Source organism: Monodon monoceros, unplaced genomic scaffold (genome assembly GCF_005190385.1).
Source record: "Monodon monoceros isolate NGI ecotype Baffin Bay Population unplaced genomic scaffold, NGI_Narwhal_1 Super_Scaffold_1, whole genome shotgun sequence".
Taxonomy (NCBI): Eukaryota; Metazoa; Chordata; class Mammalia; order Artiodactyla; family Monodontidae; genus Monodon; species Monodon monoceros.
The window spans coordinates 86,054,378-86,324,638 of record NW_021703765.1 but is presented as its reverse complement, the minus strand read 5'-3'; the positions used below and the strand labels follow the sequence as shown (position 1 = coordinate 86,324,638).

The following is a 270,261-nucleotide window of genomic DNA, read 5'->3' as shown; positions in this document are numbered from 1 at the left end:
GCGGGAGAGGCCACAGCAGTGAGAGGCCCGCGTACCGCAAAAAAAAAAAAAGAAAAGAAAAAAAAAGAAAGGGGGAATCAATACTTCAATGACAGACATTCGATGACAATTCAATACATCACAGCTCAGGGGACATGCGGGGCGGCCAGTCAGCGAGAATGCCACATGCACACACTGTGTCATTATGTTTCCAAGGCAGACGGGTGGCTGGGGCACACGAGACCTGTGATGTGATGCTGGGATTTTTCATTAAAGGGGTGCTGGGGAGAGGGCAGATATGCACCAAGCTGGCAACCACGGTCGTGTCTGGGACTGGGGTCCCGGGGACTATTTTTTAAATATATTTAAATTTATTTATTTATTTATTTATGGCTGCATCGGGTCTTCGCTGCTGCGCGTGGGCTTCCTCTAGTTGCGGCGAGCGGGGGCTACTCTTTGTTGCAGTGCGTGGGCTTCTCATTGCAGTGGCTTCTCTTGTTGCGGAGCACGGGCTCTAGGCGCGCGGGCTCAGTAGTTGTGGCATGTGGGCTTGGTAGTTGTGGCTCACGGGCTCTAGAGCACAGGCTTAGTAGTTGTGGTGCACGGGCTTAGTTGCTCCACGGCACGTGGGATCTTCCCGGACCAGGGCTCGAACCTGTGTCCCCTGCACTGGCAGGTGGATTCTTAACCACTGCGCCACCAGGGAAGCCCAATCCCGGGGACTATTAATGGTCAGTTTCTGTAAAAGGGAAAAAGCATAACTCACCTACAGATACAAATGGACGCGTGTCAGAGAGTCGATTTAACCGTTAGCTAATGAAACGGCTGGTAAAACTTCAAACTGTTCCTGAGGGGACCCGAGAGCAGGCCTACCGGGAGAAGTGAAGTGAATCCCCCAAACTGATGCAAAGCTGCCCCCTTCCACCTGCAGGGGGGACACCACCGTCCCTCCTACAGACCAAGTTCATTCCGTGGACAAGAACTGTTTGCATAGCTCTTGGTCATGTCCACCAAAGAAGACCCAGAGACAGACAGACAGACCAGGAAGGTCACTAGACCAGGGGTGGGCAAGCTGTGGCCCGCAGGCCGGATCTGACCCCGACTTTGTAGAGAGTTTTATAGGCACACAGCGTTCACATCCGTGCTGTCCTGGCGGCTTTCTACAGCAGAGGTGAGCTGCTGCCCCTGGCCACCCTCTGGGCTTTCCAGAGCCTCGTGGCTGGCCCCCGCCCCGGGCAGTGCCCATCTCCCAGAGCAGTCTCCTGGGAATCTCCTTGATCATTGCAGAGCCTCACAGGTCCTCCATGTGCGGCTTTCCCTTCCCACCGACGTCCATCTCTATAGTAACTGAGGTCTTTATAATGAGCACAAATGAACTGTGTGGAGAAGAAACATTTTGCCCTATTTTAGCACGTCTGTCTTGGCAGGCCTTTAAGCCTCAAGCAATGCCAGTGGTCCAGGCCTCCTCTGACCTCGACACGCCGTACTTAACGACCTCAATGGCTCCGGCTCTGACCTAGAACAGCCCAGACCTCAGGGAGCTCAGCCCCGACGTCCCAGCCGCCCCAGCTCCTGCCGAGGAGAGCAGAGACCAGCTGTGCCCCCGCAAGCCCTGTGCAGGCTGCAGACTCATGAGCGAAATCGATGTTGTAGTGGTTTCATGCCTCTAAGTTTTGGACTGATTTCGTACACAGCCACAGCCCCTGGAACCGCCCACTTTGTGGATGAGAGGACCGAGGCCTGGAGGGGCTGGGCAATTTTCCCGAGCACAGAGCGGGGCACCAGCCGGTGGGCACTGAGGCCGTGACCTCACCAGGCCGTGATCAGCTGGGAGCAGGGGTGGGGCCCCGGGAGGCTTCCATTAACGGAGGATGCCCCACGGAGGAGGGCGGCTCAGCGCCAGGGGCCAGCTGCTGCCCCCCCAGCCCAGCGGGAAAGCCCTGATGGGGGCGCACATTCCCCAAGGTCTACGCCCTGGTTGTTTCAGGAGGCACCCCTCGGACATCCGGTTCTCTGCAGCTTACTTGCTACATGCCCGTTAAATGCTTGAGCACTCCTATCGCTGGAGGGAGTTCTCCGCGTCTCGTGATACGTTCATTTCGCGTGTGGCTGTGACTTAATCATCCAACAGCCCCATTCATCTCCTGGAGGGAGACAGACAGACAGGGAGACAGAGGGACAGAGGGACAGACAGGGCTGGCCTGTTTGTGCAGCAGGACCAGGGGACGGCGCCCCAGGCACACAGCAGGCAGCGCCCCGCCCCCCAACATCGGGCCACCCCCGCCCTCCCTCCAAGTTTTTCTGAAACCCTGGACCTGACAGCCCTGGAGCCGTGGCATCGTGCAGTGGGGTAGTCAGCGGGGGCCCCCCATGTCCCTGGCTCACTGGGTCTCAGTAACTCGAGAGGCGGGACCACGGGTGGTGCAGGAAACAACGCGTCCCTGTGTTTCTGCCGCGGGATTGAAATTCTACTTCAAGCTCCGGCTCCGGATGCGGCAGAAATGAGGTCTCTGCTGGTCAGGGTCCCCCCCTTCCCCGGTGGTGTCGGGACAGAGGTGTATGTGCCGGGAACAGAGAAGCAGCGTTTGAGTCAGGAGGAGGGCAGGCTGCCCTGAGATGGACAGCAAGGAAACCACCGTTGAGTGAATGAGGCAGGGAGGCAGGGCCCAGGCCGTCTGGGCAGGCACACTCACGGCGGGGCTCCCTGCAAGGAGCCTGGACTCAAGTCACTTGGGAAGGACTCGGCGGTCCCCTGGCACGCAAGGTACTACCTGTCCTCGCTGGCACCCCGAGAGACCCGTCTTCCCCTCCGTTCGGTTGGAGACCACGCAGGAGGCCAGCAGTCCCCTCTTCCCCACCGTGAGGCTCTTGCCTGCCCTGCTGCCCCTGGCGATCCTGGATGCCCCGTCCAAGACCGTCCGCCAACCTTTCTACTCTGGAGGTGCCTCCCGGCCTGCCCCGGACCCTCCTCATAGCAGGGTATCAAACCCCCTCACTGCTTGGTGGGGTGGCAGGTGCAGGGACTCTCTTTCTCAGGGGCCCTCCAACATCAGGCACTCAAGACCATCCCCACCCTGACACCGACTACAAGTCCAAGGCCCCTGAGATCCCCTCGGGTTGGACAACCCCCTGGGAGGATTACCCGAGCCCCCTCAGGGCTCTGTTCTCACGGTCCTGGTTCACTGCAGGGAGGGGGCGTGAAGTAGCCTCAGCCAAGGGAAGGGCACAGGACAGACCCCGGAGATCCCAGACCACGAGCATCCTGTGTCTTCCCCATGGGCCCTGACGTGTGACAGCACACACACGGGGTGCTGCCAGCCGGGGGCTCCCCGCCTCGACGTCCCGTTTTTACCGGGGCTGTGGGACCCACGTGGCTGCCTCCAGTGTCCAGCCCCTCTGGAGGGGGAGCGGATGCCACTCAGCCCAAAGCCCCGCCGTGACCCCCATCGGGGACTTTGACAGGCCGCGGCCCCGCAGACGGCGCTCCCATCAGGACGCCTGGGGCCTCGGGTCCCTCCTGGAGCCGGACAAAGGCCAGCCCTCAATTTCAACCAGGTTAAATCCCCCACCAGACGCCAGACTCCCGGGGGCGGGCCTGGCAGGCTGGCAGCCCAGAATGCGTGGACCTCCCTCCTACAGACCCCAGCCCAGGTGCTGCCGCCCGAGGGTCCTGGCTCTGCGCGTCCACTCAGGTTTCCGATTCCTGCTGGAGGCCTGGGGCTGACCCAGCTCCGAGTGGCCACCCGGCCTTGGAGGGGGAAGATGGCAGAGCCCACTCCATGGGGCCCCGAGCAGGCCTGTGGGGACTTCTGGCCTCCAGACACCTTCCCATGGACATGGGCCTCCTCTTGAAACAGGAGAGGTCAGGATACACACCATTCACGGGCAATAGAAAGTTCTAGAACTATACACAGGCAACAGTCACATGTCATGGATGCACAAATGCCACTGACTCATGCATTTTTATAAATTTATTTTATCTATTTTTGGCTGCACTGGTCTTCATTGCAGTGGCTTCTCTTGTTGCAGAGCACAGGCTCTAGGCACACGGGCTTCGGTAGTTGTGGCACACGGGCTCAGTAGCTGTGGATCACGGGCTCTAGAGCACAGGCTCAGTAGTTGTGGCACACGGGCTTAGTTGCTCTGCGGCATGTGGGATCTTCCCAGACCAGGGATCGAACCCGTGTCCCCTGCGTTGGCAGGTGGATTCTTAACCACTGTGCCACCAGGGAAGTCCCTGAATCACGCATTTTACAGTGGTTAGTTTTATGTTTTGTGGATTTCACTTTAACTTTTAAAATTTAGTGCACCTCAAATATCAAACTGGGCATACCTAAGCTAAAAGGTATTCATTCTGTGTCTGAAATCTTTTTTTAAGCAACTTGTAAAAACTGGACCTAGAAAACAACAGCGTCCCCAGTGCCACAAACAAAACGTCTACGTGGGCAGGTGGAGGGAGGCTTTGGGCAGGTGTACCTGGCCTCTCCCCCGGCGCGGGAAGCATGAGGGTCTGTGCGGGCGAAGTGGCGGCAGAGGAGAGGGTGGGTTGCAGGCTGGGGAGCGAGCAGGCTTCCACATCTCCCCACACGCTGCTCTTTCCCTTGAGTTCCTAGGTAAGCGCATGCTGCTTTGTAACTTACAAAGGCCAAACAAACCGGGGCAGGACTGTAGTTAAGCAAAGGGCAGCAGGCTTCCCCTTCGTCCTCCTCCAAGGGAGCCGCTGGAGGGGTGAGGCTGCCAGTAGCGGGTTCGCTGGTGCCTGTCTTTTTTTCTTTTTAAACACACAAACGTTTACTCTTTCTAAGCGCCTGCATTCTCGTCTCTGGGCTCAGAGGTGGGTCGCTCACAAGCGGCTCAGGATGGTCTCCTGGTACAGACCAGGGAGCCGCTGTGTCCTCCGCCCTCAGGTACACCTGCCCGAGGCCCTTCCCTCCCTCCGCCCGCCCACATAGACATCTTATTTGATCCCAGGTGGTTCCAAAGCCCTTGAAAGTCTGAACTTGTACCTCCCTTGGAGCCAGGAGCCCTGCAGTCAGCCCCACGTGCCCCAGAGGCTGTCCCGGCCACCCCTCGGGCTCCTGAAGGGCAGGCAGAGCCCCAGCGGTGCTCCCAGCCCCCCCGTTCAGTTCTTACCTCCAACCCACCACGCGGCCTCTCAGCCAACCTCACAGCCACTGGGAAGGGCACTGTCACCCCTCTTCCCCCGCGGACAACCAGGGCCAGAGGACAGGAAATGGGGACCTGCCGGAGGGCAAGCACGGCAGAGTGCGGCTGCCCGGGCACCAGCATGGCTACGGGCCACAGCCAGGACCTACGGGAGCGCAGGACGCCGAATGCAGACAAGACCAAGAGAGCCTGTTCAAGTGTTTTGTAGTTTGTAAATTTTTTTACACAGTGGCATTTTTCAAGAAAAGCGGGAGCCCTCAGGCCGTCCAGCACTGCCCCCTGGCATCCCCACACAAGGCCACGGCGGCCTCTGGCCCACTGGACACTCCTGGTGCCAGACGGCCCGGCTCTCTCAAGACCACCCACCCCCGCCCCCCGCTCCAGGCAAGCCCTGCGCCCCAGGGACAAGGCGGTTTCCAGCTCAGTAACGAGCATCCCCTGCTGCTCGTGGGAAGACGGGTGAAGGGCAGCGGGGCCACGTGGTGTGCTGCTACCAGCAGGGTGCACTGGGACCCCGGGCCGGTGGGGGGGACCTGGACACCAGACTGGCGGAACCCTTCCCTGCTGTGACTCCAGGGTGCCCACCACAAGCTCCCACCCTGCTCCCCGGGGGGAGGGGCAGGGCGGGGCCAGGAGCGGGGCACAGGAGGCGGCGGAGGGCAGCGAGGTATCTTATCTCCCCGTGGGCTGCCCCACCCCTGTGCCCCCGTCTCCAGGCATGTGCCGGACCAAGCGGGTTTTTTAAAGGAAACTGGGTCACTACCAGAGCCGGAAAACCCGCCACCTTTGGCAGAAAAGAAACCTCTAAAAGATAACCGTGGAAACAACCGGGCTGCTGGCCCACTCCGCTCAGGGGGTGGAGGAACGGACCGGCCCCGCCTGTAACCCCTCGATAGGGCAGACGCTCACCCCCGGACTCACTGTGCTTCTGGGGACAAAGGTGACCTCAGTAGGGCCTGGCCAGGCACAGAGAGCTCGTGCCCCTCTCTGTGCTCCCCGCCGAGACTGACCGGGGCACAGAGCCCCCCCGTCACTCCCACGTCACAGTCTAACTGCAGCAGAGAGGCTCTCACGGCCGCCCCGTGTCAGGAAGCACAGCGATGCAGAGGGCCTGACGCGTCTTGGGGGGGAATCGCAGGGGCCGACAGAAGCCACGACCTGGCGCGCTTGTAACTTGAGGCCCCGGAAGCAGGGGCTGCCCTGCAGCACCCCCCATACCCCACCTCACCCCTCCCCACCAGGCCGCAGGGAAGGGAGGGCCCCGGGCAGCACCCTCCGGTGAGGCCAGCAGGGTAGGCGGGTGGAGGGGCGGCAGGTGGACGGGAGAGCACCCCGCCGGCGCTCTGACCCCAGCCCCAGGGGCACAGGTGAAGGACCTGCACCTCCCGAGACCCCCGCCCACCAGCACCCCCCAGCGGCTTTCCCACAAGACCATCTGTCGGGGGCAGCGGGGCGCGCAGGGTCAGCTCAGCGTGAAGTGCTGGGCACAGAGGTCGTCCCGCCGGCCCAGCAGGCCCTGGGCCGGGATGAACTCCAGTGGCACCGGCTCGGGCCCTTTTTTCTGCAGGTCCTGCTCGAATATCTGCGGGGCGGGGACAGGCGGCCAGTCAGGCGCCCCGTGCTGCACGGCCCTCACTGCCCAGCGCCCGGCCCGCCTCACAGCCTCACCTGGAAGGCAGTGAGCTCCAGAAGCGGCGCGATGCTGACCTCGGCTTCGGACAGTGCCTGGTTAATGGCGCTGGCGGCCTTGGACACCTCGGGGTGGTAATGCTGCTGGAGGGCCTGGAGGGGCACGTGGGATGTCACCGCCCCTCGTGGGCAAAGCGAGGGGCACAGGACGCACTGAGCAGGGGACCATCCCACCACCTCCGCAGGCCAGGGACAGGACAGACGGAGGCAAAGGCTCCCCTGGGTGAGCGAAGTGACAAGGCAAGGTGGGATCCTTGGGGACCTGGAAGAGATGCTGGCAGGGGCGTGCAGGTGGGGGTGGGTGGGTGGCCGAGCGGGAGCGCCCAGGTGGGGCGGCTCCAGGAAGCCCAGGGAGTGACCAGCAGGCAGGCGCCCTCACCTGGAGCTCCCACAGGGAGCTCTCCAGGGCTCGGCTCCGGGCAGGGTCCTCCTCTCGGGGGTCATAGGGGTCGGCGTCCAGCTCTAGGAACGAGACCCAGGCTCCAGTCTGCCACCTGCACCCGCGTGCTGGCCTCTTGGCCAGGCCTCCCAGGGGCTCCAGCCGCACTCACCAGGGCCCCTGGGGCGGTGCACGAGGACGCGGCAGGCTGGGTGTCTGCGCAGCAGGTTGCAGATAAAGGGCAGGACTGTGAGTAGAGCCTCGGGGGGCGCCGTCAGGGCCAGGCGGGCCAGGCGCTTGGTGAAGGCAGCCACCAGGTAGGCAGGCAGATGCCTGGGGGGCGGGGGGGAGGTGTAAGACTCCACTCCTCCGTGCCAGCCCCCAGCTTCCGTCCTGGCCTGCGGGCCGCAGCCCCACAGGGATGAGCGGGGCCCAGGCAGCCCTGCGGCTCTGAGCCAGGCCAGGTGTCCCCAGCCCCACCCCCACTCACGAGGATGACAGGAAGAGGTCGGCCAGGTGGAAGAAGCGAGCCCGGTACTTGACGTGGAAGACAGACGGGTCAAGCAGGCCATACAGCTTCCGGTAGAAATCAGGGTACTCCCTGGCGGGGGAAGTGAGTGACGGAGCACGTGTCGGGGTAGAGCCACAAACAGAACAGATCGGGAATCCCAGCCGGGGTCACGGATGAACGAGCAGAGCTGAAAAGCCCTCAGACCACCCCAAGGCGGACACTCACAGGTTGTGCTTATGAATCAGGATGAAAAGTCCGTTCAAAGCCAGGAGGCTGATGGCTCCACCTGCAGACAGACGCGCAGCCGTGGAGCCCAACCCAACGGCACACCCCCGCCAGCTGCCTGGCCCAGGGCTGCAGAGGCCCCCCCCACCGCCCCCACCGCCGCCCTGGTCCCGCTGCTCCCGGCTCCGGGGCCCGCCAGGCGCTCCCTGCTCACCGACGTCACAGGCGCGGGCGAGGAAGTCGATCATGAGGCTGGGCTGCGCCAGGTGAGGCAGGATGGAGTCGTGCATGATCACCAGCACCTTCTTGCAGATACGGAGAGGCAGCTGCCAGAAGCAGCAGGTCAGGTCGGGCGCGGCCCGCCCCGCTTGCTGGAGCCCAGCCCTGGGGTCCCTCCCCGACCCCTACCTGGTGCTTGAGAAAGCCGAGCCACATCTGCTGGAAGGCCTTCCTGTGCTCCTGCGGGGAAGCGGCAAGGGTGGGCGTGCCCCACGCTCCCAATCATGCCCACTCTCCTCCTGCCTCCGGTACGGAGCCAGGGCCTAAGAAACCCCAGCGAAAGAACACCTCCCTCTCGGCCACAGGCCCTGTGTTCACAGCCGCCCTGGCAATGACACTCAGCCCCAGAGAGGCCTGGGCAGGCCGCCTCTGACCTCCGGGAACCGTGCCTGGGCCCTCGGGGCCTCCTGTGACCCCGGTGGCTGACAAGGCCAGGAAGGGGGCGCTAGCCCAGGACCGGGGGATTCCCAGGGAAACCACCACCCACCCAGGGCGTCTCACCCTCAGATGAACGACCTTCCACTTGTCCGAGAGCTCTGCAGATAAAGCGAGGGGTCACACGACACGGGAGAAGGCCGGGCCCCTGCCCTCCCGCCCTTCCAGCCCCGGCGCTTACCCACGTGCTTCACGTAGAAGTTGGAGGGGACGCTCTCCTGGCGGGGCAGGCTCACGGAGGACAGCAGCATGAAGGTGTTGTTCCAAAAAGCGAGGGGCACCTGCTGCAGACCTGGCCTGAGCACCTGGACGCCGTGTGCCCGTCACCCCCTGCCCCCATCCTCTCCCGACCCAGGCGGCTCACCTCAGGGCGCCCATCAGCGGCCCGGGCCACGGCGTCCGCCGCGGCCTGCATCGTGTGGTAGCGGATGTCGTCGTGTTCCAGGTACTCCCGGAACTGACAGAGCAGCAGGGAGCGGTCCTCTTCTGGAGAGAGCAGGCCTCCTACCACCGACTGCGGGGGAGGGGGAACAAGGTGGTGAGCACCTCTCTGACCCCCAGGACAGGCGGCCCAGGTGTGGAGCTCACATAGCAGAGTCTGGGGGGGGCTTCCAGAGTCCCCCCAAACCCCACAACCCACAGGCAGCCGGGGAGACCCGCAAGCGGGCAGCCTGGGCCTCACCTTGAAGAGCTGGTAGGGGAAGAGATAGTTGCCTTCCCACTTGGGCTTCTCCAGGGGGTGTTCACCCTCCAGCTGCACGAACTTCATGAGGGTGCTGAGGGCCAGCTCCTAGGAGGGGTGGCAAAGGGACCGCGAGGCGCCCGCCACACGTCATCCCTGCAGACAGGCCCACAGAGCTCCCCCGGCCCTCAGGCCTGAACACCCTCAAGATAAAGCTCCTGTGAGAATCAGGAGACAGGACGGACGCAGCCACACCCAGAGGAACCAGCCACAGAAAGAGACAGCACCCTCACCTGGACCGGCACCTGCAGCCACGGCCCCAGACCCCTCGCAGACCCCTGCGCTGGCAAGCAAGGCTAGCGGGCCAGACTCACCTTGATCCGAAAGGAGGAGCGAGCCAAGAGCTCCCCCAGGCGGTTGCAGCAGCTGTGGTACCGGTGCCGCATCCACACCTTGTACTTGCGAGTGGCCCCCCGGGACCCTGCAGGTGGGGCAGGGCAGTCAGCCCACACCGACACCCGCACACGCCAGACGGGACCCAGCCCCACCCTCCCCCTGCCCTCTACTCAGCCCAGCCGAGGAATGAGTGAAAACGAGTCGCTGTGGTTCCAGACCTGGGGCAGGACCAGCACGTTCCCCCAGGCAGGATCCTCTCTCCTTTCACCCCAAGACCCAGACGCGCCAAGGACTGAGACACATAACTCTAAACCCCCGTGGAATTGACAGTCAACTATAGGCATCATCAAATCCCACAAGAGGCACAAAACAAGACAAACAGTTACACCCCACCCAACCTTTACTTACACCTGGCTTCAACGCCCCTATTACCCACCCCTTCCCCCAAACACAATCTCCCGATCCCACCGACCCGCGTAGCCTATGATGGAGTTTTTGGGGGGGGGGGCTCATCCCATGTTAGCAAGATCCCCCTCTAACCTTGTCAGAGACCAGGCCCTCCTGGACACTGACCTGCCATGACCATCTCCTCAGAGGGCAGCTGGCCCACAAACAGCTCTCCGCGGGCCAGCAGGGCCCCGAAAAGTCGGCTGCATGCACGCACCGCTTCGTGGACCTCCTCCTGGTCCTCAGACTGCGGGGAGATGCCGGTCGCGGGGTGCCCCGCCTGGAGCTGTGGCCCCTGCCCCCTTTCCCGACCAGGACCCCAGCCCCACCCCACCCCTGAGCCCGCGTGACCCTCCCATCCCACCTCTGCCAAACCCCGCACCCGACCCTCCAACCTGGGAGCCCTGCGAGACTGGAGAAGACCCCCAGAAAAGTCCTGAACTCCGCTTTGCAATTAGCTGCCGCATTCCGAACCCAAGTCCCACCTCGTCAGAGCCCGAGAAGACCCCATTCTGGTCTCCAACCCCGGGACCCGGCCGCGACCCCCGCCGCTCCCCACGGGCCCCCACCTGCAGCACGGCCAGGATGTCGAACACGGCGTTGGCCTTGCCTCGGTCTGCCAGCACCGCCTCCACCAGGCGGCCCAGCGCCCGGCGCGCGCCCCCAGGGCCGGCTTCCCCTTCCATGCCGCCACCCCACGCGGCCGAGACCAACCCAGCCGCCCACCGGCTCCGCCTCCCGGCGCTCCACTGACGTTACCGCCGGCGCCTGATGACGTCGCGCCCCGCCCCCTCGTCATCGTGGCGCGCCGGGCCGGACTGGCGCGCGGCGGGTGGCATGGCGCTCTTCCACGTCGCGCGGTACGCGGGCCCCGAGGCGGCCGGGGCGGAGGCCGAGGCGGACGGCCGGGCTCGCGCGCTGCTGGAGCGGCTGCGGTGCCGGGCCCGAGAGCGGCAGCTGCAGAAGCAGCCGCCGCAGCAAGAACTCTCGGAGCCTGCGGAGGCCGCGCAGACCGCGCAGGCGGCGGGGAAGCGGCGACGGCGGCCGCGCAGAACGCGGAGGCGCAAGAGCGGCGGGGCGCCGGGGAGCCCGCACGCACCTCCCTGCAAGCGGCGGAAGGCGGACGACGAGGATGAGGACGCGGGCGCAGGTAGGGCCTCGCGGGGCGAGGCGGGGCCCTGGGACTCGGGACCGCGTGGGGCTGACGCGCCGCCCCGCCCCCGCTTCTGCCGCGCAGAGAGCAGCGAGGAGGCGCCGGCGGGGAACAGCGTGGGCGCCGAAGCCGCGGGGTCGCCGGAGGGCCAGGGCGGACCGCCCCCCGAAGAGGCTTCTGGTCCCCCAGCCCACGCCCTGGTGCTCGGGGGCTTCGAGAGGAGCAAGGCGCCAAAGGTGAGCGGCCCGGGGGGGAGGCTGCAGCACTGGGGTGGCTGTCGTTACCGTGGCTTGTGTTCGTGGGACGGCATGGAGGACGGTGCTTGCGCCTGATGGGTGTATGGTTTGTGTTCGGTGAGTGAACACCTGAGCCGGCCGACTGCTGATGTCTTAGCATCCTTGTTTACGGTTTGAATCCTGTGCAAACTCAGCACTTATATTTTCAATCGTGAGAGTTCTCTTTTTTTTTCCGAAACCAGTGGGTTGACTTGGTTTCCGTGCTGCTGTCACAGAGATCTCTCTAAACAGCTTCGCTTCCTTGGTGCACATTTAAAGAGCTTCCACTGTGCTCGCCAATCTAGCGAACAAAATGGGAGATCCTACCAGGTCTACCAGGTTCCTGGGCGAGTTGCAGATTCATGTCAACATAAGATTTCAGTAGTCGAATACGTGAGCTAAAGGATGTCTGGAGCATGATCGTCATCATGAAGAATAAGAGAAGCTGGGCAGAGTGCCCTTGGGGAGATCCACTTTGAGTTGGAATCAGAAGACAGGGATCAGCCTGGTTAAGGTGTGGTGGGGGCAGGGAAGTGTGTGCCAGGGAGAGGGCCGAGTTGGGGCAAAGGCCCCGAGGTAGCAATGAGTTTGTTGTGTAAAACGACAGAGGGTTTGTATGGTTGGTGCAGAGCCAGTGATAGCAAACAGAAGCGCGGGCAGGAGAGTGCCAGGTCACGGGCACCTTGCGGGTGTAGTCCGGAGCACAGATGTCATTGGAGCACGGGTGTTATTAGGTGCGAAGGTGCCCCTGGGTGGTTTGGCTTAGGGAGCTTTCTGGTATGTATTTTTCACGCCTTTTAAAGGCTTCACGGAGAGTGAGACGTGGGTGGTCTAGGAGAAGCTAGAAAGCTTGCCTCTTTCTTGCGGCCTTTTCAGCCTGAGTGTCTTGAGCGCTTGGCTTATGGGGCCTTGCTCTGCTGGCCTGGCGGGTTTGGGAGTGTTCACCGCGTCTCTTTCTCTTTCCCTTTGTGATAGGTCCAGCCTTTCCTGCCAGCGTGGCTGGCTGAGCCAAGCTGCGTTGGAAAGAGTGTCACCGAAGGCCTGGTGCCTATTGACGATATCCCGGAAGTCCACCCGGACCTGCGGAAGAGGCTGCGGGCTCAAGGCATCTCGTCCTACTTTCCAGGTGCCCCTGCCCTGCGCAGGTGGGGTGGGGTGGCGGTGGGAGCAGGGTTTCCTTCCAGAGCACCTTCTCCCAGAACCGTGCAAGGCCATCGCTCAGCAGCTGCCCACACAGGCAGCCTGTGCACACGTCCAGTGGCCGGTGTGGTCCTGGCCTCAGCACCTCCAGCCTCTCAGCACTCCGGGAGGCTCTGGTGCGGACCTTGAGCGAGAGCCCAGCCCAGAGGTCACAGACGGGGAGGCGGCCGTTTCCGGTGCCTGTGCTAGTACTGGGTGTCCCTGCACCGATGTGACGTGCGTCTCGCCGTTCCTTGTCCAGTGCAGGCAGCAGTGATTCCCGCTCTCCTGGAGAGCGCAGCCAACGGGTTTCTGGTAAGCAGAGGCGGCTACCGGCCTAGCGACCTCTGTGTGTCTGCCCCAACGGGCAGTGGGAAGACACTGGCCTTCGTCATCCCCGTGGTGCAGGTGAGCGCAGGGAGCCCTCGCCCTCCAGGCGGGTCTGCAGGCAGGAGCGGCTGACGCGGGCACGGGCGGACGCGGGGGGCGGGCTGACGCGGGTGGCTGTCTACCCCGCAGGCCCTGCTACGGCGAGCCGTGTGCCAGGTTCGGGCCCTGGTTGTGCTGCCGACCAAGGAGCTGGCCCAGCAGGTACGTGGGCCCATGCCTGGAGGTCAGACCCAGGGGCTTCGTCACTGCGGCGCGGGGCCTCAGGTTGCGCTGGTGATGGCTGCTTTTCCTCCAGGTGAGCAAAGTGTTCAGCGTCTACACAGATGCCACTCCTCTTCGGGTCGCCCTGGTCACCGGGCAGAAGTCGCTGGCCAAGGAGCAGGAGAGTCTCGTGCAGGACACGTAGGTTCCTCCGGTCTGTGGGCTCCTCCGAGAGGTGGGCTCACTCTGTGCAGCCACATCGTAGCCATCTGGCCCCGGGGAGCGGAGCGCCGCCGTCCACAGGGTCCCTATGTCGGGGGGGGGGGGGTCAGTGCAGGGCGGCCCTCCTGAGCCACTCTCCGCTCCACAGAGCAGACGGCTTCCGCTGCCTGGCAGACATCGTGGTGGCCACCCCTGGCCGCCTGGTGGACCACGTCGAGCAGACCCCAGGATTCAGCCTCCAGCATCTCCGCTTCCTGGTAGGTGGCCCACGTGGAGAGAGGCCCGGGCGCAGACCCGAAGCTGACCGCGGTCCCCCCCACCCCGCAGGTCATCGATGAGGCCGACCGCGTGATAGACAGCATGCACCAGGCCTGGCTGCCGCGGGTGGTGGCCGCGGCCTTTCCCAGTGAGGGCAGTAGGGATCCCTTTGCTCTGCTCCAGAGAACACAGCCCCGGGCTGTGACCGCAGCCAGGTACCAGGCCCTGCACTCCGCTCGGCGCCCAGTGGGGCCGCCCTGGGCTGGTCCCCTCCGCTGTCCCCCGTCTGAGACGCTCTCCCACCGGGCTGGGGTGGGCTGGTTGGGCTGTGCTGCTTTCCCAGCGTCCCCTCCCTTTTCAGCGTCTGCTGCCCTCAGATGCCACTGCAGAAACTACTCTTCTCAGCCACTCTGACCCAGAACCCCGAAAAGCTGCAGCAGCTCGGCCTCTACCGGCCCCGGCTCTTTTCCACGGGCTCGGTGCACGGGGGCCTCAGAGACCCCGACGTGGACGTGGCCGGGGACTTGGGCGGGAAGTACACCTTCCCTGCGGGGCTCACGGTGAGCAGGGCACTTGGAGGGGGGAGGGGGCGCGTCTAGGCACCGGGCTGTGGCCAACCTCGCGCCGTCCCCCGCAGCATCGCTACGTGCCCTGCAGCCTCCGCCTCAAGCCGTTGGTCGTCCTGCACCTGATCCTGGAGATGAATCTCTCAAGGGTTCTGTGTTTCACCAACTCCCGTGAGAACTCCCACAGGTGAGGCCCGCGTGGTGCAGAGACTGGAGGAGAGAGGAGGTGGTTCCCCCAGCCCACCCGGCTCTGGCCTCTCCCGCCCAGGCTGTTCCTGCTAGTCCAGGCTTTTGGGGGCGTGCGCGTGGCCGACTTCTCCTCCCGCTATGGGCCTGGCGCTAGGAAGCTGATCTTGAAGCGGTTTCAGCAGGGGAAGATCCAGCTGTGAGTACCTGGGAAGACAGGCCGGGGTCCTGCTCTGGGGAGGGCACTCGCTCCGGCGTCAGCCTAGGCTCCTGAAGGGCGCCTCGGGCCCTCCCCAGCTCCTTGGCGGCGTCCCCAGCAGGGCGGGAAGGGGCGTGTGTCCCTGCTCCCGGCCTCAGGCAGGGCCCGCGGCCCCTCGTGTCCCGCCAGCCTCATTAGCACCGACGCCACAGCCCGCGGCATCGACGTGCAGGGCGTGCAGCTGGTGGTGAACTACGACGCCCCCCAGTACCTGCGGACCTACGTGCACCGGTGCGGGACTGGCCTTGGGTCTGGGGAGGGGGTGGCTTGCGGAGAAAGCCTGGTCCCAACAGCCCTCAGGGGCTGGGGGCCACGGCTCTGGAGGAGGCTGTGCTCCGTTTCAGGGTTGGAAGAACCGCCCGCGCCGGAAAATCCGGACAGGCCTTCACGCTGCTCCTCGAGGTGCAGGTCAGCCTGGGGGTCTCAGCCCGAGGTGGGGCCCCGGCGGGGCGGGAGCCTCTTCCCCTCACGTGCTCCTTCCCCGCAGGAGAGGAGGTTCGTCCGGATGCTCAGGGAAGGCGGGGTGCCCAGGCTGGAGCGGCACGACGCCCCCAGTGAGCTCCTGCAGCCGCTGGTCCCACGGTACCAGGAGGCCCTGTCCCAGCTGGAGAGGGCCGTCAGGGTGAGGCGCCGCGGGGGCTCGTCTTGGCACAGCCGAGGTGGAGGGAGGAGACGGCAGGGGTGCCCACGGCCCGGAGGGGTCCGGCACCGAACTGGCTTTCCGAGCGGGCGTGGGGATGGGGCGTCTCTGCCCTCGGGGGTGGAGGGTGGGGCCGGCCGCAAGGAGTGAGCGGCGGGTGGCGCCTACCAACCCCTGCCAACCGCCACCCCTGCAGGAGGAGCAGAGGCAGAAGGCAGCCTAGGCCGGGGCTCGGGGCTCTGCCCTCATGGTGGGGGAGCCGCCTCCTTTCTGGAAACATCCCAAGCACCGGTTGCTGGACGCACGAGCAGGAGACGGGGATTCCTCAGCTGAGCGAGCCTCGGTCCCCAAGCACGCTGCTGTCCTGGGCCCGGCACCCTGGACACAAGGCTCCGGCCCAGGCCTGAGACTTTCCAGGGGGCACAAGGTCAGCCCCCTGTCGGGTGGTCTTTCTGGAAGCAAGTCTCCAGTGAAACTGTTTACGCTCCCCTGGAGCTGACGGGGTGGCGTGTGCCACGCGTTAGGCTGTAAGTTGGGGATCAGCCTTGAGGTACCTTCAGGAATTCAGTTCTTCTAACAGTGTGAGCCACCACCCTGCGTGGGAGAGGTGGCCCTGAGTCCCTCGCTGTTGGGGTGAACGGCCGGCTGCTAAGTAGCCGTTCCCCGCGAGGCGTCACAGAGACCGGAGGATGCGCTGCGAGGTCATCGTGGCTGTACTTCACGATTAGTCACCGCGTGTGTGAGACGAGTGTCCAGGAAACAGGCTTCAGAGCACTGACCGCCGTCTCTGAGAAAGCTTCGTTTCCAAAAGTCACGTGTTGACAGAGCCTTAATGGGAATGAACCGCAGCTCCTTGTGTTGGCAGAATAACCACCATGAGTCCTGGCGTCCCGTGTGCTCGCTGTCACCCGAGTGGACGTCATGGGGCAGAGTGGGCAGCTTACGGGAGAGCACGCGGACCAGGACTCGGGTCGCACCAGCCTGGACCTCTTGGGGCTGTAAACGCACTCTGCGTACCGAACCAGCTCACATTTCAGTCCAGGCTTCGCACGGGACCCGGGGGATGGTACAGCCATGCACAGCCTCTGAGAGGCGGCTTCCCAGTCTGTGGATTGTATCTCAATAAAGCATCTGTTTAAAAACAAATATGGACTTCTTCCCTGGTGATGCAGTGGTTAGGAATCTGCCCACCAATGCAGGGGACACAGGTTCAAACCCTGGTCTGGGAAGATCCCACGTGCCACAGAGCAACAAAGCCCGTGTGCCACAACTACTGAGCCTGCATTCTAGAGCCCACGAGCCACAACTACTGAACCTGTGCTCTAGAGCCCACGAGCCACAACTACTGAGCTTGCGTGCCACAACTGCTGAGCCTGTGCTCTAGAGCCCGTGAGCCACAACTACCGAATCCTGTGTGCCTAGAGCCCATGCTCCGCAACAAGAGAAGCCACCACAACGAGAAGCCCGCGCACCGCAACAAAGAGTAGCCCCCGCTTGCCGCAACTAGAGAAAGCCCGCATGCAGCAATGAAGACCCAATCAGCCAAAAATAAGTAAATTAATTTTTTTAAATAATAAAATGTTAAAAAATAGTGAACACACATGCCCCTGGGTGATAGGATTGCTGGAAATACCAGATTGCCTCCTCAGCCTGCCTTTTCCTTTCCATTCAGCCACGCTTGTGTCAGAAGACGGGAAGAGGCCCAGGCAGGTGACTGAAGACAACGGCTGAGCCTTTAGAAGTTTCGTAATATTGATAATTGCCAGCAGAACAAAGAACTCCGATGTCACCTTTACTGAGCATTGCGGAGGGGCCGGGCGCGTGGGGACAGGAGAGAAGCTGCAGCGTGTGCGGAGGCCCCGAGCCTGCCCACGGGTTCCGGGAAGAGGTTGAAGTGGGGGCTGGGGGCTGGGAGCATGCAGCCACTCATGGGGGCACCGCAGGCGCTGCCGCTGCCGCGGGAGACCGAGCAGAAGCACCTCGGCTGTGGCCTGTCCCGAGCCTTCCTGCCCCTCACTTCCGGGAGGGGGGGCCCGGGAGTAGCAAAGTGACCACCAGGCGGAAACGACATTGCCTGCTTTCGCCCTTCACTTTGAACTTGGAGATACAGCGCCTCCCCTGCACCTGCTGGGTCTCTGGGGCCGTGGGCATCTGGGAAACGGGCGGTAGTGGTGTCTGTCTTCAAGGCAGGCTGCAGTGTGCAGGTCACTTTGCTGTTGGGTTTCAACAGCGACTTGCTGGGCATTTATCTGGAAAAGAAGACGACTTCAGAGAAAAGCAAAGTAGCAGGAATTAACAGCGTGTAAGCCAATCACTCATACTGCAAAACAAACTCATAGAAAAAGAGATCAGGTTTGTCATTACCAGAAGCAGGGGGATTGGATGAGACGGTCGAAAGGTACAAACTTCCCTTTATTAGATAAATAAGTATTAGGAATGTAATGTACAACATGACAAATATAACACTGCTGTAGGTTACACATGATGTGTATGAGAGCTGTTAAGAGTAAATCCTGAGTTCTGAGCACAAGGAAAACATTTTTTTGTCTATTTAATGTTCTATCTGTGTGAGATGGCGGACGCTCGTTAAACTTACTGTGATAATCACTCCATGATGTGTAAGTCAGATCATTATGCTGCACACCTTAGACGTACATAGTGCTGTAGGTCAATGACATCTCAATAAAACGGAGAAATAAGAAGCAAAGAGTGAAGGGGGCGCGAACGTGGCAGACCAGCCTCGCAGGCGTTCCTGCTGCCACCGCACACACGGCAGGGTGGGCACAGATGCTCTGTGCTGGCAGGAACTGAGCTCACAAAGGCTCCAGGGGGACCTCAGACCCCGGAACTGCATCCCCCCGAGGGTTAGAACTGATCAGGGTTAGGACTGAGCAGAGCCGGGCCGGGACCCACCGGTCCAGCAGCTGTGCTGGTCGTCCGACGGCCCTGGGATGGCTGTTCGGCCCTCCTGGGGGGACCCCTCGGCCAGGCCGGCCCACGAGCACCGAGGCACGCAGATGACAGCGTGGCCTTGGTGCAACCATTCTGCTGCCCTCGCTCCCCTGGGCACGCGGGGCAAGGATGGGGAGCGAGGCACCTGCAGGTCTCGTCACCCAGGAAAGCCCCAGGTGCTGCCTCTCAGAAGGCTGTAGGGGAGGTGCCATTCTCTGGTGCAGCGAAGCCTCCCTCCTGCTGAAGAGCAGTCTAGACTGTGCCCACCGGTGCTCCTGGGAGCGTTCCCTGGCAAGTGTGTAAGGGGGTGCTGTGGCCTGCCAGCTTCTCCTCCCCCGGGCACATCGACGCCTTCTGGTACAAGAGACAGAGGAGGAGGGTGGCGAGGCCACAGCCGCAGCTCTGGACACGTGTGCCGTGTCTGCGAACCCGCACCCCCAGAGCATCACGACAGAGCCATGAAAAGGCAAATAAGGGGACTGTCAGGTACCATCCAATACTCCGTCTACGACTGGATGCTGCCCATCACCCCACACTCCTCTCTGTGAATTCCTATTCCCGCTCCATTCCCCCCCACAGATCTAATGTATTTTATGCTTGGAATTATTTTATAGACCCCCGATCGTGCGTCCCTGCAATAGAAATGTGCTCCAGAATTGACCACAAGGCTCTAAGTGTTCAAAAATAATAATCTTCTGGCCGCTGAGCCTGCGCGTCCGGAGCCTGTGCCCCGCAACGGGAGAGGCCACGACAGTGAGAGGCCCGCGTACCGCAAAAAAATAATAATCTTCTGGATTGAGAAATCGGTACAATTATTATTGGTATGCAAGTAATCAAAATGACAAATGTATTACAGTTATGGTAAATAATTACTAAACATAAAAAGTAAAATTGAATAGATGGAGAGGGCTAATCTGTTTTCTTCAGTTAGTTCCTGTGCCCACAAGGCTCAGCGTCAACTCTATTCTTATTTTTCCAATTTATAAATCAAAACACTGAAAAAATCCCATTCCCATAAATAAACAGATGGCACCAGAGAGCTTTGTTGTCGAAACGTCACTCGATCTTTTGGTCCCTTTCTGAGCTCTGTGAGGTCAGTTGCCAAAATCTACGTCCAGTGCTCTCAGTTGGAAGGATGGGTCCTCCAGGTCGTGCGGAGACACAAAGAAGCTGCCACCTGGAAGCCGCTGCATCCCCGCCCCCAGCCTGCCTGAGAGCGTCCTGTCCTCAGACTTGTGCCCACGCGAGCGGGCACGGTGGGTGGAGGGACACCCTAAAGAAGCGGCTCCCCTGAAGCCATCCGTGCGGCACCCCACGGAGCCTCTGTTTATCCCAACCCTCGGAAGAACTCTCCGGTTTCTGTAGTTACCACTGAGAAGTTAGCCATCGGTCTAACTGTCCTTCTGCAGGTGATCTGTGTTCCCTCCACTCCTGTGACCTCTCCTTGCCTCCTGAGTTTACCGTTGGCCTAAATGTGTCTGCGGGGAATCTTTTCTTTATCCTGTTTGAGACCTTCTGGCTTTCCTGAATCTCTGGATTGGCACCGTAAGCCGGTTCTCGAACGTCCTCAGATATTACCTGTCTCACATTCTCTTCTGGAACTCAACTCCGACATTAGACCTCTCACCCCTCTGCCGTCTGTCTCTCCACACATCTTTCTTTCTTCTTGTTCTTCGTGTTGCAGTAGGTTGATTTTTCTCCAGGTCTCTCTGTCACTAATTCTCAAATGTACTGTTTACTCTCCCATGAAGTTTTTAAAAACTGCAGTAGAATTTGCATACAGGGGACCTCTCTGGCAGTCCAGTGGTTAGGACTCCACGCTTCCACTGCAGGGGACACAAGTTCGATCCATGGTTGGAGAACTAAGATTCCACGTGCCACACAGCTTGGCCAAAAAATAAAATTCAAACTGTTCTAAATAAAAAAAAAATTTTTAATAAAGAATTTGCATTGAGTAAAAATCACCCCCCCTTTTTTCTGGCTGCACTGGGTCTTTGTTGCTGCGCGGGCTTCTCATTGTGGTGGCTTCTCTTGTTGTGGAGCACGGGCACTAGGCGCTCAGGCTCGGTAGTTGTGGCACGCGGGCTCAGTAGTTGTGGTGCACGGGCTTAGTTGCTCCACGGCATGTGGGATCTTCCCGGACCAGGGTTCGAACCCGTGTCTCCTGCATTGGCGGGCGGATTCCTAACCACCGTGCCACAAGGGAAGTCCCCCAAATCGCCCTTTTTGATGTATGGTTTTATGAGTGTTGACAAAGGCCTGTGGTCATGTAACCACCAACGCAATCGAGAACAGGACATTTCCATCACCCCCACAAATCCCCAATGGCTCTTTTGAGGTCGGTCCTTCCCCCCCCCCCCGCCCCCACCCCACCCCTGAGACCCCTGAGCTATAGTCTGACCCTATCGTTTTGCCGTCTCCAGGACGTCATATAAGTGAAATCATAGAGTATGTAGCCTTTTGTGTCTGGCCTCTTTTGCACAATACATTCGAGTTTCCCCCCTGCCGTCTGAGCACCAGCAGCCTGGTCGGCGACCTGAGTGCCACGTCATTGTCCGGAGGGGCCGTGGTTTGCTTCTCCATCTGGCAGTTGAATGAATGGGCTGCTTCCAGTTTGGGGAGATTACGAATAAAGCTGCTATAAACATTTGCATATAGGTTATCATGTGGATGTGTGTTTTCACTTCTGTGTAAACTGTGAGAAGTGAGGTTGCCGGGTCAGAGAGTAAATGACTGTTTAAGTAAAATACATAAGAAACTGCCAAGCTGCTTGCAACGGGGCTTGACTCGTGGGCGCCGCCCCCCCGGCAAGGCACGGGAGCAGGCCACTCCTCACCCTCACTAGCCAAGGTCCTCGTTTTTTGGCTGGTGTGTCCTTGTATCTCCTTGTGGTTTTAATTTGTATTTCCCTAATGAAAGGATACTGACATCTTTTCATGTGCTTATTTGCCATTCTTAGAGCTTATTTGGTGAAGTGTCTGTTCAAATCTTTCGTCCACTTTTAAAAATGAGTCTTCTTTCTTTTGTAAAAAAAATATGTGGTTGCACCACGCCTTACTTGCAGTAGGTGGGTTCCTTAGTTGCAGCTCATGGGCTCCTTAGTTGCAGTTCGCCAGCTCCTTAGTTGTGGCACGCAAACTCTAAGTTGAGGCATGCATGTGGGATCTAGTTCCCTGACCAGGGATTGAACCCGGGCCGCCTGCATTGGGAGTGCAGAGTCTTAACCACTTCGCCACCAGGGAAGTTCCAAAAATGAGTTATTTTCCTGTTATGGAGTTCTGACAATTTAAAAAAAAAATAAATTTATTTATTTTCATTTTGGGCTGCGTTGGGTCTCTGTTGCTGCGCGTGGGCTTTCTCTAGTTGCGTTGAGTGGGGATTACTCTTTGTTGCAGTGCGTGGGCTTCTCATTGTGGTGGCTTCTCTTGTTGTGGAGCCCAGGCTCTAGGCACGCAGGCTCGGTAGTTGTGGCTTGTGGGCTGTAGAGCGCAGGCGGGCTTAGTTGCTCTGCGGCACGTGGGATCTTCTTGGACCAGGGATCGAACCCGTGTCCCCTGCATTGGCAGGCGGATTCTTAACCACTGTGCCACCAGGGAAGCCCTCTGACAATTCTTTACTGTGAAATGGTAAGAAATATATGTTGTATATTGGTCTCTGCCCCCAGCTCCTAGAACCCTTGGAATCCACTGAGTGGCAGGGGTGCCAGGAGGGTCTTTTGTTCCAATGAGGTGACTTGGTGGGCTCCTGGCTGGGGGCTGGTCACCAGAAAGACCAAACTATGATCAGAAGCTTGGAACCTTCAGCCTCACCGCACACACACACACCCCCCATCCTCTGGGGAGCAGAGAAGGGGTAGGCACTGAGGTAATAATCAATCCGGCCCATGTAACGGAGCCTCCACAAAACCCCAAAAGGACAGGTTCGGGGGAGCTTCCAGGTTGGTGAACACATGAAGATTCTGGGAGAGTGGTGCCCAGAGAAGTCAAGGAAGCTCCACTTCCATTCCCCACACTTTGCCCTATGAATCTCTTCCATCTGGCTGTTCCTGAGTTATATCCTTTTATCATAAACCACTAACCTAGTAAGTAATCTTTCCCTGAGTTCTGTGAGCCATCCTAGCGAATGATCCAACCCAAGGAGGGATTGTGGAATCCTCCAATTTATAGCCAGTTGGTCGGTCAAAAGGACAGGTGACAACCTGGCACTTGAAACTGGCATCTGAAGGGGGTCGTCTGTGGGGCTGGGTCCTTAGCCTGCAGGCTCTGTGCTAGCCTCGGGCTGTCAGCGTCAGAACTGGGCTCTTGTAGGACAGCTGGTTCATGTCACGGAGACCTGGAGAACTGCTTGGTGTGGGAGGCCCCCATGCAGCTGGTGCCAGAAGTGTTGTGAGTAAAGGAAATGCGTTTTTTCTTTTATTTATATATCCTATTACAAGTGCTTCATTGGCTGCGTCTTCTGCAAATGTTTTCTCCCAGTGGCTCTTCATTATCTCAATAATGTTCTTCACATAGCAAAATGTTTTTAATTTTAATAAAGTTCCACTTTTCATTTTTATTCTTTTATAGATTTGTGCTTTGGATGTTGTAGCTAAGAAATCTTAATTTAACCCAAAGCTACAAAGATTTTTTCCTGTGTTTCAGAACTGTGAGTTCCACATTTAGGTCTCTGATCCATTCTGCGTTAATTTTTGCATATGGTGTGAGGTAGGGATTGAGATTACTTCCACTAATTTTTAAATTTCAACTGTTTTATGTTTAATTTCTAGAAGAACTATTTGGTTCACTTTCTTTTTTTATCTGCTTGGTCTCTGGTGACCCCTTGTCTCTCCTCCACGCTTGTTATTTCCTTTGTTTCTTTAACCATATGAAATACATTTTGCATTTCTTATTCTAGATCCAGCAATTCTGGCATCTTAACGTCTCTACAGGTGTGAGTCAGACCCTCACTCCTGAGGCTCTTCACTGTGTATGCTGTGATTTTCTGTCATGAGCATACATTCTGGGGGCTGCTGGCTGGAGTTCCTTGAGGCCTGGAGTTGAGGGTTCCTCCGACCAGGCTAACATTTTCCAAGGCCAGTCCCCTGGGCTCAGACATGTGCTAATGGCTTCCCATCCCTCACTCAGTGATTATTCATGAGAACACCACCGGACCAATTCCACCATCTTCCTATCTGACACCAAGGGAACTGAGGATGAGAGGGGAACACCTTGCCCGAGCCAAGAGGCAGTGGGTGTCTTCAGCCCCTCCACTCCATCACAACTTGGGACTAAAGCCCAGGATACAGGTGATTCCCTATTTCCAAATATGTTTGTATAAAGTATGTGTATTTTATAGACAAATGTATTTTATAAGATGCTCAGATCTCACTTTTTTCCATCATAATACATCATATAAATTCAGGGGAAACAGTTAAAAGTTTTTCAAACCACATGATCCGATATAGAATTTCTATCCAGAAGAATTCTCAAACTCAGTTTGAAGAAAAAAAAAAAATTTTAAAGCATTTAAAAAATTTTTATTTATTTTTGGCTGCATTGGGTCTTTGTCGCTGCGTGTGGGCTTTCTCTAGTTGTGGCGAGCGGGAGCCACTCTTCATTGTGGCGCGTGGGCTTCTCACTGTGTTGCCTTCTTTTGTTGCGGAGCATGGGATCTAGGTGCATGGGCTTCAGTAGCTGCGGCACGCGGGCTCAGTAGTGGCTCGCGGGCTCTAGAGCGCAGGCTCAGTAGTTGTGGCGCACGGGTTTAGTTGCTCTGCGGCATGTGGGATCTTCCCGGACCAGGGCTCGAACCCGTGTCCCCTGCACTGGCAGGCGGATTCTTAACCACTGCGCCACCAGGGCAGTCCCTGCACACAATTCTTAACATACGTACCAAAAATCGAAAAAATCTTGTAGTTGTGATTCTTTTCTGAACAGTTATTCCAGTGACTTTCCAGCTTAATATCTGGAGGCAAATTTTCCTTAACAGGATAGCAAGTACCAATATCTTCAAATATTGATATGCTGTTCCATCGTAAGTCCCACTAATTCACAATTTAATATCATATACTGTACATACTCAAATTGTCCATCGTTCACAGCACATTAACAAAGTTACTAGAACTGTACTACCACGACCAAAGATGTTACAGAGCACACAGAATTCTGACCAGGAGAGCCAAGATCAAGGAGTGAGTGGTTTGCTTCAGGAAAAATTCTACCAAAAACAACATGGGACGAGAAGTACTTTAAAGTGTTGGGGGTCAGGGGGATGGGATGAATTGGGAGATTGGGGTTGACACACATACACTATTGATACTATGTATAAAATAGATAACTAATGAGCACCTATTGTAGAGCACAGGGAACTCTACTCAGTGCTCTGTGGTGACCTAACTTAGAAGGAAATCCAAAAAAGAGGGGATGTATGAATATGTATAGCTGATTCACTTTGCTGTACAGTATAGAGGAACACAATATTGTAAAGCAACTGTACTCTAATAAAAATTACCAAAAAAAAGTGTTCAAGACATTAAATGCACACCTGACTCCAAATGCCATGTAGTAAATGCTTTGTATTACAGGATATAAAAGCTACCCCCATCTATGGAATGTTAAGCTGACACCCAAGACAGTCAGAGCCTCCCGTATTCAATATCCCACTATTTTCTGGTTGTACCAAAAAATAAATAACCAGCCAATGATTTCACCTCTTAAAAAAAAATTTTTTTTTTTACACTTAAAAAATGGGATGAGGGGGACTCCCTCCTTTTTAAAAATGTTTCTAGAGCTCCTAAAAAACTGTCATTTACGAAACAGTTGGTAAAAATATTCCTCTGGATCGTGCAGGAAGAGAGACAGGGACCACTGACAGGATCAGGTGTGTGATACTAATCAGACTTGGCTTCTCTCTCTCCTGCGTCAACAGAAGCTGGGCTGTCCTCGTTTTTAGTTTCTCCATTTTCTGCAGGTACACCTTTAGTCTCTTGGTTAGCCGCTTCAGCCTGTTTTCCCTTCGCTCCCCTTTTCCCTTTAGTTTGCACCTTTTTTTGAAGATTTATTCTTTCCTGCCGCCTTTTTGGGCTTCGTTTCCACTTTTGCAGGAGCCGGTTTAGCTGACAACCTTTAAAGGAGAAAGTCGTATTTCTCTTGCTACCTTGATGTGAACATTAAGAAAACACTTTTATAAATAAACGAACATCCTGTCTCCTTGGCAAAAGGTTACAGAAATGCGTGCGCAATACCTCTGTGTCACTCTGTAGGCGTTGGGCATCCCCACTCAACGCACGGAGCACCCAGTAATCATCAAGACCCAACACCACAACTGGAAGGCAGTCACGTGGGCTGAGAGGTGCTCCACGTTCTCACGTGTCATTGGCGGACGCCGGCCCCGTGAAGCCCGGGAACAGACCTGGGAGCTGGGGCTTCGCGCGCGAGCTGCGCGAAGCCAAAGCAGTTTTCGGCGAGGAAGGGATCCTCACTCAGCTCTGGGGCCGGGTTGTGAAGTGTATGCTAGGCCGCGCGGTCTTCGGGCTTGAAGGCAAAGCTGAGCTCCGTTCTCGCTCTCCGTCGTGGGAAAGGCCTCCGTGGGCAGGGGTGACGAGGCGCCTCTCCCGACAGACGCCCCGGCGGGGCCGGCCGAGGAGACGCCGCAGCCCGGACTCCACTCTGCCTCCCGGGTGTGAGGCGGGGACACCCCGACCAGCGGCCCCTCCAGACACGCGGCGCCGGCGGCGTCAGCACCGCGGACAGCGGCCTCCCGGGGCCGGCGGGGCGGGGGTCCGCGGCCAGGGTCACGGGGTCGTTGAGGGGGAGGTGGACCGGGGGAACGCTGGGGCAACGGGCTGGCGGGGAGGCCGAAGGAGAGCCGCGCAGCCCTAAGCGCCCGCCCCCGCCCCGGCGCGGACAGGCTGTGGGCCCTCACCGCGGCGGCCGGGCGACGCGGCGGAGAGTGCCGGCGGGGACAAGAGCGGCGGCAGCCGAGGGTGGGCCCGGGCCACCCGACCCGACCCAACGCAAGCCGGCGGCCGGCTTGGACCCAGTGCGCAGGCGCGGCGCCGGCCGACCGGCGCGGGCAGGCGGGGCGAGGGCGGGAGGACCGGAAGCAGCGGCAGCTGAGGCGGGAACTGCACGCGAGGCCCCCGGCCCGCGCCTGCGTACTCCCGCGGCTTTCTTCGCCCGCGGTCACGTGCGCGCCAGCCTCTGTTCGTTCCTACCGTTCGCCTGCAGCCTTCCGTCCACCCGTCCGTCCGCTCCTCCCCTGCCCACCCACCGCCTCATCGCACACTTAACTGCCTGTTGCGTTGACCAAGCACGTCCTGTCCTTGCCCTGGCAGGACCTGCGGTCTAGGGAGAAGGGGGCACACATCGGCAAATGGATGCCCGGTTAGAGGAAGTAGGGCCGAGCGGCTGAAAAAAGGAGGTGGAGGTTGAGTGCCCATTTTAAGTTAGGGGGCGGCAGTCAGAAAATGCCTCCTAAGGCTGTTTAGCTGGGATCTGAAGACCCACAAGGATGGTTTTTTCCCTTGTTTGTGACCAGGGAGATGGTCCAGCGGGTCTGTCCCTGGTTTCACTCTGGCTACCTTCAACCACCACCTGCCCTGCAGACACAGTGAGCTTTCAAACTTGTAAGTCAAGCTGTCTTCCAGGCTTCTGCTTAGCATGAAGTCCAGATCGCCGGCCGTGGCCTTGTCCCCGTTTCTTCATGGTGCTTACACCATTCTGAATCAGTTTTTCATCTGTCTGGACTACTGGAACGTAACCTCCTTTTCTACTTTGCTCGTAGCTATAGCTCCAGGGCCTAGACACACAGTATGCACTCAGTATAGCATCCGCTGAATAAACCAATAATTTACCCATCGAAGAGCCAAGTGTTGCCTTTTTTAAAAAACTTCCACCATTAGTGATAAAGTTGGCATGTATTATGCTTCAGTAAATACTCACTGCACAGGGACAGAAGCACAGAGCAGCTGAGCAAGTGCTGCTGTCTAGTACAAGGTAGCACTGGAGAACAAGAACATTACGAAGAAGAATAAACGCACCGGGTCCTTCCTCCTCGTGTGGCTTTGGAACACAGTGGCCAGGTGGACATGGTCTCTGCGGAGAGAAATGGTGATTTCACTGAGAAACTCCATCCCTTCTAGTTCTGGCTACCGTCTGGGGGAGGAGCGAGGAGAAGAAAACCTCCGTTCGCAACACTAACTTGGTTTCCCTGTGTCTTGTTTTCTCTTCACACAAATGAAATGAATACGACTGGTATCTATTTTAACCTGAACAGTAGCTTTCTATGAAAGACAAAACAAAAAAGCATATAAAAAGGTCAATTTATTATACCTTTTGTTTGGTATGGGATATCAGTGCCCTTTAAAACCCTACTATTCAAGTACAAATGATTGTTTACAAAGTATTTACAATTTCGGTCTTCTTCCTTTATATTTTAAAACACAACAGCTATCTGGTTACAACAGTTAACAAAAAGTCCTGAAGGTGGCAAAAGGGAAAGCCTCTGCCTCAGGAGGCTCACTCCAGCCTCCTACTTCCCCCGCCCCGGGATCCTCCAACCACCACCCAGCCTCCCTGGAACAAATGTACTCTGAATTAAAGAAAACCTGGGTGACTGCTTTTTCCATGGTGGCCAATTCCAGTTTGACGGTGTTTTTGCCTGCTGTCTTTATATTTTATGTTCTGAAGATTTCTCTCAATCCTTACCATGCATTGGGTGGGAACCCTGTTCTACAAGGTAATGTGGGATTCTGACAACAGTAACAATCTGAGGAAGCCTGGAAAACATCGTCCTAAACTCACACTTATTCTTAAATATGGAAAGTTTAACCTTTAAAACAGAAAGCGAAGAAAACAATACACCGGACCCTTTACCTAAATGACTGTGGAAGACTAGGAGGTGAGTGCTGACATCCAGATGTTACTAAATCGACTGATACCAGCCAGTAACGCTATTTTCTGTCCCATATTTTGCAACAGGGAATCGCTGAAGAAAACACACTTCTTTCACTCACATAGTAAGACAGGGCAGGAGTCCCACACTGCAAATATTCAGACCCTAGTTCTGTTCTCTTAGAAAGCTTTTGAGAGATTTTTCTAAATTCTCTTCTAGTGTTCTAGATTAATAGAGGACTTCTACTCAGGCAGCTATGTCTAGGATATTCTAAACACTCAACACTTCACCATCATCTACAGAGACCGTCCACACCCCAAGAAGGGTAAGAACAAAACCAACAGGCTTCACAAGTTAAAATAAGCTGAAAAGGAGAATTCCTTTTTAGTTCTGCACATTTGAGGATTTAAAAAAAAAAAGTAGGAACTCTCCTCAGTACCCAGATACGAAGCACAGAAAGCCTCGTGCAGCCGCACTCCCTCATTACAGCACATGCTGAACCCACAATGAAAAAGTCAGAAGGCAAATTATCGTGTTCAAGTAACTAGAACGTTAAATCCTGTCCACTTTGAACAACTGGTCTTCACTTTTTTCCAAATTTCTCACCAAGAACTCAAAAATGAGCTGCCCGGTTGGCTTCACTAAGGTATCAATCGCCGTATTAGTGTCCACATATATTGATGGGAAACAAACAAATTCGGGACAGGACACTTTCCTTTGTGTCATATAAAGTGATTATAAAGGGGGAGGAAACAGACTGATTAAAAATTTAAAATCTCTCAGTATGCCGGAACTGTTCCTAAGTACACACACACCTAACACAACCTGATTTCCCGGACCAGAACTGTAAAAGACGCACAGAGACGGAGCAGAGAGGGTGTCATCAGACACGCGCCTTTTGCTTGGGTGGACACTTCCAGGTAAGCAGACATCGCCAGCCAATCAAGCCCTTTGCAGTTGCCACAGTAAAAAAAAAATAAAAACAGCAAATCCAGGGCCTCCTCTTTGCCCCTCAACCACGGGCCCCCCACCCCAAAGAGCCTGGATGGCTCCCTGCTTTACGCAGAACCCCAAGTGGGCGACATGCTCACATACGAGACATGGCAGTCTAGTATGAAGAGCTTACCACACCCATTTCTGTGGGTAATACTTGTAGGTGCATACACACAGCACCTGCACAAGGAGGCTTCTCACCTCTGCACGTCACGCCTGGGCTGGGCACGAAAGCAAAGGGGCGATGGCAGGCCGCCCCCTTAGCAAGGGTCTCACCTCACCGAGCACTCAGCAGTGCTATCTGCAACGTGACAACACTTGCACAGCACTCTGGGCCCCGAACCATCCCCAGACAGGAGCCTCACAAGGTTTGCTGGCGCTGCTTCAGTAGCCTAAGTCCAATTACAGGTTTATCCGAAACCTGGGAAAATATCGTGGATGTGCTGGGGTGGGGAGCAGCCCCAAGGGTTCCGTTGACGTGGAAACCGGTCACTCTGAGGGAAGCCGCGCGCGATGCTCTTTGCAATGAAAATGCAGTCACAGATCATTCCCCTTCAACACAAGCTGGGAACGCGTCATGAATGTGCTTCAATGCATGTCAGTACTAAATGTCTCCTTTAAGAGTCCAAACAAGTCACATTTTAGGAGGGAGGGGAGAAACCACGTTGGTTTTCCCTGATCTGAGATGACCTACCTTTGATATCAGACAGTCTTTCTCCTCTCGAAGGACCATAACGTGCTTTCAGTTAGGAATAAAGAACCAGGCAGAGACAGATGCTGTCAGACCACATTTTAGCTCCACAAGGTCTATTTTATGACTCACTGCACCTTCCAAATGGCTACTTGTGATGTGCAAAAAACACTGTACACTAACAGAGAAATTCTAAATGGCTCTCAAGACCCAGCAGTACTGCCCTGGAGGAGAAACTAAAAGGTAAAGCATCGAGGAAACACTGCCACTGCCGCTTTTTCAGTCAGCCACATAACACGTGACGGGGGCGCTCGCTGAGGGTCGCCGCTCCAGGCGCTGGACGCCCTGCAGGGCACTGTCCTGGGGCTCAGTAAATAAGTCCACCCCATCTGGGAGGGGCGGTGGCAGGCACGGGCGGCCCGCCTGGGGCCGCGCCGCGCTCCCGACTAGGGGCACGGAGGCTTGGTGGGCGTCTTTAACCTGACGGCGGGGACTCTCATCTGGAGCTTGGGCTGCTGGTTCGGGCTGTCGGAGCTGGCCGGCACCTGGGCTGGGTTGGGAACACCAGGGGTCTGCAGCTGGGCCGCCGCCGTGGTCACGACTTGCTGCTGCATGAGCTTCTGCTGGACCACCTGTGCTGTCGCTGTCACTGCGGGGATCACCTGGACCTGCTGCCCGGCTGCTGTCGCCTGGGTGAGGGTCACAGTCTGTGGGGAAGCCTGAACCAAAACAGAAACACATCTCCTAGAAAACGCAGATCAGGTGACATGAAAAATTAGACGTCCTTGGGGGTGGGGGTTAGAAACGTAACTAGCGCGAATGCTTCCGTGAAATGTAAAAACCACCTGACCTATCAAAATAGGACCTCTGGTTTCTAACCACACAAAAATAGAAAATGAAACTACTGCTGCTTTTAGGCTGCAAGCGGACGCCTCTGGGGAAAGGATGGCCGGGGACTGGTGCTGCTGGTGTCCGGCTCCTAATACTATCTGGTTTCTTGACACCTACATGCCAGTGTGATTCTGAACCAACTACAATTATTTTAAAGCACTGCTTTTATACGGCCACATTTTTAGCAGTAAAACACCGGTAAGAACCGAAAGCTAGGCTCTGTTGGGAAGGTAAGTCCTGGCTGTCCCCAGTAGTATTTCTACTCTAAGACCCAAGGTCGATACGAACGGATTCTGTTTTCTTTCTTTGTTTCCCTAAAAGGAAGGTGTGGTGGCTTCAGCTGGCAGGATGCACCTAAGGTTTACTGGCTGAACGAAGGAGCCCAGAAATGAGCCCCCTCAGCACATGTGACACTGAGTCCAAACACATTTGTTCAGGTTTTTTTTCCTGCTAGTCTCAGGATATCAAGTGTTTTCTCCAAAGTTAATTTTCTCTTCTGTATTATGAAAATCACAAGCGGTTCTCTAGGAATTAAAATTCTATTTCCTCGGATGAAAAGCAAGAACTCTCTTCGTGGGAACCCCCGACAGCCGTGGGTCTCCAGGTCCTACCTGTTGGGAAGCAGAGGCAACCTGCTGGATGCTGGCCACGGGTGTCTGCTGCTGGACGACTTGAGGGAGTTTCGCAACCTTGGACAAAACAAAAAAGCCAAATGGAGACGCCAAATGAACGTGTGCGCAAAAGAGATTTCTTGCCCTCTCTCCTTCTCAGTTCTTAATGCAAAAAAAAAAAAACCCACAAAAAACAAAAAAAAAAGACGGTGGTCAGACGACACAAAATAGCAGGTCTCAAAAGTGGGCTCACCTGGAACCCCGAGAGAACCAGTTATTTCACCTTTGCACTGAGTAACGACTGCCTTCCTAATCGGTAATCACATGTAATTTGTAGCTTATTATCGGTCTCATATTTCAGACAGTCACATTTTTCTTTTATAAAAATCGCTACAAGTCTATATGAGAGAGTTACATGGAAGACAAAGTGCCTGGGCGCCACTCCACGTATGCCCCCATTGTCAGGGGACCCGGACCAACACCCAGGTTCAGCCCTAGTCCAGAGACATCTACGCCCAAACTCTAAAGTGGTTACTTCACCATTTTTCTACATTCTTCTTCATCATGATTGAGATCTTCCTCCTTACAAAACAAAACCTTCCACCCAATGGTCACTTTTTGTAAACCTGCCTATCCTGCTGTCCTGCTGTAATAAGACAATTCAGGCCACTTGTGTCTACTCAGGGCTTCAGGGACACCGCTTCACAGAAGCAGAAGGGGCTCCCAAGTGGGTAGCTGCTCGGGGCCATGGAAAGCCCCCTCAGGTCTCTAACTGGCGGAACAGGGATGAAAATAAGTCTTGCCCAAGATAATCCTGGAGGAAATGTGAAATTATATGATGTACTTGCAAATGACAAGCTCCCAAGTAAATATGAGTTCTCGCGGAAATTAAAATGAATCAGAAGGCATTTACTAGTTTACTGTAACTTGAATCAAAAACTGAACCGCACTCACTGACATCAAAGGAACCCCTGAGTGAGCCTGTGCGCTTCCTCTGATGGGAGAGACGTCTGGTCAGCTACCGCAGCGCACGGGCCACAGCTCAGATCGGCAGCCACGAAAATGCTGAGATGCCACGCGTAACACCAAGGTGACGTCTTAAAACGCATCGATAAACTTGCAGGAAGTCCAGAGCTCCCAGTGCCAAAACTTAAGCAAATGGGGGACCCCGAGCCATGAGAAGGCGCTACGGCAGCTCGTGCCCGAGACCACGTGCTGCAGGGGAAGCCTTGCACTGGGTTTTCATGGCCTCCCGGGTGCAGCAAAGAGACCAAGTCCAAACCCACTCTCAGGAGGAGATAACAAGAGGGCTGCCCGATGCCCCCCACAGCGGCAATCCTGGCATTCAAAGGGTCTGTGAGGAAGCTGCCTGCCTTAGGCCTCGGTGCTAGGCAGGGGAGGGGGAGACACAGGCTGGCAGACCAAACCCTCAAGCCACAGCTGATGTGGTCCTGACGGCACCCATGGGAGCCCAGCACAAGGAAGAACCCACCTTCAACCCAGACCTCAAAGCCTTCCAACAAACAGAACTTCAAGGGAAACTGGCTCACAAGAAGACAACTCCTATAATGACAAAAACCCCACAGTTCCTGAAGCAAGAACAGCAGAAACAAGTAAAATCAGACGCACACGGACTTCAAATAGAGGAATTATCAGACACGCACAAAACAGTGTGCCGTCCTGTGCAGCCTGAAAACACGTATGGGAACGAGAAACTACAAAGACCAAGCAGACTTGAGACAAAAACAGAACTTCGAAGAATAAAATACTTATAATCACCAAAATTAGAATTCAATGGACAAGCTTAACAGCAGGTTAGACCTAATGAAAGGAAAGCTCAGTGAAAGGGGAGGCAGGTTAGAGGACATTACTCAGAATGCAGCACAGAGACACAATGGAAGGAAAGCACAGAGACTGAAGAGACACGGAGGGCAGGAAATGGGGCAGAGGCGGCATCTAAAGAAACGGCGGCTGGTCATTTCCTAAACTGGCAAGAGAGATCAATGCCCAGATTCCAGACGATCAGCAAATTCCAGGCTAGATCGTCACAGCGTTTATAAAACGCCAAAGACAAAGAAAAGATCCCAAAAGGAAACAGAGGGAAAAAAGACAGGTTCCCATCGAAGCAGCGACCCGCTGGACAGACATCTGACTTCTCCTCAACAACAAAAGACCAGGAGCCAGGGAGTACTGTTAATGTGCCGAGAAAATAAATGTCCATCTAGAATTCCATACAACGCAGAAGCATCCTTCGGGAACAAGAGTGAAATACAGGCATCTTCAAACACTACGGGAAACTCCACAGGCTGTTCTTCACGCAGAAGAAAAGTAACTTCACATGAAAAGTGAAAATGAAACAGGACAGAAGGGAACCGCGTGACTGCAGCGGCACGTGAGTTGAGAGGGCCAGGGAGCAACGGTGTTGACAGACCCGTGCTCAAGAGCAGAGCAGAGACGGTGGTTTGTGCTATACTCTGACAAGGTAAATCTGCACATGGAGATTTTAGGATAACCACTTAGAGAACAGAAAAAAAAACATGTAATTTTCAAACGAGTCAGAGGAGGAAAAAAACGCAGAATGACAAAAAATAAATAACATAAATGGAATAAGAGAAGGCAGGTAAGGCTGGAAAGAGAAAACAGAACAAGTTGAAAACGCAAACAAAATGGAAGCTAAAAGCCGTTCCTCCCAGGCCTCACCATAAAAGGAGTGAATGTGTCACAGGTGAAGGACCCAAACTGAGACGCGGGACAGTGCCAGCGAGGCGGCGTCCAGCGACTGTCTCTGTGACACACGGGTAGAGTTCTCGGTATGAGGCACAACAGGCTGCCACACCGAAACAGTACTTCAAAATAGTAAAAGTTAAAATTTTAATTTATGTGCAGCCAACAATAGAGCACCTAATATAAAAAGCAAAAGTAGAAAGGAATATAAGGAAAAACAGATAAACCCATAACCAGAATGGGAGGGGGGTTTTTCCTCCATTTTTTGGGCTGTGCCAGGCGGCACGTGGCATCCTCAGTTCCCCGACCAGGGATGGAAGCCGCGCCCCCTGCAGTGGCAGCGCGGAGTCCCAACCACTGGAGCGCCGGGGGAGCCCCAGAAGGGGAGATTTTAACTCACCCCTCTCATAACTGACAGAAGAAGCCAACTAGTAGGCACAACACCCCGGATAAACCTGACCTAGAGGTGACAAAGGGACCCCACGCCGCCACAAAGCACATCTCAGCGCACTTCACTGCAGGATCCGTGCTGGGCCGGGTCTGGAGCGTGAAGAGAAGCGGAGGGTTTGGCCCAGGAAAGGCTGAAGGTCAGGGAAGACAGAACTGCTGTCCCAGAGCTGGAGGAGGAGGGGCTAAGGTACCAGAGGCACACACCTCCAGGGGGCCGTCCAAAGGCAGCCAGGATTAAAACCCTGGGCGAGATGAGAGCTGGCCGCAGATGCGAATCTGGACTCATGGGCACAGACATGGGCTCAAAGCCTCGAGACTGGAGGGACCACGAGGGGAGGGGTGCAGACAGAGGATTTGTAAAAAGACAAAACACCACAACCAAAGGAACAAAAAGTTGTAGCAATCTAGATAAAGAAGAGACTTTTCTTACTGTGCTGAAGAGTGATTTTAAAAACCCAACCCGCAGAACGACCGTGAGGAGAGCCATGTGGCCGAGCTTCCTGTCTGCACCTGTCACACTGCCTTGCAGGCATCGCCAGCACGACAAGGCGGGAATAAGAAACAGAAGGACAAAGGGGAAGATGCCAGCCGCCAGGACTCACAGGTGATGTGATCGACACAAGGGAAACGCAAACCAACTAGAACAGATTGAGGCTGTGGGATTCAAAAGTCAACATACAGCGTCCTACAGACACAGACGAAAAGAGGGAACTTAGAGCAGAGTATCAGAAAACGCCCGTTACTTAGGAATAAATCTAATACATGCAATAAGATCTTTATGGAAAAAAATCAGAAAACTTACTTAAAGGGCATTAAAGAAGAGATTTAAACAGCAAATGAGGTATCATGTTGGTGAATCTGAAGTCAAGGCTATAGAGATGCCCACTCTCCCCCAAACTGATCTACAGAGTCAATGCAGTTCTAACAAAAACGCCATCAGTTTTGACCACGGTGCGTATACTAAATAAGCTGACTCAAAATCGATACGGAAGTGCAGAGAGCGGGAAAGCAGGATGCTCCCGACAGCAGGAGGTGGATGCCGAGAATCATCGTGCAGCAGAGTGGCGAAGACAGGGCAGTGTGGGCTCACAGGGACCGAGACCACGGTGCTCAAGAGAAGCCCCCGAGGAACCGCACGTCACGCGTGCCTGGTCACACGGTGGGTCGGAGGAGCGAAGGGACTCCTGAATGAGTAGTGTGAAAGTAACAGGGCATTGTGTTCACGTGGAAAAATTAAACTGAACCCCTATTTTTGGATCATTTCCAAAAACCAATTCCAGGAAGGTTAAAGACATAAATGTGAACAAAAAAATTATCAAGTTTTTAGAAGATGATCTAGGAAACAGCACCATGACCTCTGGGAAGGATTTCTTAAGCAAAGCGCAGAAGGCACTATTCAGACACAAAAAGATTGATAAATTCCAATACACTCAAATTCAGAAGCTCCATTCGTAAAGTGAGTGAGCAGATAAGGCACAAGCTGGGAGAAGTGTGACACACAGACCCAAAAGCAGACACCCGGGACGTACAGCCCCACCGGGAAGCCCCCGAACAGGCTCGTCCCAAGGGAGGGGCCCCGACGGTCAGCAGATTTGCACCGCTGCCAGAGGAAGGCAGACAGCAGGCCGGCACGGGCCGAGGCTGAGGGACCACAGGAGCTCGGTGGGTGGGCGTGCCCACAGCCCCGCACCCCGTCCCGGGCGTCACCCGTGTGCCGGGACCCAGGAGACGCGCAATGCTGGGCTGGCCAGTGCCAGGCAGCCGGCGGCAGCGGAGGGACGACCACGACCCCTGCAGGAGCCTCACCAGCGTAAAGGCTGCCACCGCAGCAGGACCTGAGCACAGTCCCCAGGCCACGCCGCAGGGCCCCACGACGCTCTCCATGGGGCGCTGGTTGGCGGCGCCCCCCTGCTCTACCTCGGAGCGCCCGCCGCGTCTGCTCCCAGCCCTCGGGCTCCCCACTGCTCACCTGGATCTGGGTCTGCACCTGCTGGGTCCCAGCCAGTTTCTGGGCCTGGGAGATGGGCGTGGTGAGAAACTGGGTTTTAAGGGCTGGCTGGGTGGCGTAGGTGACCTTCTGTGGTTGGCCCTGAGCGGCAATCTGCTGTGCTGTGATCTGAGGAAAGAGAGGCCGCCCAGGGTTAGAGCGGGCAAGGCTCTGGGTCCCCTCCTCAGAGCCACCGGGCCTCCTCCGTGCGCCCCGACTGCCCCCAGACGCCCGCAGTGTGACCACCCCGGCTCCTGGCCCTGCCTGCCCGCTGCCCTGTGTTCTTGCTGCTGCCCCCCCCGGGGGGCCCGGTCCTGGGTCATCTCCTCCCCTGCTGGGAGGTCCCCTCATGGCCCAGGCTGGGCTTCATCTCCCATCCTCTGAGGCACCTGGTGCCACGTCTGCTCATCATGTAAGTGAGCGAACTTGACAATACAGAAAACACACACCGTTTCCCAAATCTAACTTTAAGAATTTGGCCCATACTCAAAACTGTGTAGCACAAACAGAAACAAACCTGTACGCACAATCTTTACACATTTAGTCTAATTTTCCGTTTTCCCTGCCAGGAGTGTTTAAATACTATTCAGAAAGCCATGCGTGTATGTGGCCCATATATTAGGTTTACAAAGCCACAGCTATGGACAGTTTCAACGTCTCAGAAGTCTTCTTTCAAGTTACGTGGACATACCGACTGGCACTTTGGCTAAAGCCCTTCTCCTTCTCTCTTTCAGACGCTGGCTAAGCCCCCGCGATGACCCAGCCCGGTCTCCGTCCTGTCACAGTGCCTCCCAGCCCGGCACGCCCCACCCGAGAAGTCACTTCACGTCTCTGCGCGTCTGTCAGTTTCTGGAAAGGGGCACCAGCCGCCTGCAGAGCCCTCAGCACATGGGGACAGGGCGCTGGCTCGCTCCGGTTCAGAAAACAGCACAGATACGACACGAAGGTCAATAGCCCAGACGCCATCATCTGTGCATCGGGCTTTGCGCCACCAGGAGCAGACGAGGCAGAAGCCCTGGGGAGCAGAGCGCCTTGCACTCCGCTCCTGCTTGCCAGCGCAGCCCCGAACCCCCGCCTCTGAGGAGGACTCGCCTCTGGGGCCTCAATCAGCTCAGAGCTGCCTCCCAGCCTTCTGAGTCAGAAGGTCGCTGACAGCACTCCTTTCACAGTACCCCTTCCCCTCTCTCCCCTCCCTCCGTCCATCCGCTGATGGCACGTGTGTACACACATACACACACACATGCACACACACGTACACACGCATACACACACACACACACACACACACACACAGAGATGGTCCTCAGCTGGCTCCTGTGCACCCAGATGGGTCGCACACCAGGAGCTACACCTGCTTCCCCCGAGTCCTTCCGGCCCCTCCCAGTCATGCAGTTCCACAGCCTGCGTCCTTCACAGTTGCCCCCACGAGCCGGCAGGACATGGGGGCTCCCCCTCTCATGAACCACGCCCTCCCTCCAGGGCCAGCCCCAAGGCCGTCCTACGTACAGCCCAAGGCCACAACCATGGGGTCTCCGGTGCGTGGAGGCCAGGCAGCCACGCAGGGCCGGTTCGGGACCCTATCCATCTCCGTGCATCCCACGCTTGGCAGCGGGGCCCGGCTCACGTGAAGAGGGGTCAACCGGGAGCCCGGTACCTTCTGCTGGACGGCGGCCGGGCCTGGGGCGGCTTGCGGCTGGATGGCCTTCTGCTGCTGGACGGCCTGCTGCTTCAGCTTGAGCAGCTGCTGGACGTGCACAGGCTGGGCCACGACAGTCTGCCCTGAGAACACAGGTCCGGTCATTGAATCACAAGCGCCAAGTAGGGACAAGGTCTCAGGGCTCACAGTGAGTTCAGCTTCAGTGATTTCTGCACAGAAAACTACACGCTGAAATGATGCTGAGCGAAATAAAGCCCCCCTTACATCTACTTACAATGTTTCTAGGTTCACAACGACATTTGGACAAAGGGTGGGTAAGTTAAGAAAGTGAACGGTTAAATCGAGGGACACTTCTGCTAAAATACACCGTGACACACCCGAGATGGCTGCGGGCCACAGCTACTAACTAGAAAAGGCTTGTCAGCCCCACTCAAGGCTGTACGTGGAGTGGCGGGGGGCGAGGGGTGGCATGAGACAGGCACCTGCGGCTTTCTGCGGCTGCCCGATGGCCACACTGATTCCAGCAACGTTCATGGGCAGCGTCGTGACGCCCGGCGAGGAGACCACGGCTGCGGGCACCGACACCACCGGGGGCTTCGCCAGTGCCACCTGGGCCGGCTGGGGCGCCGGGGCCTGCATCTGCCCTTGAGCCTGCAGCTGTGAAGTGGGGACCCGGGTCTAGACAGTGAAAACAATGGGAGAGTCCAGAGACGTTCAGCATTCCACACGTCGGCAGACATTTCCCCACCAGCGGTCAGGTGGTGAGAAACTGACACATTCACAAAGGTGCCGCATGGCGGTCAGCTAATGGAAAACAGCTCACTGTGGGCCGCCTATGTGCCCTGACCATCACCAGCGGACACAGGGAGCGGGGCTCGGCGGCCCCCGGACGCCCAGGCGCACTGCTGCTCAGATGCGCTCCTGTCCCACAGCGAGCGTCTCTGCCTCCTGCATCTCAGAGCCTGACAGCACCCCACTCCTGCCACACTTCCTACGCTCGTCTCCTATCCCTCAGCGGCCACGGAAGATCAGCCCGAAATTACGACCTCGGCCTCCCACCAAGGGCCACCCTCGGTCTCCACCTCCTGCGACTTGCTTATCACTCGGCTACCAAGCACTTTTTTCCTTAAGTTATATTTTTGTAAAAGGAAAATGGAAATAGATCCGTTTTTATACATACAAAAACTCAGACTCCCTAAGAAAATACGAGGAAGTAAAAATCAGCCATAACCCTAAGGTGCCCACATGTGAATGTGGAAATGATACCCAGCCGACCAGACCTTGTCCTTATCTGTGCGGCTTGCCGGGAAAGTGTGCAAAATGGGATGAATTCTAGGTATCTGTAAGCTGACTCTCCTCCTTCTACAACAACCCTTTTCCAAAGCTGTGCACGATCCCACTGTGTGCACGCTGTACAGTCTATGTAGTCAACTCCTCAGTAACGGAGATTCAGGTCCCCCTAATACTCCTGGTGCAAGTCTGTACGTTTATTACTTCGTACTGGTTCTATCACTTCTTTAGGATACAGCAGAAATAGGATCACTGGGTAAAGTAACGGGCACGTTTCCTAGCTCAACTGACTGCCACCCCCTCCGGGGGAGCCGGCTCCTGCTGGCAAGCCCTCCGCCCGAGGCCTGGGCTGCCTGAGGCGGGCCGTCGTGCGCGATTACCACTCGGCTCGTTTGAACTGGCATTTTCTTGTGAACACAGGTAACACCAAGCTTGCTTTCACAGTTTTTATCCACTTCTATCCCCTCTCTTACAGACTTAAAAGTGGAGTGAAGCACACGGGAAGCACAGCCTGGGCCCCCAAAGCCCCAGATCACAGCTGTGTTGTGGGTGACAAGCTGTAAGATCTGGGTAAGTTCCTGAAGGTGTATGCCTTGGTTTCTGCACCTGCAAAATGGAGCTAGCATCACAACACCCACTCCTGCCTCAGCACCAATCAGGTGACAGGCGGAGAGCCTACAGCAGCACCTGACCCAGAGCAGGATCCCTAATGCTAGCCGTCGCCAGTGCCAGAAAGGGAGCCGCCCGCGCTGGGCACTGGTCTGCCTGATGTGACAGCATCTGGGCTCCAGGACACCCCCTCGACATGTGCCGAATGTAGCTGGCATTCCCAGACACCCCCTTCACCACACCATCGTCCCCTCCTTCAGAAACCTTCAATGCCTCTCTGGGCCTGCAGAGCACCGCGACCCCTGAGTCTGGCTCTGGGGCCTCACTCGCCCCTCCACCTCCCCTCTGCTCTGACCACACGGGCCTCGTGCCTGGCCTCTGCCCCAGCAGCACCGGGACACTTTCCAGGGGCCACATCTCGCCCTCCCGTCCCCCCCCCCCCCACGTAAAGCCTGCTCTCTCTCCGTGGTCGGGCTCGCTCCCACCGCCCCCCCCAGCCTCTCAGGCCACCATAAGCTCTGCGACACCGACATTCTGGAAAGCGTGACTGTGTAAATGTCTCCCACGTGCTGTTTCGCCCTCTCCGAGGAGAACTTAAGTTCCTGGGGGAACGACCGTGCCTTTACTTGTCACTCCGCCATAATACCTGCAAGGGCCTGAGCGAGCAACAACGGTTCAGTTAAAACGTAAGAAGACGCTGCTCTGGAAAAACAAGCGTATCGACCGGAACTTACGAGCCGGGCCACCTGGAGGTTGGCCACGGTGGTGCCCGTGAGCAGGGCGCCGGGCCTCGGGGCCGTGACCGTGGTGAGCTGGGGGCTCTGCTGCTGCGTGGGCTGCGGGGGCTGCACCTGCACTTGTGCCGTTGGCTGCGGGGGCCCCGGCGGGGCCTGTGCTGGGGGCGCCTGCTGGGGCAGCTGCAGTTTCTGCTTCTGCATTTTGATCAGGTGCTCCTAAAACCCAGATAAAGTAATCTTTTCATCAACGTCAACTGTATTCCATTTCGTATATATCTTGGTTTTAAGTTACTGTTCTACTACCCGTTCAACGTCGAAGTAAACAGTTGCTGACGTGCAGTATGCAAACCATCCTCCAGGCCTTGCCAACATTTTTTAAATGTTCCCTTTACCACTGATGAAAACTAGCAACAGTGATTCTCACAGATTAGCAAATGCACAGCAAAATTCCTGGGCTCTTATCGCTTACAAGCAAGGCGATTCAAATCTGCGGTACCACCAAAAATTCGTTAAGTCTTAAAATTGTAGTCCCTCTTGAAGTTTTACAATGTACCGTAAGATAAGCATGAGCTCTAAATTTTGTACTCCAACTGTCTCCAAATGAAAGTTTAATTGGTAAATAAACCCATGTCTTTAAAAGAAGTCAAAATATCAAGATAAAGATAGCTCAGGAAATATTTTAGGGGATAAAAATGTTTTAAGGAAATTTATATTGAGTTATTCACGACCCTCCGATCTCGTTCAAGGTGCTGAAAAAGAAAAGGACTTTGCCACTGGTTTAGGAGAGGGAAGGGAGGGGAGTAACAGGACCAGGCAAGCGAGCCGGTGCGTGGGGCTCTGAGCAGCTGCAAGAGGGGAGCAGGGGCAACTGAAGGCCCCGCCGCCTTAGAGCGCGAGGAGCGTTGGCGGGGGGGGGGGGGGGGGGGGGGGGGGAAGGAAAGGCCGTGGGGCGGGAGGACCCTAACTCAGCGCTGTCTGCTGGTCGCCAGCTTCGGCGGTGACGGACATGTTCTGGAGCTGGGCTGTCCAATGTGGCGGGCACAGCCATGTGTGGCCTTGCGCCCTTGAGCTGTGGCTGGTGTGATGGAGGACGGAACGCCTCGTTTCCCTGGCGCGCATTCGGGTGCCTCCGGGACGAAGAAGTCTCAGCTGGTGCTCGCACGTCCTCACCGCCCTCCAGCGCCCTAGTCCCCTCTGTCACCCGCAAGGGGCAGGCCCGAGGTCAGGTACTTACTGTGGCAGGCCCGACAGCGAGCTGGAATTCTGAAGTACCATCTTGCTTTTATTACACATTTTTCTGGTTACTTTCTGTGTTGAGTACTAATGCTTTTCCACTTGTGGCAGGAATATAGCATTTCCTTTTAAAATGAACGTGTTTACTTATGTAACAGCACAGGTCGTGCACAGACTGGCAAGATTCAGGGGCATCAGCACCCACATGAGAGAAACGACACCACACACGAGCTACTCCCCAGGAAGCCAAGCTCCACCACCTCGTCTCTTAAAGCTGTCGAGGAATACTTTTCACTGACATTTTCTCAGGTTGGGAAAAGAGCACAGAGCCTGAGCACAGAGCACAAGCAAGCGAGTGGGAAGATCCATCCGGAAACGGGGATTAAGGCCTCAGAAAGCTGTGAACAAGCTGGTCGCGTGATCATGGAAGCGGCCCTGTGTGCAAAGTGATTTCTAAAGACAACACAAACACACTTCCCACATAAAGACGATGGCAGACTGTGCAAAACACACTCTGAATCACATGACACACCAAGGCATCATCACACAGTGTGTGCGTTCGGTTTTCTAGAGGACGCTCACCGGTGTCAACTTGCCCACTGCCTTGATCTGCGCCGGCGCCTGGGCCTGGCCCTGGATCTGCGGGACCTGCACCTGCGAGGCCTGCTGCTGCTGCTGCTGCTGCCGCAGGAGCTGGAAGTGCGCGGGCGTGATGGTTTTCCCCGGAAGCTGGACCCCTGTGGCTGAAGAGGTCGTCTGGTGAGACTGTGGCCCCGCACACGCGTGCAAGCCTGAGCCCTGAGGGACCTGAAGAGCGGGACAGGCCACACAGGAAACCAACCCTGCCTTTACCTTGGGACACTTGAGTCACCAAAGACCGGGTCGGGGTCTGCACCGGGGTCAGGCTGGTAGTGACCACAGCCGAGGCCGTCACCGAGGTGACCGCTCGAACACCCTGAGTCGGTGCCAGGGACACCATGTCGGACGTGGCCGTGGCGGGGGACCCAACTGCTCTTGGCTGGGTGTGGACCACCTGGGCAGGAGCAGAGCCTCCCGAGGTCTGGAAAAGGCGAAGAGAAGAAACGTGTCAGGCTGCTGTGCAATATTCAAAACTCTTTACAGTCGTCGGGCGAAGAGAAAAGGGCGCCAAACGCTAAATCCTAGAAGACGAAGCACATTCCAGATTCTGGCCTTTTGACAGATTGCTAAGAGACTGTTTCCCTTGTGAACTCAAAGCCTGTGCCTAGGGCTAGCGTGGATGCGTCGCTCGCAGAAGGGAAGATCATGACGCTGCCGCCCCCAGTCTAAAACACTGCCCGTCCCCGTCCTGCTGCCCTCACTCAAAAGACCTTTTGGTCCCAGGAACCATCCAGATGCCCGTGTTTATCCCCCGGAAACAGACAGGCCCCTAACCCCCCACGGCCATCCCCAGGCAGGTGCGGAGGCTGCAGCCCTGGACCCGCGCGGCATCTCGACTTGGCCTCCCTATGTCCTCGTCCCTTGGTGCCACGGCCGCCGCAGCCCCTCAGCGGACTGGGCCCAGCTCCACCGAGTCCGCCTCTGAAAGCACCCTGAAATGTGATGCTGGCCCCTGCTGGTCCCCTTGGTGCAGACGGTCATTACGTTTTCCTGTTTAGTTTGTCCCTAATCTTACATTTCATTACCTACATATTTGAATCCAAATCCAGTATCTTATTCTGTGCTTTCTATTCAACTCACCTGTTCCGTATTTCTTTTAATCATCTTTCTTGCCTTCCTGCACATTACTTTCTTCTCATCCCACTTTCCCCTCCCAAAGTTTGGAAGTTATACTCTATTCTTATTCTTTTGGTGGCTTGTCTAAAAATTTTATCAAGAACTTACAAAAGTCTAATCCATAATTTCACACTTTTCCTGAACAATAAAGGGATTCTGGAACGTTTCAACATCCTTAGCCCTGCTCACGTCATTGCATCGTGTGTGTCATGTCTGCCTCTGTTGACCCTACAGTATGTTACTGCTGTTCGCAAAGTCCGTTTGCACCTCAATTAGTTCATGTAGGCGAGATCTATAGGGAATTCTCTTAGGCTTTGTTTGGAAATGTTTGTTCTTCAAGGTATTTTCAGGGCTGGCAGTTATATTCTCCCACTACAATGAAGATGCCATTCCATTCCAGGAGCTGGTTCCTGGCTTCATTACCACCACTGAGAAGCAAGCAGCTGTACCTCCGAAGGCAACCTGACTTTTTCAGGCTGCTCTGAAGACCTCCTTGTCCTTGGCATTATGTAAGCGTGGAGTCCCTTTCATCATCCCTGACCGGGATTAGTTGAGCTTTGGTGTATACGGATCAGTGTCATCACTCAGTTCTGGGAAACTCTTACATCTTCACGTACTATCTCTGCTCAGCTTTCTCTCTGCCTGGAACTCTGATTAACCTCTGATTACATCCTCTCACTCAGTCTTCCGTGGCTTTAAATTCTCTTCCGTACTTCCATCTGCTGTCTCCCTGTGCTGCATTCAGGATAACTTCTTCTGATTTATCTTCCAGTTCACTAACTCTCTCTTCAGCTGTGTGGAAAGTGACATTAAGCCCGATTATAAGACATTTATTTTTCAGTGCTGGTAACCATACTTTTCATTTCTTAAAGTTCTCTATATTCTTTTAAGTATAGTTTCCCGGTTTTTACAGACATTCGCAAGCTTCTCTTCTATTTCTTTAAAATAGAAAGTATAACCGTTTTATCATCTATGCCTGCTAACCCCACCATCTCAAGTCTTAAAGGATCTGCCCAGTGTCTGTTGCTTCTGTTGCTTCTCACTCATGGTGCCTTCTTTCCGTGTGTTTGGTTATCTTCTATTATATGTGGCTCATTATACCTGGAAATCACTGTGGACATTCTAAGAAGTCCAGGATGAAGGCACATGCCTCCAGAGAATCTGCATTTGATTCTGGCCACTTACCCAGGAACACTGCTCATCCAGGTCTACGTCACATGATTTAAGGGGCTCCCAAAGGAGCCCTTTTGGGGAGCCATCAACGTGAGCTGCAAACTGACAGCTGCCTTGGGGCTAGAGCTCCACAGGAAGAGCCCCCGCCCCACCCTCTGCTCAGCATGATGGATTTTACTTCCGGTTCACCCTGCCCTAAGGACTTAGCCATTTGGGGGCCTGTCTCAAGGCATCAATGCCTCCTTTTAGACTCTCCACCTGGGTGAGTCGAGCCCTGGGCTTGAACGGGGGCTCCCCCTGTCTGAGAAGGTGAAGTGTACTCCAAGGCGGACACAAGGGCACCCTGTGTATCTCTCTGGGTTGCCTCTTCCCTTAGATTTTGGCCCAATAATTATTTACTCTTTTGTCAGCTCCTTGAAATTTTGAAGAGGATATTTAAAAATTTTATCCAATAATTTCAGTTCTTTTCATTTGGAGAGTGGTACAAATAACTTAACTCACCTTATCACCAGAAACAGAAGTCCTTTCCCGCACTACTGAAATAGCTTCTCTCTAAACCTTTCTGCAATAATCTATTCTACACGTAAAACATCACATGAATTCCCCTAAAACACGCCTCTGCTCGAAGATTCTCAAGGGCTCCCCATTGCCTGGTGAATGGAATCCACATTCTTCAGCCCGGAATCCAAACACCATGACAGCCTAGGCTCACTGTCACACAAGACCAAGCGCGTGCAGCCGCTCAAGAACCTGTGAGAGGCTGTGGGAACCACTTCTCTGCTCATGCATCTTGTGCTCCGTCCAAACAAAACCGCTTGCTATGCCCAGTATACACCACTCACTTTCCCACCACTGAACCTCTGCTTGTACGACTCGCCCTGCCTTCCAAAGAGCCATTTTGGTGGATGACATCCTCCTATTCTGTGGAAGTCCAACGCTCCCTTCTCCAGAAAACCTCCCTGTTATCTGTACCTCTTTTAGGTGCGGCCACAGGACTGACTGCAAGAACCCCATGAAAGCAAGCCGTGTGTTTGAGTCCTACTTCTAGCCCCACATCACCAGGGAGAGTATCTTGTCTGTAAGAGCTGTTCAAAAAATACATTGTGGATAAATTGCTTTATCTTTTAAAAATATGACTACAGAAACAGGTCTTTTCAAAATAAAATACCAAGTGCAATGATTTGGGCTTGCCACCCTCACAGAAGTAGTGACACTGGTCAGAGGAAATGATCCTAATGCCACAGGCCTAACTAATAGCTTCTGTATCCAGTGAACTGGCTGAGTCTAAAGTGGTTTATTACAAAGTAGAAAGAAAAATAAATGAAATAATCCAAAGTCACATTCTAGAAAAACTGTTTTCATATTCACTCTACTGCTTCGAGTATTCTAATTTTTTAAACCCAATTTATTGAGGTGTAACTCACATACAGTAAAAATCACCTGTTTCAGGAATACAGTTCTATGAATTTTTATAAATGTATGAGGCCGAGTAGCCACCAGATAGATACAGAACATATTCTGTTTTCCGTCCGTAAAGTCTTGCCTTTTCCATGTGGTTTAAATGGAATCACACACACATGAAGGCTTTCAAAACTCCTATGAGCCAGCACAATGCCACTGAGATCTGCCGTGCAGCAGCACGAGCCAGCAGTCTCCTGCCCCGCTGGGCAGTGCCAGATGGGCCAGGTGCACCATCTTCCCTTCTGCTCACCTGCTCAAGGACATTTGGGCTGTTCCCTTATGTCGTAATTATGAACACAGCCACTAAACACATTCACGCACAGGTTTTTTTGTGCAGACGTGTTTTCATTTCTCTTGGGAGAAAACCTAGGAGTGGAACTGATAGGCTGGAGAGTAGGTGTACGTTTAATTTTGTAAGAAACAAACTGTCTTCCAGACTGACTGCTAAGGTTCTGCATTCCCATCAGCAACGAGGATTCCAGTTGCTCTGCATCCTCACCAGCGTTTGATACTGCCAGGTTTTTCTTTTCTTAAAGCCATTCTCAGAGATGTGTAGCAGTAGCAGATCACTGTAGCTTTAATTTACATCTCCCTAATGACCAGCAATGTTGAACATCTTTTCCTATTTATTTGCTATCCATATGGTGTGTGTGTGTGTGTGTGTGTATATATACATATATCTCTCTCCATATGTATCTTCCATGGTGAAGTAACTGCTCAAATCTTTTGTCCATTAAAAAAAAATTTTTTTTTGTCCACTTTTAAAAGTTGTTTTTCTTATTATTGATTGAAAAAAATCTCTGTATAATCTAAGTACCAGTCTTTTGTCAGATATGTTCTTCAAATATTTTCCATGCCTTGCTTTTCGTTTTATTAACAATATCTTCCAAAGAACAGACGTTCTTGATTTGATGAAGCCTCATTTATTTTTTTTTATAATTTGTAGGCTTTGGTATCCTAGGGAATCTTTGCCTAAACCAAGCAAAGATGTTCTATGTTTTTTTCTAGAAATTTTATAGTTTTGGGTTTTACATTTGGGCCCATGATCCACTTTGAGTGACTTTTCATATACAGTATTAGTAACAGTTCAAAGTTCATTCGGCTTTGAACGTTTCCCCAGTTCCTCCAGCACCATTTGTTGAAAAGACTGCCCTTTCTCCATTGAAATCCCTCGGCACTCTTTTTTTTTCTTTTAAAATTTTATTTATTTGTGGCTGCGTTCGGTCTTCATTGCTGTGCGCGGGCTTTCTCTAGCCGCGGGGAGCGGGGACTGCTCTTCGTTGTGGTGCGCAGGCTTCTTGTTGCGGTGGCTTCTCTTGCGGAGCATGGGCTCTAGGCGCGCGGGCTTCAGTAGTTGTGGCTCACGGGATCTAGAGAGCTGGCTCAGTAATTGTGGTGCACGGGCTAAGTTGCTCCGCGGCACGTGCGTGGGATCTTCCCGGACCAGGGCTCAAACCTGTGTCCCCTGCACTGGCAGGCGGATTCTTAACCACTGCGCCACCAGGGAAGCCCCTCTTTTTTTTTTAAAGAGTTCTCCTCTCTATTTTTAATTAATTAATTAATGGCTGCGTTGGGTCTTCACTGCTGCGTGCGGGCTTTCTCTAGTTGCGGTGAGCTGGGGCTACCACTCTTCGTTGCGGTGCGCGGGCTTCTCATTGCGGTGGCTTCTCTTGTTGGGGAGCACGGGCTCTAGGGGCGCAGGCTCAGTAGCTGTGGCACGTGGGCTCAGTAGTTGTGGCTCACGGGCTCTAGAGCACAGGCTCAGTAGTTGTGGCGCACGGGCTTAGTTGCTCTGCGGCATGTGGGATCTTTCCGGACCAGGGCTTGAACCAGTGTCCCCTGCATTGGCAGGCGGATTCTTAACCACTGCACCACCAGGGAAGTCCCTCCCTGCACTAAGAGTCCCGCCCGGCACTCTTAGTAAAAATTAATCAACTATGTACATGTGGGTCTACTTCTGGACTCTCTATCCTACTCCATGGATCTATGTGTCCATCCTTTTCCCAACACCACACTGTCTAGTTCACTACCAACAACACCTTCATAGGAAACACATTCCTCAGAGCCCAACAGGGACATCACTCCATTTGCCAAAGCACTGCTGACTTTGAAGCAGCTTCTCACTCAGGGCACATGTTGTCTTTAGATCTGTGACTAAACTGCAACTCAGGATGTAAATGTAAACTCCTTTATTTCCGTCATTTATTTTTGTTTTCTACGGTGACACCACAGACGGCAGGTGTGTCCAGGTGAGCGCCCTGTCTCCTGGTTACATGCTCAGAGGTCTTGTGGCTCTGCGTCTCTCCCTCTGTCCACATCTGGCCCCTTCCTGCTTCCCACGCATGGGCCTAGACACCCATAAACACACTGCCCCGCCTTGTGCCCGGTTGTGCCACGGCGCCACGTCCACACACACGGGCAAACCTGCCGCTACGGCATGTGGGCACCCTGTCCGTGGAGTTGGAGACGTGCCCTTGCACCCCCTCCCTCCTCCTGGAACCACGGTGGGGGATTTCAACACACTCTCTCCCAGAAAGCACACGTGGAAACCATCCTCTGCACCCCTCAATGTCCTCGGTATTTAATGAAATGCAAACTAGACCAGGACTTTCTGTACCAATGGAATGGAATTTTTTTTAAGAAGCCAACAGCTACTGCAGCGTCCTGGGTCATGCATGCCACCAAAAGCACCCAGGATCAGGGACAACTCACAGTCAAGGCTCCAGGTGCCACGGGTGAAGCGAGGCGCTTGTTAATGGACTGGAAGGTGGCAGCGGGGACGCCGGCGATGGTGTTCACGATCACATTTCCGCTCACTGTGCCTGCGGGGAGAGGACACGAGGTAGGAGAGCAGGAAAGAACTCACCTCCAATCGCGGCACCTCACCCGTGAGACTTCTTACCCGCGGGCATGCTTGTCCCTGTGACGGATGTCTTGATGGCTCCTGCCTGCTGAAAAAAGAAAACCATTTGAATTTCAGGTCAAGCTTCGCCCTGCGTGAACACTCCAAAGCCTTCCCCCTCATCAGGATCAAATCCAAACCCTTGGTCGCGGTTACTCGGCCCGCACGGCTGACTTCAGCCCCCTCCCCCCACCTCCTCCCACAGTGCTGAGTCTGTCCCTCGGTCACCAGGCTCCGGCCACACCGACCCTTCTGAGCCCCAAGTCTGCCAAGTTCAGGGCCCCTGTGCTGGCCGTTTTCCATTCTTTTCTGACTAATGTCACTTGGCCACAGCCCAGGGGTCAGCCCTGCAGAAGGTCTCTTCCTGACCACCCACCACTGTTCTCGTGGGCAGGGAGCAGCCCTCACACCAGGCAGGTGCTTAGTTTTCTGAACAACGAAGAACGGAGCTGCCAAGTGCACATCGAACGCCACTGCGGCAAATGTAACAAAGAACACGGGGTGGAAATGACCCCGTACAACAAGACCGTCCCGCGCCGGGCAGCAGTGCTTCCCCACGTGGGCCTCTAACGTGTCACCAGGCACACACAGAGGGAACGCGGCAGGGCACGGCGGCGACAGCGCAGGGTGCGTAGGATCGACACGTTGCCTTTCTTTTTTTATGCACTTCACCACCTTCCTCTCACGGGCACTGAAGATGCACACGCGCGTGCACAGCTCTGGGGGAAAGTGGGGCAGGGTGGGGAGAGGGAAGTCTGCACTAACAGTACCTGCTCTTCGAGTCCGTAGGGACAAGAGAGGGTGACCTCTTCACGCTTCACAAAACCCTAATTCCACACCTCCCGCTCACCTCCACCTAAAAGAACGGCCTCGTCTCCCACATCGCTGCCCAGTGAACCCAGCCCAGAGGGCGGAGCTGACCCAGCACCGGAGAGACGGGGTGAGGCATGCGCTTCCTTGAGGGGGAGACTGGAGGAGACTGGGCTGGCCTCCCACTTCCTCTGGGAGGAAGGTCCGCGGGCTGGAAGCCACAGGACCCTGGACAGGGGCGCGCTGGAGCTGACCGCTCTGTGTGCCTTCTCACCAGCACTGCAGCGCTGCCCACCGTCGTGATCGCAGGGGGCGCCTTCGGCGGCGGCGGCGTGGGCTGCGCCGGGGGCTGCGCCTGGGCCTGGGGCTGGATGGCGGGCGGCCCCGCAGGCTGCTGGCTGCCGGCCGACGGGGGCTGGGGCAGCGGTGGGGGCGGCTGCTGCGGTGGCGGTGGCTGCGGCTGCGGCGGCGGCGGCGGTGGCGGCGGCTGTGCCACGGGTGGCTGCTGCGCCTTCTGCTGGTCGGCCAGCGCCTACGGGGCAGGAGGGAATGGAGCCGTGTGGAGGAGCTGGCCCGGGGGGCGGGGGGGGACCCCTGGCCCCCGGCCCCTGGCCCCCCTCGCGGCCCTCCCGCCGCCCGCTGTACCACACACACCTTTTTTTCCTTGGCGATGCGCTCCGCCCGGAGGGATGCGACCTGAATAGGAGGCAGGGGTTTGTCGTAGTTGATTCCACTAAAGACAAGGGAAAAACGAGAAATAAACTGCGAGTTCTAAGTAGACAAACGCGCTAGAAATCCAAAGTCCTCATTTCCGACGACGCCGAGTGCCGGGACGCCAAGGCCGGGGCCCGAGCGGCTCGGCCCTGGAGAGGAGAGGCTGCCAGTCTGCCCCAGACCACAGCGGCTCCCACTCCCTCGCAACAAGGACCACCTGCCAGAGGCGGGCCCGGGCCCGGTCCCCTGCAGCAGCGGCACTCGGCACGGCGCCTGGATACCACGCGTCCCCGAACACGTGGGGCAAGAAAGCCTCTTGGCGCCGTGCTCCTCACTGCAAACCAACCGCCCCCGCCCCCAAAGCCAGGCCTGCCCCCGCCTGCACTGAGCGCCAGCCCTCGCCCCGCGGAGAGCAGCCGGCCACCCGCCCAGTGCCGTGAGCGGCCCACAGCCCTCCGCAGCCTCTCACAGAACCCTTGCTTCCAGGGGCTCCTGGGCTGACGGTCACCTACCAGCCTTGAATCCTGCCGCGGGAGGCTGGCTCTGCCCTCGTGTGCCGCCTCTGCATTTCGGGGCGGCGCAGGTGCCGCTGCTGCGCCTGTCTGGCCCCTCTGGACACCAGCCCTCCCGCGTCATGTGCCCTAGCTCACGCAGTGTGTCCTCTCCCATTCTCTGACCTTGCCCACGTCAGTCCACTCAGTCCCCCGACCCCTCGAGGAACTCCTGCAACCCACCCTGCCGCCCCCATATTCGCATGCTGGCCCCCCTCACCCCGTGTCTCTCCATCACGCCTGGTGGTAAAGCCACAGCCTCAGCGCACTCCCCACTCCGCCTGCCCCAGGCCTCCACCACTGGGGGGAGTCCAACCGCTGGGCATGGCGACGGTCCAGCCGCCGCAGCGGTCCCTGCTCCACATCCAGCTCCCTCCCAGGACACACGGCCTGGCCTCCCACTGCTTACAGACCCTGACCCTGGCCACTACCTAGAGACAACCCCTCGGCACACCTGGCCTGCATGTGGCCAAGGCCAGCCCGGCTCCACCCTCATCCTGTCTGCCAACCTCTCCCACTGGCGTCAGACACACAAAAACAAAACTGAGCCACCGAGATGCCCTCCAGGTCTGCATTCACCTTGCAGCCTCTCTCCAGCTCACTCTGATCGGCCTCACACCACCCCTGCTTCCGCCCAAACTGCGGGCCACCCCTGTGCTGCCCTGCTCCCCGCCGTGGTGGCACCATCCCCAGACCTCCTCCCTCGCATCCTGCAGGCCAGCCTTCTATTCGCCCACCCTGCCCTCCGTGCCTTCCCACCCGCCGGCCCTCACTCGGAGGAACAAGTGTCCCTTCTCGCACCCGCCCCGTTCTCCCCAGCTCAGCCAGGCTAGGTTCTGTTCCCCTTCAGGATGAATCCTCGCCCTCCGTAAGGATTACTCAGAGTTTGTGTCTTGTGCGAGAGAAACAGGAGGGCAGGACTGGGCCCGCCTCGTTCACTGCTGAACCCCGGCCCGGCCTGTTTTTCTTGTTAAGAAAACCGATTAATGAAATCATCACCAATTTGATCAATACACACATACGGAACACGTGCTCTGCGCCTCTAGCCTCTAGAACCCCTACGTCCACGGAGCTCATGCAAGATGCTGAAGGAGTCAAGTAAAAAATGCAAACATGATCCGCTCCAGGAAGAAACACAGAGAGGGGCTGGGGCGCGAGTACCAACAAGGAGAAGGTGACGTGTGAGGGAGGGCCTGGCGGGGGGCCGACGGGTCCAGACAGACGGTCCCAGATGGAGCGACCCGCAAGGCCGAGCCAGCCGCCAGGCGGAGGAGCAGGCCGTGGAGGCCGGGGTGCACGGAGCGGGAGGGCAGCACAGGCCTTGGTCCTTGGTGCGGCCGGGGGGCCCTCAGCAGGCACAGGCCCGTGTCAGGCGGTATCTGCAAAACCTACCTGGTGACGAGGAAGGCTTGAGCCAGAGGAGCAACTGGGCTCCATCTGAACATGTGTTTTTTCCCGATATTTTATTAGAAAAAGGCAAACATGCAGGAAATTGCAGGGATTTTATAGCAAACGCCCATGTGCCGAGCAACTCAGACCGTACAGTTCTCTTTCCCTCTGTCCGCTCTCTCACACCTACCCATCTCTCTACCCATCTACCCAGTCATTTTTCTTCCTTTGCAAAATTTCAAGGCAAGAACACTCACCCCAGGTCTTCCCTGGTGGCGCAGTGGTTGAGAATCCGCCTGCCAACGCAGGGGACATGGGTTCGAGCCCTGGTCCGGGAAGATCCCACATGCCGTGGAGCAACTAAGCCCGTGCACCACAACTGCTGAACCTGTGCTCTAGAGCCCGCGAGCCACAACTGCTGGGCCTGCATGCTGCAACTACAGAAGCCCACGCGCCTAGAGCCCGTGCTCCACAAGAGAAACCACCGCAACGAGAAGCCCACGCACCGCAGCTAGAGATAGCCCACATGCAGCAACAAAGACCCAACGGAGCTATAAATAAATTAAATAAATAAACAAATAAATAAATAAATAAAAAGAACACTCACCCCCACCCCCAACCCCGGTCAACTGGGTACATTTCTAGGGCGGGGCCAAGCAGACGTATGCCAGCTGAGAGGTGGCAGAGCCGCTGTGACACTGTCAGACTGCAGGCAGGACACCCCGTCCCATGAACGGGGACACGAGTGTGCCCGGCCCGCCTCACCTCGACACCACCCCCAGCTGATGGCTGGACACGCCATTCGCACAACAATTCACTGAACTTGTAGGGTTTAAGAAAACATTAAAATGAAATCATTTCAAATGATGAAAACTGTGTCACACATACAGAAATACCTTTCTGCCAACACGGAAGCGTGCTTGGGGTTTTTCTGAAAGGGATTCATGCCAAGCCTGTAACACACAGAGAGAGAGAGGATTACTGAAGAGAGGACAATGCACTGAAGAAGGAAGGGAAGGCCAAGGACACACAGAGGAAATCAAGCCCCCGACCCCACGGAGCCGGCGCAGGGGCGCGGGCCGCGTACAGAGGCTTGATGGGGGGGCTCCTCTTGCCCGCAGTCATCTTCATCAGGTCAAAGTGGCTCGTGTACAGCTGGGTGTGCGTGGCGTTCTCGTCCTGAGCGTACATCTGGCCCGTGCGCAGAGGACGGTTGTTCTTACTCTGAAACAGGATGGGGGTGGCACAGCAGGGTCAGACGCCTACCCTGCGAACAGGGTCCCCGACTGGGAGGTCTAACGTGAAATCCCCGGCTTAAACAATGAGTCCCTTCTTCCCACCCTTCTCTCTGAGACTCAACACAGATGGAACAGCAACGACACAGTGGCCGTCGTCCACCGACCACAAACACACTCCCCAGCCTGGGCTACGCCTTCCCGCCCGTCCCGCCTCCAGCTCGGCAGACAGCAGTGAGGCCGAGTGGCCGGGTTGACACAGCCAGCGGCCTGCAGCCAGCGTGCCTTCACCCTGGTCGGCCCCGGGGCACCAAGTGGCGGCTGTCCCCCAGTTTGGAGACAACTGTTTTTAGAAAAATGAAAACCAAGATTCGTTAAAGCGTGCTTATAGAAACAAAATAAGTAATTTCCATGAATTAGGAACCCAGGAGCAAACTTCATCAAAGCCCAGGATATCTGCCGCTGCCACGCATGCCCTGGCCCGTCCCAGGCGCGAGACGCGGTCATCGCTCCCACTCTATGACTGGGCGCCGGCCACAGGTACACGCCAGCCCGACGCCGCGTGCCGAGGCTTTCTGCATGGAGGCCACAGACACCCTTCCTGAGGACAGGCGAGGAGCTGAGAGGCAGCAAGGCAGGGACAGAGCAGACGGAGGAATGGAAAGAGACAAATGCAGCTCAAGGGAGACGAGGAGAGGCAACGCCCTGGAGACCTCCTCAGCAGCCACGCGGACTCGAGGGGCCTGGCTGCCCCGCAGGTGGCCTCCTGATGACAGACACCACGTACTCGGCTGTTCTGCACTCGGAGTCTCTGATGCCCGCAGCTGGGACCAGAGTGTCTAGCGCCTGTCAAACCGGTGCAGTGGCCAAGACCCCGGGAAAGCACAGTGATGCACGAAGGGGTAGGCACCGACAGGCCCCCCTTCGATGAAGCTAACAGCACAGAGCCGTGCCCGTCTACACACCCAACCCGGGAGGGAGGACGAAGCGCTAGGACGGCGCCGGGCCACAGACAGACAGCACACAGAATCTTCCAAATGACGCAGCAGCGCAGATGCTCTCTGTCAGGCAAGATCTCGGCGCAGGGACTCCGGCCGGCGGGAACGGGGACTGGGACTGTGTCTGCCCCAGCTCAGGGCCGCGCCCAGCACCCCGCGCCCCTCCCTCCCCCTCGCCGAGCCACGTGCCCCGCAGGAAGGGGGCCCTCACCTTCCCCTCCTCCCTCGGGATGAGCACGTTCTCGTAGCGGTTCCGGCACTGCTTGGAGGAGCGGTAGATGCGGCTGCAGGAGTTGACGACGTCGCTGACGAGGTCCCAGTTGGGCGTGTGGGCCGGGGACACGACTGTGAGGTTGAGCGGCAGCTCGAGCAGCTGCTTCACGGCCTGGAGGACCAAGGTCAGGCGCCGCGGGTCAAGGTGCTGCGCGTCAGCGGCTTCCCCGCCCTCCCAAGGGCCCTGAGGACGCAGCCGGCCCAGGCCGAGGCCCAGGACTCACCTGCAGCAGCGCCCAGTCCTCGCTGATGAGCCACTCCGGGTTGTCGGGACCAGACTCGGCGGCTGGTTTGGCAAAAGTGGGCAGAGGCTTGGCGAACTGTGTCTGCTGCTTCAACAGGATATTCTTCTTCTGCTCCTTCCCCTCTCGACGGATCTTCAACATGCCGGGCGTCGCGCGGTCGAACAGTGACCGCGGGGGCACCACGGCCTCCCCGTGACGCTGCTTCTTCTTCCTGCCTGCGGCTGCACGGAGAGGCTGCTTCAGCCAGCAGGTCGGCGGGGAAGGGGGGCAGCAGGGCCGCGGAGGAGGATTACCGAGGCCACCGGGAGCGCCGAACCCTCTCCCGCCACAGGAACCCACCTGACGGGTCCGTCTTGTGTCTCCGGCGCTCCTTCCTCACGTACACGGGCGGCAGCTTGGACTCCGGGATGGGAGTGCTTTCGTACATGAGACACATGACCGAGTCGATGTAGATGTCGTTGTCGTCCTGGGGGGGCGTGGGCGGCGTCCAAAGCTGCGTGCGGAAGGGAGAGCCCTGAGCCGTGTGGCCCCAGGAGCAGCCGCCCGACAGGGCGGGAGGCGGGAGGCGAGCCCAGGGACACGGGGAGGCGGGCACTCACCGGCATGACCTCCGTCTGCCCGTCGGCGCCCTCATACACGAACTCCTACAGGAGAAGGGGAGCTTTTCAGGTCCACCCAGCCCTGGCTTCAAGCTGCAGCCACCAAGCAGCTACCTTCACGTCGGTCAAGTCTTGGAAATAAGCTCGCAGCGTGGCTGCCGAGAAGCCCCGCGATGCGTCTGCGCCCCGGCCAGCGGGCAGCGCGGCGGGGAACGCCCGCGCGGGTAAGGGGAGCCCTCGGGCACACGTACCGCGCGGCAGGCGTCCTCCCGGGTGTAGGTGAGCAGCTGCTGCTCGGGCTCGCGCCGTGCCCGGGCCTCGCGCTCCCGCAGTGCCCGCGCGTGCCGGGCCTCCCACTCGCCCACGGCGGCCAGCACGGCGCCCTGGAGAGACAGCGGTCGTTCCCATTGCCGCCCACGCCCCCCACGCCCCCCAGCCCTGCCCCGCCCCTGTGCTCCCGGCCCGGGCCCTTCTCTTTGTCCCCAATACGTGACCGAGGAAAACTGCACCTGCAGGTTCCTGAGCCTTCTCCCTTCCAATCAGTTTGTACACAGGTGGGTCTGGGTTTTATTCCTTTAATTCTAGGCAAGTCACACACTTAGTTCCAACCCAGTTTAACCCTGAAGAACTTGAGATTCTCACGTGTTAAGATGGTCAGAAGCTCCTTCTCTTACCTCACTATTTCTCTCCTTGTCTTGATCAGTGGAAGTATGGAATAATTCCAGGTAATTCAAAGCATACTTTTCAATTGGTGTGAGCTGTTTCAAGATGTATTTTTTGAATACGGTTAACAGCAAGTTCACAAGGATTTAGTTCCTCTTATAACCCCCCCACCAACACTTGAATCAAAACAGCGACTGTTCTTGGTCAAGATGAACAAGAAATATCTCCCAGAAGGGTCACATGTTTAAAGTATTTAGGTGCAGAGAAGCAAATGAAGTAGAAAATGCCAAACCTGTCCCATGAAGTCCGCTAACTCCTCCAGTGGCGAGGGCTCCTCGCCCCACCGGGAACCGTCGGGGCGCCGAGACCCGGGCGCCAACTCCTCTGCCGGCTCGTGTGCGTCCTCCTCCAGACACTCGATGCTCTTGAGGGCCTGCAGGAAGTGCGCCCTTAGTGGACGTGACTCGGATGCGCTTTCAACACTTCAATTGAGGGGTACAGCCCTCACAGCTGACTACGTGCCCACACTGTACACCGAGCCTCCCACGGTGATGCCTGCTCTCCTCGGCCCCCCTCGCACGCCTGAGACGGCGGCGCCGCGGGCACAGGGAAAACGGGCACGCCCCCGTGAAGAGCCACAGGCACACAGGCTGACACGCACAGCCCGGCCCCCAGACTCAGAGAACCGAGCAGGATGGGGCGTCTGGCTGCATCTCACACCCGCCACCCACCACCCTGCCCCGGTCCTGACCATGAGAACAATTCTTCGTCGTGCACGAGATACAGGCCGTGGTCTGTGGTGAAGACAGAAACCAAGCCCCCAGAAAACGTGCTGCAGACGGCGACAGACACGCAAGGGTCAGTGTCACCACAGTTCAAGAAGCGCCCATTAGACTAGCAGATGCTGCACGTGCCTCTCCCGACACCCGACAGCCAGGCTGGCAAATGCAGACACACGCTCACATCGGGGTCGGGGCTGGGGGGACCCTGCAGCTGAGAGGATGTTGGTTAAGACTGGTACCTCTTTCCAGGGCAATTGGGCAACATCCGCAAAGTTTAAAATGTAACCCTTCCTCACACGATACCCAGGAAGTATTTCCAGACAGACCGTACATCTAAGTATGAAGAACAAAACACTGAAACATGGAGAAGAAAATAAAGAAGAACCTCTCTTAGAATGCAAAAGCACCAACCATGTGATAAAGATGGTCTGCTGGGTGGCATTAGGACCAAGAATTGCTGCTTGCTGAAAGACAGCATTAAAAAAGGCAAACCACAGGTTGGGAGAAGACATTTTACATGTATCCCACAAAAGCCTCGCATCCAGAATACAGAAAAAAAGCCAACAAGCCATTAAGAAAAAAAAGAATCCAGTTAAAAAAAAAAATAGGAAAAAGACACGAACGAGCACTTCATCAAAAAGCATCCACGCTGCCAATGAACGCAAAGCTCACCAGCCAGGAGCAAACTGCACTTCAGCCAGGGATGCGCCCACACTGTCCCCCACGCCTGCACCTCTGAACCGGCCCCCAGTCCAGGGTCAGCATACAGCCAGGCGATGGTCCCAACCCACATGTCCGCGGGCAGCCCGTCTCCATCCCCCTCGTCCCCCAGCCATACCTGGCCCCTACTGTCCGGACCCGGAGGTGCTGCCCCTCCACCCCTAACACTCCTCCTGGACACCGCATGGCACACCATCTCCGCAGGGTGATGGTGTGTCATCTCTCCTGTCACTAGAACAGAAGCTTTGTGGAGGACGAGAGTTCTTTCTCTCAACGCTATACCCCTTCTGCCTACAACAGTGCCCAACTCACAGTAAGATGTTCAGCCAGAACGTTTCACAGAACCTGTGTGCTGAAACACCACACTGTGCCAACATCCCAGAGATGCACTGAGAGACCACAGCCAGGGTATGTAACACACTCACATTCCTCAAACACACATGCCTTCAGGCCTCACATGTTTCTTCCACGATCCATGTAAGATATATACTTTTAAAATTTATTTATTTTTGGCTGCGTTTTTGGTCTTCGTTGCTGCGCACGGGCTTTCTCTAGTTGCGGCGAGCGAGGGCTACTCTTCATTGTGGTGTGCAGGCTTCTCACTGCAGTGGCTCCTCTTGTTGCGGAGCACGGGCTCTAGGCGCGCGGGCTTCAGTAGTTGCGGCACGCGGGCTCAGCAGTTGTGGCTCACAGGCTTCAGTAGTGGCATGTGGGCTCAGTAGTTGCGGCACGTGGGCTCAGTAGTTGAGGCACGCAGGCTCAGCTGCTCCACGGCACGTGGGATCCTCCCGGACCAGGGCTGGAACCCGAGTCCCCCACACTGGCAGGTGAGTTCTTGGACACTGTGCCACCAGGGACGCCCCATAAGACTTTTAACAATGGTTGAGTGGTCACCTCCAGGACAGGTAACCTACTGTTTCCCTACTATCATTTCTGTTATGAGGTTTCTACAATCATTTCTGTTATGAGGTTTAGGTCATGCTATTTGACGTTTTTTTTTAAAAACCTGATGCACGTATCACCAATTTTTAAAAGAAAACGGTACATCTATCTGTCCCTCCTGATACCGAAACAGCTGTAAGGTACTTCTGTGCAAGTGACATTATACACAGACAACTCCTGGAAGAAAACGTGAAAGACAGCTGACAGTAGTGGTCTCTGAGAGGGAAGTGAGGGCCTGGTGCAGGACACTTACTTTTCATTATAAATTCTTGAAGGTTTTTTACCACATGCATTTATTACTTCTCAATCACTGGACAGTCAAGTTTCAAAAACAGGAGAGGAGGTGTCCTGCAGTCAAAGGCCCCCAGGAGGCAGGACGGGAGCAGGGTCTCAGGGAGGGAAGCGAGGGGCCTGACAGCAAGCGTGTGCCAGGTCTGCACAGCAGCACTGCCCCAAAGCAGCAGCGCGCGAGCCAAGCACGCAGTCTGCGACCTCAAGTGTCCAGGCCGGAAACGCAGAAGGCAAGATTTCAGTTAGAATCCAAGGCGTTGTCATCTCAGCGGGTGACCAACACAGGGAGGCTGAGTACGTCAGCTGCTATTCTTTTTGGTTCTGTCCTCAGAGTGGGACGTGTATCTCACACGCACGCCGGGGCTCCCTGCAGCGCAGGGCATCCTCCCCAGCAACGCTGTGACAGAGGTGCTGACACAGCAGGGTGGAGGGGTCGGGGCACAAAGTCACACAGGATGGCGAAGGGTGGCCCGAGAAGCGTGGGTGAAAACGGCGACGGTGGCAGGGTGGGCAGCGAGGCCCACACCGCTCTCTCGCGCGTCCTTCACCTATTTTTACAACTAAAATCCCCCAAACCAAAAGCAGGGAGGGAGGGGCTGACAGGTCAGGCGCGAGCGACTAGAGCCTGGGGAGGGGGCAGCAGCAGTGTCGCAGGAGCGGAGGGCAGACCCAAAGTCCCAGACCCGACGCTGCCAGGCCGGCGCTGGCCACCCTCACCTCTATGAAAGGCCTGGCAATTTTGGGTGCGATGGTTTCTGTGACAGAAGGTTCCTGAGAAAGGACGACAAACTCCTCGGCTTTCACTGGGAAGCCAGTGTCATCCATGGGTGGATAAACCTCAAACAGCTCCTGGATCGTCCGCTGACACAGAAATGAGTAGCACTGAGCTCGAGACCTCCGCGCATGGAAAACCGCCAGCAGCCACCCCCTCAGCCGTTAAACCCACCCGGTTCCCGTCACTGCGTGGCAACCCCGCCCCCCGGCCCCAGGCCTCCTCGTGGACGAAGGTACCTGCGTGAGGAACGCCATGGAGTAGTCGTTTCCCTGAGCAGCCACTTCTCGGATCAAATCTTTGGTTCCATTTTTCAACAATTTCTCTTCAATGGAATTGCCACTCACGAGCCTACAAACCAAATACACACGTGACAGCTAAGTCCCCGGGAGCCGAGGACGGCACGAGTGCCACGGTGCCTGGACCACCCGGCAGAACAGCACCTGCGTGGCATGGCTTGTCAGCCCCACTCTGCGCTGCTTCCTTCCTTCGTGTGGTGCCCAGAGGTGACCATGCCTGTCCCGCCTCCCGCACGGCAGGAGGGCGGGCCCCGGAGGCCCGCATGCCACCCATGCTGGCCATCCATGTACCCCACCGGCCTCCACCTGGAAAGGCCCCCGGAGGCCTCCGGACCCTCGAGCCCCGTCTCCTTCAGTGCTGATGGTGGCGAGCGGGTGCCCCTGCATCACTGTGCACCTCTCTGCACTGCGCCCCCAAATGAACCCGTGTCCAGTGGCTGCAGCCCAAGGATGCGCGTCCCCTGGCTCCTGCTTTGTGCCCCCGGAAAGCTGCATTAACCATTCCCACACCCATGATCAGCGCTTTCACTAAAAAATAATGTTAAACTTTTACTATCGCTTTGGGGAAACTTCACAATTTTACGAACCAGGTCTTCCCGTCTAAGAACTGAGCACATCCTCCCGCTGGTGACATCTCTCAGCTTATGCCCTTCCACGATTTTACACTCTACTTCCTACACATCCAGCACCTTTACTGCTAAGGTCACTGAGAGTTTACAGATTGTGTCTCCTGAGAATAAAACGTTTTCCCCCGTTTCTAGCTAGTAACTGCTAAAGGGCCAATGATAAGGAAGGGATTACACAATGAAACATTATCCATTTATATAAACAATGTATCAAATTTATATTTATTAACACAGAAATACACTCATAATATACTGTTAAAAGAAAACAGGATTACGCAATAAGACTGGCTGCTGGCATGAGCCATCTAAAAAAAATCAGGGAAATGTCTGGAAAGACATACACCAAAATGCTACTAACTGCCGTCTGGGCAGGATACTTATTCTCTCCATGTGCTTTCCTTTTTTTTTTTTCTTTTTCTTTTCAATGAACAAGTAATACATTTATAATCAGGAAAAAATTAAAGCTATTTAAACACAGTGCATGGATGACGACGTCTTGATGAAAACGGCGAGGGTTACGCACGTGGGCTGGAGTCCCCGTCCCAGGCTGGCCGCCAGGGACCACACCCTCGGTGCCGACCCCACACAGAGGTGGCAGGAGCGCAGGGGAAGGGGGGCGGCGCGTGCCTGGCACACTCGGGCACCAGACGGGCAGCCAGCGGGGGCCGAGTGCTGCTGTGCTCTCCCAGTCGACACTCCCAGAGCTCAGAAACAATGGCAGAGCCTTCTCTGCTTTCCTCAACTGCATGTGGTTGGCCGCTTATAAGATTTAAATGCTTTCAATAGAGAATTTACAAATTGCTAACTGTTAAGTTATGATAATTTATATCTGAAAATACTTGAAACAACCTAGAACATGAAGCGCCCTCTTAAGGGTCAGGGACTCCAGGAGAAACACAAGTACCCGTCGGAAGGACAGCAGCTGCGTCTCAGCAGCACGACGCAGTCACCGCTGCAAACGAACTCAGCTGCGTCCCAGGCATGCTGAGTGTAAAGAAAGAGCGCACGGGACGGCAGGAACACGCGCCTGCCTGAAGGAACGTGAACAGAGCGTGCGAGAAGCTTCTGCAGTACGCTGCAGCCCCCGGCCCAGCCGCCTGCCTCACCTGTATATGTGCACGTCCTTGCGCCGCCCGATCCGGTCGCACCACTCCTGGGCCTTGGCGTCCATCACCGGGTTGAGGTCGTGGTCGTAGAACACCACCGCGTCCGCCTCCACCAGGCTCACGCCCGTGGCGCGGCTGTGTGTGGAAAGGAGGGCACAGAAGACCCGCCGGTCCCGGTTGAAACTCCTCATCAGGTCCTGAGGCGAAATGAAACCCCGAGTTAGCATCCCTGCCAAACAACAGGCAACCTCTGACGTGTTCTGGTACTTATCAGTTAGAAATTATTCCGTAACAAAACTGTTCGGTTTGTGTTTCTTTTGACGCGAGGTCCGTGTTCCAATTACACCGGACTTTAGCATTTTATTGGGGCTCTTCCGGGCCCGTGCCGCATCTCTCGCTTACTGGTTGCCGACACCTCTACCCTGTTTAAGCATCGCTAGTCAGCAGGTACAGAAAGGATAGTGTCCGACCCCACCCGACCTGTGCTGTCAGCTCCACGAGTGGGCCCCACAGGACAGCAGTCTCCCTGGGGAGGGATGCGTGCTCGTTCATGTACCCTCCGGCAATGCCAGGCGCTTTACAGCAAAAGCCCCTGGAGTAAGGCTGAGGGAGCAGCCTCCGGCCTCCCCACTCCCGCAGGGCCGCCAGCTGAAATGGCCTCATTCCCACGACTTCTCTCCTGCAATGACTTCAGCGCCCAAACAGACCTTAGCAGGTGTGACCTGCCCTCTTCCTTCAAGAAATTCTCTATATAATTTGTTACATCACTCCGGACAGAACTTGTCACTAAGGCCGTGGTGTACCTCCTTCCAGGCCTTCTCAGCATGGGGACGGCTGCCTGTGCTGGACGGCGTGAAGTGGGTAATGTGATATACAGGCCAGCAGCTTGTCTGCACTCGGGAATGCTTTGCCTTGATACTAAAACCTGTTCTGAAACGCTGTTGAAGATGGCTTCCTAGTTCACGCTGGGGGACACTCGGGACAGGGCCAAGCCCTGTGGCACGCAGACCACTACTGACCCATTCTCCTACTCCTGGACTGGGACTTTGCTCCCAACTGGGGCTTATCACAAACATTTCCACCATCAACAACTGTGCATATGCACCTTTGAGTGCTGCTAAAGGAGAGAGCCCTAGATGCAGAATTAGCAGGTCAGGCGCATATCCTTTTTCAGGCTCACAACCCACACTGTCAGCTCGCCTTCTAGAAAGTTGTGCTAATTTGCGCCCCACCAGCAGCGCAGGAGAAAGCTGCTCTCACTGTGCCTGACGGAATCAAGCAACCCTTAGCTAACCTGACAGGTAAAGAACGGGCATGTTATTTTAACCTGTAATTTTTTAACTGTAGATCAGTCTGCAGAACTTCCCTGTTTTCATGTGGCTGCCTCCCGAAGGACACCCATCTCCTCCTTGTAAGGACTGCAGGTCACCAATTTTGATTCTGAGACATCTAGCCGACTGCATTTCCCAAATAACAGGACTTACGAAAAAATATCAAAGGATGGAGCTAAAGTCCAAAGACATTAAGAAGTTCTTCCCCTTGTTTAGAAAGCATGACAACACTGAGTTTGCACAGCTCTGAGAAACTAGGTTAGAAACTGGCGATCAAAGTTAACCCAAATGAGTCATAAATGATAACAAAAGAAATGATTTATTTCCTACCTGCCGTTGTTCACTGTTGGCGTTTTCGTCAATTCTTATATAGGTGAGATAATGGAAGTTCAAGAACATTTCTAAAATGTCTAACATGAGAACCATCTGCGATAAAATCAGCACTCGACGTCCTTCAGATTTCAACTTCTGAAGTAAGATAGCCAACGCTTCCAGCTTTCCTGTGAAATGAGTAACATCAACAGCGTCTCATACTCCAAAGCAAGTGCATCCGACACGGGCAGCAGTACAGACGGGGTGTCTCGTACCTGAGTCAAACTGGACCAGTCTCAGCTCGGGAAACCGCAGGGAGCGCAGAGCTGTCACCCGCTGCAGCTGCTGGGCAAAGGGCGCCGTGTGCTCCCGCAGGTAGTGTCTGAAGAGCCTCATCTTGTGGCTATAGCGGGAGGGCGGCCTCGCCACCCACAAGCACGGGGGCGCGGCCACCACCGGCGGGATCACGCACACCACCCTGAGAAGCAGAAAGCACATGTGTCACAGGTGGCGCACCTGGGGTGTCTCCGCCGAGCGGCCCCTCTGTCTCAGGCAGCGAAGGCCTGAGAAGGAAGAGGGCAGAACCACCTGGCAGTCGGGAGTCACCAGGGCAGCCAGAGCGCCTAGCTCCAGTCACCGGGCTGCTGGACCACACTATCACAGCAACCACAGGGGCGGGTCCCGACCAGTCCCGGCCAGTGAGGGCTACCCAGATCAAAATGAACAGCGCAGGGCACCCCCCAGGGCAGAGGGATGGGTGCAGAGGCAGCCTGCCGTCTTCGGATGGGAATTCCGGAACGCAGGCAATTCTGTCGCCTGGACGGTCTGGGGGAGGATGTGAGCCCTGAAGCTGCTACAGCCACCGTGCCACCAGAAAGGGAGCCAGACTTGGGAGGAGGGGCCCCGCAGAGAGCAGCACCATGACGACTCAGATGAGCCATTACAGCCAACCTGACACCCACCTCCCAACCTGCAGACACCACCTGCTCCAGAAAAGCCCTCATTCTGGGACTCAGCACAAGCCGGGCTTGCACGATGACTTGCTACCAACTGCATGCAAACTACAAAACCACTTATGACCAAAGCTCTGATCAATGAAATCAAAGAAGCACTAAATAAATGGAGAAATATTCCATGTTCATGGACAGGGAGATCCAATACTGTCGAGATGTCAGTTCTTCCCGACTTGATCTAGACGGTCAATGCAATCCCAGCCAGCTATTCTGTAGCTACCAACCGACTGAATCTAAAGTTTATATGGAGAAGCAACTGCCCGGAAGAGCCAACACGATACTGAATAAGAAAAAGTTGGAGGACTGGCACTACCTGACTTCAAGACCTACCAGAAAGCTACAGTGATCAACGGCACGGTACCGGCAAAAGAACAAGCAAACAGATCAATGGAACACAACAGAAAGCCCAGAAAGAGGCTCTCATAATTACAGTCAATTGACTTTTGGCAAAGGAACAAAGGTAACACAAGGGAGCAAAGACAGTCTTGTCAACAAATAGTGCTAGAAGGCTTCCCTGGTGGTGCAGTGGTTAAGAATCCGCCTGCCAATGCAGGGTACACGTCTGAGCCCTGGTCTGGGAAGATCCCACATGCCGCAGAGCAACTAAGCCCGTGCGCCACAACTACTGAGCCTGCGCTCTAGAGCCTGTGAGCCACAACTACTGAAGCCCACGCGCCTAGAGCCTATGCTCTGCAACAAGAGAAGCCACCGCAACGAGAAGCCTGCGCACCGCAACGAAGAGTAGCCCCTGCTCGCCGCAACGAGAGAAAGCCCGCGCCCAGCAATGAAGACCCAACGCAGCCAAAATAAATAAATATTATTAAAAAAAAAAAGAACTGTTATCCAAAATACACAAAGAACTCTTAAAATGCAACAATAAAAAAACAAACAACCTGTTTTAAAAATGGGCCAAAGACCTTAGGAGACATGTTACCAAAGGTATACAGATGACAAATAAGGATATGAAAAGATGCTCAACATACATACCATCAGGGAAATGCAAATTAAAACAATGAGATACCACCACACATCTATTAAAACAGCCAAAATCCAGACCACTGACAACAGCAGTTGCTGGCGAGGCTGTGGAGCAACAGGAACTCTCGTCAGTGCTGCTCGGAGTGCAGAACGGTGCGGCCACTTTGGAAGGCAGTGTGGCGGTTTCTAACAAAACCAAACATTCTCTCACCGTGCGATCTGGTAATCACGCTCCTTGGTATTCACGCAAATGAATTAAAAGCCATGTCCACACAAAAACCTACACGTGGGCGTTTATAGCAGCTTTATTCATAATTGCCAAATCTTAGAAGCAACCACGTTGTCCTTCAGTAGGTGAACGTATTTAAGCAGACTGTGGTGCTTCCAGACAATGGAATATTATTCAGGGCTAAAAAGAAATGAGCTATTAAGCCATGAACAGACAAGGAGAAACCTTAAGTGCCCGTTCCTACGTGAAAGAAGCCATCTGAAAAGGCTGCCAACTCTATGTTCCGACTATCTGACATTCTGGAAAAGCAAAACTATGGAGACAGCGAAAAGATAAGTGGTTGCCAGGGTTTCGGGCGGGGCTGGGGGGGAGAGGGACGAACAGGCAGAGCACAGCGGGGTTTCAGGGCAGTGAAACTACTCTGTACGATCCTCTAATGGCAGGTGCGCGTCACTACACACTTGTGTGAGCCCACAGAACACCCAAGGCCAAAAGCACAGCCCCCAGTGCACCGCGGACCCTGGGCGCTGACGATGAATCACCGGAGGCGCGTGGGCTGTAACGAGCGCTACTCCGGCGCGGGGTGCTGACGGTGGGGGCAGCTGGGGGAAGGCGGGAGCCCTGCGCGCCTTCCCCTCGATTTTGCTGTGAACCCGAGACTGCTCTAACAAACAGCCTCTGTCTTAAAAAGTCATCTGTAACGTCAGAGGAAAAAGAGGAAAGAAAGACAAGTCGGCATCCGAAGCAAGACAAGTGCGCGGAGGGCGGCAACCTCCCTACACAGTGAAGCAGGGAAGAGCTCCCCTCGGAGGCCCGGAGGCCACGCCCAGTTCCATCGTTTCCATTATGGCTGTTCCTGATCTGAGAGGCCTAAAGAGGACACACCCTGAAAGCTGAGCCTGGGCAAACAAAACAGAAGGGAGAGGAAATACCCTCAGGCTGAACCTAAAAATCAGGCCAAAGCAGTGAATGAAGCTGCAAGCAGGGCCTGACACTCTACGTGGGGCAAAGAGAGACCAGGACCCGGGTCTGACAGGGGAGGGGCTGATACCGCCGGTGGGCCCCAACAGCATCTGGGCTTCTGTTTCTCTCTCTCTCTCTTTTCTTGGCCTTACTGGGCAGCATGAAAAACTTCCCCGACCATGGATCAAACCCACGTCCCCAGCAGCGGAAGCGTGGAATCTTAACCCCTGGACTCTTAAACACATGTTTCTCATCATGCAACGGTAAATCATTCCTGTGGTTTCTTAATAAAATATTGTTATTGGGCTTCCCTGGTGGCGCGGTGGTTAAGAACCCACCTGCCAATGCTAAGGGACACGGGTTCGAGCCCTGGTCCGGGAAGATCTCACATGCCGCAGAACAACTAAGCCCGTGCGCTGCAACTACTGAGCCTGTACTCTAGAGCCCGCGAGCCACAACTACTGAAGCCTGCACGCCTAGAGCCCATGGTCTACAACAAGAGAAGCCACCGCACTGAGAAGCCTGCGCACCAAAATAAATGAGAAGCCAAAAATAAATAAATGAGTAAATTTTAAAATAATAATAATATTTTTCTTCTTTTTTTTTTGGCTGCATTGGGTCTTCGTTGCTGCATGCGGGCTTTCTCTAGTTGCGGCAAGCGGGGGCTACTCTTTGTTGCGGTGCGCAGGCTTCTCATTGCGGTGGCTTCTCTTGTTGCAGAGCACGGGCCATAGGAGTGCAGGCTTCAGTAGTTGTGGCTCGCGGGCTCTAGAGCACAGGCTCAGTAGCTCTGCGGCATGTGGGATCTTCCCGGACCAGGGCCCGAACCCGTGTCCCCTGAATTGGCAGGTGGATTCTTAACCACTGCGCCGCCAGGGGAGTCCCTAAAATATTATTTTAAAAGAGCAAAATGGAGAAAGTGGTCTACAACACAATGGTCTGGCCCCCAGCCCTGAATGAGCACGGTGCTGTGCTCTGCACACAGGCCCAGGCCCGTGGGGTACAGAACTGATCCGCAGGGAGGGACACACAGGCTCCCAGAGGGTGGAGAGGCCATCTGGCGCCAAAGCTGAAGACTCTGAAACAGATTTCGGACAGACTCCAAGGGACAAGCCGGGTTTGAAACTTAGAGGAATGAGATCAGCGTCCACAGAACAACAAAAGCTGCTTGGGTGCGACACAGCGACTGAGTAAAGAACGCTTACAGCATGCTACCATACCTGTCCATGACGTCCTGGAGGGATTCCTGACGTTGAGTCAGGGTCAAAATCAGGTCCCTGCGAGTTGTCGAGGGTGGCGTGTACCGGCTCGCGGGCCCAGCCCCCTTCCCATGACCTCCATCAGGAGCCCCGAGCCAAGGCAACTGCCCTCTGCTGGGCAGGGAACAAAGCCCCAACAGGTCTCTGCCATAGACAGGGCTGCGAGAGCAGCGCCGTTCGTTGACAAAATAAATCTGGTCCAGCCGCTCTTTCAAAAGTCTGGTCTTTTCCTCCTTCATCAAAAACAGAGATGAAAACGGTTACTGAGAAACAGCACGGCCAGTTCCCGGCCTCACCAAGCCCCACGGGTCCCTCACGCACGGTGACCGGCCGCAGAGCACGCTTAGACATGCGGGCCCTGGCTCCACGGGAAACAGTGACAGAAAAGAGAGCAGAGCAAATGGGCGCCGTTTTCTCTGCCAACGTGTAAAGTACTTCTCGAGACACAGTGAGCGTTTCTAATGCCTGGAAGACCAGTAGAAGAATACAAAAAAATGTGAAAGGGCATTTTTGCAATCCTAAAGCCTGGTTTCATCTCTTTTAGTAGGAAAAGCGTCTTTAAGATCAAGATTCTCTAATTTAGAGAGACAGCGTGTTTTTAGCAGCAGATAAATTGATGCTGCCTCGCAGAAGCGGTTAAGTATCACAACGCTCCCGAGTGACAAGCAGCTCCCGAGAACGACTTCCGTGCATGCAGGGGTGGCGCTGGCACCGTGTGCTGGGGTCTGCTGCCCCGTACCTGGGTCGGCCCGGCGACGGGAGAGGCTGGCTTGGAGGCCACTCCAGGTTCTCCTGCGGCCAGGGGACTGACTGCCAGTCGGCTGGGCACACCCACTACAAAGGCAAAAACGAAGGGTTGGCATACAAAACTACCGGCAACACTCTCCGGAACATCGTCAGCTTTCACTAGCACGTTTCTGGAGTGGGTCAACCGTTCACAACCACCAGTGAAGTGCTCTCCCGCTCTCTGGCCAGGGTCTGAGCTGAGCGCCGCGATCTGCCTCCTTCCTTTGGCAGTGCCCGGCGTGACCTCAGACCCGCGGTCACTCCCGTCACTGCGCCAAGCAGCAGCCACGCGGGCCCACTGCTCCACTGCCCTTGGCATCTCGGCAACATTGACCTGCGTGCCTGGGACAGAGGGATGCCTGGGCCCCACGCGGCCTGCTCCCATCAGCCACGCCACACTGCCCGTCTGACAGAGGCTCCTCCGCAAGGGCCTGCGGAAGAGGCGGCTGAGGACCGAGAAGGGGTCACTTGTGGGGAGCGACAGAGAAGGGTCGAGGTGACTAGAACCCAGTGGCCGGACTGGTGTCAGGTCGGGAAGCTGGGGCCCGCAGAGCAGGACTGAGCGCCCTCCGGGGAGGGTGCTGACACAGCTGGTTCCAGGAAGCAGGAAGAAAGCCTGAAGAACAGACCAACCGAGTAGAGCTGCACGGCCTGGCTGGGAGGTAGAGCGGCCGCCAGGCGATGCTGCCAGCCTCATGGTCCCTCCAGCACCCACCTACTGACAGAGCCCAGTGGGGACGGGGTGTAGAGGCCCCACCCCCAACGTCACCACAGACGACCCAGGGCCTGGGGCTGGGCAGTGACCAGGGATTCCACTTGAGAGAGGTCCCTGCCGCTTGCATACATCAACCCGACCCAAGTGCCCGTGCCCGATGTTTGCAGTGTGGGTGTGTCTGGAGAGCAGGGGACCCTGGCGGGAAGCAGGCTGCGGAACAGGCAAGGAGGCACACTGGCCGCAGACAGGTCCAGGTCCAAACCCTGCTCCGTTACCTGTCCAAGAACTTCTAGCACGTGCCCTAAATGTATCTGTAACATTAACAAGCAAAAGTTCTCATGATTCCAAGTTTCTTGTCAGAGCAAAACCAAATCAAACATCTAAAGGCTGAGTGAGGGTGGTTATGCTTGACCATTACCTTTGGGAGCAAAAGAGAAAGAAAAGAAACCAAGCTGACACGGGCCATCTATGGAAATCAGAGGTGGCCACAACTGGGACTACGGGTTCTGAGGCATCACAGAAATCATCCACGCTCCCCACTTGCCTCAGAAGCAAAGAAAGTCAGAAAGAAGTTTCATGGACTTCCCTGGTGGCGCAGTGGTTAAGAATCCGCCTGCCAATGCAGGGGACACGGGTTCGAGCCCTGGTCCGGGAAGACCCCACATGCCACGGAGCAACTAAGCCCACGCGCCACAACTACTAAGCCTGCACTCTAGAGCCCGCGAGCCACAACGACTGACCCCACGTGCCTAGAGCCTGTGCTCTGCAGAAACAGGAGCCACTGCAACGAGAAGCCCGTGCACCGCAACAGAGATAAATAAATAAATTTATAGAAAGATAGAAAAGAAGGAAAGAAAGAAAGAAAGGAAGGGAGGAAGAAAGGAAAGAAAGGAAGGAAGAAGGGAAGAAAGGAAGAAAGGAAAGAAAGAAAGAAAGGGAAAGGAAGGAAGGAAGGAAGGAAGAAAAGAAGTTTCAAAACCAAGCCTCCTTCCGGCTCACAGCACTCTACCTGGCGGGGTCATGGGTGCGGGGCTTGGGCCGCCGGCTGGGGGCTTGCTTCCCAGGGCGTTCAGGGCCCCCGCCTGAGACACTGTCTGCATCACCACGGGGCCTGGAGGTCGCAGGTAGGACTGCCCAGGCGCGGACACAATCTGGAGGACGCTGCCTGCAATCACACATGCATGGGGGTCAGTCACGAGCCAAGTGTGCCTTCAACCCCCAGGCTACACCCACTTCCTAAGGTACAGGAACAAGGCAATAAACCGTAAATCCAAAATCAAATTTCCTCCAATGAGGCAATGCCAAGTTCAGTTACTTGGAGAAAAATGAAACTATTTCATTCACAATGAATGAAAATGCCAAGGATCAAAGTCACTTGGCTTAATGTCAAGAAAAGCTCCTCTACTCCTTGCGCTGCCTGACTGATCTCGGGTAATGCAGCGAGTACCCGCTCAGCACCTGTCACGTCTGCTCGAGGCCTGAGGCAGTCACGGGTTGGAAGGTCCCAGCTCCAAGATCACGTACTGGGTGCCTGCCAACCAGACAAGCTGGGTGAAGAAATACCGAAACACTCGGGTTTTTTTAGCCCAGATGCTGTGGCTCTATAGCCACTGTTCCAGGAGCCTGCCATTTTCAACCTCTCTGTGATTAAGTCTCCTGGCATCTTTTGCTCCGGAATCGTCCTCTACAAAAACTAGAGTTCACCAGAAGTTTTAAGAGATGACCTCACCCCTTTGGTCAAAAAACCAGAGAAATATGGAATAAAACCAAATGAACCCGTTTCTTTGTGGCGGGTTTCCTGGGGGCCTCTGCTCTGCTGAGGTGCGTGTCCCCAGCGTCCACACAGAGCACCCCAGACCTGGCTGACAACTGAACCTTCCTCCCCGATGAGAGCCGTGAACGACGACGCGTCGGGGGAGGCTGCCTGGGGAGGTGGCCGGATCCCCCCTCTGGGTCCTACCCTCCAGCAGAGTCACTGAGGGTTAACATGAACTAAACTGCATCCCCTCGTTTCCTCCGAGAAGCAGTTACTACACGAACACAGTGCTCTCAGCCAAAGGCATGGGAGGGTTTTGGTCTGGAAGTTTTAAAATCTGCACATAAAAGAAAATAATTTCTCCTACATAAATTGCTGGACCTTTGGCACTTTTAGGACAATTTACCTCACAATGAAATTTGAAAGGAGGAAATATTTCTATTTTGATTTTTAAAATAGGAAACTTTATTCAAAGGGCAGATTTTATTTAAGAACGACTATCCTCTATTTAATGTGTGTCAAGGGCCAGGCCACCAGGTGATTTACCCGCTATCTCCCAAGTCCTCTGAACACCAACGAGGTGAGACTCATTAAGGCCATTTACAGGTGAAGCACCTGTGCTTAAGGGGGCCAAAGTCACAGCTGCAGTGGGGAGCTGCCGGGACGCCCCGGCTTAAAGCCTTCGTGGGTCACCGCCCGTCAGCGAACCCTACCTTGGAGCTGCAGGGGCTGGCCGGCTGTCAGCTGCCGCAGCTGGCTATGTGACAAGGTGAACTTGTTGCCCTGGAACTGAAGCGTCACGGGGCTCTCCGGCTGGGCGACTCGGCTCGGTGGGCCCGCGAGGGAAGCCAGCTGGGCTATTTTGACCACCTCCCCACCTGCGGAGACGCAGAGCAGACGAGAAAGAAAACTCTTGGGAAGAGTTTTCGATTGCTATACTGACGATCACTTGTCACAGAGAATGACCGTCTGTAGCAAACTGAAGTGTCACAGAAACATTTATTGGGTATTTCTAACACTTTCAGAAAATATTTTAATAGAAAAAAAAAAAATTAAAATTAACACCAGATTTTAATGGTTAACTTCATCATAACTGGTAGAAATTTTAGAGTATCAGATATTAATATAATTAACCAAGCCCTTAAGGAACATTTTGCTTTTCTTTCCAGGCGATAAAAAAGTAGCAAACATCAGAAGTAGCGGAAATGTATTGGTCATACACGTTGAAACTCTCATATCAACCTCTCAACTTCAGAATCCTTTCAGAATGTGAGAAAGTACATGTCCGATTTAGCTCACAGAGATAAACAAGATTTTATCACTATAGATATAAAATAGAGAACTAGCTTCAGTTATACTCATAACCTTTTCAAAATGTGGAATGTATTTAAGTACATAAATACATCACACTTTATGATACAGTGTTTCACACTAATTTGAACTAGATTGTAGAATTCGGTCTGTAATTTTAACTGAAAAAATGGAAGACTTAACACTGCTTAAAGCATTTTTTTAAAAAAAAAAACAGAACTCAGATGGAGTCATATGCACCTCACTCAAAAAGGTACCACCTTCAAACTGTAATTCAATAATAGCTTTAAAGGCTTTTTTTTTTTTTTTTAAACCCAATGGTTGATATTCGAGTCTAGATGTTCCTCCCATGAAAATTCAGGCCAGAATTAGTAGTGATGCTATAGAGGATAGTTAGCAAAAGACGAGGAAAACATCCAAGGGTATCTTGCCCACAGAAACCATAAACAGGAAGGGAAAACGGAAAAAGAGATGCAGAGATCTGTGCACAGAACTACGACTCTCCCACAAGCCCTCCTCAGTCCAGAAGTGGAGGCATGAAAGGCGGCCTGACCCTGCGCCCCCCAAGCACGGCTCCTGGGTACACCCCCGGGACTCCTACCCCTGGCCCAAAAGAAAGAAAAACCGCAATGTATGCAAGGGCCCTCCTCCCCCGGGCAATGAACCAGGGTAAGTGCTTCACATTTGCTGGCACGAAAGACAGGCTCATCACAAGAGAAAACTAGCCTGAACCCGGTGTCTCCTCATGACACTACTACTCTCTCTCTCCTGTCTCTCCAGAAAGGCCTCAACACAACTTGTGCCAACCGATAAAGTGCTCCAGGTGGCATCTGAGAAATGGTGTAGCCCAGGACAGTTTCCATCAGGGTACTTCCAACAGCAGGATGGACAGAGGTAGTACCCTAATCGCACTGGTCACAATAAAAAGTTCTATTTAAAAAATGTAAGAAGGTTGCGATGTTTCAGTGAGTGATTACAAAATGTCTCACTTGAGCAATAGTCATTCCAGATTTAAATTTGGTAATAAGCAAGAGACTAAAAGGAAGTCGAACCCTAGTTCACAAGGCTTTCGTTTTATTGCCCTTTGCTCTCCGAGGGGCCCTGGAGGCTGACGGGACAAACCCGTGGCTCACAAAGGAGAAGTGCCATCCTCGGCCACTGAGGCAGAGCACGAGCACGGGAGAGAAGCAAAGCTGACGGATGGGGTCAGAAGGAAGGACAGAGAAAGGACAAGACCCTGGACTCCGGCCCTGAGTGGAGCCCTCCCTCTGCAGATTTAGGGCTGGAAAGGACAGCGTGGCAAAAGGCAGCACCGGACACGGGGTCGGGGAGACAAAGGGAGTGGACAGCAAGGCCCTTCACACGCTGCTCGTGTGAACGCAATGTCCTTGTACAAAGAGGTGGCAGACCCAGGAGAGGCGAAGCCACTTACTAGGCAGGCGCGCCTGGGCCTGCGAGGTGAGCACCAGCCCCTGAGGCAGCGCGCTCTGCCCGGCCGGGTGCGAGGGGGCCTGGGGCTGGGGCTGGGGCGGGCCCGGGGTGGAGGCCGGGGCAGCGGTTTGAGCCCGCAGTTTCACAGGATGGGCTGGGCTAGGTGCTGTGCTGAAGGTCGAGGCGGGCTGGTGTCTCGGAGCACCGGTGGAGGCCTGAGAGGTCTGAAACGGGGTTGCTGGCGCTGCAATCGATAAGGTTGGTTTGTGCAAAGCTGTTAGAGGTTCTTCAGAAAATGCAGTATTAAACCCGAATTTTAAAGAAATAAAACAAACATTACTTCATACCGCCTCTCAAAGGAGACGCCCTCTCTAAAAAGGGGGGTGGGTGGTCTACAGGATGAGAGAAATCTAATTTTTTATCCGTCGTTAACTATTGATATTTTCACTTCGAGTCCACCAGTCCACGACACGGTGCATTTCTGGAGTAAACGGGAGAGTCACAAGCCGGCCCCTTCGGGCGTGTCCGTGAGAACCACATCTTAACCACGCACGGAGGTCAGGCAGCGCTGGCGTCCCCAGCTGCACGAAGAGCTCTTGCAACAAGCAGCTCTGGCATTTATGAACATCTCAGAAAAACACAGGGGACTTGACATTGAGGACCCCGTGGATTAGGGTTAGAAGACAATTTTTATTACCTTTTCTGCCATTTAACCCTATCCTTCTTCAAGTAACAATCAGGTTACATTGAAGCGGTGGCCCAGAACACAAAAGCAGACTTCCTCAGAAGTTTCATAAATGACTTCGACACGCGTTTCCCGACATAAAAGAGAACGTTTCTGCCGAGGTACATCTTCCCCATCACATCAACAGTAACTCAACTAAGAAGGGGATATCTTATACAGTTCAAAGACATAAAAAAAAAAGCGTAAAACTCACGTGAGAGCTACACATGGTCTCCTGGGCAGAGCCAGGGTGCACGGTCCCACTCCCGCTCAGAGGAGTGGTCACACGTCCCCATGGGGCCAGGGAAGCACGAAGAACTTCTTCCACAAAAACCCTCTGCGGTGCCGAGCACACCCCCACGAGAGGCATACCTTTTGCATCCGGATTTGCAGAGAACGTGGCGATGGGCGGCCGTCCTCGAACGTGGCCCTGTGGTGTGGCAGTGGCTGTGGGCGTGGCCGTCCGGGGTGGGTGTGTGCTGGGGAAAGCCACGGTGCGGCCCTCGGGCTTCTGGCCGTACTGCACGGGCTGAAACAACCTGGACGCCCGAGTGCGGGCAGGAAGACACGAGCACTGCTGAGACGCGGCAGGCATGGTCTCTTGGCTGGGCCCCGGGGATACAGGGCTGCCCCGCGGGCAGTGGGGTTCCCGCACCCTGGGTGCAGTTTAAGGGGGGGGGGGTCTACATGCTGTGCTAAGAAGCAGCGCTCACCGGGGGCCCTGAGGGAGGTGCTTAGTACCCAAAGATGGTACATCTACCCCAACGCTCGGGCGATGCAGGGGCGAATGTGATCAAGTTCCCGTGAACGTGGACTAGAAAAACTGCTTCTAACACAGAAAGTCCATTCTACTACTCTTTTGAATAAGAGTAAAGTGGGGTGAAAAGTCAACTTGCACAACTAGGTAACAAGGCAGTACAGGAAATGGAGAGAATCAGCAGAAATGGTAAAGGCACCCCACAGGCACCAGTGGGTAAAACTGTGAAGGGGGATCCACACCATGGCTGCTTTGTCCGATTTTATCACAAGCAACATGCTCCTCCTATTTCTTTAACCTGGAAAACCATGATGGCAGGACTTCTATATCAAAACCCCTGTGCAATGAGCAGCCAGCAGAAAGCCACTAAACGAGGCCGGGCCAGCCCCAAGAGGACTGCGGCTTCGTTGCCCTGGCCATGTGTTTAACTGAGGGCTGCAGGCTCCTGTGAGTGTGGGCCAGGCAGCTGAGGCGAGGGTGGTCGGATCCAAGTCGCCAGGGAGGTCACGCAGAGAAAAGGCAACAGCAATGGGCTGCCATCTGCAGAGCCGGCCCGCTCCTCTCGGAAACACCTGTCTGCTTTTTCTCTCGGAAACGCCTGTCTGCTTTTTCTCTCGGAAACGCCTGTCTGCTTTTCCTCTCGGAAACGCCTGTCTGCTTTTCCTCTCGGAAACGCCTGTCTGCTTTTTCTCTCGGAAACGCCTGTCTGCTTTTCCTCTCGGAAACACCTGTCTGCTTTTTCTTTGTTTTTAGCTGGAGCACAGAGTTGTGCACAAATCCGGCTGCACGGGTGTGACCTGTCTTGAATCACGTGTTTCGAGTTCATCCATCTGCACGCACCGCTCCTCCCAGTCTCGTGGCACCTGCATCATGTCCCTGGAGGCCCTTGATGCTGCAGTCAGGGGTGGAGCCTCTGCCAGACCTCAGGGTCCCAACCGCGCCCCCCCCGCAGTGCCCCCCTGCCCTGACGGCTGCCACCATACCCGCACCAGGTCAGAGGCAGCCTGACCACCCTGCCCCTGACCACCTCCCCAGGCAGAGCCCTCCCAAAGGCCAACGCTTCTTCAAGATGATGAAAAGAGCCTCTCCTACGCCCTGCACACCCCTGCTGTTTATCCCAGGATCCAAGGACATCTGGGTAATTTCCAGGAGAAGCAGATAGCCAAATTAGATGATTAGCCTTTCTTTTCACAGGCTGTAGTCCCAGTTCTCGTGTGGAGCTCCAACCTGGTGGTCCCAGGTCTGCCCGAGAGGCTGCGGGGCCGGGGTCCCTTTCAGCAGGAGAAGAGGGGATGCCACCCAGACCCCACGACACACAACCAGCCAGGACCCAGCCAGAGCCGGCTGGTGAGCAGGAAGTGACGCTCCACACCACACTACACACCTGCTGGGCTTCAGTCTGACAGCCGCTGGCCTGCCCGACGGTGGCGGCGCGGTGAACAGCTCCTCGAAGAGTTTCCGTGTCACCTTCTTTTTACCCAGCAGTTCTGACTCGTGGCGAGTCATTTTATTTTCTAAGCCAATAAGATCAAATATAGAAAGGTCGGTTTCCTAAGAAGAAAAAGAAAACAATTTTGCTACAGGAGGCAGGAAGAAAACAGCTGACTAGGAATTCAAGTCGATTCCAAACCGGGAAGGCCAGGCCCCGAGCAGCCGTCTTGCTGCGAGGCACCCGCCGGACCTCGGTGTGCTCAGTTCCCCAACTTAAAGAAAGGTGGGAGTGATGGCACGTGGTCATCCCGAGTGGCAGTGGGAAAGGAGAGGGTGGCACTTAAGAGACAGACTAGACTCAGCAGAGAGGGACGAGCCTGGAAAACGCTCGTCTAAACGGACGGAGATGCTCGGCCTCGTTGGGGAGGCTGAGGGAGAGACCCCAGCGTGCTGGTGCAGGTGCAGCGGGCGTGCGGCACGTCGCTATGTCCGGAGCCCTGGGGCTGTTCACTCCACCTGTGCTTCTCTCAGACATTCTCACCCCCACCAGGATGGCGGGAATCAAAGAGGATGGACAGCAGGTGTGGGCAAGGATGTAGAGACGTGAATGCCCCCACCCCCTCACACCCTGGTGGGGATGGGAAACCTGGCAGCCACCATGCAAGGCAGTTGATCAAAAGGTTAAACATGGACTCTACACGTGACCCTGCAACTCCTTCCCCGTCAGACATGCGCCCAAGAGGAGCCCCGCAAGAAGGGAGCCCCACGCCCACGCACAACTTGCACACACATGTGCACTCACAGGGGCCAAAAAGCGGAGACCACCCAAGTGCCCATCAGCTCGTGGACGGACGGACACACTGCGGTCCATCCAGACAGTGGAGGAAGGAGATTCTGACACAGGCTGCAACGTGGATGAACTCTGAAAATATCATGCTCAGGTGACGTGAGCCATTGATATAAAGTCTCTGGACCTGGTGAATCCACAGAGACAGATGCAGGTAAGTGGCTGCCAGGGCTGGGAAGGGGAGGGGGAATGGGAACGACAGTGCGTGTGGATTTTCTCTTTGGGGTAATGAAATGTTCTAGTATTAGTGGCGATGGTTGTTGTACAACTCTGTGAATATACTCAAACCAACAAACTGTGCGCTTCAGAACAGTGAGCTTTACGATAATGAGCTACCTCAGTAACACTGTTTTTAAAATGAAAACACAACATAAAAACTACTATCCATGAAACACCTCCCTGCCGCAGTGGTATCTTGAGGTAGCCTGCTTCTGACACAACTTTATCCCCCATGGCTCAATTTTTCTTTAACTCAACGAAAAACTCATCCCTACCTGAAAGTAATACTATAGATCAACTACACTCCAATAAAAGAATAGTAGGCATAGTGGTAGGAATCACATTCATCACGTAACTCACCACATACTACTGCTTACCAACCAGGCCCTTCCTCAGACCATCACGTACATTAATTGACCGATTCCTCACGACTTCCCGGTGTGGTGAGGAAACCGAGGCAGACTGACCACCCGAGGCCGCACTCCTCATGGGGCAGAGCCGGGACGTGAGCCCCTGCAATCTGGCCCCAGGGTCCCTGTCCCATCCACACCCCGAACCTGCACAAGCCTATCAAAGCCACAGAGCTGGTTCCTGTTTCTCCGCATTTGTGAGACCTCGGTCCCTGGTCCTCTGGGGTAGAGACAGCCAAGGAGAACTCAGGCACCAGCCTGCCAGCGGCCGGCTGGTCTGGGCAAGCTCTCAGCCTCCTGCGTGGAAGCCAGAGCAGGAACGACGGCCCCTGAGGGCTCGGCCCTGCCCTGCTGAGAGCCACACGCTCAGCACACTTGTGCTCAGAATCACCCAACCTAACCCAATCTCTTTTGTTTTAAAAATTTTGGTTTTGGAAAAACTTTCCAAAACTACCCCAAAATTCAAACACAGAAAGGTATACAACTCTATTTTTTTGGTCCAAAAATAACCGAGTTTCCCCACCTAGGGACAGTTACTAACATTTTAACAGAAAGGCCCCCACAAGCCTCAGACCGCGTGCGCACGTGTGAGGACACCCCCGCGGTCCCGCAGTTCTGAGCCCTGCTCTCCTCCACATGCTCTGCCATTTCTCAGGGGCCAACGGTCAGGCGAGGAAAACCCTCCCTGCTCCTCCACACTGTGGGCTCACCCCTCGGGGCCCATTCCAAAGCGGGTTCGAGGTCGCGGGGAAGGCCCATTACGCCGCCACTCGATGCTGCCCAGCATCAGGCGATGGCGAAACGCAGGACGCAAGTTAGTGGAGACCGACGTTCCGGAAGCACCCAGAACAGACCTCATGCAGAGCCGCCCGCACCCTCTGCGTACCTTCCAGAAGTCTCGGTCAAGCGCCTTCAGGATGAGCGAGGCCGAGCGGCACTGCAGCGGCCCCGCCGTGTAGGAGGACTCCGGGAGCCGGGGCGCCACCAGCCCGGGGTGGTTGCAGATCCGCTGCAGCCGCAGGAGGATGCTCAGCACGTCCACAAAGCGCCCGCTCTTCAGAGCTTCCTGCGTTCTGTGCGTGGGGAGAGACACAAGCACTGCCTTGGCTGCGAGCCCGTGCCGGCTGGGCTCCACAGACACGCAGTCGGCGCGCTCTCCCCAGACCTGGCTCGCACGGCAACGACATCCGGACCCACCTCTGTGCGGTGAGGGTTCTCAGACTCGCTCACCACCCCCGTGACACAGGATGGGCGGCCGGAGAGCCAGGGCGCACGGCAGACGGGAACAGCCCTCCTCGCCTCCCGCGACAGGGACGACGCCATTCTCCACGGCAGCCATGACGAGCGTCGGCAGGCAGTGGCGGGGTGAGAACACCCGGCCTGGGGGAGAAGGCCCTCGAGGGGCAGGGGTAAGAGTGACTGGACGGGGTGGTCCGGCGAAGGAGGAGACCCACAGGCCTGACACCGCGCCGGCGCCACGGGGGCCACGGTGCGGGGACTGCATGGAGGCCAGCTGAGACCTCCAGGCTGGGGGCCCCCAAGGGCGGCCGCAGAGCACAGCGCGCCCAGCGGGCGAGGCAGGAAGGAGCCGTGCAGCGGGGCAGGCAGGGACTCGCGAGCAGAGGGGGAGCAGAGGGGACGGCAGGACGGGAGGACAGCCTGGACGGTGGAGCACAGCATCCTGAGTCAGGCAAGCCTAGCGGAGATGCACGTCTGGGGAAGCCAGTCCCGCACACATGGGATCTGCGGTGCCTGGGGACAGCTCAAGCCGCCACAGGAGGACGCGGTCAGCCCGGCGGCCCAGGCAGCTCCCGCCAGGACGGAGCGAGTGGGCGCAGGGGTGGAGCGGGGTGGGGTCGGGGACGTGGACGGCGCACAGGCGGTGCCAGAGAGCAGAAGGGGAGAGGGGAGGGCGGCCGTTCAGAGGCCAGCGATATGTGTCCGGATGAGACAGGAGAGAAAACACGAGACCAAGAAAACTGCAAATGGAGGCTCCTGGGGGACTGAGCTCAGAGCCTGCCGGAAGGACTGTAAAAGAAACCAGGAGGAGGTGGCGCCACCACAGGCGGGTCTGCAGGGCTCTCTGGGAAGGCGGTAGAAACGTGTGACACGGTCGCCACGCAGAGGGCAGGAAGGCGCTGACCAGGAGTGACGTTCAGAGCCCATTCGAGGACCCCGAGACCATCGTGTCAACATGCACCGAGGCGTGCGGGGCACGCCCGGGAGCCGCCGTGGGGTCAGCACAGGCCTGCTTATGGCCCTCCTTGACTTGACCAACATGCCCGAGAGAAAGAGGTGCAGGGACCTAAGACAGGGAATCTCCCCGCTGCTCCATCGGGACCTTGCGGCACAGGACAACCTAGGCTCTGCTGGCCCAGTGGTTCCCGGGTGCAGGGGCCTCTCCTATGAGCACACAGAGAGCATCCCACACTCGACAAGCGGGACCAAGGTCGTCACTGCCAAGCGCAACCCAAGCGACGTACCACGTCACGCCACCAAAGAGCGACACGGCAGGCGTCCCGAGGACGCCGGGGCTCTGTCTGGGTGAAGGGATGCCCTGGCCACATGAGCCCGCGCCTGCTGGTCCAGGACCCGCCCTCTGTGCACGCTGCGATTCTCTCCGGATCAGCACGGGCTGAGACAGCTGACCGCCAGCAGGCGCCAGCCGTGCCGCGGGCTGTCTGCTCCCATAGTGTCCAGGAAGCAGGATCTGTCACTGCACGTGTTGTCAGGGGTGGGGTCTCCACAGCTCCTATGCCTGACTGAGATGGTCAACGGCCTGCCGCAGCATGACGCTGGTTGCCAAGGACTGGCTACTTACACTCCGTCCTAAAGCTGTCTAAAAAGAAGCCTATAACACAAGCAGGCATTAACAGCAAAACCCTCTCCTGCACACTTGCTGCTGTGGACGCTATTCGGACCACGTTACGCACTTAAGCACACAATGCTCGCGACCAATGACAAGAAGAGCCAAACAGGTCACGGGAAGGATCATGGACAGGACGGGGCCCCACCCTTCTAGGGTCCATACAGAGGTGCCCGTGGCCACCCGGTGTGGCCCTGGAGCGCCACCTGCGCCTGACCACACGGCACACGGGCCTCGGTCTCACATCCTACACGCGGCTGTGAACGGACGAGCCATTCAATCAGCACAGCCTCCTGCGTGAACCTCCAGTGCAGTGCGGCACCGAGCGGCTTGCGACGCTGTACTCCTCCTGGGCCGGCTCTGGGCACGGCCTCTGATGGGACCAGGGAGGGGCAGCCTGCCAGCCTGAGAGGAGCGGAGCCGCCAGGGCCGGGCGCGAGCATGGCCTCCAGCTGCAGAGGCCCACTGCCGAGGAGGAGCCTTCTGGAAGGCCAGAGGGGCCCGCTCTTCCCCAGGAAGGTGGCCAGGAGTGCGCAGCCCTGAACTCACCCTGGCTGCAAGATGACATCCTCATACAAGGCCTTCTGTCGATTGGAGAGGCGGCACTTCAGGACGTGCTCATATTTCTTCGTTAGCTGCTTCTCCACATCTCTCTTAGTTCTCCGCAAAATAAAGGGCTGTGTCACCTGAAAAAAGAAAGTTCTCCTTTGCTAAAATGAAGTCGTGGCCCATGCACGCTAAGCCGGGGGTGCTTGTCAAGCAGGGACCCGCAGCGGCGGCCGCATACCCGGTGCAGCCGGATGACCACTTTGTGGTAGTAGTCCTGATTCTCCTCGCTGGGGGCTTTCAGGGGCAAGTGCAGGTACGGCCTGGAGATGCCCGGGATAAGGAAGTGCACCATGGTCCACAGCTCCAGGAAGGTGTTGTGCAGCGGGGCGTCGATGAGCAGCAGTCGCTGCTGGCTGAACACACAACGGGAGACGACACCTGAAACGTCAAGCTGGGCGCAGAGCCTGTCTCGGGAGACATTCAAGGAAAGGGACAACGATCCTCGGGAGCTAACACACACACAGACACACATACACAGACACACACGCACACACAGACACGCACACACAGAGACACAGACACACACACAGAGACACAGACACACAGACACACACACACACACACACACACACACACACACACACACACACGTCTTGAGGAATGGACTGACTTAAATGAGCGCCTTCAGTGAGGGGAGCCCTTGAAGCTGAAAGGCCATTCTGGGAGCCTGCAGTTTCCTACAGTCCCTCCAAAGAACCTTTACATCAACAATACCCAGCACACGGCACGTGGAGAGGGGTGGCCAGACCTCTGCAGGGTGAACACGGCCTCCCAGTGCCTCTCGGTCATGCCCTTCACACGCTGCATCTCGTCGATGACCAGGCACTTCCAGCGCACCCGTGTGAAGGACGCGTAGCCCCTGAAGAACTGCTTGTAGGACGTGATGCAGACGTTGATGCGGTTGGGCTCTGTCCACCCCTGCAGCACAGAAGCCAGGCCTCACTGTCTGCGCGGGAACAAGCGGCCTGGAGAGGACTTCCGTGCGCGCTCACTACCCACCTAACCTGCCCCACCGCCGTCACCCCTCCTTTTCCTTGGTAACCTGCTCTCTCATCACACAGAAAACAGCTGTTTATGTTTTTATGATCTTTTTCTTTAGGAGGCTAAGCACTTGTGTGGACAAATTAGAAACTGCTTTGGAGGCATTAACAATTGCTTTTGGAAAACAGATCAGCACACAGCATCCAGAAATGGGGCTCGCGTTCATAGTCCATCATCTTAGTGATGGAACACGCATTCAGAAGACGATAGGAAATGTGCGCATCTACACTGCAGCTGACTACATTCCAAGCTATTAGAAAGCAAATTAATTACCAGAGAGTTAAAAAAAAAAAAAAGAGAGGAAAAAAGAAAAGACCCCTCAAAGTACTCGCTTTTTAAGTAAATATTACTCAACACAGTAGAGTCTAACCATAAGCCAAAATTTTCTCTCCGATGAAAAATTGTGACCTGTAAACATACTTTTACTTAGAATCTAGTACTAGAAACTACTGGGCAGAAAACAGAAAAATAAGAGTCCAAATCTATTTCAGAAGCTCGTCTGTTTGTCACGAACACCCCTAACAGACACACCCATGGGAGTCATTCTACGACCTGTAATTCCGGACTCAGGGTACATCACAATTTCTTATTTCCGCCTGTGACAGCCAACAGGTCTACAGTTTAAAAGGATGACAGCACCTCCAGAGACCATCCGGGCTCTGGGGGAAGTTCCCCCACCTCCTGGGAGGTGAGCACAGCCCTGCATGGAATGGCCGGTTTCCTGAGTGTAGTCTATGCTTCAAGGCGGCTCTGAGCCCAGACAACTAGAAGGTCTCGTATCTCATAAACGAGTGGCTGACAGTAATTACACTAACAAGCGTGTGTAGACACCCGGAAATGTGTCTTCTACAGAAAGTAAGATGTTTTCTGTTTAGTTCTATTTCAAGTTTAAACTAACATACCTGTCTCTTTGCCTTGAGTTCTCTATGGCTGCCAACATACAAGAGCGTTTTGAGCCCCGGACACCAGCGCTTCAGTTCGAGCTCCCACTTGAGGATGTTACAGCCCCTCACAACGACAAGATGAGGGCCCCAGTTGCCTACACAGGAGACATACAAATGCCCTCTGTAACAAAAACCATCTGTCCGGGGCAGGTCCCCGGCGCTGTGCCCGGTCAGCAGGTGTGCTGAGGCCAGGGCGCGACTAGAGCAGACATCACTGGGACGCGGGGGTGTCCCTGCCCGCCCTACAGCGCAGCCGCCACCATCAGGACGGGCCGCTGCCCTGCTCCCACGGCCAAGGCAGGACGCACTCAACAGAGAGGAACCAAATGAGCGAGCAGCCAGTAAAATGAGAGCAGATTCAAACATGACCCCTTAATGTAAGCAGGGGAAGGACTCCCGTCTACAGCGAACAATGCTCAGAAAGGAAGATCCTCAGCCTCGAGCCCCGCGGCCAGCACGGCCCGCTGGCAGCCCCATGCTACAGGCGCTGGTCCAACACTCACGCTCGTCACGGTCCCCAGCCGCCAGTCAGAACACACCCAAACCCATCCCAACCCAGCCCAAAGCACACGGTTTCACTGCATTCTTTGGAAAAGTAAGCGTTTCTTAAATTTCTGGGCAATACACACATAAATTTCAACTTCTGTGCTACAAATAAACATAAACCAAGTTAAAAGTCAGAAATGGCAGGCTTGGAAAAAATATCTGTAACACACACATCTATAGCCATTACAGCTCATAAGCAAAGTGTTATTACTACTGATCCTTAAAAAGAACCACCCAAAATGGGAGAAAATATTTGCAAACAATACAGTTGACAAGGGTTTAACATCCAAAATATACAAACAGCTCATAAAACTCAATATTGAAAAAACAAACACCTCAATCAAAAATTGGGCAGAAGACCTAAACAGACACTGCTCCAAAAAAGACACAGATGGCTAAGAGGCACATGAAAAGATGCTCAACATTGCTAATTATCAGAGAAATGCAGATCAAAACTACAGTGAGATATCACCTCATACCGGTCAGAATGGCCACCGTCAAAAAGTCTACAAGCAGTAAACGCTGCAGAGGGTGTGAAGAGAAGGGAGCCCTCCTGCACTGTTGGTGGGAATGTAAGTTGGTGCAGCCACTATGGAGAACAGTATGGAGATTCCTCAAAAACTAAAATTAGAGTTGCCATGTCATCCAGCAATCCCGCCCATGGGCATATATCCAGAGAAAACTCTAATTAGAAAAGATCCATGCACCCAGTGGCCACAGCAGCACTATGCACAATAGCCACGACGTGGAAGCAACCTGAATGTCCATCAACAGAGGAACGGATAGAGAAGACGTGGTGCGCGCACACACACACACACACACACACACACACACACACACACACACGAATACTACTCAGCCATAAAAAAGAATGAAATAATGCCATTTGCAGCCACATGGGTGGACCCAGAGATTATCATACTGAGTGAAGTAAGTCAGAGAAAGACAGATATTACGTTAACACTTATATGTGGAATCTAAAAAATAATACAACTGAACCCATTTACAAAACAAAAAAGATTCACAGACAGACAAAAAAATAACAACTTATGGATACCAAAGGGAAATTAGGAGTATGGGATTAACAGATACAAACTACTATACATAAAATCGATAAGCAGGGCTTCCCTGGTGGCACAGTGGTTGAGAGTCTGCCTGCCAATGCAGGGGACGCGGGTTCGAGCCCTGGTCTGGGAGGATCCTACATGCCGCAGAGAAACTAAGCCCATGCGCCACGGCTGCTGGGTCTGTGCTCTAGAGCCCGCGAGCCACAACTACTGAAGCCTGCATGCCTGGAGCCCGCGCTCTGCAACGAGAGGCCACCGCAATGAGAGGCCTGCGCACCGCGGCGATGAGTGGCCCCCGCTCACCGCAACTAGAGAAAAGCCCGCATGCAGCAATGAAGACCCAATGCAACCAAAAATAAATTTAAGAAAAAAAAAATCGACAAGCAGTAAGGATTTACTATAGCACAGGGAACTATATTCAATATCTTGTAATAACCTATAATGGAAAATAGCCTGAAAATATATATATATAACACTGAATCACTTTGCTGTGCACCTGGAACTAACACAATAATATAAATCAACTATACTTCAATTAAAATAAAACCAACTAAGAGGAAAACGAATAAGGAAGTGAAAAGAAATTCTACAAAGGATGGGACTTCCCTGGCGGTCCAGTGGTCAGGACTCCGTGCCTCCACTGCGGAGGGCCTGGTTTCGATCCCTGGTCAGGGAACCAAGATCCCACAAGCTGCGCAGTGCAGCCAAAAAAAAAAAAAAAAAAGAAAAAGAAAAAGAAAAAAGAAATTTCACAAAGGGAAAAATACAAGCAGACGATAAACTCTCTGAAGGGCATGACCTCGTGAGTAGGGAAATGTAAATCAAGCCCAAGTGCCTTTCCCCTCCAGTGAAAAACAAGTTTGTTTTTTTTTCACTATTGTTCCATTTCTGGAGAGGAGGGACAAGTGTCTATATATGTGTTTGTGAGCACGTCTGTTGACACTTGGGTGAAGCAAGGCAGGACACACAGCAGACTGCCCCGAGGGGTCACCACTGGGGATGGAAGCAGGTGGACAGCTACAGACTGTTGGTTGTTTTACTTTAGAAAGAAAAAAGTGGTGAGTTTGTGAGGGATTCCAACTGTGAACTTACCAGAACCCCCTCGCTCAGAGTCTCTTGGAGTGAGCCCTCTGCTCTTGAGGAACCGGTGAACTCCAACTTTACGGTCCCACAGTGAGGAGGAGGCCAAGGACACTGGGCCCCAGGGGGCGGGGGCAGGCAGGGGAGCCAGGTCCCAGGCAGGCCCCACTCGGCCTGTCCTGTGCGGAAGCGGAGCGGGCGGCACACACCTGCCCGCCCTCCCTTCAGGTCCCCCAGGACCTGCCAGGCCCCTGCCTCTCCCCCAGGGCGGCAAGCTTCCCAACAGCTGGCCCTCTGAGTCTGTTCCCAGCACCAAGGAGGTCTCCAGTGACCCCTCCGACACCCGCACTAACACAGACCTCTAACCAGGAAGAGCCAGACCCTGCGCAGCCTGCAAGGCCCTCACCTGGCCGGCCGGCGGCCTTCCTGGCTCTGCACCCTCTGGCCTCCGCACCAGCCTCAGCACTGTCCCGTGGACACACCGGCAACCCCTTCAGCCTCTGCACCCACCACCCCATGTTCCCAAGCCCCTCGATCCTGGTGGCCACGGCTTTCTCAGGCCTCTGCTCACGGGCTGTGCCAAGCACACCATACACAATGGCAACGTGCTGCTTCCCATGTGTGGAATCCTTATTCGCTGTGCCTACTGTGAGCCTCACAGGTGGGGGAGGGGACTTTGTTCTGCTCACAGCTGCACCCCTGGTGCCTACAACAGTGCCTGGGACCAGGTAGGTGCTGGGTAAGCACCTATGGAACGAATAACTGATCCATTTGTTTGTTCAACCGATGAAATAAAATCCCCTACTTTTGAAAGTGTACACTGCTTCCAAGTTCTTACTGTTATAAATACAATAATGAACACTTTTTTCAACTAAACAATAAACTAGTAAGACAAGGTAGCTCTTCTATCTTGAGATAACTATATATATAAAAACTCATTTTAAAGTACTACACTGGACACTTTGTGGTACTGGGTCAAAAACAAACATATTAGCACAAGGAAGTAAGGCCTCAAAGTTGATCCATTTGTACTAAAGGTAAGATCAAGTAAGCTTTCAAAACCAAGGGCAAAGAAGAGTTATTTACTAAAGACGCTAAGGTAACTGTGAAAGAATTTAGAGGGGCCAGGGAGGACGAAACGATCCCAGGGCTGAAGGAATCTCCATCCAGCCTACTCAGGGTGCCAACTCCCCCTAAACTCGAGGGGCCCCTCCCTGCTACTGAAGCTGTGACACGGAGATGAAGGTGATGGCCTGTGCTTCCTCAGGAGCTGGCTAAGTGCTGGAACGTGAGGTTCCTGCTCCCCTACCCCCGGTGCTACGGGACACTTCCCTTGCGAGGGGAAGCCTATAAGCCCCTGTCCCGTGTTAGAGACACGCACACAGGCTCGTCCACAGCCCCACAGCACAGGCGGGGAGCAGGCGGGCGCCAGGCCCACAGCCAAGCGGAGGGCAGTGAACGGGGGCCGAAGGCTGAGCGTCCGTGCGAGCTGGAAGAGCCGAGGGGTGAGGAGGCAGACGTCCGGGGCCAGGGCACGGCCTGCTGTGGAGTGCGGGCACCCCGTCCCTCTGCTGCTGCACAGACGCCGAGCCCTCACAAGGCTCCAGGGGTGGCGGGATCCAGCAGAGAGACAGGAGGGCCTGCGCCACAGCACAGGGAAGACGCCGATGGGCCTCGGCAGGGCGACCAATCACGCCACGGGGGACGCGCACCCGCCGGCCCATGGGAGCCTGAGGGGAGAGCCCGGCCACGAGGACTCATGCCGACGTGAAGTAGCGCAGAGGCCCTGCGGCCTGGAAGTCACAAAGCCCCAGTCACACAGCCTGCTGGGTCTTATGTTACGTTAGACTTTGAAAAATGGTGAGTTACTCGATCTAGTGTTTATTGTGAACGAGTGCTTTGTTTGTTCCAGTGATGAGTGCCTCTGAGCCCAGTTCTCTGAGTCTGGACCAGAGCACGGAACAAAGGAGCAGAGAATAAAGGCCTCTCCCCACCCTCACACCAGATGCACTGCCTACGGTTCAGTTTCAGCAAATACGAACTGTTCAAAAAACAACAAGCTCTTACCTTCGTTACAGGCTAGGTGGGCAAAAAAAGCAATGATCTGCACTGTTTTACCAAGCCCAGCTTCATCTGCCAATACGCCATTGAGGTTCTTCCGGTAGAGCTTGGCCAGCCAGTCCAGGCCAATCTTCTGGTAGTCTCTGAGGGCGCCGTACAGAAGAGCCGGAGCGTTCAACTTCACCTGCAGGGGCAGACGGGCCCAACAGGCACATCTCAGAACAACCATTACAACTGTTGTCAGATCAGTCATATGATAAGCCTACTGGAAAGCCACGAAGATGATTTACAGATAACAGGAAAAGAAAGATCCTTAATTGTTTTTCCTGACAACTTCTGCCGTTGGGATAAAGAGCTCATTTGGAAGGAGGTAGCTTTTCCCCTTAACAGAGACACCACCCCTCACACAGGGCACAGCGGCTCACCGCGGTGCTGATCCGAGCACTGCCCTTGGGCAGGATGGCTTCGGCCACAGCGGTCACTTCCGCGATGTCCTTTGTGTGAGGCTTCCCGACAACCACTCTCTCTGTGGCTTTAAATTGGTCCATGATGAACAGCGAGTCGATGAGAACCACACCCTTCCGGCTCTCCCGGTCACCGGAGCAGTCTTCCACGTCTGTGATCAATGGAAAAACGGGACTTGTGAGGTTTGAGAGGCTGTGATAGTATTATGAGGCCACTTAACATGACAAAAAAAAGAGAGAGAGAAGAGAAAAAAGAAAAGGAGTTGCTAGAACCCAAACACTTCAAAGACAGAATTGAGCAGCAAATTTTTGTTTTTAATCCACTTTAGATAGTTAACAATGTATCCAGATAGACAGGTACGAACTCTTATGGAGTTTGTAGGACCGCTCTGGAAGGCCCTTGGGTGAAGTTGGAAAATGTCTGTGCAGCATCAGGAGCTAGTATCACCCAGAGATTTACAGCCATCTAAGGGTTCAGTGACTGCCCTCCACCACCAAGAATGGAAGGATCAGAAGCATCCTAGTTTGGGCAAGCAAGGGGGCCACCAGCCCCCCCTGGAGTCCTGCTGCAGCGTGGGGTCCGGCAAGCCCTGGCCTCCCCGCAGAATCTTCTGGGCCCCTCCCTTGCTGCCCCCCGCAGGCAGCCACGTCTATGGACCAGAACAGGGGGGATGAAAACAACACGTGGACTCTTCCGGGAGTAGTCTGTGTACCTCCTTGGAACTCCAATAAAAGTCAAGTAAAGTCCTTAAACTGGGTGTGTTAAATTAAACAAACACAGCACAGCCTGGATAAATGATAAAACCTAGGCCCGTAAAATGTGTATAAATCTGGAGAAGAGTATTTCTACATTGTCCACAACTTGATCAAGTACTCTGATAATTATGCCAAGTTAACCAATAAAAATAAAAAGCACAGAATTTAATGAAACTATTAATATAAACTTTCATATTAAATATATTTTCAACTTTTTATCAGACTGAAAGAAGTGAAGGTAATTCTGAAACTCTGTTTTAAGCACCCTTCCTCTGTTAAGTACTTTGGCTTTTGTTTTCAAAGCTGAATTCCTCAAAGATGTTAAAACAGACCTTCGTCTTCACTTGTCTCTTCACTGTCAGGTTTACGTTGGGGCCACTGGAAATTCGGCAGAAAGGCACCTTCATACAACTTCATCAAATCAATTAAGGGCAATTCAGCTGGAAAGGATTGTAGGAAGAAAGATTATTTTACACCAATAGTGTCAGCAGGGAAGAAAACACAGTCAGGAGAAGGGCCCTTTCATATACAGTTGACCTTGAACAACCCAGGGGTTAGCGTTGCCGACCCTGCAGTGGAAAACCCGAGTGTAACTTAGTCTGCTCTCCTTGTACGAGGTTCCTCCACACCCGACCAACCGTGGATCGTGTACCACTGTAGTGTTTACTATTGGAAAAAATCCACGTGTAAGTAAGTGGACCTGTGCAGTTCACACCCGTGCTGTTCAGGGGTCAAACGTATATTCCTTTTCCTAGCTTTAAATTAATTCCTTGGGAAATGTATGTATTTTCTAAAAGCACATTTATTTTTTTCCAAAAACTAATAATGATTGCCCGTTACTGATACAAGATATACGACCTTTTCTTTATAAAGATGAGAATCTTTGAAATGAAGAAACTCAACTTTTATTCATAAAGGAACAAATATTCCTGAAATAATCTTAATAAATGTACAGTAAAATCTACAGATTAATAAACGAAAATATAAAACTACTACTGATAGAAATAATCAGTGGAGATGATACATAAAAATACAAAACATCAAGTAAAAGTCAAAAATAAAACAAAAAATGTTCAAAAAAGATGATAAAATATCGCTATAGACTTTTTGTATAAAGAGCTCACCCTAATTGATCAAACAGCCCACCACACGAAAGCCCAATGGGAGAGGGATATGGAGCTGTCTCACACACAAAATACTCTAAAGGGCTCATAAAGTATCTCTTTAACTGAGCACCTCCAGAAACCAGTGCGCAATGTATCCCCCACTGCATGGCAACCACCTTAAAACCGTAATGCTGGATGAACATAATGAATCAAACAGTCTCAACACTGCGGGTGATGGTATAAACAGGCTTAACTTTTCTGGAAACCAGTATGAAAAGCTGAAGAGCTTTAAATTTCATGCCCTCTGACGTCACTATTTCCCACTCCATGGGTCTGTCCAGGGGAGTAATCGGAAACTTGGACCCAGGTTTGTATTCAAACACAGTTCCACTGGGTGTTATATATAACAAGACAACGAACGCTGTGAGCTGTGTACCTGTGATACATAAGCCTTTCTGCACGTACACCGTATGTCAATAAAATCTGTGGTCAAAGTAACAAACGCCACAGAGAAGTACCCCAGAAGAACAGTATTGAGGGCTCTCTTCGTTTAAGACTCATAATCCAGTGACTTAACTTGCTCATGATTTAAACTATTCGTCATATGGGGCTGATAGGTAGATACGTGATAAAGCGAAGACCAATTGTGCAAGGGAGGTGGCGGGTGTATGGGCGTTCAAAATAAGGTTCTTCAACTTTTCTGTTTCATGTTTTCATAACAAAATGTAGGGAAATGTACATATACATCATATAATGGTTATCAAAGTAGGAAAAAAAGAAAAACAGCAGAAACAACTGAAAAACTACCTCAAGAATAAGATAATTCGTAAGGTGTCTTGGAACAAACAACTCACAGGAATCAACAGCCTTCACACATATAAACTAGTTTGAAGATAAAATGGGAAAGAAGATTCTATTTAGACAGAAAGTATTTCTGTACTTCTTTAGATAGAAAGTATTTAAATACTTAGAATTTAGGTTTTAAAAAATTCACAACATCTACATAAAGGAAGTGCTGAAAGGTTCATGAGGGGCACGAGAGGAGACCCGACCAGGAAGAGGCACCCCAGTGAATGGACGAAGACGTGCCCCGGTGACACGGCTCCCTGCGGTCACAGCCTGGTCAGTTCCCCTGAGTGGCCAGGGATAACCAGGGTGATCGCCTGCTGTGGGACACCAGCCACCGTGCCACCCTGTCCTGAGGACGCTCGAACAGCCACCCGGAGAAGTCCCTGTGTAGGGGGACTGGGCTCGCCTGCCAACAACCATCCACCCGGCCAGCTAGGGGGCCAGCTGGGGTGGACTGGAGGCTGGGCCTGCTGACGGCCGCATCTCCGTGAGACCCGAGCCAGAAGCACCCGGCCGGGCTGCTCCCAATTCCTGCCCTACAGGAAGGGGTAGAGTAGCTCCAAGTTAACACAGACAGGCTCTACCAAGTCAGGGATGTACACAAGAATCACAAAGGCCTGCAACAAGAATGCAAGACAAGGTGTAGCTCAAAGGCTAAGATATGAGATAAAACAGAACACTGGATTTGAACCAAGCAGTCGTGACCAACCACCACAAGCTACTGCCTTTCCAGGTGAAAATGTCCCTCTCAAATCAAGAACAAGCCGAAGGCCGGGAAATCCCCTGGCGGTCCAGTAGTTAGGACTCCACATGCTTTCACTGCTGAGGGCCCGGGTGCAATCCCTGGTCAGGGAACTAGAGATCCCACAAGCTGTGTGGTGCATCCAAAAAAAAAAAGAACAAGCCAAAGGTGCCCACCATCAGCACCTCTATTTCTACACTTTATTGCAAGGAACGGTAATAGAAGGACCAGGATTATAAAGAAAAAACTGTTATTCTTCAGAGATGAAGAGGTTGTATACACACAAGTAATGTGAGAATTTAGCACAGCTGCTGGATTTAAGATCAGTAAATAAAAATCAACTGCATTTCTACAGACCAGCAACAAATTAAAACATAATCTTAAAAAAAAAAAACACTGATTACAACTTCAAAAAATATAATGCACCTAGAAATAAATCTAATAAAAATATGCAACCATAAAATGTTAGCGGAGGCTACTAAAGGAGATCTAAGTAAACAGAGAGGCTACTTTGATCATAGGTTGGAAAAGCTCTTCATAGAGATGCAATTCTCACCAAACACCCACTAATTCAACCACATTTGAATCAAAATCCCCAAGCAGTTTTTCTCTGAAACTTGATAAACTGATACTGAGCTGTATCTGAAATAGACCCAAATTAGTCAAAGCTCTCCTAAAAAAGAATAAGGCAGAAGGACTGACCTAGCTACGCCTCAAGAATTATTATAAGGCTAGAGTAATCAAGGGAGTGTGGCATTGGTGCAAACTGACCAGTAAAACAATGAAGGTCCCAGAAAGAGCCGTGGTATCAGGAAAACGTGACTAACACGTGAGCCGGCACTGAGCATCACTGAGGAACGATGGCCTTTTCAAATGGCACGGGGAGAGTCAGTTAACCATTTGGGGAAAAAAAAAGAAACTGCACTCTTATTTCACACTAGAGACAAAAGTGATTCTTGGTGGATTACAAACATCGATACGAGCGTAAAACAAAAATTTTTAGACAAGGCACAAAGACATCCTTTTGATCCTGAGGTTAGAAAAGCTTCTTTTAAACAACGCGGACAAACACAACTACACTAAAATTAAGAACACCTGTTCCTCAGAAGGCACCGTAAAGGGGAGGCAGACCCACCCCGGGCTGGAAAAAGGTTACTGGGACACACGCCACTGACACGGCAACGTGTCCAGAACACAGGAAGAACACCCAGAGTCAGCACAGAAAAGAAAACCCAAAACCAAGTGGGCGAGGACAGCTGTGAGAAGACGCTGCGCCCCGTGGGCCACGCTCCCCCACCACAGGCAGACACCACCAGGCGCTGCTGGGACGCAGGGCCCGGCCCAGCACTCCAACCGCGGCGGGGCGCCGCCTCGTGTGTGCACGCCCCGCAAGCCGGCCTCCCTGCTCTGAGCACAGACGCTCGAGCGTGTGTGCGCAGGACACACGAGACTGCTGCAGGCAGCGCCGCCTGTGAGGACGAACGCAGGGAAACCACCGAACTGCCCACCAACAGCACAACCGCTAACCCGTGACACATGCACACACAGACCACCTTTCAGCCGTGGGCACTGATTCTGTAGCAACACACCTCCACGAGGACAAAACTCGGAAACGGAACTGAGAAAGGCCAGCGGGTGAGCCTCCAGAGTGATTCCGTTTATACCAAGTTCTAAGACCCAAACAAAGCGGTACGTTCAGGATTCACGCAGGGGGAGGGGGAAACTGAGTGGAAGGAATGATAAACGCCAAGATCCAGGCCGCAGTCACCCGCTGGGACAAGGGCAGAGGCAGAATGGCGCTCTCTCCTACACTGGGTGGCGTGGCCGCTTACACCGCATGCAACCTATTGCGGTTTTCATACCTTACGTGTGTGTTTCAATAAATGTTTAATAGAGCATCACAGGGAGCCGCTCGGAGCCCACCTTCTCTGGCTAACTCCAACAGCTCCGCCTGGTGGTCCGCAGCCCCCTCCAGCGCCTCTTCCTCTGCAATCGTCTCCTCCTCGTCTTCCACTGGAATGGCCACCATCAAATGTCAGCGAGAGACCCCACGGCATCTTCCTCGCAATTACTCATGAAACGCTACAAGGCTCCAAAACTGTCATGCACAGCCATTAGAGAAGTGAAAACTAAGTCCTAATTTCTCAGGTTAAACCTGGAAGTGATAGTTCATTAAGTAAGCAAAAAACAAGGGACCATACTTTATACTTTCTCTTCCATTTCACAGTGTGAAACAGAGGCTGGTTTTCATCACATGACAGACCTACTCAGGCCAAAACAGGGAGCGATGTGGAACTTCCTGTCCACCTGCAGAGCCCACTACAGAAAGACCCACAAGCACGTTGTTCGGTGTCACTATGAATTCATCATTGCCCATTTCAGAGGCCCCAGCCCCTGCCCAGCTGAGGATTCCCCGAGCTCAGCTCCTGTCCGGCAGCTCCAGCCCTGCAACCCCACAGCCGGCTCCTGGTGGCTAAGAGTCCACCAGCACCCACGGCAGAGCCCCACCCGCCCTCGGGCCACCTCTCCATCTGAGCTGAGCCCTCACCACGGCACGCCTTCCCTCCCGCTGACTCCTGCCCCCAACACGCACCGCCTCTCCTCCCTACCGACAAAAGGCATACGCGTGCGCACGCACGCACACGGTCCGACACCTTCCCTCTTCCACAATCCAACTCCTTGTCTCTCCACTGCAAAACCCCATCATCCACCAAGGCCCCCGGCCCCCAAGAGCATAAGCCACTGAGCCACCGGACTCCCGCGGTCCAGGCGGTCCTCGACGCCCTGGCAGCACCTGGAGAGTGAGCTCTCCCGCTGCGCGTTCAGAGAGCCCTGCAGACAGCCAAAGCACCAGGGGGACAGACCTTCTTCATCGGTTAAAGATGTACTTGCTTTTCTTTTTCTTCCAGGTATCCCCGAATCCTGTGACACAGAACACAAATCGTAAGCGTGACATCTGGAAACACAGCATGAGAACCCAGAGCAGAACTGTAGTCAACATGCACCCGGGAGGACCTGGGAGGCCGTGCCAGGCGTGTCCACGGCAGACACCGCAAAGGTGGGGAGGAGGCTGCGGGGAAGCAAGACGAAACCCACGCCCGCTCTTCCCAAACCACCAAGGTTAACACCCAGGTGAGCCTGAAGCTGGAAAGAACCAGCTGTAGGCCCAAGGGGGACTGCTCTCCAGCGAGAGAGAACGCTATTCATGCCTACGACTTCCTGCAGACAGACAACCCCTTGCACAGCGACGCGACAGTCCCGAACTCACCACAAAGTTTTCTCGTAACGCATCAAGCCCTGTAGGTCTCGACTCTTTACCTAAAGAGACAGGTAACGCGATTCGCTTTCACTAAGGCAGTGGAGGAGGTGATGCTCCTCACACGACCATGGGCACCTGTGCCCGCCCCCCAAGGAGAGCAGAGGACAGCAAGGCGGGTCCCACCTCCCCTCTGCGACGCAGGGTGGCACAGCCACACCGCCACGCCCGCTCTCGGCTTCAGCAGGAACCTAGAGTCTCCAACCTGGCAAAGCTTCTCGCTCATGACTTGCATAATCTTAGAGCTCCGTGACTTTCAACAGGGACCACCTCCTTCACCTCAGTTTCCTCACCAGTAAAAGGGAGGAATCCTCCCCGCCCCCTCCCCAGGTTTCCAGCGATGGGGTAGCTACTGCTGAGCACCGTGGGAGCAGCACGACGCCTAGACACGGGGACCGTGGAGGGGCGGGGGGCAAAGCCGGGGGAGTTCATCTCACTCTCCGGGGACACAGGGGACAGGCTCAGAACCTCAATCCTGAGAGCCCCCCAGAGTTGGTCACCCTGGGGCTTATTGACTCATACTAGTGAATCTCAGAAGAACTGAAATGCCAGGACCAGGCTGCTGAGGAAACAGCCTCGCCGGGGAGGCTCCACGGGAAGCCACGATGTCACAAGGCGACGGTGAGCAGAGAATCAAGCAAACACAGCCAGCAAAAGGGGAAGGCTTTTTAAAAAGTAATCATACCTTTCCGGGAAACTTTCTGGAAATTTAAAGCCTTCTTCCTTTTCTCTTCTAATTCTACTTGTAGTTTTATTTCCACAACCTAAATGCAAAGAGTTAAATAAATAAGCAGATTACTAAGAAATACAAGTTCTATATGTGAAAACATTAGAACTCACGCCTGGAGGCCAAAGCACAGCCGTCCCGACCCCATTCAGATTAGAGCTGACCCCTGGACAGCGCGGATTTGAACGGTGCAGGTCCACCGGCACTCAGATGTTTTCCGGTAGCAAATCCTACAGAGCTGCATGGTCCGCGGCTAGCTACACCCGCAGCCACGGAGCCGCAGGTGCAGAGGGCAGACGATGAGCTGTGTGCAGAGTTTCAGCTGCACGTAGGGCTGGCAGCCCTAACCCCCCACGCTGTCCAGGGAGATACATTCAGTTTGGTACTCTTTCATTATTTTGTGTCAACTGCATCCTGCCCAAATTCTGTCAGACGGTAAGAAGAGAAATTTTACAAAAAGGAAGCGAGAGACAGAGCAAGCCACTCTGGAACTAAGCAGCCTTTAGTGACCTGCGCCAATACTAAACAGAACTACCGGAAGGGCCCCTCAGGAAGGCTCCCAGACACCACAGAGCGCGCAGGCCACGGCTGATGGGGATTTTGATGCACAAGGAGAAACACAGAGGCAGAACCAGGTCTCCTGATGAGCCAACAGCCCAGAGGTGCCCAGGAAGTGCGGGCACCCGCCTTTCCAAATGACGCCACAGGCTCCACCTGTGGGATTTCCCCATGGCACAGGCAGGCTGGGCTCAGAAGGCCGCCTCAGCAACCCCGACACAGTCTGTGCTCCCAGGAGCCCATCAAAATCTCAGAATTTACCTGTTCAATATTTGACCAAAAATATTCTATTTCTCTAGCAGTTGATGCAGCTATTCGTCTCAATCGGTTCTGTTCTTCTCTCCTTCCCCGCTCCTCCCGAAGCTGCTTCTCTTCGTGATGACGCACTACAGTTCTGACAAGCTAGTAAATGAAAGTCCAAGAATTTTACGTTGTGCGCTGTGTCATGCTATCAGAAAAAAGATACATAACGTTTCTTTAAAATCTTCTCAGCCCGTAACTACATATAATCCACAGAGAGACACACCCTCACCTGCTCTAAGGGCGCGTGGGACAAATGCTGATTCCAGTGCAAACCACCACCAACGGTCTGCCTGACTTTCCTACAAGTGTTGTTTTACCAAATACACGTATTTTTCTCCAAAATGGAATATCATACTGTGCTACAATCGTCCTTTCCCCCTTTAATACGAGGAGCATCTTTCCATCAATCAGCACAGATCAAAATCATTTTTAATACGTATCATTTCCACTGCGTGAATGCAGCCAAATTTAACTCCTAGGATTAAAAAAGTTGGGTTGGGATAATTCACATTTTTTAAGGCTTTTGCTTTAAATTGCCAAACCGCTTTCCAGAATTTCTACTCTTTACCTCCTCACCAGCTGTACCTCCAAAAGGTGCAGAGAAGTAACTCAGAAAGGGACACATCCTGAGCCCCGAGTGCAGCGGAGCTGCCAGCCCTTCAGCTCTGGGATGCCCCCGAGGCGGCCGCCCAGCACAGGACTCCCAGGGCCTTGTCCTGGTCAGCGCGCACCCCTTGCACAAAGCCGCTGGCTCCCGGGGGTAGAGGGACGGCGCGAGGAGGGGCAGCACAGCGCGCAGCTGCGGCCCCCGGCTCAGCTGCCTCTCAGTCCCACCGCTCGGCGTCCATCCCTGCCCCTCGGCCCCGGCCACTGCCCTGTCCAGCCCTGCGTCCACATGCTCAGGACCATCAACCTTCGTGAAAAAGGAAAAGTTTAAGGAGTGATCTGGTTTTTTTCTTAAATACGCATGAATCTGATTAAAGACCCTTTACACTCAGACCCTGCTGTTACCCCCTTGGTCTCGGCTTCTCTCTACCAAAACTACGTGGGGAAAGCAAGGGGGAGAATTCAGAGGAGGGAGGTGGACAGGCCAGGCACACAGGAGCAATCCCCAGTCCTGAGAGTGTAGGATATATGAAGGCAGCATCCAGGTCCCGAAGAATAAAGACACACAGTGATGGAAGAAGCAGCAGCTGGGCCTGGAGCTATGTACACGTACGCAAGGACAGCTGCTCTACACTCTGGGACCCAAGAGCCCTAGAAATCTGTCACTTTCCACACTGCCAGCTTTAGCAGTAACATCTCCTAGAGGTCCTACCCCGGGCTGGGTGCCTACTTTGGGAGCAGAGAGAAGGTAATAAATTCTGAGCCAGAACTGGAGAGAAGCTGGACCGGAAGACCAGGCAACACAGAGCAGGCAGGCTGCGGGGAGCCAGAGGGCCGGGACGAGTGCCCGAGCTGCCGGCCAGCCGCCTCTTCCCCCTTCCTACTCTCAGCCTGGATCTGGGGGGCTGCAGGCATCCTCATGCCAACTGCCGGGCAAAACTGGCCAGAAAAAGAACCCAAATCCCAGGACAGAACTGCAGCAGAAGGGCCGTGTCTGTTCCCAGCAGTCCACGCTAGAGCACTGGGGACAGCCCTCAGAAATGAAGCAACGCAGCAGTTACTTTCTAAATAGCAGCAAAACATTCTTCAGATACATCGTAAGTCCAGAAACTCTTTAGAGGGACTTCCCTGGTGGTCCAGTGCTTAAGAATCCTCCTTCCAATGCAGGGGACGCAGGTTCGATCCCTGGCTGGGGAACTAAGATCCCACATGCTGTGGGGGAACTAAGCCCGCGCACCTCAACTAGAGAGCCCACGTGCCGCCAACTACAGAGCCCACGCGCTCTGGAGCCTGTGTGCCACAACTAGAGAGCCAACACAGCCAAATAAATAAATATTTAAGAAGAAAAAGAAACCGTTTAGAAAGTGGGGCTGGGAGACCTCCGTCCGCACACTTAAGCCCCTGGCGCTGCTTGATGACCCCTGGGCACCGCGGTGGCCTGTGTCTCAAACCCACCTTCTTGGCAGCAGCCACCTTCCACCTCCTCTCCTGGGCGAAGTCTGTGGCCATCCACTGCATCTCCTCCAGCAGGTAGTCCCAGTGCGATTTGGACCGCGGGGCCTCCTGCAGCTTGGGCAGCCGTCTGAGGGACCACAGGCCTTCTTTCCTTAAATCTGCTATCCGCTGATGGATCTGGTTCTCCTGCAAGGAGCACAGGGGTGGAAGACGTCCGGCACAGTTTAAGTGCAAGCCACCGATGCACACCCCAGTCAGTGCGACCCTGCTACGTGGAAGTCTCAGCAACAAAGAAGAGTTGCTGAACAAGGCTCTATGAGAGGGCAGAGGCAAGGGCGTGCGACCCCCGGGAGCCTCATCCTGGAAACCCAGGACAGAGCTCCCAGGCCAGCGCTCACGGCGGAGCACTTACAAATAACTGCTCAGTCACCCAACAAACAGCAAACGCTCACTAGGTGCAGGCCGTGAGCTGCACTGGCCCGGGCAGCCTCCCGAGGGCTCTGAGCTCTCAGCCTGCACCCCACACCCCCCTCCCCCTGACTGCTGATACCAGCACAGAAAAGACCTTCTCCACACCAGTCTAGCTGCCCCTCCGGCAGGAGAGGGCCAACTACGCGGTTTTAATCTTGGTTTCTCCGGATCACAAACCTTACTATCAGGTGTTCCGTCTTATACTACTGCCCCCTTAGAAAGTGAAAGCACACGCATTCCACAGGCTGGAGTATACGGTGAGCGCTTCTTGAGCACTTTCAAGAGCTTCTTTAGGTGCACTTACCAGCGCTATCTGTTCTGCCAGCTTGTCCTGAGAACCGTCGTGGGGCGCGGCAGCATTCTGAGCGGGGCTCTGTGGTTTCGGGGGCGCTGACACGGCTGCCCCTGGGGAGCGGGCGATGACAGGAGACAGCGACTTGGCTGCTGGGGAGGGTCTGTTCACCGGGGAGGCCCGGGCAGGCGAAGGCCCCGGGCCTGAGCCACTGGCGGGGACAACGTTCGAGGCAGAGGAGGCGGAGGGCAGCGGCCGCGGGCAGGGCTGGGCGGGGTCCATGGGTGGTCTGGGTGGCGCCGCCGTCTGGCAGGGAAAACAGGGCTCAGCGCCGTGCCCGGAACCCACAGGCTGGCTGGAGGCCCCTGTGCAATGCCCCTCCCTCTCCCCAGCAGCGCAGACTGACCAGTGGGCCCACTGCGGACCACAGGGCCACGCAGACTAACCGTGTCTACAGAAGAGAAGAAGCCCTGTTAGTCCACAAAGCCACATCAGAGCTCCCTGTAAACGGTGCCTTCACATATGGTCTTATGTCGGGTTTTCTTTTTTTTTTTTTTTTGCTTTTTCAAGTAATTTTTTAGAATTTTTAATTGTAGGAACTTCTTAACTGAGAAGTACCAAATGCTCACCGTGCACCTGTTCTCTGAAGGGCAAAGACAAATTCCACGCGGCCCTCTCGCGGTGGGCAAGCTGTAAGGTTAGAAACCCTCCTCTGTGCCGTCCCGAGAGCTGAGCTTGTAAAACTGAGGAGCCCCTCCGCCCAGCCCTCCCCGGGCCGAAGGTGAGCTTAGATTCACACGGGAATTCCGGCCGGGAGGAAGTGGGGGGACAGAGGGCAGGGAAGCCAAGGCCCTGCCGCGCCAGGAGGCCTGAGGACAGAGCGACGCGCACGCGGCACGTTTATAACCCGCGGTGCGGATGAGACACCGCGGCCAAGGCCGGGCCCCTCACGGCGCACAGCTTCTCCGCCCACCTCTAGGGAGATTTCCTCCACCCCAGCGGTCGGTAAACTGTGGCCGGCCACACACTTTGGCAGAGTTCCACAGGCCACGGCCACTCATCTGTGGGCCCTGGCGCTGCTCTCAGCTCCAGCGGCAGAGCTGAGCAACTCAACAGGAAGCACACGGCCTGCAGACCCTGAAATACCGTTACACTCCCTCTCTGTGGCCCTTTACAGAAGAAGTCTGCCGGCCCCGCCCAATCTGGAAGGAACAGAATTCCACGGCTTCTGTAAGGAGCTTCTTCTAAAATCACATCCCACAGCTCACACCGTCGACAACAAGGGCGGGAAAGAAACCCAAGAAAAACGTCAGTGCTGCGTGAGGTCGGTACCAGGCTCAATAACAGTATTCAAAACAGAGAGCCTCACTTCCACGGAACCCTCAAGCCCGTGGAGGCCCAAGAAGCTCAGCGCCCTGGCGGGGGAGGGGGTACTCCTTCCCAAGGCGCACAAAAGGCTCCAGAATCAACCCAGGGGGCCAGTCACAGCCCCTCCAGCACTGGCTGACCAACCGTGCCAAGTTATCTGGCCTTTCTGGCCTCGGTCTTTCCATAGCTAACGGGCGTGATAAAGATTCTACCACAGAGGGCTGCCAGGCAGAGGAGAGCAAATAATGGCCCGGAAGTGCCCATCACCACGCCTTGCACCTGGCAGGCGGTGAGTGAAAAGTAGCATCCTTACATGAGAGCAAACTTCTACAACCACCAGGAGAACTCGAACTCCGAGCCCAGCTAGGAAACCTCCTTGTTAACGAGGGAGAGGGGAGAGGAAGGGGAGGTTTTCCTAAGCGGCTGACCACACGCTGCTGAGACAAGCCTCTGAAAACACTGCCTCTGGCCCCTTTGGTGCCCCAGACCCATGCTTCACAAACGCACTGCTCCTCAGGGGCCCCACGTGGTCTACTGTACACGTTTCAAAAAGACGTCTGGGTGAAGTTAATTTGTGGACGAGGAGGGGCATTATAAACCCTGGAAACGTGTATCAAGCCTGGAAAGCAGCCTCAACCACGCTGGTGGAGTGGAGCATCCGGGGGAGGCACCGTGGACAGAGCCTGGCAGACGGTCAGGCTCATGGGAGCCCCACGGACCCCAGGCCTTCGCTCCTATGACCCCGCGTTACTCGGCACATCAGGTGGGACCAGGGCCACCGTGCCCTGTGTGTGGCTCCCTGTGCCGAGAGCAGCACTCAGAATTGTGTCGTTTTCTGACATTTTAATAACAATAACTACAACTGCACAGTAAATTTACGTTGCAGCTACTGAACTGACTGTTGCACGGTGGAGAGCGAAGCGCTGGGAGAGAGGGAGTTACCCAGCTGGGCACCATCCCGTCCAGCACATAGCCTGTCTCTTCTTCCACCTCTAGCTCGGGGAACGGCAGGGGCCCGGAGTACCTGCGGCTGGGACGGGAGCGGAGGGGCCTGCATCTGCGCCTTCGCGGGCACCGGGACGTGGAGGGCCGCGGGGAGCTGGCCGGGCGGGGGCGCCGGGGCGGGGGCGTTTGGCGGCTGCGTCTTCACCGGCACCGGGAGCGGGGTCTGCGGCTCCGCCGTCTGCGGCTGCGGGGGGAACTGCAGTGCCGGCGGCAGGGGCGCGGCGGGGAGGCCGGCCGGGGGCAGCCTGGCGGGCAGCTGCGGCGGCGGCGTGTGCAGGCTGGCGGCGTTCTGCACCGGGGGCCCCGTGGAGGGGTCGTACCGCTGCTGGCTCTGCTTCTGGCCGGCGAGCTGAGTGGCCTGCGGCGCAGGTGGCATTCCCCCTGCAACAGAGGGCAGACCCAGCGGCCCTGACTCCCGGGCTCGGACTCCACCGGTCAGGGCTGCCTCAGACCCTGCGCTCGCAGCACACACACTCAAACGGGAGGTTTACCTGGTGGGAGATCTCTGTGTATTAGGTCTAACGTGATAAATGAGCACACAACAAAGGAAAGAAAGGCCTCGGCCTTTGCGCATTAGCATCAAGCAGAGCAGGCACGGGATAACCGCAGGGTCCCTACCACAGCAGCAAGTCAGAGAAAACACAGGAGGGAAAACCGGAGAGAAGCTGAGGACAGTGGGACGTGCGGCTCCGCTAAAGTGACAAGAGCTGGTCTCCGGTGGTTTCTTCATACTGAGTGAAGTGGGACTCAGAGGAACATCCCAATGGCAGAAACCACCTCAGATATGCTACCTGGACTGCACACGTTTTAGTCTGCTGCTGCTTCCTTAAGCCCTCTCTGCACTCCCTCTTTCTGAGCTAAGAGAGCTAGTTCTGGCGCTGGGTCTTACCTTGAACTGTCGGCATTAACTGCTGGAGAGGAACTCCTGTATTCACCCCTGGGTGCTGGAAAACTACCCCTTGGTGACCCACTTCGAGTCGAGGTCTCTTAGACTGCTCTAGAATAATTTTCAGAAAAGGTGCAGTTTGATGTAAAAATAAAACCACAAAAGTAGTAGAAAAAACATGTGTAAGTGTTTTTATCATCTTTGAACAGAGAGGCCTTTCTATGCATGAACCAAAATGCAGAAGCCATAAAAGATAGGGTTGATAAATATAATTTCTTTCCGTTAAAAATTTGTAAATATAAGGAAAAGCATCATAAAAAAGGCAAAGGACAAGCGTCAACCTAAGAGACAATTATCTGCAACATACACAACGGGCAACATTCATAAAGCTCTTACAAATTAATATGAAAAGGATCAACAACCAGAAAGACAAAATGGGCAAAGAACACAAACAACGAGCAGAGGAACACATTCACAAATGGTTAAGCACATGAAGAGATAACTGAAACCGCATCAAAATTAAAGAAATCCATTATCAAAACAAAGATTTTATTTTTTACCCATTGGCTCGACAAAGATTAAAAGATACTTAATAAAATGGCCAAAATGTGAGAGAAGTAGAAATTGCTGATGGGAGCAAAAGCTGACCCTACCCTTTTGGAGAGCAGCTTAGCCTCGCTAATACTCAACTATGCACACATTTTGATCTAGCAATTTCACTCACGGAGCGCTGCTTTTAGATACGTGGACAGACATGTATAGAAAAAACTGTGAAACTAAATGTTCGATCAGGTTTTGATCACAACAGAAAAAAGGTGATACTAACAAATGAATGCTAACACGGGTCTGATGCATAAAGAAGGAAGCACCCATGCAGTGGATGCAGTATTTTGCAGCTATCAAAAAGAATGAGGTCCATGACTGGGAAAGATGGCCTAGTCAGTTAATATTAAAGACATAACAGTGTATATATATAGGATCACATTTGAACTTTTTCAGAATGACACACCTGTAGCAATGCTTGCCTGTGAAACTGAACAAACATAGCCAGCTGTGTGGCTAGGGAATGGGGAAGGAATACCAAACCAGAGACAGACTTAAACTACACCCTTCTAAACTGAATCTTTTACACAAAATGTGTATTAAGTTCCTAACTTGGAGAAAAAATTCAGTTTGAAAAATGAATGACAATTTGAAAAGGCAGATGGCTTTACACTTAATCATGTCATGAGGACTAAACAGCCTACAAATGCACACAGAAAATCCAACTGGAATATACCTATTCAACTGACAAATTTCTAACTTCAGTACACATAAACATGCACATAAATATTTTGTTTAGCTGATTACCACCAAAAGAAAAATTAACTTTCAAAGTAGAAACTAACCAAAACTAAGTTCCTTAGGGGCCACGCTTTAGAAACAGGTGGCCACTACACTGGAATTCCCAAACTAAGAAGCTAACTGGCTCCGGGGGGCCCTTCAGCCTGTGCTCCGTGACATACCTGCCGGAGGTCCCGCCTGCTGCCTCTTAAAGGGGTCCGTTTCGATCACACTGCCAGCCCCTGCCACAAGGGTCCCTGCAAGGGCTTGTTGCTGGAAAAAAAAAAAAAAGGAAAAACTGAGATTTTCATAATTTAAATGCATTACAAGAATGAATGTAAACTAAAACTATCATAATTATCCCAAACACTGACTTCCCTTCTTTTTAAGAAGAGAAATGTCATCTACCCGATGTACTATAATAATTTAAAGTTCTAACTTACCTCTGGAGGATAAAAAAGGATTTGCATTCTGGTTTTAAATGGAATTTCAGTTCAATGCAAATCTAGAGTCCTTCAGAAACGATCTGGCTTTGCACACACAATGACAGCAGAAGCTAACGCAGGAAACCTCAGTCTCGGCAAGGACTACAACTTAGCCTCCTGACCAGTCACACTGCCTGGTGTCGCTCAGCCCGCCAAAATCACAAAAGCTGAATGATAAGAAGACTGAAATTGTCTTCCTACTGGAAAATGGTGCTAAAACTCCAATGAAGCACTATCTAATTGACTTCAAAATGGTACTGCAGTTAGTACCCTACTTGATATATAACTGTGTGAAATATATACAGGTTATTTTAAATGTTTAAGTGAAAAGCTACCGGCAAAGACAGAAACTAGCTGACTCTGGGCGCCCTACACCTTTGACACCTCTGCACTACCCCTGAAGGGCTACTAAAGGCTAAGCATGATGTTTAACAGTTGCTAACTTTTTAAATAATTCAATTATATCCACTCTACTTAGCGAGGCATTTTAAATGCAAAAGCTACAGATGTCTGAACGAAGAAACTGCCTGTGAGGGTGGCTACTGACCAGCATCCCTAGGAAGGGACACTTCACTGCCAGGACCAGCCACGCTGCAGGTTTTGCCTCACATGGGGCAAGGCCTCAGAGTAATGAAGAGGGAAAGTAAGCACCCCCTGTTTACATTTAACAAAGATGGGGGCGGAAGGAAGAGAGGGAAGGAGGGAGAAGAGAAAAGAATGATTTAAAAAGCAGACAATATGTGAACAGTGGTTGCCTCTGGGGACAAGATGACAATCAATTTATAATTTGTGTGTGTGTGCACTTTTCTAAATTTTCTAAATGTTTTACAATGAACATGTATTACTTCTGTAATCAAAAAAAGGTTTTGTTTTTTTTTTAATAAAAGAAATTGATACAGGGTTCTGTGTCCAGTAATGGCCAAGTACTTCCTGTTGGACTAAACACATTCAAGATAAATACAAACTCTAAAAGAAATATAAAAAATGTGAAAAGGTGGGCAGATACAGCGTGGGACTCGATACTGGCAAGGAGGGAATGAAACTAGGAGACGCTTCTGGGTTTACGGCATTTGGCACAAGGGCAGGCCCCAGTCTCAGACCCAGACAGGGAGGGTCTCACTGGCTTGAAGACTACTAGGATGGAGAGTAGGAGACCAGAGCAGAGACAGGTAAGGGAGAATCGCCACAGGAGGCAGCGGAGATGGGCCCCAAGCTCCCCTTTTTTCTGGCTGCCTCCTGACCACCCACATGCCAAGACGCCAAGCACAGGCCAGCATAACCACACTGAGATCTCAGGAGGCAGAGGCTACGGTTTCAATCCAATCACATTAACTAGATGTGAAAGCAAACCAGCAGAACTCCTCAGAAGGATATAACAGATCTCAGGGTTTCTGCAACCTATCATTCACAATACCCAAAACCCAATTCAAAATCAATCAACGTGATACACCATATTAACAAATTGAAGGAGAAAAACCATATGATCATCTCAATAGAAAAAGCTTTTGACAAAAGTCAACACCCAATTCTGATAAAAACCCTCCAGAAGGCAGGCACAGAGGGAACTTACCTCAACATAATAAAGGCCATATGTGACAAATCCACAGCCAACATCATCCTCAATGGTGAAAAACAGAAAGCATTTCCTCTAACATGAGGAACAAGACAAGGTTGGCCACTCTCACCACTATTATTCAAGATAGTTTTGGAAGTTTTAGCCACAGCAATCAGAGAAGAAAAAGAAATAAAAGGAATCCAAATCGGAAAAGAAGTAAAACTGTCACTGTTTGCAGATGACATGATACTATACATAGAGAATCCTAAAGATGCTACCAGAAAACTACTAGAGCTAATCAATGAATTTAGTAAAGTAGCAGGATACAAAATTAATGTACAGAAATCTCTTGCATTCCTATACACTAATGATGAAAAATCTGAAAGAGAAATTAAGGAAATACTCCCATTTACCATTGCAACAAAAAGAATAAAATACCAAGGAATAAACCTACCTAAGGAGACAAAAGACCTGTATGCAGAAAACTATAAGACACTGATGAAAGAAATTAAAGATGATACAAACAGATGGAGAGATATACTACGTTCCTGGATTGGAAGAATCGACATTGTGAAAATGACTATACTACCCAAAGCAATCTACAGATTCAATGCAATCCCTATCAAACTACCAATGGCATTTTTCACAGAACTAGAACAAAAAATTTCACAATTTGTATGGAAACACAAAAGACCCCGAATACCCAAAGCAATCTTGAGAAAGAAAAACGGAGCTGGAGGAATCAGGTTCCCTGACTTCAGACTATACTACAAAGCTACAGTAATCAAGACTTCCCTGGTGGCACAGTGGTTGAGAATCTGCCTGCCAATGCAGGGGACACGGGTTCAAGCCCTGGTCTGGGAACATCCCACATGCTGTGGAGCAACTAGGACCATGAGCCACAACTACTGAGCCTGCACGTCTGGGGCCTGTGCTCTGCAACAAGAGAGGCCGCAACAGTGAGAGGCCTGCACACCGCGATGAAGAGTGGCCCCCGCTCACCGCAACTAGAGAAAGCCTTCACACAGAAACGAAGACCCAACACAACCAAAAATAAATAAATAAATAAAAATTAAAAAAAAAAAGACAGTATGGTACTGGCACAAAAACAGAATCTATAGATCAACAGAACAGGATAGAAAGCCCAGAGATAAACCCACGCACATATGGTCACCTTATCTTTGATAAAGGAGGCAAGAATATACAATGGAGAAAAGACAGAAGTGGTGCTGGGAAAACTGGACAGCTACATGTAAAAGAATGAAATTAGAACGCTCCCTGACACCATACACACAGAAAAACCTCAAAATGGATTAAAGACCCAAATGTAAGGACAGACACTATAAAACTCTTAGAGGAAAACATAGGTAGAACACTCTATGACATGGAAATCACAGCAAGATCCTTTTTGACCCACCTCCTAGAGAAATGGAAATAAAAACAAAAATAAACAAATGGCACCTAATGAAACTTGAAAGCTTTTGCACAGCAAAGGAAACCATAAAAAAGGCGAAAAGACAACCCTCAGAATGGGAGAAAATATTTGCAAACGAAGCAACTGACAAAAGATTAATCTCCAAAATATATAAGCAGCTCATGCAGCTCAATATCAAAAAAAACAAACAACCCAATCCAAAAATGAGCAGAAGACCTAAACAGATATTTCTCCAAAGAAGATATACAGATTGCCATCAAACACATGAAAAGATGCTCAACATCACTAATCATTAGAGAAATGCAAACCAAAACTACAATGAGGGGGCTTCCCTGGTGGCGCAGGGGTGAAGAATCTGCCTGCTAAGGCAGGGGACACGGGTTTGAGCCCTGGCCCGTGAAGATCCCACATACTGCGGAGCAACTAAGCCCATGCGCCACAACTACTGAGCCTGCGCTCAAGAGCCCGCAAGCCGCAACTACTGAGCCCATGTGCCACAACTACTGAAGCCTGCGTGCCTAGAGCCCATGCTCCGCTACTAGAGAAACCACCGCAATGAGAAGCCCACGCACCACAACAAAGAGCAGCCCCCACTCGCAGCAACTAGACAAAGCCCGCACAAAGCAACGAAGACCCAATGGAGCCAAAAATAAAAACAAACAAATAAATAAATTTATAAAACAAAAAAGCAAAAAACTACGAGGTATCACCTCACACCGGTCAGAATGGCCATCATCAAAAAATCTACAAACAATAAATGCTGGAGAAGGTGTGGAGAAAATGGAACCCTCTTGCACTGTTGGTGGGAATGTAAATTGATACAGCCCACTATGGAGAACAGTATGGAGGTTCCTTAAAAAACTAAAAATAGAACTACCATACGACCCAGCAGCAATCCCACTCCTGGGCATATACCCTGAGAAAACCATAATTCAAAGAGAGTCATGTACCAAAATGTTCACTGCAGCTCTATTTACAATAGCCGGGGCATGGAAGCAACCTAAGTGTCCATCGACAGATGAATGGATAAAGAAGATGTGGCACATATATACAATGGAATATTACTGAGCCATAAAAAGAAATGAAATTGAACTATTCGTAGTGAGGTGGATGGACCTAGAATCCGTCATACAGAGTGAAGTAAGTCAGAAAGAGAAAAACAAATACAGTATGCTAACACATATATATGGAATCTAAAAAAAATGGTTCTGAAGAACCTAGGGGCAGGACAGGAATAAAGACGCAGACATAGAAAATGGACTTGAGGACACGGGGAAGGGGAAGGGTAAGCTGGGACGAAGTGAGAGAGTGGCATGGACATATATACACTACCAAACGTAAAACAGATAGCTAGTGGGAAGCAGCCGCATAGCACAGGGAGCTCAGCTCGGTGCTTTGTGACCACCTAGAGGGGTGGGATAGGGAGGGTGGGAGGGAGACGCAAGAGGGAGGGGGTACGGGGATATATGTATATGTATAGCTGATTCACTTTGTTATACAGCAGAAACTAACACAACTGTAAAGCAATTATACTCCAATAAAGATGTTAAAAATATATATATATATTAAAAAAAAATTACTCCAAAACACAGAGACAAGAAAACACAAGCCATACTCAAAACAGTCAATGGACACCAACCCCCAGACGCCTCACATTCTGGAAGTAGCAGAAGGGATTTTACGGTAGGTTTAATAAGGACGCCCAAGGACATAAAGGTATGTTGTAATGAAAGACGAGAGGAAATCCTGACAGAAAAAAAGAAACGATTAAAAAACAGAACCAATCTGAAAAAGAATATATATATCACTTCGCTGTACACCAGAAACACTGTAAATCAACTATACTTCAGTAAAAAAATAAATTTTTTTTAAAAAGAAAGAGAACCAAATAAAGACCCTAGAACAGAAAAAGTGTCTGAAAGTTAAAAAATTCATTGGACAGGCTGAAGAGTAGGGTGGGGACGCAGATGTCGGTGAATTGAAAACAGATTCTTGAGGGAAGAACAAGAGGAAGCCTGGACTTCAAGACTCAGCAGATGGCACAGTGCTGCTTAAGGATGGACGACAGATAAAAACAGCTGAGCAGAGAGCCCAGAGGGAGACTCAGACTCACACAACCTTGCCAGTTCCTAAAGACACCAAAGCAACCCAAATGGAATGAAAAGTCTTTTCAACCAAATGATGCTAGAAGACCGGATATCCATGTGAAAAAACTGATAAACTGAACTTCATTAAAATAAGAAACTAGGGGGCTTCCCTGGTGGCACAGTGGTTAAGAATCCGCCTGCCAATGCAGGGGACACGGGTTTGAACCCTGGTCCGGGAAGATCCCACATGTTGAGGAGCAACTAAGCCCGTGCGCCACAACTACTGAGCCTGCACTCTATAGAGCCCACAAGCCACAACTACTGAGCCTGCGTGCCACAACTACTGAAGCCTGTGCGCCTAGAGCCCGTGCTCCGCAACAAGAGAAGCCACCACAATGAGAAGCCCGCGCACCACAACGAAGAGCAGCCCCCGCGCGTGGCAACGAAGACCCAATGCAGCTAAAAATAAATAAATAAAATTTTAAAAGAATAAAAAAATCAGTAGTTGGGGGATAAATCAGGAGCTTAAGGTTAAAATATACACACTACTATATATAAAATAGATAACCAACAAGGACCTACTGCATAGCACTGGAAACTATACTCAATATCTTGTAATAACCTATAATGGAAGAAAATGTTAAAAAAATATACATATATTTATATACATGTGTGTATAACTGAACCACTTTACTGTACACCTGAAACTAACACAGCATTGTAAATCAACTAAATTTCGATAAGTTTTTTTAAATGGCAAAAAAAAATCAATAGTTGGGGTAGGGTTACAGAACTATAATTATTCATTCCCTTTAATGCTATAATCACTGAAAAATAATCTCCACTTAGGATTTTTTAAGATCTGTAATAAAAACTATTTTGGGGAATTCCCTGGCAGTCCAGTGGTTAGGACTCAGCCATGGGCCCGGGGTTCAATCCCTGGTCGGGGAACTAAGATCCCGCAAGTGCGGCCAAAAAAAAAAGAAGAAGAAAGAAAAAACTACTACCTCAAAGTCTTTTGGAAGCAGACAGAAATTAATATACTGTGTATGTAATACAAGGAATTCTGAATTTATTTCTAGAGTTTCATTGGTCAATATAAAAATTCTACAACTGGTTGTAAATAATAAAACTCATACTGAGATTTTTTTTTTTCCGAATAAAACAAAAGGTATATTTTTTCATTTCAATTCTTTCCTGACAGACTCTCCATTTTCTTGTCTCCTTAGACATCCACTAGTAATTGCGACAAAGATCTATAATTCAAAACGGAGATTCCTTGGTTTTCCTCTTTTAGGTCTCTTAAATATTTATAATATTAAATAATGTGATTTTTAAAAGCACAGTAAAATTAATCATAGAATTTTTTTTAAAAATTTTTTCAAAACTTGAATAGGTTTTTCTCCAGAGAAGATATACAAACGACCAACAAGCACATTAAGATGCCCAACATCATTCATCACAAGAGAAATGCAAACGAAAACACAATGAGACACCACTTCACACTCACTAGGATGGCTAGAATTTTTTTTAACAGGAAAAAAAGAGTTGGCAAGGATATACAAATATCGGAACCTCTGTATATTGCTGACGGGATGTAAAATGGGGTAGCTACTAAGTATTCATAGTGGCACTGTTCGCAACAGCCAAAAGCTGCAGACAGTCTGAATAGTTATCAAGAGCGGATAGGCAAAATGTAGCACACCCGTACAATGGATATACACTCTACCATAAAAAGTTATGGAGTGCTGAGGCATGCTACAATGTGGATGAACCTTGAAAACATCACGTTAAGTGAAAGAAACCAGACACAAAATATTGCACGACTCCACACTAGGTAAATCTATGGAGACGATGCCGACTGGTGGCTGCCAGTGGCTGGAGGAGCAGGTACTGGGGAGTGACTGCTTTTTGGGTACGGGGTTTTCTTTTAAGACAATAAAGATATTTTAGAAACTGATATACATAACAGTGGTTGCTTAACACTGTGAATGTACTAAATGCCACTGAATATTATGTGGTTAATATAAAAATGGTTATGTGAATTTCACTTATTTGTGCATAATCACAGAATTTAAACAGTGGGATGTGAGTGTTCACTGAACACTGTTTAGCTTTCCTGTTTGAAATTTTTCATAATAAAATGCTGAGAATTAGAAAAACTTATAAGTTTAAAAAGTAATGATAAAGCAATCACCCGTGTACTCATCCCGAGGCTTAAGAATAAGCTGTTACGCACGCCCTGGAGGCCCCACGCACTATGAAGGCATCCCCCTCCCCACCTGAACTGTGTGTGAACATTTTCCCCTGGTGCCATCACCTACAGGCTTAGCTCCACGCTACGCTGTTTGGTTTTGCTTCCTAGTGAACTTTACCTGAAGGAATGCTGCAGCTGGGCTCTCCCGTAACTCCTTCTTTTCCACAGGGCGCTGCTGAGACCCGCCTACACCGACTCACTCATTTTTACTACTGATTACTATTAGCATTCCTCTATATGAATGTGCATGACCCACTGATCTGTTCTACTGCTGACGGACAATGTGTTTCTTTCCAGTTTGGGGCTATTAGAAGAAACGATGCTGCTGGGAACATTATTAGATGTGTTTTCTGGCACACAAACACAAGAATACCTTTAGAGCATGCTGTTTGGATCAAAAGGGCCTACCCACACTCACCTTTTCCAGATCATGTGAAATGTTTCCATGCTACACTCCCAATCAACAGTGGGTAAGAATCTCATAGACCTAAATCAACAGATTCTGTCCAATTTAATTTCTGGCAATCTGGTGAGTATGACAGTAAATCAGAGGGTTTAATTTGTGTCACTGTGGAGACCGTGCAACCTAAGTTTACAGGCACTCCCTGCCAACCACTGTCCCACGGTTCTTATGCAAATATTTATCAATGTGGTCTATAAACGCACTGATGTATTACATTCCTCTAAGCACTAACAGGAAATTTGTCCCACTAATAAACTTTCTGACAATTTCCAATTCAAGAAATTTTATCTTCAGTTGTATCAAATTCATTACAAGAACACCTAAATATTGGGTTCAAATTATTATTCCCCACCAAAAAGAACACAGTTCCTTGGAGAAATGACTGATTCCTGGACTGAATCAAGGCATGTGCAAGATAAACTTTAAACATTTTGTGCCAGAATGTAAGGAAGTACTTGGACACTGGCAGGGATGTGTCAAAAGTATACTAGAGCCCGCTTGAAAGGGCTCCCACTGGTCAAATTACAGATAATTTGAACATCAAAATAAACAGTAATAGAATAAATAGTAATAAACTGGGGCGGGGGGGCTGGGTAGCGGATGGCTGGCAGGGCACAAGGAGACTTGATGGAAGTGGACACCCTGACATGAGTATGGGTTACACGGGCACTCGTCAAACTCAACAAATTCTAACATTTAAGATCTGTGCAGTCCCTGCCTACAAATTATACCTTAATATGATATAATTCACCACTTCTACAGACCAAAAAAGAAAAATCACATGATTATGTGAAGAGATGCAAATAGTATTTGACAAAATTCAACATCCATTCATGATAAATACTAGGAATAAAGGAATTTCCTTAACCTGATAAAGGACAGCTACAAAGTCTACAGCTAACATCATGCTCCATATGGTGAAAGACTAAATGCTTCCCCCTAAGATCCAGAAGGTAAGAATGTCTGTTCTTATCACTCCTATTCAGCATCACAGCGCAAGTCCATGCCAGTCCATGCCATTGCCAGTGCAAATAAGGCAAGAAAAAGAAATAAAAGGCATACAGATAGAAGAAAATATAAATTTTGCTTTCTTTGCAGACACGATTCTCTAGGTAGAAAATCCCATGGAATCTACAAAAAAGCTCCTAAAACTAATAAATGAGTTTAGCAAGGTTGCATAATCAACTGTATTCCTATATGCTTGCAATGAACAACTAGAAAAAAAATTTTTAATTTAAGTGCCATCTATAGCACCACAGAAAAATTGGAATAGCTGGGTGTAAGTCTAACAAAACATACATAGAATTTGCATGCTGAAAACTATAAAATACTGATGAAAGAAATCAAAGAAGACAAAAATAAATGGAGAACATACCATATTCCTGGCCTGGAAGACTCAACGTTGTCAAGATATTACTTCACCCCAAACAGGTCAATAGAGTCAATCCAATCTCAATCAAAATCCTAGCAGGGGGCTTCCCTGGTGGCGCAGTGGTTGAGAGTCCGCCTGCCGATGCAGGGGACGCAGGTTCGTGCCCTGGTCTGGGAAGATCCCACGTGCCGCGAAGCGGCTGGGCCCGTGAGCCATGGCCGCTGAGCCTGCGCGTCCAGAGCCTGTGCTCCGCAACGGGAAAGGCCACAACAGTGAGAGGCCCGCGTACCGCAAAAAAAAAAAAAAAAATCCTAGCAGGATGTTCTATGGATATCGACAAGCTGATTCTAAAATGTATATGAAAAGTGAAAGGAACCAGAATGACCAAAACAATTCTGAAAAAGAACAGAGTTGAAGAACTCACACTAACTGATTTCAGGACTTACTACAAAGATACAGAAGTAAAGACAGTGTGGCATTAAGCAAAAAGATAGACACAGAGATCAATGGAAGAGAAGAGAGCCTAGAAACAGACCCATACGGACAGGATCAACTGATTTCTGGCAAAGATGCAAAATCAATTCAGCAGATACAAGAAAGTCTTTTTAAGAAACACTGCTCAACTAACTGGCTGTCAATATACAAAGAAATAAACTTCTACTGATGCTTGCATGTTATACAATACTTTACTCAAAATGGATCACACGGGCTCTCCTGGTGGCGCAGTGGTTGAGGGTCTGCCTGCCGATGCAGGGGACACGGGTTTGTGCCCCGGTCTGGGAAGATCCCACGTGCCGCGGAGCGGCTGGGCCCGTGAGCCATGGCCGTTGGGCCTGCGCGTCCGGAGCCTGTGCTCTGCGACGGGAGGGGCCACAACAGTAAGAGGCCTGCGTATCGCAAAAAAAAAAAAAAAAAAAGGATCACAGACCTAAATGTAAAACATAAAACTATACAACTTCTAAAAAAAAAACTAGAGGAAATTTTTGTGACCTTGGGTTGAGTGAAGAGTTCTTATATATCAAAATCACAATCCATAAAAGAAAAAAAATGATAAAAGAGACCACATCAAAATTCAGAACTTCTGCTCTGTAAAAAATGATATAAAAGAAGAAAAAGATACGGCACAGAATGACAGAAAAGTATTTGCAAATTTATATCTGACAAAAAGCTTATATCCAAATTATATAAAGAATTCTCAAATGCAACAATAAAGCTAATGACTCAATGGAAAAAAAATGGTGAAGGAAATGAACAGATACTTCACCGAAGAAGATATACAAATGGAAATGAACACATGAAAAAGAAAAGTTGTTCAACATCATTAGTCTTTAGAGATATACAAGTTAAAACCACTGCATACGTATTAGAATAACTACAGAAGAAAACTGACAAGAACAAGTAGTGGGGAGGATGCAGAACAAAAGGAACTCTCAATCACTGCTGGTGGGGATGTGAAACGGAACAGCCACTGTGAAAAGTTTAGCAGTTGCATATAAAACTGAATGCACTCTTAATAACAACCCAGAAACCTGTCTCCTAGGTATGCCAACAACCGGAAACAACCCAACGTCCTTCAAAGGGTGAATGGCTCAACAAACTGGGGAACATTCATATAGTGGAATACCGCTCAGCAAAAAAAGGAAACAATTGGCAAATTCAACAACGTGGATGAATCTCAAATGCATTATTATGCTAACTGAAAGAAGCCAGACTGAAAAGGCAGCATGCATATACTATACTGTATAATTCCATTTATATTTTATTCTGGAAAAGGCAAAATCATAGACAGAGAAAATCTGACGACAAAGATGTGGCATGAGGAACATCTGGGGGGATGACAGAACTCCTCTGTTTCTTGGGTGGTGGTGGTTACACAACTCTAGGCATTTAACAAAACTCACAGAACTATAGACCAAAAAGAATAAACTTTACTGAATTAAATAAATTTAAATAAATAAATACCGTTAATGACATATGAAAATGCACTGATTAAAATAAGAATCTGTATGTGAATATACGTAATGGAAGAAAAAAGAAAGTTCATCATTACAGCAGAATGCCAGCTAATGAATGCAGAAGGAATAATGGAGTTAGAAAATCCACTTTGCAATCTTTAACGTGACTCGTCAATAGATAACAGAATTAGTGGCCCACGTCAAACGACATTCTACAAAATAACTGACCTACACTTCTCAAAAATGTGAAGGCATGAAAGAGTGAGGAGCTTGCCCAGATTAAAGAAGACCAGAGAGGCATGGCAACTAAACACAACGGGTGATCCCAGACTGGGAGAAAAACAACTATACAAAGGATGTCACCGGAACAAGAGACAAAATTTGCACATGAGCTGTGGCTTAGTCATAGTAAAAGTTACTGTAAAATTTCCAGAATTGATTGTTATACCATGGTTAGGTCAGGTAACACTCGTACCTGATATCATATGAAGAAGGACTTAGGGATGCAAGTGTGACATGATGTCTGCAATTTACTCTCAAATAGTTTGGGGGAAATGTGTATGTGTGTACATATAAAAGAGAGAGAGAATAAAAATAATGCAAATGGGGCAAAAAGTTAACAACTGGTGAATTTGGGTAGAGGATATAACGGGAGGTCTTTGTACTGTATTGCAACTTTTATATATGTTTGAAATTATACTAAAATTTAAAATTTTTTAAATTTTAAAAACATTATCACCACAAGATTCAACTGCTTTCAGAACCTAGCACAATCTATTCCAAAATGACTAGAATCTGACCTGTACTTTTAGGTTCTTGGCATTTATTAATGTAACACTGAGTGATTTAATTTTCAAAAAATTAAAAATAATCAGTTTGCATTCAATTAACATCCATTTAGAAGCCTAAGGTCCTGGTATTTTAGAAGTGTGTTTCACTTCAGTGTTTCTTCTAGCTACAGAAAATATCAAGTTATCATCTGTGTAATCTTTTTTTTTCCTTCTGTTTGCACTGTTCTCAAAAAAAGAACACAAGATAGAAGACACAAGAAAGAACCAACACTTAAAACACAGCACACAAGGAATCCTGAGCATACATTCAACAGGACTGTAGGTATTAGATGACATGCATGCTGGAGCTACTACTGCGTTACAGGTCAATACACACAAAAAATAATGCATTACGGTCTGTGTTCTCATTTACTCATGCAATTTAGTTGTATAATTTTATATGCAGGAAGGCTTTTTTACTTTTTTAAAATAAGGAATGGGCTCTGGAAAAAAATGCTGAAGAGCAAATAGTAAATTGAAGGTTAAAATATCTGGATGAAGGAAAAGTTTCGGATGAGACTACATTTTAGAACCATCGAAAAGTACCTGAAATGGTTGCTGCTGGGATGAAAAAGCAGCAGAAACATTTGGAGGAAGCTGGGTTGCTATAGCAACAGGAGTACCAGTCTGCCCATCCTTTCCTGTCACAACCTTTACCTGAGAGGAAATATTTTGAGAAAAAAAGGCAACATAATTTTTAAGACTGCTCAAAATTTTGTTAGAATTTTATTGCTGATAGCTCACTGATGTCTGGTGTTTAAAAATGGAATTTTTTTGCATCAAATCCTGTAAAAGGACACTGAACTGATTTGTGACAGATTTATACTACCCTAACTCAACTGCAAATCTTGCAGAAACTCCAATTTAAGTCACAAGTGCAATGTCCTTAGATTCTGCAACTTCAAACTTTAAAAATGGTAATGGTGGACAGTCTTCAAGTAGCAAAGCCCTGACAACCTCATAGGCAGTTTACACCCTGGCCTACTACGTGCAGGTCAGAATGGCAATGACAGATAAGGGGGATTGAGCCTACAGACAACATTGGTGTACAAACATAAAAGAGAACTGAATTTCACTATTTCATGGCAACAGAGGTGAAATTCTCAAAAAAAAAAAATCATATAAACCTTTTAGAAAATAAAAATGGTTCATCCTGGAAAGGGTGTTAAAGAAAACACCAAATGGCAAAGCCACACATAATAAATATCAACGAGGAGATGAGCAAAGAGGCCAGCTTTTGTTCATCAAAGGCTGATTTCTTTGCAGAAGAACTGACAGAGATTTACACTGTTTTAGCTGTATCAAAAAACAAAATAAGCTCCACCAACATAGTGTACAGTACACAACACAGAGGCACAAATACAGTGCACCACACTGCACCTCACCGTCACCCTGTCTGATCAGCTTCCTTCTCTAGGAAGTACCAATAAAGGGACCTTAGGAATCACTAAGGTACTGAGAATCCCAATTGGGGAATTTATTAAGCACCCATTCCAGGTACCCAAAAAGTTCACTATCTAAAAAAGATTCTATCTTAACTACCATTCAGTAGCTATGTGCAACAGCGTGAGTTAAATATGTGATCTCAAATCTAAGACTACATCTAAAAATTGAAAAAATTCTCAGTTGCTTTGCCATAATAACCATATTTTAATCATGAAGATACCTTATAAATGTACCTAGTGATTTAAATCATAACTGATATACTGTAACAAGCTAGTGATTCAAGTCCCTTCTTTAAACATGACATTCGTGGTGTTGAGAATCCCAATGGGTGAACCTGCGTAAGTAAAATGTGAAACCTGGGGAACCAGCGGGAAGGTGTCCACACCCCTGGCTTCTGCAGGCCCTTCGGGGCTGGCCAACCTCCACACACCCAGCAGAGCACAGGGGAACGCTGGGTCAGGCCAGGTTGGCTCCCCAAGCCGGGGAAGCGTCCCTGTTCTAAACGCACCGGCGATACTCACAGCACCACTCTGCACCGTCCTCCTAACTAGAGCAGCTCTTTCCTTCCATGAAGGAAAAAGCAAATGCATCTTCCATTTGCTCCTGGATCAAATCCTTACGAACTGCATCTCATGAACACCCCAGGCTCACAGATCACGTGCAATTCACGGCTGCCTGCACGCACAGCCAAGCAGCCCGGCCTGCTGGTGACTGGGCACCGCCCCTCACCTCGTCGTTGATGACCTCAGACTTCTCCTCGTCCTCATCCTCGTCCTCCTCCTCCAGGTCCAAATCATTCTGCCTAAGGTAAGCTTGTAACGGGGCATAATGCTTCTTCTTGAAAGCTAGGAAATCCATCATGTTTCCCTGAAGGTGTTGCAAGAAGAACAGCTCGACCAAGTACTCCTTGAAGGCCGCCTTCAGAGCCTCCATCTCCCTGAAGTGGTAGTCCAGGCACTGCTTCCGCATCTGAGCCAGCTCCTGGGAGGCCGCGGGGATCTCTTCCAATTTCCTGGGAGCCTTTCTTATCCCCGCGCTCCCCGCAGACGGGACAGGAAGGCTGGAGAGGCCCGGGGGCGCTGCGGTCCTGGAAGGGCTGGGGGGGGGGGGTGGGGACGTCATCCCAAACGCCGAAGTCCCCCCGACCCCAGGGAGCAGAGGCCTGGTCAGCGGAGGCCCCTGCAGCACCTGCTGCTGCTGGATCAGCTGGCCCTGGATGATGCTGCTGATCTGGGGCGGCAAGCTCGTCGTGGTGATGTGGCCAGGGCTGGACAGGGGCTGCAGGCCGGCCCCGCCTGCGGCCGCGGGGCTCTGAGGTCCCAGGTGGTGGACGGTGCCCCCCGACTGTGCGTGGGGCTGCGAAAGTCTCCGTTCTCTGACCGTGATGGGTGCCCCCGTGTGCTGCAGCTGAACCTGGGCGCCCGGGGCCATCTGCGCCAGGCCCGAGCCCTCCTGGAACACGAAGTGGCCGCCACTGGACGGGCTCAGGCTGATCTGTCTCACCAGCACACTGGCATCCACGAAGCCCCCGGTGGGACTGCTGCTGCACAGGCCCAGGCCGGGGCCAGGGGCTCCCGCCCGCACGCTCTGCAGGCCCGGTCCCGGCCCGGGGCTGGGCTGGGTGGGGCTCTGAGTCTGCACCTGCTGGGACAGCGGCGAGGTGACCTGGATGTACGATGGAGACCCGTGCTCAAACCGCCTCTGCTGCGCACTGAACTGGAATCCCGGAGAAGTGGGGCTGGGCAGCGGCAGGGGGGCCAGCGTGATCTGGGGGTTCCCTCCCACCACCGGCCCCACATTCTGGAGGGCGATGTTCACGCTCTGCCCGGCCACAGGGCTGCGGCTCATCAGGTGCTGAACCTGGTAACCGGGGGACTGGGGCGCGGACGGGCTCGCCGCCGGCGCAAAGGGCGTGGCGGGGGACTGCGCGGGGTTGGGGCGGGCCTGCTGCTCTTCTCCTTCGCTGCCAGCGAAGGCCCTGGACCTCTGCAGCTGGTGCTGGACGTTCTGAGGGCCGCTGCCATGGTGCATGATCGCCCTCCTTTTTTATCCAACTTAATGCTCTCCTGAAAAATCAAAGTTAAAATCAAGTTACTTAGAGGCAAATATAACCATCTGATCACTACTTATTCTGAGTACCATTTAGCAGCACCGGACAGATGCTCTGGAGGGATGTTCCCACCAGCATCTGATACAAACCACTGTCTTACTGTCATCGAGCCCCGACGAGATGGCACTGGAGACCATCTCCTTCAGCACAGAGGAGGGACAGGGCCTTCTGGGTCACTGCTGTGCCTGGGGCCAGGACATGGCCTGGCAGGAGCAGGTGGGTGGTCCCAACCAGCTCCCGAGGAAGCTAACTGGCAATCACTTGCTCAAGGCCAGCGGGATATGAACCTGGTGCTGGCGCTCGCAACAGGCATGTTTCTTCCTGGGAGGCTATTCCTCGGCCGGTGGCCCTGCTCCGTGCCGCCACGTGCTGGGGCAGTCTGCCCATCTCTCCCAGTGGAGGAACGGTGCCCAGGAGGCCGCCAGTGGCTCCCACACATGCCACCATCGCATGTCATCAGAAGAGAACCGCCCCTCACCAGCCGGCAGTTCTCATGAGCATCTGTGCGACGCCCCTGCAAACACCCCCGGGTTACTTGAGTGTGAACACACAGAGCCCCCATCCCGGGTCAGACTCTGCGCTCCTGGGGGAGAGGCCCAGGCCTGGTGCCAGCCTCGCACCTCAGCCCTCTCTACGAGCTCACCTGGGGGTGGTGGGTGTTTCCAGAAGAAAACCTCAGGAGAGAAGGGAGCGGCCAGGACGGGAGAGTCCCCGTCAGGGGTCCGCCAACTCTCTGGGAGCTGGGACATGGCTTTAAAGGGGTTCATGGCCCCAAGAGTGCTGAGGGCCGCGGACTAGGGAAGGGAGCGGGAGAGGGGACAGGACGCTGGGAAAGGACGGGAGGAAGCAGAGGACTAGAGGGAGGAGGCTCATTCTGAGGTGAGGCAGGGAGGCCGCCCACAAGTCACGCTGGGCTGGAACCTCGCTGTCTGCAAGGGGGCGACCCCGCTGGGAACAGGACGACAGCCGCAGCCTGTCTGCTCCCCACTGGCTGGGTCAGAAATACCCTCCCCCCGATTACAATTCTCAAGTCTTCACTGACACACCTAGCTCCCCATTTCTTGGTGTTCCCTCCAGCCCTCCCCGCAAGACAAGCAGGAGCATCCTTTCGTCTTCAGGGCATCACTGTTATTTCACGGAGAAAACGGACAAGGGATGAAAAGCATTATAAACCAAAAGTTACAAGACTTAAAAAGTGAAAATACACATTTGTATGAATGCTGCCACAGTCCCAGGCCCCTGGCTGAAACACACATATGTATGAAATCAAGGGCTACAGAACTCATGGGTGCACAAGTGAAGGCTGGGAAACATAAAGACCAGTGCCTGCTTAGACTAGCAGGAGAAGGCACTCTCTGCTCTGATGACCGTCTCTGAAGATGGAGTCTAAAGACCATGGGCAAGCTGCAGCCAACACATCCAAACGGGAAATCGGGACCACAGCCTTAATTATCATCCCAGGAGCCCTCTCCCACCCTCGCCCCCAGCAGAGAGCCCAGCAACGTGGGCGGGAACTGTGAGCTGTGGGACACTCAAGGGCGGGGGACTCTGCGGCATGCTTATTGCTTTCAAGACGAGCTTTTGGGACTTCCCTCGTGGTCCAGTGGTTAAGGCTCTGTGCTCCCAATGCAGGGGCCTGGGTTCGATCTCTGGTCAGGGAACTGGATCCCGCATGCATGCCGCAACTAAGACCCGGCGCAGCCCAATCAATCAATCAATGAAGTTTTAAAAAAGAGCTTTTGTTCCTGATCTTTTTAAACAAGCATTATGAGGAAGATTAGTGTAGAACAGACACAAAAATAGAATAAAAAGAATAAACAAACACATTAGGACATATTTCAGATTATTTCCTTAAAATACATTCCCAGAATACCAAAGATGGTAAGAGAGAACAAAGGCCAGAAAGAAACTCTCTCACGTATAATAATTTACAAAACCAGGGGGAAGGTAAAGAATGGGGGCGCGGGGTCAGGGAATACGTTGTGATGACTGACCTCTTGAAAAAATGTGGAGGGAGACAGCGCAGATCTCTGAGGGCTCAGAGCTCAGAACACGCCTAACAGGGTGGCCGACAACGGTGGGGAAGCAGGCCCCATTACCTTTGACCTACTAATCCAACCTCTGGGAATTGCTAAGGAAATTCACCTACCAATTTTTTAAAATTATGCATAAAAATATTTATTACAGAATACTACAGTAGAAGTAAAAAGAAGTGTAACCAGAAATATCCAATGTTCAAGTTCTAGATGGAGACTATGTTATAAACATGGAAAAGTTTTTCAGATATATTATTAAGTGAAAAAAGTAGCATACTAATTGTACAACTTAACCACGACTCTGTTAAAGATATAAATTAAAAAACTATCTACTGAGACATATGGAGACATAAATACTGACCTTCACCTGGCGAAGGAATAAAACACCTGGAAGAGCCACACAACGTGGCTGCCTCAGCAACGTAAAGGCCGAGCTACAGACACACCCACACCACGAGGACGCCAAGGAGCACAGCCAGACGCAAGGACCACGGACTGCAGGCCACTGACACGACAAGACATTCTGGAACAGGCAAAACCACAGAGACAGATTAGACAGACGCTGCCAGGCTGCAGGTGGGAACTTGGGGGTGTGGAACTGGTTCTACACTTGATTTGGGACGATGGTTACAAGAATGAGTGTGTTCGTTCAAATTCAAAGAACTGTAAACTACACCTCGACTTTTTAAAAAGGTTCCTGACTTCAGTGAGCTTACGGTCAGGTTGGAGAAACAAACCCAATCAACTGTGATGTAAAGAAACCACTTATCTAAAACAGCATCCCCCGGAACATGGTACAGGTACCCCGGTGGAAAGCAAAGCCACCATCTCCTGAATTGGTGGCGGCGATGTCCCTAACTGTGAGGCCCGCCAGCAGCCGCAGAGGGCTGTTTGGCTCGCGGTTTGAGGAGGACACTGCCCAGGACCAGGCCGAGATCAGCGGGCCGCGTCAGCGCACCGCCGCAACCTGCGAGGAGCGGGGACAAGCCCTCAGACCACTGCGCGCAGCGCCCACTGGGGCCACGCGGGGCTGGCGCCGCCTGTGCGGCGGCTGCTCACTCAGGGCAATGCTGACATCACACAGGGGGCACATCTGGTGCCGGGAAGAGGCCACCCTAAGAAACGCCTACCTGGGCCCCATCCTTGGTGTAGGCAGGGGTCCCCAGGTCAGAACTGGAAAGAGTGAGGGGGGAAGGGCTCAGGAAACTGGGTCCCCATAGCAGCTGCTCCCACCCCCTCACCCCCCGCTGAGGCCTGGACATGCTCCCAGCCCCCCAGGGCCTCCCTCCCCAGCTTCTCTTTCAGGGCTCCCAGAGTCCAGGCAGCTAGGGATTGGGAAGCCTCTTCTTCCCCTTCAACGAGCAGGGAGCTCAGGTCATGAGCCCTGCTCCCTTCCCAAACCCGTCTCCCTCTCAGCCCTGTCATCCCCCCAGACGGATCCGGCCCTCAGGCCAGGCTCCCGCTTTGGGTAGTTCTGCTACGTCAACAACAGCTCCCGGGCTGGACGGAGAGTGAGGAGAAGGGAAAGAGGAGGAGGGTGGATCAGGGCTTGAACACACGAGCATGAACTCAGGGCAGAAGGAACAGACAGAACATGATGGGAATGAAGGGAGGACAGAAGCCACAAATAGTGTCTGGGAATATTTTCAAGTGGAAACTCCAGAGAGCAATTTGGCAGTAGGTACAAGAGTCTTACAGCACATTCACGTCTTCTGACCCAATAATCCGACTCCTAGATCAGCCTAAGAAAAAGAATCAGAGCTGTGTTCAATATACAAGGATGCTGACTGAAATGTTATTTGTAGCAGAAAGGTGGCATGCCCAACGATAAACATCAATAAACTTTGATACATCTATGCAAAACAGTATTAATACTGACTATGTGACAGAGTACACTTTGATTTTTCCTTGCTGCCTTTCTATGCTTTCCAAGTTTGTCCTTAACTGGCTTGTGCCACAGTCATCAGTGCTCTTCACCAAACACTCCGATTCTCCCGCCAGTTACAACACGGGTGTGCATTTCCCAGCCCTGGACTGGGTGGTCACGTGACACGCTTTGGCAAAGACAGGGGTATGCTGTTTGCCACACCGACTCGGTCCTGCTTGGCAGTTCACAGGAGCACAGGGATGAGGCCCCGAGGGAGCACAACAACAAGCTAACTGCAGGGAATACGTGGCGGGCACTCCGCCCTGTGCTGGATGCCAGTAGCGCCCGGGGCGCACCTGCCGGCTGCAAGAGCCAGGCACATCTTGGCTGATCCAGCACATAAAGAAAACAACACATGAAAGCAGACTCACAGATACAGAGAGCAGACAGGTGGCTGCCAGAAGGGAGGGGATGAGAGGTGGGTGAAATGGGTGAAGGGTATTAAGTGGTACAAGCCTCCAGTTATAGAAGTCAGTCATGTGATGTAAGGTGCAGCATAAGGAATATGGTCAGTGACACTGTAATAACACTTTGTACGGGGACAGATGGCTACTAGACTCATCACGGTGACCGTTTCATAATGTACGCACATGTCAAATCATTAGTACACCTGGAACTAACACAATATTGTACACCAACTATATTTCAATTTAAAAAAAAAGAAAACACTTTGCAATAGAAGAGACGCCACACCCTCCACTCCAGCCTATCGCACAAACCCCCACAGTTCTCTGCCTTAAGACACAAGACCCCACTGACATTATCTGTCCCTGCCTCCCTGCCACCTCCAGCAATGGTCCACCCGGTGAGCCTCTCAGGGTTTCGTGGGGCCCACAAATCTGTGCCTCACCAAGAGCTGCAGACCACAGAGAAAAAGGCCTCTCACAGACAGATGCTATTTTTAAACCTCTCTGACTGTTGTAGAGATGTTTAAAATAAGAAGTCTTTTTAGAGCATTACTAAAGTTCACAACAGCTTTCTGGAAGGCTAAAGAATTATTTTTTTATCACTTATTTATTTTTTTATTTATATTTTGGCTGCTCTTTGCGGCACGTGGGATCTTAGTTCCCTGACCAGGGATCGAACCTGCACACCCTGCAGTGGAAGCATGGAGTCTCAACCACTGGACAGCCAGAGAAGTCCTGAAGCTAGAGAATTAAAATCCAAACTTTCTTAGATCGATCCATTTAGAAAAATAAAAGTCAGATCTACCCCCTGAGCCCCGCCCACCCCTGCACCTCACACCATTCACAAAAATTACTCAAGGGGGTAAAATCAAACCATAAAAATATTTTGAAACATATGAGAATATCTTTATAATCCTGCAGTAATGAAGAGTTTCCTAAACATGGCGTGAAACCTAGAAACAATATTTATTTTTAAAAAGCATTAACAACTGACAACCTTACTAAAGAAGAACATTACAATAAAAAAGTGAGATTCATAAAAAATATTTGAAGCCTATGGGCTTCCCTGGTGGCGCAGTGGTTGAGAGTCCGCCTGCCGATGCAGGGGACACGGGTTCGTGCCCCGGTCCGGGAAGATCCCACGTGCCGCGGAGCAGCTGGGCCCGTGAGCCATGGCCGCTGGGCCTGCGCGTCCGGAGCCTGTGCTCTGCGACGGGAGGGACCACAACAGTGAGAGGCCCGCGTACCGCAAAAAAAAAAAAAAAAATATTTGAAGCCTATATGACAAAAGGTTATCCATCCTTAAGAATTCCCACAAATCAAGACGAGCCAAACAACCCAAGAAAAGAGGCTAAACCAGAAATTCTACAAGAAATTCAGATGACACATAAACATCAAAAATGCTTAACCTCATTAATAACAAAATATGAAATAAAGTGAGACAATTATTTGTTGTTTGACAGGTTAGTGAAGATCAAAAGACTGATAATATTCAGGTTTAGTAAGGCTGCTAGGAAATGGCGAACCCGCCATACACAAATGAGGGAAGTAAAGCACAGCTATAGCTTTCTGGAGGGTAACGCGGCATTACCTATCACAATTTTAATGTACACTGATCAAGGAACTCCACTTCTAGGGATCTATTCACACAAATATACAGTTGTCCAAAGGTGTTCATTATAATATTATTTATAATGTCAAATTTCAAACAATGTAAATGCTCACCTATAGGGAACTTTTAACAAAATTTGGTATAACCACCCTTCAGAGGCAGCCACTGAAAGAATGAGGAAACGCTTGTACGTACTTAAATTATATAGCTTGAGTAAAGCCAAACATACGTGTAGCATATATATTATACGTATACACGTTTTTAAAATCTCGACATGACAACACATATATGGGCGTGTACATATTTCTAGCTCTCTCTGTACACGTTAAAAGAAACGTCTTTGGCCAAGCATAACAGCATGTCGTGTAAGGGAGGCTGTCTGACTGGGCTCACTGATGAACCACCAGCACCCAGAACAGAGCCTGGCATATGAGAGACACCCGGTAGGTGCTTGGTGAGTAAACGAGCGAGCATGGGAAAAGCAGAGGAGGGGAAAGTGCTAGAATACTAGCGTGCTGAAGACCAAGGCCGAGGAGACAGACAGAGCCAGGGCTCAGAGGGCCATTACACCACACTGGGTGGGGAGTCCCCAAGTCGCTCGGAAGGAGATACTGGCAATCATGGCCGCCCTGGCTCTATGCAGACTGAAGACACGGTTTTAGTCTGTATGATGTCATCTGCTGTTTGGATTCATTTCAATTGATATTTTTATACCAGGAGATTTCACATAAAAAACGCAAGTTGTCAGCTTCATTCATCAGAAACATCCAAGTACTGGCCACACTGGGCCACATCCCAGCCGGCAACAAGAAGCGGGAGCTGAGCAGAAGCCCCAGGCCGCCAGGCTCACTGCGCTCATCGCCACAGTCGACGCGCCTCCCACACCACAGCCAAGGGCCAGGCACCGCTCACCACCCAGGGAGCACTGCTGTTAGAGCGGGGAAGCATTTCTATGCTGCACCATCAAGAGGGCCATTTCTGAACGGGAGGAAGCCCACATCCAATGCGCAGCATCTGTGTCAAAGAGCCCCTCACAGGCCATGAAGACACGCAGAGGCAGAGACCAGAGGAGGCCTGGCATAAAGCCAGCCCCACAACTTCCTAACACAATTACCAGCATCAACCAGAACCCAGGCTTGGCCTTCCTGACTAACATCAAAACCCACCAAAACACTATGACTCTCTCTCTACAAGGTTGCTCACATGTAACGAACCAAACGCTTGATTCATTTCACTCACGCCTAGCCTGTATTTATGAAATGGGATTTTCTATTGCAAAAATCAGTAAAACAAAGTAAAACTCCAAGGTAAGACTTGAAGCTGAATTTTTCAAGCACATTCACTTGTAAATCCATCACTCATAATGAAAGAAATATGAATTAAAACTAAGCTGAAATAGCATTTCTCATCTATCAGCCTAACAAAATTCAAAAGCCAGACAACACACTCTGTTGGTGAGACTGTGGGAACCAGGCCCTCTCAACTCTGCTGTGGGATGTTAAGCTGTACAACCCTACAAAGGGACCTGGCACCATTTACCCAAAACTACACATGCTCAGGACTTCCCTCGTGGTCCATTGGTTAAGAATCCGCCTTCCAATGCAGGGGACGCGTGTTTGATTCCTGGTCGGGGAATTAAGATCCCACATGCCGCGGAGCAACTAAGCCCTCACGCCACAACTACTGAGCCCACACGCCACAACTAGAGACGCCCACGCACCACAACGAAGAGCCTGTACACCACAACAAAGACCCAGCACAGCCAAAAAGAAGAAGAAACTACACATGCTCTTACTCTTCAACCCAGCAGTCCCACTACACATTCACCATGAACATCCACCTCCAAAATGAAAACACACAAGCACAATGTTTATTCACTACAGCATTATTTGTAAACGCAAAATACCGGATATAAACTGCACATCCATAATATTTCAGAGACTGGTTGACTATATTACAGTACATTCACTTAATGGAGTACTACGTAGCTGTACAAAAGAATGAGGAAGATTTCCATGAACTGGTATAAAGCAATTTCCAGAACGTATACTGCTAAATCAAATAAACAAAGTGTAAAAGACTATATATGGGGAAATAACTTTGTATAAGAAAGGGGAAAAGACAGACAGGCGGACTAATTAATGGAAGGACAGAGACATACCTTTCCTGCACTCATTCATTCCTTTATTTTTATTTTTATTTTTATTTGGCTGCATTGGGTCTTCATTGCTGCACCCAGGCTTTCTCTAGTTGCAGCGAGCGGGGGCTACTCTTCATTGCGGTGCACGGGTTTCTCACTGCAGTGGCTTCTCTTGTTGTAGAGCATGGGCTCTAGGCGTGCGGGCTTCAATATTTGCAGCACGCGGGCTCAGTAGCTGCAGCATGGGGGCCCTAGAGCATGTGGGCTTCAGTAGTTGTGGTACACGGGCTCAGAAGCTGTGGCTTGCAGGCTCCAGAGCGCAGGCTTAGTAGTTGTGGTGCATGGGCTTAGTTGCTCCATGGCATGTGGGACCTTCCTGGACCAGGAATTGAACCCACATCCCCTGCATTGGCAGGCAGATTCTTAACCACTGTGCCACCGAGGAAGCCCTGTTTATTTTTGTAAAAAACAGAATGCAGGGACACGGGTTCGAGCCCTGCTCCGGGAAGATCCCACATGCCACCAGCAACTAAGCCCGTGCACCACAACTACTGAGCCTGCGCTCTAGAGCCCGCGAGCCACAACTACTTGAAGCCCACGCGCCCAGAGCCCATGCTCCACAACAAGAGAAGCCACCACAATGAGAAGCCCGCACACTGCAACGAAGAGTAGCTCCCACTCACTGCAACTAGAGAAAGCCTGCATGCAGCAGCGAAGACCCAACATCGCCAAAAATAAATAAATAAATAAACAGATACATTCCAACAAACAAAAGTCCAGGACCAGACGGCGTCACTGATGAATTCTACCAAACATTCAAAAACGATTTAATGCCTATCCTTCTCAAACTCTTCCAAAAAATGAAAAGGAGTCAACGCTCCCAAATTCATTTTACGAGGCCAGCATTACCGATACGAAAACCAGACGAGGACACCACCAAGAGAGAAATTACAGGTTAACATCCCTGATGAACACAGATGCAAAAATCCTCAACAAAGTATCAGCAAACTGAATTCAACAATACATTAAAAGGATAATACACCGTGATCAACTGGGACTTATTCCAGAGATGCAGGATGGTTCAACATGAGCAAATCAATCAACGTGTTGCACCACATTAACAAAAGGGTAAAAATCACATGATCATCTCAATAGAGCGGAGAAAGCATTTGACAAAACTCAACATCCATTTAGAATAAAAACTCTTAACAAAGTGGGTACAGAGGGAACATACCTCAACGTAATAAAGACCACATATGACAAGCCCATAGCTACATCATACTCGACAGTGAGAAGCTGAAAGCACTTCCTCTCATATCAGGACAAGACAAGGGTGCCCCCTCTTGCCATTTTTATTCGACACACTTTTGGAAGCCCTAGCCAGAACAATTAGACAGGGAAAAGGAATAAAAGGGCGTCCAAGATCGAAAAGAAGTAAAACTCACCATCTGCAGATGACACGATATGATGCACAGAAAACCCTCAAGACTCCACCAAAACCCGTTACAGTTAATAAATGAATTCAGTAAAGTTGCAGGATACAAAATCAATATGCAAAAATCTGTTACACTTTCATATACTAAGAATTATTAGAGAAGTTAAGAAAAACACCCATTTACAATTGCATCAAAAAGAATAAAATACTTAGGAATTTTCTGGCCAGGGAGGTAAAAGACCTGTACATTAAGAACTGTAAGACACTGATGAAAGAAACTGAAGATGACACAAGTAACTGGAAAGATACCTGTGCTCTCAGATTAGGGTTAACATTGGTAAAATGTCCATACACCTAAAGCAATCTACAGATTCAATGCAATCCCGATCAAACTCCCAAAGGTATTTTTCACAGAAATAGAACAAACAATCTAAAAATTTGTATAGAACCACAAAAGATCATGAAAAGCCAAAGAAATCTTGAGAAAGAAGAACAACGCTAGAGGCATCAAGCTCCCTGATTTCAAACTATATTACAGAGTTTTAGTAGTCAAAACAGTATGGTATTGGCATAAAAACAAACCCACAGACCAATGGAACAGAACGGAAGGTCCAAAAATAAACCCACACATATATGATCAATTAATTTATGACAAAGGAGGTAAGAAAATACAATGGGAAAGAAACAGTCTCTTCAATAAATGGTGCTGGGAAAAGTGAACAGCCACATGCAAAAAAATAAAACTGGACCACTATCTTGCACCATACACAAAAATTAACTCAAAATGGATTAATGACTTGAATGTATGACCAGAGACCATAAAACTCCTAGAAGAAAACACAGGTGGTTAAGCTTCTTGACATCTCTCTTGGAGACTTTTTTTTTTTTTGGATCTGACTCCAAAGGCAATGGCAACAAAAGCAAAAATAAACAAATGGGAGACATCAAACTTAAAAGCTCTGTGCAACAAAGAAAACCGTCAACAAAATAAAAAGGCAATCTTTTTATAGGAAGAATAGAAGAAGATATATATCTGATAAGGGGTTAACATCCAAAATATATAAAGAACTCATGCAGCTCAATAACAAAAAAAACAATCCAACTGAAAAATGGACAGAGGATCCGAACATTTTTCCAAGGAAGAAACAGATGGCCAACAGATACATGAAAAGATGCTCAACATCACTAGTCATCAGGCAAATGCAAATCAAAACCACGAGATACCACTTCACACCGGAAAGGCAAATCGAAACCACGAGGTATCACCTCACACCTGTTATCAAAAAGACCACAAATGACAAATGTTGGCAAAGATGCGGAGAAAAGGGAACCCTCAGGCACTGTTAGTGGGAATGTAAACTGGTGCAGCCACTATGGAAAACAGTATGGAGCTTCCTCAAAAAAAATTAAAAACAGAACCACCATATGACAATTCTATTACCAGCAATTCCACTGTATCTGAAGAAAACAAAAACACTAATTTGAAAAGCTATATGTACCCCTATGTTCATATGCACCATTATTTACGATAGCCAAGACAGAGAAGCAACCTAAGTGCCCATCAATAAATGAATGGATAAAGAAGATGTGAACTATATAGAGAGATAGATATGGAGAGATATACAATGGAATATTACTCAGCCATAAAAAAGAATGGAATCCTGCCATTTGCAACAACATGGATGGAACTTGAGGGTATTATGTTAAGTGAAATAAGTCAGACAAAGAAAGATAAATACTGTATGATTTCACTTGTATGTGAAATCTAAACAAAACTCACAGATACAGAGAACAAGTTGGTGGTTGCAGTGGGGGTTGGGTGGTAGGCGAAGTGGGTTAAAGGGGATCAAAAGGTACAAACTTCCAGCTATAAGATAAATAAGTCCTGGGGAGGTAGAGCTTGGGAACGGTAGTCAGTAATACTGTGCTGCATATTCAAAAATTGCTGAGAGTAAATCTTTATTTTCTTTAATTTTCTTTGTTTATTTTTGGCTGCGTTGGGTCTTTGCTGCTGCGTGTGGGCTTTGCTCTAGTTGCGGCGAGCGGAGGCTGCTCTTCGTTGCAGTGTGCGGGCTTCTCGTCGCGGTGGCCTCTCTTGTTGCGGAGCACAGGCTCTAGGCACGTGGGCTTCAGTAGTTGTGGCTCACGGGCTCTAGAGCGCAGGCTCAGTAGCTGTGGCGCACGGGCTCAGCTGCTCCGCGGCATGTGGGATCTTCCCAGACCAAGGCTCGAACCCATGTCCCCTGAACTGGCAGGCGGTTTCTTAACCACTGTGCCACCAGGGAAGCCCCGAGAGAGTAAATCTTGAAAATTCTCATCACAAGAAAAAAAAAATTGTAACTCTGTATGACGACAGATGGTAACCAGACTTACTGTGGTGACCATTTTGCAATGTACACAAATGTCAAATCATGATGGACACCTAAAACTAATATAATGTTGTATGTTAATTATATTCCAATAAAAATAAGCAGATCATACATATCTATATATATATTTCTTTCTTAAAAAATATATTTCCTAGTTATGTCCACTAAAGAGTCTGGAAGCAATAACACCCCATAAATACCTGCTTACTTTTGCAAAAAAAGGAACTCAGGAAGAATAAGCCAGAAGTGAAGGGGGTGGTGCAAGCAGACTGGCAGGACAGTGAAGGAAGGGGCGCTTCTGAGCACGCCATCTCATATCATTCTGACTTTTAGAATCATGTTCAAGTGTTACATGTTCAAAAAGCAAAATTAAATCAATAGGGATGAAGAGCTCCCTAAAACTGAACGCAAACAGAAGCAAATCTAACTCTGGAAAGGACAAAATAATCACCAATGGAACGGGGAAGGAAGGCACGGATCAACTCCATGATGCTGGATAAGAAGAGGGAGTCAGTATCAACTCATGGTTTTTCCTTAAAATACATTTCCTGTCTCCTGAAATGGCCTAAAAACAATGACATCCTGGCAGAATGGAGGAAAACTAGGGGCAGAGAGCTCTGCAGAACAAGCAGCAATGTACACAGCCTTGCCCGGGGTGGTGATGGAAGACAGAGAGAAAGGTTAGGAGATTTTAGGACAGTGGTTCTCAGCTGTTTCATCTCCATCTTTGAAAAAAATAAACTCATGCCATCGTTTAACACCATTTGTATCTCAAAGTCAAGTCAGCGATGGGACTACAAACAAATCCAAGACTAAGTAAAGCTTCTCCTTTCAACCTGGGGCTCTCCTCAGAGACGCTGCTGCACACACACTCACACTCTAGAAAACCAGCAGAGTTAAGACTGGAGGCCTAGTAACAGGCACAGGCGGGTTAAGAAAGGCCAGGGTGAAGGACGCCACTCAGGGCACCGTGGGGGCCGCGTCACCACACGGAGCAGGCCTCTGCGGGGCTGAAACGCAGGCAGCGTCGGCCGGGGGAGTCTGAGGTCCTCGAGCTCCAGGCACCACCACCACATCTCAGTTTTGTGAGAAAGCAATTCAGGGGAGCCCAGGCGGGGATGGAGACTGACCCCCATCAGCAGAGCGGTGGCTGCTACACCACGAGGACCTTCACCCCCAGACACCCCACGTGCAGCCACGTGAACCCTCCCTCTTTCCCTGAAAAAGCACCGCCGCCCTCCAGAACTCCCCTCTGTGGAGAATGCTCTCTGCCCTCCACTCCCTGGTAACCTGTATTCAAGGGCTTTTTATATAAGTTGTCTTTGTGCAGCCCTAAGTAACTTGATAGACACCCCCAAAATGGACCAACTACCTCTGCGAGAGGGAGTAAAAAAGAGGCTTAAACACATTAAAAACAATGCTTTCACTCATCTCGAATTGCTCCCCCAAATTTTTAAAAGATGAATGGATAGATGGATGTGTGATAAAGCAGGTCAGTAAAATGTTAATAATAGAAAACTAGGTGGTGGGTATCTAGGTGTTTACTATAAAATTCTTTCAATCTTTGTGTATCTTTGAAATTTTTCATAGTAAAATGTTAGCATCTATTAAGATGGTAACACCAGATGTCACTTAACAAAAGTCCTATTGGCTAACAAAACACTCATTCTTCTCCCACCTCAGAGCAGGTTATGAAGGTTCCATAGTAGTTCCTAAAATACGTAAGTTCCAAAAGATATAAAATGGACTAAACTGAGTTTGTGCTACTACAAACTCTGTGCTACTACAGAGCACACAGTCTGTACTACAGAGCACAGACTAAACTCTGGGCTACTAGAGGCCTGACCTCTCTGGGGCTGCAGTGCAAACGGAAGCCCAGACTTCATGTCCCCAGCGTCCCTTCTGATTAAAATCATGGTGTTGGTGGTGGGTCCTTAACCCGATGGGCCAGCGCCCCCTGTACTATGCCAGGTGGGATCTATCTCAGCTTGAGAGGAACATTCAAGACAAGCTGAAGAAGTGCTTCCTTCAACGCCAGCTAACAAAGCTACAAACGCCCAATTCATTGTTCTGCTGCTATTTCTCAACCTTTTTTTCCCCATTGTCCCCCTAAGAAGCCTACTTAGGCATTTCTCTCCCGACCGTCCCCCATGAAGTTGTAAACCATAGCTATGCTGTATATCTGTGAAGTACTATGACTCTTTGGGATGCCACAAACCACTGTCACACCTAATTTTTTCTCACCTTCCTCTCAAGAACCAATTCTGATCCTCTTGTGGGAGATATCACCCTCGCTTCCCTGGTGGCACAGTGGTTAAGAATCCGCCTGCCAATGCAGGGGACACGGGTTCGAGCCCTGGTCTGGGAACGAAGATCCCACATGCTGTGTAGCAACTAAGCCCGTGCGCCACAACTACTAAGCCTGCACTCTAGAGCCCGTGAGCCACAACTACCGAAGCCTGCGCACCTAGAGCCCGTGCTCCCCAACAAGAGAAGCCACCGCAATGAGAAGCCCTCGCATCACATCCAAGAGTAGCCCCCGCTCGCCGCAACTAGAGAAAGCCCACGTGCAGCAATGAAGACCCAACGCGGCCAAAAATAAGTAAAATAAATTTATATTAAAAAAATTAAATAGACCAAATATCAAATAAAAATCTTAAAGTCACAATCTAGATTAAGAAAATAAGACTCAACTATATGCTGTTTACAAGAATACACTTTGAAAAGAAATGGATACCGGGGAATTCCCCGGTGGTCCAGAGGTTAGGATTCGGTGCTTTCACTGCTGAGGGTCTGGGTTCAATCCCTGGTCGGGAAACTTAACATCCTGCAAGCCACGTGGCATGGCCAAAAAAAAAAATTTTTTTTTAATTTAAAAATAAATAAAGAAATGGATACCAAATCAGTCAGTCTGGGGAAGTCAAGAATGAGGAGAAAGAGCAAAGAGGAACCTCGTCATGCTTGGGGTGCTTCTGTACTGTCTGACTGTAATGCAATGTAAACTGTCCATTCATTACTTGTATTAAAAGGCTGGCAAGAATCCAAATGTCCTTCAACGAGTGAATGGATAACCGCAGTCCATCCACACTGTGGACCTACTACTCCACAAAAAGAGACATTCTTGGTACACGCAGCAACCTGGATGAATCTCAAAGGCATTACGCTCAGTGGAAGAAGCCAGACTCAAAAGGCTCCACGCTGTGTGAGTTCCTGTAGCTGACATCCTGAAAAACACAGAAAACACACACTCAGGGGTCCGAGGCTGCCAAGGGCTGGGGAAAGAGTTCACTACAGAGTGGCAGCACAAGGCAACTGCTGGGAGGGAAGGAATTGTTTTGTATCCCAATTGTCATGGAAATTACACATCTGTCAAAATTCTCTGAATTCTACTCCAAAAAGTGAATACTATTAAACGTACATTAAAAAAAAAAAAAAAAAGCTAAGTAAAACAGCAAAGTGAGGATATGCAAAGACCTTCCCTTCCACTCAGAACATAAATGACTTTTTAAATTTATTTCTACAATATAATAGTGCGCCTAAACAGGATAAAAATTTCTGTTGGTTAGAACAAAGCAAAAAAAAACACAGAAGGGGCGGGGCTGAGATAACAGGCCCAAAGGATGCTCTACGCAGAAGAAAAGTCTAAGGGCCAGGGTCTTGACTCCGAAAGGCAGCGGTGCGTAGTCCCTGTACAGGGGGCTGAGGAGCAGAGGCAGCCCCAGAGCAAGACGTGAGGCCGCAGCCCGCAGTCAGCTGCTCGCCCTGCAGGCGCTCACTGCCGCCACACTGGGAACGCGGGACCCTGGGGGTGCGGGTCGCAGTGCAGAGAGAATGCCAACGAGAGAATTCAAGACATAAGACGGACGGCCCCGGTGAATGGTCCACGTGAAGGACACCACGCTGCCTGTGCAGGACGTCCAACTTCACCCAGGGCCCCCTGAATGCAAGATCCAACAGCTGAACCCTTCCTTCAATGGCCTCCGGAGCTCCCATCTCCAACTGCAGGAGTCAAATTCAATTCTCTTCATTTCTACCTACGAAATCCAAACCTCACCTCGTGCATTAAGTCTCTACTAGAAAAGCCAACTTCCCTCCTCTAACTGAGAACGTGCGAAGTCTATTCCTCAGCAACCCCTACAATTTCTAATTACGCTTGCGTGCCCAGGTCCCTACCAAATCCACCTGCTTTAGAAAAGAATGTGTTCATTAACTTATTTACTCAACAAATGTTTATTAAGCACGTACGCCATCAGACACGATTTGAAGCACTGTGTGTGCGACAGCGAACAAAGCATAGCTCCTGCCCCAATGCACAAAGCGGTAAGTGCCAGACCATCAGTGCAGTGGCACAGCTCAGGGTAAGGGATGGAGCGTGTGGGCAAGTGGGCAAGGTGCTGGGTTATCCAGCAGCCTCTCTGAGGAGGGAACTGCTGAAAAGAGAACTCAGTGAGAGGCAGACCCGTGGCACGTGGGGACCTGATGTTTCAGGCAGAGCCGAGGTGTGCCCAGGCCTGAGCTGGGTGTGGCAGGAGCCAGGTGACAACGAGTGGGGTCCGGACATGAAGTCACAGGGGCAGCAGGGACCTGGGCACAAGGGGCCTCATAAACTGCCTTAAGGACTTTGGCTTTTTTTCTGAGGGAGATGAGAAACGATGCAGGGCTCTGAACAAAGCAGTGCCTCACCCGAATCTGTGCTCAGAGTCAACTGCAGAGCAGCTCAGCTCAGGTGAGCAGGGAGGAGGTCGTTGGAATAACCCAGGTGAGATGACCCGGGGGGCTTAAATGACAGCTGTAGCCAAGAAGGCAGTAAGAAGCAGTCAGGTTTGAGATCAATTTTTAAAGTGCCGACCAGTCAAATTTGGAACGTGGAAGGAACGCAGAGACCACACAAGGAGCTCTGTCCTAAGCAACAGGAAGAATGGCGCTGCCTCTGACTGAGATGCAGCAGTGTATAAGCAGGTTTCACACATGTAAAAGTGGCTGTTTGGAAGATCCTGCCAGGAGAAACACATTCAGGGTGTGTTGACATGTGACCCAGTCGTGACACGGGATGAGATCACCCAGTGTACAGACCAGAGAGGAGGTGAGAGGACCACCTCGAGGCCTTATAATCTGTGTAAGTTAGGGAGATGAGGAGCAACCATCAAGGTAAAAGACAATCAACAGAGTTGTGTCCCAGTGCCACCAGGGCACAGCGATTCAAGGAAGCCATGGGAGGCCCAGTCAAAGGCTGCCAACAGGGGGACTTGGCAATATGGTGTCACCTAACCCCAAGAGGAGCTGTTTCAGAGGCGAGGTGGGACCAAAAGCTTAGCTTGAACCAACGTTCAAGAGAAATGAGAAGAGGAAGTAGTGATAGGGAGCTCGCGATTCTTCCTAATTCTGGTATAAAAGGAAGCTAAGCCCTAGAAAGGGTAACGGTAGCTGGAGGGGCTGTACGTTGATGAGAATACTCTGAAGAGAAGATAAACTGAAGGCAACATAAGGATATTAAAGCCACGGCCTGGGATAGGCAAGAAAGAGGGGATCCAACACAAGAAATTAAGTAGATGATGGTTCACTAATACTACTCCACTAACAGCAACTCCTGTAGAGGATTTCATGGCACCTGATCATGCTAACTACATGTTTTTAAAAGCACATAGAATTACACTGTACAATCCCCATTATTAAAAAAAATTACACGAATAGAACAAGGAGCCACAAAGAAACTGCTAAGTGTGCTTATATTTGGGTGGTAGAATGATTTAGAGTTTTAAGATGTATTTTTACATTTTTTTCCAACCATTCAGAGAGCATATTTATATTTCATTGGTTCCACTAAAAAAAAAATTACAAAAACCATTTTATTGCACATATCAGGTAAAAAAAAAAAAATTCACCAGAAAATACAAATAAGCGAAGAGAATAAAACTCATCTATAACGCCCGGGATAATCACTACTAGCCCGCCGCTAGGTTATTCTTCTCCGACTGAGGAGGTGGCGTCTGAGCAGAGATGCGGGCGGCAGATCTCTGCGGGAACGTGTTCCGGGCGGAGGGCGCGGGCAACGCGAAGACGCCGGGGGCGACAAGCCTTAGCCAGCTGAGAGCTGCAAGTGGGCGAGGGAGGGGGGCTGGAGGCGGCCGCACGCCGCGGCGCCGCAGGGCTCCCTGGCCGACGCGTCTGACAAGTCACTCTCCCTCGGCACCTTTGCCCACACCTGCGCGGGACACCTCGCGCGAAGAAGCGAAGCCGCGCCATCCCCATGCTGCGGAGAGGGTCGGGCATCGAACCCGGACCACGAGACCAAAAGAAAGCAACAGACCTGACTTGAATCCCGCGCACAAAAAACAATGCGAGGCGCCCCGCGGCCCCACGGCCCACTCACCGGGAGGAACGGGCCGGCCCGCAGCGGGCCCGCGGCGCCCCCGGCCGCCGCCGGCCCGCCTCACGGCCGACCGGTCCCGGCGCCGAGCCCGTCCCGTCCCACAGCCAGCGCCGCGCGGGGCCTCCCTCCCCGGCGCCCCGGACCCCCGCGGCTCCAGGGGGAACCGAGGCCGGGGCGCAGGCCATAAGACCCCCGGCCCGTTGTCCCCGCCGCGCCCACACCTACCCCGGGTCTGGGCCGCGCTCCTCCACGTCGGGCTGGGGCTGGGGACCGGGCCCAGACGGCACCGTTCCGCTCGACACATCCGGGGCCCGGCCGGAGGAAGCGGCGGCGCGCCTGCTACGGCGAGCCGGAAGGGACGCGCGCCCCGCGCTCGCAGCTGCGCGTTGGCGCCCGGCGTGACGTCGGCGGAGCGGGAGGAGTGGAGACGGCGGCGAGGGCTAGACCGGCAAGGCGAGGGCGCGGGCCGATGGGCCGGCGGCGGAGCGGGCGCCGGGTTTGTGGAGAGCGGAGGTTGCCCTGGGGGCGCTGCGAGGACGAGGGCGCGGGTGTGCGCGCGCTCCTCCCGCCGCAGCGCCTATTGCGCGCCGGCTGCTGGCCTCCGGAGGAGGTCTCGGAAGCCCGCGGGGCCGCCCATCCCGGGGGGGCGGGGTCGGCTGCCGGCGCTGTGGGCGGGGCGAGGGGCGGGCAGGCGGGCTGGCCGAGCAGGAGGAAGGGTCAGCCGGAGGGCGGAGTGAGGAGGCGGTGCAGAAAGGGGGCGGGAGCCGAGGAAGTCACCACCCAGAGCCAGACAAACCGTGCGGGGAGACGGGGTGTCCACTGGTAACTGTTCCCCAGCTCAGCTTCGGCTGCTTGCTGCTCAAAGCCAATAAACGGGAAGCAAGAGTCAGGAGAAAGGAAAGGTGCTTCAATCAGAAAAGCCGGCAGTCTGGGGAGGAGGTGGACTCGCGTCCAGAGATCAACGAGGATTCTGCTCAGCCATGACAGTTTTTAAAGGGAAAAACGGGGGAGAATCTCAGGCAGTCATCGAGGCAGGAGGGTGGGCTCTGCGTCCTTCTCCATTATGTGCACACTGCCTGACTCTTCAGATGTTATCTTGCCTCAGTGATCTGCCTGCAGGATTGCTAAGGGGGCTGCTGGGGGCAGAGAGCTGGTCATTTTTTAACTGCTTAATTCTTCATTCTGACTTCTTTTAATCTAGGGAAAGAATCAACAGGTTAGGCAAGGCATGTGTGCATTCAGGAGAGCATTAGTCAGGAATTAGGTTAAATTGCCTAGTGGTCTCATTCCTATAATTAGGTTCTTTTAAGGTTAGAGGGGAACAGAAATGGGCAAACAAGAAAGGGGCAAAGGAGCTGCTTTCATAAAGAATGGAGTTGGACCACAGCCTCACACTATATGCAAAAGTGAACTCAAAATGGATTAAAGGCCTAAACGTAAGTGCTAAAATTACAGAACTCGCAGAAGGAAACACAGATGCAAATCTTCAGGTTCTTGGATTAGGCAGTGGTTTCTTATGACACCAAAAACAGAAGTAACAACATGAAAAATAGGCTGGACATCATCAGAATTAAACATTTGTGCTTCAGATAACACCATTAAGAAAAGACAACCCAGAGATTGAGAGAAAATAGCTGCAAATCATATACCTGATAAGGGACTTGTATCCAGAATAAAGGACTTGCAACTGAAGAGTTAAAAGGCTAATAATTTTAAAATGGGCAAAGGGATGGATTAACAACAAGGTCCTACTGTATAGCACAGGGAACTGTGTTCAGTATCCTGTAACAAACCATCATGGAAAAGAATATGAAAAAGTATATATATGTATATGTGTATAACTGAGTCACTTTGCTGTACAGAAGAAATTAACACAACATTGTAAATCAACTATACTTCAGTTAAAAAAATTTTTTTAAATGGGCAAAGGACTTGCATATATGCCTCAAAAGAGGATGTACAAATAGGCCCATGAAAAGGTATTCAACGTCATTAGGGATCAGGGAAATATAAACCAAAACCACTAGGATGGATTGAATCAAAAAGTCAGGTAGGGCTTCCCTGGTGGCGCAGTGGTTAAGAATCCGCCTGCCAATGCAGGGGACACGGGTTCGAGCCCTGGTCCGGGAAGATCCCACATGCCGCAGAGCAGTTGAGCCCATGCACCACAGCTACTGAGCCTGCTCTCTAGAGCCCATGAGCCACAACAACTGAGCCCGCATGCTGCAACTACTGAAGCCCACGTGCCTAGAGCCCATGCTCCGCAACAAGAGAAGCCACTGCAATGAGAAGCCCGCGCAGTGCGATGAAGAGTAGCCCCGGGCTTCCCTGGTGGTGCAGTGGTTGAGAGTCCACCGGCCAGGGGAGACATGGGTTCGTGCCCCGGTCTGGGAAGATACCACATGCCGCGGAGCGGCTGGGCCCGTGAGCCATGGCCGCTGAGCCTGCGCATCCGGAGCCTGTGCTCCGCAACTAGAGAGGCCACAGCAGTGAGAGGCCCGCGTACCGCAAAAAAAAAAAAAAAAAAAAAAGTGTAGCCCCAGCTCGCCAAAACTAGAGAAAGCCCGCATGCAGCAACGCAGACCCGAGGCAGCCAAAAATAAATTAATTAAATTTTAAAAAGACATTGTTTAAAAAAAAAAAAGGTAACTGCATCTTTATCTTGGATAGCTCTGAATGAGCCTGTGTGAGCCCCAAATGTAATCGCAAGTGGGAGGTTGAGGGAGATTTGACTCCAGAAGAAGTAGGAGAGGAGATGAGAGAAGCAAGAGGCTGGACAGGTACGACTGCTGGCTGTGGGCTGTGAGGCAAGGAATGTGTGCAGAAGCGGAAAAGGACAAGGAGATGAATTCTCCCCTGGAGCCTCCTGCCAGCACCATGATTTTAGCTGCATGAGCCCCATTTTGGACTTCTGGCCTGCATGGCTCCAAGCTAATAAATCTGCGTTGTTTCAAGCCAAAAAAAAAAAAGGTAACAAGAAGTGCACAAGCCTATGGCGAAATCGGAAACCTCATACACTGCTGGCGGGAATTGAAAGTGATGCAGCCTCTTGAAAAAAATGGTTCGGCAGTTCCACAAAAGAGTTGTTAGGAGTTAACATATGACCCAGGAATTCCACTCCTAAGTATATACCCCAGAGAATTAAAAACACACAGCCACATGGAAGTGTGTATGAAAATATTCTTAGCAGCATTACTCATAATTCCCAAGAAATGTAAACAACCCAAACGTCCATCAACTGATAAATAAACGAAATGTGGCGCATCCATAGAATGGAATGTTATCCAGCAGAACAAAGGAGGACGAAATATCGGCACAGGCTACAGCATAGATGAACCTTGAAAAAAGCATTACACTACGTGAAAGAAGCCAGACACGGAAGGCCATGTATCACATGATCCCATTTATATCAAATGTACAGAACAGGCAAATCCATAGAGATGGAAAGTAGATGCTGGTTTCCAGGGGCTGGAGGGAGGGGACTGGGACAGCAGCTGGATGCAGGGTTTCCTTTCAAGGTTGATGAAAAAGGTGAAATTAGGTAGTGCTGGTGGTTGCAGAACTTTGCGGGTTGACTATACACCGCTGGGTTGTGCACTTTGAGAGGACGAGTTTCGTGGTACGTGAATTATATCTCAATCAGAAATCCATCTTAAAAAAAGAAATGCAGGCTAAAGTGATCAACTGCTCAGCAAAATGCAGACGCAAGTATCCTCTCTGATGTTTAACACACAAAAAATTCTAAAGAGAAAGTAAAACTTGACCATAAAAGGGAGACAGGAGAGGGACATGAAAGGGATCAAATTAGTTGGATGAAAGAGGGGAGTGATTTCATGTTTCTAAGTACTGGTAGGGAGGCCCTTTCAATCTTCACTCCACCCTCCTACTTAGCAACGTTGGAAAGTTAAAAACTACACCTGCCAGACTCCTTGGAGGCCCGAGCCCCAGCCAAGACGTGGGCCCCTCCCGCTTGCTGCCTCTGTGCGTGACTGGGGGCGGCGGGGAGGTGCCCTCCTTCCTGCTGCTCCTGGCTGCACTTGCTGACGGATATGAGTTGACAAATTTGAGTCTCTCCTGTAAGGGAGGTCCGGTGGTGGGTGGCTTCTTGACCGGAATCCCTGACCCTGGACGCAGCTCTGGGCCTGCCAGAACGCATCTCCAAGTGTGGGGCTATTGGGGGTCCTGGGGCCTCCCATCCCTCTCGGCTCCAGAGGCAGCATCAGCAACTGGAGGTGCCTTGGGGGGGGAGTCAGTTCTGTCTTGTTTTGGGAGTCATTCCAGGAGACCCAGTCCAAACCAGGTTATTAGGCCCCTCCAACAATGCACAAGCCCCACACGTCCTGTGGAAAACATCTGCCCAACTCAATCTGCAGAGTGGCTTCCGTTTCCAGAAGCAGCCTGTAACGTTTTCCCTCTTAGACCCTCTCAAACTGCAGCTTCAATACACACAGATCAAAACTGCTTAGATGTAAGCTTTAAAAACTGTGAACCGCTATATTGTATACCTACAACTTACAGAATATTGTAAACCAACTACACTTCAATTAAAAAAAAAAAAGCTTAAATGATTTTCCCACTGTTTTCTTGGATGGTTGATTCCTGTGCACATCTTACATGCTGGCCGATGTGGGAATCTGCGGGGCAGCCGGGGAAGGCTGGCATGATGGGCCGCCAAGCTCCTCCCTCAGCCAGGAGGGCTGGGGCCGGGAAAGGAGGTGCCAGCTCAGGCTCTGCTTGCCCTCCGGCATCAGGGGGATACAGTGCTTTTGTTTTTGTTTTTCAATTTATTTTATTTATTTATTTTTGGCTGTGTTGGGTCTTCGTTTGAGCAGGGGCTACTCTTCGTTGAGGTGTGTGGGCTTCTCATTATGGTGGCTTCTCTTGTTGCGCAGCACGGGCTCTAGAGCACAGGCTTCAGTAGTTGCGGCGCACGGGCTTAGTTGCTCCGCAGCATGTGAGATCTTCCCAGACCAGGGCTCGAACCCGTGTGCCCTGCATTGGCAGGTGGATTCTTAACCGCTGCGCCACCAGGGGAGCCCTGCTTTTCTGTTTAAATCAGCCAGACTGAGTCTCAGTTGCTGACAACTGAGACCCCGACTATGCAGGCCCCTGACTCTAACTTTTTCCTGAGTGTGCTTCCCCACTCAGGGAAGGGGCACGAGACCCAAAAGAAGGCCGGCCCCAAGATCAGGTTTGCTCCCTGATGTTGTGGAGAGTGGGGGAACAGGCACAGCCATATGATACTGGCAGGGATGCAAGGAAACACTTCTACGGTGGACAGGGGCTGTCAGAGTTAGGTAGGCATTAGAAACCCGCCAGACCACCGAGTCTGCATCTAGGGATGCTCACACGTGGACAAGGATGTATAGGGATGGTCGTTGTGTGCAAAATCACAGGCTGGACACATGTCCACCAGCAGGCTGAGTGGCATGGACTGCGTACACTGTGGGCCACCAGCAAGAACGACACAGACTTTTGTGATGGCAAAGACGCCACCGTCTGTGTGAAGACAAGGGTCAAACACGCTCATATATGCACAGAGACCTCTGGAAGTCACAAGAAAAAAGAGTAGGGGCCTATGGAGAGATACTGGGAATTAGGGAGGGAGGGCAACTTCTGTTTTGTACTCTGTTTTTCCAAGTACACATTTTATTTTATTTTATTTATTTTTTTGGCCGTGCCATGCAGCATGCAGGATCTTAATTCCCCGACCAGGGATCCAACCCATGCCCCCTGCAGTGGAAGTGTGGAGTCCTAACCACTGGACCACCAGGGAATTCCCTCCAAGTACATATTTTAAAATATCACATACCCATGGATCCTCCAAGGTGATTTAAATGAGTCACCCAGGGACTTCCCTGGTGGTCCAGTGGTAAAGAATCTGCCCTCCAATGCAGGGGACGTGGGTTCGATCCCTGGTCGGGGAACTAAGATCCCACAGGCTGCAGGGCAACTAAGCCCTCACACCACAACTACTGAGCTCACGCGCCTCAACTAGAGAGAAAACCTGCGCCCCGCAACTAGAGAGAAGCCAGCGCTCTGCAAGGAAAGATCCCACATGCCTCAACGAAGATCCCGTGTGCCGCAACTAAGACTCGATGCAGCCAAAAAAATAAACAAACAAAATTAATTTTTTTTTTTAAAGAAAGGAGTTTGTTCTTTGCTAAAATACAAAACAAGACGCACTCACTAATTGCCTGGAGTCACACTTGGGAATTGTCTACAATTTGACCCTGAAACCAAGACCACGTAACCTTTCATAAGGAGAGCCCCACGATCCCAGCAGTTCTTAGGTTACTTTCTGCCCTGGGAAGTGACTTTAAAAGCCCGATCACAGGTAAAATTAACATGCTTAAAGCCAAGCCCCAGTATTTCTCCTTCAAGCCCATCCTGTTCCCAATCACGCCACCTGTTAATGGCCCAGCTAGCTCCTCAATTCCTGAAACCCAAAGCCCAAGTCAGCCTCGAACCCTGCCTCCTGTCCCAGCCGCTGGCCACCCGGCAGCGGCAGCCACTCGCCAAGGTTTCTCGGACCCAAAGGCACACCTCACTTGGTCTCTCCCCAACGGCACTGCCAGTCTTCCCGATTCTACTCGCCCCACCCGCTCTGTTCTCCGAAAGACAGTGCTCCCTCGAGGGGATTTGCCCAGCTACGTTGTACACACGTGTGCAACCCACCACACGGCATTTGCACATACATCACACGTGCACACGTACCCATGCAGACACATCACCTACGATCACATCACAAATACACGTGCACAAACTGCTCACACACCACACGTGCGTCCACGTGGGCACACAGTACGTGCACGCGTGCGTCCCACGTGCACACACACCACGCGTCTCCTGCAGCAGACTTGCCGACTGCCTCCCCCCCCCCCCGCCCCGCCTGACCCCTCTTCCTTGGTAACAGAGCGTCGCCTTCTCCGCAGGGCGCCACTTAATAAAAGCATTTCCCTGCCCCCCTTGCAGCTGGACGTGACCACGTGACACACCTCTGGCCAGCGAGGGGATGAAGTCGCTGGCGGGACGTCCAGGAGGGCTCGCTACGGGACAGTCAACGATGTGCCCCTTCCTTCTGCCCTCCCTCCTCCCTCCCGCCCGGAACACAGGCGGCGCCAGGGATGCACGGACCAGGATGAAAGCTGCGTGCCGCAGGGGGCCAGGTGGACGCCCAGAAGGAGCCCGTGTCCTCCAGCGCTGGGGACTGCTACCCCTGGCCCGACGGCCCCCCTGTCCTGTTCTGGTCTGCGCCGCTCGCCGGGCCGCCGAGCCCCACCCTGACAGCCGGGCAGCCAGTCCTGCCAGGAGCCGCCCGCTCTCCCGCCGGCTCCAGCCTGCGCCCACCCACGCGCCCCCGCCAGGTCACCCGTTCCCACGGCTCCGGTCTGCTGCTGACACAGCGCACGGTGCTCCTTGCACCTCTCTCGGTGAAAGACCCGTGGAAAAGACCGAGAAAAAGGTAAAAGAAGTGACTAAACAAGGTTTGTACTCATTTAATAAGAAAATCGGTTCTTTAAAAAAATAGTGTCTTTACGTGCTGAGTTGTGTGTAGTCAACGCGTGAGCTGAAAATAGACTCGCGGCAGGTTCTCCCTGTGACGGAAACTCAGAATGATGCAGCTCTCAGGATCCTGAGCTGGGGAGGCCGCGCGCGGGCCGTCCCGTCTGGGCGAGGCATGCCGCCAGCAGCAGGCTGGTGGGTCCCGGTGTGTGTGTCGTGGGCCAGCTCAGTCACTGTCCCCATCACTGCCTTCCAGGGGGCGGGGGACCTGCAGAGCGAGAGCAGACAGGAAACGGCTGTTGGGGAGCGCTCTGCCTGGCGAGGGCCCTCCCCTGCACATGGGCTGCCCAGGGCGAGGCTCAGCCTCACCCATCTTCCTCTTCACTGATTCAAGAACCTGTCTTGAACGGGCAAAGCCAAGGGCTGGGGACCAGAGGGGGTCTTCATCGGGCTCCTCCAGCTCCCAGAGGCTTCAGTGACCTTGGGGACATAAAACTGATCTACTGCAAAGCTGGTCAAGTACAAGCCCCTCAGCGCTATATAGAGACGGCAGACAGAGGCCTCTCTCTGTCTGTGGGAATCAAGCAGAGAGCAAGCCTGGCCCCCAGGTCCCATCTGTACACGTGCTCCATCTGGCCTCAGAGTGCTGGGAAAATTGATAACCACCACCATTTAAAGAGTGGACTATTTCACGTACACGTCTGGAATCCCAGTTTCTCCTGAGAAAAGGCAAGCTCCGACAACACTCAGGCCCACCTTCCATTGGCTGGCGCTGAGCTGCAGGGGCCCTTCCGGTGGAACGACAGCTCTGCCGTTTCTCAGTCTCCACCAAGTCCCGTCTCCTCCCCGACGCTGCTTGGAATTCACCATCCGACCTGCAACCCCTGCCTTTCTTACACCTGGCCCACCTTGCTCGCTCCCCTTACCTGTGTGCACATGGGTTTACAAGCCCGGCTAGGGAGGAAGGACAGTGTTTTTCTAGATATCTAGATAATGGGAAGAAATCTCCCAGAGCTCCAGGTGGGAATCTCACCCTTTGACAGCCTGCTGGGACACCATGAGAGAACATGGGCTTTGGGGACCTCCCTCGCCCCAGGGTAAAGAATTGAGAACTAGAGTAAAATGTTCACTTTTAGCTCCAGCACCTCCAATCGTGGATGCTCTCCTTCTAACATGAGGTTGGCAGTTAACTCACAGATGAATCACACTTTGAGCCAGGTCCCCGGGCGGTATCGGACAGCAGGGCTCCGGGACAGTGGGGCCGAAAGCACAGCCTGCGTCCCCTCCCAGGCGGAGAGCACCCGGGCCCGGAAAGGAACGCCGCCCAGAGGGCGAGGAGAACGACGCTTGGCCGCTCAGCGTCCCTGGCGCCTGCCAAGCAACCCCATGTTATGGAGCCAGGTACATCAGCCAGAGGAGGGAGGACGTCCCACTGGCACCTCCATCCCCCACACGGGACGACGGCCACCGAGCATGTCCCTCACCCAGCGTCACTAAGCGCGGAGCAGGGCAGCTGGCCACCAGGTCCTATGCCCTGGCCCTGCTCCTCCCACTGTTGTGACCCCAGGGCAGCGACAGGCCTCTTGGTGCCTCAGCTTGCTCATCTATACAATGGGTACAATGACAGGGGCCAGAGTGGGTTTAAGCTTAGCCACGGACAATGACAGATGTGGACAAGTGCTTGGCTGAGCTCCTGGAAGGGCCAGCGCCAGCCCCGTGGTTCCCCTGACCCCCAGCCCCCGTGGCCCCAGCCCCACCTTGGCGCCTGGGCCGGCGGCTGCGTGGGCAGTGGCGCTGAAGTCATGCATGGGCAGGGTGCTCAGCCACTGGGCCATGGACCTCTCGTGGCGCTCGGTGCCGATGATCGTGGGGTAGATGTGCTGCTCCTTGAAGGCCGTGACCTCAGCCTCCTCCCGCGCCCAGTCCAGCGGCTCGTGCAGCCCGTCGTGGCCGAAGCGCTGGTTGTACTTCTCGAAGTGCACCCGCTCCAGGACCAGGCCGAGCCCCGGCGCCTTGGGCACGTCCACCTTGGCCTCCCCCCAACAACGCTCCAGCACACTCTCGGGCGCGTAGCCCTTGACGATGGCCACCACCAGCCCCACCATCTTCCTGATCTGGTGCGTCATGAAGCTCTGGCCCTTGACCTTGATCACCGCAAACTCCATGCCTTCGCGCACGAAGGGCTCCTCGCAGAACATGTCGAGGATGTAGCGCCGGGCACTGGGCTCGCGGGGCCCCTTCTGCGAGGTGAAGTTGTGGAAGTTGTGGGTTCCCCTGTAGCAGGCCAGGAGCCGGTTCACACGCCCCAGCGTCTCTGCATGCAGCCGGTACGTCTCGTCCTGCACGTCGTGGTCCTTGTGGGCAAAGGCGAACGTGGGCAGCATGTAGAAGTAGGTCCTGGCGTCGCACTTGTTCTTGGAGTTGAAGCCGCCCGTGACCCTCTTCAGTCCTGGGGGCAGAGGAGGCGATGAGGACAGACTGACGACACCCTGAGCAGGTCTGAGCGCCGGCACCTTACCTGCCGAACCCGGACGAGCCCGAGGGGGCCCCGGCTCCGTGCGCTAAACCCTCAGCTAAAACCTGTCAAACAAACCCCGGAGTCGGCCAAGGTGCGGGACACCCTGCTCTCGCCTCACGGATCCCGGGGGACCCACACGGACTAAAGCACCAGCCGGTGACCCCGACCCAGAAGCCTTGGATCACAAGCCATCCTGCAGGTGAGGCCAGGGACAGCAGCGTGTTCAAACAGCAAAAGAAACTGGAAACGACTTAAAAAGTCCAGCAACAGGGAAACGATCAACGGCTCTCAGACATTTGCAGAATGAGCCAAAAGCAGCCCCGCAGAGCAGGCGCCCGTCCCCAGGACCGGGGGCCGCACCGCTGAGCACTCACTGTGCCTGGCCAGGGCTCCCAACAGACTTCTTAACCGTTCAGTGAAAAAAGATGAGCAAAGCGAAGAACTACGTGTGTATTTCTCTTTGTGAGAAAAATACAAACACACGGATCATGTCTGTATTTGTAGAGAAAACTTCTGAAAGAATCACAACTGTTGCGGGGGGCGGCTTCTGGGAACTGGGGAGCACGAAGCGCCTTGTGGCCCTGGGTGCTCCGTGCTGCGCGGCTGTCCTCAAGCTAAGTCAAGACCGGGTCTCGAGGACTCAGCCTCACAAGGAGGCTGACTTAAAGGCCAACTCTGGCTTCATGTTACAAGGACTGATGACACGGCCCCGGGGCTGCCAGTTCAAGGCTGCATCTGCGCCGCTCTTCCCGTCTTCTGTCTCTGCTGTCGTGTTTGATTTGGGGTAATCTTATTTTTGTGTTTTGTCTTGCTTTAAGAATCCAATTTCATCGACACAGCATCGCAGGTATGCTTTGTGCACCTAATTTCTGTCGTGCGGAACATAACTGCCAAGAAAGGCTGAAAGGGGCTGGCAGCCGACCACACGGCTGGGCCGCTAACGAGGGAAACACAGCCTTGCTGTGTCACGTTATGTAAGCAGTGCTAACGGCTGCGAATTGTGTAGGGCCTGGTATTATTTTAGCAAAAGTGGGGAACAACCTGTGGCATACGTGAGAACGTTCCCGCGGAATGAATGTTAAGAGGCATCACATGGGGCTTTAAGAGGACTGGCTCCCAGAGAAGGTCTTCAGGAGGGAATTATCCTCACCTGGCAGAGAAAGACCACAGGACAATAAAAATAAAACCGTGTCATGCCAATAATAAATGCAGAGCCTTCCCCGGCGGTGCAGCGGTTAGGACTCCGTGCTGCCACTGCAGGGGGCGCGGGTTCCATCCCTGGTCGGGGAATGAGATCCCGCGTGCCGTGCGGTGCAGCAAATAAATAAATAAATAAAAATTTAAAAACTAAATTCAATAGTGGGCAAAGTAACCAAAAACAAGGGTTGTGACTTTGTGTTGAGATCCCTATTTATACTTGTACCCAATGTTCATGGCAGTTCCTTTTCGTAACAGCCCCAAACTGGAGACACCCGCAGTGTTCCCCACCAGGTAACTGGATAAACAACTGGAAACCACGCAGCAATGGAAAGGAACAAACCGGATGCACCCGACAACGTGCAGGAACCTTTAACCAGAGGCTCCGTGAAAGAAGCCATTCCATACAATCCTGTTTACATAAAACTCTAGAAATACGAAGCAGTCTATAATGAAAGAGAGCAGATCAGTGGTCGCCTGGTGAGGCATGGGGTGGGAGGGGAGTGGGGAGGGTCACAATCTTCTGGGGGTGACAGAGAGGGTGACTCTCTCAAGTGGGCTGGTTTCACAGGTATGCACACATATCACAACGTTTTAATTGTATAATGAACTACGCAGTTTACCGTACACTGGTTATACTTCAACTTTAAAAAGGATTTAAAAGTGTTTTTAATTCTCTGGTTAAAGAAAAACTGACACTGTAGTGTGCGGGCGATGACACAGGCAGACCTGAAATACACGTCACGACAGCAGGACAGGTGCAAGTGCGTGGCTGCAGGTGTTAGGTGCGTGCAAGGTGGCCTGGCTTCACGTGAAGGCAGCTGTGGTAACTGGCCCATGGATGCTTTGACCCCGGGGCTGGCAAACAGTGGCTAAAACATGGCCGTTCCTGTACAACTTCTGAGCTAAGGCTGAAAGGGTGGTTAAAAGAAGAAACAAAGGAGAAGAATATGCAACAGAGACGGTGATCTGTGTGGCCACAAAGCCTCAGATAGTTTACTACCTGGCCCTCTACAGAAAGCCTCTGCCAGCCCTTGCTTTAAGGGCCGGCAAAGCGATCACTAAAAAAAACCATAGCGAGTCATCGCATTAGCTAACCAAGGTGATAATGAAATGCAATGATAAGAAACATCAATTAATCCAAAAGGAGGGAGAAAAAGAAGAGGGAAACAAATGGGACAGAGAGAAACAGAAGGCAAGCAGAGCTACCCCCAGCCACCCCACTACCACATTAATTATCAATGGCACATATATGCCACTTAAAAGGCAGAGAGGGTCAGACTGGAAATCCCGTTATCAGGCCTGTTACAATAGGGAGTCATAGCCCCTGTTTTAATTTTATCAAATCTGGACTTTCATATCCAAGCATTTGGTTAAAACAAGGCACATGTACCACCAAGATGCTGCACTGAGGGCCTTTCCAAGTCTGTCTGTCTGGCTGTGTCCCTTTCTGAAGGAGGTGGGAATACTGAACCCTTCCTTACAGCTGACTCACAACCACTCCTTCCAACGGCTAAGCGACCACTCTGTTATCTTAGCTCCGCAACAGAGAAATTCGGTGAAAGAAGAAATTTCGTGTCCCTGTGAGACCGGCCACCACCCAGTGTGCAGCCCAGCGCTGCAAGGCTTACCCAGTATCCGAATGTGAGACGGAAGGTGGCTGTTAATCTTTTCTAAAAGGTCGTCAATCAGCCACACCTTCAGGGACACAACCTGGCCGGCCGCAGACACACCCTGCAAAGGAAGCAGACATGGGAGGGCCAGCTGGGCCCTGCACTTGGAGCGCGACAGCCTGCAAGCTGGTCTCTCCAGCAGAAGGACCACACGCACGCTACACCTGTCCGTGGAGGGATTCTGCTTTTAGAAGTGCATCTGAAGGGAATAACCAGATACAAGAACAGTGCTCTATATACCAAGGGAGTGAGTGCCACATAGCTTATAAAATATTACAAGTGAACTTCGGAGCCCAACAAAACACGGGAACACATACATGAAATCCTGCAGATAGGAGATAAAGTCCCACCCTGGATGTGACTCTCAAGGACTTAGGAAAAAAGAAAATGCAACTTAAGAGATGACAGAACTCTGGAGCTGAGCAAGGTCACCATCTAAGTCACAGCAGCAGGTATCCTGTGGGGATGGGGTGCTAGTGACACAGGTAAACTGAGCAAGCTCCGCACTCAAGAAGAGCACAGTTCACCATTTGTATGTTACACCTTTTTCCTAAAAGCAAGTTTTCATAAAAGGCAATACGGCAGTAAGGTCTGGGGGAGGGGAGCGGTGTGATTCGGAAGGTGGACGAGGAGGGGGCTCCTGGGACACGGGCAGAGACCCACGTGTTGACCTGAGTGGAGATTATCCAGGCGCTCACCGTAGAATCACCCGTTTCACTTTATACTGACACTGTATGCACCTTTCTGTTTACTACAATCATACTTTCTAAAAAGATTTTTTTAAATGTAAGCAAAGAAGACAGAGTACCGTGTAACACTCCTGCCGAAAAATTTCTTTACTCTGTATCTAGTCATGAGAACAATCAGACAAATACAGATTGAGGACAGTCGTCAAAATAACTGGCCTGAACCATCCAAAACATCACGTCAGGAAGGACAGAAAGGAGGTGACGAGACCATTTTAAAGGAAACTCAAGGGGTTCCCTGGTGGCGCAGTGGTTAAGAATCTGCCTGCCAATGCAGGGGACACAGGTTCAAGCCCTGGTCCGGGAAGATCCCACATGCCGCGGAGCAACTAAGCCCGTGCACCACAACTACTGAGCCTGCGCTCTAGAGCCTGTGAGCCACAACTACTGAGCCCGCGTGCCACAACTACTGAAGCCTGCGCGCCTAGAGCCCGTGCTCTGCAACTAGAGAAGCCACCGCAATGAGAAGCCCATGCACCGCAACGAAGAGCAGGCCCTGCTCGCCACAACTAAAGAAAGCCTGCGCGCAGCAACAAAGACCCAACACAACCAAAAAAATAAATAAATAAAATAATAAAAGAAATAGAAAAAAAATTTTTTTAATTAAAAAAAAAATGAAGGAAACTCAAAAGACATGACAACTGAATGGAACCATCAACGCTGGGTTAGACACAGGATCAATAAGAAACGGTGTACCAGTGTTAAATTTCCCAAGGGTGATAGCGACACCGAGCAGTTGCCAGAGGATGCCACTGCTCACGCGACATATTTTGGGGTGAAGGGTGATGACGTCTGCAACTTCCTCTCAAATGGTTCCATTCAAAGGCACAAAAAGGAAAACAAATATGGCAAAAGTTTAACACTGCCGAGTCCAGGGGAAGACCAAGGGTGTTCATGCATTGTTCCTGGGACTTCCGGAGGTCTGAAGTTTTTCCAAATAAAAAGTTGGAGAGATTTTTGTAAAAAAGAAGAAAGACAAAAAATAAACTGGTGAGATGGAACACAGGCCGAATCCACTGTTCACCAGGCAGACACCCTCCAACACAGAGGCATCTGGCCACGAGTGGCTACTGTGGGCATAAAATGGCTGTTCTGAAATGAGGTCTCAAAGTCTCAGTACACGAAAAAGGAACGGAAATACACCTCATTGCTAATCTTTTTATATTGATTACATGTTTTTTTGTTTTTTTTTAAATTTTTGGCTGTGTTGGGTCTTTGTTGCAGTGCGCGGGCTTCTCATTGCGGTGGCTTCTCCTGTTGCAGAACATGGGCTCTCTAGGCGCGCGGGGTTCAGTAGTTGTGGCTCACGGGCCTAGCTGCTCCGCGTCATGCGGGATCCTCCCGGACCAGGGCTCGAACCCGTGTCCCCTACACTGGCAGGTGGATCCCTAACCACTGTGCCACCAGGAAAGCCCTGATTACACGCTGAAATGAGAATTTTCTGGATATGCTAGTGGAGAGTGGGTGATGACTAAAGGGTACAGGGAAGTTTTGGGGATGATGGAAATGTTCTAAGCTTGGCTGTGGTGATGGCTGCACAACTGTGAGAAAGGACTAGAATCAACGAATGTACCTTTAAATGGGCAAAATATGTGGGAGTGAATTACAGCTCCTTGAAACTTTTTTTTTTAATATGAAACAAAAACTAACAAAATATTCATTTGTTCATCCATGGGGATGTTAGTATCAAAGGTTTTCTAGATTTCCCAAAATGTAAGAAGGAAAACATATTCGAATAAAACCATCTCTAATAACAGTGAAAACTGAAATAAATGCTAGCCCTCTATGTGGAAATGCTGTCTTCATTAGCTCGGGTAAATGTTTACTTTTCTTCTGCCTTGAAAACAACCAGAGAGCTGTAAGTGGGAAAGCTAAACAGAAAACAACGCCACGGAGAGCCCCGGTACTCTTTACTGGACCGAAGAACACGTGACTGGGTCACCCACGAGACTGCCAGGCGCCTGTTTTTGTTCTTAGCTGTCTGTGCGGTAGCTCTGGTTCCGGGGCTCTGGCCTGGGCCTGTGGATCCCAGGGGACGCTGTACCTTTGAAACTCAACGTTATTCAGATTCCCGGGACCCTGATCTGCAAAAAGCTACGTGTACCACAGACTCCCAGTGACCTTAGGTGGCCAGAGAGATGATTCAGGGCCCAGGTCTGAGAGAGCAGGCTCAAAGGTGCACGGGCACTTTGGGTTTTTTATCTCCTGGGGGAGAGCTTCACGTTCTCCGTGGCTGGTTGTCCCACCTGCCTCGGCGACACCCTCCATTCCTTTGTGGGGAGCCCCTGCTCGCACCAGCCCCACACCTGGGAATGTGCCAGGGTGGGACCAGCCAGCGACTGGCCTGGGACGGTGGGAGAGCCAACCAGACAGCAGGACTCAATCTCATGAGCATGAATGGACAGTGCTAGATCACGGCCACCCGAGACTCCTGAGCGTGCAACTCCCGCGGGGTTCCAAAGACTTGGCTCACACACGCACAATGGAAACTATTTCCCGTTCATCGCTTTTTATGTTGATTACACGTTGAAAGGCAACTACCTTGGACACACTAAGTTAAATAAAACTGATAACAAAACCCAGCGTCACCTGTTTCCTTTTCCCTTTTAGCTGTGGCTCCTAGGAAGTTTAACATCACACGCATGGCGGGCCTCTGCGGCCACGCGGTCCTACTTGTATCGCGAGCCTGAGATGGATGGATCTAAGGCAGATGTTGTGGCCACCGTGCCACCCACGGGAGCGACAGAGGAGAAAGCACAGACAGAGAGGACGCCAGACCCTGTGGCCCTGAGCACCTAGGTCCAGCCACACCTGGGCCGGAAATGCCCCAGTTTCTTGGCCACACGAGGCAACAACTTTCTTTCCACTTACACTAGTCTGAGCTGTGCATCTGTCATTTGTAACCAAGAGAATCTTGAGAGATAAAGGCGCTAAGATGGAAAGTGGGATGAGGACAAACACAAACCACAGACCGGCGGCTTCGGTGCTGCCTGCACCTGCAGGGGATGTGGGGACAGCACCTACCTTGTCCGTCCGGGCGCAGCGTTGGAAGGACATCTTCCGCATGTCCTCCCCGTGATTCTCAGGAATACAACCCGACCGGACCAGGGCAGACACCAGGTCATCTTCGATGGTCTTGAATTTCGAGGACCCAACATTCCTCTGAGGAAAAGAGAAGAAGAAAACTTGTTTTTCACTCAATCACTACCCACAGTAGGGGCCCTGGGCCATGGCTGATCCAGGTAGGGGCATGTGCGTTGTGCCCGCACCCGGCAGGTGGGGACCGCACCTGTGGGCGTGGAGAGACCCTGCAGCTCGTCCCCCGACCCACGGAAGCAGGAAAGCCACCTGTGGGTATCCACAGTCTAGAAACTTCCCACCCTGGGCAGCTGACACTGGGCATCACCTAAGACATCATTTCCCCCTACCTGTCAGATGTGAGACCAGCACCCTCCTGCTGGAGACCCATCTGTCTGTTGCACCCGGCCAAAGAGGGACTCCCCTCCCTCATCACCCCAGGGTCTCCCCTCCCTCACCACAGCAGGGAGCAGGCCCTCCTGCATCACTACAGGGAGGCAGGCGCCCCTGCTGGAGGAGGAAGCCACCCCAGGGTGCTGCCAGCACCTAGTGGGTGCAGATGCAGTGTAATCACAGTCCAGGGCCTGCAGGACCCTGTGACATCAGTGAGATCACCACCCTGACGTCAAAGAAAATCTTTGCAAAGCAAGGGACACAGGGCGACAAGCACGTCGCCAAGATGCACCACAGTGGGCAGGTCCTTCCCAAAGTCTACCTCACGGTCCCCACTGCAGCTTAAGTCCAATCCCTTTACTCAGCAAGAAGCTATAAATGCTCCTCCAGCGATCGGAATGGATATTAAGAAACAGGGATAACCACCCTTCCCCACATCCCGCTGTGTCCTTCTGTCACCCTGTGAGCTACCGTCACTCCCTACCCCCCCTCCATTCCCCTAATGGGGAAACTGAGGCAAACAGAAGCTGATGAGACACAGGCAAAATTCTCAAGACAGTGCATAAGGCAACAACACACGTAATCAGTCACCCTCAAGCAAAAAAGCATTTAAACATCGGCGAAGAGCAGCGGAGGCGGTTTCCTTGTTCCACTAAGTGAGACCGAAGCACCGCTTCCACCATTGTCACCATCTACCCGTGGTCATCAAAGGTCATCAAATTGGTTTCACGGGTGCAACCCTATACTTAATGAAAAATACTAAAATAGGATACAAAGTATCTCATTACTACTATTATTTACAGTAAAGGTGACCACAGCACCTGGTAAGGTTGGCCACTGTTTTCTTAAACTTCCGCTTCAGTGAGATACTCTACACAGCAGTGAATTCCTCCAAGAAGTTTAAAGGACGAGGCACCAAAGTGTAAGAGCCACACCGCTGACCACAAGGGACGAGAAGAAACTCTACGTGCATCTGCCGGGGCGCCGGGGCTCTTGTGCCTTTCAGGAAAGGGTCACGGGGCTGGGCTGGGCAGGGAGCTCTCACGTGCCTGCGTACCCACAACCGTCACCTTCACGTGTCTAACAAAGAGTAACAGCTGTCTCTTCCGAGCATCCCTGGCGCTGTCCCAGTTCTAGTGTGCGGCATCGGTCAGCCCAATGACTCTTCCTGCCCTGTAAAGTCAGCACTGCGATCGTAAAGATGAGGAAACGACGGACTGAGAGTTCTAGTCACTTGCCGCCTCTGGTCATCGGCAGGCCTGGGCCTTTAACTACCTTGGGAGACTCATGAACATCTCCCCCCCCCCCCCCCCCCCCGCAAGCATCCAAGCAATGCATGGATGAAACAGGGCTCAAAGCTGCTTCAATCTGAATCTAAATCTTGCCTGATGGGACCCACGCGATAAAGGAGGTGAAGAACGAGACTCCTCTTTCTGCCACTTCCCAAGATGGCTCACTGGGTAACTGTCGCTCCGAGGTCCCTGCCCCAAGCACACCGGCCCAGCCCGCGGGCGCCCTCACCTGCATGCCGTGGTAGCCCTTCCCGGAATAGGCCACGAGCAGCACCACCTTGCGCTTGGGCAGCTTCCTGTGCTGCCCTCCACCCTCGCTGCTCCTGAGCCTTTTCGCCTGCTGCTCTGTCTCCTCCCAGATCCTGGCCGGGCCCTGCCAGCCACGCCGGACCTTCCTGTCCTGCTCCTGCTTGGTCCCCACGGGCACGGGGGCCTCCCCATTCCCTGCCATGGGGGGCAAGCTGAAAAGACACGGTGGCGAGGGGGGGGTGGGGTGTGAGCAAAACACAGAAGGAAGCGGCCCAGTGAAAGGCTGACGGTGGCAGCCTGGTCCAGTAAACACCCTGGGCTGACCACCGAGTCCAAATCCCAGCTGGGCGCTAACTGTAGATCTTGCCCAACCACCAACTTGGCCTCGGTTTCCCTGTCCAAGAAATGGAGCAGTGACAGCACTTTATGCGATGAGGGCTGGTGCTCGCCGGGCATGCAGTCGGGCTCAGTGGGGGTCAGCGTGCTACCCTGGGGTCACGGACAAGTGCACTGTCATTACCAGAGGAGGCGCGGTCCCAGGCGCGGGGTCCACGGTCCGCAGGCTCTCCTCAGGGCCCAGGCCGCCGCCCGCAGGCTGGGGAGCCCCATGCAGGCCCGGGAGGGGCGGGGGGGGGCACGCGCCCGACCCCTGACCTCCCCCGGTACGCACCCACCCGGGTCCTCTAAACCCCTAACCTCCCCGCGGCCCCTACACAACAGCCCGCCCCTCCTTAACTCCGACCACGGCCACGCTCCAGCCCCACCCCTTGAGAACTCTAACCTTCCCGGGACCCTCTCACGCTCCAGCCCCGCCCGCGGATAACCTAAGTCGTCCCTGACCCCCAGGCTGACCTCTGACCTCCCCAGTCCCTCCTGCTCCCCCCTCGTCCTCTCGCCTCGCCCAGCCGGCTCTCCCTCGGGAATTGGGGAGAGCCCGGCCACCCACGCCGGGACGAGTGAGGCGCGCCCCGACCCGGCCCCACTCACAGAGCGGCGGACTGAGCCGGAGCCGGACCACGTGGGCGAAGGCGGAAGCGGAGCGCGCGGCCGGACGGCAGCCGGACGTGGACAAAAGTACTTCTGGGCGAGGCGGGCCGAGGCGGCTTGGGGCGGAGCTTGGTGTCAGGGGCGGGACTGAGCGGGGCTTCGGGGCGGGGAGGGCGGGGCCTGGCGCCGGGAGCCCGGTTCCCCGCTGCCAACTCGGGGGTGGTTTGAGGCCGATGTGGATGCGCCCTCTTAGGGCGAACAAATCGTCCTAACAACTACGCTTCCAGGCTCTGTTCCGTGTTACAAGTGTTAGCTCATTCAGTCCTTTCGCCCGCCTTAGGGAACAAGCACGGTAAGAGCAAGCACATTACTGAAGAGGAACCCGAGGGACAGAGAGGCTGAGCCCATGGCCGGAAGCCACACAGCACCAGTCCCGGCATCTGGAATGACAGCCTGTCTTTCAACAGTGTGCAGACCAGCGCCTTCCCACAAACCTCTCATAAGAAAACACTTGCCATGTGCCAGTGCCAGGTGCTGCTCTAGTGGCTTGATGCCTGTTAGCTTATTCAATCCTCATGAAGCCTTGAGGAAGGTTCTCTTGTCCCCATTTTACAGATGAGGAAGCTGAGGCACGGAGAGGGGCCCAAATGCCAGGGAGAGACTGGGTCATGCTGGAGCCCCCTGTGTGAGAGCTCCAGGGAGTGAGGACCTCCTGGAAGCTGGTAGAAGACAGATGGGAAACTCGCCCACACATGGGGTTTGGGAGGCGGCACAGATGTCACCACAGCTGGCGGGAGCGAGCGACAGCCCGCAGAAGGTGGAAGGAAGTGCGGCTGGCAGCACGGGACTCAGACCTCCCTGAGACGGCCACTCGGTCAGTAGCTATTTTCCGAGCACCTACTAGGTTCCCAGCGCCTGCAGCGGCTGCGAACAGACTAGGAGCAGAACCCGTGCCCTCGGGAAGCTTCAACTCTAGTGGGGATAGACAATGACAGACCAACAGCAAGAGAGTGTGTGATCAAGTGTTAAGTGCTGTGTGAAAACGACTCAGAAGTACTGACGCATGCCACAGCTGGGGGTGAACCTTGAAAACACATTCAGTGGAGAAGCCAGGCGCAGAAGGCCACGTCGTGCGTGTATGATTCCATGCACAGCTGACCCTTGAGCAACGCAGGGTTGAACACGCGGCTCCACCTATACAGAATTTGTTTCACTAAATACAAAGTGCAGGACTACTAAGTCTGCCAGTGGCTGAATCCACAGATGCGTAACCACGGACACCCAGCTGTCAAGTTATATGTGGATTTTCGACTGCGTGGCTGGGGGGGGGCGGTCTGTGCCCCTAACCACCACGTTGCTCACAGGTCACCTGTATATGAAATGTCCAGAACAAGCGAATCCACAAGAAAGAAAGTGGATCAGTGGCTGCTGACATGGATTCTCTCCTGGACCAAATTCTACTCAGACTCCTAGTTGGATAAGTCAGGCCTAGTTGGAAAAGAGCTCAGGCAGGCGGAAGGGCACAGCTCACCTGTGCTAAACAATCCCCCAGGCCAGCCCACCCCTCTGAGGAAGGGAAGAAAGAGCTGCCCCAGGGTTCCAGGCATGAGGAAAGGTCAAGGTCACGTGTGGTCTGGGGAACTCAGGTGGCTGAGCAGCCTTAGGAGGCATCGGGGCACCTTCACACAGAGCACCCCACAACAGAGCACCCTACCTTCACCCAGAGAACCCCGTCACACAGTACCTACCATCACAGAGCACCCCTTACCATAGAGACTCCTTTGTCGGGGGACACTCCTTCCCCGCCCTCGGCCTCTGCAGCTCTGGAGGCCTGGGCCCGCTCTGGCACATGGAGGTGGACACGGGGCACAGGCTGAACCATCCGTGTAAGTGCACGACCTGGGCAACTGTGACGGCTGGAACTAGAGCCGCCGAGGAAGGCAGTTGAGACTGGATGATGGGACTTTGGGTTGTGCCCTGGGAAGCAGTCCATCTCCCCCTGCCCGTGTGAACCAGGAAGCTCCCGGTGCTTGAAGAGAAGCCCAGGCCGGGTGAGGGCAGTCTCCCGGGCAGGCCCAAGACCCCAGGCTGTGCCGCGGGCCAGCAGGTGGGGAGGATGGAAGCTTGGGGCCATGCTCTGAGGTCCTGTGTCAGGTGAGAGAATGAGAGGAAAAGACCACCGAGGGGCCTCCCTGCAAACTGGCCATGGTGGCACCGAGCCGGACTCTCATCTACGGAGAACAAACTGAGGCCTGTGAGGCTGGGACAGGTGCCCAGGGGGCATTTAGAAGTGGGGCAGGCACCTGAGCCGGACCTCCTGGCCGAAGGCCCCCTGTGAGCATGCCAGGAGCGCGCAGGGCAATGTGAGCCCCCGCAGGAAGTGGGGAGCCGGTCCCTCCCGTGTGCCCGCTGCACCCCCGGCCCAGCCAGCCCTCCTGGGCCCTCCTTACTGTCAGGCTCCTACACAGGGTGTTTACAGCAGCGCTACCCATGAATACCAAGACTGGGGAGCAAGAGGATATCCTTCAGTAGGAAAATGGATACATAAACTCAGTACCCCCAGACAGGGGAGTATCATTCAGCATTGAAAAGAAATGAGCCATCAAGCCATGGAAAGACCCGGAAGAAGTCAACCTGAAAAGGCTACACTGTGTGATTCCAGCATTGTGGAAGAGGCGAAACTATGGAGACAGTAAAGGGACAGGGGTTAAAGTCAGGGGAGTGAACACAGAGCACAGAGGATATTCAGTGCAGTGAAAGACTCTGCATGACACTGAAATGGTACAGGTCATCATATGTGTGTCCAAACCCACAGCACGGGCACCAAGAGCAAATCACAACGTAAACATGGACTCTGGGTGATGCTGACGTGTCAGTGTAGGTTTATCAGTTGTAACAGATGAATCCCACCCATGCAAGGTGTTAACAGGAGAAGTAAAGTGGGTGGCAGGGGGAGAGGGAGTATTTGGGAACTCTGTACTTTCTGCACAATTTTTCTGTAAACCTAAAACCGCTGTAAGAAATGAAGTCTATTAATATGACAACAAAATGCCACGGTTGTCTTAATCCTCTTTCGGCATTTCTTTGTGCAACATATCGGGAGCCCCACAGAGCGGAAGGGGCTGCATCTCCAGCAGGCACGGCCCTTCCTGTCTGCAGAGCCCGGAGCACGCACTCCAGGAAGCCAGACTGGAGCAGCCCTGCTGGGACCTAGCCTTTTGAGGCCCCACCTTCCACTTCCTCTATCACTACCCCTCCGCGAACTTTCGTTTCACATTGCGGTTAGCCTTTTTGGTAACTTAATGAGATACTTTTAGCCTATTAAAACAATATGTAGGGCTTCCCTGGTGGCACAGTGGTTGAGAATCCGCCTGCCAATGCAGGGGACACAGGTTTGAGCCCTGGTCCGGGATCCCGCATGCCGCGGAGCAACTAAGCCCGTGCACAACAACTACTGAGCCTGCACTCTAGAGCCCGTGAGCCACAAGTACTGAGCCTGTGCTCTAGAGCCCGCAAGCCACAAGTGCTGAGCACGCGTGCCACAACTACTGACCCTGCGAGCCTAGAGCCTGTGCTCCACAAGAGAAGCCACCGCAATGAGAAGCCCGCGCACCGCAATGAAGAATAGCCCCTGCTCGCCGCAACTAGAGAAAGCCCGCGCACAGCAACGAAGACCCAATGCAGCCAGAAAAATAAAAATAAATAAATTTATAAAAAAAAAAACTTAAAAACAGATAAATAAAAAACAACACGTAGTCTAAAAAATGGAAACCTTACCACTCAACAACAAAAAGAGAAAGCATCCGATTCAAAAACGGGCAAAGGACATGAATGGATATTTCTCCAAAAATGATCTAGAAATTGCTGACAAACACATGAAGAGATACTTGAGGTCACTAACCGTCGGGGGCATGCACATCAAAACCACAGCCTCTCACACCCATCCAGAGGCGGAGTGGGGGACCCTCCTGCGCCGTGGGTGGGGACGGAAGTGACGCGGCTGCTGTCAAGGTCTGGCACCCGGTGAACCCCTGGAGGACTGAGCTCCCAGCCTTGCCCCGAACCTGACCTCCAAACTCCAGCTGCTGCTGCAGGACATGGGGGGGCGGGGCGTGTAGTCTGAGAAAGGAGGTGACGGGAGAAGGGTAGGCTGTGACAAACCATCAGTAACAGCAGCCCAACAACTCCAGAGGTTTATTTCCTTAAATTGATGTTACACAACTTAACGCAAGGGGTGGGGGTGGGGGTGGGGGTGGGGGTGGGGGTGGGGGGGCGGGTGACACAAACGTCTTGTAAGGTAGACCAAGGGCAGAGAGCTGCGCTGTGGAGGACAGGCTGGGTGGGCGGTGCTCACCCCACAGCCCGGAGGTCGCCCGCGGACAGAGCCCAAGGGGCCCCTCTCACGGCGCCGGGGCCCCTCTCACGGCGCCGGCCCCCCAGAGGCCCCGGTTCCAGCCAACCGTAAAGCAATAAATACGGACATTTTCTGCGCAGGAGGAGAAGCTCAAGCCACCGGTGAGGAGACAGAAACGAGTCCCAGGGCTGCTCTTCTTCTGGGTCCAAGCACAGAGGCAAGATTTCAAGTATCGCAAGAGAGAAACGCGTGGGGTCTTCGCCTGGGCCTGTGGTGAAACCTCAGCGCCGGCGGTGCTGGGCTGGGGCGGCTCCCTCTGCATCCTTGAGGACACGTTCGAGAGGAGCTAGGCAGAGCCGGGCAGACCAGAAAAGGGACCCCCCCCCCCGAGCCTGGAAGGTGGCCTCCCCGCCGACCCCCCATGGCAGCCAGGACCTGGTGAGGGGACAGAGGGCTTGACATCAAAACCTCCTGTGAGAGCTGGACAGGTAGGTTTACGCACAAAAGCAGTCCTCAGCTGCCCGCCGTCTTCAGGCAGGGAGCAAGGGCAGGGGTAGGGCCGCCCTACAGGCGGGAGGGCGGACGGCCACGCGCAGACCACACGCGCCCAGCGCCACCGGCGCCCGGGGTCTCAGCATCGCTGCCGAGGCTGCCCCGATCCTGCCCCCATCCTTTCGGAACAAAACGTCAACTCATACGAGTTTTCTTCTTTTAAAAAAAAGAAAAATGAAAAAGAGCTGCAGAAGATAAGACACATCTTAGGAGTTAAGTGTGAAAGACGGCAACAACGTCTGTGCTGGGTTTTGGAAGCTCGGTGCTTCGTACTGTCCGTCCCTAAAAGAACATTTAAATAAGACGGCTGCTTCGCCTCGAGAGCGACCCGGGCGGCAGGCACAGCACACGCGCTCGCGGAGCTGTCTGCACACGGATATGTGATTACGGGTGTGTACACGTGCCTGGTGGTGCAACAGCCGGGGCCGAGCGGCAGCCCCGGGTCCAGTCCACCTGCATAAAGTGCTGGGTGATTCACAAAGCTGGGCGGTGGTCTCGGGGGAGGGAGGGGTGGGAGCCAGGAGGACACACCTTTTGCTGGGTGGATCCGCTGGGCAGGCCTGGCGGCTTTGGCTTGAGTGGGCATCACGGTCTCAGGGCCTCTGCTTGTCCTCAGCGAGACAGCCCTGGGGTCTGGGCGGGGGCGGGGGATGCCCACACATCCCCACCTGCCATCGAGGCAGCCGGGAGAGAAGTTCAGATTGCCGGCTGGGCGGGGAGTTCTGCCCGTCAGCCAGGCCAGGGGACTGGCCTACGTTGAGGTTCTGTGCGGGGCCCTCCAGCACCCTGAAGTCCACGGCCGCGGAGCCCAGGAGACAGAGACGCAGCCTGAGGCCTGGCTCCGGACACTGGGTGGGGAGCCACGGTCCTTTCCCCAGCACCAGCGAGTGGTGTCACGGCCGTGGGCTTGTCCCTTCGAGTCCGGCCAGCACGCTGCTCCCCACCCCATGGATCGGCAGTGAAGGTCCAGGCCCCTTGGGCGCCGTGGGCCGGGCCTCCAGGAGGTCAGGCACAGATGCCGGTCAGCAGGGCCGAGAGTCTCCGCTCGATGCACAGCTTGCCTGGAGCGAGGGAGGGAGGGGGGGCGGGCACCACGGTGAGCGGGCAGCAGCTGCCACCTCCCGCTCCCGCTCCCAGGGCCCAGCGGACACTGACACTTGGCGATGTTCTCCACGTCTGCCTGGTCCGAGAGGATCTGCTGCAGCCCCTCCATGAGCAGCAGGGCCTTGTGGTAGCGCTGGACACAGTCCTCCCGGCGGTGGAACATCTCGTCCAGGGCGGCCGACTGCACCTGCCGGGTGAGGGCGGAGGCTAGGCCCAGCTGCCTTCCACAGAGACGGGGGACCCAGGGCTGACGGCCGCACGAGCCACAGGGCAGCACGCTGTGGGCGCCGCCGGGTCACGCACAGTCTCGACAGAGGCTTGCTCGCCGCAGGCAGCCGGGGTTACAGGGCAGGCGACCGGCCACCCGCACCGGGCAGAGCACTCCCTCGGTCCCGGTCATGTCAGTGATGGTCACCCCTGGGGGAGGGGGAGCTCGGGGACGAGGAGGCCAACTGTTCCCGAACGTCTCTTCGGGCTGTGTTTTTACTGCACGAGTGAATTTTCTCAAAAACAGGCATTGCCTCAGAAGCAGCGCTTTTTGGGCACAAGGACCCCAAAGCAACAGACACAGAGCACTGAGCAGGGCCCCTCCAAGCCCCTCTTGCCTTCATGCCGTAGCTCCCAGCTGGGCTGCCTGCGTTGGTTCCCTCTAGAGAAGAAGGAACCAACTCACCTGCTAAGAGCCTTGAAAACCAGGTTCCCCATTTTCCAGGTAAGAAACCTGAGTTTCAGGGAGGGACACGCCTGGGCCGTGGAGCCTCACAGCGAGGCGGAAGCCCAGGTGAGCTCCCGGCTCCCCACCAGGGCTGGAAGGGCCCGGGTGACATTTGCTGGCTGAGGGGACAGCGTAGTGGAACTTCCCACCCCGGGAGTGATGCCCCCTGAAATCCGGCGGAGCTGTGGCCGTCAACCCGCCCCTGCCGGCTCCTCAGCCCGCTCTCCCGGCCCGGCCCCACGTGGGCCCCGCCTGGCATACCGTCTGCACCGCGTGGCTGAAGATGAGCTTCTCGGCGGCGACGCTCTGGATGCGGTCTAGGAGCCGCTGCTTGTCTAGGAAGAAGCGCTGCAGCCGCAGGCTCAGGCCTTGGCAGGACACCACACTCGTCTTGTACAGCTCGTTCAGCTTCCGCACCACTGTGGGAGGCGCCCCGGCAGCTCAGGCCGGCCCCCAGCAAGGGAACCCACACGACCAGCGGGCAAAAGCCCCTCACTCCGTCCCCGGGGCGCTGTCCGACCCCACCTCCTAGGTGCTCTGCTCGGCAACTCACGCTGCGCCTTCCCGCCCCAGGCCCATGGGGGCCCTGCCGCAGGGCCTTTGCACCTGCCCCCCGCCCCCACTATCCCTCCCCGGGCTGGGCCTGCACCAGGTAACCTCCTCAGGAAGGCCTCCCTCGTCACCTCTTCCTCGCTGACCTTCTCCCAGAGATAGCTATCCCTCCCTCCCCAACTCCCCTGCCGTGAGCTCAGGGTCTCACGCCCCGAACACTGCTGCTGCCGCCACCGCCGCCACCGCCACCGGCCGAGGCTGCCCTCACCCTGCTTCACGGTGGACGACAGGCAGAGCTTGCCGGCCCGGATCTGGTCGATGGCGGTCTGCAGGCCCGAGGAGAGGAGCTCGGCCGCCTTCAGGTAGAGCACCAGCTGCTCCGCGAAGCTGGAGGGCGGCAAGGACGCGTCAGGGGCGGAGCCCGCACTCCCGCTGCCTCCCCGCGGGGCCCGCTGGGCACACCCACCTCCACTCGCGGCTCAGCAGGCTGATCTGGTCGGCCACCACGCTCTCCTGCAGCTGGTACTCAGGCCCCCCGGCCGCCTCGCTGGCACTGCCCTTCAGGGCCGCGATCTCCAGGACGTGCTGGACAAAGTCGAGCGTGAAGCGCAGGCTGTGCAGGATCTCCGTGTGCTCTTGCTGGGGAGACGGGGCCACTGAGGGACGCACCTCGGCACCGCCACCAGCCCTGCCCGGACGCCACGCTGGGCCAGGCGCCTGCCCCCGCCCGGCCCTCACCTCCATGAGGGTCTCCTCGGGCAGGTCGGGGGCCTCGAAGGTCACAGCCCCCTCCAGGTTGGCGGCAACGGGGTCGGCAAAGCTGCGGCAGTGGCTGGGGGCGGGTACCTCGAGGGGGGCCTCGCCGTAGGCCCCGGGCGCCAGGTGACGGGCGGAGGAGGAGCCTGCCGAGCCGAGGGGGCTGGAGGGGCCCCCTGTGGGGAGAGGGCCGGCCGCCCTCCCCATCAGGCCTCCGCCACTCTGTGACACAGAGCCGGTCCCCACCCGCTCCACTCCTGCCCCTCTGCGAGCACGCGCCCCAGCGGAGGCCTCACCCCTCCCAGGCCCCCGCCCACTGCAGGGGCACCCCGGAGTCCAGGGCCGGGGCTTCAGGGGCCTGCCTGTGGGAGCCGTGCCCCCGAGCCTCCAAGGAGGACCCTCCCAGGGCCTCGCGTGAGGGTAGCGCCTGGCTCAGCTCCTGACTCTACAGCGAGGGTCCCTCCCGCTTCCTGACGGACGGTGCGGGCCGCTGATCCGCCGCAGCCGTGAGGCCAGCGACGGTCCTCACCTGAGAACATGGTGGCACGGGGGCCCTGGGGCGGCGTGGTCCCGCCGGGGGGCGAGCCCACCGTGAACACCACGGGGGAAGGGCTGCCGGCGCCCCCGGCACGGGCTCCCGGGTGCAGGTTCCCTCCGAAGCCAGCAGACGGCCCTGGGAGAGCAAGAGGAGGGGCTCAGGGTCTTCCCGCCGCGGGCACCCCCACTTCCCAGAATGCTCTCCGGCGGCCCCCCACGCACCGGTCTCCATGGGCTTTTCCTGTAGGCTGTCCACGCTGCCTGAGTCAGGGGCCTGCGTCCCAAAGGCAGCCTTAAGGAGCAGATCCGTGAGGCGGCCGGCGCTGAGGGACCTGCAGGGTGAAGGGTGGTGAACACGTGCCCTGCGCCACCCAGGGGATCCAGAGACCCAGGCAGGGTCTGGGGGCCCCGCAGTCTGGTCAGCATGCCCAGCCTGTCCCGACTGTGCTGGCCACCCGGTCCTCCCACCCACCCCGGGCAGTTACTGTCACCCATTGAACAGACGCACGAACTGAGGCTCAGAAGGGGTTGAAGAGGGAGTGAGGTGCCCACAGACAGCAGGCAGGGCTGGGTCTCTCCCCCCGCAGGCCACGTCGGGGGAGTCCCCACCCACTCACCTGCCAAAGGAGCCCTTGGTGTCCTCGGTGGGCCGCAGGCCGGGGCCCAGCTGCTGCCCCTGGAAGGGCCCCGCCTCGGAGAGGTCGGGCAGCGTCCGGTTCCGAGGCGGCGTCATCACCACGCCCTGCCGGGCCAGGAGAGTCAGCAAGTTCTGGGAGCTGGGGGTCTTGGTGAAGTCGAACGCGGGCATGGCCTAGGAGGGGCAGGTTAAGTGCTGAGAACGACCCGCCACGGTGACATTAACATCTCGACGGGGTCAGCAGCGCTGGCCTGAGTCTGCAGGGCCCCACGCCGCAAAACCCCAAACTTCCACGACCCAGGTCTTCACAGCAAAGGTGTGAAGGCTGACTCCACCCTGTGCTGGAGGACAGTGACACACGCAGACGCACGCGTCCAACACAGGCCATGCACGTGTGCACCTACGCCCTCACAGAGACACCACGAGGTAGCAGCAGGTTCTGGCCCCATTTCACAGACAGGAAGACTGAGGCAAGGGATGAGTTAGGTAATGTGCCCATGATGGCAGCCTGGGTTCTCTGGGGCTCTGGATGCTGGGCCAGGGTCGGGACGTTTCCGGTCAAGGGCCAGAGAGCAGGTGTTTTGGCTTTGGGAGCCAGTCTTCGTCACGGGGACGTGGCCACCCCACACGTGAACAGGGAGACACGGATCCAGCCAACAGCCAGTGCAAGAGGTCTCAGCACAGAGGGCAGGCGCTGCTGTGCTGGAGCACACCAGCCCTGCCTCTGGCTTCCGGGGCCCCTCAGGTCCTGTGGGAATCCCACCAGGCAGAAAGCCCGGCGGCCCGAGCACATACAGAGCCACTCCCCACCCACCCCCCTGGAGGCCCGTGGCCCTGTTACCTTGGTCGGGGAGCCCAGAATAGGGGGCAGGGGGTTCCGCTGCAGGAAGTCGGGCAGCTTGGGCGAGCCGCGCAGGGGCCGGCAGGACTGCAGCCCATGGGAGGGCTGCGGGGGGCTGGCTTGCGGGTGGCCGAACGCCACGCCCAGCGGGTCCGTTGGGGGCTTGGGCAGCTTGGGACGCACCACACGCAGGTCGGACAGGTTCGGGGCACTGTGCAGGCGGCAGCCCAGCCCGGCGCTGTGGGGAGAGTGCTCAGGTGCGGAGGAGCCTAGGGCGGGACAGGACGGGCCCAATCACAGCTGTCCCGAGGCCTGCCTGGACCTGCCCACACGACCAACCAGGACAGTGTACAGAGACCCCCACGCCTGCTCAGGATTCCCTTTACCCCCGTGGCCCCCTGTGCCGCACTGCACCTACGCTCCACTGCGCACCTGAGGAAACAGGCACAGAGGAGCTGAGACACCTGCGCGAGGTCACACAGCATGGCGGGGTCGGGGTGGGATCTGAGCCCCACAGTGGGCCTCCGTAAGCTGAAGGCTTAAGCTTGTTAAAATAGTCTCACAGAGTTTCCTGCCTTCTTTTAACGCGTAAGAAATGACAGTTGTGAACCAGGAAAACGGACTCTATCCCAAGCAGCGACAGGCCAGCCCAGGGAGGTCAGCCCAGCTCCTCCGCCCCGCCCAGCTCCACCTGCACACCCACGGGGCCGGAGCTGCACCTACCTGGACGAGGGGACCTGCCACCCCGCATCTCGGCTGCTTGTGGGGAGGGCGCCCCGCTCCAGCCTGGCCGCTCAGGGATGGTTCCGACTTGGGGGCAAGAGGGGTTGCCAAGGTCAATGTGGGACAGAGAGTGAGTCCCTCCCCCGCCCCCCGCGTGGAGACTCCCAGTCCCAGCTCCGAGGCTGGGTCCACCAGCGGCGTGCAGGCTCACCCTGGGGAGACGGCGTGTAGGGCCGGCCCCCACCCAGGGAGAACTTCCTGGACAGGGCGGCTCCGTGCTCGGCGTGAGACGGGGGTGACAGGCTGGCCCGTGCAAAGCCCAGCGGGCTGGTGCTGCCTGACCTGCGGATGGCAGAGGACCTGCGGACGCAAGCAGGCACAGGGTGTGAGGGCCCCAGCCACGCCCAGCCAGGGCCACCAGCATGCCACGTGTCTGTCCCCCTCCGTTCAAGTAACGGGCCTCACCAGCAGCCACAACCCGGTGGGAGCCGCCAGTCCCTGCCAGGGCAGCCCCCAACCCACAGGGGCTTCTGTGAATTACAAAAAAAGGTGCCCTCTCCTCTTCCAAAACGTACGAAAATCGAAGTCAGTTTTGTGGACACAAGACACTTCACTGACATCTACCAGAAAGCCGTCACGGTACAGCCTGAGCGTCAGTGTGTCCACAGAGCGGTGGCGCTGACAGTCGTGCAGTGTGCAGTCTGCACAGCCGTGCGTGTGAGATGGCCCCGCACCATCCAAGTGGGCTGCGTGGGGTCCTCACTACAGTCCTCTAGGATGTGCCTGGCCACGGGGGCCCGTGCACTCACCGCGCCGCCTGGTACTGGGTGGGTGACTGAAGGCTCTGCTCAATGCGCTGGTAGTTCTGCACCTGAGTGGGGACTGGGATGGGGGCCGAGGCCCCGCACCTGCTGCTGGAGGATGCCCCGGCCCGGCTGTGTGGGGAGAGAGGTTGGGGTCACCGCGGCTGGGGCGCTGGGCTGAACCCCAGGCCCTAACATCCCACGGCAGAGGCCACTCCGGGCCACCTGCTTCCTTGTTTCTGCACACGGCCAGCACTGCTTCCCTGGTACCCCATGCCCCCCACTCTCTGCACCCAGGTGGCTTCTGGCTGGGACCAGCCAGTAGCGAGGTTGGGCCAGCTCCTGCCGGCACTGGGAGTCACTGCCCGCTTCGCCCCACAAGCTCGGGAGGGGGGGAGGGAGCGACGACACTGGTCTCTGGTGGTTCCGGTAACCACCCCTGGGCCCCAAGCCCACCCTGCATCCCTTCCACCACAATCCCTTCCTTCCGCTGGACCACCCACAGGGCCCTGGCACCCTGCCGGGGCTGAATGAAGGCAGGGCCTCTGGACACAACCGCTTCCTGCAGGATACGACTGGGGCTGGGGCGCTGTGATGCTGACTGCGCCCCGGGCCCCGCTTACCCTGAGGGGCTGAGGGAGCTGCTGCAGGGCGGGGAAGGAGACGGGGTCCGGCCGCGGCTCTCCAGGCCAGCAGAGGCCGCCAGCGAGCTCCTGGCGGGGACAGGGCGGACGGCAGGGCCTCACGTTCAGGCCAAACCAGCGCAGACCCTGGCCCCTCCTTGGGACTCCGTCCTGCACTGGGCACAGCAGACTCGGCACTTCCCAAACTGTCTGGCCCAGGCAGGTCAGGGGACAGCCTGAGAGCAGGCGTCGCCCTCCCCGCAGAGCCGGCGGGTCTCGGGCTGGGGGCTTACCCGCTGCACATCAGGCTGTCCGGTGGCGGCTTGGCACCGACCGCCTCGGCCACCAGGTCACCTGTGGATGGGACACGGGTGAGGCTGGGCCCAGGCACCTCTTCCTGGGCGGGCCCAGGCACCTCTTCCTGGGCGGGCCCAGGCCACGGCAAGCCCAGCACTCTCCCGTCCCCGCTTCTGTCGCTCGCGCTGACAACCCCCTTTGCCTGTCTGGACCTCACGGCACTCGGAGACCCTGGTACCCTCCCCACACACCAGCCTTCAGCGAACCCCAGGCTGGGTGTCCACACCTCCCAACCTGGGCCTCACCCCTCCTCCAGGACCGCTGGGTCCCCACCTTCCCGCTGCCCTCCTTGAGCTGCCGGTGGCTGGGTACAGGGCCTCTCCTCCCCTACGGAGCCAAGCCGACAGGCTCAGGGTGGCCCGTCGGACACCTGGGCCTGCTCCCACCTGGCCCCGGCCCAGGAGTCTCAGGGCGGCCAAGGCCGTGAGAGAAGTGCCAGCAGCCGGGGTGGCGAGGGGAACTGAGGACCCGAGAACAGAGCTCTGCGGGGTTGGGTGGGGGGCAGCAGCTCCCCCCTCGGAGCAGGCGCTCTGGACGCTCCGCGGCGGGCAGGACTCAGCTCTGACTCTGGCCAGGCTGATCTGGGGTAGAAACTTCCAGAAGCCCTTTCTTAGGGGTTCCGTCTGGCACGTCTGCAGCGATCTCCCTGCCCACCACTGCCTGGTGGCCCCCTGACCTGGAAACTGGGCCGGGACCATGACGAAGTCATCAGTGTCACAGGACGAGTCCTTGCTGCTGCCGCCCGAGTCCCGGGAGCCCTGCAGGAAGCCGGCGGCCTCGGCCGGGGAGGTCAGGGTCTTCTGGAGCTGCTGCTGCATCTCCCCCAGGGACTGGGGGTCAGAGGGGAGGCCGCTGAGACCCGGCCCCAGGGCCTGGGTGAAGGGGGCCATGGGGACGAGGCAGAGGCTCTGCACGTTCTCCTCCCCAAGGCCGCTGCTTCTCCGGTGACCTCCCCACGGGAGTGGTCACCTCACGGAGCCCCCTGCTGCCCAGCACGAGGAACCGCTTGGCCCCCAAAGGCTCCAGAGGCCCCGTGTCAAGCGACTCCCCCCCTGCCCCCCGTGGCCCTGCACAGTGCTCGGGAGGTGGGGCTTCTGGAAGGTCCACCTTCGGGCGTGAGCGAGCCGTGCTCTCCGCCACCAGCCTGGCCCTGGCCCCCACCTGGCAGGACGGACGGACAGACAGACGGCCCAAGGGAGGTTCAAGCCCCAGTGCCCCCGCCCCCGAGCACAACCTCGGCAGACCTCACCCCAGCCCTGTGCCGGGGATGCGGGCTGCGGGGCGGGTGGGCTCCCAGGACACGGGGCCCCCACCCGTGGCCACCCGCGCGCCCGTGCACATGCAGGCGCGGAGCTGACACGGTGCTGAAGAGACCGACGGGACACAGGGACCCTGAAACAGGGCTCCACCCGCTTCTAACTCTGCCACATTCACAAGCAGAACGTTTCTGAGTCTGGTGTGATGAGACCAGACGACACAGCAGAAATAAAGACGCGAGCTGGGGCGGGGCGGGAGCCTGACGAGGTTCCTGCGGACGCCTGCATGCCCCGAAGCTGAGGCGAGAGGAGCCCGCAGCCTGCCGCCCTGCACGTGACTCACCGGTGGGGAGGCCAGGTGTGAGGTGGAGCTGCTGCTGGAGCTGCTGCCGGACCCCGAGCTTGGGTACGAGGGCACGGGCACGGGTGGGGCTGGCAGAGGGCGCGGGTCAGCACCCGTCAGCATGGGATGCTCCGCTCCCACCCTGCCCATGTCAACCCCACTCCGAGCACAGCTGCCGGCTCGGGACACGCCCCGCCCCAGAGGAACCCGGGGACCGGGAGGGGACCTGTGCGAGGGCCCGCCCTCACCTCTCCAATCCCACCGCACCAAGTCAGTTGAGCTCGAGCCCACCCCCTGGCCTCGGGGGACCCTGGGGACCACAGGCTGGAGGAGGGCTGAGGAGCTGGTAGCCCCCAACCTCCCGGGGTGGGGCTGGCAGCCCACAGGGAGAAGGGGGGGCACGGGAGTGCCGAGACCCTTAGGGGACTCACACTTCTTCACAGCGGCACTGGAGTCAAGGAAGGGGTGATGGAAAAACTCATCTGCAGGAGGAGGGATGGGCCCGGGCTCAGGAGGGTTGAGGCCAGGCCCCCCCGTCCCCTGGGCCCTGTCTCCGCTGCCTCACTCCAGGAACAGAGGGAGGCAGAGCCCCAGCTGGCACCCCCAGTGCGGCCCAGGCCCGGATCCACCCACCCTGCCCACGGTTTTCCCAGCAGTGCTGCCCATTGCAAAACTGGGGATTTTACCATCTCCACTGCTGGGAAAGGAGCTGCGGGCCCCGGGAAAAGCCACTCACTGCCAGCACAGGGCCCCTGGGAGTGGGGTGTGCAGGACGTGGGGGGCAGGGGCGCAAGCCCTAGGGCCCTGACCCCCCAGGCCTGTCGGGCGAGGTGGCGGGCCAGGCAGGCGGTGCTCACCGAAGTCCATGCGGTCTCTGTGGTTGCGCTGAAGCAGAGACAGGAGCAGCTGTCTCAGCGGGGCCGAGGTCTCCCGGGGGATGCTGGGGGCACAGGGCACGACGTTGACAGGGCAGCCTGCCCAGGGGCGGGGGGGCGGGGTGTCTGTGTCTGGCGGGAGGGGCACTCACGGGGGGACCAGCGTCTTGTTCTTCTCATAGAAGAGGCGGAGGTCCTGGGGGCTGCTGGCCTGGAAGTGAGGGCCAGGGGGCCAGGTGTGAGTGTCCCTGCTGCTCTCAGCCACTAGCCGCTCAGAGCCTCTGTCTCCCGAGAGGCCCCTGGTCCAGCACTGCCAGCCTGTCTGTCCAAACACTGAGCGCCCTCGCATGCTTCCAAGGAAGGGGGCCCCCTCCCCGCCAGCCAGGCTGTGGAACCACAGGGACCACACAGGGGGGCCAGGGGGGCCCAGAGCAAGGATGCTGGCTGGGCCCCCTTCCCACCTGGTGCGGGTGCATCCTGGGTATCTGGTGTGACCGGTCATGTGCTTCTTAAAATTAAAATGTGGCCCGTGCACCCCACCCCAGCAAAGGGCCCCAGAACAAGCTCGCCCCCTAAGTGGGCCCCGCCCACACGCCTGTTCACGTGTCACGCGCTCAGCACTGCTGTGTGCCAGGCACTGTTCAAGGCTCGGGGGGTACAGCCGAGAGCAAGACAGCCCCTGCCTTCCCAAGGCCAACATGGCAGTGGGGGACGGCCCTCCGCTAGTCGCCTGCTCACGTGCAGGAAACGGCAGGCAGGGAGGTGCAGGGAGCGGGGATGGGGGCAGCCTAGGTCACCGGGCTGGCAGAGGGCGCTTTGGAGCAAGCTGGCGACAGTGGAGAGCTGCCGGGTCGGCCCACGAGGCCAGCACGGGATGCGAGGGCCTGCGGCACGGGCTCGGGGCCCTGGACCCTTTGGGGTCCAGCACACAGCAGGCCACTGCCTTCCAAATGCAGGGTGTACCCCAGAGCTTGGGGTCCTCGTACCAATTTGGTGGGTCACGCCAGCCCTGGAATGGGCAGGAGGGAGGCCACGAAACTTGGTTCAGACGTACATGTGGACACGCACAGGTACACCCCAGAGCCAGTGGAGACTCCGGCCTCGGCCCTGAAGTGACTGCACGGTGGGGAGCTGGGCGGCCACGGCACTCCGGCAAGGGGAGGCTGCAGGGCTGAGCGCGCCACACCCTCTGCCGGGGCCTCACCTGGAAGGGCGCCTTCCCTGTCAGGCACTGGTACACGATGGTACCGATGCTCCACAGATCCGCCTTCCCGTCGTAGTGCTGGGACATGATGACCTCGGGGGCCTGCGGGGGTACAGTGCGGTCGGCGCGACGGCAAGAATGGACGCTGAGCGTGCGCTGAGCGAAGTCTGGCTCCAGCCAGGCGCCAGCCAATCATACCACACGCCAGCCGAGTGCCACAGACGTGGCGGGAAACGGTACAGCCATGACGGCTGCCACCCAAAGTGAGGCCACAGGATGGACACGGGAGGGAGCCCCACCGCGGGCCCCCCTTCCGACAGGCCCACCTACCATGTACATGGGGGAGCCGCAGAGCGTGGCCGCCATCATGTCGCTTTGCAGGTACCGGGCAAAGCCGAAGTCGGCTGCGGGCGAGGAGAGGCGTGAGGGGGCGGCCGCGGCCCCCGGGCCTCCGCCGGCCTCCCCGGGCCCCGGCCGCCACCTCACCGATCTTGACCCGGATGTTGCTGGGGGTGGCACGGCGCCCACCAGGGTTGGACAGCAGGAGGTTCTGGGGCTTCAGGTCCCGGTGGATGATGCCCTTGCTGTGCAGTAGCCGCACGGCACCGGCGATCTGCTGCAGGAAGAGCCGGATGGTGTCCTCGCTCAGCGTCCGCATGGCTGAGGGGAGACGGGCTCCGTGGGGCGCAGCTCGCCCGGGCGCCCCAGGCCGGCGGCGTCCCGCCCCACATGGCTCCCGCGCCCCTCCCTGCGGCCTCCAGGCCCATCGGCCACGCCGTCTGACCCTGAGCTGCCCCGTGTCCGCTCCCAGCCTGCGAGCCCCGCGCTGCTGCCCAGCACACCCCGCCCCTTCTCAGCTGAGGGCCACTTCGCGGCAGCTCCCTCTACCCGCTGCCCAGGGCATGCACCACGGCCAGCGGCTGTGCGATGAGCCCCAGGCCCGGCCTCAACGGTGGTCCCCCACCCGCGCCAGGACCCTGCGAAGGCCCGCCCCCTGTGGAGAGCCGGCCTCCACTGGGGCCCAGGACAGGTCTGGCCCCCGCAGAGCAGCCGACTGGCGACCGGGACCCTGCCGGGCACCACATCCACAGCGGGCCGCACGGGGCCCCGCTCAAGAGTGACCCTTGCAGACCACGTCTGCCCCGAGAAGCCATCCCTCGTGGTTCTGACGCAGCATGTGTCCCCAGTGGGGCTCCGCTCCCCCTTGCATCTTTCCCAGCAGGCGCCAGGGGGATGGGAGCCTCCGCCATCACCATCAGGCCCAGGAAAGCTCGTTCAGGCCAGGCCACCTCTCAGAATGGGTCAGGGTGAGCCTCGGCGCAGCCCATCCCGCCGCAGGTGTCCACTCACTGTGCAGGTAGTCGGCCAGATCGCCGCCGTTACAATACTGCAAGAGACCAGCCACACGCCTCGGTCAGCGGCCAGGGCAGCCCCTCCCGCCGTGCCCGGGTCTCCCACCACCCTACCCCCGGGCGCCTGCTCCCTGGGCACTCGGTGCCCTGTCTCCAGCCTGGGCAGGCGTCCCCCGCAATCCGTGCTTGAGGAGGTCAATGGGGGTGCTCGCCGGTGAGGCGGCCCGAAGCCCACGGACATGAAAACAACTTCTCACCGCAAGGTGACAAGGGGCCTGAGAGCCGAGAGGGCCCAGCCTCCCCGTCCTCACAGCTGGCCTCCAGGACTCACCTCCATGACCAGGTAGACAGAATTGGCCATTTCCTGCAGGACACAGAAGAGGCAGTGAGAGGTGGGCAGCAGCACGCCCCGCCCCCCAGTCTGGCAGCCGTCTGGGAAGCCTGGCTTGGCCCCAGTGTGACCCGGGCACCCGGCACCTGCAGCTGCCCTCAACACACTGCCTGGGCTCAGGCAGGAGAGGCCATTGAGCGTGGACACTGGCTGGCCTGGCAGCCCTGGGGCCTGTCATGCCAGGGCTTAGCCAGTTCGTTAGTGGCCAGGAGATGAGGATGTCTGAGAGCCAAGTGGGCTTGAGTGACCGGAGAAGCAGCCAATCAGATCACTCCATCTGTCAAGTCTGGGGAAGGGGCCGAGGACCCAGGAGAGGTGTCAGGGGTGGAGCAAGGACCCCGCCTCCCAGGGGCAGCCCTCAGCAACCCAGGTCTCCATCAAGGTCAGGGTCAGCCCTGGCCCGGAGGTTCTGACAGGGCTCAGCTTGCTCTTCTATGAGTGGTGAGTCCTGGCCAAGTAGAAGCACTTAGTGGGGGACCCAGGCCCCCAAGAAGGGACACAGCGAGGGTGTGAGGGCCTTGACTCTCAGGCCACGGAAACTGCTCCTGGCTCTGGAATCAAAGATGCCAGCAGCATTATAGGTTGGCGCCGCCAGCCCACTGCCGGCCAGCTTCCGGCTCAGCCCTTGGCCTCGGGTTGCCACCAGCATCCACAGCTCGGTCCATGACAGCAAGACTGAGGAGCCCGTTGCTCAGGCCAGCGCACAGACACCTTCCCGCACTTACGGTCCTGGCGTCCGTCTAGGAGGGGCCCCTGAGACCCCCAGGTCACGGATGAGGAAACTGAGCCCAGCGAAGCGAAGTCAACCAGGCAGGCGGGGTCCTAACCGCTCTGCTCTCCTGCAGACAGTCCCCTCCCCTCTTTCCCAGGCAGGGTCTTCCCTAACTGAGGGGCCCTGCCAGCCAGGAGCAAGTCCCCAAGCCCCTTCAGCACCAGTACACTGCTGGGCCTTGGGGACCAGGAACAGCCCCTCCCCGCCGCCCAGCAGAATGCACCGAGTCCCCATTCCCCACTAGCACGCTGCTCACGGGCAGCTCCAGCTTCTAACCCCCACGGGGCAAGGGGGCAAGTGCGTGAGCCGGCCCCGGAGCTCTCAAGGCATGGGGGGAGCCCCGAGGGAAGCCTGGGTGGGAGGAGGGAGGTGGCTGCAGGAGGGACATTTCTCAGCGGCCTTTGGGGGAGGGCACCCAAGGCCCAGACAGACTTGATCCCCAGCAGCGGGCCACCACCCCGACCTGGCAGGACAGAGGACCCCTGATCAGTCACCCTACCCCCAGGAGGTTGGGCCTGGGCTCAGACCCACACCAGTAGAACACAAAGCCACTGGGTGACACCCCAGGTGTAAATGTCAGCCCCCTGAAACAAGAGAAGACCCCTACGGGACTGCCCTGGTGGCGCTGTGGTTGAGAATCCACTTGCCAATGCAGGGGACATGGGTTCAAGCCCTGGTCCGGAAAGATCCCACATGCCACGGAGCAACTGAGCCCGTGTGCCACAACTACTGAGCCCACGCGCCACAGCTACCGAAGCCTGCGCGCCTAGAGCCCGTGCTCCGCAACAAGAGAAGCCACCACAGTGAGAAGCCCGCGTGCAGCAATGAAGGCCCAACGCAGCCAAAAAAAAGTAAATAAAAAAGATACATTTATATCCAAAGCAAAAGAGAAGCCCCCATGCCTCCAGAGTTCCCCCAACAGAGGGGCTGTGGGTCCAGGACAGGGACACTCCGGGGAGCAGGGCTGAGAGGTGGACACTGAAAGCTCCGGGGGCTGGCTGGGCTGCATGCCCCACCCTGCTTCCCCAGGTCCTCACTCAGTGGCGTGTCCGGCAGGGATGCAGAAGCCTTCCCAAGTGCCCAGCCGGGCTCCTCTGGGAGGGGGCGGGCTCCGCCCACCAAAGCAGGCCCTCCCTCCCCCCCCCGCCCCCCCCACCCAGGAGAGAGGCGGGAGCTGCCTCAGCCCAGCACGCAGGCCCCGCCCTCCCAGGCCAGCTGTGGGGAGAGATAATGCAGGGAGAAAGTCCCCGCCGCACCCACGACTGCGACCAACCCCGGCGGGGTTGGCAATGGGGACAGAGGGGTACCAGGAGGAGGGAGATCCCAACAGAGGGAGGCTCTGAGAGCCGGGTGCAGAGCCGGAGGCTCCCAGGCAGAGGGGCCAGAGATGAGGACCCAGAACTAACCCAGGAGATAGAACAGCCACTCCCCGTGACACCCAGGCCACCTGTTCCCTCACCTGCCGTCACCCTGACCACGGCCACCTCTGGGGACATGCTTAACAGGCTCCCGAATTCACCCGCCAGGGAGCAGCCTTGTCTTTAGTGGCCCAGAAGTGCCACACCGCTAGAGGGGCAGTGCAGGGTGGGGCCCAGGCACCCCCAGCTCTTGGCTGCCCTCCCGACAGGACCCCTGCTCCCCAGGAAAGCCTCCGATCACCCACCGAGCCAGGACGGGCAGGGGCCGGATGACAAGGACAGGAGACAGATGCAGCATCCATGCCCCCCGAGGGTCCCCGAGCAGTCACCCAGGGCTGGCAGAACCGTGGCTGGATGGGACAAGGGGCCTGCCAGCTGGGAGGTGAGTCCCCTGTACCGCCTGCTCCCCGAGTCCCGCGCAGCCTGGACCCCACAACCTCCTGCCCCAGAAAGGAGGTGCCTGTGCATCAGGGACGGCATACTGCCCTCTGCGCCCAGGAACCCATGGGACCCCCGCACAGGACCCCGAAACCCACTCCAGCTGGGGGCGCTTCCAAACACCAGGCCAGACGCCCTCCCTCCCGCGGGGCCACCCCACGGGGCCCGCCGCCCACTGGCTCGGGGCTCCTAGCCCTCTCCGCTGCCTGACATCCTGGACCCCCGAGACCTCCCTGAAGCCTTCCTGGTGCCCCCCGGGCCTCGGCGAGCCCTCAGTGAGCAAAGACCAGGGGCCCTGGGGCCCCTCTCCTCCCCCGATCTCTGTCCCTTCACCCCGTGGGTCACCCAGCAGAGACCGAGCGTGTTGCCCGCAGGCCCTACTGTGCACGGAGCCCAGAGGTTCAGGGCCTGAGGGGGAGAGCACAGCAGGGCTGGGCCGGGGGAGTTGTGCCCACCTCCCCTCACCACGTGGGATTCGGGCCCGCGGAGGCCCGGCCTCGGGGTCCCCCACTGCCCTGGCTTCAGAAGGCCCCTTCCCCGCCCGCAGCATCAGCTTGTGAGGCGCCAACCCCATGGGCCGGCACGAGCCTCGGCCACGCCTGCAGCGCCCCCAGTGTGGCGGTCTCCAGGACGGCTGCGTGTCCGGGCCCCCCTGAGGAAGCCGGCTCTCCAGGCTCCCCGGGGGGGAGGTCAGCACGGCCTCGGTGGCACTGCTGGTCTGCCCCTGGCAGCCTGCTGCCCACCCAAGGCCCGGAGAGGTCACGCCTCGGCTCTCCTCCTCCTGAGCTAAATTTGGTCTCCACGAGCTCCCCCAGGCTGGGGGACCAAGTGGACTGCAGACAGCAGGCCGCCTCCTTCGGGGTCGGTCCAGACTCGGCCTGGACACTTGAAAGGACCAGGACTGTTTCCTGGGGCTGTGGCGGCCGCCGAGCCAGAGGGCTCCCCTCCTGGGGAAGGCGGATGAGGGAGCTTCTGGCCGCGCTCTTGGCCCCAGGAGTCCATCATGTTCTTAATGCAAAACCACCAACACGGCTGAGGCGCTGGCCCACCGGGCCTCCAACCTGCAGGGAGCACAGCGGGGCCACCCCATCCCACCAGTACCCCCGCGCAACCTGAGGAGCGGGCAGGTCCCATCGACGTCCCAGCCAACTTAAGGGGAGGAAATGGGCACAGAGAGGTCCTGTGATTCTGCCTGGCATCCGGGCACCAGAGTCCTGGCCGCTCCACCGTGCATGCGGCCCCCAAGGAAGGGGGCCGTGAACGCTGACCTGCACACCTCGAGAGGACAGGCGAAGCCCTGAAGGCGGGATGAAGCGGCGCCCTCTCCGTCTCTCAGTGGCGCGCCCACAGGCCCTGGGGACCGGGCTGGCCCAGGTGTCGGGGCCAGGTGTCCCAAGCAGCCTGGCACGGGTGCCCGGGCACGCGGGAGGCCGCCCTGCCTCCACAGGGTGCTAAGGTGCTTTGCTTAAGAGGATCCCAGCTCCCGGGCTCGGCCGAGCCTGCTCTGTCTGGTGATCCTGGGCTGGGCCTGGTGGGCTGGTGGGCAGGTGGGCGGGCGGGCACTGGCCTAGTTAACCCCTTGGAGTGGGCCGCCCTGGCTCCAGAAGGAGGCAAAAGCCACAGCCAGGGCCGGAGCACAGCCGCCCATGGGAGCCGCGGCACTCCCCACCCCCAGGCTGGGCTCTCCTGGACAGCGCCCAGACGGGAAGGGATGCCCAGCCCCACCCTGAGGAGGAAGCCCACCCTTCCTCAGGGAGCCTCCTTCAGCTTCCATTGTGTGCCTGTGGCTCCCGGGGGCCGGGGAGCCGGGGGGAGGCCAGCTGCCCTCTCCAGCCCCCTTCTTCCCACACACCGGGCCTGCCCCTGACTCGGGAGAAGCAGGGGACACTTCCAGAATGGAAAACACAGAATCGACGTGTCCCTGCCCAGACCCACCAAGCCCGCCTGGGTCACGAAAAAGCAAGGCCAAAGGTTGGCACTGTCCTGAATGACCCCACAGCGAGGCAGACCTCTCCCCTTGACTGAGGTGTCCACCCACCCAAAGTCACTAAGGGTGGCTCTGTCAGCCAGGCCGGGAAGTGAGTCACCCAGCTGTGGGAACCAGCTGGACGGCGTGCTGGTCTCAGGAAGGCCCCCGTCCCAGGGCGCACGCTGGGCAGGGATGTCCCCTGACCCCTGTGATGGCCACTCTCCCCAGAAAGAGCACACCCAACCACAGCCCAGCAGGCGAGGGCAAGACCCAGAGCCAGCCGTCTGCCCCTCAAAGAAAGGAAAGGCCGGGGGCTCCCGCTGCCTGCCCACACGTCTGTGGGCCACAGAGCAGAGCACCACCCCAGAGGCCTCCCCCACGCACGCACAGCAGCCTGACAACAGTCACTATTCCGTATGGCCACGAAACAAAACCACCTCAACAGACAAGAAGCAACCTGAGGAGGAATATTTGCAACCTATCACAGAACAGCTTTCCTTAATATATAAAGAGTTCTCACCAACCAATATTTATATAGCACTTACTAATTAACAAGTACAGATCTAAACACTTAACATCCATAGACTCAAGCTGTCATCACAACCACCGTACGACACAGATGTACTGTTACCATCTCCCATTTTCTGGGTAACACTGAGGCACCAGGAGGCTGAGTAACCTGCCCAAGGTCACACAGGTAAGTAAATGGGTGAGTTGGGCTCAGAAAGGCAGTAGGGCGCAGGGCCCATGCTGTTAACCACAGTGCCGTCCAACCTCGGTAATCACAAGACCCACAGGAGCACATCCCTGGGTAGGAGGCATTCCTGGTGTTCACGTGCACACAGAGAGATGCTGAACCTCCCCCCAAAGTGAAAAACAGAACCATAAAAGATGTCATTTTCCACCTCTCAGGCAGGCCAAGATGAAAGTCTGATAACCGACCTCCTGGCAAGGATGTGGGGAGACAGGCGCTCCTGCCAGCAGCACTGCTGTGTGCACGGTCCATCCTCTACGGACCACAATCTGGCAACTGTTCCAAACTAAAATACACATCCTCTTATTTCTAGGAATCCACCCTGTAGACACACAGTCATGGCAAAGGTGAATCCAGGAGAGTCACCACCACACTGCTGACATGTCAGAATCCCAGAATAACCCCATGTCCCACCAGTGGGGGACTGGTGAGGTCAACTGTGGAATATAGGGCCACGGAACACCACACAGCTGCAAATAACGCCACAGTCACAGTCGTAGCAACGCCAGCACACACAGTGCTTACTAGGACCAGTTTCAACCAAACAACTCCAGACTCTTTGTTTTACAGAGAAAGACATGGACGCACAGACGGATTAAGACACTTGTTCCAGGACACACAGCTCGTTTAAGTGGCAGAGCCAGGACTGGAACTAGGTCACCTAGCTTCAGAGTCTGGACTCTGAACCTTGCAGAAAGAATGGGGGATAATTTTCTTGGGAGGAGAGGGGTGTCACTTCTCACATATGGATTGAGTTAATGTGGAGTGACACAGACCTTCTCAAAGACACACACTTAAGTGAAAAATGCCACAGTAGAACTGTAGATGGTGTGGCAGCAAAGAGGTACGTGAGGATGTGTCACTGTCCCCAGAGAGACCCTCTGGGGGAGATGGGGCTCATTGGGCCAGGGATGGTAGAGTCACCTTTTTCCACGTCCCTTTTGTACTGTTTCTTCATTTTTTTTTTTTTAAGCCAAATCATTAACTGTTTTTAAAAGCCATGATTTCCTGGGTCCCATGTGTGTCTCAGACAAGTGTCTAAGGACATGGGGAGCCACCCCACACCCCAAAGGCTGAGAGCACAGGGCCCCCGCGGGGGCGGGGGGCCTGCAAGGGAGAGGCTGGCTGGCCTCTAAGCACTTCCTCTGCACAAGGGAAGCCACAGCACTGCAAGCCCTGGAGGAAGTGGCACTGCCCACAACCAGGTGTGTGGCCCAGCCAGGATGGGAAGGAGGGCGTGCAGAGGCGGGGGCAGGGGACAGGGAAGGGTGGGAGAGGAGGAGGGGGAAGAGGGCCGCCCTCTTGGCCCCAGAACACAGCTTCCAGGCACTTCCTGTCGCTGTCACCTTGGACCTGGGCCCTCCCCAAGTCACCTCATGTCATGCCACAGCCCCCAAGGCCGCAGCCCCGCTCTGAAGGGGGAGGGAGAGGACAGGGAAGGAGGGAGGAGGCCACCAAAACACAGACAGCCAGGCTGGGAACTTCCCCTCAGCCAGGGGCTGGTCCCGTGGCCTCAGTAAACAGGTTTCTAAACCATTAGTCAGCACTTTGGCCCTCAGATCTGCTGCCTCAGGTTCCTGGTCCCCAAACTGGGTCTCCAGGGTCCCAGACCTGGGCCGAGGCCGGGCCCCCCCCCCACCGCCAGGCCTGGGGGCCCGGGGTCACTGGGGGAAACAGGCCGCGGTCCTCTGGGCCAGCTAGGCCTGAGATGGCCTCATCACCCGGGCACCCGCCTCCCTCCTGCCCGGGTGGCTGGCCCCAGCTGCCGGCAAGAAGGAATCTCCCTTAGCCCCGCCCCTCCCCCAGTCTGACACAGGGAGACAGTGGCCAATGCCAGGCCGCTGGGGTAATGTCAACAAACAATCCGCTGGCCCAGACAGGTGGTCCAGGCCGGCAGGGCTGCCCTTAACCTGCGCTGGGGACAGGACTCACCGTCGCGGCCGCTGGGCCAGACACCCCCGAGGGCCACGCTGTAGCCAGACCTCCCTCGGTGGAGCTGCGCTGGCGCCCCTGGCACTCAGGTGGCGGGGGAAGGTGGGAGCTCTCCCAACACGCCCAGAGGAAACCCAGGCCCAAGAACTGGGCTGAGGGTGGGGTCTCCAAGGTCCCAGCAGGCCTCCGACGCCCATCCACACAGGGGGGTGCCCAGCTGCTTCCCCCAGTACGAGACGCTAGCCTAGAAGAGTCCACTCCTGGCCAGGGTCTCCAGCACTTGGCTGGACTGGGACTTAAGTCAGCGGGGCCTGAGGCTGTACTGGGGCCAGTGGGGGCGGGGGCGGAGGGGAGCACAGCCCGTCCCCACCAAGACGGCGCCGGCAGCCTTACCTGGAAGTCATACAACGCCACGATGTTTTCATGTTTCAATTCCTAGGACAGAAACCCAGGTTTCCTGTGAGTGGAGCGCGCTCGCCCATCACCCGCTCCCCCTGCTGAGGCCAGCTCACCTTGAGGATCTTGATCTCCTTCCCCAGGAGAGTCTGCGACTTGGCCAGGTTCTTCTTGTTAATGCACTTGACAGCGACCTCCAGGTCGTGTTTCTGAAAACCAAGCGCGGGTGTCCCTCAGGGGCGGGGAACCCGGGAACGCCTTGAAGGCCTTGCCCAAGCCAAGCGCCCAGCAGGTCCCTGGAGATGAGGGGGTCAGGAGTGCATGTGAGGGGGACGTGGGGTCCCGGGGCTGTGGGGTGAGACGAGGGGCGCCCGGCTGTGTTCATGTGGGGTCCCCGGCAGGATGAGGGGGCCTCTGGGGTGTGGAGGTGGGGATGGGGGTGGCCGGCGGTGGGGATGAAGGAGGGGGGGAGTCCCTGGAGCGGGGGATGGGGAGAGGGACCCCGGGGCGGGGGGGCCGCCCTCGCCGGCGCTCTGTCCGGGCCGGCCGGCCCCTCACCTCGCGGTGGCGCCCCTTGAAGACCACGGCGAAGGCGCCATGCCCAATCAGGTCCTTGCGCGAGAACTCGAACTTGCCCACGGTCTCCAGGCCGCCGCGGCCGGACTCCATGGCGCGGGCCGGGCCAGGCAGGCCGGGGCTCAGGCGACGGCACGGGCCGGGGGCGGTGGGCAGGGGGCGCGCCCCATCGGGTAGCCCGGGCTGCGGACGCGATCCGACTCCAACCCAGTCTTGACCTGGGCTCCGACCCTAGCTCAGGATCCAGCTCGGGCTCCGGCCCGGAGACAAAAGAGCCGCGGCCGCCGGGCCCGGGAGCCTGAGACGCCGGCGCAAGCGCACAGAGTGCCGGGCGGGGCGGAGCCTAGGGGCTAGCCTGGCCGGGGCGGGGCGGGGCCTGCCGGGCGGCCGCGCTCAGTGGGTGGTGGCGCTGGCGGTGGGGCGGGGCCTGTTGGGGCGGGACCAGATGGTTGGGGCGGGGTCAGTAGCAGGCCCGCCTCCTTGGGAATGACAGGGTAGCTGCAAGCCTGGGCATGAGCCAACGGTCGCCCTCCAACCAGTTCTCCTGCTGCAGCCTTACACTACGTCCCTTGTCTGCGCATCTGGGGGGTGCACATGTGCCATAGCCGCCATTAATACCTGGGACGTGGCCTGTGTACCCCAGGGCTGGAGATTGGATAGAATAAATTCTTAGAAAGGGAACGACTGCGTTGCAGGTTATGCATTTAAAATTGCGCTCGATAGTTACAAACTGTCCCCCAAACTGCACCAAACCTAAGAAATAGCCCACAAGTCCTAAGGTTAGGTAAATCCTGGTGCATCCTTTCTATGGAATAATACACAGCAGATTCTTAGAGGCAGAGGTGCTCAGATAAAAAGTGCTCCAAGGGACTTCCCTGGTGGCGCAGTGGTTGAGAATCCGCCTGCCAATGCAGGGAACACGGATTCAAACCCTGGTCCCGGAAGATCCCATATGCATCAGAGCAACTAAGCCCATGCACCACAACTACTGAGCCTGCACTCTAGAGCCCACGAGCCACAACTACTGAAGCCCACGCGCCTAGAGCCCATACTCCGCAACAAGAGAAGCCACTGCAATGAGAAACCTGCGCACCGCAACGAAGAGTAGCCCCCACTCGCCGCAACTAGAGAAAGGCCGCGCACAGCAACGAAGATCCAGTGCAGCCAAAAATAAATAAATAAATTAAAAAATAAAGAAAGTCACTGGAGAGAGATGTGTGTATACCATACCTACATGTGTATATAGTTTTATGTATGTATATACGTATATAGGGTTCCTAGTACTATACTATGTATGCATATATAGTACATTGGGTAATTATAACAGCTAACCCATTGCTTACCATGTACCAGGCAGTAGTCTTTCCATATATTAATTTATTCCTCACAATGATCCCATGAAGTACTTACTATTATATCCCCATTTTACAGATGAGAAAATTGAGGCCCAGAGAAGTTAGGTAAAAAAGTCACACAGCCAGGGCTTCCCTGGTGGCGCAGTGGTTGAGAGTCTGCCTGCCGATGCAGGGGACATGGGTTCGTGCCCCGGTCCCGGAAGATCCCACGTGCTGCGGAGCGGCTGGGCCCGTGAGCCATGGCCACTGGGCCTGCGCGTCCAAAAAGTCACACAGCCAGCGAGAGAAAGAGCCCGGATTCTCTCACAGGAGAAACTGTTAACAGTGGTTGCTTTGGGAAGAGCCGGTCCTTTTCACTTTACGCCTTGAGTGTGAATTGCTCCTATAACCTCCCATTATTGTTTTTGCAAATGCAGAATTCTAAACAACCCTCCCTGCCACTCCCAGTCTTCAGTAATAGCCCTGGATGGTTGCACCAGCCTGTGGGAACACACTTCTGAGGGGTAGGCTCCCAGGCACTCCATACCCCGGACTGGGGCCAGAGACCATCAAAGCTGGAAGGGACAATGGGTCTCCTGGGCCACCACCTTTGTTTTCCAAGGACAATGTCTTGCAGTGCCATGTGGTCAGTCGTAGCCTGCCCTCAGGTCCTCATCCATCCCCTCACTTCATCCAATGACTGTTTTCTCAACACCCAGAGTTGCCACAGAAGAAAAACACAGAATCCCCTCCTTCAAGACCTTCCTGTCTAGTGGTTGGCGCTGGGGGACAAGACGGGCAATGATTGCACAGACAGTTGTAAATTTTCAACCCAGGGAAGTGCAGAGAACGGGCAGGGCAGACGGTGGGATCCCCTGGAGACATGCCTCCAGGATCCCAGCGCACCCTGGGAAGGAGATATTCGCCCTAAACTTGGGAAGTGACAGGGCAGAAGTTAGGAAGGGGGCAGATGAGACGGGATGTGCGTTTGGAAAAGGTTTCTGGGCCCTCGACAGTGGAAGAGAAGGGAGGCGAGGTATGCTCGATTCCCCTGGCCTTGGGCCCAGCTCAGTTGCTCAGGCTGCTACCCTCCTCTGTGTGACACGCCCACCGTGGTCTGTGCCAAGTCCATCCTCGTGACTCAGGTTCCATATCTGCGAATTTGCCTATTCGCTGAGTGTTTCATGTAACCTCCAAATCAGTACTCACATGCTTCTATGGGCAAAATGTTTGTTGCCCCAGGCCCCCTTTCCCAGCTGAGGGTGAGGGAGGCCACTGCCTTGCATCAGCAGCTCTCGTACCGCAAACAAGGGTCCTGTGGGCTATTTAGGGCCACATCTGTCGCGGTCCGAACGCGGGCCGGAAAAGAATTTCCAGACACAAGGCAGAGCGTGAAGATGATAGAATTTATTGGAGGGAAGCGTCGCTGCCAGAACAGCGGGCCGACTTCCTAGCAGTCTGGGAGAGTCGAGCCTGAGCATGTGCTATTGATCAGTGTTTATAGCCAGGAAACAAAGGAACGGTCCGAGGTGAAAATCTCGTTTACTGATTGGTCGAGGCACATATACCTTCCTTCTGTAGGGTGGCAGTGGGACAGGGCAGATGCCTTTGCTTATTTGGGACAGGTCCCCGTTGCTCAGATGAGTGTCGCCCAGGTGGGCTCAGGAATTTTGTAACCATGGCAACAGGGTGGGGCGGGTGAGTAAGAGTCCGGTAGGGGCTGTGACGCTGACACCTTTTCAAGCAGGGCCGTCCTTTGTCCTTGGAGCCCCACAACATTCTTCGGATCTTTGTGCTTTTTGTTGGTGATTTCGCTGTTCAAAAGTAAACAATGTTAACGAATCAACAGCATATATTAAATAAGATGTCTTTTAAACAGAAACACACAGTGATGTATTGAACGGTTGACAAAAATGTTGTGACCAGAGGGTGGCAGGAACCTGAATGTATTTTTCCCAGAGCAGGTTCAGAATCCGCTAATCCTGTGTTGGTGGCAACGTTATAGAGCATGGGCACTGTCGACTGAAAGAAATGCACAACCTAAAAGTTCAGTTATGCTTTATTCGATGGACAAAACTAAGGACTTAAGCCTGGGACACAGCATCTCAGAAGCTCTGAGAGACTGTCCCAAATGGGCAAGGGGCGGGGAGCCAGGATCTATAGGAGTTTTTGAAACTAAGACCAGGTAGTCGGAACACTGAAAGATTACTGTTAAATAAGGAAAACCAGACATCACAAGTTAAGGAATTTAGCGCTTCACTATGTATGGGAAGATGCAAAGTCTGGGCTCATTGAAATCATTCCTCTGATGTGCACCTCAGCTATCCGGGGCCAGTATCCTCTGCTTCTCATCCTGAGTCTTCCCAGAATGCACCGTTGGGGAAGCTGTAATGTGATGGCTTGATGGCTGCAACATCCTTTGTTTACTGATATGGCAGCAAACATTCTTCATTCACAGTACCACGAACAGTGAGAATCGACTGCCCTTGCTATGTGCAGGCAACTCTCTTTACAGGAAGTAACTCTTATGCCCACATCAACCCTGGGAGGTAGATTCCTATGGTTACTCCCATTTAATGGGGGAAGAAACTGATGCCCAGAGAAGTGACTTGCCCAAGGTCATACAACTAAGAAGTGATACCTCTCCACTGCAAGCACTTGCACCTTGTCCTCCTGGGTCTCCAAACCTCCCGAGGAAAGGACAAAATCCTGTTCAGCTCTGACCTCTGGTGCTCAGCCCAGTGCCCAGCAATCAGTCAAGAAACCTGTGGAAAGGATGTTGAGTGAAGAAAGCCACCCCTGACTTGCTTACTCAACAAGCCAAAACACACCACCTTCCATGGAGGTGCCACCTGCCCACCCAGACAGGCCTCCAGCACTGCTGCTACCTTCTATGAAAGGAATGGTGAATGGGTGTCTTTTCAAAGGGACAGGTGGCAGCTACCTAGAGTCTTAAACTTAAGACTTCTGAGAATTCTGTGATGGATTAGTAATGTCTGTCACAGGTGCTGGGAGTCGGGGGTGGTTTGTGTGCCTTAAAACAGACAGGGGGCTGCATTCCTGTGTCATTGAGACTTCACCAGTGTAATTTTCAAGAAGTTAAAAACTAACTCTCAGGGACTTCCCTGGAAGTCCAGTGGTTAAGACTCTGTGCTTCCAATCTAGGGGGTGTGTGTTTGATCTCTGGTCAGGGAACTTAGATCCCACATGCCGCATGGTGTGGCCGAAAAATTAAAAAACAAATAAACTCTCATATGAATATGGAGCAAAAAGTGGGCTAGAGGTTTAGCTAACTCAGTAACGAGGGAACCAGCCAGACAGTAAAGATGGTTCCTGGGTAGAATTTGAGGGATTGTTTATTTATAGGGATTTGAGAAGAAGAATGTTAGAGTAAGATTGGTCAGTCCGATTCAAAACTGGTTATTGTTTCCCAGGGCAAAACATTAACCTTTGATTATCTTTTCTGTCTCAGAGAAGTCATCTGTCTTCTGTTGGACAAAAACCTACAAGTTAACATGGAGATAATGTCACAGACTCAGAGCTTTGAATCAATTGTCAACAGAAAGGTAAACACGGGTGAAGAACCCCTGCGTCAAGGATCAGCAAACTTACGGTCTAAGGGGGCAAATCCAGCCCTCCTCTTGGTTTTTTCCTTTCTTGTTGTTTTTCGTTTGTTTTTTTGGCCGTGCCCTGCGTCACGTGGGATCTTAGTTCCCCAAGCAGCAATTGAACCTGTGCCCCTGCAGTGCAAGCGCAGAGTCTTAACCACTAAACCACCAGGGAAGTCCCAGTGTTTTCTTTTTTTTATTTTTTTAATATTTGTAGACTACACATAACTTAAAAATTGCCATTTTAACCATTTTTAAGTGTACACCTCATTCATATTGCTGTGCAGCTATCACCACCATCATCTCCAGAAATTTTCCATTTTCCCATACTGAAACTCTGCCCCCATTAAACACTAATGCCATCCCCCTGCAAAAACTCTAACACCCTACTCCCTCTTCCCTCCACCCCGGCACCCACCCTCCACTTTCTGTCTCTATGGATCTGACAGCTCTAGGTACCTCATAAAAGTGGAATCCTACAGTATTTGTCTTTTAATGTCTGCCTTAGTTCCCTTAGCATATAATGTCCCAAAGTTTCATCCGTGTTGTAGCATGTGTCAGAATTTCCTTCCTTTTTAAGGCCGAATAATATTCCATTGTACGTATACGCCACATTTAGTTTAGCCATTCATCCATTGAAGGACACTTGGGTTGCTTCCACATTTTAGCTATTGTGGATAACGCGGCTATGAACGTGAGTGTACAAGTATCTCTTCCAGATCCTGTTTTCAATTCTTTTGGATATATATCCTGAAGTGGAATTGCTAGTAATTCTATTTTTAATCGTTTGAGGAGCCACCATACTGTTTTCCACAGAAGCTGCACCATTTTACATTCCCGTCAGCAATCACAATTTCTCCACATCTTCACCAGCACTTGTTATCTTCTGCTTTATAAAAATAGCTATCCTAGTGGTTGTGGTTTCTCACTGTGGCTTTGATTTGCATTTCCTTAATGATTAGTGATGCTGAGCATCTTATTTGCTTACTGACCATTTGTTTAACTTCTTTGGAGAAATGTCTACTCAAGTTCTTTGACCAGTTTCTAATTGGATTGTTTGAGTTGCAGTTCTTTATATATTCTAGAGATTAACTGCCTACTTCGGTAAATAAAGTTTATTGAAACCCGGCCACGCCCACTTGCTTATTTAGTGTCTCTGGCTGCTTCCAAGCTGCACCTGGAAAGCTAAGTAGCTGCAAAGGTGGCCGTGCGACCGGCAAAGCCATATTTGCCATGTGGCCCTTTACAGAATGAGTTTGGTGACCCTGGCCTTGAATTACTAAGTAGTCCTTCAATGATGCTCCAACTGGACCACGAAAGAGCATGCTGAAGTCATTACTTACAAGTTCTGGATCATTCTTCCAAACAGTGGTAGTGGATACCAGCAAAACCTAGGAGTTCCTGTCTCTATCACCCCAGTCCACGATGCCCAGAGGTGAATCCACTCCTCAAATGCCACTGAAACACCACTGGTGTGTGTGTTGGGAGGACACTCCTCCCCAACCATGGGCTGGACGGCAGAGTGGGTGAGTGTCTGGGTGGGTCCCCTCTAGGCACAGCGGGGAAGCCTGGGTAGCCACCTGGCTTCTCTGTGCCTAGGTCATCTCACCTGGAATAATAAAGAGGATTAACTAGAACAATGGAGACAGCCAGCTTCCTCAAGAAGAGTTCCCTAGAACACCACCACCTCCCAGTCCCGTCCCAAGCTAATTCCAGCCATCAAGGAGCACTGCTGAAGGGAGAGCTGGTGGTCTCACCCCGAAAAGGTCTTTATCCTCCGCTAGGGGACTTTAGGCAAAGCTGCTCGGGGCCTAGGCTCATCTCAAGGACTTCAGACTTTGGGGCAGGATGGGAATTTGCTTCCTGGCTCCCAGAAGGGTGGGATGGTGACAGCCAGGGTTCTAAGGGGGCTCCGGGCTGGTTTCAGTCCCGGGTAACCTCAGGGCGCCACCCACCCTGGCCTTGCAGCCAGCCCCTTCCAGCCTCAAGCCCAGAGGGAAGGTCTGTACCTGTGTCCCCCAGGCAAGGATGGCTGAACATAAACTTACAACCCAGCAATCCCACTCCTAGCTGTTTACTCGGGGTGCCTGATGGGAAATGTTCATTACAGCTTTATTCAGAGTAGCCCAGAGCTGGAAACAAATGTCCATCAACAGGCGAAAGCAGAAACAAATGGGGATATCCGCACTCTGGAGTGGAGAGAATAAGCATCTTGTCCACACAGCAGCGTGGCGAACCTTGACGCCCTGTACGTAAAGCGAGAGAAGCCAGACCCAGAAGACCCCTGCTGTAGGGATTCATCCTGTGTGGGATTCACCCGTCAGAAACGGATCTCTTGTTGGTTGCCTGGGCTGGGGGGATGGATCGGGAAAGGACAGGCAGGGCTTTGGAGGGGACAAGTATTCTATGGTGACTGGGGTTGTAGTGGTTACATGGCTTTATGCAGTTGTCAAAACCCTTGAAATGTGAGTATTTAACTGTGTGTGAATTATACCTCAGTAAAGTTAATTTTATTTTTTAATTTTTTAATAAATTTATTTACTTTTTATTTTTGGCTGCATTGGATCTTCATTGCTGCTCATGGGCTTTCTCTAGTTGCGGCGAGCGGGGGTCTATTCTTTGTTGCGGTGCATGGGCTTCTCATTTCAGTGGCTTCTCTTGTTGCGGAGCACAGGCTCTAGGTGTGCGGGTTCAGTAGTTGTGGCTCGCGGGCTCAGTAGTTGTGGCTCGCGGGCTCAGTAGTTGTGGCTCGCGGGCTCTAGAGCACAGGCTCAGTAGTTGTGGTGCACAGGCTTAGTTGCTCTGCGGCATGTGGGGTCTTCCTGGACCAGGGCTCGAACCTGTGTCCCCTGCATTGGCAGGAGGGTTCTTAACCACTGTGCCACCAGGAAAGTCCCGAAGTTAATTTTAAAAAGAAACACTGGGAATTCCCTGGCGGTCCAGTCGTTAGGACTCTGCGCTTCCACTGTAGGGGGTACAGGGTTGATCCTTGGTCAGGGAACTAAGATCCCTCAAGCCGCGTGGCATGGCCAAAATAAAATAAAATACAAAGAAGCACTGACACAGTCTACAGTGTGGATGAACCTAGGAAGCATCCTGCGAGTGGAAGAAGCCCGATGCAAAAGGCCACATCTTGTACAAAGACATTTACATGAAGCATCCAGACAGGCGAATCCATAGAGATGGAAAGAGGATTGGTGGCTGGCAGGGGCTGAGGGGAGGGGAGGGGCAGGGACTGCTGAGGGGGAGGGGGCTTCCCAGGGTGCCCGCGGCATGGGGGGCTGTGCTGGGGGCTGGAGGCTCTGGTCCTAGGAGGCACATCGGGTGCCAATAGCCTCCTCGAAGGCCTGGAGGGAGAAGGAGAGAGTGACTGCTGGGTCCAGGGCGCCGAGCTTCAGCCCGCATTTTCCCAGCCCCAGAGGGCTCCAGCCCTTGAAGTCAGCAGCTCCTGAGTGAGAACCAAGCTGGCTCAGAGCCTGCGGCTGCTGCTTCTTGCAGAAGTCAAAGCAGAGTGCCCCAAGGCCTTTGCATCCTGCCAGGTGGGTGACTCAGCCTGACACGGACCACTGCCACCCTGCTGATGGACGACGGAGAGTTAGGAGCCCTGCGGGGCGTCTGAAAGGCACACAGAAGCCCCTGCCAGGCCTGGAGCAAGGCTCGGGACTTGGGGCTTCCTCTAAGCGCCTGGGCCGCAACTCCAGAATCCTGCGGCGTCCTGCCCTCCCTCTAGTCCCCGTCTCAAGGGGCAGCCGGGTGTGTCTTCCGATGATGTGCATGCTCCCCCCCCCCTCCCCCCCACCCCACCCCCCCCCCACCTCAACCTGCTGTCCTCCTCAGCCAGTTCCAGGCCTGGCCACGCCCTGGTCTAAGCCACTGCCTGGGGCCTGGGGCCTCCTGGTGGGCGCAGTGCTCGGGGCATTGCTGTCTTCTTCCGTCTTCACCTCCCTCATCCAGCCCCACTCGACCTACCCCAGCTGCAGGGCCTTTGCACTGACCAGCTGGTCAAAACACTGGCTCCAGCCAGCCATCTCCTCCAGAGGCTTTCCCTGACTGCCGTTCCATCCAAAGAAGCCGGGCCCCTCTGGCACTCTAACAAAGGGGACTGTGGGCCAAGGACCACAGTCAAGGGTCTGGGAAGTGGGATGGGAGACACACTTACATCCTTATTTCTCTCACCTCCAGCAGAAATTTACCATTCACCCTCTCCAAAGTGCTTAAGATTAAAAAAATTAAGAACTCCTCAGCCCCACTTCATGTCCTTCCTCACTTATCCTTATGGGAACTCTCCTTGTGAATTTCTTATTTTCTAGTTCCCTCCACCTATGTGGAAGCTCCAAAACAGGGAGCTTGAATTTGTTACTAGCCTAAAAGGGACTTAGGAAACCTTCAATTCATTATTGTTATTTATTTATTTATTTATTTATTTGGTTGTGCTGGGTCTTAGTTGTGGCTCGAGGGCTCCTTAGTTGTGGCCTGAGAACTCTTAGTTGTGGCATGTGGGATCTAGTTCCCCGACCAGGGATGGAACGCCAGCCCCATGCATTGGGAGCGCAGAGTCTTAACCACTGTGCCACCAGGAAAGTCCCCAGTTTGCTATTGTTGAAAGAATGAATGAATGAGCAAATGAACGGGACACAGGGGCTGGGCGAGTCCAGGCACCCACCTTCCCATCCATCCCCAGAGACCCTCCTCTCCTCTCTGCTGTGGGAGCCTGTTCTTGTTTCTGTCCCTGCTGAGCCCCCTCCAAGCCTGTGCCCTGGACACACACACACACACACACTCACACTCACAGACACACTCACACACACACTCACACTCACACACACTCACACTCACAATCACTCACACTCACACACACTCACACTCACACACACACTCACACACACACACACACTCACACACAGAGGACAACCTATGATGTTTACAGCAGTAGCCTTTTTTTTTTGAATTTTTTTAATTTTTAAATTAAATTTAATTTTTTTATACAGCAGGTTCTTATTAGTCATCCATTTTATACATATTAGTGTATATATGTCAATCCCCATCTCCCAATTCATCACACCACTCCCCCACCCCCTGTCCCTTTCCCTGCTTGGTGTCCATACGTTTGTTCTCTACATCTGTGTCTGTATTTCTGCCCTGCAAACCGGTTCATCTGTACCATTTTTCTAGGTTCCACATATATGCGTTAATATACGATATTTGTTTTTCTCTTTCTGACTTAACTTCACTCTGTATGACAGTCTCTAGATCCATCCACGTCTCTACAAATGACCCAATTTCGTTCGTTTTTATGACAGCAGTAGTCTCTATAAAAGGAAAAATACTGAACCCTCCCTTCCCCAAACCTCTGCTATAATCTGTTTCTGCAATGGAATATTGCCCCATAGTGGAAAAAAAAGAACAGATGCCAACTTCCTGCAACAACAAAGATGCTTTTTACCGACATAGTATGCAGTGGGAAAAAATGAGTCCCAGAAGATGACCTATAACATGACACCCTTTCAACAAAGCTGAAAACAATTAAAACGCAACGTGACATTGTGGTGCGTGTGTGATGAATATCTGGGTGATCATTTGTGTTAAAACTGCCATCCAACAAAGGTGAGGTGACAGCAAAAAACTCAGTGGTCCCTGGGAGGGATGAGAAGGTGTGGGGCACAGAGGCGGGTGGAAGTTATCATTGATACTCTAGTTATTGGGTGGGTTGGTGAACTCACGCATTTTTATGTTATAAATAAGTCCAGGCTGATGGTGACAGCGCACCACGAACTAAGATTCATCCAAGCAGTGCATCTGGGGTTTGTTTAGAATTTTTTTGAAAAGGACAATTCATATAACCATGTGGAGACATATTTTTTATTTTCTCATCTCCCAGCAGCCTCAAATGAGGGAAAGTCTAAGGTCCCATATCGCAAGTGGTCCATTTATATGAAACACCTGGAAGAGATGAACCCACAGATACGGTTGCCAGGGCCTGGAGGAGGAGGGGAGAGGGAGGGGCTGCTAATGGGGATGGGGTTTATTTCAGGGTGATGCAATGTTTTGGAACTAGACAGAGGTGGTGGTGCACAGCATTGTCGACATGCTAAACGCCCCTAAATTGTTCACTTTAAGGTGGGTAATTTTGTGTTCTGTGAATCGCACCTCAGAAAAAAATATCTCGAGGGGCTCTGGCTTGGGGACAGGCGCTCCGAGGGCTCTGTGGATGGACGGGTAACACAGCGCCCCGTCCAGGCCCTGCTCTTAGGGCTCCTTGGAAACCCACCCACTGCCTCCTCACCCCCAGCCCCAGGTGGGCACCATTACCTTCCCCATTCTACAGGTGAGGAAGGAGGGGCCTGGCTGGCCCAGAGCCACACCCTGGCAGGTCCTGGAGCCCGGCTGTGGACCAGCATCCACGCAGGTCAGCCTGTCTTGCGGGCAGTGCACAGCGGTGACGCCTTCGACGTCCACCCACCTCAGGCTGCTTTTCCAATCTCTGCACCCGGAGGCAAGCGGGTCAGGCAGTACTCCATTTTTCTTTTTTTTTTAAATGTCTTTATTGCATTTGTCTTCATTTAAAAAAAATTTACGTTATAATTCACACACCATAACATTCAGGATGTTGAAGTGTACACTCCAGCGGATTTTTAGCACGCTGAGTTGTGCGACCATCACCACTATCGCATCTCAGAACATTTTCAGCACCCCAGCAAGAAACCCCACACCCACTGACAGGCTCCCTCTCTCCCAGCCCCGGGTGACCACTAGTCTGTCTCTCTGGATTTGCCCGTTCTGAACATTTTGTATGAGTGGAATCATACGATGTGTGGCCTTTTGTGTCTGACTTATTTCTATTTCTTTTTTTTTCTTCTTTTATTTATTCTTTATTTATTTACTTTTTGGTTTGTGTCTGGCTTCTTTCACTCAGCATGTTGTTTTCAAGGTTCATCTACGCTGTAACATGTATTGGTGCTTCATTTCTTTTTCTTGCTGAATGATACTCCATTGCTCAGATAGACCACATTTTAAAATTTTTATTTATTTATTAAAAAATATATATTTATTGATTGATTGATTTTTGTCTGTGCTGGGTCTTCATTGCTGGGCGCAGGCTTTCTCTAGTTGCAGCGAGTGGGGGCTACTCTTCGTTGCGGTGTGTAGGCTTCTCATTGCGGTGGCTTCTTTTGTTGTGGAGCACGGGCTCTAGGCATGCGGGCTTCAGTAGTTGTGGCACGTGGGCTCAGTAGTTGTGGCTCGCGGGCTCTAGTGCACAGGCTCACTAGTTGTGGCGCACAGGCTTAGCTGCTCCGCGGCATGTGGGATCTTCCTGGACCAGGGCTTGAACCCATGTCCCCTGCATTGGCAGGCGGATTCTTAACCACTGCACCACCAGGGAAGTCCCTAGGCCACATTTTTTTTAATCCATCAGTTAGTGGACCTTTTTTTTTTTTTTTTGCAGTACGCGGGCCTCTCACTGTTGTGGCCTCTCCCGTTGCGGAGCACAGGCTCCGGACGCGCAGGCTCAGCGGCCATGGCTCACGGGCCCAGCCACTCCACGGCATGTGGGATCCTCCCAGACCGGGGCACGAACCCGCGTCCCCTGCATCGGTAGGCGGACTCTCAACCACTGCGCCACCAGGGAAGCCCTAACTTACTTAATTTATTTATTTATTTTTGGCTGCACGGGGGCGCTCTGCAGCCGCGGTGAGCGGGGGCAGGTGTGGGGGTGGGGCCCATCCCCTCTGGGCGCGCATGCCCCCCACCGCGGGGCCCCTCCCACCACGGAGCTCGAGCTCCAGGCACACAGGCCTCAGCAGTTGCGGCAGGCGGCTCACCAGATGCGGCCCACGGGCTCCAGAGTGCAGGCCCGGCAGCCCTGGCGCACGGGCCCAGCTGCTCCACCGCACGCGGGATCCTCTGGGACCAGGGATCGAACCCGCGCCCCTTGCACCGGCAGGTGGACCCTCAACCACTGTGCCTCCAGGGAAGTCCAAGGTCACATTCTGAGGTCCCCGGTGGACATGAATTGTGGGGACACCGTGCAGCCCAGTACAGCACCTAATCCAGGTGGGAGGTGCTGGCCTCTGCCAACAGAATCTCCCTCCTGGGCCGCATCCCCGTCCTCTAGCCGGGGTCCACCACAGTCTCTTCTCACCTGTGCAGGCCCACAGCTCTGGAAAGTCCAAGCCAGAGCCTGCAGCTCCTCTCCAAGGACGCCCAGGTCCTCACGCTCCAGGCTGGACACCCTTGCCTCCCCCTTCTGGCCTCCGTGCTCCCCCTGAACACACAGGGCATTCATTGCCCCTGCCCCAGGGCCTTTGCACTTGCTGTTTGCTCTGCTGGGAGGGACCCGTGTCGCCCAGCCCGCCCCCTCCCCCCACCCCGGGCCCTGACCTCCCTGTTTAGAGTTATGACCCTTCCCGCACACTCGCGCCCCTTCCCTGTTTTTGTTCCGTCTAGGAAACCCAGCACCATCTAACAGACCTCGTTTAATGGCGTTTCTTGTCTGTCTCTCAGTGGAACGGGAACTCCATGACGGAAGGGGTTTTCCAGAACCACAGACGGTACCTGGCCCTCAGGCAGCCCTCAGTCGAAGTTGTTGTGTGAGTGGTCCCTGCCTAACCTCCCAGACCTCCCTGGTGAAGTGACCATTATCAGTCAATATCCTGACGGGAGACAGAATTCCACTCCATAGGGTCTCAGTGGACATTAATGAAGGGAGTCACAGGGCTGTGGGGACCTGCGGCTTCGCCAGGCCCGCAGGGGCTGCTGGAGCTGGGTGGAGGGCCTGGGTGGAAGGTGGTCATAGAACTCACCGCTGTGGAGGATTGGGGACTAAGGGCCTCTGCTGGGCCAAACCCAGGAAAAGCCAGAGGCCCCCCCGGGCGACGCAGCCTTCAGGGCCCAGAGCCTGGTCTGGGTGTGGGGCACCGAGCGTGTGCAGGACACGCCTCTCGGGGGGGAATTGGAGGCCCGGGGTCCCGGTCCCAGCTCTCACCACCAGCTGCACAGCCTGCTGGGGACTTGGGGCGCCTCTGGGCTAGGAAGCAAGTGTCCGGAGGCAGATTCCAGCCTTCGGAGGCAGACGGGCAAAACGCTTGTGCCCTGTGTCATGGGGCAGGAGGAACAGCCACAGCCACCACGCCCATCAGCATCCTTGTGCCGAGGCCTCTGCCATCGAAGCCCAAGTCCAGGCCAGCTCTCCCTGCCTTGCCAGTAACCAGGTGTGAGGCCTTGGGCAACTTACTTTTATCTTTTTTAAACTAGTTTTCTCATCTGTAAAATGGGGCCACAATGCTACTAGGATATTTCCAGGTTCCCAGCTTCTGGGCGCCTGGTGGGAAGAAACTTCCTGTCCTTCTTGTGGTTAGAGCCGTGCGGTCAGTTCTGACGGATGAGCTGTCAGTAGAAGCTTCCGGAATGGAGCTCCTAACGGCCCCTCCTGAGCTCCCCGCTGGTATGGCAATGTCAGATGGTCCCACATTCATTCTGGAGCCCCTCGCCAACACTGGGATGGATCACCGCATAGCAGGAGCAAGAAATAAACCTGCAGGGTTTCGAGTGGCGGAGCTTTTCAGAGCAGTTTGTTACTGTTGCAGAGCCTGGCGGGTCCTGAGTGATAGGAACTCACGGGGTTGTCGTGGGGATCGGGTGGGTTGGCCACATCAAACGCTCAGTGCAGTGCCCAGCACGTCGCACATGCCCAGCAGGTGATTCACAGATACAGGCGGTCATCTAGCTGGCACGTCTGTGGCAGCCTTCGTGCACTGGCTCGCTTGCTCCTCGTGACCTGCTTCCCCGGCTCCTCTGACTGCGCCTCTAGCCCTTCCTCCGGCTCGCCTGCCCGCCTACTCTGGCCTCCACGCTCCACCTCAAACATGCTGAGCCTGTGCCTTGCCCCTGCTGGGCACACTCTCCCTCTAGAACTTTGCGCGGCTGGCTCTTGGGTCAGCCCAGGTGGCCCCTCCTCCCAGAGCGTCCCTGACCACTTAAAGCAAAGCCTCGCCCCCTCACTCCGTCTCCATCACTTCACCCTGGTCTGCCTTGTCTAAAGTACCTGTCTGGGACAAATATCATACAATATCCCATATGTGGAATCTAAAAACGACACAAATGAACTTATTTACAAAACAGAAACAGACTCACAGACTTCAAAAAAAAATCCTGTGGTTACCAAGGGGGAAAAGTGGGGGTAAATTAGGAGTTTGGGATTGACATATACACACTGCTACACATAAAATGGATAACGAACAAGGACACACTGAACAGCACAGGGAGCTACGCTCAGCATTCTGTAGTAACCACATAAGTTACACCTGAAACTAACACAGCTTTGTAAATCAACCAAAGTCCAATATAAAATAAAAATTAAACAAAAAAAATAAAGTACCTGTCTTGGGACAATCAATCCCAGTTGCTCATCAGGTTAAGGGCATGGGGAAAATAGAGTCTGTTGTAGATTAAAAGAGATTTACAAATGCAACCGTGGTTCTGGACCAGGACTGATTGGACAAATCCACTGTAAAGATATTTGGGGAGACAAGGGGGCGACTCTGAATATGGTCACGTAGGAGATGACATCAGGGCATTATTGTTAATTTGGGGAGTGTGACAGTACTGTCGCTGTCGTGCAGGAAAATGATCCTTTTCTTTTTAACTGACGTATAATTGACATATTAAAATGTCTGTATTCTCATACAAGGTACTTAGGAGTAATATGTCATTATGTTACTTTATTTTAAAAAATTGGGGGGGTATATGAGTAAATATTTTATTTTACTTTCCAAATTGTGAAAGCAAGGACCAAGTCTCATGCCACTGGATTTCTTTCTTTTGTAAAATTTTATTTTATTGGAGTCTAGTTGGTTGACAATGTTGTGTTAGTGTCAGGTGTACGGCAAAGCGATTCAGTTATACATGTACACATATTCATTCTTTTTTAGATTCTTTTCTCATATAGGTCACCACAGAATATTGAGTAGAGTTCCCTGTGCTATACAGTAGGTCCTTGTTGGTTATCTATCTTATATATAGTAGTGTGTGTCTGTTCATCCCAGGCTTCTGATTTATCCCTCCCCCACCACGTTTCCCCTTTGGTAACCGTAAGTTTGTTTTTGATATCTGTAACTCCGTTTCTGTTTTTTAACTAAGTTCATTTTTTCCTTTTCTCTTTTTTTTAAAATTAGATTCCACATATAAGTGATATCACACGGTATTTGTCTTTCTCTTTCTGATTCACTTCACTTAGTATGATCATCTCTAGGTCCATCCATGTTGCTGCAAATGGCATTATTTCATTCTTTTTTATGGCTGAGTAATATTCCATTGTATATACGTAGCACATCTTCTTTATCCATTCCTCTGTCGATGGACATTCAGGTTGCTTCCATGTCTTGGCTATTGTAAATAGTGCTGCAGTGAACATTGGGGTGCATGTATCTTTTCGGGTTATGGTTTTCTCAACTGGATTTCTTTCACAGCACCTAATACACAGTATCTTGCTCTTACCAGATACTCTGGAAACATTTATTGAACAAACGTCAAAACTTAGCTCCTTGGAAATCACTGCACTTGGAACTTTTTTGCATTAAGACAATGAAGGCTCCTGATAAACCAAATTATGTTTTCCAAGAAATGTAATACCTTAATTGATCCAGAAAAAGCAAGTCTACTTTCTTATAAAATGCAGTAGGAATGAAACAAGGAGGTCTATTTTACTCTAAAATTACTTCAGCAAGACCAAAAATAAGTGAAGCAATATGGCAAAATACTAACAATAATTAAATTTAGGTGCTGTGTATGTGCTGCTCATTGAACTATTTTCTTTTCTAAGCTTGAATTTTTTCACGACAAACGGAAAGAAATACTGCATAAGAGATATAAAAAAGTAGTTATTGTTATTGGACATCCCTATATGTTTACTTTGAAAATCTTCTTTGTTACCATTCAATACATACAAAATAATATCTGTAGCACACATGGAAGGCATAACCAGAGAATGAACAACCTTGAAAACCGTGCCAAAGAGGGGGGACATTCCTGATAATTTCCATTTCTGTCCGTGTTCCTTCCCATCCTGTCCACTCAACCCCTCAGTCAGAGGTTGCCAGTGCCTGAGTTGCGTGTTTACTATTCCTTTGCTTTAACTTTTAACTGAGGTGTACCTTACACGCAGTTAGTGGACTAACCCTAGGGATATGGATTCATTTTACAAATGTCTGCACTTGTGTAACCACTGCTCAGCTCAAGGTGCAGCTCTTGCCCAGCCCCAGAAAGCTCTCAGGCACTGTTCTTCACTCCTGACAATAGAACCGCTACCCTGGCCTCTTTCTCCATAGATTGGTGTTGCCTGTCCTTGAACATTATAAAAATGGACCATACAGGGACTTCCCTGGCGGTCCAGTGGTTGAGACCCTGAGCTTCCACTGCAGGGGGCGCGGGTTCAATCCCTGGTTGGGGAATTAAGATCCTGGGTGCCGCATGGTGTGGCCAGAAAAAAAAAAAAAAAAAGGATCATACAGAGCTCAGTCTCTGTGTCTGGCTTCATTCAGGAAGAGGTATGTCCATAAGATTCGCCTATGAGATCACATCCTACCCTTGCTTTTGCAAAACAATCTTAGCATATATATATAATATGTGTATGTATGTATTTCTATATTCATATATGTAGACATTGTGTTTTGCTTGTTGTTAAGCTTTATAAAACTGACATCTTAGTTTACGAAAAACACAACACAATAGCATAAGAAAACTGTTGGTGAAGGTAAATATATAGACAAATACAGACTATCACTGTAATGGTGGTGGTAAATCACTTTTAATTCTAGTTTAAAAGTTGCAAGACAAAAGTGTTAAACTGTAACTAATAAATGTGCTAAAAGTACACAGTATGAATAGACATAAATTGTGACAATACCATAAAGTGTGTGTGTGTGTGGTGGGAATGCAAATTAGTGCAGCCACTACTGAAAACGTTATGGTGGTTCCTTAAAAAACTAAAAATAAAACTACCGTATGATCCAGCAATTCCACTCCCAGATGTATACCCAAACAAAACGTAAACATAAATTTGAAAAGATACGTGCACCCCAATGTTCATAGCAGCATTACCTACAGTAGCCAAGATATAGAAGCCACCTAAACGCTTATCTAAAATAAATGGATAAAGAAGATGTGGTATACACATATAAAATGCAATATTACTCAGCCATAAAAAAGAATGAATTTTGCTATTTGCGATACATGGATGGACCTGGAAGGTATTATACTTAGTGAAATAGATAAAGACAAATACTGTATGTTATCATTTATATGTGGAATCGAAAAGATAAAACCAACCAGTGAATATAACAAAACAGGAACACAGATACAGGGAACAGACTAATGGCTACTAGTGAGGAGAGGGAAGTAGGGAGGGGCAAGGTTGGGATGGGGGATTGAGAAGTACAAGCTACTACAAATGAAATAAAGACACTACATGGATATACTGTACAGCACAGGGAATATAGTCAATATTTTATAACTTTAAACAGAGTATCATCTATAAAAATATTGAATCACTATGTTGTACAACTGAAACTAATATAATATTGTAAATCAACTATACTTCAATTAAAAAGAAATATGTGTAGGGGGGAGGTAACTACAGGGATTTTGTATGCAACTGAACATAAGTTCCTATCAGCTTAAAATTGGCTTTTATAACTATGATATTTTACGTAAGTCCCAAAGTAACCACACACAAAAAATTACCTATAAAGTTATACAAAAGAGAAAGAGAAAGGAATCAACGCATATCAATATTTTAAAAATCAACAAACCCAATAAAGGAAAAGAGATTACAAGATGAACTGAAAGCCATGGACAAAATGCCAAGAGCAAGTCCTTCCCTATCAGTAATTATGTAAATGGATAAATGTAAATCCATAAATGCAAATGCATTGAACTTCCTAACTGAAAGTCATTGAATGGCTGAGTGGATAAAAAGCCCAGACCCAGCTGTGTGCTGCTCTCTTTAGATTTAAGGACACAGGCAGGCTGAAAGTAAAGCAATGGAAAACATTCCAAGGGTCAGCCACACACCGTGTTGCTTCAGGTGCTTCAGGGCTGTGGGGATTTGGGCTTCCGTTGTCTCCGACCTGTTTTACAACTCATTGTAAATTGCAGGCAACTGACAGACATGGGAATTCTTTCTTATCCAGAGGTCCAGTTATCTTCCCTCCACCCCAGGGGGAAAAATACAGATTTTCCTCCATTTACATATGCATTTCAATACTCCTTACCTATAAAGGTATCTTTTTCTTTTCTTTTCTTTTTGGCCGCAACTTTGGGCCTGCGGGATCTTAGCTCCCCGCCCCCCCACCCCACCCCGCCACCAGGGGCAGACGGAACCCGTGCCCCCTGCAGTGGAAGCTCGAGGGTGTCTTAACCACTGGACTCCAGGGAAGCCCCTCTTTATCTTCTTTTGAAGTTTCTAACATCTGCCTGGGTCCCTCCTTGAGCAAAATCTTTAACACCTCTTCTTTTTTATAGCTCTGAATCATGATTTTATGGCTCTGAATCATCATCTTTAACAACAGCATTTGTAGTCCTTTGCACCTTGCTGTTCTCACTAAACATTTTGTCACTGAGATCCGTCTGTGTTGTTTAGCAGCAGCCCATTCTCCTCACGGCCGCCTTACACTCCCTGTAAGATCTGTCCCAGAACCATGATCCGTTCTGATGAGGGACATGTAGGTTGTTTCCAGATCTTTGCTGTTAGGAACAGGCTGCTACAAACACTTTCATTCATGTCTCCTACTGTCCCCTGCCAGAGTTTCTCTGGGGGACATACCTAGGGGTGGAACTGCAGAGTAACAAAGTATGCAGAGCTTCCACTTTACAAAATCATATGCCCATTTATGCTCCAGAGGGGTTGCAGAGGGCTACACACCCACCAGAGTCCCCTGACCCATGGGTCCTCCCTGCTAACACCAGCCCGTGACAGCACTCACTACTGGACAGTGTCCAGTTCAGAGAGCATCTCTTTGCTGCCTCAAATTGAAGCTCTTCCAGCCTCTTTTGTGAAGTGGCTGCGCATATCCCAGCAGGTCGGCCCAGGGTGGAGGAGGCGCTGCCCCTGGGGCTCAAGTTCTCTGCCATCCCCTGTGCCTGGAACAGAACGTGGAACGGAGTAGGTGCTCCACAAATAGCTCTGCGGTGAATGAACGCGGGGGTGAGCGCCTACTGAATGCATATGCGTGCAGGCAACACTTCCCAAGACCTCAGGCACCTCTGCCCTGCGCTGCCCAGGTAGGAGAGCAAAGCTGAGGGGCCTGGGCCACCAGGCCTGGGCCACCAGGGGCGGAAGTCAGTCCTACCCCCTCCGCATTCTTCTGCTTGCCCAGGACGAGAGCCCACAGCTGCTCAATGGCCCCTTCGTGTGTGCTTTGGGTTAGGAGTTGGAAATCACATCTCCTGTTTAGCATTCCTTTGATGTGCCTCTTTTTTTTTCCTTCTCGCCTTCTCACAAGCGCGCGCTCTCTCTCTCTCTCTCTCTTTTTTTTTTTTTGCTGTGCATCCTAACTGTCTAGGGCCAGTATCTTGTTTTTCCGCATCCTGAATTCCCCTCAGGGTGCACCATAGGTGCAGCTGCAGCCGCTGTTGGCTTTGTGGCCGCAACATCCTTGTTTACTGAAAAGGCAGGCGACATTCTTTGTCCGCAGACTGATGGGGGTGCAGACTGTCCACAGACTGATGGGGGTTTTAGGACCCCAAGAAATCAAACAGGCGTGTGTACCAAATACCTAAACCAGGTTCCCCAAACCCTCTCAGAAGGGCACTCTCTTATCTCCTGCTAGTTCCCTTCTTGATAAATGATAAACTTTGGTATAGGCTCCAAATCAATTTGCCTACTCCGTGGCTTTTGTAGGTAATTAGCTCAGGGTCCCCGCAGGTATCCGCTTGGCTCTGTGCTCCTGGCGACTCTCCCACTCCTCAACCCCTAGCCACCACAGCTGGTAACCCCAAGGAAACAGTCCAGCCCAGCCACACTGCAGAGTCCACACCTGGGCATCCCTGGACTCACCTGGAACAGGTGGTACTCAGCCTCCAGGACCTATCTGATGGGCTTCTGCAGGAACCCCTTTCCCCTCCCCAGACCAAGACAGGCCCCGGGTCTCAAATCCAGATGCCCTCAGGGACACGGCAGAGCCTCTGCAGGAGATGGAGGGTGCAGGGCATTTGCACACACCCCGGGCAAAGCCGTCACAGGCATTTATGCTCTTGAGCAGCGGACTGTCTGGGAAGCTGGTGGATTGGAACTCCTGAGATCCAGCCTAGAGCTCAGACCCAGTCAGCACCCCTTCCCCGGGCACAGCTTCTGGGTCGCGGTTGTGTTGCAGGAAGGGGGACCCCTTCCAGGGCCCGAGAGTGGGCTCTTGTCGAACACGCGAACGTGAATTGTCCGAGGAGACACACGTGCTGACGAAGCAAGAGACTTTGTTGGGAAGGGGCGCCCGGGCGGAGAGCAGCAGGGTAAGGGACCCCAGGAGAACGGCTTTGCCACGTGGCTCGCAGTCTCGGGTTTTATGGTGATGGGGTTAGTTTCCGGGTCGTCTCTGGCCAATCACTCTGACTCAGGGTCCTTGCTGGTGGCGCACGCATCGCTCAGCCTGGATGGATTCCAGCGAGAAGGATTCTGGGAGGTTGGTAGGACATACGGATTGGCGTTTCCTCTCTCCTTTGGGACTTTCTCGAATTCTTCTGGTTGGTGGTAGCTTGTTAGTTCCACGTTCCTTACCAGGACCTCCCGTTGTAAGGTAACTCATGCAAGTGGTTACTACTGGGTCTGGCCAGGGCGGGGGCGGGGGGGGGGCAGTTTCGGTCAGTGGTTTCCTAACAGCTGGGTGGAGGGGCGTGGGAAAGGATGGGGAGCTTTACTCTTCCAGACCGGACCCAGGCTGGGTGACACAGCGTCTGCACCCTGCTGTGTTCTCAGACGCCCACTCGGGTTCCCCAGGAAAGCCTGCGTTAGACTTCCGTGTCTACTCCCCAGAGGACTAAAACCGGGGCTCGGCAAACACACACACCCACGTTCATAGCAGCCTTATTCACAGTTGCCAACCCTGATGTCCGTCCACGGATGGATGAATAAACCAATGTGGGCCAGCCGTACAAGAGAACATGATTCAGCCGTAAAGAGGAATGAAGCTCTGATTCACGCTACAACATGAACGAACCTTGAAAACATGTTACATTAAAGAAGCCAGCCGCAAAATGACGACTAGTGCATGATTTCCTCCCAGATGAGGTTCCCGGAATAAGCAAATGCAGAGACTTAAAGTAGATCCGTGTTGGCTGAGGGCTGGTGAGGGGCTGGGGGTGACCGCTGGGGGGCGCGGAGATTCCCTCTGGCGGATAAAAATGGTCGGGGGCTGGGTGCAGGGCAGGGTGGGCACCGGCAGTGTAGTCATGTGTGTTTTAGCATACAGTTGTTGAAAAAGGTATGAGCTGAAATAAAGTATGGATAAGTGAAAAAGAACGTCAGATCTACATTGTCAGAAACAATACAACAGTTTCAGTGGGGAGGCGAAATAACCTGAGGTGTGAGCTGCGGTGTGGCCAGCGCCCCCGCAGTTGGGCATCTCATCCTACAGGGAGGCACCTGGGCTCAGAAAGAAACAGACCCTTGAATTTCCGCCCAGCTCCTCCCCCAATGCCCGGCTGCCTGTTTCCGCCTGGAGGGCCACCTGGCCTTGGGATCCCTGGCTCTGAGCGTTGCCTTCCTCAGGGACGGTCAGAGGTGCACAGTACTGAATGTAAGATGCGCCTCTGCTGGCCACCTGCCGCCCCCTGCCTGCCAAATGCCCACGCCCAGAGCTGCCCCCTCTCCTCCTCTTTGTCCTTCATTACAACCAATAACATGGTAAGCGCAGCTGGACGTGCCTGGGCCCTGGCTTCAAATCCACCTATTGGAGCCGGCTGACCTAGGTCAGCTACCCTGACCTTTGGCCTCTTTCTGTCTCCCCCGCCTCTCAAGTTGGCTCCCGCCTGAGGCCTTTGGCTGTTCCCTCTGCCTGGAACACTGCCCCCATGCCCTCCCATCACGGAGGTCTCACTCAAATGTCACCTACTCCAAGAGGCCCTCCGGGACCGCCTGGTCTAAAGCACCCCAGGCCCACCTTCACCCCGGCCGCTGTGATCCCCACTTACAACCCTCCTTTTATTGATGGCGGCACTGACTTCTCTCTTCTGCCTCTGGAATGAGAGCTCATGACGTCTGCTGGCATCTTGGAGTCCCTGAGACCCTAGGAAAGGGGCCAGGTGTCCAGGGGCTACGGTGCCCATGGTGCAGCGTGGGACCTTCCTGGGGTCCCCGAGCCCAGGCACTGTTAACCCCACTCCTGGTTCACAGATCTCTTCCTCCGCTTCCCCTCCGTGGAGTCTGTGACCCCCTGTGCTCTCCGGCTTAGTAATACTTCTGTGTTCAGTCAAATCTAAATGCCACTGATAGTAAGACCCCCATTCATTTACGAGCCGCTAGAAAGAACACAATGTTGTGGGTTGTACCTTTGTTTTTTTTAGCTGCGCCGCGCGGCACCTGGGCTCTTAGTTCTCTGACCAGGGATCAAACCCGTGCCCCTGCAGTGGAAGTGCGGAGTCTTAACCACTGCACCGCCAGGGAAGTCCCTGTGCTGTACTTTGACCCTCCATCAGTTTTAAGACACATCCTGATTTCACGTGAAAAACTGTTCATCGGGGACTCAGTGAAATTCGGTCATAACACTAGCAGGCTCTGGCATTGCACCTGTGCCCCGGCCAGTTCCTCTCCTCCGGGTGTGGTTGTTCGTTTAATCCGGCCCACCGGGCAGGTGCGCTTATCCCCAATTCACATACGAAGCAGCTGAGTAATTAGTCAGAGTCACACCGTCAAGGAGAAGAGCAGGCGTGAACGGCGGCCTGGCTGGGGGACCCACGCTCCCGACAGGCGCGCACCTGGCTCCCCAGCCCCCGGGCCGCTTGGGAGGTGGGAAAGGAAGCCTCGGAGGTCGCCAGTGACTTGCTTGGCACCGCAAGGCAATAACCCCAAGTGCTTCTAGATGGAGCCTGGGAGCAGGGGGCAGCTGGAGGCTGCGCTGGGGGCCAGGCCCCCGGAAGGGCAGAGTCCAGGCCGGCAGGGCCAGCGAGGCCACACGAGTCCAGGGCCCCCGGAAGGGCAGAGCCCAGGCCGGCAGGCCAGCGAGGCCACACGAGTCCAGGCAGAAGACTGCATCGGGTCCACGCTGCTGCGGCCCGGGGCTGCCTGGGGCCTCGCTGGGGTGATGCAACCCTGGCCGGTGGCCACCTCCCTGGGCGGTGACTGTGATGAAGGCGGGCCCTGGGAGCTCCACATTCCATGACCCTCTGACGGTCCCTGGACAGCTCTCAGCCCAGGCTGCTCCGCGCAGACCCCTGGGGGCTCCGTCCTTGCCAGAACTCTCGCCCCTCGTTCACGGCGTGCGGTCACCACCCATTTTCCTTGCTATTTACTCACTTTCCCCACAACCTGCACCCACCTGGACTCCCGCCCCTGCAGAGCACCCGACTTACATTTACCCGTTGGGTCCTGGGCGCGACTGTGAAATGGGTCTGACAGTAAATGCCGCTGTGCGGTCTGTCTCGGGGGCCCGCCCGTGTCCTCTGTGGGCTCGGTCAGCACTTTGCGTCCTGTGCCCCTGTGTCTCTGTGACAAGGGCTCTGCCGGGCAGGGAGTGGCCGCATTGTTTAGGAATCACTCGTTCATGTCTCACGTGTTATCACTAAACAAAGGGCCGGGAGACCTCGAGGCTGCTGGGCTGCGTCTGTCTGCTGAGCCAGCTGTACCTCACGCTGCTTCTCGCGTCTTCACCTGGCGCTGACTCGAGGTCCCCGTGTTGCTCTCCGTAGTCGGCCAGGCGGCCTCTGCTGAGCCGGCCCTGGGCCTCCCGATAGCGGACCGCAAGAGGCTTACCTCTCCCCTCTAAAACCAACACTGGACGGAGGGAGGTTCAACCACCACGGACCCCAGGAGGGAGTCATGATTGAGAAAGGCTCTGGGAATGGAGCTTGTTTCAGTCCCAGGGAGTCTACCCCCGAGTCAGGCGCTGCACTCCTGGTCTGGCCTAGAACGAGGGGCCAGTCGTCCAGGTCCATCCAGGACAGTCCTGGTTTTCATCCAAATTGAGCGGCCGCCCTCCCAAAGGCCGCTTCCTGGGCCAGGAGGAAGAGGGGAGTCCTGAGATGGCTCAGGGAGAAGAAGGCCTGGCCCAGCCGCCAGCATGGGGCCTGGGTCCACCTGCCCCATTTCTGTCACTCGTTTGTTCACTCGGCAAACATTTAGTAAGCCAGAACCACGGCGTTGAACAAAATAGGCCAAATCTTTACACTCTAGTGGAGAGGAAAGACAGCCGACAAAATACAAGCTGAGTATCTAAACTGACTGTAGAGTAGGTCAGATGGTAGTGGGTGTCCTGGAGAAAATAAAGGAGGGAAGGGGTGTGGGTGCGTTTATGGGGAAGGAGGGCTGTTTGCGGTTCCAGGGAGGTGGTCAGAGAGGCACTACTGCAAAGGTGACACTGGAGGCACCTGTGTGTGCAAAGGCCCTGAGGCAGGAGCTGTGGTCTGGGAGGGGCTGGGTCAGGGTGGCTGGAGCGAAGGCGGGAGGGGAGATGGAGGACAGGGACGAGGGCCCAGATCTAGGCCGTGGTAAGGACTGGGTTTGTGCCCTCACACTCACTCCCAAGGCCAGGGGATCCACGGGAGGGTTTGGAGACCAGAGGGATCTGGGCTGATGAAGCTTTTCACGGGTCCTGTGGCTGCCGTGTGGAGAACAGACGGGAGAGTGGCCAGTGCGGATGCCGAGGACAGTTAAGAGGCAGAGCAGATGGTGGCTTGCCTGGGGGTCAGAGGGGCTGATGAGCCGGGCGGGAGGTGACAGCAGGGTGATGAGGTCTCCGCCTGAGCCACGCGGTGGCCTGCTGTCCGCCTGCGGAGGAGCAGGTCTGGGGGGCTCAGGCCCTTGGTTCTCCCATGCGAACGGGAGCAGCGTGGCCAGCTGAGTTCTCCAAGAGGGGCAAAATCCTTGGATCTCACATGGTTTCTCAGACTGTGGACTGACACTTGGCACCCACTGAGAGGTGGGGTCTGTCCCCTTCCCTGGGGGCCGGCGGGCATGAGGCCAGCAGAAGTGACCTGTGGCTTCCGCTCAGCCTCCTGGGACTCCTGCCCTTGGCACTGGCCGCCGGGTAAGGAAGCCCAGGCCAGGCGGGGTGCTCCAGAGACAGCCAGCGTCACCGCCATGTGGGTGAGGAAGACGCGGCCCTGGTCACCACCTGGCTGCAAGCCCACGACGGCCCCGGGTGAGAACCCAGAAATGGGGGAGGGCAGGTGGGAATGCTTGCTGCAGCCTCGAGCTGCCCAGTGCCTGCGGAGGCAGGGGAGCAGGCAGCTGTGCTGGGGTCCGTCTGCTCTGGTTTCCTCTCGTTTCTCTGGACGCACTGGGGTCCTGTCACCCTTTGTCCACTCAGAGAGGGCAGGGGCTGCAGAGCCAGCAGGGGCCCGATGCCCAGCTGGGGTGGGAGGCCCACGGGCACACAGTCGCGAGGGACACCGGCCCAGCGCTGGCCTGGCCCCAGAGCCCTGGAGGAAAACCCGCTCACCGTCCTTGGGATTCCAACGAGGGGCACCCGCGCTCCTGTCCCATAATCACACCCCCTCCCCACCCAGGGAGGGCCACGGCAGCCTGTGAGGAGGACCCCCAGAGCAGGACCGTCACGGGTTCACTCCCAGCTCCCCCGCCCACCAAGTGCCCGAGCTTCAGCAAATCACTGCTCCTCTCCGAGCCGCAGTTTCCTCATCTGGAAAATGAAACTAAGCACATTCCCTCCCTTGTGTCTGTGAAGTGCAGAACAGTACCAGTAACTGTACCATCATGATTATTCTTTAGGGTGAGTCACCCAGAGCCTCCTAACCTCCCATAATTTGCTCCTAGGAAAGGTGGCAGGAGGGGATGAGGTGTGGCTGGAATCTGGGTCTGGCCTCGGTCCCATGCGAGGGACAGCTGCGGTGCTGGGGGCCCCTCTCCCTGTGTGTTACGGGCTGAATGTCGGTGTCCCCCCAAGTCGTATGTTGAAGCTCTAACCCCCAACGTGATGGTACTTGGAAATGAGACCTTGGGTGGTGATAAGCTGAGAGGAGGTCATGAGGACAGGGCCCTCATGGTGGGCTTAGTGTCCCTATAAGAAGAAGAGACCAGACTTGCCCTCTCTGCCATGTGAACACACGGCCAGAAGGTGCCGTCTGCAAGACCGGAGCAGGCTCTCACCAGGAACCCAATCTGCCGTCACCGTGGTCTTGGACGTCCACCCTCCAGGACTGTGAGAAATAAATAACTGCTGTTCAAGCCCGCACTGTGGCTTTTGTCATGACAGCCTGAGCCAAGACCAGAGCCTCAGTTTCCCCACCTGTAAAATGGGAGCTAGAACAGAGACCTTCTGGTCCCAGGGTCCCCTGTGTAGATGCGTTTTGTATACTTGACACCCATGCACACAGGCATGAGTGTTTGCCTGCAAGGCCCAGTCATGCTGAAGTCAGCCAGCACCTGGGCCTCCACGGCTGACCTTGCCCGGGGTCTGTGCCCTCACCGGTGTGGTGTGAACCCTCTGATCTCCTCCTGAGGGATCTCTCTGGGTCTGGCGCCATGGCTGCAGGCTCCCTGGGGGATCCACAGCTTCTCTAAGTAGAGCCAGCACAGCTTGGGGTGAAAATAGAGACTTTTGACTGAAAACCTAAAATTTTACATGAAAGCTCCAGGTGTTTAAATACTCACCTAAAATTGAAAATTTTATGTGAGCATAATATCATTCTGCGACATTACTACCAGAGATGCAGAACCGGAATTGAACCATGGGGACACTTGAGGCCGCTGGCATTGAGGGACAGTCTACAGGACAGCCAGCCTGTGACCTTCACGAGGCCCAAGGTCATGGAGGTCAAGGGAAATCCAAGGCTCAGGGAGCGTAAAGCCTCAGGACAGCTGAGCGTGATGTGGGTTGGGTCCTGTCAATAAACGATGTTGCTGGGACAAATGCAGAAACCAAGTGGGGTCTGATGTGTCCTATTATTTCTTGATTTTACAGAGACTTGAGAGAAAGTCCTAGTTTGCAGGAAATATATAGAAAAGTGTCCGGGGTCATCGGTGTGCTCCCAAATAATTTAGGTAAGAAAAAAAAAAAAAAGTCTTGTACTCGACCTGCATCTTCTCTGTATATATGAGACTATTTCAAAATGTAAAAGCACGTGTATTTATAAAAAGATGGGCTCAAGCCGAGTATTTCCACGGATTTGTTCAGTGCCCAGACCCCGGTTTGCAGCCCCTGGTGGGAGCAGCTCTTGCTGCTACTTTTACTGCTAATTTGTCCTTTAGGACTGAACACAGAGATGCACCACTTCTGTGTCTACTGTTTACTTCATGTGAGACAGAATTAGTGGGAACGTTTTATAAAATGGTCTTTGGCTTTAACACAAGAGTAAGACCACCACCCACTATGAGAGAGGCTGGGTTCTTGTAGACCCGGTCCACTGCCGGCTCTGACCCATGGGCTGTGTGCCCAGGGGACCTGGGGACCCTATCTGAGCTGTTTCCCCAAATACACGAGGGCCTAGGATTGCCCCCCCGCCCCCCCGCAGGCTGCTGGAGAATGAAGTGGGACCCCGGGGGTGCGTCCTTGATGAGCAGAGGTAGCCTGTTCCCCCAGGAGGGACCTTTAGTCCATCTGGTGTGGTAGGACGGGCGAAGACCCTTCCTGGGCCCAGGGACCAGATGGCGGACAGACGGATGTGGGATGTGGCCTGGCCTGGAGAATGCCTGCCTGGCCATGGCATCCACGCATCCCAGGATGGGCCCTGAGCCTGCCTCTGCTACCTGGGCATCAGGTACGGGTGGAGGTGTGCAGCTGCAGGAGCCTGAGCTCTCCCCTGAATATGCGAACGTTTGTGCCTCACCCTAGAGCGGGGCGGTGATAACTCCCACGATGCAGGGAATGAGTGCCAGTGCCTTCGAGCAGCCTCCCATGCCCCACGTGGGCTGGCCTCGCGCTTCCCGCTCTCCTCCTGGAAAACCTCCAGGATGCAGGGGCTTCTGGTGGGTGGGCCCATTGCACCCCAGGACGTGTGCGCCTGCCCTGCCCCGGCCCCCCCCCCGCCCCCGCGCCCCCGGCCAGCCTCTTCCCTCAGATCCCTGCACAACCAACTTCTCCTTTTCTCTGTTTCAGCTCATTCCCCGGCTCAGGCGGCCTTTCCAGAGCCCCCTGGAAAGCAGCTGTTCACAAACTTCCCCGTGTATCACACTCACAGAAAGGGGGGAGGGTAACACATGGCCGGCCCCACCCCCAGCCTTCTGATCAGCAGGTAGGGCCAAGCCCGAGAATCTGCATTTCTACCGGCTCTGGGTGATGTCGATGCTGCTGGCCTGGGCATCCCGCCTGGAGAACCCCTGCTCTAAAGCGGCCCCTGCAGGGGCTCTTCGCACCCCCTTATGGCCTGATGCTCACATCACCTACTCTCCTCTTCCTAACCGACACCATTTTTGCTGCAGGTGTTCACCCGCCCCAGCCCCAGGGAGGGGTGGTGATTCCTCTAGACCAGAGGTTCTCAACCCAGGTGACCCTACCTTTGGGGTTACCTATGGCTGCGACAGGGATGGGCAAGGACCGTCCCCCCCCCACGTCCACGCACCCCCAGAAGCACTGATGAATCGCTCCCTGCCAGTGAGAGCGGGCAGGCAGCCAGGGCTTCTGGGAAAGGTCGCCCTCCCGGGTGAAGGGGGTACAGCTCCCACTCTTTGCCCCTCCGGGTGGGAGAGTGGTGGCTGCCATCCTGGCCTTGGAGCCAGAAGCAGAAGGAGCAATGGGACGGAGCCACCTCCCTGCACTTCCTGTTGGGAGGCCCTCAGGGTCATTCGGGGTGGCAGACAGCGTCCCACGTGCCTCACCCAAAACCTTGTCTCGTTCTGCACGTCCCGCACTGAGAGCAGTACCTGCACGTGCAGGTAGGCACTCCGTCCATCAGGGAGGGTTGGGCGAACGTGCCAGAACCCCAGGTCCTGGGACCTGACCCGGCCCGACCCCTGCCTGCGGGCAGGAGGCTCGTTTCCCTGAGCTGGGCCTCAGCTTGTCCATCTGTGAAATGGGTGTAATGACCCAGGGGTCATGGAGTCGTCAAGTAAGCGCTGGGCAGGAACGTGTTGGTGACCACTGCACAGGCCTCCCTGGAGGCCCCCCACCCCAGAGTGCAGGTGGTCTGGGGCCAGGGCTGCAGAGGCCCCGGAGGACGCCCACGATCGGACCGCCTGAGCGCGTCAGGGAGCCGAGCCTGAGCCGTTACAAAGCAGGAAGAGATCGTGTTTGTCTGAAACGCGTCACAAGGGAAGCCCACCACGGCCCCAGCTTGGGGGCTCGCCCGTGGAGGCGGCTGCCCTGGTCAAGGCAGCCGGCAGGCCCACTGGGACCAAGAGAGGAAGCCCCACGGGCGGGCGGAAGCACCAGGGGCGGCTCCGCGGCAGGGGAGGGGGTGCCCGTGGGCCTCCAGGCTGCTCTTGCCAGGGTCTGCGGACCTGACGTAACGCCCCCAGCCCCGCCTACCCCTGGCTCCTCGGTCAATCTCCGTGAGATTCAGTCACTCGCTCGCTGAAAGGACGGCTTCCGGCCCCGACCCGGCCGGGACGTGACGCAATCTCCCCAGCTGGCAGAGGGCAGGCAGGCCAGGCGGGAGCTCCCCCTGCATCCGCGCCCGGGGAGCAGCGCCCTCTGCTGGCCTCTGCCGAGTCGGGGGGGCTGCATCCGGTGGCCTCGGCCTGGGGGGCTGGCGGCGCCGTCCCCATCTGCAAGGCGGGGTCCGCTTTGCAGGGACCCTTGGCTCAGGCGCTGGAGGGGCGGGCATCAGTCCTTGCACTTTGTGGCTCTGGACCGCGGCCCCTTCTGTCCTGTCGCAGGCCAGCGCCGAATGTCACAGCGCCAGGGCCCGGGCCGCTGTCCACAGGAGGCTCAGCAGCGCGGCCAGCAGCGGGCCCGCGGCCCGCGGTGCTGCGGCGGCGATGGAGGTGCAGGAACAGACCTCGTAGGCGTCCTCTGAGCGGCTGCGGTCGCGCTGCCCCGGCCGGGCGTGGGCCCCGGCCTCTCCGTCTGCGCCCTCGGGGTCAGCGGGCGGGTCTCTGCAGACCAGCCAGTCCCGGGCCGTGGACTGCGGGTACCCGGGCGCCACCTCCAGCTCGCCATCCAGCACCTTCCAGTACTCCTTGCCGCGGAAGAAGTAGGCGGCACCTGGGGGAGAAGAGGGCAGGCAGCTGAGCTCCGGCCGCTGCAGCACGCAGGATTCGGTGTAGACGGCAGGAGGACGGGATACAGAGAGCTGCGGGGCCGGTAGGAAGGACGGACGTAGAATGTCTCAGGTGAGAGTCAAGAGTCTTGGTCTCAGCCTACGGGGAGCCCATCTGTGGGCACTCAGAGCATTACAGGCCTGGGAAAGCTCAAGGAGCCGCCTGGAGGCAGGGGGATGGATGAGATGACCTCTGCTTTTTCCCTACTATTTATTTAGTGAGGGCCTACTATGTGCCAGGCTGTTCTAGGTACTGGGGACATGGCTTTGCAAATAGAACAAATGAAACTTCCCGTAAGGGTGGAGCTGCCCCTGTGGGAGGGTGCTGTACTTCTCACTGCAGCCAGGGGGCGCTGCAATGACGTTTGGGCGGAGGCCTGAAGCCGGTGGGGAAAGTGTTGTGGGGGACGCACGGCAGGTGCAAAGGCCCTGAGGTGTGTGTGTGTGTGAGAGCAGGAGGCAAGGCTGCTATGGCTGGAGGGGTGACGGGGGCGAGGAAAGGACCCCGAGAGGTGAACAAGGGCCAGAAGGGGCGACCCAGGGGCCCCTCTGGGGGCGGGTGGTGTCTGCGGTGGAGGGGGGGGGCGGAGCAGACGCACGCATCTGCCGCTGGATCCCAGCTCCCCAGGTGTGGGGGCTGAGGCTGCGCCGGAGTCGCCCTTCCCCCCGTGTCCGGCTCACCATCGGACCAGCGCATGGCATCATCGAGCGTGCTGGGGATGCCCCTCCACGGGGGACTCTGGGCGGGGTGGCCAGGGTCCATGCGCTGTGTGTGCTCATCGTAGCGCCAGTACAGCTGGTCCTTAAAGAAATAAGTCTTGTCATTGTGGGCCCAGGAGAAGGCAGCATCGACGCCGCCCGGCGGGAGGCCGAAGTCCGAGATGGGCCGCGGGTATCCTTCCTCTACGTTATTGTCCTTAAACACCCAGTATCTGTCTCCTGGGGGCGAGAGAAAGAGCCGTGGGCCGGGGTTCGTCCAGCCCACCGGGCGAGGGCCCCAGCCCTTGCTCCTCCCACAGACGGGCACCCCGATGCGCAGTGCCCGTGGCGTAAGTCCCAGGAGGGTTCACTGAGCGCCTGCTGTGCTCCCAGCAGGGGTCCCACACGTGCCAGCAGCCTGGGGAGGCGGGGCCAGATGAGGCGGCCGCATCACAGCCAGGGGGCAAGACTACCCGCTCCCACCCCGAGAAACCACTTCGGTCAGCGGGGCCTTGTCCACTTCTGCTGTGAGGCGGGCTGAGCACGTTCACGGGCAAAGCAGGAAGGGCGCTGGGTGAAGGCCCACCGGACCTGCATGTGTGCAGCCTTGTCAGATTACACAGAAGCAGGGCTTTAGAAATCACCAAGAACTTCAAATCCGCACGTAAAGCTTTTGGAAATGGTGTGATTGAGACCCTTGTTGGGTGTCCTTGACTTTCTGCTCTGGAAACACATCCTTAGCTGCTCTGCCGCAGGAGGATGGGAATCACATTTGGGTATGTGTTGTCATGTCCCCCACTCCCGCCCGGTTTAGCAACAAATCGACCCTGTTATTTCGAAAACAAATGAGGGAATTCCCTGGCGGTCCAGCGGTTAGGACTCTGTGCTTTCACCCTGCAAGCTGCAAGGTGCGGCCAAAGAAACAAAACAAAACAACAAATGAAAAAAGAAACAAATGAAAACAGAAGATACAAATGAAAAAGAAGCAAAACATTAAAAAGATCTTTGGCTGGACAAAGGAATGGAATAGACATTTCTCCAAGGAAGATATTCAAGTGGTCAGTAAGCACACGAGAAGATGCTCGTCACTGATCATCAGGGAAATGCATGTCGAAACCCTAACGAGACACCACCTCACACCCAGTAGGATGGGCACGATCAAACCCGCCCCCCGAAAACAGCAAGCGTAGGTGAGGATGGGGGGAATCGGGCACCGCTGGTGGGAATGTAAACTGGGAGAGGCTGCTGTGGGAGAAAGAAATAGCCCAGGACCCAGTAACCCCACCCCTGGGTATACACACAAAGGAACTGAAAGCAAGTTCTCAAAGAGCTATCTGTACACCCATGTCTACGGCAGCCTTATTCACAACAGCTAAGACGTGGAAGCAAGCCAAGCGTCCATCAGCAGATTAAAGTGTGCTCCACCCACACAATGGAACACGACTCAGCCTTGAAAAAGGAAGGCACTTCTGACACCTGCTACACCGAGGATGACCTTGAGGACGTGATGCTCAGTGAAGCAAGCCAGTCGCAAAAGGACAAGTCCTGTGTGCTTCCACAATATGAGGTCCCCAGAGCAGACAAGTCCATGGAGACAGAGAGCAGGCTGGTGGGTGCCGGGGGCTGGAGCGGGGGGATGGGGAGTTAGTGTTTCATGGGGACAGTTTCAACTTTACAAGATGAAAAAGCTTTAGAGATGGACGGTGGTGATGGTTGCACACAGTGTGAAAGTACTTAATGCCCCTGAACTCTACACTTAAAAACGGTTAAGACGGTAGCTTTTACATTGTGTGTGTGTGTGTGTGTGTGTGTGTGTGTTTTACCACAATTAACAATAATTTCTAAAAGATCATCTGTCAGAGACTGGCAACAACTGAAGGAAACGACGGCACAGCTGCAGACAGGGCCCCGTCAATCACAACGAGAAGGGCCGTGAGGACTTCCTCTGAGTGGGCACACGTGGGGTGACGTCGACAGAGCAGCCCGACCTGCTCCAGCAGACGCTGCCAGGCGAGTGCAGAGGCCCCAAGTGCCCACACTGTCTCACATTTCAAGTCTGGAGCTGTGGTTTCTCGTGGGGATCTCCCGATTTTCAAATGTTAAGAAATAATCCAAGTTACTTAGAAGATGCCAGACAGGTCCCCCCACCATGACTGTGGCCGGCCCTTGACATCCAGCCTGGGAGACGGTGATTCCATTGTCAGGGGGCGCGTCAGGGTGAGTGTGGAGGGGTTGAGCCCAGGCACCACACAAGGGAGGCCAGGTTGGAGAGCCTGGGTCAGGGCAGCAGGGTGGCTTCACTCTGGGGAGCTACAGACCCTGCACCCCCAAAACACAGCTGCGCGTATATACAGCAGTGCGTGAGACTGAGGAAGGCTCACAGCCCCTGAGGCGCCCACAGAACTGGCAGGGCTCAGTCTCCTGCTGTAGGCGGGGCACCTTGCCTTCTCCCCAAAGGGACAGCATGCTCCCCAAGGGCAGGAACCACCACCCCAGCCCCGCCCGGGAGCGGGGCTGTTGAGGGTGAAGTGACACCCCTCCTCCAGTGGACCTGTCACCCTGGACTGAGATGGGAGAGCAGTCTCCCCCTGCTCTTAGGCTAAATCCAGCTCCTTCCCGCGGCCCCTGGCGACGACCTGCACTTCCCACCCCCGCCCCTCCTCGCCCTTCACTCCGACACAGCCTCATCACCCTCTTCCAGGTTCTTTCAATCAGCAAGATTGTTCCTGCCCCTGGGCCTTTGCACTGGCAGCTCCCTCGGCCTGGTATGCTGGTCCCTCAGGTCTACCTGAAGTTAACTCCCTCGTTACCTGCAGGTGCTTATCGTGTGTCCCCCGGCCCAGAATGAGGGCAGGGATTTTCGTGTCTTGCCCACTGTGTGCCTGCAAGGCCTGCCACAGTGCAGAGCACACAGCAGCTGCTCAATAACTACAAATTGGTTGAGTGCACACATGAACGTGAGACTCTCTGCTCTGAGCTCTGGACCCACAGAGCAAAACACAGGACTGGCCTCCTGCGTGGACGCGAGCTTTGGGGGTCCTGGGGAGCGCGGGCTGCGGCCCCCGGTCAGCGATGCCTGGCAGCCACCCAGATGGGGGGGCACCCACCTTTCAAGAAGACGATCTTGTGGTCACTGGTGCGCTCGTACACGGCATCCACGCTGTCCAGGTGCAGCGGCAGGCCCCGCCAGAAGCGGTGCACCTGTGCCGGCTGCAGCGACACCAGGTGCCGGTCCCGGGTCAGCCGCCAGAAGTACTTGCCTGGGGGGACACAGGGGGTGGGGCTGCAGGTGGCCGGCCTGGGGCCCAGGGTGGGCTCTGCTCCTCTGTCCACCGGCGCTGGACCCCGAGGGAGTTACCTTTGAAGAAGAAGGCCTCGCCTCGGATCTGGGCCACCGCGTCAAAGTGGCCGCTGCATCTGTGTGGCACATCCTTCCTGGGCCTGGGGGCAGAGAGAGGGCCGGGCTGGGAGGCAGCCCCACTCCGAGCTGCCCCGGGGAGCTGGGCTGGGCAAGGCCATGGGGACAAGCATCCCCGAAGGACCCTGCACGCCCGCATCACCGCCTGCAGGCCCAGCGACCACAGGAGTTTAGTCAAGAGAGAAAAGCAGGTGAAACAGCCCCATGCTCGCCGTGCAGGATGCGAGATGGATCGCTGAGCGAGCGCACTGGACGAGCAGGCGCTCTCTACGCTGCCAGCGAAGCATCGAGAAGCCAGCTGGGCACTTTCTACAGAAACGCGGAGCGTGCGTGCCGGGACCCCGATTCTGAGTCTGGAGCTCTGTCCACGGACAGTACTCACAGCAACATCATGTGTGACGACAAAAGGTCAGGAACTTAAATGCCCACCGATCCAGGACTTAGAAACAGGGCAGGGCACACGCGTACCGCAGTGCAGCTCAGCCCCGAGACCCAGGCATCTTCACAGACACAGAGGCCTCCACGGGCCCTGGGGCCAGAGCTGAGGCACAGAGCATCACAGGAGACATCCCACTGGGCTCACGCATGTACATCTACACGCTGGGCTTTCTACACACATGTGGAATCTCTCTGGAAGGACACGCACACACACAAATGTCTGCCCCAGGGAGGGGCTGGTAGGTCAGCGGCGAGGACCGACTTCTCGCCGTGAGTTGCTTTTTGTGCCCCTGGAATCGCGCACTGCTGGCAGGTGTTACTTATTCAATAAATAAGTGCAATGAAGACCAATAGTAACACAAGTTACAGCAACATCTGTGACCTCAGTGGAAATTTACCACATACAGCAGAGTGAGAAAAGCATGAAAACATCCCACGTCTGGAAAACCAAACCTCGAAACAAAACAAACCACGGAAGCCTAAATACATAGATTTCTGTTTGTATTTTTGTGTTTAGTGTTTTGTGTGAGCGTGAAGGTGGCACGGAGGCATGCCAGGCTGTGAGGGCAAAGGTGGGAGGGGTGGACGGGGATGCCTCCCTGCAGATTCTGTGGCTCTTGTTCCACTGGGGGATGGGGGGGTGAGAGTAGGCAGGCTCTGACTGCTTTCACCACAGGGCTAGACGAATCCAAGCTGGGCCTTAAAAGGCGGACAGCTGTCGCGCGGCCTCCAGCACTGCCAGCCCTCCGGATGCTCCCTTGGGACAGCCACTCCAGGAATCCAGCCTCCGGCATGGGACACAGATGGTGCCCAGCTGAGCCCAGCCTTCGAGTCAGCCCAGCCCAGGCACCAGACCTGAGTCAAGATGCCCCCAGACGATCCCAGCCCCCAGCAGGTGTTCCCAACACCGTGGAGCCGACCCCCGACCCCCGACTGTGCCCTGTCCAAGTTCCTGACCCACAGAACCCACGAGCCTAACGATACAGTGGTGGTTTCATGCCACGAGGCAGGGCTGCTTGTTACGCAGCCGTCGATGACTGACTGGGATGAAGGGTGAGAGGAAATCGCACATTTGAAAGTCAGGGCCTCTGCACGGTTCTGGGCTGGGGTGAGCGGGGGGTCCCCTCCACTGTCTGTCCATAAGAAAAGAAACTGTCACTCAGGGCTCAGCTGGCCCAGAAGAGCCACGAGCTCAGGACTCGGAGCCGCTGCTGGGGGCCGTCCTGGCCGCAGAGTGGAGACAAGGGGCCCACGGCTTACGGGGTGCTGGAGCGATCATCAGGGGGCTCTGGCAGGAGGGGCGGCTCCTCGGGCTCTGGGGTGTCCGGCTGTGCCGTTGGGGACACGGACTCCCGCACGCCTGTGGAGACAAGGAGGCTGCATCGGGCCCAGCACACCCGCCTCCCTGCAGACCCCACCACCCTTCCTGGAGCCGCCAGGACGGAGCCGGGGCCATCGGGTGGGTGGCACTGCGTCTTGACCGAGCCGAGCGCCGGGCTGTGGCGGTGAGCAGGGCAGGGGAGACTCCGACCCTGGAGCCGGAGCATCGTGATGCGTGAGCGGAAGGCGCAGGTGCCCCACTGACTTAAAGGAGGGTTTACACCCCCCCCCCGCCCCCCAACTCCACTCCTGGGCACAGACCCCAAATAACAGAAAACCGGTGTTCAAACAAAAAGCTGTGCGTGAATGTGCACAGCAGCATTATTCATAATGGCCAAAAGGTGGAAACAGCCCAAATGTCCACCAACGGAAGAACGGATAAATAAAATGATTCGGCTGCCAAAAGGAGTGAATTACTGATGCATGCTACGATGGGGAGGACCCTGGAAAACGTGCTGCGTGAAAGCAGCCGGACACAAAAGGCCACACATTGTACGATTCCATTTATGTGAAACGTCCAGAAGAGGCAAGTCCAGACACATAAAAGGGACGAGTGTTTGCTGGGGGCTGGGGAGTGGATGGGACGTGACTGCTAATGGGTGAGGTGGGACGGCGGGGGGACGGGGGGCGGGATGAGAACGTTCTGGAAGTGGAGAGGAACGGCGGTTGGACAACATTGTGAATGTACCAAATGTCATTGAATAGTTTGCTTTAAAAGGTAAAAATCGTAAATTGTACTTCAATAAAGGACGTCCACAGATGTCAGAAGGTGGTAAGCGTTGGGGCAACAGTGAAGCGGGGGTGGGGGCGGTCCAGGCGGAGGGGAGAGGCTGCAATGTGGAATAAGGGGAGGCTGGCGTCCGAGGTGAGTCACCCGATCCCAGGCTTTAAGAGGATTGCTCTGGCCGCTGTGGGTAGGGGCAGGCTGGCGTGGGGTTAGGGAGACCAGCACGGAGAAGCGGGGTGACTGGGGGAGGTTCATCACCCCCACCTTGCTCTTGCAGCTCCCAGGACAGACCTCCTTCTGCCACCTTGCCTGACGTGTCCCCAGCACAAGGGGGCCCGGAGCTGGCCCTGGGTCAGTCCTGGCTCAGCCCTCCCGTCTCTCAGTGGGGATGTGGTACCTACTTTACACAGTTTGCAAAGACTGGATGACCGAATACATGTAAGTGCTTTGTGTGGGCCCTCGTCACCATCAATGTCAGCTGTCACAACCTGAAACCGTCTGGGGATTGGACGTGGGATCTTGCCTGGGGCTCTGAGATGAGCTCCATGGAGAGGGCAGCGGGGCCCCAGGTCCTACGGACCCCTGGCGACACAACTCACCTGCTTATTCATTCCACACACACCGTGGGGCAGCCAGCGTGTGCCAGGCAGTCCCAGATGCCGAGCACGCAGCAGACAAGACGGAACCAGCCCTCTTCCGTGGGGCTCTGTGCTCTGGGGGTCCCCAGCATTGCTGTCCCCATCCCCGGGCGACCCGTGACGGGTCTGGGGGGGACTCACCGTACAGCTGCCAGACGCGCACCCTGTCCTCATAGGGGAGCCCGTAGCGCAGCGGGTCACCCACTGGGCCCTGGTAGTACGGCTGCATGATGGAGCGTGTGGCCGCCACGTGGCTCAGCCCGATGGCGTGGCCAAACTCGTGGACAGCCACTGCGAACAGGTCCATGCCGTGGGCATCTGGGGACACAGGAGCCAGTGAGCCCAGGGAGGCACTGCCAGCTCCTGCTGGGCCACGGGGACGGGACCCGTGGGGTGAGGTGAGATGAGTCTGCCAAGCTGGTTACAGAGGAGGCCCCGGTCCTGACAGACGGGTCCTATGGAGTCACTCAGGGCTTGTCTGCTTCCTAGGAGGCCCTGTGGAGTTCACAGGGGCCTCTCGGGCCCCCTCACCTCCCACGTGCCCCTCACAGTAAAGTTGGCAAACTGTTCTGCACAGGCCACATGGTAAATATTTCAGGCCTTGCTGGCCGTCAGGATCCCAAGTGACAGGGGTCACTGTGCGCTCCCTCAACCCCACAGCACTGAATAGATGCTCCAGGCCCCACAGGACGGGCCTGGGCTCCCATCAAGGCATAAAACCCACAGGTTCTACAGGGCCACTTCTGGCTCCTCCAGCTGGGATGCGCTCCCCAGCCTGGGATATAGACTCACCCCACGAGGCCCCCGTCTCCCCCGCCCGTACCTACAGCCTGTGCCACGCGGCTCTGCCCCTCGTCCCGCCTTGAAGCTAGGGGCCTGTGACTCCTTTGGCCAATGGGACTTAGCAGAAGTGATGGCGTGCCGAGGCCTCAGAGGCCTTACAAGCTTGCACTCCCGCTTGGGAGCTGGACCAGGGTGAGGACAAGCCTGGCTCACGGAGTCACGTCCCAGGCCTGCGAGCCCAGCCCGGGTCCGCCAGGTGGGTTGCCCGTGCAGAGACGGCTGGATGCAGAGCCGTCCTCCTGAGCTGGACAGGGGCCCACGGCCTTAGGCAGGGGACCCGTAGCGGTTTCCTCTTCCTGGGGGGCTGGTGTGGCTCCCTACACCATCGTGGGCTCTGTCAGGGGCTGGGGGTTATGCGGGGTCCCCGGGGCCACCCCAACCCGGACGCACCTGAGGAGCGGAACGTCCAGGCCTCGTCATCGTCAAAGTGGGTGTCCCCTGCGGTGTGGTGGTCGCCCGGGAAGAAGGCGTGGGCCACCGCGCCGCCGGGGCCGTCGAAGGGGTAGCGGTCGTTGTGGTCAGCTGTGGAGAAGTCGATCTGGATGTCGGCGGCACTGCCGGCCACCTCGTGGAAGTTCAGGGGCGTGAGGTCGCTCCAGACTTTGAGCGCGTAGTGCATGAGCGCGCGCACCGTGTCGCGGCCCAGGGGCGAGTCCCGCGGGAACGTGCGGACCCTGGGGCAGGCGGGGTCAGAGCCGGGTCGGTCACAGGGACAGGCCCAGTGCCCCCGCCCCAGGCTGGAGTGTGCTCCCTGGAACAACTTGCCCCGGAGCGGTGGGGGGCACCGGGGCCCTTATTTGGAAATGGGGTTTGCAGACGTAACTGGGGCGGGGATGGAGATGAGCTCATCCTGGAATAGGGTGGCCCCTAAATCCAGCGAGTGTCCTCACAACAGACAGAAGGGGACACAGACACGGAAGGAGGACACGTGAAGATGGAAGCAAGGATCAGAGCCACGGGCCCAGGGCTGCTGGGGCCACCTGGACAGGGGCTGGGCCGGATTCTCCCTCACAGCCTCCAAGGGACCTGTGGCCCCTGGACCTCGGATTTCTGGTCTCCAGAACTGAGAGGATAAATTCCTGTCTCTTAAGCCCCGGTCTGTGGGTGCTCATTTTGGCCGACACCCAGACCCCCAGAAAGGCCAGGCCCGGTGGAGCCCCGCCTGCCCACCTCCATGACAGGTTCCTCTTCCTCCACTTGGTTGGGGCCGGAGCCTGGCGCCTCCTTCGAGCCGGGGCTGCGGCTGGGAGGTCAGGGAGGGAACAGCGCGGGGTTCTCATCAGCGCCAGGGTGGCCTTATCTGCAGGGCGGACGGGCGGGCGGGGTCAGGAGCCAGGCCCAGCGCACGCGCACCCCAACCGGGGATTCCCAGCAGCTCCCCGAGAGCTGGCACCAAGCTCCAGTCCCGGCCCCTCGCTCTGCACCAGGTCTGGGGGGACGAGGCCCAGGCCTCCGGCTATGTCGGGCCCCCCTGCCAGGGGTGCATCCACAGACCAGGATGGGGGGCTTTCAAAGCATTCACTGACGTACGGCAGGGATCTGAGCAGTCGGAGGGGGCACGGCCCCAACTCGGACCGTCGGCCAACGGTCCCTGCATCTCACGGGACACACACCCGACCGGTTCTGTGTGTGACACACGTGTCTACTCCCGAGAGGCCTGGGGACAGACATGTTTTGATCAGCTGGCCCTTCGAAGAGTCTTTACGAAGTTGGAATTTGTGGCCAAAATGTAAAAAGTGGGGTGCTCACATAAACCCCCCAGATTTCTGGTTTCTCTTGGAAAGCGGGCAGTTTCAACAGCACAGGCCTAGCACCCCAATGGGGCGACTCAACTGGGGCATGGGTGGCCAGACCCCACTCCGACAGTTGGCCTGCCTGGCCCGTGGCATGGAGTTTGAGACCCCACTGAAAGTGTGGAAAGGGGGTCTGGGTGCGGCTGGTACACACTCACCCCCTGCTGTGCCCACGGCCGGGGGATGGGGAGGGATGACGGAGGGATCCCGTGCGGTGGGAATCCTCCCTCTATCCCAGGACAGCAGGGCAGGCTGGAGGGGGCAGTTAGGAGGAACTGGGCTCAGCTCACCCATCTCCCACTGCACCCTGAGAACTGACCCAGGACGCCAGTGGCCTCCAGGCCTCCGAACCGCTGCATGGCCACGATGGCCTTGGACAGCTCCTCTGGCGTCTGCAGCTGCCCCGTGTCGGGGTCTGCTGGGGGCAGGTAGCCGAACCTGCTCAGCCACTCCTGCGGGCAGAGAGTACAGTGAGGGGTCGAGGGGGAGCTCAGCCCCACAGAAGAGCCACCTGCCTGGGGCCATCACTGCGGGGAGGGGCAGGCCTCTCCTAGCCCTGATCAACACTCCAGCCCCTGCCCAGTAGCCCACAGGGCGTCTCATGCTCCTTCCTTGCCTAAGTGTCTTAATAAACTTGATGCCCCTTAGATGGGTGGGCTTGAGCAGTGCACAACCTGTGCGACTGCTCATGGCAGCCTGCCCCACCTCACTCCTCCTGAGGCAGCAAAATGCCCAGGGGACACTTACAGAAGTGGGATTTTTAAAAGGTTATTTAACATCGTGAGCGCCCAATTCAGGCCCGGAGCTCGCTTGTGAGGCTTTAGTTTAGGACCCAAGGTCTGAGACCCATGCTGAGAAGGGCAATGGGCTCAGAATCTGGTTTTAGGAATCTGGTTATGAGCTGCATGTGCACAGTAGTTAAGAGCCCAGGCTCTGGAGCGAGGCTGCCTGGGTGCAAATCCCACCCAGCCCCCTCCTCACTGTGCAACTGAGGCAAGTCACACCCACTCTGGGCTGTTTCCTCGCCTATGGATGTGAGGATATAAAGAGTTAGAACGTGGAAATGCTCACATCAGCCCTGACACAGGTACCCTCCATATAAGGTGTGTGTTGTCAGCGGACAGCTCTGATGCAAAGTGCCCCAGTGGGGGTCCTCTGAGCAGGAATAGGGGGCAACCCTTTATACCACGGACACACATAGAACCCCTTTACCATCTGTGGGGGGACAGGGAGGCACCAATGCCATCCGTGGGGACCTCCTGGGGGGCTTCTGTTTCTTCAGCTGCCATACGGCGCTCATGCCCACTTCCCAAGCCGTGTGACAATCCCATAAAAAGCACTCAGCCGGGCTTCCCTGGTGGCGCAGTGGTTGAGAATCCACCTGCTGATGCAGGGGACACGGGTTCGAGCCCTGGTCCGGGAAGATCCCACATGCCGCGGAGCAACTAAGCCTGTGCGCCACAACTACTGAGCCTGCGCTCTAGAGCCTGCGAGCCACAACTACTGAGCCCACGTGCCACAACTACTGAAGCCCGCACGCCTAGAGCCCGTCCGTGCTCTGCAACAAGAGAGGCCACTGCAGTGAGAGGCCCGCGCACTGCAGCAAAGAGTAGCCCGCCTCGCTACAACTAGAGAAAGCCCGCGTGCAGCAACAAAGACCCAACGCAGCCAAAATAAATAAATAAATAAATGTCCTAAAGGATAAAAAAAAAAAAGCACTCAGCCATATGGACGCGATGCCAGGGGTGGGCTCGTCAGCCAGCTTCAGATGACCCACAGGTGGGTGGAAGGCAGGGTTTGGGAGATTCTCTGAGCTCCACCCCCTCCCAGACCAGGCTTCAAGAAATGCACCGACTTGCAGGTCTATTTTTTTTTTTTTGGTGGACATTTAAAAAACCCTCGATTCATTTATGCTACCTGCAGGGCCCCAGAAGCTTGCGAGTTTGCAGCCCCTGCCTGAGGACTCCCCGCCCCGGGGATCTGTCCCCACAGCGGGCCCAGAGGGTGCTCAGTGGGAGGGGGTCTATCCTCCTGGAATTCCCAGGGAATGCAACTGACCAGGAGGGTCCTCAATGATTTGCATACACCTGCAGCAGACTAGCTGGATTCCCTCCTTTCCAGGAAACACTGAGTCCTTGCTGGGGTTCTCTCTGTTCCTTTACCTCCCCCCCACTCCTGAAGGAACCCCCAGAATGCACAGAACTGGGGGACCTGGGGACCCCCTTCAGGTCTGGGGGTCCCTCTTAGACCTAGGCAGCACAGCGCACAGCAACCAAGGGGCGCCCCCGGTGGACACCCGAGTGACATCCTGTGCCCAGACGAGGGGAGCACGAGGGCCGGGCAGGCTCACCCCGACCCAGGCTCTGCCCTCTGTGCTACTGAGGCCTCTGCCACTCCGAGCACCCTTCTTTTGGGAGGACCACCCTTCACATCACTTCAAACACATTTAAATGCATCCTGTCAGCCGTCAACAGGATTTACTGAGTCCCCTGGCTAGTCACTGTCTGGGCCCTGGAAATGCCCAAGAGAGCATTCCAGGTTACAGATGTGTATTTGTATCCACTTTGCTGTACTAACAGAAACTAACGCGACATTGTAAGTCACCTATACTCCAATAAAAATTATTTTAAAAAATGTGTACTTGTGGCTACACATCTTGGGGGAAAGTTTTACATATGCTTTAAGGTTTTGAGGCTGCCATTTCCGTTCTGAAAGTCAGAAAGCACACACGCACATTCTGCAGCCCTTTGTTAAGCTTGCAGGACGGAGCTACAGAGCCTGGAGGCGCCCAGCACCACGAGGAAGCCCTCTGGAGTGTCCTCGGACTGTACACGATGCTGGGTGAGGATGCTGTCCCCACTCTCCTTACCAGGTAATGGTCCACCCAGGTAAGCGCCTTTCCCCACCCAGGCCAGTTGCTTTGGGTGGGCAGGGGCTGAGACAGCCTGGGGGGACCACCCATCTCCCGGCTGTCCCCTTCTAGGCTGGGATAACAGCTGGGTGTCTGATCGTAGCAGACCCCTGCTCCGAGCCCTCGCGGGGCTCCATGGGGCTCACAGAGGAGCTGCGCCCTCTGGTGCTGGGCAGCCTGGCCCGAAGGCCAAGCGCATCTTTGGGCTTCAGGCCTCAAGAGCACCTCAGGTGGTTTGGAAACGTCTGCTGACATTGAAAAGCAGGAGGTTTCAGCTACAGGTCTGAGTCAACTTGCAGAACAAGGGCAGAGCTGAGGGCCTGTGCCAGCCCGGGACAAGCTCTGCTCTGACCGCGGTCGGCAGCTGCTGGCGCCTGCCCGGGCCCTGGGCACTGCAGCTTGCAGCCCCTGCTGCGTGCAAGAGCACAAGAGTGGGACCAGATCTGAGGGGCTGGCGGGAGGGAGGGGCTCCCTCCCCCCTTTCCCCCCACAGGCTTGGGCTCAGGCATCCCACCTGCCCCCAGCGCAGCTCCCTCCCCCATCGCAAAGCCCGTCCCTTCTCTTCACACCCCAGGCCCACCTCCTCCCCGTGGCCCTACCAGTGGCGGTGGGCTTCTGTGTCGATTCCTGGACAGCTCGCTGGGGGAGATCCTCAGGAGGTGTCTGACAACAGGACGAGCCCCTGGCAGCCACCAGCCCTCAGGTGATGCATGGATCGGGGGGCCTGAAGAACCCATGGGGACCCTAGCCCAGCCTGAGCCCTCCTGTTCTCCTGCCTTCGGTGGAAACACAAGTGTCCCCGACAAGAAGCTCCCATCCCTGCTGGGAAGGAACAGTCACCCTAGAGCCCTGGGAGGGAGGGGGCGTCTCGGACAGCCCCTTTCTCTCTCTCTTTCTCTCTCCCTCTCACCCTGCCAGCTCGTTCGTTTCCCTCTTCAGGGGAGACAAGCAAATTCCCGAAGGGCCGGGGTTTCACTTTTTTTCCTGGTAGTACGTACACGCTGGAACAGCACAGAGGAACCAGGCTGAGAACCCGTCCTCAGGGCCGGGTCCTTGCATGGGGCAAAGGCTGACAAAAGCCCCGCCTCGGCTGCCCCTGGAGCCCGCACAGCCCCGATCCCTGCACCCACCGCAGTGGTGCCTGCATCAGGATGGCCCCTGGGGTGGGGGCCCAGATCTCTTGCCCCCCAGTACCCTACAGAGCCTGTGGGTCGCCTGGGCCAGCCCCCTCCTGTGCTCATCCACTGGTCCTCCCTTCACTGTCACCACGGCTACCGTGTCTCCAGGGCAACGAGGCTGTGTGGGCAGAGGGTGAACTTTCCAGAAGGCTGAGGGGAGGGGGGGGAGGGGTGGGAGCGAGGGGAGCCCCAAACCCGCAGGGGCTGCCCCGCCTTGGAGAATCGCTAACAGCCAAGGACATGCTCTCACCCTCCTCCCCGCAAGGACCCCCGTGAGCTGAGCCATTACTGCAGATGGGGAAACTGAGGCCCAGAGAGGTGGGTGTCCTGCCCAAGGCACTGGCAGGAAGTGGGGCGCCGGCCCCTCCCGCAAATGCAGTCACCTACCATCCCTCCCGTGGCTTTCCCATTCCCCCTGCCCAGCCCCCGCCTGGTCTTGTTTTTCTCTATATCGTTTATCGCTGGTTGACACAACGTGCATTCGTTCACAGCGTTAACGATGTTTAACGCACACACCACAGAACTCCCTCCCGACCTCAGCAGTCACAGGCAAGTGGGCCATCGCCGCCACGGAGCGGCCCCGCGTTCACGTCTTGAGCGGCCCACGGCCCAGCAGGTCAGCCGTCAAGTGCAGGCACCTGCGGCCTCGGTGCTGGCTCCCAGGGGGCGCAGCAAACCAACCTTCCACAGACGGGTGGACCAGCGGGCGAGGGAAGGCCGCGCTGTGACGTGCTTTACGGCGCCGGTGCCGGTAAACAAGAAGTGCTTACTGCGTGCAGTGCCCCCGCAGGTCCTTCCCATAGCCCCAGGCCTGGCCACTGCTGTCCCCACTTACGGGGGGGGGAAATGAGGGCTCGCCGCACGTGCTGGTAGTGGGAGCAGGACCGGAGCGAAGCCACCGGGACCCCGGGACGCCTGTCGGCTCGCCGATGCCCCGTGAGGGGCCCGTGTCTGGCCGGGACGGTGGGGACGGCGGCTGAACCGTCGGTGCCCCCTTCGCCCTCCGTCTCTAACTGGATTCCGCCAGCCTCGTCTGGAGCGGGTGTGGAGAGCGGGTGTCATTAGCCCCACGGCACAGTTGAGGAAACGGAGGCCCAGGGCAGTGCAGACACCGTCACAGCACTGGGGGAGCGGAGGCGGGCGGGCGGTGGCTTTAGAGCACCCACCCCCACCCCCAAACAGTAACAGACCCTTCGGCACCCACTGCGTGCCACCGGCTCTGCACCTTCACCCACTCACTCCTCAGCACCCACGGGGGCAGTGTCACCACCACCTCCACGTGCAGCTGCGGAAATGGCTCGCGGTCACAGGGCGCGGCTCTGGCTCAAGTCTGTGTCTAAAGACCCAGAGAGAAGGGAGTTGGTGGCCCCCCGGCAGGGTGCATCTTCCTCCAGGGGCGGCTGGCGGTTGGGATGACCCCTTGCCCCAGCATCTTCCCCAGGGGGATGCTCCCAGAACCCCCTCTGACGGTCCACCCATCCATCCATCCAACACCCTCACCGAGGGATCCCTGTGCCAGGTGCCGGGGGGACAGGGAAGGTCTGGGGAGACACCGTCCTGCTGTCTACCCAGGAGAGACAGTCTTGCGCGGAAAGCCAAAGATAAACGCGTGATAAGTATCACAGGTGATAAATGATTAGTGATCCTAACGGCCAACGATTATTGAGCGCTGCTCAATTACTCACAGCACCCACAGGGGAAAGCTGTGAGAACAGGGGTCTGTGGGGTTCAGTTCACGCTTGGCACACAGTAGGCGCTCAATAGAGAACTACTGAAATGATCTTATAGGTGGGCGCTATTATTATGACCATTTTACAGACGAGGAAACTGAGGTGCAGAGAGGTCAGGACACTTGCCCACGGTCACACAGCCAGACAGTGCAGAGCTGGGAGGGGAACACAGGCTATCTGGCTTCAGGGCCTATTCCCAGGACCGCTGTGCTATGAGGGGAAGTGAGACAGGGTGGAGGGGCTCCTTAAATGGGTGCTCGGGGGGGTGGCACCTGAAGGATGAGAAGGAGCTGGCCAGATGACGAGCCGAGGTGAGAATTCATGGCAGTGGGAATAGCTCGTGCAAAGGCCCTGTGGCAGGAACCAGCCTCGGAAGTTCAGGGAGCAGAAAGGAACTGGTAGGACTGGGGTACAGAGGGAAGAGAGGATGGAGGAGTGGGCAGGCGGGCCAGGGAAAGGGGGGAAGTGGGTCCCGCATCCTGCCCAGGCCACTATCCATCCCTCCTGAGAGCTGGACAGTGCCTGGGAGGGACACAGCAGGCTGTCGGCTAGCGTGTGACAGACACACCCGTCACCCCTCCCGTGCTCAGCATAGGCCCTGCACCCAGAGCATCTCACTGGAAGCTCCGAGCCACCATTAACCGAAAGGCAAAAACCACATGCACGCAAAGCACCCTCGAAAACCCCCAGGAAGGCATTGCATCAGGGAGGACCCTGGTGAGCCCTCAAGCCCTTGTCCCTGTTCCCACACCCCCTCCTCAGAACACGAAGGCAGCTTACTTCCTGCAGACGCTGTGGTGAGAGATTCAGGGGCATCACCCAGGGAACGTCCCCACTGCCCCGTTCTCATGGCCCCACTTTACAGACGAGGAGACTGAGGCCCAACACTCAGATCGCAGGCTGTGAGCAGCAGCCTGGGATCCACACCCAGAGGCTGGTTCCAGAGCCCCTTGAAAGAGCAACGACATTTCCTCAGCTACCAGGCTGCTCGCCAGCCGTTTAGTCAGCACCCACAGTCCCGGGGCTCAGACCACAGGCGGCCAGTGCGGTCCCGCCCACGCCACAGGCCCCCACGAAAGCACCACAAAGACTTCTCAGTCATCCAGATGCCCAAGGCCATGAGTGTCTGGGAAACGACTCACTTGTTGACAACGTGCCTCCAGGGTCGGGGAGGGGCCCAGCTGGGTCCTAAGCTCTGGGAGGGGAACCTGGAGGCGAGGCTCCCCTCTGGGCGGCTCAGTGACACCGTCCCTGGTCCCCTCGGTTGGGTTCCCTGACTGCAGCCGAGAGGGTGTTCCCGGCCCCAAGCCAGGTCTGATACGGGTCCTGACTGCACCGACGTGCCAGAGGCTTGCTGGGGTGCTGGCACTGAGCAGCGGGGACCCAGAGGCGACTGGCTGAGGCCAGGGTGACGGTCACCCCCGCCACCCCCCTCCCTACCCCCTGGAGGGGGATACGTGCTCACAGGAGCTCCAGCCCCTGCCCAGCCCCCTGGGCCGCTATTCCCGGCCACCCTCACATACTCTCAGCCACAAGCCACTCTCACCGCCTGGGTGTCAGAGATCAAAAGACCTGCCAACACACGTGGTACAAGGCACAAGAGCTCACAGACTTTGTTGCTGGGATAGAAACCTGAGAACAAACTTTAGAGGACGGTGGCAAATCTGCCAACATATGATATGTTACGTGCATACCTGTCACCTGGGCTGCCCCAGTATGGGTCCCTCACATACTCACGTCGCAGTAAGTGGGCGTCCTGGCAGCTCCTGGCTATGGCGAACTATTAGGAACAGCCTGCCTGTCCGTGCGGGGGTCTGGCTAATGGACGTGACATCCATGCAGTGAAATGCGACGGGTGGAAAGAAAGAACCAGGAGGACCGAGACGTTCCAACACGGACCGTTCTCCAGGATAGACTGGGAAGTAAAAACCGCAGGACGCGCGGCAGTGGGCAGCAGGTTGTCATCCGCAGAAATAAGGGACCGAGGTCCCCATGCCCTTTTACATGCCCAGACAACCTCTGGAAGGATCCTCAGGAAATGAGGGAGACAACGGTCCCTGCAGACCCTTCTGCATGGCCTGAATATTCTGCTGTGGGTATTACCTACTCAGAAATAAAATAATGAAAACGGGCCCAGAAGGACTTGCGGCTCAGTCGACAACCCCAGGAGGGCACGGGGCTCTTTTGTCCCGCTCGCCGAGGCCTGAAAGCCCACCGTTGGACCGGCGCGGCAGGCCTCAATCCGGTGCTTTGTTCTCCTCTGAGGCTCGGGCAGGCTGGGCTGGGGAGCCCCCTCCCGGGGACAGCCAGCGCACAAGAGACCCGCTGGGCACAGCTCTGTCTGGCAGAAGCTGGGTCACACAAAGGGGCCCTTCTCCTCACTGGCAGCCCTAGACCTGAATATCCAGTCAGTGGGCCCCTGGGGGCAGCGTGCAGAGCGGGGTGGAGGGGAGTCCTCCCTCCTCCCCGCAAATCCCTGCTGGTCTCCCAGCCTTCCTGCATCTCCGGGTCTGATGCGCTGAGGTGTCATTCCCCCGAAGGCCACCAGAGACCGCCCTCGGCCCGCAAGTCGGGGGCAGGAGGCAGGAAGGTTTCTCTCACTCAGGCTGGAGGCGTCCTGGCCTTCCCTGGGTGGGGGGGCGGTCTCTCAGGGCAGGGGCAGCATCCTCTGCTCTTTACGCGCCGGGTCGGATACCAGGGCCCTGCTGTCTCTGGGACTCCAGGCTGGGGAGCCACGTCCCCTGCCCAGTGCCCCGTTGCCGGGGAACCCAGAGGAGCAGGGAGAGGCGGAGGCATGGTGGTGCAAGCCAGAGCCGGAGTGTGCACCTGACCCGCTTCCTCTGGGTGGGCGGCGAGAAACTTCAGAACAGCCCTGGGCGAGACACACGCACTTGGCTGGGCCAGGAGCTCCACGCCCTGAGTGTGCGGGCTCGACCCCCAGGAACCCTCCCGTGGCGCCCCTCACAGCTGGAAGGTGGGAGCCTGGTTGTACTACCACCCAGCCCAGACCTAGAGACTTGATGCCCTCAGACACCCCAGGGCCCGGAGGAGGTGGGCAAAGGCATCCCGATTTCAGAGCAGTTTGGCTGGGAGGAAGTGGCGCTGGGGACCCTCTGGCGTCTGGATGCAGACAGCAGGGACTGTGGTTGTTCCCCCCCAGGCGGCTGCAGGGGTTGCGGCAGCTGGGCGGGGGTGGCCGAGTCCTGCCAACCACGGGGCTGCGGATGCCGCCCAAACGCCTGCACTGGCCTGAAAGCCACCCGGAGCTCGAGAACGCCACTGGCCTGGGAGAGGAACCTTATCAGCACCCCTTTAGGAGACCGCCGCGGGCCGGGCGCGGAGGCAGGGAGCAAGGTCCCCGGCCCTGTTCCTTCATCTGTGCGAGTGAGGGCAACTGCAGGGGCGGAAGCCTCAGAAGGAATCTGCTGAACCCACCGCCCTGCTCTCGCCCTCGCCTGGCCTCCCGGGGCCTGGGGGTGGTGAGACCCAGAAAGTCTGATCTAAATCTTCCAGGTCCCGAAGAGGAGGCTCCAAGCCTGGCGGGCTGAAAGGGGGAGGGGTTGTGGGAAGAAGACACTGCGCAGTCCCCCAGTATGGTTTCCAAGCCAGTGGGACAGCTGATACTGAGGGAGGGGCGCAGGAGAAGGCGGGACGGCTACATCCGAGCCTGGGAATGGGAGGGGACTCCAGCAGGCTCAGGACAGGGACAAGGGTGGCAAGGCAGGGCTGGCCACCCTGGGGGTGGAAGCAGACAGGGACTTGGGCCAAGATCCATACCCAGCGGGGGGCTGGGAGGCCGGCTCCCTTGCTCCCCAACGTCTTCAACATCCTCAACGGAGCAAACTCGAAACCACCGACTTTCTGGGGCGCCCACACAGCAGCCCTGTCTCTTCTCGGTTGTGGGCGCGCATCCCTCCCCCCCGCCACTCCCACGGGGAACGCACTCGGGACCGCCCTGCTCTGGGTGGCTGCGACTGCCGTCCCACCCGCCTCAGGGGCCCCTTTGGGGCTACACGCAGCCGGTAACGGGGCTGGGGCCAGTGAGCCCCCAACCTCCGCGGGCTCCGGCGACTGCGGCGGGCTCTGAGCGCACAGAGCCCGGGAGGGACCCGCCGCCTCTTTCCTAGACCCGGGTGCGCGCGCGTAAGACACTCAGACTGTGACCCAGCCTCAGCCTTCCTGCCCAGGAAATGGGTGCAGGGCGTCCGAGTTCCCGCAGGCACCGAGGCGCCCCGATGGGGTCTCCCCGGCCCGCGGGAGCCCTGCATCCCGGCCGCGCACTCACCACTCCCAGGCTGAGGTCCTCGGCTCGGGGCGCGGGTGCGGCGCAGCCCCCGCGGGCGGCCAGCGCGAGCAGAAGCAGCGGCAGCGGCGGGACCCGGGCCCAGGGAGGTGGCGGGCCGGGCCCCCAGGTGGCGCGGCGCCGCATCGCGCTCACAGGGCGGACGGCGCGGCGGTGGCAGTCCCCGCGCCCGTGCGCCCCGCGCCCGCGCGCCCCGAGCCCGCGCCAGGATGCCTGCCCGACCGACCGAGCCCTGCGCCACCTCCCAGCGGCGGGGCGGGCCATGCTAATATATGTTAATGAACGCAGCCGGCGCTCCCTCCCTCCGCCTTAAAGGGCCCGCGCCCCGCTCCCGCCAGAGTCCCGCGCCCCCTGGAGGATGCTCAGGGCTCACCCACGCCCCGCCCGGCGAGTCCACACGGGGACCTTGGCTGCGGCGGCCGGAAGGAAGACACTTCCTGAGTGTCCCCAGACGGCCCCGGGGCGGCGGAGGCATGCAGGCGGGGGCACAGTCCGGGGCTCTGTGCCGGCCCCCGGGGAACGGACCCCGCCTCCCGCCCGACCGCGCGTACATGGACCCCGCGCGCCAAGCACTGTTTCACGGTCAGGGCTGGGGACCCGGAGCAGCAGCCGCAGCGCGCCCGACGGACACCTGGGGGAGCCTTTGCACCGTGGTAGAAGGGAGGTGGGGTCGGTTGGCGGTTGAGGAGGGAGAGTGGGAGGGGTCGGGGTAGGGGTGGGAGCAGGGAGGGGCTGGGGGCGTGGAAGGAGCCGGGCTGCTGCGGGGCTGGGGGTCGGAGCTCGGGAGGGACTGCGGGAGGGGGTGGGGTGAGAGACTAGGAGGGGCGCGGGTGGCGGCCCTGACTCTGGTGGGGTCTGGGCGCAGCTAGGAGTCAGCGAGGGCCGTGGGTCTGTGGTCGCTGTGGGTTTGGGGAGGAGAATGTTAATAGGTGACGTCTGTTGGGAGGTCAGTGCGTGCCCGGCACAAGCTCAGAGCCTGCCATGTATAATCATTCACTTCTCACAACATCTTTCGTGATAGAAACTATCATTCCCATTTTTCAAATGAGGAAACTGAGGCCCAGAAAAATTAAATAACTTGTGGGAGGTCACAGAGCCAGAGGATCCTGGGCAGGGCATTTAGATGCAAATACCCCTACACCTTAGTTCTGTTTCTACAACTGCTCCCCTCCCCCACCCCTTCATACCTCCCCTCTCCCCCATCACAGCTGGTGCTATCAAGATTGATGTCCAAAAAAACCTAAACCAGCAACAGCAATTTCTTTGGGCTTCCCTGGTGGCGCAGTGGTTGAGTCCGCCTGCCGATGCAGGTGACGCGGGTTCGTGCCCCGGTCCGGGAAGATCCCACATGCCGCGGAGCGGCTGGGCCCGTGAGCCATGGCCGCCGAGCCTGCGCGTCCGGAGCCTGTGCTCCGCAACGGGAGGGGCCACAGCAGTGAGAGCACCGCGTACCGCAAAAAAAAAAAAAAAAAAAAAAAAGATTGAGGTCCCATTCTACGGACAGGGAAACTGAGGCCCGGGTGCTTCTGCTTGACCCACATTCCCCCCGTCTGAGGGGAGTGGTGGCCCCTCCACCCAGGTGAGGGCTGGGTTTTCGGGCAGAGCCTCCTCTCCACTGTCCTCCCGTGGCTGGGGTCTTGCGCATCCTACCCTGCTGTTACTCTCCAAGCCTGCTCAGAAGACCGTTATATTGACCCACTGAGATCACTTGCAGTGAAGACCCTGCATACGATGGCCGTTCACAGGCACATCCCCCAACTTCGCTCAAGTGCTACTGGCAAAAGCCTAGCTCAGACTGGCTCTGGTCAGGGAAAAGAAATTTATGGGCTCATTAAACTAGGCCATCTCAGAGCAGGCTGACGTCAGGCAAGGCTGGATCAAGTTGCACCAGGACATGATCAGAATACGGTTTCTCTCTCCATCTCTGTGTTGGCTTCATCCTCAGGCGAGATCTCTCCAAATGGCAGCAGAGACAGAGCGGGCAGCCGCCCCCGACATTCTTCCCGATTAGCCAACCCGGCCGACCGACTCTCAGGCCACAGTCCCAGGGCCATCTCTCATTGGACGCTGTGGGCCGTGTGCCCATCCCTAACCAAGCATGTGGCTGGGGGACGGGCGGGACCAGCTGCGCTGACGATGGGAAGGAAGGTGTTTTCTAAAGGAACTTTGAGATGCTGACGTCAGAGTGAAGGAGGGTGGGTGGCAGCCAGGGCTGGCGCAAGGGGCTCGGAAGAGATACCGGAGCAGTCGACCCCATGGTGTAACAGTTCTTCCTGCACTTGAGAGGGGACGCTGGCTGAGGAGCTGTAGGAGGCCCTGAAGGCAGTGAAGAGCCACGGCAGTGGCAGTGAAGAGCCATGGCAGTGGCAGTGGCAGGGCCACAAGCATAAGAAGCGGCGGACAGACAGACATGGTTCTCGCTAGGTAGGTCCAGATGGTGCCTGGTGAACGGTGCGGGAACCAAGGATGCTTGGTGTTGGGGGACATGTCACTTCATGGTGGGGGCTGTGTGGCACCATGGCTGCTGTTTTCTCCTCGAGCCTGCCACTGAATTCTGGCATTTGAATGTGGCCCACATACAAGCGCTGACGAGAGGCCACTTTTCACCCATCAGATGGGCGACGTTGAGAAAGTCATCCATCACTCACCGAGGAGGGAAGTGGGGACTTTGGTGCTCCTGGAGGGGGTGCCGGCTGGCACAGCCTCGCTGGGAGGCCATCAGGGAGCAGCTGTTAAAATTTGAAGTGTGCGTTTTCTATGGCCCAGCATTCTTGGTGTCTGCGCTAGAAAAACACGCCCATATTTGTACAAGACGGCTGATGCGAGATGTAATAGTTAACCAAAAAAACCCCAAAAAACCCAGAAACTGCCTAACTGTGTGCTCTGGCGCTGGCTGTGGTCAAGGACGAGGGTGACGGGCAGAGTCCCGCTGCGCCCGTTTGCCGGCCTGTGTTTGCTGTGGGGGGGTCATGTCCCACTGCAGAAATGGGCACCTTTTCTAAGACCCGCAGGTGCTGTGTAAGCTGGTGGCCACCCTGGGATGACCGCGCTGGACGTACCCCAAAGATGGAACACTGCATTGGGTGAGAAAGGGTGAACTAGATCCAGGTGTGCCAGCGACACTACTCAGACCTATTGTTGAGTGAAAAAAAAATTACGGGAAAAAAGGCAGAGAGCAGAAAACCCCCACGAAACAACTACATAGTTACATTTACCATGTGTACCATGTACAAACACACATGTCATCTCTTCTGAGCTTGGTCTGCTCAGGGGACCAGATGAGGACCAACAGGTAGATACCAGGATGTGAAGGGACCAAGGCCTTCAGGGTCTCAGCACAGTTTTACATTCTTACCAGGAGCAGCTATTCCTGGTTTGCTTGTGTAACTCAAGGTCAGTGGGAAGAGCAGAGGGTACATGTGTGTGTTGGATGGGAAAGGTCAACTTGCTCAAGGAGGTCCCTGCTCCAAGATGGGGCCCCAAGGGGATGTGGTGCCCTTAGACCTGGCCCCAGGCCTTCAGTCCAGCAGAGCGATGGGGCACTGGCCGCATGCCTGAATCCCTGCCCTTGTGGGGCTGACACCCGGCGGGGTGGGCATAGATGAATCGGGTGCAAAGTGGGACAGTGGCTCCCAGAGGTTCCAGGTCCCATCCCTGGAATCCACGGATGTGTCCCCTTATGTGGTAAAGGGAGCCTTGCAGATGTGATTAAGTTAGAGATCTTGAGATGGGGGTGGTCGCAGTGTCCTCACAAGGGCCCTTGAAAGAGGGAGATGGGGGAGGCTCAGAGTCAGGGGAGGAGGCCACGTGGTGATGAAAGCAGAGGTCGGAGTGATGCAGCCAGGAGCCGAGGGATGCAGGTGCTTCTAGAAGCTGGACGAGGCAAGGAGCAGAGCCTCCCCGGGAGCCCCAGAAGGAGCCAGCCCTGCTCACACCTTGCTTTCAGCCCAGCAAAACTGTCTCTAGACCTCCGGACTCCAGAACTATGGGAGAACAAATGTGCCTCACTTTGCACCACTAGGTTTGTGGTCACAGTTAACTGCAGCCACAGGAAACTCCTGTGCATCTTACGGGCGGGGTCAGGAGGATGAGATGTCAGCTTCGCAAAGGCCTGAGGGAAGAGCAGTCAGCCAGGGGGCCAGCCCGTGCAAAGGCCCCGGGGCAGCCTCTGTGTGTTGGAGGTTCAGCCATGGGCCTGCAGTGCCAAGAGGGGGAGGTGGTTTTAAAACTTGTCCTTGGGACTTCCCTGGTGTCACAGTGGTTGAGAATCCGCCTGCCAATGCAGGGGACACGGGTTCCAGCCCTGCTCCGGGAAGTTCCCACATGCTGCGGAGCAACTAAGCATGCGTGCCGCAACTACTGAGCCCGCGTGCTGCAACTACTGAAGCCTGCGTGCCTAGAGCCTGTGCTCCGCAACAGGAGAAGCCCCTGCTTGCCACAACTAGAGAAAGCCTGCGCACAGCAACAAAGACCCAACATGGCCAAAAACAACAACAAAAAACTTGTCCTTGAGCTCTTGGCTATGCTTCCCAGCGGGGGCTACACCCTTGGCCTTCATGTCCACCTCCATCGACAGATGGGCCTGCAGGCTTACTTCTGAGCTGCCTTAGAAAACGCCACGGGCTTCCCTGGACCCCCCGGCACTCAGTGCAAGACACTTGCTATCTCAGTGGGGGCGGAGAGGGGGAGAGAGAGAGAGGATGCACAGAAGCCCCAGCGGCTCTAGCCGGCGCTTTGCGTCTTCCCAGCTCAGGGGCCAGCTTGTGGCTTCGGACGGTCTGGGGGTGGCTGCAGGGAGGCCTTGAGGAGCGCTGCCTGGCCGAGCCCGGACAGCCGCAGCTGTGGGAGATAGTCAGGATGGCTGAGAGGTGTTTAGTACTGCCACATTTGGGATGTTTTTGCCGGTATCTAGATGCCATGTGAGTCTGCTAGGGCCGCCGTAACAAGCACCCAGACATTTATGGTCCTGTGTCCTGGAGGTGGGAAGTCCGAGATGGAGGTGTCGCAGGGCTGGTCCCCCCGAGGCCTCTCTCCTGGCCGTGTCCTCCCGTGGCTGTCCCTGCGTGTGTCTGTGCCCTGATCTCCTCCTCCTATAAGGACACCAGTCACGCTGGATCGGGGCTCACCCTATGGACTCATTTTACCTTAATCACCTTTAAGACCCCATCTCCAAGTATAGTCATATCTTGAGAACTGCAACACCCAGATTTTGGAGGAACACAGTTCAGCCCAGAGCAGACGCCCAGATGGAGGGAGAGGGGGTCGTAGCCGGAGGTGAGAGGTTGTCAGGGCGGGGACCGCGTGCGCAGGGGGTTGTGCGGGCCGAGTGGCCATGGGGGCTGGGGTGGGGTGTCGCTGGTGTCCCTGGGCCCCGCCCCACTCAGCTGCCAAGTGCTACTCTTGGTCCTGGAGCCGGACCCTCTGCCCAGCCCGTGCCCCCGGGGAGCACCCCAGCCCCTCCCTCTCTGGGGCACCTGCCTGAGAGGGAGGCGGGTCCCCATGCCACGGCCTCCAGAGAGGGTGTTACAAGACAAATCAGTTCCGGTTCAGAATACTTGTATTCACCTCTTGGTATTTGAAGAGAAGATGCTCTAACTGCTGGGATTGTCTGTGGGACGTGCTTTCCGGCACTCAGGCTGCCTCGTACCCTGTTGTCTTCCATCCAGGACGAGCCTCTGGCCCCCTTGGCCCCATTGGTCCCTGTGCAGGAGGAACAATTTCAGGCGCCTCTGAGAAACCCAGCTTAAGAGGGAAAATTAGAGAGTTAGTTTCAGGCATGGCTGGTTCCAGGGGCTCTGGGCCCAGACTCTGCTTCCTCCCTTTGGCTGACCTCGCGTGCACCCCCACCCTGCCCAGAAGAGGAGGCCCCCCTTTTTCTGGGCCACGCCATGCGGCACGCAGGATCTTAGCTCCCCAAACAGGGCTCAAACCTGTACACCCTGTGCTGGCAGCTCGGAGCCTTGACCACTGGACCGCCAGGGAAGTCCCGAGGAGGCCCTTCCTGACGTTTCAGGGAAGGTCCTGGAGTGTCTCACTTGGGTCTTGTGCTCTTCCCTGAGCCCATCACTGGGCCAAGCAGACGTGAGTTCTGATTGGCTGGCCTGGGTCTTGGGCTGAGGGCCTGTCAGCCCTACCCTTACCACGTGGGCCAAGTCGGGGAGGGGCGGCTTTCCGGAGGAAAATTGGGGTGCAGGTGACAGAAAGGGGTGTTGGCAGGAAAGAGGCCGGCAGTGCACGTTCCCGCACCCTTTCCAGGCTTGTCGTCCAGTCGCTGTGCTCTGGGAGCTGATCTAAGGACGTACAGACCCAACTCAGTGGATTCCGGCTGCCCTACTTGGAGGCGATGTAGCTACTCCCAATTTAAAAAGAACCGAAGCTGAAAACCTATGTCCACAGACAAACTTGTGCATGAGTGTCCGTTGCAGCATTACTCATAATGGCCCCAAAATGGAAGCTGCCCAATAGCCATTGACCCGTGAGGAAGGGACACACAAATGTGGTGCCCATACAACGGAGTATTATTCGGCCCGGCCCTGAAAAGCTATGCAGTTGTTGACCCGTGAGGAAGGGATACACAAATGTGGTGCCCACACAACGGAGTATTATTCGGCCCTGAAAAGCTATGCAGTTGTTGACCCGTGAGGAAGGGATACACAAATGTGGTGCCCACACAATGGAGTATATTCGGCCCTGAAAAGCTATGCAGTTCTTGACCCGTGAAGAATGGACACACAAATGTGGTACCCACACAATGGAGTATTATTCGGCCCTGAAAAGCTATGCAGTTGTTGACCCGTGAAGAAGGGACACACAAATGTGGTGTACCCACACAATGGAGTATTATTCGGCCCTGAAAAGCTATGCAGTTGTGAGGCATGTTGCAGCGTGGAAGAGCCTGGAAAACACTGTAAGTGGAAAGACACGGGAAGACAAGGCCACGAGCTGTACGATTCCATTTATAGGAAATGTCCAGAACCAGCAAATCCAGAGACACGGGAAGCAAAGCGGTGGCTGCCAGGGGCTGGGGGAGGGGAAGGGGGTGACTGGTAGTGAGTAGGTGGTTGGTTTATTTTGGGGAGGTGGTAATGTTCTGGAATTGGATAGTGGTTGATGTTTGTACGGTGCTATGAGTATACCAAAAGCCACTTTAAAGGGGTGAATGGCATGGTGTGTGAGTCTCTGCTTAAAAGGAGAGAAGGAAACGCGGGGATGACGGGTTGGGGGCTCTGCTCCAGGCGCGCTGGTGAAGGGTCGGCAGGTCGGACCCGCCTGCCCCGTCTGTGCTGTGTGGCCACTGCTCTTCCGGCCCCGGCTGCACAGGGGACAGCTGCTCGCAGGGGTCAGCAGGTTGTGAAACTGAGAAGAAGCCAAGTTACTGTGCATCACTGAATCAGCGGTACCACGATCTCAGAGAGCGCGAAGAAGGGGAAGGGCCGCCACGCACACGGTGACGGGCGCTTTGTCACGTGCAGTTGGTTCCCGACTTATAGGAAGAGGTTTCTAGACTCAGCAAGACACAGCCCTTCACCGTGCATCCCTATTAAACACACATTAAAGAGCGAGGAAAGTTAAGCAGGCTGGTGAGGTGTTGGAGGCGCTGTCAGGTCTGTGCTCTGTCCGTGTGGGGGGGAGGGGTGGGCGGAGGGAGGGGGCGGGGGAGGGAGGGGGAGAGGGAGGGAGGGGGAGGGATGCTGCTTCTTAAATAGTGCGGGGAGGAGCCTAGCCGGCTGGGAATGCACGAAGAGGGTCTGACGCTCCCACTGCCCTCAGCCTATAGCCATGTGCTCCTCGGAGCTCAGGCCTGCTCCTGCACAGCAGCTGGGGTTTCCTTCCAAGGCCCTGTATCAGGGCAAGTGCTGTCCCCGCAAATTCACGTCCACCCAGAAGCTGAGAATGTGAGCTTATTTGGAAAGAGGTTGCTGCAGATGGAATCAAAGCTGAGACTGGAGATGAGCCCATCCTGGATAGTCCGGGTGGGGCCCGAACCCAGTGACAGAGTCCTTGGAGAGGAGGTGAGAAGCGGGGCAACACACGGGCAGGTGGCGGCAGAGCCGGAAGCCGTGTGGCCACGAGCCGAGCACACAGCAGCGCCCAGGACGCCGGCAGCACCAGGAGCGGACGGGCAGCAGCACATCTGCCCTCAGAGCCCCAGCCCTGCGGCAGCCGGGCCTCGGGCTTCTGGCCCCCAGAACCGAGCGGACGAACTCCTGAGTTTTCAAACCCTGCTTAGTGGTGGTTTGGGCAGCTGCCCAGGACCCTGACACACCTCCCAGCTGTCCTCTGTGCCCACCCTGCCTTCCTGCTGTTCCCTAAACTAGGCCCAGGGCGACCTTCCCCACATGTGGAGGGATGGTGCCACCTGCCTCAGCGTCAGGGGCTTCCGCTGTGCTCGGGGGGCAAGTCCCAGCTCGTACCCCAGCCCGTGGGCCCCAGCCCGCCCCCCCCCCCCCGCCCCCCCCGCTCACCCCAGGCCTGCTCCTGCCTCAGGGCCTTTGCTCACGCTCTTCGTGGCCCCCCAGCCCCAGAGCTCCCCCAACCCTCATTACTTCCTGCAGGTCTCGCCCGCACCTCTTCCTGAGAGATGCCTCCTTGCTGAAGCCTCTGCAAAGCAGCCTCTGCCCTCGCCCCACTCCCCGCTGTGCAGTCTCCACCACCCGCCGCCTGGTACCTTCTCGTCTGTTCATTCCGGGCCCCCCTCAAGGCCGGGGGGCTTTGCTGTCCTGCCCTCAGTGGCTCTCAGCAGCAGCACGAGGGCCTCAGGAGGGATCCTCCACCTTTGAGGGGAGGCTGCCCCAGCCCACTGCCAAGGCGGCGAGGGACTGAGGGGACCAGCCCCTGCCGGGGCTCCAGAGGCCTGGTGTCCCCCGGTCTCCTGGGCCCTCAGCTCCCCCGGCCCAGCCCTTCGGTGCGGGGCTCCCCAGAGGCTGGTTCCGGGTTGCTCTCTCCCTGCTCTGATGCCCGTCCTGCTGACTCTGGAAGCTCCGGTTACCAGCCACGTGCTGCGGGCACGAGGCCCCTGCTACCTGAGCTCTGGCCTGTTTGAGACCTTTGGCCAACAGCCTCCTCCCTGGACAGTCCCATGGATGAGCCACGCCAGGCAAACCCGTGTGTCCCCAGCGCCGGTGCTGAAAGAAGTACGCGCGTGTAGTAACCCGCGCATGTAGTAACCTGTGTGCGCACACATATGCAGGTTGCTTCTACATGCAACCTTCCGGAGCTACGTTCAGCTACACGTGCGCTCCCGCTGCGGTCCCCGCATCTAGTCCGTCACCACAGGGATCACCCGGCCCCTCCCCTTGCCGACCTGGGACCCTGGGAGTCACTTGGGGCTCCTCTTTCTCTTTGTGTCTCTGTCTCCCTCATCGGCCCCTGAGCCCGAACGCCTGGCCCTGCCCCCATTCGCACCCTCTGCTCGGCGTCCCCTCTCTCCCAGGCCCACCGACCGCTGCCGTGGACCAGACCGTGTTGTCGGGCCTCCCGCCTCCAGGGCTTTGTCATCGCCTGGCTTGTGTGCCGAGCCCGGGCCCATGCTGGGCTGGAGGGCGCTGGCCCCTGGAGTGGGTTTTGTGCGCCGAGTTGAGAGATGGGAGGCCCCGTGCGCTGGCTGCGTGGACGGCGGGTGGCCTGGCCTGTCAGGGAGACTCAGCACCGGCCCCAGACGCCAGGTGGGCAGCCCCCGACCCGCGGGCACGGAGCGGGGTGGACGGCTGGCTCTCGGAGGGCCCGGCGTCCTTCGCACCTTCTGTGGGCAGCGGCGCCCAATTTCCCTGGGGCTTGGCCTGCGTCCCTCTCTCGCCCGGGGACCTACGGCCATGCCGTGCCTGCCGAAGCCCCTGCCGGCGCTGAGCCTGGGTAGAGCTGGAGGAAGACCGAGCGGGGCAGCCGCTCGCCTGCTCCCTTGCTGGGAGGTGGAAGGGCCACTCCTACTGCCCTGCCCGACTCCACCCTCGGCCAGGTCAGTGGAGGGGCTCTCTGCCGCTCCCCCGCCGACCCCCGACCGTCGTCAGGGACGGGCGGTGAGGGTCCCCCGAGGAGCTGAAGGCGGCTGGAGGGGCGCCGGTCAAAGGCAGGACGATCTGAAGCGTGTGGGCAGCAGGTGACGGAAATATATCAACATCAGCCCCGGAGAGCGACAGATGTCCCTCCTGACGGTGCAGCGGACAGCGCAGGGTGAGGCTGCTGGCCGGCCTGTGAGAACTTTCTCAATAAATCTAAACGTGTTCTAAAGCTTATTACAGAGAAGATAAAGGAGCTTTCTGTACAGGTACAGAAGTAGCTCCAAGACGCAGAGTAACTGCAAGCGCAGGGGAAGCAGGCACGCGGTTTGCTTTTCTGTGTGTAGGAGACGTGGATGCAGGTGTGGGCCGGGCGGAGGAGACCATAATTTCCCACTTCCTTGTAGTTGTAAAAAGCAACTTGGAAGGACACACGAGGAAGTCATACTTAACCAGGTGGAGGAATCACTTATTCAACACAAATGGAACCCCAAACTGCTGAAAGCCGCCTGTCGGTGCGGCCGTCGGATTGAGCTTCCAGCCCCTCCTGGCAGCAGCCTGGCCCCCTGCGCGCTCTGGGTGGCTCGCTCCCGCTGCCCGTCTTCTCATCTCTCCGGGAATCTGGGTCACGGACAGCAAGCTGATCTGGACGCAGGTCTCACCCGGTCGAGCGGGGACATCCAGGCAAAACCTCACTGAAAGCTGGTGGGAATGTGGTTTCTAAAAAAATATTTATTTATTTTTGGCTGCGTCCTGTCTTCGTTGCGGCGCACGGGCTCAGTTGTCCCGCACGGGTTTAGCTGCCCCGCGGCACATGGGATCTTAGTTCCCCAACCAGGGATCGAACCCTCGTCCCCTGCCTTGTAAGGCAGGTTCTTAACCTGCCACCTGCCTCTCCTGCTTTGCGGGGGCTGAAATGGCTGTGGCCTCGCGCCCCGGTGCAGGGCTGGGGGAGCGGGACAGGCGACCCCTACAGCCGTCCCCATGCCGCGCGACACCCACGCAGCAAGTGTTAGAGGCCAGTGACAGATGACACACAGTAATGAACTCACAAGCCAGACAAGGAAGGAACTGCCCATGGTGACTAGCTAGAAAAGGTGTTTTCCTCCCATTTTATCTGATGATACATTTTCACAGAAACAGGGTACTATTTACAAATATACAGGTAAGAGACTGCTGGTCAAAAATCTTAAACCTAAAATGTCATCAAAAATTAATTTACAAAACCCGCCAACCGTCCAGGAGCCCCAGCGGGATGGTCTGTGCAGGACGGGGCTCTCTGCTCCGCCAGCTCCTGGGGCCCCAGGCCCAGTCGCCCACGGCCGAATCTCAGGAGGCACTGGTCTGCATGTTTTTGGAAGCTGCGAGCATCGCTCTTACTTTGGCCATGAGGTCCTGTGCGAGGAGAGACAGAGGGCATCCCTGAGGGCTCCCGTTAAGTCTTAGGAAGGGGATGCTCCACACAGGGAAGTAGCTCGTGAACGTGTTAACGGGTGAAGACCGAGGAAACTGGGGGCAACGTGCTGGGTGGCTGGGGACACACCCAGGCAGGCTCAGGGCCCAGGAGGAGACGCTCAGGCCTGGCCGGGAAGGAGGAGACGGGGCTGACCGGAAAGGGGGGCCCAGGGACCAGCTGCCCTGGGCAACGCCGACACCACCGCCTCCAGGGGACCAGCCGGGACCTCCGTCAGGACCCACAGGATGAGGGGACAGGGAGTGGAAACCAGCCCCCTTAGAAGAAGATGGGAAGAAAGAGACCCTCCCGCCTTACCTGAGTGATTTTGCTCTGCACAGAAGAAACAATTGCTGAGGAGATCTGACCATCTTTTTCCTGAGAAACTCCCCTAACGCAAGTAAACAGAGAGGTCAGAGGCTTAAAAAATACTTTAAGAAGCCATTTTGCTTTACTTGTTTCCAGTATCCTTAAAAAAGAAATCAACATTATAAATATATGTATTTCACTTTTATATTTTATGTAACACGTTTGAAATATTTCATAAAATGCAACATTACTCAAAGATATAGGGCTTCCCTCGTGGCGCAGTGGTTGAGAGTCCGCCTGCCGATGCAGGGGACGCGGGTTCGTGCCCCAGTCTGGGAAGATCCCACGTGCTGCGGAGCGGCTGGGCCCGTGAGCCATGGCCGCTGAGCCTGCGCGTCCGGAGCCTGTGCTCCGCAACGGGAGAGGCCACAGCAGTGAGAGGCCCGCGTACCGCAAAAAAAAAAAAAAAAAAAAAAAAAAAAGAGAGAGATGAAGAAAAGGACAAAAGCACAGAAAGCTGGCGCCACACTCCCAGAGCCTGACCACAACCCGAGTGGGCGCCTCTGGTGCATCGTGAGGACTTTCGGGGCCATGGACACGACACACAAGTGGTGGTCGGGGCCTGTACTGAGTCACGTTTTACCTTTGAAGAAGCCACACCTTAGATTCTGACCCACCTCAAGTGAGCTGTGGCCTCTGCTACTCACCCACCAGCATCGGAGCACCGTAACGCACACTTGTGGAAGCAGGGGGTCTACAGGCGCGATGGAGGACCTGATCCCCTGCCCCCGACCCCCGCCCAGGCTCTGGGTGGGTGGGTGTGGGTGGGCGGCTTTTCAAAACAGGACTAAGTCTGGCAAATGTCCCCCGACAACCACGGGCAGCCAGGCAACGGGGGTCACCTGTGCTGGCACGGGGAGACCGGGGGACGATCAGCGTGGACGCCGACATCCCCACAGCCTGCGCGGTCAGGAAGTGATGGGTTCACCCCTGCCCGCTCGGGCTGAGAGGGAGCGATGGGTGGGTGGGGGTCCTGGGCCCCTGTCACCGTGGAGTCCAGTGCCCGACCCCCTCCTTTGGTCACACCGGGCTCCCCAGCTCCCACCCCATACGGCCCATGTGAGCACAAGGCACTACCGGCAGGGAGCCTGGAGAGACCCTGGTTTGGGGACCGGCCGCTGGCACACTACGTGGCCGCCCCACACCCACTCGCAGGGTTCCCCCTGCCCGAGCGTGGGGCAGGTGGCCCGGGGCGGCCTCTGGACCCACCCCTCCGTGTGCGCCCTCTACTCATCTGGAGCCCGAGTGACACCCGGAGGGGGTGGGGTGCAGGGCCCGGGTTCGGGGGTCTGCCAGCCCGCCCCATCTCGGTGCCCGCCCCCCCCGCCCAGAGGTCAGGGTGGGGTTACCTGGAGCGCTCCTGGCTGGAGCCCCGACTCTCCACAGGAGAGATGCTGGCCGAGTGCCGGCGCGCGGCCTGCTTGCTCGGGGAGGCGGGCTGCGAGCCGGCCTTGGACTTGGTCCGCGACCGCGAGCGCCGCTTCTTCTTCTTCTCGTGGGGGCTTCTGGAAGGAAAGCGGTTTTAGACAAAGGCACAGCGCGGGCTCCGAAGGAGCTCTGGGTGCTCTCCATGGGACAATTCAGCAATTTCACCCACCCTTCTATACACATTGACTCCTTTTCAAAACCATACACATTTAATTAACTTGAAACGGATGGATATAACAAAGTATAAGTCGTGCAGAAGTAAAACGTGGACCACCTTCTCGCCAGAAGTCCTGCAGTCAGATGCCTGTGGGTTTAAAACACCATCAGCACTTTATCGGCATTTAAAATAACCCAAGATAAGTAACCAAGCTCTGTTTGTACTGCTTGTTCATTTATGCTGACTTAATGGGAATTTCCAACCAGAAGTGGAAAATCATCAAAACCCAGCACTGCGAGCACAGACGCTCGGCGTGTCCTTGTGGCCTGAGGCTGACGGCCCCCGGGGCCACCCGCTCTCCCACCGCCCTCGCAGCTGCGCCTCGCTGCACTCGTCCTCGCGTCCTCCGAGTCGCCAAGGTCCGTGACTCCACGTCAGAAACGACCCCCAGCCCCTCCCCCCCCCAGCCCCGCAGCCCGCACTCTGCCTGGGCCTAGCGCCTCCCGCCCAGAGGCAGCTCTCACTCCACTCCACACCCTGCCCTGTGACCCCCCCCCCCCCACGGCCCTGAAACACAGCAAGAAAGAGGGTATGTGTAGGTGGTGGAAGCGCTGCGGTGCAGGCCCCTGCCCGCTTCTCCTGAGGCCACGGTGGCCGCCCTTCAGAACCCGCCGGGCGCCTGGGCTGCAGGCCGCCCTCCTGCTGGGACCGTCTCCCGGAAAGTCTCCGCAGGCACAGGCCGCCGCTGCTTTCATCAGCCCCCGTCTCAGTTTGTCGCTCCCCGCCTCCTCCCGGGCTGCGACTTGCTGCAAAGCACTAGAGGGCGGATCCCTGGCCGTGGGCAGCTGGGCGACAGGACGGGAACTGGACCTCGGGAGACATCGCCCGATGCCCACGCCCTCGTCCTCAGAGCGCGGCCGGAGGGTGGGCGACGGGCTTCTGGTGCTGTCACTTCCCTGCGTGCCGTCACTGCTCTAAACACGGACGTCCTGGGTCACCGCCTGCACGGCTCACACTCCTCCTGGTTCCTCGGGACTCACAGGCCCTTCCCAACCTGGAGACACCCCGGGGCCTGTCTACACGCCCACCCACCCCAAGACCAGTGCACCTGTCAGCCCGCCTGTCACTCGTCGGGGCACCTCCCTGGGGCGGCTCCCGTGGACGCCTGGTGCAGGAGGCTGCTGGCCAGCGAAGCAAGCTGACCCTCCCGCCGGGCAGGGCGTGGCTTTCTGGCTCTGTCTCAACAACAAGGACCTGGCCCTGGGTGGTGGCAGCTGGGCAACTTCAGTTCAGCTGTGGGAAGTGTCCCTGGTGCGCTGGCCTACGTGCAGGACAGGAGCAAGAGAAGTGGTCCACAAAGAAGAGGCTGTTCCCGGTGCTGGGTACACAGAAGCGGTAAGTGCACACCACAGGCCTACCTCCTACACTGCAGACGTTTTGTGACTTGTTGTCACATGGCTAGGATTTCAAAGGAAGCAGCAAATAAAACGATAAATATTTAGTAGCACGTGACATACGTCCCAAATGATTTCAGCCCCAAATGTGGCTAAGTTCCTATGGCTGCCTACATGAATTAATTAAAGGTAGGTGAGGAATCCTGACTGGCACGGTCAGGCCATGGAGCAGTGCATGTTTAACTCTGTAGGAAACCACCAAACTGTTTCCCAAGCGTTTCAACACTTGGTAATGTCCGTCTGCTTGTTTCCAGCCATTCTGGTCAGTGTAAAGAGCACCTCACTGTGGTTTTAATCTGCATTTTCCCTGACAGGTGACTAAGGAAGCTGAGCACATTTTCATATGCTACCTTCACTGGCTATTTAAATATATTCTGTTTTTCCACCAAGGTATTTGTGGTTTATTTATCAAGAGAAAAGTATTCCTTAGCCCAGATATGCATAGTTCATAGTTTCGAAACACAAGCATGTGACAAACTCCTGTGGAACTCAACCCAAAGAAGTTCTTTCCATTCCAAAATAACTTTGCACTCTAAGAGATGCCGGCCTTCCGCATCTCCTCAAAATCTCTTATGGAACCGTAACTTCTGTAGACATCTGCATGTGCCTTCTTTCTTGGTTCAACCACAGCAAGCCTACAGACAGCTGCGACACCCGGGGACACAACGAACGCTCCAGCAGTAGGAAAGTGCAGTCGCTTGGCCAGGAGGCTGCCCCACTGAGGCCTCCTTACAGGACGCGAAGCTCTTCTCTTTCACAGCTCAGTGACAACAGCCTTCCAGGCCGATGGAGAAATGGACCTGAAATACATTCTGTTCTGAAATGTCTTTCAAGCCCTCTGCCCCTTTTCTAATTGGGTTGCCTTTCTGGAACTGACATAGGCCTCTGTCAAAGATACACATTGCAAATCTCTCTCCCCGTCTGGGGCCTGCCGATGCACTTTCTTAACTGTCCCTTTTGAATGAAGTTTTTAATTTCAGTGAAGTCAAATTTATAATTTTTTTCTCTTACGGTGGCATTTTCTACATCCTCAGGAATCTCTGCCACCTCATAAATGTACTCTCCTTGTTTCTTCAAAAACAGAATGGTTCTAGTTTTCATGTTTAGGTCTGTGATCCATCTTGAGTTAAGCTTGATATTTGGGGTACAGGTCACTTTTCTTCCATTCTGATGTCCAGTTGTTCCATCAAGTTTTGCTGAAAAACGACTTTTCCTCCCTGCACTGTTTCGGTTCTCCACCTTTCTAAGGTGTGCCACGCGCGCCACCTGACTCCTGTGGCTCTCTAGTAAAGTCCTGGATTGGTGGTAAGAGTCTCCAACTTAGTTTTCAAGGTTGTTCTCGCTGCTAGTCAGTGCGCCAGCATCTACAAGAAGCCTAGGGCAGTTCTGACTGGGACTGTGTTGGACCTACAGATCCTTTTGTGGAGAAGAGCCATCTGAACAACACTGAGCCTTCCAGTCCATGAATATGGACTTTCTCTCATTTAGGTTTCTCCTGAACATTTTCTCCGAAATGTTTTGTGATTTTCAGTGTAGAGAGATCTTATACATACTTCCTTACATTTATCCATAAGTAGTTTGTTTTTTTGATACTGGTCCAATTAGTATTGTTTTTAACTTCATTTTTCGGTTGTTCTAGGCTAGTATACAGAAATAAACTTAGAGGTTCCTTAATAAGAAGACACAGTTTTACGCTCTCCTTTGCAATCTTTAGGCCTTCTATTTCTTTTTTCTTGCCTTACTGTGGAGGCTATGAATTCTATTACAGAGCAGACATCTTGGCCTTGTCTCTGATCTCAGGGGGAAGGCACCAGCAGGTGTGATGCTAGCTGTAGGTTTTGCAAAGATGTCCTTTGGGAATTCTCTGGTGGTCCAGTGATTAGGACTCCACACTTCCACTGCTGAGGGCCCGGCTTCAATCCCTGGTTGGGGAACTAAGATCCCACAAGCCACAGGGTGTGGCCAGAAAAAAAAAATAAAGATGCCCTTTACCAAATGGAGAAAACTTCCTTCTATTCCTGCTTTGCCAAGTTCTTTTTTTTTCCCCCTTTTCTCTTTTTAATGAACAGGTGATGAATTGTGTCAAATATTTTTTCTGCATCTACTGAGATGTCATATGATTTTCTTCACTTATTCTGTCAATACTGTGAGTTACAATGACTGGTTTTTGAATGTTAAAGAACCTTGCATTTCTGAGACAAACCCCATTTGGTCCTGATGTATTTTATCCTTTTAGTTAATTGCTAGACTCAAATCAGCTAACACTTTGTTAAGGATTTTTGCACTTCTTATTTTCCTGAGAGTATTAGTTTATGAATAAACACATGTGTGTGCACACACACCCACCCCCCCCCCAACAAAACACACCACACTCCACACCACACAGATGTGCACACACTGTCCATCTGCTTTAGGATGGTCTCATGAGGTGAACTGGGAAGTGTTCTCTCTTCTATTTCCTTTGAAGTGTCTATAAAATTGGTTATCCCCTTTTTCTTGAATGTTTGTTAGACTCTACTGATAAAAGTCATCTGGGCCTGGAGTTTTGTGGAAAAGTTTTAATTTATAAATTCAGTTTATTTAGCAGATGTGGAGCTACTTAGATTTTCCATTTCTTCTGCTGTCCATCTGGTAGTTTGTTTCTTTCAAGGAATTTGTCCATTTCACCTATGCTGTTAAATTAACCGGAATGAGATTTATTTCCTTATTATCCTTTTAATGTCTATAGGGTCTTTCATTCTTGATCAATCTAAAAAGAGATTTATCATTTTTAAAATCATTTTCAAAGAACCATCATTTGGTTTTACTGTTTTCCTCTGTGAGTCTGTTTTCTATTTTGCTGATTTCTGATCTTACTTTTATTATTTCCTTGCCTCTATTTACTTTGAGATTAATTTGTTCTTCTTTTTCTAGCTTAAGACAGAAGATTGGTTTTTAGACCTTTCTTTTTTTTTTTCTAATATAAACACTTAAAGCTGCTAACTTCCTTCTGAGTACAGCTGCAGAAGGAGTATGTTACATTTTCATTATCATTCATTTCAACATATTTTCTACTTTCTCTTGTGATTTCTTCTTTGACCTATGGGTAATTTAAAATGTGTTAACTTCCAAGTATTTGGGGACTTTCCAGATACCTTTCTACAGATTTTTACGTGGTAAGAAGACATACTCTGTATCATCCGAGTCTTTTGGAATGTGCTGGGACTAATTCAGTGTTACAGGGAACGATTTAGCCTGGTGACTGACCCACGTGCATGTCACGAGAGTGTGCACGCTTCACTGCAGGTGGTAGTGTTTAGCTGGTCAACAGTGCTGTTCATATTTGCTGCATCTGTAGTGTTCTGCTGCCTGCCTTTCCCTTTAGTTCTGTCAGTTTTGTTTCAAGTATTTTAAAGCTCTTTTATTCAATGCACACATTTAAAACATATGTCCTCATGAAGAGCTGGCCCGTTCATCATTATGAAACTGCCTTCTTTATCTCTAGCACCACTTTTTCAAGTCTGCATGGTCTCCTGTTAATACGGCCACACCACCTTTCTCCTTATTAGCACTGTACGGTGTATCTTTTAGATCTTAACCTATCTGTATATTTAAAGTATCTCTTATAAGCAGCTTAGTATTAAGTTTTGCTTTTTAATGCAGTCTGAAATCTCTGCCTTTTAACTAGAGTTTTTAGTCTGCTTACATTTAATGTAATTATTTGTATGGATGGTGTTAACAATCTTCTTGTTTTCTAGCTGTCCATTTGCTCTTTTTCCTCCTCTTCCCCACTTTTCTGCTTTCTTTTGCATTAATAAAGCATTTTTATGGTTCTCTTTAACAGTCTCTATTGGATTTTTAACCTTTTTATTTTTAGTGGTTGCTCTAGAGAATTACGATACGCATCTCTCAATTGTCATAATCTACAATGAATTAATAACACTTCATGTATGATACAAGAACCACAGAACAGCAGCATATTCCCATTCACTCACTCAACAGGCGTTTGCTGATGTGCTCGGTGAATGCTGAGCTGTAGGGATTCAGTGCTAAACCCTGCCCCCCACCCTAACCAATCACATACCATTTACTGTCATAAAGCAACCGGGACTTCCTGTTGGAGTGTACTGTGATATGATTTGGCTAAACATTTTCATGAATTTTACTTTTAAAAATATTCACTCTGCCCAGATCTGGATCTCCAAACACTAAAAGGAACCAGGATTCCTAGGAGAAACAGCTGACCCCAGGTCTGGGGCAGGGAAAGCACAAGCTAAGCCTGGAATATCTTGGGCCAAAAGTGACAAAGTACTCAAAGAACAATGGGGCCAAATGTGAGACAATGTTACCATCAAATAGAATATAATGGCAACGGACTGTTGCACAACAAATAAAAAACAAATCCCCAAACCCAAAGTCCACAGTGACTAAAACAAAGGGGGGTGTTTAGAGAAGAAATGAGGAGAAAGCTGCTGGCCACAGGACACTCACATTGTTCCAGTGCCACCCCACAGATGACTTGTTAGTTCAAAGAGGAAAAGGTATGATTACACAGCAGACACAACCTTAACCAAGTGATCAAACTCAGTGTCACTGGCAATGGGACAAAGGGACACTTGTGTGCCTCCTGGTGTGATGCAATGGGAAGTTACACAACATCACTATAGAGTATTCTTGCTAAAAATACTTAACATGAACACAGCCAAAAAGACACAGTAAGACAAATCCAGAGTGTGGGACCTTCAATGATACAGGTGACCTGGGCTTGTCAAAGTCATGAAATATACACTCACAGGAGGGCATGAGGGAGGGAGGAAGAGGAGGAGAGAGAAAGGAAAGCAAATGTGGCAAAACGTTAACACTGAGTCACGCTACAAGTTACATGCAGGTGGGTGTTTTTAAGTAGTAAGTTAAAAACTTTCTAGTAAGTTAAAAGTTTTTCAAAAATAGAAGTCAGGGATCTGCCTGGCGGCGCAGTGGTTAAGAATCCGCCTGCCAATGCAGCGGACGTGGGTTTGAGCCCTGGTCCAGGAAGGTCCCACATGCTGTGGAGCAACTAAGCCCGTGTGCCCCAACTACTGAGCCTGCGAGCCACAGCTACTGAGCCTGCACTCTAGAGCCCGTGCTCCGCAAAAAGAGAGGCCACCGCGGTGAGAAGCCCACACACCGCAACGAAGAGCAGCCCCCACTCGCCGCAACTAGAGAAAGCCCGTGCACAGCAATGAAGAACCAACGCAGTCAAAAATAATAAATAAATTAATTTAAACAAAATGTTAAGTTAAAAAAAAAAAAAAAACTCAGTGAAAGAAGCACTCGGTGATCAGCTTGTAGAAATAATCCTTCAAATCTGGCAGGAGGCACTTTCCCCTCAGTTGGGGTGACCTGACGGGATTAAAGGGACCCTGACTTGGTGGACGAATTAGTCACCTTCTGCCACACTGAAGCAGAGACCCCGAAGCTACTCCGAGTAGAAGGACGGAGGGGACAGCCTGACTGCTGGGTTAACAAAACTCGCCTGCTAACAGAACATATTCTTGGCCTACAGAAACTCTGGGTTTATAATCAAGCCCAGGAAATCGACCAGTAATCGTGCACATGTTCACCTCTACTGGGTTCCTCCTGAGTCCGCCACTGTCCACGACCTCTGAGTCAGGGCACAGGCTTGATCCCATCTATCAGGGCAGGGTAGCTAGGCCCTGCAGTAAGTTGAATCTTAACTTCTTTTATCTGACTTATTAAAGTTCTGAAGATAGCACAAGCTCTGATGAATCCTAATATAATCACCATCTTCTCTAGTGATAGCTCTTTTAATGCAAAGGTTAATTTGAGGGCAAAGCAAGAACTCTTCTGTTAGGAGAGATCTTCGGCTCCAAGGAGTTAATTTTAGACCATGCTCTTTACATATACCAAGGGTGATGATAAATTTCAAATGTCAATTACTTGCATAAGGAATAAAGTTTAAAATGGACTCAATTTTCATCATTTCATCCTGCAACAGTCACGTATGCTTAGCGTGGGAGTTCCAAGGCACAAAATGAAACTTATAAACAGACGGAGTGAGTCTGTACATGAAGCCTTCACTGAAATATATCAGTTTTACAGCTCCTTTCCTGATTTTTCTGTTTTAAGAAAAAGAGATGACATTTTATCATTTAATGGAACTACTGCATAACTAGCCGGACTGCAGGAACATTCTTCAGTTAGAAATGCCTTTCAGAGCTGCTCCTGCATGTACACATGTAGCTGAGTCACTTTGCTATACAGCAGAAACTAACACAACATTGTAAAGCAATTACACTCCAATAAAGATGTTAAAAAAAAAAAAATAACTGCTCCTGTTGAGGATGTTTGCTGATGGAGGGGCGTCTCTGAGGCAGGCTTGGGTGATGGCTGGGTTCATTTGTCCAAGAACGGTGGACACCTGAAATGCAGATTTGTCCTCTGGCAGACCCTGGAAGGTTCTGGAACCCCGGGTGTCCTGACACTCAGCAGCATGGCATCATGAAGTCTGAGACTACGATGGGCAACGATGGCGTCTTGCCCTTTTCTGGGTGCCTTGGTCACCGGGCCAGCAATGCTCCTTGTCTACCTACCAGAGCCGGGGCCTGCCTTAACTCCAGTGCAGGGACACAAAAAATGGGAAGCCCTCATTTTCAGAGAGAATGGAAATACAGAAGCCAAGTGACAAAAAGCATTCAGGTGGCATCACCCACGCTGGACGGGACGAGCCCCAGATGGCACCCCTCAGCCGAGAGGGAAACGCCCACTGGTCCACCGGCCATGCTCCTGGCTTGGGTCCTGTGTCTCCTCAAGTCAGTGGTGGTGCCAGGGCCTCTGGTGGCAGAGGTCAGCCCCGGAGCTCTCTTCCTGGGAGCGGGGGCAGGGGCCCTGGCTTGCTGAGCGTCCAAGGCCCAGACTGGGGGTGACGGCGACATGGGAACCAGCCTCCCTCACTCTCCTCAACTAGACAGGTCTCTCCTAGCGGTCAAGGGGCCAGAGGACGGGCCCTCTCCCTGCTCTCAGACCCCACGAGGACCCTGTGGCACTCTCCTGGGAGCTGCAGCCGAGGCGTGGCCACCTGGGCAGCAGGAGGGATCCACCTGAAATCTGAACTTCGGATTCTCCTTGTCAGTCGCCCCTCCACTCCTTTCCCTTCTCAACACGTGAAGGGTAAGGAGCTGCGTGTGGGGGTCTAGGGGCAGCTAGGCTTGGGGGAAATGTGACCCCCAAGAGCTCCCAGCAGGGCCAACCACCTGCAAAGACAGACGTGTTCCAGCACAGGCAAGCGCCCTCTGCTTCTGAGCTCCAGAGCAGTGAGAACGCTGCCAGGATGACTCGGGATCGGCCAAAGCAGCTGCTCCCCGGTTCCGGACAGCTCTGTGCCGGAGACGTGGGAGCCCCGCCTTCCAGCGCAGGTCCCGTGTCTGCGAAAGCTCCGCCGCCTACCTGGACCGGGTCCGCTTCCTGCTGACTCCAGGGCTGTTACTCATTCGGTAGGCAGTGGGGACACTCCTGTCCTCCCGCCGTCTCTCGGGGGAGTGCGCTCGTCTCCGAGGGGACCGGGACCGGGACCTGGCAGAGGAAAGCAGGCATTTCAGTCCTGTGTGGGGTGGGCAGGGGAGCACCTCCACTGCTGAGACGGAGGCCAGCCCTGGCCTGAGCCCGTGGGGCGTGGTGGGTCCCTGCCTGTCCTTGCAAGGCCCGCCCCCAGCCTCCCTACTCTGCTGACCCGGAACTGGATCCAGGCTCAGAGGCAGAACGCTCATGACACCAATGCTAAGCTTCTAAGTGGGGCACAACTCATGCTGAGGCTGGAGCCATGGGCTGCTGGTGCGGACAGTCAGCAGGAGCCAGCTCCCGCCCACTGGGTCCCTGCAGTTCCTGGCGGATGCAGGCCCGCTGCTGCTCTTCCTTTCTCTTGCCTTTGCCCATCTGGTCTCCCTAAAACACGTTCAGCTCACTGGTATTGCTGTCAAAATTAGGTAAGCAAAGGCAACAAGGTCCAAGTGAGCTGTTTCCACTTGTTCTGAACACTGGCAAGAGGAAGAAACTGAAACGTGATGAAGTTCGAGGACCCCCTGGAAATCTCTCTTGTTTGCACTCATCTTATGGCCTCTCAGCATGAGGAACAGGCTGCAGGCCCACTGGCAGGAAGCCTGAACCTTCAATCCAATTCAGACCATGCCGTTCCCATGAAAGTTCTGGCTAAATCATTTGTTTATGAGATGTCTAATATTTTTTCTTCCCTTTCCTGTGCCTGGAAGAGGACTACTCTATTCGTGCAGTGCCGTGACCCACACACGGCAACCGTGCCCCAGACACCAGCACGCAGAACTCCAACTCGAGACCCTCACCCACGGGGCCACGGTCCTAACGGACGGCCCTTTAACAATGGGTTTAGGACTCTTATTTTAGTTTTTTGTCCATTCAGTGAAATTACTGTTTTGGGGAGACCTGAAATAAGCAGAAATCTGGGGGGGGGGGGATTTTCTTTCCGTTCTGTTTCTATGACAACCCACTCAAAAAACGATATACAGAAGAGGTTTTGATTTTGTCATCTAAAGAAGTTCTACACTGAATCATTTTAAGTCACAGTAAAACCCCCAACAGCGCACACCGTTGTTGCAAAGATCAGCTTGTAATCACATTCCACCCTCTGTGTCACAGGGGGAACGCTGAGTCACTCCTTTTTGAAAAACACCGCAGCCACGGAATGACCTGCTCCGGGAGAAACGCGCGCGCCTCGGCTCTGGGGCTCCTCTGACACAACTGCTTTTCAGCTTATACAATGGTTGTGATTTTTATTTCCAGAGCTTTCCTAAGATTTAAGTAACGATTACAAAGGTGAGGTCAGTCAGACACCTTGACATTTTACCAGGCTTTCCCTCAAAAGAGCTCCAGGAGTCAAATCTGTTTGTGGTTGAGGCTGCCCGATAAATGCCTTGCTGTGCTGCCGCCACTGCCGAGCTGCCCTGACAAGGCTCCGAGCTCAGCATCCCTGGGAGGCCGTGGGTCTGTGGCACGGAGGCACACACTTAACATTCAGAATGACATGTGCTGGGCTGCGCGGTGCTAGAGCCCCGAAAAAAGCTCTGCTCAATCAAAGCCATAGCACCTATGGAACGCTTAAACACAGACTTCTACAATAAACTCAATAATCAGGAAAATAAATTAGTTTTTACTGTCTGCAAATCCCTAACTTTGACATACAATACCACTTTGCAGTGGCCACTGGTGCTTTCTTTGAAGTGAAGTGCCTGTTACCAGTAGATTCCAAGTTACCTGGGAAAAAGCCCATCTCAGAACGAAGGGCCATGAGCTACACCGGATGATACTTAGGTTTTATTTTAATTAAAGAAGCTCCAATGCTTTTATTCTGTAAAGTAGGGTCTGAATATTGCTACCATGGCACAGTGCAAGAAACAGAAAGTCCATTTTGTAAGTAAATCATCTGTATAACGTGACCAGAGGCCTTCTCATAAAGAAAATGAAATAGTCTGAATTAAAAAATTTTCAAGCATGATGCAACTCAGATTTTTTTTCTTAAATGATCATAATGGTTTGCTTTCAAAAAGAGTCATAAGGAGACTTCTCATCTGAATGACAGCGATATTTATAAATAGCCTCTTTCCACCAGTGTTTAACCATTTCAGGAACCCACTTCCTCCATTCCTGTTACTTTCCTACTCACAGGTCCTCACGGAACTGAACAAGCAGCAACGATCTGGTACCAAGGATCTGGTACCAACCAGGCTGGGGACCTGGCAGCAAGGATCTGGTACCAACCACGCTGAACAAGCAAGAGGCTCCCAGGTTTTAGTTCTTCTCAAGCTTGAACCGTGGACCCGACTTCATCCGCAAACCCTTCCTCCCCTCCTGCGGGGACAGCTTCTCCCCGCAGCGCTGTTACCAACACGGCGGCCACGGCTCTGCCTGGGGTTACGACTCACTTCCTGGACACCAGCACGTGAACCGGCGTCTGGGGGAACGTCAAGCACCTCATCCTCCTTTAAGGGCCTGGATCAGGAGATTAAACCAACCACCCTCACCGGTTTGCTACGCAGTTTATCGGGGGAAAACGTAAGGAATTACAAATTTCAAACTAAAATACGACCCCAATTTTGCCCGCCTGAGTTCTTTTTGAACATTAAATAGAGCACTTGCAAAAGCCACATTAACCCCCAGCTCCCAGGCCCCTCCCCGAGTGAAAGCCCTGAGGGAGCCTGACCTCTGGAAGCCACACGGGGGGCCCCTGGCCCTCCTCCACACAGAGCACCTCACGCCGCGGGGCTGCAGAGTTCCACCCAGAATCCCCCCAACCTCAGAACAAGCGAAACCAACCCCCCACCAACTAACCAACTACACGAGGCCGCACGCGATCTCATCAAAAGCCTTACAAATGCGCTGCACTTCAAGCTTCGGTCTCATCGAGCTTTGGTTTAAAATCCCTACACTGTTACAAGTGGATTTTAACTTTAGGCAGTGAATTGCAAGAGTACATCTTCATCCCATTAAGGTACAAAACCTAATGTGATATAAAAGTAGAACACAACAGAGAAAGAAGTCTTATACTTTAATCAATGTGGATTCAAAAGACACCAAATACTGTCTTTCGGTAATCACTGTGCTTTCTGAGAAGCAAAAGGCTGATTTCCAAAACTAAAAATTTTTCTATGACAAATTCACCTTTGGAGAGCCAGAGTCATCTATAATTTAGACATATTTGATAAATGGGACTTCAACCATATGAGCATTAACATATTAACATAAAAATTACTTATGACATAAAAGCTTTTTAATCTTAACTCTCTACATTTTATACAGGATTTCAGTAACTTAATATACAAGAGAAAATATATTTCAACTGTAATATCCTACAACAAGTAGAAAGAAATATTAACAAAAGTCATTTTACTTGGAGCTGGCGGTAGTCTTTTTAAAACAATTAGGTTGTGTCAGGCCCAAGAAACAAGTCTTATATATCCTGTGCAGACGTTACGTCTGTCATGGGCTAGTCTATCTGGAAAGACAGACAGTTAAAGAGAAAACTATGACAGTATCATTAGCAACTTCAATATTTTGGTTAAAAATTAAATTTCTTTTTTTTATACTTCAAACGATTCATATCACCAAGAATACCAACCTCTTTCATTTTATAACTGTTTATTTTATAAATCCAGTTGGATCCCTAGAAATTATTAGTGTGAGCCTGGATTAAGAAAGCAGGTCTGTAACCAGCTTAAGAAAAAAGGCAGTATTATCAAATAAAACTCACTCTTCTCAGAAATAAGAGCTGAAGCAGGATTCTACCTGGTGAAGGTGACTTATCCGACTTATGTTCCCAGGGCCCAGAGACCCACCACGAGACAGCTGGTCTCTCCTCCGTACCTCTGATCAGAGACCTGCAACCCGCCTCTGGGCCCTGAGCTCAGAGGTGGTCTGATTTCAAGGAGCGTCACTGCCACATATAAGCTGTCAAGGCAAATACTCCTGGACAAATACTTTGAAGGTTTGGTTTTATAATATTATTTTTAAAATATTTTATAATAAAGTTGCACTCTGCCTTGACATTTTATCTAAACTGCAAAATCAAACATCTGACTTAGTGAACTTAAGTCAGCTGATTTAACTCAAATTAACTAAAAGTATCACACAGATACTACTGAGATTAAAGAAGTGTCTGGGAGTTATGAAAATACTCAGCTCTTTTTACAAACATTTTAACTATAGGTCAAATTAAGGTAAAACTGGTGGTTTGCCATCACAGAACTCACACTAAAATTTTTTTGAACTTAACTTTTTCTTTTAACTGAAAATTACAAACTAAGGATTAGGATTTTGCTTCCTGCAGTCGTCAGCACTGAATATATGAGAACAATATAAAATATACTTGTATATAAAATCTGTAAATCTATTCTAAAATAAAAAATATTTTAAATGTATTAAAATAACATACAAAATGACTTACTATTATATATAGATAGTCAATAAATATCACACAAATCCCAGAAAGTTAAAATTCCAAGTGTTTCACGAACACTTCCAGTTCTGAACAGACCAACCTGGGGGAAAGGTCTGTGGCCATCACATCTGACCAGACAGGCTCACTTCAGTAGTAGACACGGCACCTACTATATGTGCTGAGCGCTCACCATGAAAACCTACTCATTTCTTACACTAGGAAACAATCTAAGGAATCCTGAGAGTTACCAACCCCCAGATGGGGGTTTATGAATGCATTATACTCTCTTTGAGCCCTGGAATAAAGGATAACTAGGAAGAATTTTACTGGGTATGTTATTACTCAGAGGGCTTGTACAGGCCTATTTATTTATTTCCACTATATAATGTTATAAGAAATTTTTTCAAATAAGAAACTTTAAAAAGTTTTGATATATACATACAAGTTTCTGGGGACTTTCAAAAATTGAAAATATGTCAGCAAAGTTGTTCATTTAGTTAAACAACAAGCTCTGTGTGTGTGTGTGTGTGTGTGTGAGAGAGAGAGAGAGAGAGAGAGAGAGAGAGAGAGAGAGAGAGAGAGGGAGAGAGAGGGAGAGAGAGGGAGCGGGAGAGGGAGGGAGGAGTGATGGAACGTCTAAAGAACTAGCAAAAATGCACAGAGCGGGACTTCCCTGGTGGCGCAGTGGTTAAGAATTCACCTGCCAATGCAGGGGACACGGGTTTGAGACCCGGTCCGGGAAGATCCCACATGCCGCGGAGCAACTAAGCCCGTGCGCCACAACTACTGAGCCTGTGTTCTAGAGCCTGAGAGCCAAAATTACTGAAGCCTGCACGCCACAACTGCTGAATCCCGTGCACCTAGAGCCCGTGCTCCACAGCAAGAGAAGCCACAGCAATGAGAAGCCCGCACACCTCAACCAAGAGTAGCCCCCGCTCACCACAACTAGAGAAAGCCCGCGTGCAGCAACAAAGACCAATGCAGCCAAAAATAAATACATAAATAAATAAATTTATTAAAAAGAAATGCAGAGAGCCAAAGATCAAATTTATTCTAATTTCATTGTAGACAAGTGTAAATACTTGTCAAGCCTTTAAGGTCTGGTCTGGGTAAAAATCGAGAAAGCATGTTGTCCTAGGATATATTTAAGACAGGCAGATGTGTATACAAGTACACTTTTTTTTAAACGTTAAAAAATAAAAAGTATAGGGCACCTGCATTTTTCCCACGGAAAGGAAAGAACTAACAGCAGCTGTAGAAGAAGAACTAGATCAGTACAAGTGCTGTGCTAAAGAGAAACTGAGAGAAGTCCAATCAACGTTCAGTGAAAAATGAGAAGGCGTGAGGTAAGTTTTAAAATTAAAACTTTGCTTTCCTGAACCTCCTGCAAGCCAGGTGCTTTAAAAAAAGCAAACACCTGCCTTACTGACCAGCAAATTCTGTGGCGCTTACAGCTTTCACGTTTATTACTTCTGTTGCCTGAAACGTTAAGCTGCCTCCTCAAGAGCTGGCTCCTTGGAAAGGTGGTTTTGGGTTGAACAGTGACTGTGGGTGAGAGGTGTGGAGAAGCAAATTAATCGAGAAAACAGGTGTGTGCCACTGTGCTCCCTCCTTTATGCGCACTTGTAGGTGCTGCGCCAGGGAAGCTGAACGCAGCCAAAGTACAAATCCTCCTGCTTCGCCACCTGCACACTCACAAGGAGCTAGGCTGGGAAAGCCTGCTCGCTCACACCAAGCAAAGACCCCAACCCTGTGGACCTTCCACACATTTCAGCCGATATGCTAGGCCTGCTTCTAAGCCCTGTTAAAATGTAAATACCTCTATTGTTTAAAAAACCTGGCAGTAGCTGATGAACCTTAGAAAGTCAGGTTGAAAAAATATTTTGAAAAGATCTTATTTGGGTTGGCAGGGCGCATCTCTCATCAACACACGCAGGTGTGTGGGTCTGTGTTTACGGGGAGCTGGGCTAGGGAGGCTCCATCCAGCTCTGCTGGTGAGCAGGTGCGGGGGTCTGCACCCACACCAGATGCACGGCCGCGAGGGCGCCCTGCACACCCACCTCGAGCGCCGTGCTGTCCGATAGGCACTGGGAAGACAATGCTTTGCTTTCGAGTGGGATCTAGACCTGGACTTGGATGACGAATGGTACTTGGGAGAGCGTGATCTTGTTCGAGACCGTTTTTTGTGCTTTTTCTTTTTCCTCTCTCTCTCTTCTTCTCTCGGCGGGTCTTTGCTTTTGCTTGAGCGCCCTTCCGGAGGCTTAATGTCTAAAGTGGGCAGAGGTCTGCCTCCGGCCAGTAGAGGGCAGGACACAGTACTGGCTTCCTGGGAACAGAAGCAAACGTCTGGATGTTAACAGGGAAAATGCGACATTTAAAAATGTGTGTTTATAAGCTTCCGACTTTGGGGCCCTCTCACCAATAACAAACCAACACCTCTTAGAGCGGACCACGCCTCCCTCTGTGGTGCTAAAAATCCTGCCCTGGCATCTTAGGGAGAATGATGGCTCCTTTGAAGTCAAGAGCTGAATGCCCACCTCTCCCGGCCGAGCCTTCCCGTGCAGGGTTCCCTCCCAAGCCTGCTGCGCTGTGGCAGCTGGATTTGACGAAAGGAACGTGGCACGAAGGGCACTGTGTTAGGAAAAGAGCCCCGCTTGCTCTTTCGTAAATAATTGTGACTTTCCACCGAAAAGGAGATTCCTCTAGTATCGCGTTTTGATGAACCTCTGCTCTGCCTGAACCAAAAGAGGTTCCTCTTTGATTTTTAAAAAACTCTTTGTCACAAGGAAAATACATTTCTCTCCTTCTTTCTTTGTACCTGTGTGAGGGGATGGATGTTAACTCCTAACTCCTACTAACTTACTGTGGTAGTTATTTTGTTCTATATGTAAGTGAGATCATGCTGTGTACCTTGAACACACAATGCTGTGTGTCAACTGCTAACCAGAAAACTGTCACTCGCCATCTGCTCTACAAGGATGAAGACACTGGCCACTGCCGTCGCTGACCTCTGACACCCCCTGAAAGGAGTGGAGATCAGGAAGGAGGCCCTCGGTGCTCTGGGAAAACCTGGCAGAACAGGCCTTCAGATAGAGTTTCAGAAGATTTTATGGGCCTAATTTCTTGCATCTCCTCATGCCTAGAAAAGCGCTAACATCATTAATGGTGACATCTGCTCCTCGTGACGAGCAGCCACCTTCTGCCAAGATGTGTGCTCGACTGCATGCACCCCCTCACCAGAGTCACTTATCTACTGACCCCCGGCCCCCAACCTCTGCGGAGCAGTTCCTCGGCGCTCCTGAGAGGCTGTCTCCTGGGCTATCATCCTCATGTTGCCCCAAATAAAACTTAACTCACAACTTTCACGTTGTGCACTTTTTGTCCGTTGACACAATTATATCTCAGTAAAACTGAAAGAAAAAAATAAAGCCACTAATGGGAATCACAAACAAGATAACCCCATCAGTGCAAGTCTGCCGTGCTCCACACATGTGAATGCACCACACCACGGTACCGCACTTAGTAAGTTATCAGTCATCCTTAAAAACCTCTTTACCCAAGCATGACAGACACACAGAAGAGTGCACAGACCTTCAGGACGCTGCCTGCTCAACTCTCACGGTGGGACACCAGCACACACATCAAGGAGCCACCACCCTCAGCGCTGTGGCATCCAGAGCACGCCCATCGCTGGGACTTTACTGTAAAGTGCTGGAGACGCACACCTGAGGACCACATCGCACTCTCCGATGGCAGGAATGATAAGCTGCCTGCATGGCCGTCAGAAGGGTGCACTCCTGGCTCACTGTGGTCCATCCCAGCAGTGAGTCAGTACAAACCAGCTTGAAAGAATGATGTGGTGACATCCTATGTTTATTGACGTTAACATCTGTCCACATCACGTTGTAAGATGAAAAAATGAAAAACCCCAACAAACCCAGAACTCCAAAAACCCACCACCGGTATTTTACATTTGCAGCTGTGGCCACCCACCTGCAGCCCTTCCCCTCGTCCTGAGAAAGGTCATTTCCTCAATTCATTTACATGAATTTTAACTACAGCCAGCAGAGATATATCGAGAAATCTGCAATGTGTCATTTTGTGCCTCGGAGGATTCAGCTGTAAGGTTTACGGAAAACAATCCCAGGGAGGGGCTGCAGGCCGGCCCGTCTCGTGGGCCGCGTGGGTGCTGGCTGCTGGCTGCTGCCGGGTGCTGGGCTCTAGCAGGACCGGCCTCCCCTCTCTTCTCCGCAGGTCCATTTGGACAAGGCCAACTGGATGAGGGAAAACAACACTTTGTGCAAATGGTTCTTCTAAAGTTGCGCTTTTTGCCCTGGCGGTGCTCCTGCGGCGGGACGAGGATGCCACCCTGGGCTAGGGGTCAGGGCTGCGACCCGAGGGCAGTGCTCCGCCTGCCTACTGTTTACACTCACAACGCCGCCTCTCACACCTTCCCTTCCTTGTGAGCCGAGAGGCGGCAGGGCCGAGAGTCGCTCAAGAACAGTAGAACAGTACGCTCTGTTCCCAAAGCAGTTTGCTCTTTGTAGCCGGGGCCACCGCAGAACGGGGGGCGCACGGGCCGCCTGCCGTTCCTGGCTGGGCTTCGCTCATCTCCTCCACGTCAGCGCTGCCCAGTTCATTTTTAAGGCTCTGCCTAAATTGTCTCCAGGGAACCCATTTCATCGTGAGACAGTTCTTCCTATCAAAAAGGTCTTTCTCACTTCAAAATCTTTTAGTGCAATAATATTTTTTGGGTTACATTTAAAAATAATTGGTTGTTGTTAAACAATTCTACCATGTAGAAATGAACCTTTACTTCTAAGAACACCTAACTCCCACTCTGGCACTCCATAAACTTATATACAAAATGATATGTTAAGACTAAAATAAATAAAATGTAGTGAGCTTTCTAACTTTAAAGGCTGGCGGAAGGGAAGTGCTGGCTGTGCCGCCAGCCGTGCTGCCTAGTAGAGAACCCTGTTGCCGCTCGGCTGCAAGAACCAGCTTTTAGTGCATTTAAAAAATCCCAGGGCTTCCCTGGTGGCGCAGTGGTTAAGAATCCGTCTGCCAATGCAGGGGACATGGGTTCGAGCCCTGGTCCGGGAAGATCCCACATGCCGCGGGGCAACTGGGCCCATGAGCCACAACTACTGAGCCTGCGCGTCTGGAGCCTGCGCTCTGCAACGAGAGGCCGCGACGGTGAGAGGCCCGCGCACCGCGATGAAGAGTGGGCCCTGCTCGCCGCAACTAGAGGAAGCCCTCGCATAGAAACGAAGACCCAACACAGCTAAAAATAAATAAATAAAAATTTAAAAAAAATCCCAGTAACTGTGGACTCTAAATTAGGAATATATACATGGCACGAACAAGGAGACGGAAGTAGGGGTAAGAGGCGCCAATGAGCACTTCCACACCGGATGCACGAGGCCTCCAGCAACGGGGAGTTAGTGGTCATGGCCCCAGGAGCCACAGGGCAGTCAGGGCTGCTGCAGAGATTTTCCCCGGAGAAGCAGAGAGAGTCTATTTTAGAAGAACTGAGACATGGTTTCCATCCTTTATCTAAGTGGTTTGTTGAGTGAGGAGAAACACAGGATGGCTGTCTTTCTCCCTCAGGGTTCTCCCTTCCTGCACATGAGGACAGAGCCACGGTACTAATTAGTGATGATCAGTGCTGCACTAAACGGGGGAGAGATGGGAAAACACACCCCCCATGATGGACGTCTGCAAAGGATAAGAACCAGGTGGACGAGGCACACTGCAGGCGGCCAGTCCAGGACAACAGGAGAGGGTGAGTGGCAGCTTATTAGATGAATTCCTATTTATACGTTATTGCCAACCTGATAATTTGTACCTCTGAACTTTATTACTGCTTCTTTTGCCTTTATCCTAACTAACGCCCGTCATTAGGAATACTTATTTCACCACTGTGGTTATAGTTTAGTACTTCATTTTGAGGCGAGGGAATAAGTGAATCAATATATTCAAAATATAACTCGTAATTAGGTCATGGGGTCTATTTATTCCAATAAAATGATTGATTACCCTTCACCATTAAAGTGAAAATCAGCAACTGAGGTGGGGGGCCTTGGCTGGGCTGAATTAAGATGATGCATTGTGACGACCTCACTGTTTTTTTCAGCCTAAAAGTACTAAGAGGATATTTTAAAAAAAACCCGGCAGTTAGACTTGAGAATAAGAAAAAAAAAAGGATAACCAATCCCACACACCCAGGGGCAGCCCCCCAACAATGGTGACCCCAGGGGCAGGCTGTCTGTGCCAGCACGTCTCGGGGTCGAGATGTACGCTCTCCCCAACATGGCTCCACTTCTGAAACCAAGCAACCTCATGACGCGTCCCACCACGCAGGGCGGTGGCTCTCGTGACCGACCGCACCAGGGGGAAGCAGGCGTGGGTCACGCCCTTCATGCAGGGTGAGGCTGAAGAGACTTCCAGGCCGCCCGCACTGCCAGACAGGACGGCTGGATGCAGGAGCTCTACCCAGACACAAGCCGAAG

General features: G+C 54.4%; 7 protein-coding genes and 1 non-coding gene across 23 annotated transcripts in view; 1 reads left to right on the top strand and 7 right to left on the bottom strand.

Moving 5' to 3' along the window:
• Positions 1-5,100: 5,100 nt before the first annotated feature.
• Positions 5,101-10,936, bottom strand: NOC4L (nucleolar complex associated 4 homolog). Of its 2 annotated transcripts, none has more exons than XM_029226967.1 (15): positions 10,758-10,936; positions 10,315-10,435; positions 9,720-9,826; positions 9,346-9,453; positions 9,028-9,177; positions 8,845-8,947; positions 8,730-8,764; positions 8,358-8,408; positions 8,164-8,275; positions 7,950-8,010; positions 7,704-7,814; positions 7,386-7,546; positions 7,214-7,296; positions 6,814-6,927; positions 5,101-6,727 (listed from the first exon to the last, which is right to left on the bottom strand). In XM_029226967.1, the coding sequence occupies exons 1-15, from the start codon at positions 10,872-10,874 to the stop codon at positions 6,608-6,610; spliced, it is 1,554 nt and encodes a 517-aa protein (XP_029082800.1). In that variant the 5' UTR covers positions 10,875-10,936; the 3' UTR covers positions 5,101-6,607. The 2 variants fall into 2 exon arrangements, with proteins under 2 accessions (XP_029082800.1, XP_029082807.1); XM_029226974.1 differs by having other exon boundaries at positions 8,845-8,944; positions 10,758-10,916.
• Positions 10,937-11,008: 72 nt separating this feature from the next.
• DDX51 (DEAD-box helicase 51) lies at positions 11,009-16,663 on the top strand. 2 transcript variants are annotated; one of them, XM_029226950.1, is made up of 15 exons: positions 11,009-11,338; positions 11,426-11,577; positions 12,592-12,742; positions 13,058-13,203; positions 13,315-13,386; positions 13,481-13,587; positions 13,757-13,865; positions 13,936-14,081; positions 14,228-14,426; positions 14,504-14,619; positions 14,701-14,817; positions 15,007-15,108; positions 15,222-15,285; positions 15,365-15,499; positions 15,714-16,663. In XM_029226950.1, exons 1-15 carry the CDS (start codon positions 11,026-11,028, stop codon positions 15,738-15,740), a joined length of 1,956 nt encoding a protein of 651 aa, XP_029082783.1. In that variant the 5' UTR covers positions 11,009-11,025; the 3' UTR covers positions 15,741-16,663. The 2 variants fall into 2 exon arrangements, with proteins under 2 accessions (XP_029082783.1, XP_029082777.1); XM_029226944.1 differs by having other exon boundaries at positions 11,009-11,577.
• A 10,073-nt stretch (positions 16,664-26,736) lies between these two features.
• EP400 (E1A binding protein p400) lies at positions 26,737-140,159 on the bottom strand. Of its 8 annotated transcripts, XM_029226903.1 has the most exons (55): positions 139,951-140,064; positions 123,827-123,988; positions 120,049-121,385; positions 118,420-118,530; positions 105,617-105,707; positions 104,115-104,222; positions 103,245-103,606; positions 100,865-101,158; positions 100,090-100,275; positions 97,987-98,127; positions 97,126-97,204; positions 96,393-96,442; positions 95,989-96,046; positions 95,048-95,137; positions 90,760-90,867; positions 89,633-89,823; positions 89,214-89,391; positions 84,412-84,548; positions 83,217-83,386; positions 82,647-82,821; positions 82,409-82,545; positions 79,880-80,066; positions 77,471-77,637; positions 75,702-75,868; positions 74,607-74,849; positions 72,577-72,741; positions 71,117-71,272; positions 69,346-69,440; positions 68,568-68,839; positions 64,440-64,642; positions 64,183-64,352; positions 62,522-62,718; positions 60,730-60,841; positions 60,436-60,579; positions 57,276-57,416; positions 56,995-57,078; positions 56,572-56,703; positions 56,321-56,365; positions 56,061-56,214; positions 55,701-55,942; positions 55,415-55,588; positions 54,058-54,194; positions 53,867-53,923; positions 50,971-51,049; positions 50,591-50,848; positions 49,507-49,555; positions 49,317-49,426; positions 43,068-43,275; positions 42,798-42,958; positions 40,980-41,198; positions 38,829-39,024; positions 38,344-38,468; positions 36,672-36,818; positions 31,529-31,606; positions 26,737-30,745 (listed from the first exon to the last, which is right to left on the bottom strand). In XM_029226903.1, the coding sequence occupies exons 3-55, from the start codon at positions 121,348-121,350 to the stop codon at positions 30,473-30,475; spliced, it is 9,315 nt and encodes a 3,104-aa protein (XP_029082736.1). In that variant the 5' UTR covers positions 121,351-121,385; positions 123,827-123,988; positions 139,951-140,064; the 3' UTR covers positions 26,737-30,472. The 8 variants fall into 8 exon arrangements, with proteins under 8 accessions (XP_029082736.1, XP_029082742.1, XP_029082735.1 ...); XM_029226909.1 differs by lacking the exon at positions 123,827-123,988 and having other exon boundaries at positions 49,507-49,552; positions 139,951-140,159; XM_029226902.1 differs by lacking the exon at positions 123,827-123,988 and having other exon boundaries at positions 139,951-140,158.
• On the bottom strand, positions 63,006-63,133 carry LOC114902521. The gene has a single exon (XR_003795535.1). It is a non-coding gene; the product is annotated as a small nucleolar RNA SNORA49 (small nucleolar RNA).
• A 7,055-nt stretch (positions 140,160-147,214) lies between the features above and the next one.
• Positions 147,215-159,384, bottom strand: PUS1 (pseudouridine synthase 1). Of its 2 annotated transcripts, none has more exons than XM_029220086.1 (6): positions 159,365-159,384; positions 158,358-158,589; positions 156,390-156,527; positions 152,578-152,680; positions 148,989-149,680; positions 147,215-147,499 (listed from the first exon to the last, which is right to left on the bottom strand). In XM_029220086.1, exons 2-6 carry the CDS (start codon positions 158,577-158,579, stop codon positions 147,458-147,460), a joined length of 1,197 nt encoding a protein of 398 aa, XP_029075919.1. In that variant the 5' UTR covers positions 158,580-158,589; positions 159,365-159,384; the 3' UTR covers positions 147,215-147,457. The 2 variants fall into 2 exon arrangements, with proteins under 2 accessions (XP_029075919.1, XP_029075908.1); XM_029220075.1 differs by lacking the exon at positions 159,365-159,384 and adding an exon at positions 158,898-159,034.
• A 4,227-nt stretch (positions 159,385-163,611) lies between these two features.
• Positions 163,612-185,839, bottom strand: ULK1 (unc-51 like autophagy activating kinase 1). 3 transcript variants are annotated; one of them, XM_029220053.1, is made up of 28 exons: positions 185,577-185,708; positions 185,135-185,314; positions 185,016-185,057; positions 177,280-177,312; positions 176,947-176,983; positions 176,083-176,256; positions 175,927-176,000; positions 175,597-175,698; positions 174,545-174,603; positions 174,375-174,457; positions 173,949-173,999; positions 173,518-173,606; positions 172,595-172,748; positions 171,855-171,915; positions 171,562-171,651; positions 170,945-171,070; positions 170,347-170,495; positions 170,136-170,222; positions 169,413-169,681; positions 168,552-168,745; positions 168,157-168,266; positions 167,927-168,070; positions 167,380-167,573; positions 167,108-167,280; positions 166,910-167,028; positions 166,351-166,508; positions 165,426-165,561; positions 163,612-165,331 (listed from the first exon to the last, which is right to left on the bottom strand). In XM_029220053.1, the coding sequence occupies exons 4-28, from the start codon at positions 177,307-177,309 to the stop codon at positions 165,276-165,278; spliced, it is 2,919 nt and encodes a 972-aa protein (XP_029075886.1). In that variant the 5' UTR covers positions 177,310-177,312; positions 185,016-185,057; positions 185,135-185,314; positions 185,577-185,708; the 3' UTR covers positions 163,612-165,275. The 3 variants fall into 3 exon arrangements, with proteins under 3 accessions (XP_029075886.1, XP_029075895.1, XP_029075877.1); XM_029220044.1 differs by having other exon boundaries at positions 164,632-165,331; positions 185,135-185,227; positions 185,577-185,839; XM_029220062.1 differs by lacking the exons at positions 185,135-185,314; positions 185,577-185,708 and having other exon boundaries at positions 176,083-176,212; positions 185,016-185,028.
• Positions 185,840-215,803: 29,964 nt separating this feature from the next.
• Positions 215,804-237,213, bottom strand: MMP17 (matrix metallopeptidase 17). Its single transcript, XM_029233509.1, has 10 exons — positions 236,932-237,213; positions 227,147-227,279; positions 226,205-226,334; positions 225,425-225,708; positions 224,333-224,509; positions 222,707-222,806; positions 220,949-221,031; positions 220,698-220,850; positions 217,573-217,830; positions 215,804-216,836 (listed from the first exon to the last, which is right to left on the bottom strand). Exons 1-10 carry the CDS (start codon positions 237,211-237,213, stop codon positions 216,523-216,525), a joined length of 1,914 nt encoding a protein of 637 aa, XP_029089342.1. The 3' UTR covers positions 215,804-216,522.
• A 10,831-nt stretch (positions 237,214-248,044) lies between these two features.
• The window catches only part of SFSWAP (splicing factor SWAP), an 82,442-nt gene continuing 60,225 nt past the window's right edge, over positions 248,045-270,261 (bottom strand). For 3 of the 4 annotated variants that reach the window (XM_029221252.1, XM_029221262.1, XM_029221271.1), the window contains 5 exons: positions 265,807-266,072; positions 259,231-259,356; positions 250,116-250,271; positions 248,716-248,788; positions 248,045-248,339 (listed from right to left, as the gene is read on the bottom strand). In XM_029221252.1, coding sequence (XP_029077085.1) covers positions 248,274-248,339; positions 248,716-248,788; positions 250,116-250,271; positions 259,231-259,356; positions 265,807-266,072 — 687 coding nt within the window. In that variant the 3' untranslated portion in view covers positions 248,045-248,273. Of the gene's footprint in view, positions 248,340-248,715; positions 248,789-250,115; positions 250,272-259,230; positions 259,357-260,646; positions 260,799-265,802; positions 266,073-270,261 lie in introns of all 4 variants that reach the window. The other variant, XM_029221278.1, reaches the window with a different exon arrangement.

What these genes read in the sequence shown, in the direction of transcription:
- MMP17 (XM_029233509.1), bottom strand. Translation starts at nt 237,213, where the DNA reads ATGGCCCGCCCCGCCGCTGGGAGGTGGCGCAGGGCTCGGTCGGTCGGG. An exon ending in AAGAGGAACCTGTCATGGAG is followed by an intron (nt 225,709 to 226,204) that starts GTGGGCAGGCGG and finishes CGCCTGCCCCAG; the next exon opens with GGTCCGCACGTTCCCGCGGG. An exon ending in GATGATCGCTCCAGCACCCC is followed by an intron (nt 221,032 to 222,706) that starts GTAAGCCGTGGG and finishes CTCTGCCCCCAG; the next exon opens with GCCCAGGAAGGATGTGCCAC.
- PUS1 (XM_029220075.1), bottom strand. Translation starts at nt 158,986, where the DNA reads ATGGGGCTCCCCAGCCTGCGGGCGGCGGCCTGGGCCCTGAGGAGAGCC. An exon ending in CTGGGACCGCGCCTCCTCTG is followed by an intron (nt 158,590 to 158,897) that starts GTAATGACAGTG and finishes GTGTCTTTTCAG; the next exon opens with CTTGCCCCCCATGGCAGGGA. An exon ending in GCTGCGCCCGGACGGACAAG is followed by an intron (nt 152,681 to 156,389) that starts GTAGGTGCTGTC and finishes CTTCCTTTGCAG; the next exon opens with GGTGTGTCTGCGGCCGGCCA.
- NOC4L (XM_029226967.1), bottom strand. Translation starts at nt 10,874, where the DNA reads ATGGAAGGGGAAGCCGGCCCTGGGGGCGCGCGCCGGGCGCTGGGCCGC. An exon ending in GACCTCTTCCTGTCATCCTC is followed by an intron (nt 7,547 to 7,703) that starts GTGAGTGGGGGT and finishes CCCGCCCCCCAG; the next exon opens with GCATCTGCCTGCCTACCTGG. An exon ending in GCACCGCCCCAGGGGCCCTG is followed by an intron (nt 7,297 to 7,385) that starts GTGAGTGCGGCT and finishes TCTCGTTCCTAG; the next exon opens with AGCTGGACGCCGACCCCTAT.
- EP400 (XM_029226902.1), bottom strand. Translation starts at nt 121,350, where the DNA reads ATGCACCATGGCAGCGGCCCTCAGAACGTCCAGCACCAGCTGCAGAGG. An exon ending in TTTGGTCAAATATTGAACAG is followed by an intron (nt 97,205 to 97,986) that starts GTAAATTCTGAG and finishes CTTTGCATTTAG; the next exon opens with GTTGTGGAAATAAAACTACA. An exon ending in CCAGCCCCTGCAGCTCCAAG is followed by an intron (nt 71,273 to 72,576) that starts GTAGGGTTCGCT and finishes GTGTGATTGCAG; the next exon opens with GCAGCGTCCTCCAGATTGTG.
- ULK1 (XM_029220044.1), bottom strand. Translation starts at nt 185,687, where the DNA reads ATGGAGTCCGGCCGCGGCGGCCTGGAGACCGTGGGCAAGTTCGAGTTC. An exon ending in CAGGGAAGGCGCCCTTCCAG is followed by an intron (nt 174,604 to 175,596) that starts GTGAGGCCCCGG and finishes CCTCACTTCCAG; the next exon opens with GCCAGCAGCCCCCAGGACCT. An exon ending in CGTGGAGAACATCGCCAAGT is followed by an intron (nt 165,332 to 165,425) that starts GTCAGTGTCCGC and finishes CCCTCGCTCCAG; the next exon opens with GCAAGCTGTGCATCGAGCGG.
- DDX51 (XM_029226944.1), top strand. Translation starts at nt 11,026, where the DNA reads ATGGCGCTCTTCCACGTCGCGCGGTACGCGGGCCCCGAGGCGGCCGGG. An exon ending in TCGTCATCCCCGTGGTGCAG is followed by an intron (nt 13,204 to 13,314) that starts GTGAGCGCAGGG and finishes TCTACCCCGCAG; the next exon opens with GCCCTGCTACGGCGAGCCGT. An exon ending in CAGCAGGGGAAGATCCAGCT is followed by an intron (nt 14,818 to 15,006) that starts GTGAGTACCTGG and finishes GTGTCCCGCCAG; the next exon opens with CCTCATTAGCACCGACGCCA.